We start from the raw sequence: 288,358 nt of genomic DNA on the forward strand, positions 1-288,358 counted from the left end.
CATGGTGACCCACAGATATGTTTTGCTTGATATTCACAGTGATGTAAAAATTTTTAATTAAATCTCCCAAATCTGGAGATTCACACATAAATTAGTTTGAAAAATCAAAAGACATCACAACATTGTGCCAGAAATTTGTTTGCCTGATGTGAGTCAGTTGGTTTAAATGAGATCTGACCTCCCTAGTGTGCCAAACTCCACACCATTCCCTATTACTTACCACATCTCACATCATCCATTTCCTTTAACTCTCTGGTCCCTGTAGACATTTGACTTTGTGATCCCCTAAGTCTCTCCTAAAACATAATGCCTTTCCCATTTAACATATGGGAATATAGACATAAAAAAAAAATCATGTGTGATTATATTCAGATTCCCATTAAGTAGCAAAACCTGAAGTCAAATCTACTGAAACTCTTATTATTCAAGACATTACATACTTCTTCTAGTTTTGAATATTTTTTCACTGTAAGACTTAGCTGTCTCTCATGTAAAAGGCTTCTCAAGACTCATTTTGAAAAGAAAAAATGTAAAATTCTATACAATTGTAAAGTAGTTTTTGTAGAAACTGTAGCAAATATTTTATAGTTCTGACTCCATAATTTTTAAAAGATTAATTTTTCCATGAAGCATTAGCTGTACTAACTCACACTATTAAATTAGATAATTTCCCTCTCCCTGGCCCTAGAGAATATTATTTCTTGCATTGTTTGAAATGACCACTGTTAAAGGTCTCAGGGGCTTTCTAGTCCATTGTCAAAGCCATTTTCCACTGTCTACAGAGGGGCTGTTTTTGGAGGATGGTGGATGTCCATGTTTTCATTGACAGAAGAGGAAAACAGGCTCCCAAGGTTTGGGCACGTGCTCATGGTTACAGAGCAGATCAGTGGCAGAACTAGAAAAATAACCTGTTTCCCTCAACCTGTCTTTGACCTCTTTTTCCGTTACACCACGCTGACCACGCTGCTCCCACCTACACTCTTTCCTTTTTTGTGCTGCAGGGAGAACTGTTACTTTCCAGAACAATGGTGGTAATAAATTTAATCAGGGCCCATTCTACCAAGCATAGAGATGTCAACAAAGTTGTGGAATTTCACAGTTTGCATGGCTTTTTGATTATTTCTCCAGAATCCTTCCTGCCTAAAAACTGAACTGTCACTCCTTGAAAAAACACTGGTTAAAAATGGAATTTCACTGGAAAATTCTACTTTTTTAATGTTGGTCATGGGTAAGCTTTACTCCACATTTGGAGCATTCTCAAATCATTCTCAATCTAAGAAACTAATCAGTCTATTAACCAATTAATTAAGATTAATCATCTAGTTACAGACCATTCATTGTGTGTAGGGAAGGGCACTGTAGGGTCTCTAAAACAAAAACAAATCCTAGGGAATAATTACTTTCCAACTTGTGTGGGGTCAGGTGAAAATACAGTAGGAATTCAGGGAAGGGGCTGATGGAGCAATCTGGATTAAACTGAGCAGGCTGCTTGGAAGAGATGGGACTGGATCTTAAAGTAGAATTAAATTACTGGTAAATGAAAAGGCAGAAAGGAGTGAAAACGTATGAGAATTTATAAAACAGAACCAAGAACAGAGTGTCTATAGATTGCAAACAAGTGTCTCCTTAATTACTGTAGAAGTGTGTGAAGCGTCGTGGAAAAAATGTAGTGGGTAGAGTGGGGCCAGACACAGTATTTAGGACTGAATGATTTTCAAGAAAGTGACTGAGTACCTAAATCTAAAAATAACCAAACTGAATATAAAAATAAAATAAATAAATAATTTAAAAATTAAAATTTTAATATATAAATAAAATAACCAAATAGCCCAAATCTAAAATAACCATTATTTGTTCATCTTGTTTAATGATGGTTTTCCCTATTAATAATATTGTATTCCTTTCTAGAATAACCACCTTCACCATCACCAGATACATATTATATTTGCCATTAAGGCCTCAGCAAGTTCTGCTTAAAAGAACATATGTTCTTGTAGAAACTCTGTTTCCTTTTCTTTGGAATACAAGACCCAGGGGTTTACCCTGAGAGCCTTTTTACTCTTAAATTCCTTCACACCATCTTGTGCCTTTCTGTAGGCAGGAATGATGAAGCAGACCTTTGCCCCATTTCAAGGAAATCAGCTGCAAAATTGCAGACCTGTTTCTAGAGCAAGTTTCCTTATTTGGCTTGTTTATAAAGGCTTACGATTTATGCTTATCAGTACTGACATTTTCTGAAAGGGAGAAAAACCGAATTCTATATTTAAGAAAAAAGGTAGTGGTGAGAGAAACACGTGGCAAGAAAGCTCTTTTTCCTTTCTTTCTTCTTTCCTTACTTCTCTTGTTCCTTCCTTCCCTCCCTCCTTTATTTCTTTATTCCTCCCTTTCTCTTTTCTATCATCTATGTATCATCTATCTGTACCTGTCTATACATTACCTGACATTTGCTATTTAAGCCGTAATTAATTTCAGTGGCTTCATTTTCCCTTAGGGGAAAAGATGGCTTTTTGCTTGGTCAGATGCCTTGATCAACCTGTTTGGCAATGAAATATGAGGCCTCTAGATCGTGATTTGGAAGGAGACAAATAAGAGGGAAATAAAATGTTCTACAAATGCCAAGTGAAGAGGAATTTGAAGATATAGAGCAGAAAATGAGGGTAAGGAGGGTACTGAAGGGAAGGAGGAGTTGATCATCATAATGGCAGGAGGGACCTCCAGAGCAATACCAGGTACTGAGGAATTTCCAGGGGTGAGGCTGGCCACATGACCGTTCAATATTGCTAAGTACCTTTCCTCTGTCATTCCAAGCTTAAGCTAAATCTCTAGATACAAAAACTACTAGTGGGGAAATTAAGGAAGGCAAGCTGTATCTCATGAATGGACCAATGAAGTGGAGAGAACAGCAAGTGGATCTGAGGCATGTGTGAGATGACGAATTCAGAAAGAACAGGTAATTGGAGCAAGGCCTGACAATGCGAATGTGAACTCCCTGGAATTTGAAGAAATCCTGGAGAGTACAGTAGAATTTCCTTTGGATGGGAATAGTGGTTTAAAGCAAATTTAATGTAATTCTCAAGATAATCTCATTGGACATATAGTAAATATCTGCACACTTATCTGTATGTCTACATCTGTATTTTTATCCAAAGAAAGGTATACCATTTTTGTGTTTATGTTCTTTGCTCTATAGGCTGAGAATATGGTTTTAAATATAGGTCAAGAAATTTAGGGGGGGTGAGAAGGGACAGACTGTGAGTTTGAAATTTGTAGATACTGACAGGCATGTATAGAATAGATAAACAAGATTATACTGTATAGCACAGGGAAATATATACAAGATCTTATATACAAGATCAAATATATACAAATATATACAGTGAAGAAGAATGTGACAATGAATATATGTATGTTCATGTATAACTGAAAAATTGTGCTCTACACTGGAAATTGACACATTGTAAAATGACTATAACTCAATAAAAAAAAAGAAATTTAGGTAATTAATATATTAATCTTCTCAGAGCCATTTACTTTGCAACTTTATTTAGTTTTATGGTTCTACCTGCCTACAGGTCACCTCTACCAGTAAATACAATTTCCTGTAACTTCTCCCCTCCTCTCTCTCTTCCTTCTACTCCCTACCATTATTCTGTCTCTGGTCATATCATTCTTCCAGTCTCCTAATTAATAGGCTGAAGCCTTTCTTCCTTTTTCTCTTTTTCATTACATTCTCAAGCAAACTTCTGGGTATTTTCTTTATAATATATTGTCTGGGTGTCCTTTCTTTCCTATTCTTATCACTAATAATTATAGGTTCTTATAACTTTTATTTTCAATTATTAAAGTATCTTACAAGTCTTACCACCTTGAATTTCCCTTCTTCAACAACCATCTCTGTTTCCAAACTATCTGTGTTGAGATTGTATTTAGCTCAGCTGAGACCATAGATCCCTAATTCCTTCCCTTGCATGGTGCTGTGCTGGCAACAGGAGAAATTTATATGAGATTGGGAAAGAGACAGTGAATCAGCTGACATAACATTCTGAAAGTTGGTGAACAGGATAAGCTGCTTTAGAGTTCGTGCATATGGTCACTGATCGTGGCTCACCTTTTGGTATAGGAAAGTAGCTGGACTGCCAGCTGCTGCTAGATTTCTTCCTCCAGTTTCTGAGTCCTGGACCAGTGCATGTGACTCCCCATGATGACAGGTGTAAGCTTCTTCTCCGTCAGTCATACTGTCAGATTGGAAATGATGAGAAATAGGTGCAGATTTCAATTTGTCCTCATGGGTTCCAGTGTGTCCTTCCTCTCCCCTGCTTCATGTCCGTAAGTTCTTTTTCATATCTGACTTGCAGTGACTTTACACTCATTTCCAGATGCAGAGGTCTTCCACTGGCTTTTTCATGAGCTCTTACATAGTGTTCATTCTAATTCCTATAATAAATCCCTTATTTCTTACCTCTCAATATGGCCATTCTCCCCTAAGTGGTACAAAAATTGGTACCAGAAGAAGTTCTAGAACATAACTCTAGGTAGGTTCTCTGACTTGCTTCTGGCTTATCTGGAATTGGTTCTCTGATTTGACTAAGTTTAAAGACATTAATGATCACATTGCCCAGTGGTAAGGAGGATACTGGTGGCACATGGCATGTTATAGCAAACAGTCATTCAAATGATCACTTATGGATTCCTGTAATTAAGTGCTTATAGAAAGTAAGGCTTTGGGTGACCAGATAGTTGCTTTCATAAAGTAGTGAAAGTAAGAAGTATAATGGGATTGGTGGGTTGCTTTTATGTACACCGGAGAACTTGAGGAAAGACACTGATGAGTTCAAGGTGTTAAATTCCTAGATCAAAGTTCAAGTAAGTGACCAGAAAGCTTTTATGACTGCCCTGAAAAAACTCTTATCTCCAATAGCCACAGGGCTATGATTTCTGAAAAATACACCCAGAGTCTAACCCTATGGATGGTTGAATATCAGCACAAACTGAATTCAAATCTCACATGGTCTCATATTTTAAAGTTAGAGCTTTGATTGGTAAGGAGTGAATCTAGAAAATTTGGGCTGGGACATATGAGTAGGTTCTGCTGAAGTGGAAAATTCCAGGTCTGGTGAAGAGAAATCTAACTTAAGTCACCACAGCAGAGAGTTGCATTCTTGCAACCAATTCCTAGACGCCAAACAGTTCACAAAACTAGGGCCCCTTGAAAGAAGGGGAGGTTGGGCCTCTGTGAGAAAGGACCTTGCAACACAGCCAAAATTTTATACTATAAATCTTCTTCTGGCCTTCCTCAAAGGGACATGCAGTTGTTTACCAGACTGATGACCATACTTGGAAAACTGCTGACTCCTTCCAGAGAAATGACTGTGATTCACATAGACCCAAATGCCACTGTGATTTGGCAGCTAGAATAGGAGCTCGCAGTTGATGAGTAATCAAGGGACTTTGGCTTGGATGGATCTCACCATCAGTCCCGTGGATCACCAAATTTGTTCTATGATTATTTTTCTAGTTCTAGAATGCATCATTGGGGTAGGCACAGTCAGCAGCTGTCAGAATCCCCACAATGGTTCTTTGGCTCATGAAATGAGGGCTATAATGATAACAGACAGACATAGACAGATAGATAGATAGATAGATAGATAGACAGACAGATAGATAGATAGGGAAAGATATTTAGATAGAGACAGATAGATAATAATATTATAATAGTAATAAAGTGGAAGCCACTAAAATTGCCTCTTCATACTGAAACTGTAATACTCAGAGCAATGCTGCACTGCCAGAGGGATCTGAGAGATTTGCAACACTATCAAACACTTGAATGACAGTGATAGTGATTTGTATCACATTCCCCTTCAACTTACCTATCTGGCCAGTGCAGATGACCGACAGATCTTGAAGACTGTGGATTATCTTAAACTTAATTGGATGTTGGCTTCAACTGCAGCTGTTGTTCCAGATGTGGTCTCACTGCTGGAGTAAATCAGGACAACCCTGGCACCTGGGGCACAGCTATTGATCTGGCTAATGCTTCGTTCTCTGTATCTTTCGGTCAAGAACAACAGAAGCAGTTTTCTTTCAGTTCAGAGCTCACGATAGACCTTCACTTTTTTGCCTCAGTGAGTGTATCATTTCTTTCACCCTGTCTCATAACATAGTCTGCAGGGAAATTGGTCACCTCTACATTTAGATGGGACATCACACTGGTCCTTTACATTGATGATTATGTGCTGATTAGATCTGGTGAGCAGGAAGGAGCAACTAGTTTAGACACCTTGGTAGGACACATGTGTACCAGCAGGTAGGTAATAAATCCCCCAAACATTCAGGGCCCTGCCACCTTGGTGACATTTATAGAGGTTCAGTGAGTGGGGGTATGACAAGACATTCCTTCCAAGGTGATAGATAGGCTGTGGCATCTGGACCATCTCACCACTAGGAAAGGGGTACAACACTTAGTGAGCTTCTTTGGATTTTTGAGGCAATATATAACCAATTTGAGTATGCTCTTCTGACCTATTTACCAAGTACCCTAAAAGTTTGCCAGGTTTTAAGTGGGGTCTGCAGTGAAAAGGCTCTGTGACTCGCCCAGGCTGCGGTGCAGGCTCTTCTGCCCCTCGAGTCCCGTGACAAAGATTCAGTGACACCTGATGTATTGGTGGCAGAGAGGAATGCATATGGAATTTTTGCAGGCTCTTTCTCTGTAAGTCAATCACAGGACCAACCTTTAGGATTTTGAAGCAAGCTATCCCACCCTCTGTACTTAACTCTTCTAATGAGCAACAGCTTCCGGCTTGCTACAGGCCCTAGAAGAGGCTGAACATTTGAGGGTGGGCACCAGGTTACTATGGGACCTGATTTGTGTTTCTCAGAATTGGCTCCGGGTTAGGGTTAGCCATAGAAGAAATTTCCATGAGATTTGGAAGCAGAAGTGAAGCAGAAATTATGTGCCTCGACACCAATCTGCTGGCTCACTTGTTATATGGATCACCGGCCAGGACTGGCGCTCCTGCAGCGTCTGCCAGATGTCCTTCAGCTTCTCCAAGTCCTGAACCAGGCATGCGTGTTCATCTCTGGTGAAGAGGGCCAGCCTCTCCTGCGGGCCACACGTACATTCAAGGGTTCTACTGAACATGCGTGATTCCACTCGGTATTCCCTTTTCCCAGCTTCACACACTGCTTTTCTCCCCAGGTGCCTGCCCTGCTGAGCCCAGAGACCTAAGTCACCACCACACACGGAAGTAACATCCTTTCATAGAATTCTGTCTCGACTCCCACAGTAATTGTGTAAGTTCTAATTCCTATGAAAATCCCTCAAACCTGTCTCTCATAGTGGTTCTGCTTCACTGAATAAACAGTAACAGAAACACAGTTGTTTTACTTTCAAGCTTTCCGTATCCTCATATTTAGGGTGGGTCTCTTGTATGTCTCATAAGTGGGCTTTTTTTTTTTTAAAATTCATAAGCTGTCAGACAATCTATCTTTTAATTGGAATATTCTGTATTTAATGTCACTTTTGATATATTTGTGCCTAAGTGTACCTCTTCTAATTTTTTACATTTGTTCCACATGTTCTACATTCCTTTTATTTTTATTTCCCCTTCCCACCATTTTGAATTAATCTTTTTGTTGTTCGTTTTACATTCTTTCACTATATTTTTAGTGGTTACACTCAAGAATCTTTAATATACTCAAGTGAAATGAAAAAAGGATATTCACATTTCCAGTGGTTACTGATATATTTGTGTTTAAATATGCCAATTTATTATTTGATTTCCATTTGCTCCAATGTCTTATGTAGCTTCTTTTTTGATTAATCAAAAATTTTGTTATTCCATTTTCCCCTCTTTTTGCATGTTATTCTTTGTTTTACTCTTAATGTGCCCTAGAGATTACAAAATGCATCCTTTACCTATTAGAGTATTATATAAATTTCTCAAAGGATGCAAGAAACGTCAACACATTAATTTCACTTATTATTGTCCCATCATTTGTGCTATTGTTGTATTATATTTTCATGTACATTTTAAATCCCACAAAACATTATTATTCATTTAAATTATGACACATATTTGCTCTTTCCATTGTTTCTCATTTCTATCTTTATTTTAATGTTTTCTTCTGCCTCAAAAACTCTCTTTAGTATTCTTCTAATTCAGGTCCACTGGTGACAGATTCTCTAATTTTTTTGTCTGCCTGAAGATGTATTTATTTTGCCTTTTTAAAAAAGCTATTTTTCACTAGGTGAAGAATTCTAGCTTGACAGTTACTTTCTTTTAGCACTTAAAAATATCATTCCATTCTCTCCCATTTTTTTTAAGAAGTCACTCTCCAATTTATTTTTCCTCCTTTAAAAATAATGGGTCCTCTGTTCTCTGTCTGCTTTTACAATTTCTCTTGGTCTTTGACTCTTAGCTATTGGCTGCTGATAAGTTTTTGTCTTTGTTTTTAATCCTGCTCAGGTTTGGTGGCGTGTCTTTTAATCTGTGGCTTAAGTTCTGACATTCTTGGAAAAATTCTTGGCCAGTATTTTGGCCATAATAGCTTTAGCCTCATTTGCTCTCTTCTCTTCTCTAACATTTCTACACAGATATTAGACCTTTTTATTGTGTTCCAGATGTCTCTTATACACTTTTCAGTATTTTTTAATCCTTTATTCTTTCTGTGCTCCAGTCTGAACATTTTATATTGTTTTATCTTCCAATTCACTATCCTCTCTTTCACTGTCTCATCTGCTCTTAACTCACCTCCTGAGTTCTTAATTTCTTATTATATGTTAGTATTTCTCTGGTTAAATTGTCTATCTCATCATCTATTTTCTTGAAAATATTGATCTCTTTTAAAGTCTGTGTCTGATGATCTCAACATCTGGGTCACCTGTTAAAAATTGTGACAATAATTTGAGACTCTTTCTGAGGTTCTCTTGAGAGTTTTCCTTTTCTTTTTGGTGGGCAGTCAGATTATGGACAGGTTGCCTTTACTGCACGCAAGGACTGAGATGTTTGGAGATTAGTTTTCATCTTTATGAAGGCTTGTTTATTTCTGGTCCACCCTTATTTCTGAGGTATAAACCTTTTGCAAAACTGATTGGAATTCTAATTGTTTACTAGGACCTTTTCTCTTGATTTCTAATTTTTGTCTCCTCAACTTCGTAAGGCAGTTTAAGCTCTTCTAATCTTTTCAGACTCTTAGCTGTCACTTTATATTTGCTTTCTCAGTGTTTTGGCTCCACAAATCTTATAAGTTAACAAATACCTCAAGGGGAAAACTACCGTGAAGTATATAAGACTAACCTCACTGGGCTTCTTTTTTTGCTGAAAGTTTCAGCTGCATCTTGTGCTCTTTGGTACTCTCAGACCTTTTGTGTGTGTGTGTGTGTGGTGGTGGTGGTGGTGGTGGTGGAGGTGAAGTGGAAATGATATTATATCCAGCTCTCCCCGTTGCTTTCTGTGGCCAGTTTTACCTACTGCAATCTACAGCACCATTACTGAAGTAGAAAAAACTTTCCTTGCTTTTTAAAAGAGTAATTTTTCTCACTTGACCTTCAAAAAATGCTCATTGTCTGCTTCATGGAAGTAGATGGACCTGGAAACACAAAATTATTGATAGCACAATACTGGATTTTCATAAATTCTCATTACAAGTCCAGAATAAGCTCTCACTGGGTACTTTTACATGTTTAAATCAGCAGTCATCCTTGGTGATAGTGAGAACTGATGAGAGACCACTGTGAGAAATTATATTCATCTTCAATGACCTAATCATTCAGCACTTTAAATCACCATTAATTTCAATGCTGGTAATTCTTGATTTCATATGTTACACTAGGCCAGGAAGAGGATAGATAATTGAAAATCACAGATAATCCAATATCTCCTTTTGACCATTAGTTTTAAGCTTTCTCTCAGAGCTTTTATTTTCTTAACCAGAGATTTTACTATATATAAATATTTTTCATTTAGGGGACACACAAACACATAAGAAAATTAAACATATAAGAACATTCCCATAGACAAAAGGGAGAGCAAGAGTGGAAGACAGGGGTCCTAAAAAAATCTACAAATTAAAAAAAAATTACCTCCAATGTGAACAGGGATTTTTCAAATGGCTACTATGTATCAGGCACCTAAGCTATATTTTTAACACTAACAACAGCCCTGTAAGAAGGATATTACATCCATTTACGCATTAGAAAACCAACCCATTTAACTAGTGGGTGGCATCCCTAGATAACAAGGTAAACAACTACTTCCTATTATTAATAGGGATATTTCAGCCTTTTTATAATTCCAAGTGAAAAAAGAAGTCAGAAAGAACATCCACCAAGGCTCTGGGTAGATTAGAAAGGTAGTCTTTGAACTTTTAGTTATTTTTACTCTTATTTTTTTCACTGAGATAATTTTAGATTCTCATTCAGTTGGAAAAAAATAATATGGAGATGTCAAATTCCCCATTACCTGTTTTCCTCCAATGGTAACATCTTGTAAAACTGTATTAAAATATCATAAGCAGGTTAGTAACATTGATGCAATCCACCAACCTTATTCATATTTCTACAGTTTTCCCTGTGCTTATTTGTGTATATGTGTGCGTATAAATATTTAGTTCTACATACAATTGTATCACATGTGTAGGTTCATATATCTGCCACCACAGTTAAGATGCAGAACAGTTCCATCACCACAAGGATCCGTCATGTGGTTCTGTTATAACCATGCCCACCTCCGTTCTACTATCCCTCCCAGTCTCTAATCCCAGGTAACCACTAGTCTGTTCTCCATTCCTAAAATTGTCATTTCAAAAATGTTACATAAGTGAAATCATATAGAATATGATATTTTAGAATTAGCTTTTTTTTTTCACTTTTAATTTCTTGGAGATTCATCCTAGGTGTTGTGCGTCTCAATAGTTCATTGTTTTCCATCGCTAAGTCATATTCCATGGTTTGGATTTACCACAGTTTAGCTGACCATTCGCCCACGGAAGGACATCTGGGCTGCTTCCAGTTTTGAGCTTTTATTAATAAAACTACTATCAATGTTAACTTATAGATTTTTGTATGAACACAAATTTTAATTTGAGGGGGATAGTGTGTTTGCTAGGCCATATGGTAATGCTTATTTAGTTTTAAAAGGAGTTGCCCAACTGTTTCCAGAGTGGCTGTACCACTTTACATCCCCAGCAACAGCAATGTAGCACTTATTTAATGTCTTCACATCCTTATCAGCATTTGGTGTTGTCACGTCTTTTACTGTAGTTAATCTGATAGGTTGATGCCTGATTGAGGTTTTAATCTGCATTTCCCTGACAGCTAATAATGTTGATTGTTTTTTCATGCTTTTTATACTTGTCTTAATTCTCCTATTTAGCACCAAGATTTGCATTATTAGTGATTGAAAGAATAAAAGAAAACTTGATTTTTAAAAATCTATCCTTATATTTTTTTCCTCCACTGAGACCCCAGGTCCTCTTGACTACATTTCTTTTTTAATGCCCTTTGCTTTGTTTATTTATTTGTTTGTTTGTTTATTTTTTACTTTTATTTGGGGGGAGGTAATTAGGTATTTATTTATTTATTTATTTATTTATTTTTTTAACATTTTTTTTAATTGAGTTATTGCCAGTTTACAGTGTGTCAATTTCCTGGGTAGAGCACAATTTTTCAGTTGTACATGAACATACATATATTCATTGTCACATTCTTTTTTGCTGTGAGCTACCACAAGATCTTGTATATATTTCCCTGGGCTATACAGTATAATCTTGTTTATCTATTCTACATATGCCTGTATTTATTATTTGTTTATCTTTAATGGAGGATCGATCCCAGGACCTTATGCATGCTAGGCATGTACTCTACCACTGAGCTATACCCTCCCCTTCCTTGACTAAATTTCCTCAAAATCAAATAGACCATCACTAAGTATCTTTATTCCAAATTGTTATTATAAAGATGCTGTAATGGATATTCATTTATACACTTCCTTTGGAAAACTTTTTAAGATGAAAAAATTTCAAAACATACAGTAAAGTGAATAATAACCATTGTTCCACTGCATCCATTCTTATGTAACAATTGCTTCAGATTTCATGAATTACCAAAAATTTTCCAATATTATTTCACCTATCTTTGTAATTTTTATTATTTCAAAGCAAATCCCTATGTCATATAACTTCACCCATGGATTAATACCTTTCCTGATGAGGTGGTCATGAGATTGTCTAAGCTAGAGGATGTAAGTTGATTGTGGAGCAAAGGTTCAAACGCTCTCTTTCTGTATTGCTAGAAAAAAAAAACATTGCTTTCAGCACATGATGTATTAGGCAAGTGTACTTCTTGGAATATTTATTGAATTACTTTTAACATAATTATTCTTTTTCTGAACTGGACTCCACTATTTTATACATAAAAGTAGATTGATCATTTTGTGCAATGGTCTTAATAAAATGAAAACAATGTTTGTTTTCTTATTAAATGGAAGATCTTATAAGATAAATATAAGCATCCATTCCATGTGTAGGACTGTTGTTTCTCTGCCTTTAGCCTTCATTTTTCCTTTTCTACCATAAGAAATGACTTTTAAGTTTGTGCCTGAGTTAACTTTGGTAAACATGTCCAGTTCCACCAGAAGCTCAGCTGTCCTTGGAATATTTCTGCTTCTCCATGATGCTATAGATGACAGTGAGGTCACTTCACAATTGCTTCTTTTCAGAAAAACACAGCTGGCTCAGTTTGGTCAGCAACATTCTCATTGCTACATTTCCCGAGTCACCACAGCATTTCAATTGACCTCTTCGGGACAGACTGTATCTGTGTAATATCCTTCCACAAGAAAACCTCTATAATCAAATGACTACAATAGCCATTGAGTGGTATGGCCCTTACTCTGGACCAAGATCATTCTATTCCATATACTTTCAATAACTCTAGGTCACAGAAACTTTATAGTTCAGATTTTCTCCAACCAAGCGTAAGTGACAGTTGATGTTTATCTTCCAACCACCCCTTCTCAGGAAGATTGCATTGTTTGTAACAGAATTCCATTTGATTTTGTATAGATCATAATAATTCATAAATTACTTGATTTCCTTATTGTTTTGTGTTTTGTTTTTGTTGGTTTTTGATTGTTAAGACTCACTTTAGCTCCTTTTTTTCTAAACATGGTTACACATTTTATTGAACAACTTGTGGTATTCTTAAGGATGCCCTGAGCAGAAGCAAGTCCATTCAAGACCCCTCTAAACAATCTCTCATGGTACACATATTTTTCCTTCAGAGAAAAGGAAAATTCAGCACAACTTTAAGTTTACTCTTAATTGTGATTATCTCTCTCCACTCTCACTGCTATATGCCTAGAACCTCGCACACTGCAGGCGCGATGTCAGCTATCCATTTGTTGCCTTTCAGCTCCAAGTCTACCCTTCAGTGTCTGTTCTGAGATTACAAGACGGACCCTGCAAATAGTTTTCCTTGGCCACTTGGCACAGTGTTAAGCTTTGTTGATAGAAGGTGCTGAACAGACACTGGAGGAGGAAGAGGCTTCTCCTCCTGGTATGCTGCACTTCTCTTGTCAGAGTCCTGCAGCCCACGGCTTTCCTACTGTCCAGCCCCCGCAGCACACACAGCTGCTCCACACCCAGAAACCGCAGCAAAACTGACCTCTCCAGTTCCTGGCTCCCGTGTCATGTGGCGGCTGGTGGGGCCCAGTGTGAGTACTTTCCCTCAGCACTTCCGCAGGAGTCCTGCGGTGGAATGAGACACCTCCCTGTGAGCAGCTTCCCTGGCCTCTCTTCAGGTGGCTTTCTGGCGACTTCTGAAGTTTGGGACACCCCATGGGACAGCTTCCTCTGGCAACTTAGAGGCAGATTTCCAGCCAGTCCTGCTGGCATGGTACCATAGTGACTTGTCTGCCACCCGGCAAGCCACAGCTGCACACTTTCCAACAAGGTCTGGATCTTAGTCCCGTCCCGGAGGCATCGCCCTGGATGCTCTGTCTCAACCCTTGGGGTGCTGCTGCCCCTCCTATCCATGATTCCTATGCTGTTTTGAGTTCTCTTTGCTTTGTGTTAGTCAATTCTCATCACTCCAATCCCCTGTTATAGTTAATAATTCTTTTTTTAAATTCTCTTTGTTCAACTTACCATGTAGTTTCTGCTCTGATTAGACCCTGACTGACAAACTGCTCAATAAACATCTGTGAAAAGAAAACAAGAAGGAAAAAAAAAAGGGAGGGAAGTAAGAAGGAGAAAGAGATCTCTAAATTATTACTATCATAGCCCCAAATCAGTCGTGTGATTATTTACTATTTACTATTGTTATTTGGAGTTAGAAATTTGAAAAGACAAACTAAATTTTGTATGAATATAATCTTGTGCCACTGAATTACTTGTAATAATTAATTTATCCACTCTTTATATCCTCCTTCGCTAAAACTTTATTGAGAAACCAGTTTGCCAAGCACCTGGTAATAGACTTCTTAGGATAATGAGAGAGTTGATAAATTCACAAAGAGAATCCAGACTATCAAGGCAGTAGAAATTTCCTTGAATATCAGATTTCAGGAATACCAGATTTCAAGGCAGCCTTTAAATGAACTACATGATACTTCTCTGGTCCCTCTTCCACTTTCAACTCCTACCAATAAAGGAATAAATGAATGAGTAAATAAATAAATAAATACATACATAAATAGGTAGAGAATTCTTAATTCTTGTTCTTTAAAATCTCACTATCAGGACATGCTGCTTAATATCTAAATTAAATTCCTCATTCACCTTGTCTTCTTATTTCCTTTTAGACCAAGGACATTCTTTATTAGTTATACATAGCAGTTCTTTAAATGCTTATTAAATCACTCCTTTAACTTCCTTCCCTTCTGTAAATTAATATTACATGTATTTTATTCTTTTACCATAGTTTTATTCTTCTTAATTCTTTGTTTTCCTGAGCTTTCTCCAAGTTGATCACACTTGTCTTAAGCAGTTAAGGCTGCAAATATCATAGACTGGGTAGTTTAAACATTAAATGTTTATTTATTAAAATAAATATATTTATTTATTTACTGTAGGCTGAGAAGCCCCAAATCAAGCTGCTGGCAGATTCAGTGTCTGATGAGAGCCCGTTCCCTGGTTTGCAGAGGGCTGCCTTCTCACTGTATCCTCACAGAGCAGAGACAGGATTGGGGGGGCTCTCATCTCTTCTCCTTTACATAAGGGCACTAATCCCACTGTGGAAGCAGCACCCTCCTGAGCTTATCTAAACCTGATCTAAACCTCCCAAAGACCCTTCCTCCAAATAGTATCACAATGAGTATTAGGGTTTCAAAATGAGCACTTGGGTGGAGGGCAGAAATATTTATTCCACAGCAACGTTCAACCTAAACAGTGTTGTACTTTCTTTGGCAATCTCTTGTCGAGTTTGATACTACTGACTTAATGGAAGTGTCCTCCTCAAATGTTTGGCCTTCTATGCATTTATTAATGTATCTGGGTATCAGTGATATGTTAAATACTTTTAATTAAATATTAATTTATTTTCACAGATAGAGTAAGCCTGTGTATCCCTAAGATAGAAATTGTGTATATAGAAAAGATAGGAGTTAGAGGAGAAGGCCAGGAGGACACAGAGACATACCTGGAAGGCACACTGTGATGAAGAGATGGCATAATAAGCACCTGGGCTGCTTGGAAGAACTGTTTTAAAGCACTATTTACATACACACCAATATAATTATCAACTCTTTTCTATCCATAAAGCAGGTCCCTAAGGGTCTTTTCCTATACAATCAGTTTCGTATGTACTTGAAAGCTATAAAATAGGTTTCTTTAAAATACTCTTCTTTTAAATTAAAGGATAGTCAGTTTATAATATTGTGTCTATTTCTGGTGTACAGCACAATAGTTCAGTTATACATATACAGATGTATATTTGTTTTCATATTCTATTTCATTATACGTTACTACAAGATATTTACTGTGCTTTACAGTATAAACTTTTAATCTATTTTATCTATAGTAAAATATTGGTTAAATCAGGTACTATGCTAATTTAGAAGGGTCTTAGAGGACTTTTTCAATGTATCGACGCCAGTATGAATGATTTCCCACATTTTAAATCTCTGGAATTGGGATGCGTTTCACAAATGATGGTATCCTGCTATTGCCTTGGCTTCTGCAGCTTCTGGCAGCCCTACTGCTCCAGGAGAAGCTGAGACAGGCACCTCAGCTTCCTCCCATCCTTATCCTGACCTGATCTCCACCCCCAACCTGTTCCTTGAACAACTTGAACTCTTCTGTTAGCAGGAAGCCCTGATAATAAATGTACAGACTTGAAGACGGGTGGATTTACTTGGGCCATTAACTGCTCCTGATGTCTATCAGCTGAATAAAGCATCCATCAATGACCCTTCTTTGTTTTAAATACAAAAAGGGAACACTAAGCAAACCCACCTGAGACCAAAGGAAAGTCTAAAAAATCTAAATATGCATACAATAAAATGTGTAAGTGATAAAAAAGCAAACAAAATCATAACGAATTTTTAAATTGATGGTGTCTTCAGATATCTAGATCAATGGAAAAGAACAGAGAGCCCAGAGATAAACTCACACATAAATGATCAATTGATCTTCAATAGGGATACTAAGAGCACACAATGGGGATAGGATAGTCTCTTCAACAAATGGTGCTGGGAAAACTGGATATCCACTCATAAAAGAATGAAATTAGTTGCTTATCTTACACCACACACAAAAATCAGCTCAAATAGATTAAAGACTTAAACATAAGTCCTGAATCTATAGAACTCCTAGAAGAAATCGCAGGGGAAAATCTTCTGGACATTGGCCTTGGCAATGACTTTTTAGATATGACACCAAGAGCACAGGCAACAAAAGCAAAAATAGAAAAGTGGGGCTCCATACATCTAAGAAACTCCTACAACTCAGTAGCAAACATTTAAATAACCAGTTGAGAAATGGGCAAAGGACAAGAATAGTCATTTCCCCAGAGAAAACATACAAATGGCCAATAGATATATGAAAAGATGCTCATTATCACTAATCATCAAGGAAATGCAAATCCAAATCACAATGAAGTATCACCTCATACCTATTAGAATAGTTATTATCAAAACTAAAATAGATAACAAGTATTAACAAGGATGTGAATAAATTTGAACTCTTCTATACTGTTGGTGGGAATGTAAAATGATTCTGCTGCTATGGAAAACAGTATGGAAGCCCCTCAAACATTTTAAGTGTTACTAGATAATCAGCAATCCCCTCTTGGGTATATAAATAATTGAAATAATAATTGAAACCAGGAATCTGAAGAGATATCAGCACTCCCATGTTCAATAAAGCATAGTTTACAATAGCTAAAGTATAGAAATAACCTAAATGTCCATGGGTGGATAAATGGATTGAAAAAAAAAAAACATGGTGTACGCATACAATAGACTACTATTTGGCCATAAAAAGAAGGAAATCCTGTCATTATGCGATGAAATGGATGAACCTAGAGGACATTTTACCAAGTGGAATAAGTCTGTCACAGAAGGACAAATATTGCATGATTCCAAAACTCATAGAAACAGAGAACAGCATGGTGGTTGCCAGGGGCTTGAAGGAGGAGGAGATGAAGAGCAGCTGTTCAACGGGCATAAACTTTCAATTACACAAGAAGAATAGTTCTGGAGATCTGCTCATTGCATTGCCCCTGTGGTTGACAATACTGTAGTTAAGAGGGTAGATCTCACATTAAATATTCTTACTATAATGAAAAAAATGGTGTCATATTCAGAGAAGTAAGATAGCAACAATTAAACGTTCTCATATGATATGTATCTTGATGGTCCTTAATGACTTACACCCCCACATCCACCCTCAGTAGCTCCATAGGCTCCAATTCTGTGACTAGGTTTCTTCTTTTCAGGACCCTGTCTTCCCCCCGTGAATGGAATGACACTAGATTTCACTGGGCGATGTTCTCTGTGTCACCAGTAACATTTATTTTCAGGCTCTCAATATCAACATTATCTTTTGAGTTCAACTGAAAGAATCTCAGCCACAACTCTGACTTTGAACATGGGTAAAGTTAATGCCAAGACAATCAAATTTCCAAAGCTGTTCAGCCATAAAGGTAAAGCAGTGTCCATCAGTCCCTTCTGTCAGTTGGGCATCCTTACTTGTGGCTGCTTATACAGGGCCTTTTACATGAGCAAACCCAGTAATTGCAAATCTTCCACAGGGACAATCTGCCCAGTGGGTGCCATTATCCTTTTTATTTGAACAATTACCCATTTCCTTATAAACTGGGTTGTGTACAAGAGCTGTGTGGACAGGGAGAACAAAACCTGAAGACATGTCCCATTAGGTTTAAAGGTTCTGAACTCTCTGCTGTGTAGCTTACCAGAGAGTAACAAATCTATTTCTATTCAGGGGATTTAATTCACATCTCATTAACTACCTTGGCAAAATCCAACATTAGCTCTGAAAGGCTAATTTGATTAAAGAATTGATGGACATTACTTCCCTCAGACTAATGAAGTTAATTCTAATGGAGGTAATAATGTCTCCTGGCAGATTATTGTGAGAATGAAATAAATGAGCTGGCATATTCTAGATGTTTTATAAATTATAAAATGCTAAACAAACGTTGGTGACTATTGCAAGTCTCTTTATTTCTTTATTATAGCCTCCAGAGTCTATGTCATTTCTTTCCCTTTCTTTTCCTACGTCTTCTTTAGAGGTCTTAATCTAATTACTTAGCTGAGGGAAACCCTCAGGCCTGGCCTGCTATCACTTCATGTTTTCAACTAGTAAACTGATTCAATAAACACATTTAGAAATAAACACATTTAGAAAGCTACCATGGGCAAGTCAAGGAGTTGTTATACTAATACACAAGACGTAAAAAACTGCACTCAGATCCAACGTATGCTCCATTCCAAAGTGAGGCCACGATGCACACATCTTGGAATATATGGCTAGGAAACAGACAACTCTTCAACCCTGACTTTCACTGAGTGTATAAAAGGGTTGGGAGCTGGAGATTACAGGAGTAGTTATGGAGATTTGAGAGAGCTATCGGGCATTCTGATCCCTGAAAGACAAAGTGGGAGATGCTACCTCCTATCCCCAAGAGATGTTTCAAATACAACACCAAGGTTTACGTGTGAGCTTTGGTCTCTGATTTCCTCTTGGAAGGTTTAAAGGGTAAGTGATGGAATGCCTAGAGATGTGCCAACAAAATATAATGACTGCACTGGGGACTTGGGCTCCCGTGGCTTCATCAGTGGAAATAGGGGTGCTCTGTATGGACCTTATGTGGGTCACACTACAAAAGAGCCAGTATAGTTGCCTGAGGTCGTTTCCACAAGGATCACCCAGAGCGGCGCCCCATCAAGGGCAACAATGACCGTGATAATCAAGCATATTTATCCTCCACAAGCAAATAGCATTTGTCTGACTGTGGCTTTGAGGGAAGGAATTGTCTTATGAATTACTCACCTGGATTGGTGTCGGCATTACTCTCATGAGACTTGCTTTGTGGTCTCAAAAGGGTGTCTTCAGGTGATTTCACATAGACACGTTAACATTATGGAAGCAGGAGACTCCAAGTATATGTCACGCAGACACACATTCAGACCACGTGACATTGGTATTTATGCTTAAACCCACTTTGATGTTCAGTACAGGCTTAAAGTGGGAAGGCTGTGGAGACACTGAAAAATACAAGGATAGGCACAGCTGACAGGTCTGCCCCAAGGTAGTATTGTGACACACATTTTTAAAAAATCTGTCAGTATTTTTTGCAACCAAGTGTATTAATTATGTCTTATAGAACCATTGTGGAACATAGTATATTCTCTCCATTTTAAAAATGAAGAATCTGAAAATAAGCTTGAGAAACTCAAGATCACGCTTTGTGGAAAAAAAGGGAAAAGGTTAGTGCAAAGAAACCCATCCAATGAAGAAGCCTCTGCTTACACTTCCACTGGAATAACTTTCAAAGCTGTGCTGACTATACTGAGATTGTAGAAGAAAGAAAACCTCTACCCACAACCTTCTGACCCACTGGGTGGCACCTGGAAATGCTCTCACATGTGTTCTCTGGGCCCAGGTACAAGCAGTTTTGCTTGTATTCTGCATAACTTCCGTAGAAGAGTGGATCACTCCTAGGACTCAAGAATTACAAAAGCTGTTCAAGTTCACACTCTGGTTGCAGGTGACAAAGCTCCAGCTCAAGCAAAAATGGAGATTTGGGCTCAAGTCCAAGTATGGCAGAAAAGAAGCTGGCCTTAGACACATGCACAACCAGGAACTCAAATACCACCAGGTTGCTCCCTCCCTACAGCTCACTGTGTTTCCACTTCTTTCCTTCCAACTGCAGCTCAGCTGGTAGAGGATGTGTGTGTGTGGGGTGTGGGGGGTATGGGCTGTGTGTAAGGGATGTGTGTGTGTTTGGGGTGTGTATGTGTGGGGTGTGTGTAAGTGATGCATGTGTGTGGTGTGTGGGGGAAGGGATATTGGTGCCAAACTCACATTCTTATGGCTTCTCTCTCATCTGCAGTTTTTGAACATAGGATAAATAGCCTGAATGGTACATTTTGGGTCATACGCCCACCCCTGGATAGCATCACTCTGGACAAAGAAGAGCTACCAAAAGGGGCATGTCTTGGGCACATGCAGGCCCAACTTCTCGGCCTGCGGGTGAGTCTATGATCAGAGGGGCAACATAGATGCTGGGTAGACACCACTAGAGTGACTTCAAAATGCAAACAAACTCAATGCATCTCTGGGAAATTACTCATGTGTGTGTATCCTAAAGGAACATTAAATAAAAGCAAAGAAATATTAACACATGAAACCTGGGATAATCAATTTTTATAGACAAATGATTGACTCTGACAAGAAGCAAAGTCAGAATTCATTTAGGTAAACGTTTCATCTCTTCTTTCATGAAGGCCCATCTCTTTTCTTTGGTAGGAGCAAAAGGAAAAGCAGTAAGTTGGTCGGAAGTGGTAGAGTATGCTAATGTTATTTACGGTTGGCCATTTCACCGGTGTCTGCTGAATTATTCCCATGTGTCGTCGTGTCATTCCCAGTGAGAAAAAGGACAATGCCACCAGTCTGTATCAACTTGGAATATTTATTGTATTTCTTAACACATTTCTGAACATACGTAGTACCTTTAATCAAGAATATAAAGTCATCTGCTTAGGATCTGCCACTCAAAGTGAGAAACAGTCTCAGACTCACAGAGTGATACACAAGTAAGTTAGCCAATACAGCGACCATCAACAATATACATTTTCCAAACCACAACGCTAACATGGATCTGTATTATTCTCCAGACCTCACAAATCCTTTAAAAAGTCCATTTTCCCAGTACTGGGAAAGCATGCTTTCAACAACCCAGCCAGTCAGAAAGACTATTTTATATATATGGAGTGTGCGTCTCACCAAAAGGCCCTCTCCTTCCTCTCGTATGACAGAACTGTAGCTGTTCCTGAAGAGAAAGTGAATTTCAGCGACAACCATCACCGAAAAATATGCATAAATTCCTATGTCTCGTGCCAGAGGAATGATCTATTGCACTGTACCATGCCTACCTGTCCAGAGGACAGCAATCTGGCCTGTCTTCAGGGTGACCGAAGTTTTCTTCCATTTGGTCACCAAGATGCTGGGTATACTCCCCACTGAGGGGACCTCTGAGGAGAAGTCCCTTACAAAACCTAATCTGCCATGTTTATTTTCTAAGAATGAGTCCACTGCTCTTCAAATCCTGGATTTGCTTATCACCGTCTTCCCTAGTCTGGTAAAGCTGAATTAAAAGTACTTTGTTCAAGGAAGAAATCTGAGCAGAAGACAGAATGCTGTCTGTAGAAAAAGGCATTCAATATTTAGAACCTTTTCTGAGCAGAAAAAAGAAAGCCTGAGAAGAAAGACTCTTTGAACTCTCCTGTCATTGTTCCTATGGTTCATGATGAATTACCCCACAGTCCCTCTTGGCGTGAAAGGAGGTACTACACAAGAAGCACACAGTAACACAGAGAAAGACTCTTAAGGATACTTCTGGACACACAGGGATACTGAACTGTTTGAAAATGAGAAAACTGATGAGATCAGTTAGGTTCGTAGCCCTCTTCCTACAATAAACTGTAATCTTTGGCAAAGCACAGACGGTTGGTTTGTTTCTAAAGGCAACTTCTTGGTGGGATGTCAGTACCAGCAGACCCTTCACCCTTTGGTCTCTCCCACAAACCAGATTACTTCTCCTACAGAGAAGTTCTGGCTGCCTTCTTGGGCGTCTATTTAGTTATAAAAAGTGTGGAAGGAGAAGGGATGGTCTAGTGAAATATAATGAAACCACAAAATCAGAGGCTCCAAAAGAAAAGACAGAGGAGGCTCAAGGAAAAACATAATCCTTACGACAGCATTTCTCCTCATTAAAATTCACATACATGTTACCTTTCAGGACTAGTACAATGCTGCCTTGGGCATACTCTGGGTGGAGTTCTTTTCCTCCCTCATTCTTTTTTTTCTACATGTGAAGATTTAGTTAAGAGGCAAAGCACATCAGTAACACTCTTCCTAAGGGCCCCTTCTGGTACAAGCTGCACCCGATTTAATGTACACACCACAGAAGATGAAACCCAGTGTGAGCACCAACTGTAAAGACAGCCTTCTCAGCACTTATAAAACAAATAAGATAATCACATATATTTTTTCTTTCTGTTTTTCATTAAAATGTCACAGTACACTTGAGAGGACAGAGTCTATATGGCTGTATAAAGTGTAAGATGCTAGGAAAAATCAGTCAACAGCTGCTTGTTGGATATACAGTTATGATTACTGATGTCCCTTCAATAAAATCCTATGTGATTAAAATGAAAAACGTGCAGCTTGGGACAAACGTCTACTCCACATTTCAAGTTGTGATCTGCCGCATTGGCATGAGTTTTGGTGAAACCTGGTAAAAGAAAGAGGAAAAAATCAACTTATGAAAAACATCATGGTATAAACATCTCTCCCTTGAATTTCCAAACCTGAATGATGCAGGCAACAAGCAGCCTTGTTGCGAACCTTACCCGGAGTTTCCTCATGATTGTCCATCCTGAACTACTGAGACAAAGACCCCCTTTTCCATTTTCATTTTGTGTCTTTAGTAGTTCTCAACCTTCTTGCATTATAGCTTCTAAATTAGGGATGACTAAGGCTGGAAACTAGCAGGAGATGGAGGGGGAGCAGTGGGAGACAAAGGGTCCAAATAGCCAAATTCTCTACTGAATGGTCCACTAAGCTCTGAGACAGGAAACTTCACTCAGAAGAGAGACACAGGGCAAGGCTCAAGTTTCAAAACCCTCAAAATAGGCCCAGTCAATTCACAGTTTTGTTGAGAGACAATTAATGTAATCTTTGGATGACAAAGTTTTATCAGAAATTTCATAATCAGAGTGGAAATGATATAAAGGCAGTGAAAAGATTCCAAGTTATTACAAAAAGGAGGTAATAGCATTAAATATTAACTACAATTATGTTCAAAGTACAGAAAAGCAAGTGCATTCCTAGGAGTCTTGAAGCAGAGAAACATGAAGACAGGTCTACATTTAGTGGTAGAGCTGGTGGAACAACAAACCTAAAGTGGTCTGGCTTAATTCTGACAGATCTTTCAGGGTGTAATGGCAGATACAGACTTCTTCATTTAACCTGCAAATATCCATGAAGTCCTAGTAACAGGTCTCATGGGAAGCACAGCAGGGAATATTAAAGTTTTGGTGATTTTTGAGCCCTTCAGGGAAGTGGCAATTGAAGTGGGTCTAACTTCCCTTCCAAAATAAAGTTAATATTTTGTTAAATTAATGGATAAATAAATGAGTGACTGAGTAAGTGGGTTAGATAAGGTTTAAAGAACTAGAAGAAAGGTTTCTAACAGAGGTTAAGTCAGTATTAAAAATAGAAGTAGGCAATCACCTGGCTTTGATAAGGTTAAGTATTTCTACTTCATTTGTAAATTGTTTATTAACTCCACACAATGTTAAAAGTTAATGCCCCCTTTTCCATTTTTTCTACTAAAGGAATGACATGACCAAAATAAAAAGGATTGGAATGGCTTGGTATGTTATGTATCTGAGGCTAAATGAGAGCTCATTCAGCTTGCCAGTTCCAAGAAGAGAAACACAGGAATAAACAAACTAATAGACATATAAGAGACAAAAGTCACAGCCCTCATTTGCATACATCTCCGACTCTACTGAAAAGAATAAAGACATATGGGCTCTGAGTATTTAGAAAGTGTGTCTCACGAATAATCCATTTTCTTTTTTTAAACAACAGAGCATCTGTGGGAATAATTTAATGAAACAAAGCTCTCCTTTTTTGAAAACAGATCACTTTCCAATAGGTGCTGTATAGCATTTCCTTTAAAAGGAAACCAGACACCTTAACTTAAAATAAACCAAACATCTGATTCTTCTCCTTGTCATGTTGGCCCTATTTTAAGCTCTTGGTATCATTTATATCCTCAATGTGGAAACTGACTTTCATCAGAAAAGAAGATGAACCTTTATGCAGACTGACCTGGCCTGTCTATTTCTGTAATGAAAAACACCTACTAAATCACCATTTCCTCTGTTCTCTCATAGGCTCATCGACATTGTAAGCCCACGTAAGCTGCAGCAGACTATCCTGCCAAAGGCACCTGCAGGTTAAGCACAGGACTACATGATTTAAGTGCAGAAGATACACTAACACGTCATCTTCCCAGTCCGTTGAAATCTAAAGAGTATACTGTTTAATTCTGGCATAATACCAGTTCTCAGTAGATACTGACAGCACAAATTTATTCAAAGTGGCAAAGAATGTCTGCATCTGGCTTCTTTCAGATTCCACTGCAAACATATAAATAAGCAGGATTCTTATTTGATTTTTTTGCCACTGGTGGTTTAGGTGTATTCCTCCCTAAAGAATAAGACCAAAGCCCTTGGGAGTAGAAACAGTACAAATTTGTTCTATTTTATTTACATTTCACTGCTCAATATGGGACATACGCTGGGTGTTTAAGGAATAATCACGGATGACTAATGACCTTGGGAAGTTTATCCTACCACACGATGTTCAAGTACGGATTCAATTTTTAAATGTTTAAATTAAAAAAAAAATCAAACAGAAAGAAATAATCTAGTTTACAAAAGGTCCACAGACATATATGATAAAGAAAAACCTATTTATGTAACTTAAGCATGCATCAGGAAAGAAATATTAATAACTAACTGAATTAACAACCCACTAGAAAAAAGATACTTTGAGGGATAATGGAATTTAAGTGATGGGGTGTCCTCTTTCATCTTTATTTCTATCTAGCCCATCAAATAACTGGTAGTAACACACTGAGTGATATAAGTACAGCCAAAAATAAAGCAGTATAGCCTGTCACAGTTTTAATATGAGGAACTGTGCAATCACTTGGACTCTTTGTAAATGAATTATTACTGGATATTTATTTGAGAGAAAGGCTTTTTTCAAAATGTGAGTGGGGAAAAAAATAAACCAAAGGACTCCTTAGTCAAACAAATGCTGGGAGCCAGTAGCATCAAAGGAGAGAGAGAGAAGTATTCTGCACAGCACCACCATCAGGCATTTGTAGAGGATGAACATGTGCGTATGGCTCTACCAAGCAACAGTGCTGGGGTGGAGCATTTACTCCCCACTTCTCATACTCCCTTCCATGTGGAAGGGCACCTATTAGTGTAATACTCTGGCAGCAGGTGTGTCCCCGACCTGACAACCGAATGGCTATCTGGGCAGAGGGACTAAGGCATGTAAAATTCAGCTTGACTCTTCCTCCTCATGAGGATCAGCCTAATGTAGGGAGCATGTGCACTGCTTTGCTCTTAGCCACAGGAAAAGAAGTTCAGCAGGAAAGGCTGGCCCTTGTGCAGGACACCTCTGATATTCCAAGGCTGCCTGCAACTGGGAGCTGAAGTCTCTCCCACTTCTGGGGCTCACATCTGGGAAAGCTGGTGTGGCTAAACCCCTAAGTCACATCCTTTATCCAGGCTTTATGACAACGATGATGCTTTTAGCCTCTACACCTGCCCAGCTCCTTTATCTCTCTCAACAGATTCAGAACTCAATCACCAAGAAATACAGAGGAAAGTCTCTTCCTTTATAACAGCTGCATTTTGAAGGAAAGTGATCATATGGAACAAGATCTCTGTCCATTATGGATTGGCTTCTCTTGCTGTGAACAACTCCTGAACAGAATTTTATTTTAGAAGTGCGGTGAAGGTTCCAGAAATAGAGTCAATATTTGCAATTTTTTAAAAATAAAATTTCCACAGCTTCCTTTGAAGTTTGAGCCATAATGTGACCCTGAAGAGACTTTCCTATTAATTGAGAAGAAAACTCTTCTCAACTGCCATTATAGTCCTTATACATTTTTAAAGAAGCTATTTCAGGTGATACTTAAAGAACATACTTTTCTTTTACATTTTTTTTTTTGTTGTTTTTGCTAATTGCACTGGGGCATACAGGAAAGTCTTAGTGATTCTTTTTTTAAATTGCCCAAATTTTTCATTGTAGCCATTATTTTTTTTAATACTCTGAAGCCACAATTTTGCCATGTCCTGTTCTCTGATGCTGACATATTTTGTCTTTTTCTTTGAAATTCTCAGGATTTACTCAATCAGTTTATACTCCCAAAATGTATACTTTTCCCATGCACTTGCCCATATTCTTAGGTATATGGGACTTTTACCAACACAGTTTCACAATTACTTTGACCTGGGCTTTTTACTTTTTTTCCTTTGTTATGCAACAACCTGGCTGTCTAAGTATTCCCTTTTAGAATGTTTACTTCTCAGTATACAGTGACAGCTCAGTGGGCCTTTTCTCAAACAGAAATCTTGAGTAAGTTGTATGTAGTCACATATAGAGTAAAATGCTATATATACAGTAACCGTCATACAGGGTACCTTCTGAATTAGCCAATGAAAATGTTGTCTCCATATACTTTTATTAACTGCATCGTATTGATAACCCTGCTATGAAGCAGAACATCTTGTTCATCAGAACACTGCAGTCCTCAGCCTTACAGAGAATTTGATACATGTGACTTCATCTTTCAGGGTCTAAAGAGATGCCATTGATCATCAGATCCTCAAAAACTGGGTCTTCTGTCAAGATGGCTCAGCTGATACCACACTTTCTCATTTTAAGGACAACACTGATATACAAATTAACACTTCATTTCAATAGCCTAATTTGAAGGAAACAAGATTACAAGTTAATACCAAAAAGAGAAGGAAGGTTGGTACTTTAATAAAAGAGGGGTCATGGAGATATTTTTCAATGGATCAAGACATGGAAACTAGCACTTAAAAAAAAAAAAAAGCAAAACCAGTAAAATTCCATCTTTATCATTCCTGATTTACCAACACGACTAAAAAAAGAAATTGATAATAATGAGGGTCTTCTTTTGCAATTCTCTTCTACAGCAGAGAACTGAACATTCCATAAATCTCAAAAATGCTATTTGCTGAAGAAGAGGTTAACTCATCCATACAGGGAAAAAAAATTACAAAGAATACTTAATTAAGTAAGAAGAATTGTTTGCTTTTATCACTGGAGTAAGGAATTCTAAATAGTTAAAGTAAAACAAATCCCATTTTTTACCCCCTAAGGTCACTGAAAAGCTAATTAAAGAAGTGCTTTTCATGTACGGTATTGCTGGCAGAGCTCTTTCTTCCAAAGGGAAATTCGAAAAAGGTTAATAGACAAAGACCTTCATGTAGTACCAGAAGCAGTTATATGTGGATGATGAATTATGCAGCAAAACTGTTTTTACAGAAATTTGTTACGCACTGATAGGCACCAGCCAAGCATATAGTACCTGAGGAAGAAATGTATGAAATATACGCATAATTTATCAAATAAGTTTTGTTAAATTACTTTCTCTAGGATGAGTAGCTGCAATATTTCTTCTCATTATAAATATATTTCACTTTAACCTGAAGAGCTGTTTTTTTAAAGGGTATGTGAGAAGCAAATTCTTTTTCTTCACTTCTTCAGACACATTTCACATTTACTTTTGACTAACTTCAAATGGACCAAGCTGTCCTCTCAACCCTCATTAGGTAGTTGATTGGTGATTCATATGTCATATAGCACTTATGTTAAAGGGTGATTATTTTATATTCCAGTATTATTCTCTGTTTCAAAAAGGGATCTGGAAATTTTTTAAGTGGATACTCCCATGATGTTCTTATCTGCTTTATAAGTCAGAGTTTTAATGCACTAAGTTTTCCTTCAAATATGGGAAACACTTACTTTGTGACTATACATCTGGTGGTGTCAAAAGCTCAACACTGTAATATCTTCAGCGGATGGCATTATCAGGTGTAGACATTCATCAAGGAGGAATTCATAAGCCACAGATGGGTTTAAAAATAAGGAAGCATCATTTCTCTATGTGTGGCTCACATTTTTGAGTTAATTAGGTTTGGCCACGGCTGATCCGTAACCCAAGAACACAGAGTTGCAAAGGACTTTACAGAAGGTAGCTTAGCATTCAAGCAATGCTATGTTCCAGCAGCTCCTGGTGGATCCCCCTCCTCCTGCTTCTGACTCCTGAGCCCAACCCTGGCCTGTGAGTCAGAGTCTGCTCCTGCTCCCACCTGCTCTCATTGGAGGCACCCTTCCTTCCATCCCGGTTCTCTGCAAAGGTCAACTCCAAAAATGATCACAAATTAATGGTTCATGTCCTGTAAACAGCCATTAATCAAGCCTGGGATACGGGACAAATGGCTGGATTTGTTCACAGAAATACTTACGGCAAAATCACATCCCGTGCTCTTTTTTATATCATCCACTGTCAGGCCTTCCCAGAGTTCGATCAGAGTCAGCCCCTTCTTGCTGTCCACATCAAACACAGCCTGTCAAAGTCAAGAAAATGACAATGACAATTTCTATCACAGGAATTATTTTATGGCGCATAACACAAATAACCTGTCAAGTTCTTTAAGGAGAGAACAGAACTAGGGTAAATGACTGAAAATCAGCAATGAAAACAAATGTTAACTGTAACTATTATACTTTGGTGAGAATACATGCCAGCTCCCTAACTGGCAATTAGTTGTAGAAATCTGTTGATGTCAGAAGATAAACGAGTGTTGACTACTGATGGCATCTACTACTACTATAACCAGTTTTTTTTTAAACTACTTTTAGTTAGATCTAACACTTCTGGTCAAAATTTTAATTAGATAATTAATAATGATTTGAAGACAGAAAAGAATGAAGAAAAGCAGGGAGGGAGGAGGTACTTGGAAGGTGAAAGCACAGGGCTGATGGGGGGAAAGGTGATCAATGCTTCTGGGTAAAGAATTAAAGGAAGCAAAGAAGGTGCTCTCAAGCAGCTCGGAGTCATTATAACGGGATAACTGGACCCTAAAAGACCCCCCACCTTTGCCCCATGTAAATATTAAAGCTTTCCCTTTAAGTCCTGTGAAAACACATGGGTCCAAGAGGATAGCATGAGAATCTCTGTCTGGTATGCAAATCAGGTGAAGACGCCTATGTTTTTAGGACAAGCATGAGAAAGCTAACCTCACCCTAAACATTCCATTTCAACATTCTGGTGGGTACCACCAGGTGATGGTGGTGCCAACTCATACAGCTTGACCTAAGCAGGTAGACTCAACCTGTCGTGTCTGATTTAGAACACATGCTGTCACATTTAATAGTCTGACAACTTGAGAGGAAGGGACCAACAAAGTCATGTAATATCACCTCCCACCCAAGAATTCTTCAAAACATTCTTCTGAGATGGTCACTGGGGCTCTGTTTAGAAATGGTAGGAGGCTCACCGTCAAGGCAGACTGCCTGCTGATGTGATGCTAAATGGCTTCCCTATGACTTTATGTCTTCTTTATAGCATTCTAACCAGGAGTGTGTTTAAAAACTGACAGCTTGGGGCGTGACTTGTAAGCTTGCTGAAAATAAAGACTCTAAACCTGCAAATGGCTTCCCTCTGACTTTAACTGGCTGGCTCCTCAAGCTGCCCTCCCACGCAGCAGGCACTGCTCCTTCCTTGGGTTTTCACGGTTACTCTCCCTCAGACTTAAATATTATGCTTCCCAGATCTCTCCTCTCTTCTGGATTTACCTTAAATTCAACAATTATTTGCAGGCTTAGAATGGGACATAGCAGGGGCACCACAGAGGCATATTCTTTCTCCTTAATAGCTTAACTTATTGTCACTTGTGTGTGAATCCACATCAAAGCCCTGGAATGCTTATGTGTCTCCAGTTAATGGATATTTCTCCCCAGGAGCAAAACATCAAGGGGAACTGGTGATAACTTGCTCTCTCTGTTTGATGAACTCATAGATAATCTGGTTGATTTTACTGGAAAAGATTATTTAAATTTAGGACGAAATATTTCAGCAAACTTCTTTGTTGTTTGCACATTTTTACACTCCTAGAAAAAACTTTCTTCAGGAGAAATGTGTTTTGAGGGGGAAAATAAATCATTTAGGTATGTCTGTATGCTGTAGCAGGTTATCTAATTCCAAAATGACAATTACGTTTTTTTTTTTTTAAACTGGACAATTTTCCTTTGCAGAAAATGTATCTGGAGCATCATTCATACTGATTTCCTTTCCCCCATGTTATGAACAACTGTAAATTTATCCAAATGGAACAAGTAAGAGAAAAAGAGCTTTTGGGTTGTGTTACTAAGAACAGGCAAACAGGCAGGAAAGGGATTGGGGGAGAAGATAACTGTGGAATTATGAATAAGACTTCAGTGATCAAGAAGATAAAAATCTGCGGCAAATGACCTATTGGTTTTAAAAACCTTTTACTAACACCTTTATGTATCCCCAATTAGCTCTCAAGGTCATTTTTGGAAAGCCAAGCACCTATGATTAGCACATGGGGAATTTACCTTTGAAATATTTAGGAAGATTTCCATTTAGTGGTATAAAATATAAACAAAAACCTTGATAAAAATGGAAACTAAAAACTAAAAGCTACAGTAAATGGTTCAACTACCAAGAATAATATTTCAATTACTTTATTTGTTTTATAGATAAATAATTTAATTACGGTATCACCATCATAAAAGGCTGCATTATGGATAAAGCAGTTAATCCCAACTCAGATGAGGAAGGCATCTTTCATAACCTCATTCTAGCAATACAAAATCAAGAAATTAGAGTCATGACATTTCCAAAGTCTTTTTCAAATGGCAAACTAATGGGATTTTTCTTAAGAGCTGAAAGTGGAATTCTAGTCCCACATCTGCTCTGGCAGGGTGTAACACATCCGTTGCCCTCATGGCACTGCAAAACTCATTAAGCACCTACTACGAATAGAGTACAGGGGTAAACATGCGCCACTCCTCTCCCTAAGGCACCCAAAGTTCCACACTTTGCTGCCTTTCACTTTACTCATTTTTGCTGCACAACGTCATCTGTGGCTCCAATTATCCCCATGTGCTGAGTTTCATGTATTTGTTCCAATGGTGACTTCTCTTCTGAGCTCCAGATCCACATCTCCAATTGTTTATCAGAACTCTCTGACTGGAGGCTCAGGACGTTAACTTCGGAAGATCAAATCAGTATGTTCAAACTGAACCTACTCTTTACCTGCCTCCTACCGCTCCTCCCTTTCTCTTCCCACAATCCTGGGCTTCATCAAAGATAAAACAGGTCAACCGATCTTTAGCTGGAAAACTTAGGAATCACCCCTACCTTAGCAACCATGTCCAACCCATCATCGAGTTAGGTTGAGTCCACCTCCTAAATCTCTTTCAAATCTCTCTTTCTGTCTTCTGGTTTAGGGCTTTGATATTTCTGGGCAAGAACACTGAAGGAGTCTCGTCTCTCCGCCTTTACTCTACATACAAGCTACGGTGCTCCTTCCAAAGTGCAAATCTAACCAGCTGTTTCCCCCCCCAACTATTAAAAATCACTGAAGGGCCCCCAAATGCCTTCCAGATAAAACCCAATTTCTTAACAAGACATTCACGTTCCCTCATCATCTGGCCCCTCACTGTCTTTTCAACTTCAGTCTTCAGAATCTCTGGTCATGCCCTCACACTCCACAGGCAGGTCTGTGAGTAAGCTGTTTTCTTAGTGCCTCCATGGCTTTGCCTATTTTCTTCCCTTTGCCTAAAAGGGCCTCTTTGGTCTTATTTTCACTTACAAGACTCCTTATCTTTCAAGACTCGTTACTCAATCTATCAATTTTCTCATCAAGAAAGGTATGGTATTTATTCAACAGACATTCACTGTGCATGGGTCTAGCACCATGTTTAGGCTGGACAAACAGTGATGAGTGAGACAGGAAGAGGCAGGAGGTTACTTCAATACAGTGAGCAGTGTGAATACTAGGACTCAGGGAAGCATCCAGGAGACCTGCGGAGGGACAGGGAAGACTTGCCAGAGAAGAAACATACAGCTGAGACATAGAAGATGAGCAGGAATTGGCCAGATGGTTGGGGTGGGAAGAGCATTCCAGGGAGGGAGACGAGATGTGCAAAGTCCCAGAAGAATATGGAGTGGGCCGGGGGAGGGTGATGTGACATAGCTCACAGGATTTTAGTATGGCTGAAGTGGGGAGAACGCTCAGGCAAAAAAAGAGAAGAACTGGGACTGGAGGGGAAGAGATACGGACTGTGAAATGCCTTGCAAAATACATTACAAGCTTACATTGTGTACCACCTAGAAGCTTTCTTAGATGCTCTCCCCAGGCTGTTAAGCAGCCTTCCTCTATTCTTCTAACTCAGCAGCTGACAAGACTCTTCCTTGTGGACTAAATTCACCACATGTATTACTCTGACTACTGGTACTGCTAGATGCCTGATGTCTGCTCCCCCTCATGTGCTCCCTGGGAGCAGAGAATGCCCTGCTTTCTGTACCCACTGTTGGCAACAGTTCACTTCAGAGAGGGAGCTCAACCATGCTTATTAAATGTCTGAATGTATAAAACAACAATGTGAATGGAGAGAAAGGGTATAAGGTATTTTTTTTTAATGGCAGTAGAGGTAAATAACACATGAGTTATGTCATGAGAAAATGTGGGTATTAGATGGTAAGTGTCAAAACGAACGTTGGACCACTCGGAGGATGGAGTAGTGAGTGCTAAGTTGTCAGAAACCCCTTCATGAAGAAGATGGAAACTGCATCAGACTTAAAGGGTGGAGAGGCCTCGGGGAGGCAGTCGAGTGGAGGTGTGCAGGTAGGAGCACTGAACTGGTAAGAACAAGGTCAGGGCACACGTGGAGTGGGGATGCAGGGAGAGGGCTTAGCTGGGAGAAGAGGAAGATCAGGGGTAAAATGGTGCTGGAATTATCCTTACAAGCTGTACCTACCACCTTACTTTATTAAAGAAAACAGGATCAAGGACTATTTCGTCTTTGATTTCAAAGTAATGGATTCTTTTCAACAAGTCCTGTCCATGGTTTTGGAGGGTTTTAAGAAGCAGTAAGACTCACGGAATAAACATTGACATGAAATATTCTGTCCTTTCATCCAATTTCTCTTTTCTACACATCAACTTGATTGGGTCTACAAAAACAGTCCTGGGGAAGGCACCATTTAGGACAGAACTCGCCTTAAAATGTGGCTTCTGAAAAGCATTATGAGCTTCCTAATTTAATTCAAGGGGCTGCTTTAGGGTACTTCATACCACACCTGAATAAGGGTTCTCAACCAGACTAACGCCAAAAGGACAGCATCATTAAGAGAAAACACATAAACAAACACCCTCATCTAGAGAATTCTGTTTTGTGGTTCATCAAGACACTGAATCAAGAAAATGGCACCTTCCCAGCTGTCTTATGTGACCTATGTCATTTCAACATCTTAGATTCAAATCTGGGTCAGAAAGGTGATTGTAGGCAAGTGCCAGCGATGCTTCTCTCCGATCTGAATAGTTTCAGTTGTACCATTAACCAGTATTTTCTACTTAAGAAGACAAAATCTAGAGAATCACTAAAATGGCTGGTGTGTTCTGAAGTCTGCTTTATAAAAGAGGACCGAAAGCTTGCAAGAACCAAAGACTTCTTGATTCACTGTGGGGCCTGTACAGCAATTTACACCTAAGTGATTAAAACTTAATTTTTACTGAGTTTCATAAAATGAAATCCAGCAATTTGAAACTGCAGTTTGGGAAAGCAAAGAAGAAAGGTAGGAATGATCAATATATTCTTAAATTTGCATATATCATCCATCTTAATAGTACGAGTATAAAGACCAATACAAGTTTTCTTTGATTTTATCACACTGTCAAAGATACCAAGGACAGTAATTCAATTCTGTGTGCATATGTGTATTTCCAGAGAATTGTACATTAAGAATTCTACATCTAGAAACATTAAGTTGATGAATCTTCCTATTCAGTCTATCCATGGATTAAATTAATCCCATGACTACCAATGTAAAACACTTTTAGAAGGTAACAAAAGACATTCTAAAATGCTTATAAATAGAAAAGGAGGTGGTAGACACTAGAGGAAATAAAAGAGAGAGGCACCTCACCTTTTCAGTAATGATGCGGTTGACACATTGCTTTCCTGTCAGTGGTAATGTACATTTCTCCATGATTTTATGTGCATTTCCCTGTTTCAAAAAAGAAACATCAAAAAGAGTAGTTAGGGACCAATTCTTATTTGGAATTGATATAACACAGGACAAACAGGAACTATCGGAGAAATTGTCTCCTAAGTACAGCCTATTTCAAAGTCTTTGCACAGTCACGCTCTTACTTTCTTTCTGGTGACAGCTTCTGTCCCTAAAATAATTTAGGGAGAATGTCAAATGAATAGCCAAAGGCATAACTGATTTAGTTAGGAAACACCCTGCCACAGAGCTGATCTCTCACGCCTCAGCCCTTAGATCACGTAATGAGAAATTCCACTCCTAGCATCTTGCTGATTTTTCTCTTCCAGGGAATGGTCTTCTTGACAAACACAAGCTATTATTTACCAAGAGCAGGAAGCATACACTAATGCAAATAAACAATACCCCTTTTTTTAAGTTTTAATTTTATTTGTTAAAAAAGTAATATATTCACCAAAAACAGTTCTTGCCTCCCTCTCGTACCAATTAGACCTGCTCCCAACAGTAATCAATTTCACTATTTTTTTGGCATTTTCTTTTATACTTCTATAGGCTTTCTTCTCACCTCTGTATTTTAAAATACTATGTTGAACAAGCTCTTTATTTCTTAATTAAACAATTTTAGACATTACCCACTAACTTCTTATTGATGCATATGAAGACTTAACCCTCTCACAAATCCCCGTGCTCCACCGTCTTCAGTTCTCCCAACACAGCTATGTCACAATTTGTAGGTAATTCAATGGTCAGAATTTACACCATGATGACAAAATAACTATGTAAAACTGTTCATTGCTGGGCCAGGTAGTGTAGAAAACTACAATTATATTCACTTTCTTACATAGTTATTTGTTTTTCTGGGAATTTGGCTGAGTCTCAGTTTGCTTTGGTAAAATGTCTGAGCTGATCTATAGCCACACTTTTCAAAGTTTCCTTTAGCTACAGTACCCTTTCTCCAAACATAAAATAAAAGAGGGATTGGGCATGGAAAGCAGATTTTCACCCATTAACCCCTCCTCCCCCACTGAGTACAGAGGCAGCCTCTCAGGCACATCTAGGGAGCACAGCTGAAACATTAGTTCTGATGATCTGATCTTCAGATCATTTTCTGCTAATTATGATTAAGCTCCTTTCTAAGTATCCACCACCAGGAGCCTAAATTAATATTTCCCTTAAGGCTAATTTATCACACTCTAGATCTTCTATAAAAAATGGCAAAAAAAAATGCTTCCATTGTTTCATTTTTGGGTCGAAGAGCACCACACATGATGCCATGATCATCTTCAGCCACCTCAATGTTTCACCTACTGAAATACGCACCTGCTACCTGGTTTATATCTCTTTCAAAACTGCTGTCATACCAACTATATGATCAGATGCAAGGAGCTTCAAGTAACTGGGCTTAATTAAGATTTTACTCCTTGTGATAACCTGTCAACTCACCAATGTGCCAGCAATTAAAAGGATTTAGTATACTTTTACCCAGTGCATGGCACAAAAGATATTGGGTGTTTTTTAAATAAATGAATAGGAAGAAAGAGAGAAGTCTATTGGGAATCTTGGATGGATTTCAAAAGAAGACAAACTCTATTACTTAAATGTAGTCAAAACTAGTGCTAAATACATATAGAATGGATAAACATTACACATTTAATAACAAGTTACATGCTTCTGGATCTTACTGTGTAAGAAAATTTATAGCTATAGAAATAAAACTTCATTGCTACTTCATTTTTAATGATCTATTTTCATCCCGAGATTTCAAAGGACATTTGCACGTGTCACAGAAGCTTAATTAAAGAGCTGAAATTAATGATGAACACTCGAAACTCCTATAGTTGTCAGGACTCCTTACACTTAATAGAACTCACATAAGGCATGTCACCATGGATTCTGGGTCTGCCAGCAAACAAAGTGAACAACCTGTGAGCCTCTGAAGAACATTTTCTGTAGGGAGCTCTCACATTGTTCTCATTATTTGAGCAAGATCTACATCTGGTGTGAAAGCAGTCAGGTGGATTTCAGTGAACAATCAATTCCGGGTTAGGAGCCATCATGAATTTTAACTGACAGAATTCACTGAGCCCTACCGACAGAGACCTCTTCTAGACCATCTTCCATGTAAACAGTACAGCTTACTGCTTTGGAGCAGAGCAAAGCACCTCAGTTCAAAGTCTGATTCTAGCTGGCACGGTTCCTGTGCCTGTGTTTCTCCATCTGCTTTACCTCATAGGCCTTATTGCAAGGTTTCAATGAGATGCAAGTGTCCAGCACCTAGCAAGTGCTCATTAAGCTAGTCCTTGTTTAGACAACTTATATGTAATATTCCTACAATCTACAAGGGAATTCTTTAGCTCTTGAGTTCCCATATGAAGTTGGACAGAGAATTACACAGAAAGTGGCCCAATTCCTGAGACTCACAAAACTCAGGAAACCACAACACATATTTGGGGACAAACCATATAGGGCTGGCCTAGGAAGCTGGCACCAAGTTTATTCTTCCAGTGAGAACAATGTAGCTGGAGGACTCTATTCACACTGAGCTCCAAGACATAAGACAGCTCAAGGAAAGAGAGAAAATGAGATGCAGAAAGACTAAAGACTCTCACAATTTCAATATTCAACAATAGGTTAGCTGTGAAGCCAAAATGTGACTAACTCCCACTTCAGCGTTCTGATCTAACCATGCTGGGCTGAGCCTCACAATGTTGGATGGCAGCTGCACAGACGAATGATTCACAAAGCAGGAACAATTGCTGAGGTTTTAGCATTTAAAAATAAATCCTAAAAAAGAGATGCAGTGCAGTGTGGTAGCAAAGAACGCTATATTAGGGTCCAAAGACCTGCTTTCCATCTTAATTCTGCCATTTAATAGTCATTTGGTCCCTTAAATTCTTTGTGCCGCAGTCTTCTGTTGGATTGCTTTGTCTTCCTTACTTGATCACGGTAGGAATCCAATGAAATGTTCTGAAAAGTAAATGTTCTGCAGTAAAGTAGGAGGGGTTGAATCTGCGTGTGAATATGTAGGGTTAGTGGATCTTGTTCATCCTTATCATTCAGCTTCTTTCTTTCTTTCTCCACGAAGAAATGTCAGAAAAGGCAAGTGCAGCGTTAAAAACGCCCTGACTGGCCCCCAGGGCTCCTGGTTTTGACATTCCCACATTTGCTAACTTCATCGTAACCTTGGTGAATAGCTAACTCTCCTTCCACCACCTGCTTCTCCAGCTTTTCTCTTCCCCGCCCCTGCGTCACTTACAAGGCCTCCTGCAAAATCTAGGAATTCACCATTTGCTTTTTAAATGACTGAAGACCTTCATACTTTCTATTCCTTGCTTCGTGGTGATCTCTCTTTAATTATTCGGATATCTGTGTGAAATTCATTACTAAATTCTCCAGTAATAAACAACTCTGGTTAAATGATAACAAATCCCCTTATTATTACAGTAAGTTTCACATTATCACAACAAACTTCATCTCAAATAACAAGCTCTCTTTTTTACAAAACAACGATGTTTGCATTTGATGTCAGCATTTCTTTCACCCAAAGCAATGGAGCATCCATGTAAGACTTTGTTTTACATAAAACCCCATTTTATGCCCATCTTTTCTGTTAAGTGCTTCTTAAATGTGGCTGCAATATATTTCTTTTTTTCGGCATCTTCTTTGGGAAAGCGCTAGTGATCAAGCACAGAGAAGGCAAAGTTTAGAAGGGTTGCTCCTTAAGGGACCAAGACTTAAGGCTTTGTTCATGCCACCTGAAACACATACCACCACGTACCCTATCGCCTCACATTCTAATGGCAACACCCTCCCTATTCTTCGCGACTTGGCTCAGGGGTCATCTATCCTGAAGAAACCATCTCCAACTTCGCCCATACGGTGCCCCCACTCCAGGGTCTGAGGGACATCCCCAGTCTGGCACAGCTCTTAAGTGCTCCGGTGCTTCCTCTGCTCACCACACAGGTTAGAACTGTTGCCCCTCTCTTTACCCACCACTAGACTCTGAGCTCACGGCATGCTGGCACAATTTATCTTCACATCTGCAGCAATGAGTAGAGCACTAGGCAAACCATAGTGATCCATAAATGCTGTCTGAATATTATAATTCTGATCCAAGGAACGCCAGCAGCGCTGGGGCTGTAAAATACCATGCGACTGAGTGTCTATGAACCACTAGAGGCTGCTTTTTAGTCCAAAGAAATGGACTTGTACATTCCCAGCATCTCTGAGCTCACTGGGGAAAGTGCAGCTAGCAGAAGTGTGCATAGGGGCTTACAAAGCTTTGGGAAGACCGATAAAGGCATGACAAAGGGAGAAGCAGAGACACCTCGGGACTGCAGTATGAAACACACGAACGTGTAGGTAGAGAGCGAAAGCGAGTGAATTATGCTTACTCTCCCTCTGCTGCTCCCTCCTAAAAGCTGCAAGGTTTGCATTAACCTGCAGAAAAGAGGGGCTACAAAGGCTGAACCCAGCAAGGGAATGCTAGATACTTTGGTGGTGCAGTGAGACCAAGGACAGGTCTCTCTAGGGGCTTGCCAAAGTATTATGGAAGAAGCCGGAAGCCTCCTTCCTTCCATGCGCACACACAAACACACACCAGATACAAAATTTTGGAGAGTGCAGTTTTACAAAACCTGCGACTGTGAAAATCACTATGATGACTGATGTGGCACCTAGGAAAGAAAAATGGGATTTGCTGAATAAAGAAAATCAAGGTACACAGAATAAAAGGACAAGATGACGATGGTATTACTCACACTGAGTTTATCCTCGTGGGATATTTTTGGCCTTTACACAGCACCCACTTGGTAGGGATCCCAGCAAGCCATATAGGAAAAACTCAGCCAGCTCTGAAGCGGAGAACGGTTGCTATCACAAATGGTTTTGATGTGTGGATGTAATAACTGTTTGTGGTTACAGGCAAATTCTCAGGGGAAGACTAGCCAAATGAGACAATAGACCCAGCAAGTCATTTCCCTGAACATAGTCTTCAGGGCTTTGAGATCTTACAATAGAAGGCCATTTTTCTTCAGTGTAACACAAAACTCTCTACCATGGCCTTTTGTTTTCTGTCTAAAGATTGTATCCTATGGCCTGTAGCCTAAGGATGCTGAGCCCAGGACTGAGCAGGAATTACTTCCTCTTTCTATGCATGAATGGCTGTGGTCCCTCAGAAAGTTGCTCTTGGTGTTAGCTCTCAAGAACTGGATACTCAAGGTCACAGAATTTAAAGTCATTCACTTAATTAAATTTTATAAGACATTTTAAAGGGTTTTACTGGTTGTTGGACTGCTATTTTTTTCCATTATAATATTTTTTTGCAGGCATTTCCATCATTTAAGGACAAATAAAAAAGGCAAAACCATATAAGGATTTCTATTTTTAATGATGAATATTGTTTTTTTAAATGGTTTATTTTTATTTTTATTTTTTAAGTGGCAGCTTCTTTTTGTGTCTTTATTTGGGAGGGGGGAGGTAATTCGGCTTATTTATTTATTTAGTGGAGATACTGGGAATTGAACCCAGGACCTTGTGTATGCTAAACACGTGCTCTAACACTGAGCTATACCCTCCCCTGAGAATACTTTTTTTTTCCAAACAGTTCTAGCTACAAAATTGTATCATTAACAAATGAAAAAATATTGACCAGCTTCTATGAATAGAACCAAATTAAACCAGCTGAAACGATGTTGATTATGAATTATCCTGAAAAGGAATACTTTATTTATCTTGGGATACTTTTCAATGTTGCTGAAAATTGTCTCAGGAATGTTTCTCAGAAAGAATTTCCCAAAAAAATCTTTCATATTTGCTAGCTTTTGGTAACATGTTTGGTCCAAAATAGGATTAATAAATCGTATTTACATTTTTTTTGAAAGGAAGAGACACATTAGGTTTTTTAAAAAAATTTTTTTATTTATTTTTGTTTATTTTGGGGGGGAGGTAATTAGGCTTATTTCTTTTTATTTACTTTTTAATGGAGGTACTGGAGATTAAACCCAGGACCTCGTGCATGCTAGGCATGCACTCTACCACTGAGCTCTACCCTCCCCCCTCTCACTTACTTTTTATAACTCCTCTGCACAAAATGTAAAGACAAGGTAAAACAGCATTCAAGATTGCTATATGACATCTTTGCTATCAGACATGGATTGGACTTAATCAAAATATTATTCACAAAGATTTATTCTCAACTTCATAACGATATAATTATGATTCTTTTTATCCTTCAGAATCCAGACCTCCTACTGTTATAAAAATAAAATCTAAACCTGTTTTAGAAATAGAGTTCTCATTTATATTCTCAAAAATAGGTACCCAAGCTTTGCTTGTTTCCAATAAATGACAACTATGACTGAACTTCCTTGCTTTTGTGCCAGAGCACAAAGTTTATACCCTTAGGAACACATTTCCAGTACACAGTGCTGAGACCAAAACACTTTCCTTTACATTGTTAGTGGTGATGGTATTTGCCAGACCCAAAAGTTTGGTAACAGAAATGAAGGCCCAGAGGCAGGATACATAGATTTCCAGCTTGCTTTTGCTCTTAATTTTCGACTTGACTTTTATCAGAATATTTAACCTCTACGGTTAAATGAATTTGGTTTGTTTGTCTTTGGAAGGAAAACAGTAAGACCTACTCTCACAAGAGTATTGCAATGACAATATAGAGGTAGTAAATGTGTAACTGCTTAGAAAAAGTTAAAAGTACTCTGTATGTTGAAAATATCATTATTATTTGAAGACTGAATGAATTCAACAATTATTTATTGATTTCTAATGTGCATCGCATATGATTTTCTCTAGTTTTTAAGATAGATAGAGCTCCCACCCTGTGGAACTTATATTCTAGTGAAGAAATTGGGTGAAGAAGCATCAGAAGGGGGCGGACTTCTGTTCTGTTTAACAGAGTAGTCAGGGAAAGCTTCTCTGATATTCTGAGCTGAGATCTGAGGGAACTGAGGAAGTGAGCCATGCAGATACCTGAGGAAGAGCATTTGAGTCATAGAGAATAACAAATGCAAAGGCTCTGAGGCAGGAGGATGCTTGGAACGTTCCAAAAACTTACAGGAGCTCAGTGGGCAAGTGTGAGAATCCTAGCAGATGGAATCAGAGAAGTAGTGGGGTTGAAGTTGACAAATCAGGGAGGGCTTTAGAGACGATGTATAAGGACTTTGAACATGAATCTAAGTGAGATGGGAAGCCATGGAGGGTCCTTGAGCCCAGGAAAAAGGGATATAACATGATTCATATTTTTAAAATATCACTCTTTCCACTGTGTGGAGAAGAGAACGAGTGTGTGTGCGCGTGCGTATGTGTGGCTATGTGTGTTTCCACCCAACTCTTCTCCCTTTGCTCTCTGACAACAGGGACCTAATTGTAAATCCTTTAACATGCTCTGCTCTCCTACACCCTATTGCCTATTCCCTGGACCTGCAACACTCTGGTCCCTTCAAACTCTGCTCCATCCTTCAGATCCATGCAAATGCCACATCCCATGGGAAGCTCCCCAAGAGAGGAACTGGGTGCCCAACTCTGTGCAGTCTGTTTTGTACACTCTTCTATTTTAAGTACTGGTTTCTATGACTCTATCCCCAAGAGACCCTGAGCTGCTTAAAGGAAGAACCACGCCTTTCTATTTTTTAATGTCCTCAGGTCTGATCATAGTACCTGGCACCTAGTAAGCCCTCAATAAATATTCAGGGGGAGGGTATAGCTCAAGTGGTAGAGCACATGCTTATTAGCATGCACAAGGTCCTGGGTTCAACCCCCAGTACCTCCTCTAAAAATAAGTAAATAAACCTAATTACCTCCCTCCCCCAGCCAAATAGAAAAAAAAAAGTAGGAAGAGAATAAATATTTGATGCCTGCATAAACAAGTAAACTGACATACTCACATAAGATAATTCTACCAAATTTCAGGACAAAGTATCAAAGAATATTCATTTGGTCATTCATAATGTCTAGAGGATGGAAGGTGCTAAGCCAGCAGATTCATAAAAGTTTGGCTTATTTGTATGTGATTGTGTGGAGGTAGGAGTGAGCCACATAAAAAGGGAAAGGGAACAGAATGTGGAAACACCTAAGAACAGGAAACAACATGATGCATTTGTGGAGATCTTAGCAGAACTGAAGCCCTAGAAACAAGGATGAGGTCGGCTGCTGGGGAGCTGATGACAAAAGGCTGGTGGGTGAAATGAACTAAGTAATGTGGACCTCAGTCAGTCCAGCTTCAGTTTTAGACAGCCACCCTGGCAGTGGTGTGCCTGATTACCAGGAAGGAGGCTCATCTGACAGCAAGGGGGCTTTGGGATGCTGCAACAGTGATGCATGTGGATGTGACAAAGACCTAAACTGGCAGAGATGCACAAGGTGGAGCAGGTTGCAGGGGTACTGTGGACTCAGTATGTACGATGCCAGGTGTAGGGGTAGGGGCAGACATTCCATGGGTGCCTTTCCAGGTGGGGGCTGGGATCATCACTTCTCCAGCTGGGCTAAGCAGGTGGAAGAGGCTCTTTAGGGGAAATGGTGATGATTTCACTTGTATTTGTGTTGCAGGTAGAGTTTAGGAGTGGTCTAACAGGGAAGAAATGCAGTTCTAGAGCTCATTAGAGACTTCCAGTGTGGAAATAAGGATTAGGGAGCCATTGAGTGAAAAATACTAGTGGATGCCAAAAATTTAGATAGTGCCCAAGAAAGGTCAGAGGGTGGGAAGAGCAGAGGGTCCAAGAGTGGAGTTAGGAGGAGTCCTGGCAAGAACCGATAAAGAAGAGGATGGGGCATCTAGGGACCCCGGTTGGTGGGGCAGCTCCACAAGCCTCAGCAGATGGTTTACAACTTTGGGCCCAAGGCTGCTGCTGCAATTAACGGCTTTCTCAGAAGGCCAGAAAGGGGACAAAGGAAGTCCAGTGAAATCGGCTTTATCTTTAAGGACATGACCCAGAAATCAGACACACGGCAAATGCTCAAATCCCATCGACTCAAACTTGGTCACACGGGTGCATCTATGTGCTGGGGAGTCTGGGAAATGTAGTCAGTCACTGGGCTACCTTGTGTCCAGCTAAAACCTGGGAAGATTCTAATACAAAAGGGAAGAAGGTGAGATGGTACTAAGGGGCACAACTGGATTCTTAGACTGTTTTCTTTTAAATATTTCGCTGATATCTATTTCACCAAAGCAAGGAGAGCTTTGACCAGGGAAAATGAAAAAAGAGAAAGAGGTAATTCTGAAATCTGAAGCTTCCAGAAAAGGGCAGGTGTGGGCTGGGGGTGCAGAGGTAGCTTTGGCGAGGATGCAGCGTGGTATGGTATGATAAACACAGGCTGGTCCTAACTGAGGGAAACTCCTGGCTCTGCGACTTACCCGGACACGTTTCTCACCTGCCTACATCCCAGATGGTCCCTGAGAGGCTAACAGATGCAGTACATACAATGCCATGCCCAGGGCCTTACACCTAGTAAGGCCTCAAACTCCTATACCTTCCCTTCATTTCTCCCCACCTTTAGAAGACAAAAGAAGGACATGCCAAGAGAAGAAGTTTAAGAAACAAGGTGGCTCAACACCAAAGGTTTTGCCTGCTTTGCAATTTTACCTGGAAGCCTGATGCCTAAGCTTAAACGAGAATCGTGCTACAGAGCCACTTTGACACCAGTGCCTGCCATTCGCCTCCAGAAGCAGGTTGAGGCAAGGGAAATGTTCCAGTGGCTACTCTAGAGCAGCACGTGTAGGCAGCCCGGTTCCAAATACCAGACTGCTGCTGGCTGGTTGCAAAGACTTGCAAGGAAAGAGTTTCCTTTTTCTGATTAAAACAACAGTTTTAAAGGTCAGGTAATGCTGCATTTATAAGTAACCTGCCTCCATAGCCCTACAGATGGAGAAAAGGAGCAAAAAGAAAGCTGCACCTGAAGACCAGTTGACAGCTCCACCCAGTTACTGAAAAAAAAAAAAAAAATTAGCAGCACAAAAATAGAGGATTAAATTTCTTTTCTCATGTTTTAACCCTTCATTGCAAACCTCCCACTCCTGTGTCTTAGAAAACTCTAGGGATTCACCCCCTATAGTGCACTTGACTATAAGGCAGCAGAAGTTACCTGGCCCCCGGGAGTGAAACACGGTCTCCTCTCTATCTCCTTTCCAACCACTACCAGCCTTTAGGCAGAAAAAAAGATGCAGGAAAGAAGTGGTGGGGTCCCGTGATCCCTTGAGCTGGGCCAGTAACAATGAGCCCAGGTGGACAATAGACAGTAGCAACCATACATTCTGGGACCACAGGTAAAAAGTGAAGATGGCAAGAAAACACACTTCTGTTGGTTAGTTTTCAAGGCCAACTAACTATTAAGTGTGAACAAATCACTATCATTATTTTCATCACGAATATATTTTTTGTTAGTTTGTTCAAATGAAAGTATCTAGGGAAAACATTCAGCTTCAATTCTGGTCTAAAACTCAATGCCAATTTCCCCACTGAGAGAAGAAAAAGAAGAAATGCTAGAAAACATTTTCTTGCTTCCATGAAAAGCTTTAATAAGGGATTTCTAATCAGAAGTTTGAAGCACCATTTTTTCCTCTATCAGAAACTCCAGCTGAGGAGAAAGAAAGCACTTTGGGGAGAAAAGGAGAGAGAGAGAGAGAATTTGCTAAATACAGGCCCAATGTTTTGAAAACAAATGCACTAAAATAATCTGAAATGAGTCGGACTTCGGTGCCTATGCGTCAACATTAAAGTAACAACAAAAGGGAATTCAGAAAGAGTTTTCTCCAAATAGGCATTATGTTCCGGAAAAGATTTGGATTCGATTTGCATGCTTGGCATCCTTTTGCCTTGGAAATGAAGTATTTTGGATGCTCTTGAAAGGCATCTCTCAGAAGTCACCTGTGTTGGTTTCATTTCTATTGTTCCATATTTATGCTTCATTACTCACTTCTCACTGTTTACAAAGCAATTTATGATAATTTCATATTTATTACAGTTTTCGCAATGAAACTGTTTCATGGTACACATCCCTCTGTGACAGAACTCCCCATGGGGAGCAAGTCATGCAAATCTTACAGCTTCATGCTCTCCCACAAGGCTGCATCACTAAACACAAAAGGGCAAATGAACTACCACTCCCACTCAAAACAGCAGGTCTCAAGGTGAGAACAGGTAGCTTCTATTTCAAAACTAAGAATTATAAAGGAGAATGGACAAAGGGTATAGAGAGTGAAGAGGGTACCTGCCACCCAATATCAAGTTTGCAAATCACCAGAAGCCCAAGGATATAGGTCAGGAAGGCAATTAAGCTCAGCTGGTTCAAAGACAAGGCGCTGGAATAAGGAAGGAAATCATATTGATGGCTCTGTATTTAGAAGACTGGGCTGTGGAGTCAGAGATATGCAGGTCTAATCTCTGTTCCACTAGTTATGTGACCTGAGACAAGTTACTTAACTTCTCTGAAGCTCTGTTTCTGGAACCATAAAAAATACCCAAGTACAATGGGCTTGTACACACAAGCACACAGAGTGCTCAGGGTACTGCTTGTGCACAGGAAGCACAGTGAATGGAAGCCACCGTATCGTCATATCATCATATCGTCATCAACACCACCACTATCATCATCATCAAATGTAAGCTCCATGAGGTCTATGATTTTTGTCTAGGTTTGGTCATTGCCAAATCCGAGGCAGTGCCCAGCACATAACAGGCATTCAATAATTTGTTAAAATAAAAGTACATTATTTTTCAGAATAAGGACACTTGCTATCACCAAGTCCATCGTTTTCTACACCTTCTCAAAATGGCATCTCCACAGCCTTGATAAGTGGCCATACTTCCATTTGAAAATAACTGCTATTCAAAATCCATATTCTGTTGTGTTTTTCACTTTGCACAGAGACAGCAACCACTGTACTCACCTTGAAACCTGAATCAACACATCTGCCCTGACATCTTTTCACTGCTTTTGAAGACATTATAGCTTTTACTTTTAATGCACATGCAAGGCAATGATCAAAGATCGCCCTGATGTTTGCTTTGAAGTTAAACAACCATTTAGCTGAATGATAATGAATAACGGCCTTTATTTGTAACCTTTCTCTCTAAAATATAACTTGAATGATCCAGAGACAAAACTAAAAACCATGGTTGCATGGCCTGGTGTACAGGATTTCAGCACAGTGAGTTTCCAAAAGCAGCCCTCCTTACCTTGGCAGAATGCTCCATGGTGACCACCACTTTGGTTTTGGCACTGGACACCAGATCCATAGCACCACCCATTCCCTTCACCATCTTCCTCTGCAAAAACAGAAACAGAAAATAAAGTCATTCTCTATCTCTCATCTTTTTAGTATGTGGTGGACCAAAATCAACTTGCAAGAAGTTGCTGGAATAATTAATGAGAAAAACTCACTGACCTTTAGTGCTTAGCACTTGAGCTTCCTGACCTTAATATCCTGTTGTTCTATTATTCTATGGTTGAAGGATAAGTTTGGGATAAGTATTATTACAATGTCACATTTATTAAGTGTGGCTAACGTTACTTTGTCAATGATTTATTAGAATTAAGACAATCAGTGGATAAGAAAAAATCTTAAGAATCTTTCTAGAATTCTGGGCACAATTATTACAATCATTACAATAATATGAGGTTGAAATTTACATACCCCTGACATCTATTTCTCCCTTTTTAAACATGTAATTGGCACCACTGAGTCTTCAATCACAGACACTTTCTAAACCACTCTCTTGGATTTCCTGCAGATTAAAATGCCATTAGGTAATAAACTAAGGCATTAATGGTGTTTCCCTAGTAATGACTAATATGAAAGGTGCACGTGTCTTTCTATAACTTGGCATTTATCTTGCTTTTAGAAAAATAAACCAAAATAAAAAATGTATTTCTGTTAAGCAAAGACAGAAAATAGAAGCAGAGTTCAGGATCCTCTCAGCAATACCATTCTATTTTTGTTCATCTGTCCATCTCCTCATTCATTAAACATGGACCAACCAACTTCTATGTGCCATGCACTCTGAATAATTCCTTCTGTCTAGTCTGTCTCCTGGTTACAGAGTTTTGGAAAAAGCAAGTGTGTCCAGAGATGATGAAATAAATCCTTAGTCAAGTAGACTGAAGAGAAAGGTTTTTGACATTGAAAACTCCTGAAAATTTAATTTATTTTTTAATCCAAGTCTTCTCGATGATTTGACTGTAAAGTCTTACAGGGCTCTTAGCTCCTCTCCCATAATTTCATAAGGAGATTAGCAATGCACTCATATCTGGCTTTAAAACCCTGATTTCAGAAACATTTTAGAGGTCAGTGCAACACCGCACAAACATGAATTAGATGGGCAGTATGAAAGAAAGGAGCAAGTGGTCAGGATATACATCTTCATGGTTTGGAGCCTACCACTAAACGACATGGAAAGCAGCTGGCAATTGCTGGGGGGAAAGAGTTGGGGGAGAAGGGCAGCAAAAAGGAGTGGAAGGTACAAAATGAGTCTGTCTTTAGATATGAAGTTGGCACTGCAACAGAATATCCATGTGGAATAATTTTATAGTTCTATAAGCCATATATTCATCCTTAGTTTTCTGCAATTTTAATAAGTTAGGCACCTTGTCATAATATTTCTGTAGAGAAATATTTCTTAATACTGATAGTTTATGGTACAAAATATGGACAAGTTAGCGATGGAAGCAATGAATGTCTATCATAAACTCCAATACTAAGGAAGTTAGAGATTTTTAAAGCATCAAAAGACACTGAAGCTAGGCTATTTTAGAATGTCTCAACCTGCTGTGGTAAGAACATCCAGCCAGTCTCAGCTTCCACAGTGTCCTTGGGCAGACTAAGAATTTAAGTGCCAGAAGAATGAGGAAGCCAAAAAGAAAGAAAAAAAAAAGAAAGAAAGAAAGAGAGAAAGAGAGAAAGAGAGAAAGAGAGAAAGAGAGAAAGAAAGAAAGAAAGAAAGAAAGAAAGAAAGAAAGAAAGAAAGAAAGAAAGAAAGAAAGAAAGAAGGAAGGAAGGAAGAAACCAAGCAAGCCTGTTAAAAATTCCTTGAATTAAAAAAAAAAAATCCTTGAATTAGCATATACCAAAGGCAAATTTTGTCCCATGTGTCACAATGATTACAGGCAAAAGCTGACAACAGCCTCTAACAGGAAGCTTGTCCATTTTAGGTGAATCTGATTGACACATTTTAAATCATCATCAGTTATTTAAGAAATATTTACAGGGCACCAGCTGGGTACAAAACACTGCACTGGCAGGAGTATAAAGAGCTATAAAACATTTTGGAAGAACCGACTCTTTGTTTCTGTTAAAATGAACTTTATCCCTGGACTCAGTGAAAATGAACAGCCTTCATCACTCAAAGAGATTCAAGTGGTTTAATGTCTTGTCCTCAAAGCACATGCTACACATTTCAAAGCACTATTTTGATAGTTAAATATTTGTTCCCAAGAGTGAAAAATACACAAGATTAGAGATCTAATTCTGTTAACCCCCTGTGTGACATTAGCAAAACACCAAATGTCTCTTAATTTAGGCTCTTTATCCATAAACCAGGAATAAGAATATTTGCCCTGTCATAAAGCTGTTGTGAAGAGAATGGATGAGATAGTTTATAAACAGTGTGGAGTGAATAAAGTTTATAAATTTATTGACTTATGTTTTCAGTCAATTCAGTTTACTGGCTGTCTAACATGAGCCTGGTATTGTACTGGGTACTGGAATTAGAGATTATCAAGACAGGCTTCTTTTCCACATAAACTTTTCCACATAAAGCATCCATGAGTAACTAGAGACTTGAACCAAACTTCCTCCCTCTAAAAGCAGCATTCCCCACCCCTCCCTCATCCCCGAGGTAGAGCTAAGTGTTGTTTCCCTGTGTCCTTGCACTATTCGGTAAGTAATTCTATCACAGTGTTTTTCAACTTTTTCCTTTTCTTTTTTGCATCGTTGTCTTTCTTTTTCTTTTTCTTTTCACTATAGCTGCTTGGATGAATGAGTGTACAAATGCTTTCAACTAACATAGGTGTGTTCCAGCTCCAGCAGAACACTGAGGATGCAACGGCTAGCTGTGTCTGGGGAGGCAGGAATGAGAGGAAGAGGCTCTGGGGATTTCACAGAGGAAGAGTTTCACAAAGGAAGTCTGCCAGATAGGAAAGAAAGCAGCAGTATCTCCTAATAAAAAGCATTCCTAGCAGGTTAACAGGAAAATCTTCCAATATTTGGTTTTTGTCTTTTAAAGTAAGTTCATTGTATTAGACAAAGAAAATAAAATATTTCCTTCCATTTCAATCCCCAAGTGATGTCTGAAACATAATTACTAAGGGAAGGCAATTTATTCTATCTATATCAGTAGAAATAAACAGGGCTATAGAAGACATACTCTCTGAAGCAAGTGGAAAATTCATCCTTTCCACTCAGCTTAGCAGGCATTCTGATGGGTCCCAACTACTGGCATTTCCCAGTTCTTTGCTGTAGTTACGGTAGCCATGTGCCTGAGTTCTAGACAATGGAAGAGAGGAAGGTGATACCTGTGGTTCTCAAGTTCTGGCCCATAAAAATGCCTCACGTGTAATTCTTCATTCTCCTTTGCCTTCTGCAATCTGGACACTAACATCCAAGGTGATCTCACAGATTCCCGCAGCCTGGTCCCTAAAAGGACCAGACTGTGGCAGAGCCTACTAACTCAGAAACGTACTGCACCGTTCAATACGAAGGAAAAACATACAGGGTGCTAAATCACTGAAATTGAGGGGGCTTATTTGTTACAGCAGCTAGTGTGACAAATACAATGATATGGTGCCCCATTGAGTTCAAAGGAAGGGACAGAATTCTGTACAGAATTAGAACTGTTACAGATATGCAATGGGAGGGGGGGCTGAGCAGGCCTTTTAAGGAAATATTATACTACCGTTCCTTGAAGGAGGTGACTATGTCAGATATTGTGCTAGGCACTGTAATTTACCTCTCTATCCAAATGTCCAATACATGCTTGACATTTTATAGAAATGAGATACAGATCTCATCTCCATCTTCATCTCCCTGCCCCAAATCCAAAGTCTTATTCAACATACAAAACAAAAAGCTGATAAAACAGAGCTATTAAGGAGCTAAAAATATACCTTTAAATAAATGGCAAGAGGGAAAGTGACACTTGGAGAAAAATAGGCCTGTAATGAAGAAGAGATTCTGGGCGTGATTGAAGCACTGGGCCAGGGTGACACAATGTGTGGCTTTCTTTAAAATCTCATCAGCAAACATACACTTCTTGAATGGGGCAACTTTCGTTCTGAAATGTATTCTACCTAGATAATGGAGAAATGATTGCTGGATACTCATTTCACAGCCAACTCATCTTTTTTGCAGTTAAGGACTGACTCTGATATCAAGTACAGAAAGAATACTGCAACAAAATAAACTAGAATGTTGCATGCTCTATCATGACAGTTGCAAAACTTTTTAAAAAAGATACCCACTCAAGTGTTATTCTCCATTCACAAATATATACAGGGTCTATTAGAAAGCAGAAACCAAGGTAGGTATTAGGAATAAAAGATGAGTATGATTATCTACCTTATTTCTAGAAAATATATTTAAACCAAAATCAACATTTTAAATATGTTTTATTTACCTTGATCCTATTTCTTAACATAGGAATTTTAAAGAAAGTGAAAGAAATTCTGTTAATAATGCAATAACATTAAAAAACCTCAATGCATCAAAGTACAAATATTAGACTCCCAAAGACATAGTAATTCAAGTTTTAAATGTAACCTTTGGTGATAAAATGAATACATTTGAACAGTTCTGTGAAATGCCATGTAAAATAAAATATAAAACATACTGAAAATAATCCTTGCCCTCACCTTTATCATTAGCATATAAATAGCAATGGCTTATTTGCAGATTTGTTACTTCTAAATATTTTGCTCTTAAGAGAGAAACAATGTACAATCTGTAGAAACAATTTTTAAAGCATTTTAAACTAATGCTATCTGCCCCACTGGAAAATGTGAATCAACTGGAAGAAAAAGGGAAAGATAGCTGTGGAGTGATTTATTAATAAAACTAGGGCTTGTTCAATATTAAACACCAGAACAGTAAGTACCCACCACAATCCAAATGTAAGCCTCTTTATTTCTGTCTCACTTCCCCATTATTAAAAAATGCTCTAGGAAAGAAAAGGGCCTCTGACCATGTTCCCAGCTGAAGAGCAGGAGAGAGGGAAAGTAAAAAACATAATATTGACATTGGTTTAAACACAAAGAGAGAGGTTATAAAAGATTTACAATTTGCCTTAGTTTAGCAAAAAACTAAGCTATAACAAAGGTACAGCAGACTTTTTCTCTTTTCTGTTATATTTTGTATTCAAAACCAAGAAAAATGTGCTTTTCCTTTCAAAGATAAATTGTATTTGCCAGGACAGGTACGTTGATTATGTAAGCCAATTAATACGTAACTAGAAATATACTGATAGTATCTATTGCTAAGTAAGTTAACAAAATTGCTTGTAACAAATATCAGTTATCATCATAATATAGACTAAAAAGAAAGTGCCTCAAAAAAGCAGTACTTGAATAAACTCAAAATTTCATTTTAGTAAGCTCTCTTGTTCCTGTTCTCTTGGAGATCTTGTTTCATCAATCACCCCCTTGCTCCAGTTCCTCCACCCTCCCCCTTTCTATAGCTCCTCTCTGCAGATTCTTCAAGACATTTTAGTCTGGTTTCTGCCTTGACCATCCCCCTGAACTGAGAACTACTCAATCCAATCTCTAATATTTAATCATTTGATTCAGTAGACACTTTGTGGGTTTCCTTTACTACATCCCTGGACCTTTCTACTACATTTTACACTGTGTTCTACCAACTTCTTGAAGCTCTCTACACTCACGGGCTTCCATGGTACAGTGCCTGCTACCTTGAGGCTCTCAGGCTTCTTCCTAAAGCATCCTTTAGCTCCTCTTGTTCCTGGGCACACAGACTACATTTTCCAGCCTTCTGTGAAGTTACGGTTAGTCACAAGAATAAGTGCTGACCAATGGAATGGGGTTAAAGTGATATATAATAATAATAATATCAGGGCTGGACCATAAAACCTTCCAAGAACAATGTTTCACATTCTTCCCCTTTCTTCAAACTACATGTTGAAAATAATGGAACCACAGGATGGGAGGAATCTCAATCCCTGAATTAACTGCACAGAAGACAGCTGTCTGCCTATCAAGGATACTCATTTTGGTTCCATGTGAGTGAGAAACAGAAACTTCTATTATATTACGTTAATCATTCATGCCTCAACTCAGCATGGTGCAAAGCAAATTAAGCATCTTTACCAAGGCAAATTTCATCTGCCTACCAATTTCCTGTTTCAGCTAGCGGCCAACCAACCACTCAAGGCCCAAATCATGAACTTCCTTATCTCCTGCCTCTCCTTCATTATCTATGTACAGTCAGTGAGTCATTCAATCATGAAGAACTCTGATTTCCCCAATGTCTTGAATTTGACCTTTCCTCACCCTGGTTAAGATCCTATGACTTCTTCCTAGAGTGCTGTAACAACATCCCTAGTAGTCAAAATGTGTCCAGCCCTGTCCCTCTCATATCTTTCCAACCCACACCCACAAAAGTAATTTCCCTAAAATGAACATGTTATGTCATTCCTCTGCTTAAAACTTTTCACCCACTCCCCAGTGCTTAGGGATAAAGTCCAAGCACCTCCCTCAGTCTGGCATACAAAGCCTGTGATGACCTAGCCTTGACTCTCCTCACTTCCTCAAACCCCGGTTCCCATTTCTATGTGAGTTGCTCGTCTGCAGCATGTGCTCTAAGGCTTCACACTAGGCTCTAAGGTTCCACCCTCACTCTATCAAGTGTACTCCAGCTCAACTTTTACATATCAAATCATGACAACCTCTCCCAGGAAGCACCTGCATACCTCTGCGCCACCCCATCAACCAGATCAGATTAGGGACCTCTCTCAGGTGCTCTCACAGCATCCCTGTTTGTCCCCACTGTAAAACCTGCCATGTGACCTGCATCAGGATCGCAGCTGATATTCCACTGGCAAGTAGTGACAAGGCCATACAGGTACTTTTAACTGAAATTCTTCCTCATGAGAGGCATCCTATCCTCCCTCTAACCAACCCTCCCACCCTACCCACCACCACCATCTAGCAACTTAAAACACAATAGCAAGCCTCCAAGACCTAGCTCTATCCAGCTATGACTGCCATGTGTTCTGATCGATTACATCTATTCTGATTAATCAGTACCTGTGCGCTAAAGAAATCAGTTAATGTCAAATAGGAAAAATGTCTTGTTCCTAGCTATTAACTACACTGATTCTCTTTTTGTAAAAGTATAAATACCATTCAATAGCGTCCCCATAATTCATTTTAGAAACCTCGCCACTCCAAGTAAACAAAAAAAATCCCAGAGCATAAAATTGATTGTACATTATTAACTTCACTTTTGTATGGGAAATTAATAAGCATTTATTAAGTGCATAGTTAAAAGCATAAAATTTTCATATTTTCTTTTCCTAAGGTCCAGTCAATGTGTGACTGTTTTTTTTGGTTATGAATAAGTCACTTTGGGTAGGTTAACTTCTTTGCACAAGGTCAGACAGACTGACACGCTTCTCTGTTTGCTGGACTAATTAAACAGACAGCAAGAGAAAAACTGTGTTATTCTTAGCTCTGTTTTGAGGCTGTAGTTTCCGTTTTCATAGAGTCTATTCATAATTCTGCAGAGATGAAAACAAACATCAAATAACCTGGCTAGGTGAGTTCACCTTGTTTTATCAGGCCTCCTACAGAAGACATCCATGGAGTCTGAGAAAGCGTGCCAGGACAGTTATAAGGGACTTTGCTTTTATTTAACATGGTTACGTATTATCACAGCACAAATAACTTATTTAATTGACTTCATCAAACACAACTAAGCACTGGTGCTCCTAGCCGTGTACAGCATCCAGAAACAGAGTAAGTACAATGTGAAAAATCCAAGGGCAAGTTATGTTCTGCACTAACAACCTCTACCTTCCATTGGGTCACTGAGAAAAATGTATTCGAATCATATGAAACTGCCCCCATGTGACCATGTGTGACCTAAAGACACAGGAATTTCATACAGTTGGTTCAAACTGATGTTCTAATGGTGGGAACACAGATCCCATTTACCATCACACAGAATTTTTTAAAAATTCATTTTTTTTTTTAGGAAATCTCTAGATAATCACAACAAAAATGACAGCTAAAATACAAACAGAAGGATAACAGTTAATCATTTTTATGTGTCTACATGTACTAAAATATATCAATATCCCTCAACAACTCACTCACAGGGAATATGAAATTATTAACGTTTCTTTTGGAAACAGGAAACAGTCTTTCTCAAAAATTTTCTTTTCTAATTCTTCGAAGGGGGTGTGGATTGGTTGGCATGAAGGAGGTAGGGGTCTGAGCACTAGAACCACGGGCAGAAGCACACTGGCCCACACCTCCTCCGTTGTCTGCAAAGCTCTAAAGAGCACAATTACAGAATTATTATAATTACACTGCCATCTCTGACAGCTGGATGGAATTTTCAGAGAGAGAGAGACACAGTGACTGAAAGAACATTATTAAGGAATACATCAAAATCATTACCAGTGTTTTTATCCACAGTAGAAAAGATCAAAAAATAATGTAGAAGATAATTCAAAAGTTTAAAAAATAACATACACACACACTTAAGAGCAATTGTGAAAGAGAATGCTATGTATACTAAGTATAGGTGCTCTATTAAGCAAGCTAGAGGGCTAGGTGAAAGAATAGGAAACCATTTTGACCCTCTGCCAAATTAATAAGTACTCTGTTTATTCCCAAAGCGTCCTCTAGATTGAGCTGATGACACAGTTTACTGACTGCTAAGCATCTACCGCAAGTTAACAGCTAAGAACATTCATGGTGAATTGATAACCCTTTGGTCAGTGCTAGAGTCTTTTCATTTTTTCTTGTGCAAGTCCTAATCTATAAAATGGGTACCCAGTGCCTCTCACATGTGAAGACAGTTGTCACCTCTGGTTTGCTCAGAAAGCATACCCCACTTTTAGGAATAGGAGAACCATGGTCAACTCCACAGAGTTTCAGATTCTGGGACCAGTATGAGCCCTGAGTGGGAGAAGCATATTATCGCTGTGAGAATGACCCACTCCTGGGAGCAACACAGAATGCTAAGGAGCCATGCCACTGCGGGAGGGTCCTAGCATCACAGGCATCAGATGGTTTCAGAAATCAAGGACACGATTTCTCCATGTAGACCCTAAAACTGAAAGTGCATGGGAGGTAAAATGGCTCCTCCTCAAACTGGGGAGAATAAAGTGGAAACCAAGAACTTTTTCAAACACTGAAACAGGTTAAAAAATTACTTTGGGGAATTTGCCATTACATTATTTATTTCTGAAAGATATGTAACTAGGAAAATTGAGGAACCATTAGTTTCTATCTTCTTGTCTTTTCAAGTCAAGTGTGCCAGAGCAAGCTCTTAGACTTGGCGGCAGCACGGGGCGGGGTGGGGAGTGGTCAGAGAAAGAGAAAGAAGGGGGGAGGAAGAATGAGAGGAGACACACAGAGAGAGAGAGAGGGAGGGAGAGACAGAGGGAGAAAGGCAGTGCTAGGACTGAAAATGAAAAGTGAAGTGCCTTTACAGAAAAGTAACAACAAAAAAAAAGCCTTTTGGTGAAGATCTATCTAGATAATGTAGAAATCAAAATACCATGAGCAGAATGAAAAAATAAAAGATATTCTTTTGGAGCAAAATACAAAAGTCAGAAGAGGCAGAAATATAAACATATAAACCTTAGCTTATTTGTTGATATGCCATGGTCACTGAAGTATTATTCACAATAGCCAAGATATAGAAACAACCAAAATGTCCATTGGCAAATAAATGGATAAAGAAAATACACACACAATAGAATATTATTCAGCCCTCAAGAAGGAAATCCTGCCATATGTGACAATGTGGGTGAACCTTGAGGATACTATACCAAGTGAAATAAAATAAGCCAGTCACAGAAAGACAAATAACTGCATGACTCCACTTACAGGGGAAGTGGGAAATCCAGAGTTGTTCATGGTTATAAAGTTTCAGTTATACCTGGTAGGTTCTACAAATCTGCTATGTGACATAGTGGCTACAGTTAATACTGTATTGTTAAGAGCGTAATCTCATGTTAGGTATTCTTACTATAGTTTTAAAAAAAAGATAATTAAACACCCCCCTCCCTAACAGTGATGTACTAATGTGGGCTTTTTGGTTTTGACAAATGTACCACAGTAATATAAGATGATGATAATGAGGGAAATCGGGTGAGGGGAATATGAAGTCTTTGTCTTGTCTCTGCAACTTTTCTGTAAATTTAAAAATTTTCCAAAATAGAAAGTTTTTTTTTTTTTTTAAATTCACTATGTGGCTTGTTCTTGTGGTTTTTTTTTTTTCATTAAAATTGAAATAAAACAGATTAGTTCTCAGATGTTCCTCTGTGAGGGCCTCTCCTAATAACTTTTAGCTTATTGCTATGAACAATGAGGTGTATGTATTCTTTCGAACTAGAGCTCCCTCTGGATATACGCCCAGGAGTGGGATTGCTGGATCCTATGGTAAGTCTATTTTTATTTTTTGAGGAATCTCCATATTGTTTTCCACTATGGCTGCACCAAAATATATTACTACCAACAGTGTAGGAGGGTTCCCTTTTCTCCACACCCTCTCCAGCATTTATCGTTTGTGGACTTTTGAATGATGGCCATTCTGACTGGTATGAGGTGATACCTCATTGTAGCTTTGATTTGCATTTCTCTGATAATTAGCAACATTGAGCATTTTTTCATGCGCCTATTGGCTATTTGTATGTCTTCATTGGAGAATTGCTTGTTTAGGTCTTCTGCCCATTTTTGGACTGGGTTGTTTGTTTTTTTGGTATTAAGCTCTATGAGCTGTTTATATATTCCGGAAATTAAACCTTTGTCAGTTGCCTCATTTACAAATATTTTCTTCCAGTCCGTAGGTTGTCATTTTGTTTTGCTTATGGTTTCCTTTGCTGTGCAAAAGCTTGTAAGTTTAATTAGGTCCAATTTGTTTATTTTTGCTCCTATTTCTATTGCCGTGGTAGACTGCTCCGGGAGAACATGGCTAAGATTTATGTCAGAAAATGTTTTGCCTATGTTCTTTTCTAGGAGATTTATGGTGTTTTGTCTTATATTTAAGTCTTTCAGCCATTTTGTGTTTATTTTTATGTATGGTGTGAGAGAGTGTTCTAACTTCATTTATTTACATGTGGCTGTTCAGTTTTCCCAACATCACTTGCTGAAGAAACTGTCTTTTCTCCATTGTATATTCTTGCCTCCTTTGTTGAAGACTAATTGACCACAGGTTTGTGGGTTTATTTCTGGGCTCTCTATTCTGTTCCATTGATCCATATGTCTGCTTTTTTCCAATACCATGCTGTTTTGATTACTATAGCTTTGTAATATTGACTGAAGTCTGGAAGGGTTATGCCTCCAGCTTTGTTCTTTTTCCTCAGTATTGCTTTTATAATTCTGGGTCTTTTGTGATTCTATATAACTTTAGGATTATTTGTTCTAGTTCTGTGAAAAATGTCATGAGTAATTTGATAGCAATCACATTAAATCTGTATTTTAACAATACTAATTCTTCTAATCCAGGAGCATATCTTTCCATTTCTGTAAAAGCTATGGTCTGTTTTCTTGTGGTAAGTGAACTTTATTCCAATACAGAATACACTAGCATGACAGAAAGTCACAAGTTAGTATCTGGATAAAGAATAAGAAAGATCTAAGAACTCCATATATGGGATTTTCTTCGATTTTGTTTTTTTGTTGTTGTTTTTCTTTTAATTTTCTTTTTCTTTTTACTTTTTGACAACCTTCACCCATTTCTCATACCTCCCTTGCACAACCTCTGGCAACCAACAAACTATTCTCTATATCTACAAGCTTGGTTTTTTTGGTTTTTGTTTTTAGAGTCTACATGTAAGAGAGATCAGATGGCATTTGTCTTTCTCGGTCTGACTTATTTCACTTAGCACAATGCCTTAGAGGTCTATCCATGTTGTCATAAATGGTAAGATTTCATTCTTTTCATGGCTGAGTAATATTCCATTGTACATATATGCCACATCTTCTTTACCCATTCATTCACAGATGGACACTTAGGTTGCTCCCATATCTTGGCTAGTGTAAATGATACCACAATGAACACAGGGGTGCATATATCTTTTCAAGTTAGTGTATTTGTTTTCCTCAGATAAATACCCAGAAGTAGAATTATCAATTCATATGGCAGCTCTATTTTTAATTTTGGAGAGGACTTCCATATCATTTTCCACAGTTGCAGCAGCACGAATTTACATTCACATTAATAGCGAGTAAGGGTTCCCTTTTCTCCATATCTTCACCAACACTTATTTCTTGTCTTTTTTATAACAGCCATTCTAACAGGTATGAGGTGATAATTCATTATGGTTAATTTGAATTTCCCTAATGATTAATGATGTTGAGCATCTTTTCACAAACTGTTGGCCATCTGTATGTGTTCTTTGGAAAAATGTCTATTAAAATCTTCCATTCATTTTTAAATTACTTTTTTTCTTTTTACTAAGTGTATGAGGTCCTTATGTATTTTAGGTATTAGCCCCTTAGTAAATACATGATTCACAAATAATTTCTCCTGTTTGGCAGGTTGCCTTTTCATTTTGTTGCTGATTTCCTTTTCTTTGTTTTACTTTTCCCAATAAATAAACTTTGCCATCCAGATCGTTACTATTTTGATAAGCCTGTCCTGATGTTAGACAGCTCAGACTTCCAATAGAGCACTTCTCAAAAAAAAAAAAAAAATTAAAACATAGTAATGAGGACCTTTCGACGTTCCACAATCATATTATTACAAGTTTGAAAAAATTAGGAATACAGACTGGATCTTTGTTCTATAACATGTAACATTTCTACTTTTTGCTACTATTTCATTTTTCTTGTTATGGCTTACTTTTTTCGTACTGAGCACCTTTTAATAAACACAATTTTACGAAGCTAATTCCTGATTATCTAAGTAATATTTGCAGAAAGTAAGTAGATAAAATTTAAGCTTTCCTTTATACAAAAGAGAAAAGACAGCAAAGAAAAGTTAAATTAGTTGAAGTTAAGGAACAAGTCAGAAAAAGAATCGGAGTCTTCCCCTAACTTCCAGAAAGAGGTAATTGCATCCCCCTAGAAGATGCTTCCTATTTTAAAATGTCCATTACGCTGCGCTTATTGCACAATTTTTCTTTCTTATTGTTCCTAATCTGTTGGATGGTGCTAATTAATCTAGTTAAAAGGCAGACAGCAAGCCTAGAGATGCCCTATGTAGTTTTAGTTTAGACAACTTCTAAAAATACAGTCAGATCCTTTAGGGCTAAAATTATATTACTTTCCAAATGTGCTTATAAACAAACCATACATCTTTCACCAACCTGAAAGCCATGACTTACGAAAATTAAATTGCCTAAAAATTACATGATTATGAGCAGAAGTCACATTCAGGATGGAAAATGTTAGCTGATGAAGCTTCTAACTGCCAGAGTAATAAGTTACTTTTCATAACATTCTGGCAGTAAGAAAAATGTTGCGTTTTTTTAAGGCAGCTAGTTCTATATTGTTTATGGATTAGCTTTTCAGGGTCTGATTATTTATATGGTATGCTAATTTTTATTCATTCTAATGTGCACTTCTTTGGCCCTTTATTACCTGATAATAAGTGCATGATCTCTACCAGAAGGTGGTGGTTCCAAAAACAAAAGATAAGACCCAAGTCATAGTAACAACTCACCAATCAGAAATTCTCTTATCCGATACTGTTAATGTTCAAGGCTGTAACTATAATCTATAACTATACAAAACAGATAAAGAGAGGCTAAAACATGTCAAAATCTCATGTACTCAAGTTAAAGTTTTTGAGCCTCCCTCAAAGGACTCTGTGTCAGGCTTCTGTGCAAAACATATTTACTCTTTTTATGCACAGTTGTAACAAGACTGGTAATCTGGTTTTCCATCCAAAATTATATTTAGAAATTGGTACTTATACAGCTAAATTTGGATAATCTGAAAAAAATTATATAAATGGAATATCTTATTCTCTAACAATTCTCTGTAAATAAAGTATTATTACAAATACGCCAATGATCTACTTGAGTTACTAAGTGATAAGACAGGCAATGCTGAATTTATTGGGCACAAGAAAGTTCAAAAATTCTATCTGCCTTTTACTTAGGAAGATTTCATTATACTCACTGAGGAGGGAAAAGAAAGGAGAGAGAAAGCTTAAGTGTAAAATGCTAATGGTTTTGCCTGGCATTCTATTTATACAGTGAAGGTCTAGAAAAAGGATAAGATGGGAGATGGAAAACATATTCACCCAGTCTCAATCCCGTATGCCTCTCATAATGTAAATTTACCAAGATAACTCTAGGGTTTAAAGATACATGTTGTCCTATCATATGACCGTCCCTCCACCCCTGCCCAAATGGAAGCCAACTACTCTGTCTGGTTCTTAACACCAATAACCAGGATCTGATTTAGCACTGATCCTAAAGATCTGACCAACACACATCCCAGTGCTAATATGATCAGATGATGAAGTCCTAAAACACTGACACATCATATGCATTATACTGGAGAAGAATGCAAGCAAGCCAGAAGGGTCAATGCACAATATCTGCAAATAATAAAAGCATTTATGGCTCTCAATTAATGGTATTCCAAAAAGCTTTGACATAAAGTTCTTATTTGCATTAATTTCTAGGTAATTTATAATTTCAGTTTTGATTTCTTTTTGATTCAATGCCATACAGGAAAAGAATATGTGATAGATTTTATGGGTTTCCCAGCCTTTAACAAAGAAGTAAAACACACCCAAGAGTAATCTGAATAATGTAATTTTTTACCTTAGGGCTGACTTTTAGAAGTTAACCCTCAGTATAACTTTCTGTTTTCATAACCTTTAAATCCCAAAGGCTCAATTATTAAATGCAGATGATTTTAGGTCTCATAACTGTTAGAAGCTTAAACTGGGTATGAAAAATTTGAAAGTTTGCCAGCTCTCAACTATTTACTTTTCTAAGTATTCAAGCTTCCCACTATATCACAGTATATTCAGAAATGTGTAAATCTACAGCTTGAAGGTTAAAACAAAATTTTAGAGTTGAGTTCCCTTAGGATTTATTGAGTCCAAAGACTTTAATAGCTTATATCTGCACTGTGCAGTAAAGTAGACTAGACACATGGGGCTATCTAAATTCAAATTAAGTAAAATTGAAAACTCAGTTATTCATTCATACTAGCTGCATTTCAAGTGCTCAAAAGCCACATGTTACTAGTGCCATCGTATTGTGAAAAGTGCATACATAATATTTCCATCATCACAGCAAGATTTTTGGACAGCATTAGATTAGACCAAAGGAGAGAAAGTAATTTGTATAAGGTCACAATTTGTTAGTAGCAAAGCCAAAACTAGAATTCAGGTCTTAAATTGTACTCTTACTTGCTTTCAACTGTCCCTAAGGACTAATAAATAAAGGAATTGACCATAACAAGCAATAAGCTAAATTTAATATAAAATTATCTTGTTTCCAAGTAAAATTTAGAAAAATGAATCATGTACTTGGCCATCCAAAAAACCTAATAAATTCCAAAAATATGACTAATAACTCCCCTAAATCTTTGAAGGAAAAAAAAATTTCTTCTAAAAAATTATTAAATCAAAAATAAGATCAAAACTGAAATTACAAACCACCTAGAAATTAATTAAAAATACAAACTTTAAGTAACATGGATGTTCCTGGAGAATGTCATTCTAAGAGAAGTAAGCCAGAAAGAGGAAGAAAAATACCATATGAGATCACTCATATGTGGAATCTAAAAAACAAAACAAAACAAAACATAAATACAAAACAGAAACAGACTCATAGACATAGAATACAAACTTGTGGTTGCCAAGGGGGCGGGGGATGGGAAGGGACAGACTGGGATTTCAAAATGTAGAACAGATAAACAAGATTATACTGTATAGACAGGGAAATATATACAAGATCTTGTGGTAGCTCACAGTGAAAAAACAATGTGACAATGAATATATGTACATTCATGTATAACTGAAAAATTGTGCTCTACACTGGATTTTGACACAACATTGTAAAATGACTATAACTCAATAAAAAAAGTTAAAAAAATACAAACTTTACATCAAAGTTTATAGTATACAATTAAAATTATACTAAAAAATGGAGAGCCCTAAATGTTTTTATTATTAAAAAGAAAGACTAAAAATTAAGTATTCAATTTATAAATCTAGTAACTAGCATGACAAAAAACAGAGGATAAATAATAAAAAGGATAAAATTAGTAAATTATATATTTCTTAAACTTAATTTTAAAATAATTAATAAGACAGGCTTATTCCAAGCCTGATTAAAAGAGAAGAGAGAAAATGAACATCTACAGAATTAGGAATAAAAAGTAGGTATAGTCAAGTTTTTAAAGATATTAAATAAATTATGCAAAAATATTACATGTTGTTTTGGAACAATAAATTTGAAAATACAAAAGAAATGAATGCTTTCTAGCAAAATATATATTAACAAAATTGCCACAAGAAAGGTCACAAAATTTGAGTGACCAATAAGCAAAAAAAATTTCTTGCATATTGTTAAAAACTGATTGTTTGTATTAGCAGAGTAGCAATGATTCAAAATCCATCAATTCTTTAAAAATGACATTAACAAATTAAAGGTGAAGCATGGTATGGTTAAATCAACAGATTAAAAAGATACTAGATAAAATTCAACAGCCATTAAGTTTAAACACTATAAGCAAAAGGAAACTTGTAGAACAGTATAACGGATATTTATTAGAAATACAAATAGCAAGCATAGAATTAAAAGTTAAAATTCTAAATGAATTTGCACTGAAATCAAGAAAGCCCTTAATCACTACCACTTACTAATATTGGTTTTGAATATTACGTTAAGTAAAGAAAACAAATCAAGTGGCATGCATTTTAGAAAAGAAAAATTTATTATTTGCAGATAAAAGAATTGTGTAGAATAATAGAATTCTAAAAGAATTATGACAGCTAATAAAAATTTTAATGAAAGTAATAGACATGATAAACATACAATAACCAATAGTTTGTTTTCCTTTATATTAGCAATGAACATTTAGGAACTGAAATGAAATATCTAGCTCAAAATATTGATAAAAACTAAAAAAGTGCTTAATACAACACCTAATACAAAGAAAAAAAAAATAAGGAAAATGCCCTAATAATTTTTTTTAACTAAAACCTATCCCATTCATCTCATTTAAAAAATAAAGAGCTGATGTCTAGAAGGTTAAGTGGCTTCACAGAGACACAGAGCTGCCCCTAAGTGTAGCCGGAAGAAAAATGGAGGGTTTTTTTTCTATATGGGATATTATATTTCAAAAGTAATCTCTTCTTCATATAGCAGAAGTAGCGTCCCTGTAAGACTGGGAGACAAGAGTGATAAGTTCCAGTATTGGCTTAGCTACTAATTAGTTTTGTCACCTGGGTCAAGTCACCTCATTTCTTTGAATATAGGTTCTCCATCAGTAAAATGAGGGTGCCGTGTGGGTGGATGATATTAAGGAATCGTATCCTTAATTCCTTACCATTAACAGAATAACAGAATTGTGGTTGATTAAAAAGGAATCCTTATCTTTCAGAGGTAATGCTAAAATATTTTATGGATAGACTGATACGATGTGTGGTATTTGCCTTAAAATAATCCAGGGAGGTGGGAAAGGTGAACAGGGTTATAAATGAAACAAGACTGGCCCTGAATGCGTAACTGCCTACGCTGAATAGATGCATTTTGCTATTCCAATTTTGTACACATTTGACATTTCCTCTAATAAAACTTCTTTAATAATAGAAGTGCTGATCAAAAATTGTCTCTAAACCAAAGAAGCAAGAAATAAAGCTTTCACCAACTGGAAATGTTAAATTCAGTCATTTAATAAAATTTACTCTTCAAGATTCTTTAGCCTTTAGCTGCAGGGTCACACTGTCTTCAGCCCTTTGGCTTCATTCCCTGCTAAGTTGTATCAGAAGCACGATTATTTATGAAATTACTAATAATGGGTTTCTAGGAGACCTCATGGATCATTTTTAGTGTTTCCGCCCCTTCTTTTAAGTGGGCTTTTTAATGAGAAGGGGCTGGGGCAGTAATACAAATACATCATTAGCCAGAGGGTAATAACTGAAAATATCAAACTCATTCATTGCTCATTCTCTCCATAGAGAGAACGGGAGAGGGAGGGAGGGCCAGAGAGAGAGAGACACACACACTGACTTTAATAAAAAAGACCAAATTCCCATTTCATGAATAGAAGCCTGCCTTTCAACACCAGAGAAGGTGGAGTGCATATGGTCAAATTCTCACAGAGCTGCCAGGAGGTCAAGTAGCACCACAGCTTGGAATCAATCAGGTGTCTAGCTCACCGTTCGGTCTTTCAGTCTCTGGTTTGAATACATCCGAGTTCTAGTGAATAGTTAAAGTTCTTAGAACTAAGCGGGTATTCACAAACACATCATATGCAACACAGCAAGAAGGAAAATATTTCCTTTCCAAAGCAAACACAGACTCAGGTAGCAATCAAAAGACAAAATCTCTTTAAGATCACTGAAAATTGAGATACCCCAGAAAGAATAGTCTATTCCACATTCTCATGTCCTTTTGCTTACCTAAAAGATTAACATTGGTGGGGATCTAGGCTGAGTGAGCTGACTTGCCAATGAATTTGCTATTGTTTCTTTCCGATCTTAATTTTAATCTTTTTTAAAGCCTCTTTAGGACTCCCCTTTACAGTGATTCCCATATTTCTACAGTTATGTTTCAGTGTTTCCCACTCAAGAAATATTAAAAGCTAAAATTATAAAAGTCCTAGAGGACATGAACTCTTCCAAAGAACTCTTCAGTTGGTAGATTATAAAAACAAAATGGGTAAACAAAAAAATTTCATACATGGGATTTATGTTAATTATATGTGATTAGGCAGTGGAGACTTTAGAATGAGTGAGAGCTTAAAAATGTGGTAAGATTTTAAGAAGAAAGAACATGCAAACGGTCAATCCAGCACCTTCCAGAGCCCGCATTTTGAATTAGCATTGTACATAAAAGCATGTATCCTTCTAGTTGCATTAAACATTAACCCAACCAATACTTTCTTTATCAAGTTTTCAGAAATGCTGTAAAGATATTTATTTTGCTGGTAGTTTTGCTTCCATCATGAAAGGCATTAGTTACATACACCCCAAAAGAACCTTGTGGCAGAATGCAAAAACAGCAAAACAAAGGATACTGTGATCAAATCCCCATTTCCTCACTTGCTACGTATGTAAACTTGAATAGTTAACTCTCTTGGCCTAAGTCTCTTCGTCTATAACAGGGCTTGTTATAGCTAACTCACGGAGTTATAAGGATTAAATGACAATAAATACACAAATAAACAGCATAGTATCTCCAATGGCATGTGCTTAAGAGCCGCTAGTTCCCTTCTTGTAAAAATATTAGATTTATACTTTAGCTGTGATTTTAAGCCTTAATCATAGCTTTTAATCATCAACAGGCTTCTCTAAGTAAGAGTAATTTCCCTTATAAAATATGTCAGTATGTTAGTCAATAAATACACTTTCAGTCTGAAAAGTACTGGATGTAAATAATAAAACTAAGGGTTAGTTTTCAACATAATGTCTTCCAGATAGTCGTAGATTAAAGTTTTTTTGGAAAATCAAATATAGCTTCCAAGTAAAGAGCAACAAACATCTTAATAACACCCTAAATTCATAAATTTCTCTAATACTAGGTTGTCTTTTTTTTTTTTAATGTATGTTCATTTGTTAAATTGCAGTACAAAAAGAAATCATTCTTTGCTCTCAGAAATTCTGCAAGCACTAAATGTGACTTTAATTGGCATGAGAAGTAAAGGTCTATCTATCAGGCCCATGCAGTTTTTATTCCTGGTAGAATGAATAGCGCTCGGCAAGGTTCTTCCATGGTCTTCTTTTCTGCCCAGGGCAGCTGGGAACAGAAAAGGCTGGGGGGATCACCTTGATGCACAGGACCCATAGATAGAAGACAGCCCTACATGTATGGAGGCTTAGCTGAAAATGAACTTACAAAGGAGAAATAATAGCAGCAAGGAACAGTCCCACAAGCCAAAGTGGCAGTAACTGGATGTTGGATTGGAAAATTTTTTTGTCCTGTTTTTGACTGGTGTTCAAATATGAGTTATGAGATACCAGCATGTAAGTTAGATGCTCAGAAAAAGAATTTTCAGAGAAAATGTTCAAAAACAAGTTCTAAGATTTTTGGGTCCCTTGGCAAGAACAAGGAGTACAGTGTGAGCCACAGAGGATCCTGTTATGAAGGACTTCGAAGAAAAGTGGGCTATGATCCTATCCCTTCCTCCCCAGCAACCAGGTAAGTGTACACTACCCCTCAACTGACATCTTACAGAGCCTGGATGACAACAGAAGAGCATCCGACCCTCAGAAGAAGAGCCAGGAAGCAACTAGGGAATGGCGTCTCTGACATCCACCTGAGAAAGCTGAAGTGGCCACTCTGGGAAAGTAACTACACTACTATTGAAGGTGGGACAAGAAAGGTATGGGTGCTTCCCAGATGTGGGCCATGTGGGAGAAAACCAGTCTGAAGATGCTTTAATATTCTCTCAACAGGATGCTGTAGAAGGAATAGGGGGCCTTACTAGTGAGAATCTATGTGTGAGGTGGACCACAGGAAAGCCATCTAGCCATCATCCAACAAGGTAGACACTGCAGAAGGAGTTCAGGAGGGGGTCTCCAAAGACGCTACACACACACACACACACACACACACACACACACATACACACAGAGGAATCAGCTTCAAACATCTGAAAGGACCAGAGAGCATGGAGGCAGCTCATAGCATTACCAACCACCAGCTATGTGAGAACTTTTCTGCCCTATTTCCTCATCTTCCCATTCTCCTGAATTTTGACCCTACTGAGTGTCAAATTGAGTTGGTGGAGGTGAGTGGTGAGAAAACACAAAACAACACTAAGCAACCTTCCCCAAGTGTGGCAGCCTGTCCTGCCTGTAGCTGGGAAATAGCAGTGAAAGGAGATGCCATGCTTGTGAATGCACACTGAAGCCCCGTTCACTTGTTTGGGGTGGATCCTTTAATTCTAGAATCAAGACTAAGTTTGTGAATTAAAAGCTTAGTATCTGAGAATGAGCTGACACGTCATGCAGAGGGAAAGAAAGCTTCCCTAGCTGAATAAAGTTAAAGGCAACATAGGAGATAAAAATTGCTGTGTTTTGATTTCATCCCATATATAGAGCTTGTTCAACCTACCAGATACAAACACACACACACATGCTTGCTTGTTATAGCTGGTCTCTTAAGACATATTCACTAACAGAGAATAGTCACCATCAATGCTGTTTTTTAAAATGACCAAAGAGAGCAGTACTGGAACAATATATGATAAGAGACAATAAGTGCTAAAAGGAAGGCCTCCAGAACAAAAGAAGAGGATTAAGTGCCCCTCCAGAAGAGTGAGGTACTGCCTGCTCCTTAAACGGTTCCAGATGGCAGATTTTAAAGAAATGCAAAATAGACTAGAATAACAGAACAGAAAAAAAGCTGATACCACTGCTGGCAATAGAGTGGAAATAGTGTGAGTGTATAAGTTGGGATAATTCTTTGGACAGCAATTCAGTATGTTTCAAAAATCCTAAAAAACTGAACAAAATATTCTAATCTTAGGGATTTATACTAAGATGGCAATCTGAATCGATGTAAAGGAAAAGTGAAGAAAAGAGCAAATATATTAGAAAAATAGACAAAATAAGCAATTTTATATATAAGTTATATTATAAAAATACACAATTTTTTTCTCATTTTCAATCTCTTTAAAAGATACCTGACTGTTTCGAGCAAAAATAATCACAAAGTATCATGGGGTTTATAACATATGCAGAATAAAATGTATGACTAACAATAGCAAATAAGATAAGGGCACAGGATGTAAGTTTACAGTTGTATGATCCTTTTATGTAAAGTGATACAACTTGAAGTAGACTGTGATAACTAAAAGATATATATTGTAAACCCTAGAAGAGCCACTAAAAAAAATAAGAAAATAAGTCAATAGTCAGAGTAAAATGGAATCATAAAAAATATTTAACTAACCCAAAAGAAAATAGAGAAGGGGGAAAAAAAAGAGAAAAGATGGGCGAATGGGGGTAAAAAGTCATGTGCTAATAGATTTAAACTCAACCATGCTGATGTTTACATTAAATGTAAATGGTCTAAACCTCCAATTAAAGGTCAGAGATTATAAAATTGGATAAAAGAGCAAAACCTACTATATATTTATTAACTACAAAAATTCACCTAAATAGAAAGACATGAATAGGCTGCAGGTAGAATGAAAAGAGATATACCATATAGAATGACCATATTAACATTAGACAGTAGACTTCAGAATAAGAAATATTACTAGAGACAAAGAGAGATATGATTTAAAAAATCAATTTCTTAAGAAAACATAAACTTAAACATTTACTGATATAACTAGTAATGAAGCTCTAAAATAGATCAAGCAAAAACTGATACAACAACTGAAAAGAGAAATAGACAAACGCACAATTACAGCTGAAGATTTTGGGGCTCCTCTCTCAGTAAGTGACAGAAAGGACACAGAAGACAACACTGTCTACCTACCTGACCTGACAGTTATAGAACACTCTAGTCAACAAGAGCAGAACACACATTCTTTTCAAGTGTAGATGGAATAGTCACTAAGATAGACTATATCTAGGGTATAAATACATCTCAGACTTAAAAAGATAGAAACCAAAATATGTCCTCTGACTTCAAGAGAATTAAACTAGAAATTAACATTGTGTTAATTAGTTTTGTGGAAAATCACCAAATGTTTGGAAATTTAATGACACACTTCTAAATAACTAACAGGATATGGAGAAAAAAATATAAGGGATATTTGAAAATATTTTGTGAGGTGTCACTAATACAGTGCTTAGAGAGAAATTTATAGCATTATATGCTTTTTTTAAGAAAAGAAGGTTTTAAATCAATGATTGAAATGTTTCAAAGTTTTCCGGAACTGGCAAACTTTTCTATAAAGGGTGAAATGGTAATTATTTTAGCCTTGGCAGGCCATACAGTCTCTGTTGCAACTACTTAACTCAGCTGTTACAACACAAAAGCAGCCACAGGTAATATATAAATGAGTGGATGCAGTTATGTTCCAATAAAACTTTATTTACAAAAACAGGCACTGGGCAACAGGAGTGGGGAGGGAAGGGATGGATATCTGTTATTTTTTTTCTTTGAATAAATGTCACTTTTTGAGGCAAAAAACAAAACAAAATAAGCACTGGGCCAGACTTGGCACATGGGCCATATTTGCCGGCCCCTGCTAGAACATCAGCTCTATAGATGCAGAGAATTTTGTCTGTTTTGTTAATTGCTGAACCTTCAAAAGGCTAGAACAGTCCATGACACTTCATACGTGCCTAGTAAGTATTTACTGAATGAACGAGCTAACTTACTTCCCAGAGCAAACATATGAATTAAATATTATAATTTTACAAATGAGTATACTAAGGTGAAATCATTTGCCACAGCACTGATAAGTAACAGAACAGTATTTAAGCATAGGTACATCTAATTCCAAAGTTCTGTGTACTTTCCACTACATTACACTGACAGAGAAAGATCTACTGAATAGTTGTAAAAGTATCATATCATCACATACATATTTTCCACCTGTCCTTTTTCTTTACCCATGGTTTATAATTACCCAAGCCTTGAGGACAAGACACCAATATGTTAAAACCACATCTATATCAGTATGTTTGTATCTTTATCTATATCAAAATTTTTTTATATTGTTACATCTGTATCTACAGATTTAATATTTGGACTATAATTGATGCAACAAATCACTAGATTAAATCTTGAACACAACCCCCACCCCCACCCAGCTGTATATGTAGGAAGACTAGAGACGTAGTTGATTTAAAAGAGACATCGTATCTGGAAGATGAAATCAATTTTATGCACACATACGTGTAACATATATGAGTATGATATTGATTTGTATTTCATCTTCTAAAATGCACAATAAATGAAAAAAAATGTGAGGGAAAAATGAACACCTAAGCATCCTATTCTCCTTTGACTGAAGAATCCCTCATTTCAATTCTCCCCGCGTAGAAGGAGCAGGTCCTCGGCTGTTGTGTCGCTGGGATAAAGCAATCCTATCCGCGGGCAGCTGTTGCATGGCTTTCATAACCAGCTCCCATAGCTGCTCATACACAACTACTTCCCTTCACAAGTCAATCATCTATGGCAGCTGTTTCCCAAAAATAGGCGTTAGGAAAGCCAGCGGAGTTCTGGATGGAGAGTCAACAGATGGCACATCTTTCCCCATTTCCCTAGCTTGCCTGGGGCTTTACCATCACCACAATGATCAGGGAACTCAAAGGAGCCACCCACTGTTTTGTCCCATTTTCTCTCTTTGGATGCTCAGGGCAGAATTTTTAAAAATCTGCAAAAATGGAACCAATACTGCATACTAAGAAGGTATTAAAGGGTAAGACAAAAAGCATCTGCACAATTTGCCTGCCTTAAAAGTTTAGTATACTTTGACATCGTAATGATTGATGGGGTTGCCATGATGCAGAGAAACTCAAGGCTTTACAACCATCGAAAGATTATTAAACTCAGCAAAAAGATAAAAGTAAATGAAAAATGATATAATGAAGCTGAACTTTTCAGCTCCTTCACTGCCAGATCTTGCAATAAAAATATATCTAAATTTTATAAATCAACATAAATCTTTGGGGCAGAAACAGACTGCTCACTAAAACCACATAAGGAGGGTAGGCTGCATCTTAACCAATAAAAACAAAAGAAAAATAAAATGAAGAAAAAAAGAACAAGAAATGTGTCCTCAAATTTGGTATGTGAATATGAACTTAGGACAAGCAGGTTGTACAAGTTACTGTAAAATATAGTCTTACTTATTCCAGTGCATTTTAAGGCAAATATTCCCTCTTTAATTAAGCAATAGCGCACTGAAAAAGATAAAAATAGCCACTAACTATGGAGTGCTTTTAGTGTTCACTTTCCATTTTCTTCTCACTTAACCTGAACAAAAAAAGTACTCCAGATTCTGTAATTTGTAAGGGGTAAAGCTGAAATTCAAATCAGATCTATTCCAAACTAAAGCTCATGGTATTGACTCTATGCTATCCTGCATCCAATGGAATCAAAGCATACATGGCGCATCACAGATGAAGAATCCAAGAAGTGATTATCAGTTACTAAAAGAACAAAAGAAACGCTCATTCAGAAGTGACACTACCAACTTCCATGACCAAAAAGAGTGGAACCAGACACAAGAACACTTTCTATGCTTAATTTTTCTCCATGTTCCTTCAGAACTCCAGAGTTCCCTATCGCTGCCCCGCAAGATCCAGTCCTTTGGAAACTCATGAGCTCCAAATTGTATTAAGAAAACTATAAAGTAATAAACACTGATGTTTTAATCATTCACAGGAATCTCCATAGGATATGTAAAACTGTGATGCATGGTGGAAAAATCCTTCCTACAAATAACAACTATTGAATGCACAGTTTCCAGCCTCACTGCGTGCTAAACTATAATAACAACAAATCATATACCAACTTGTTAAAGATGCCCAAGTTCCCTGAAGGCAAAGGCATGTTGACCATGTTTCTGCTCCATACCGAGAAAACCACTGTGAAAACTGATTTCAAAACTCACTAATAGTCCAGAGAAAGAAACTCCATTTGAAACTCACTTGTTTTTGTTCATAGGAAATGACCTTATTCCCTTCTCTATCAGGCATCCCCAACTTCTTAACTTACCAAATAATAACAACCCATTTATCTAGCATATACTGTATGTCAAGCTCTGTGATATGTACTTTTATGCACTGTATCATTTGTTCCTTTATACAGTCCTATGAAGTAGGTACTATTACATCATCCCCATTTTACAGATGAGGAAGAGAAACTAACTGCCTCAAGTTACACAGGCTAGTAAATAACAAAAATTGGATTTCAACCCAGATCTGTCTCACTGTAGGGCCTTTGCTCTTAACTGCTAAGATGTGAAAGTCAGACTGGACCCCTGAAATTATCTAGTCTCAAATCCTCATTTTATAGATGAGGATGCTTTAACCCAAAGAGCTTAAGTGACATGTTCAAGGTTACACCCTGATTACTGGTAGAGTCAGGGCTAAAGCCCAGGGCTTGCTTTTCTATGTTCCTTCTACTACCCCCTACAGCCTTTTTCTAAATTTGGGGGTGGGGTGATAATTAGGTTTTTATTTATTTATTTATAACCTTTTTACAAAATTTGAAAAGAGAAATACATTCTGACTTTCTACACAAGTAAGTATTCCCATAAAGCATCAATCAATTTGACTTATTGTACAAAGCTCAGTATACTCTGATATTTTGGAAGCCTCCAAAAGCTTCCAACTCTTATAACTATGGCTGATTTAGAATGATGAACATTTTCAAACTAAAAGAACCATATAGTCCATAATTTGCTAGGCGTTCTTACTAGTAATCAGTCAATGATATTTTTCCTCTTACATTTTAAATACGATTGATGATCACTCTTTAATACACTCAAACTTGGTTACATAATCACTGCGTAATCACTGCGATTGCATTTAAAATGCCCAGTTCCCAGGCTATACCCCAGATTAACTAAATTGGAAACTCTAAGGGTGGGACCAAGGCATCACCATTTTTTTAAAACTCGCAGGTGATTCCAATATGCAACCAAGTTTGAGAACCAGGGCTTTAGGAGTAATTGAAACTTTAAAATAATGTTTTGGGAGCTCATAGATCAAACAAGCTAAACTAACACAATCTCTAACATTGTTATCCACTATATTAATCCACCTTCCTCAAAAAATGTGTAGAGAAAAATCTAAGAAACTAAAAACAACAACAAGAACAACAACAACAACAAAAAACTCTCGTTATAAAACACCAGCAACAGTGACTTAAATTCCTTTTAGCTGACGCCACAGAGAAACATATAGGAATATTTAAACACACACATAAAAGAGTAACCTGAGCTACCAGTCAAAATGAGCTCATAATCACGGCCATGCATTCATTGTTGTTTCCACACACACATCAGAAAGCGCCGACTGGGAACATAAAGAAACACATTCACAAATCAACTGATTACGGTCCTTTTTCCGAAGCTAATTCTGAGAAGCTTCTTCCTTGATTTGGGTCATTAGCAAATGAAAACTGTCTGCATTGTACAAGCATGTGTAACGTCACAGGTTATGTATTCCATTAGAGAAGACAGTGTGATTAATTACTTATGGGGTCACATGACTGATCAAGAGAGCATTTTAATCACTGTAAGAAAATAATAGAATGAACATAAAATTAATGAACTTGCTAATTGTTCCTTCTAGTTATAAAAACAGTTATAGTAATTGTTTGTATTTCTTACTTTTATCAGGGTATGATTAACCCATTATTTTTTCTCCTCTCTTAGTTCCCTATTTCTCTATGGAAAATTATGCTTTGGCCCTTATCTTGCCTACTTTTAGTCCCAACTAAGTACACTGGCAAAGCTGAATATTTTTCAGCAGTTGCTTTATTAGAATTTGATTGAAATAAGAAACACATTATATATATATATATAAAATACATACATAATTTTAAGAAGGTGGTAATGGAGATTGAGCCCAGGACCTCATGCATGCTAAGCACGAAATCTATCACTGAGCTATTCTCACCTCCCAAATTATTTGTTTCTGTCACAATTATATTTGTACTCTTGGCAATTGGACAAGATTTTTCTTAATATTTCAAAAATAATTATTCTGATCCATGCAAAACTCAGAAGAAAACATGACTACTTACAGGTATCATCCAGTTAGCTAGGTCACCATATTTGGAAACCTGCATTGCACCTAGCATTGTTAGATTGATATGTCCCCTAAAAAAGACAAAGAAGAAATATAAAGCAAATGTCACAAGCTTTATGTCCTGTTTGCTTGAAATTGCCAGCAATTAAAATAATTCTATAGCCCCCAAAATACAGTTGCTCCCCTCCACCCAACACCTGATTTCCAAATATACTGGCTCAAGCTAATGTAGAGAAATAACCGTTAAGAGTTCTTTTTAAAAAAATTACAACCTGTATTGTCTCCAAAAACAAATTAAAAACAGGTGTACACAGTGAGTTTGTTTCCTTCAGTGAGGGAGAATGTGGCTCAATTTGAAGGCAAACACTAGCTGGAAAATGAAAACACAGTTTGTAGAAAATGTTAGGATGCTCAGAAAGAGCCTTAAAAATGTTTACTTCAGTTTAGTTGGCGCACAGATACATATTTCATTTTGAGGGTTCTTTTACTAATAGTGGGCTGGATATTCCAACTCCCAACATTCAATGTGAATAATTTCACATCTTGGTGCAGCCAAACAAGCTCGTGATCATTTTCTGGCTGGAGATGTGGTTATGTTTCAGAGCCCTGCTAACAGACTCAGGGGATGACTCAGCTCATTCCATACCGCGTGCAACATGAGGGGTCCGTTATTACATACCCTCTAATCATCGCAAATGATTCATCGCTGGAGAAATAAGAGGCTCCTGGAAGAACAGTAACTGCTTCCTTGCCTAAATACACACACACACACACATGAGAAAGGGGGGGAAAAGGAAAGAAAAGGCTATTAGATTTCTAAGATCTATACCTTCTCTTTCCCATAGAACTCAGTCTCCCTTAACCAAAATGCAGCAGCAACAGGGGAGACACACTGAGAACTGTCCACCTGCGAAGAGAACCATTTGTCATAACACTGTTCAGATCTGCCCTTGCATGGTGATCATAAAAAGCAGATCAACTTTTAATTTTATTATTGTTTTGAAATTCTCTACAGACAATGCACCTCACTATTGCCTGTTATTACATAGCCATTTCTGCCTCCCACCAGACCCATTCTCTTCACAAGTCTCTGCTAAATGCTAACAGGAGTGAGGAGGAAAGGAGTTCATTCCCAGGATGCACATGTCAGAATTCAATGCGGCTGTAAGTCACTGGAGCAAAGACACTGTGGGATAGACATGAAGAACTACAACTTTGAAGGGAATGACACAGGAGATGCTCCTCAGATGTTTCTTAAAAATCAACAAATAATCTAGAAAGAGAGGTCCCACCTAATTCCATAACACACTGGGCCTGAGTCTCTTCTTTCAATCTCTCTCTCTGCCTCATCTTTCCTCTTGCTCCTGTAAGTTTTTATTAAAACCACAGAAGGTCCTGTTGGAAAGACTTCTCCCCAAAACTTTAATCTCATGTTAAAAGTTCAGAGCTGGAGAAGTTTTTCAGGGTCATCCAGTCCCCACACAACCAATAATATCACCTGAATCATACTTGAGCTGCTTTCTTCTTGTGATCCACTTCCTGTCTGTTCAGGGGTTTCAGGTGCCTAGGAGAAGCTCCTGGTCTCAGCAGCAAAGTGCTCACATGCCCCTTTGCCAAAGGTCGATGGTGTGAGACTTACCCCAACCAATTTAACAGGGAGACAAAAAGAGGCGGAAGAAAAGTGATCCCAAGACTGGAACAGAGAAAAGCTGTTGGACACAACAGGACCAGAGCGATCTGGTCTTGCCTGGTTGTGGAACAACAGCTGGTCCCTCAACTTCTCAAGTCTTGACTGAGAGCTAACTTCTCCACCAATATCCCTCTCCATATGAGCTCTTTATGTCATGCTGAATTGTTTATTGCCCCAAAAAGTTTTATTCTAAACAAAGGAAGTATTTTCCCATCTCTTAAAGTACCATAAAGCTGAAAAGCTTTGGAAAATACTTTCTGGTGTGTTTAGTAGGGGCAGGCTTTTAGATAGCACTTAAGATTCGGAGGATTAAATGAAGCAATGCACTAATGTGCCCTTACTCTAGTATGTGCAAGAGAAAATGACTCCGTAAACATTAGCTCTTATTATTGTCATTGTTATTATTCCTCACCCCAAACCTACTTGTAAAAAAGACAATGCCATCGCCCCTTTAGGGATAAATGCTACAGGGGCAGGCAACTGGCTTATATGGCGGGATTATACACCAGCCTGTGAACTCCAGGTTTCAGGACAAGCATAATAAAACTAAACCTTATCCTAACACAACTTCCACATCCAGTAAATGCCATTCCTCATCAGTTCTGTGAGGTGGAGAGGCAATGCAGAAGAATTTGCAGGCTGAAAATGCAGAGAAACAAAAATCTCAGTTCTTTGCTCTTTATGTGATAAATCACAATGACTTCCAAAGGGCCGTCTCCACCAGCAGGCAGTATGTAGAAGGCGTTATTTACCACTTTATAGGAAACTTTGAGATCAATGCAGACAGCCTCAGCTCCCCCCATGTGATTTATGAAGGATGGTTTTATTAAAGAGTCCAGAAAACAACTCTTACAAAATAAAGTTACTGTCAGGCCCCTGCTTAATACATTCTGGCATTTTATAAACACATTCTTTGGAAGCAAAGTTAATTTTCAGCATTTTTAATATCCAAAAATCTCAACAAAAATAGTCATCCTAAAGTTGAATCCATGCTTTTCAAATACAATGTCCAAATTTAGTCAAGAAATAACTATAATCCATAATATAATGAATATCTTAAAGAAAAGGGGCTTTCTTATTTGGCTATTCCTAATTGATTCCTGTCTTTTCAATTTTGCTCTGTATATTTGTAGATCCTCTCATATTTGGGCAACAGAATTACTAGTTACTGAGTAGTTGGCTCATGACTGAACATATTTCATTCACTCAATGTCAAGTAAATGTCTACTATGTGCCTTGAACAGTGTTACCCATAAAATGTAGATGCTCTAAATGAATGGTTCTCAAACTTTAACACCCATCAGAATCACATGGAGGGCTGATAAAAAAGTAGATTACTGAGCTCAACTCTCAGAGTTCAGTAGGCGAGTGGCAGGGCCTGAGAATTTCCATCTCTAACAATCCCCAGTGATGGGGATGCTGATGTGTGGCTCTGGGACCACACTTTGAGAACCACTGCCTTAAGCAAAAGGAACATAATACCTAGCAAGAGAGACGAATATACACAAATAATTACAAGGCAAGATGTGGTGTGCTTATGAGACACAGATGTGTTATGGGTTTGAAGGAGGGGCACTTCTGAGTCACAGAAGGGTTTGGAGACTTTGGAGACTTCAACTGGGACTTGAAGGACAGGTATGCATTTCAGTAAGACATTACCGATAAAGAGATGGGAACGAAAAAGGAAGGGACAGAAATGAAGGCCCCGGAAGAGCAAAATCATGGAGGAATGAAAGCATGAAGCCATGATCAGAACAGATCCAGCAGTTCAGTAAGGACCCAGGAGGCTGGGTAGGGCATAGCCAGAGATAAATCTGGAAAGGCCTGTTGCAACCATCAGATAGATCTTAAATGCTGTACCATTTATAATTTAGTCTACAAGCCTGTGATTCTTCAAATGTGGCCCACAGACCTCTAGAGCAGACACTGTTCACATTTGGGGCTGGATAATTTTTTAAGGGGAGCCGTTCTGGTTACTGTAGGATATTTAATAGCATCCCTGGCCTCTTCCCACTAAATGCCAGTAACGCTGGCAATCAAAAATGTCTCCAGACATTGTCAAACGTCCCCAGGGGAGTGAAATCACCCTCTTTCCCACTGAGAATCAGTGCTCTAGAGGCACGTGTCAGGAACCTGGAATATTTAAAAGCTATGAGATAAATGTAGTGGTTCTTTCTAAAGTAGTTTTAATCAAAGGTAAGCCACTTAAAAGACTATTTTTATATTAAAGTAAGAAAACAATATTAAGAAATAGGAAAGAATGAAAAATGCACATTAATATAAAAGCTAACATGAGATTTACTAGAAATTCCACAATTGCATTGGGATACTGCAGATCTTCCCAGGACATCTGAAATGTTCTAACACTGCCTTCTGCACCTTTATAAAACTCAGGTTATCAGCGGATATAGCTCAAAGTACAGAGGAAAAGGCCAGGCGCCAGGAAGAGGAGACCGTGTGAGTCCAGTCCATAGCAACACGATCTTGAGCACACTTTCCTGTGCCTCAGTTTCCCAGTCAGTACAAGTTTTCACTTGATGGTCTAATGATATAATACATGTGAAAAAGTACACTATAAATCACAGAGTGTCAGACAAGAGGTGATTCATTTTTACATAACCACATGAGAGTATTATTTAGGAAAAAGGGATCCTTAGAAACAGTTGTATCATTATTTTAAAATTTTAACACACTGATTATGCCCAGAAACAACTCTTTGTATTTGTTCCAGGGGATTTCTATGAAAATCTTTTCAAATTAACACAAACAATGGGCTGATCTTCCAGGTAATTTCCAAACTGAGGGAGTTGAGGAAACCCCCAATTTATCTTCTGGTTCTCAAGTGCCAAGTATCTCCTCCCTAACTTAGCACCAAAGTCGAAAGTATCAAAAATCCCAAAGAGGACTTTCACGAAAGAGTTAGAATATATTAAACTGATTTGCAGCTTGGCTTCTCAAAAGCAATGAATTCTACTTTTACAAAGTAGTTTAAGATTATGCTTCGTATTTTAGAAGTCAAAATATAAAACTGGTGGCTTCATTAGGATTGAGCTACTTTCAAGCTCAGTGGAATCAGAAACGCCTACTGTCCGATGATGTCATTGAAAAGATTAAGTACTTTTCCAAGGAAAGTGGGTTTTATGAGCTCAAGCCTGAAATCTGGAAAATGAAGTTATTCATTTTGCAAATAACTCACTAACATCATAAATTAATTAAACCAAGCAGCAAATATTTTCACAGATCAATGAGCTATTGCTAAAGGGTACAGTACAATTAAATTACAGCCTTGGTTAAATGTCATTGCTTTAACACAGTGGGCCTTTCAGAGTTGAGCTGTGTTAACTAATTCAACTATTCAACCAGAAGCTGTTTTACTTCCAAAAATTCTAAGTATCAAACATCAATTCTACTTGGCAGCTGGCCTTTATGTTCAGCTCACATTGCTTCTCTTCTGAAATTTACACATACTATTTTTGAACATGAATAATACTTTTGTGGGGGTAGAGTGAATAGCAGTAGAAGAAGGGCAAAGAAAATCATGCTAGAATATAAAAATTACCTTCTTATGGGCAGCCCCATTCCAAGGATAATCTTTTGCCCCAACTCAGTGGCAGGGTTGTTGCCTCAAGCATGGGCAGTGACAATGGCCAAAGGTCTGACTGTTTTCCCTTTCCTAGGCTGCCACTACACGTGACTCTATGTCCCAGACAAAGAAAAGGCTAATAATAAAAGGCAAAGCATATGAACGTAGGAACAAAGGAGAAGACAGGCTAGAATCCCCAATTCAAAGAAACTCTGTACGTATTACTCACATCACTGGGTCGTGCATCCTTAAGCACCCTGAACCTTTGAGGGATGCTTTCCTAATTCTGATGATGACTAGAGGACAGTGGCTATCAGCCACAACAAGAACCCCAGTGCACTAGATCTTGGTTTTGGCCACCATGGATCCACTCCACTCCCCATCTTCTCATCATGAAAAGGCAGACCTATTTCAACCTGGGATGGGCCAATGGGAGGCACAAGCAGGAGAACCATCAGAGGAGACCTCCGCCCTCACCCTCACCCAGGTTTCTGCAAGATGGCTGTGTTTCTCTACAAAGGACCTGGTTCCTGTAAGCTGGCCCTCTCCCACAGCTGCCCCTTAAGGCCGTGAGGTGATAACTTCCTGTGGTGCTTCAGCATCCTCCCAGTTTCCCTCAGTCCCGTCCACACCCTTGTAAATCATCCTTTCCTTTAATTCTCCTCATTACCTTACCTGAGAGCATTCTCCCTGCACAGTCAGGACACTGACTGATGGACCCACCAAAGCTCTTGCCATCATATGTAGCCCCTCCTGCAATTTCTCCTTTATTTCAGCCTGCCCTAAATGAGGGGAGACCTCTGATGAGCAAGGCAGACAAAGCGGGTTCTAGGAAGGCTTCTCTCGCGTCCTCCACGAAGAGTGCAGTGGAGCACTTTCCAGGCAAAGACAAAGAATCAAGCCTGACTCCGTGCTATTGTTTGGCAGATATCTAAACTAACAGCAAAGGAAAACGCTGGAAAGACATGTAACGAATGAGTTTACCTGCATTGATTAGATCTGCATCAACTTCATTTTGTAATGGGTATGGACCCTGTCAAATAAAGCACATGTTCAATTAGGAAAAGAAGTTTCCCACTGAGTCACACGCTAAAGCTGTAATATAAATCACTGCGTTAAAAACCCTAGGACATGATCACCCAAAGACTTGAGGTGAACCTTTTAAATAGAATCCCGATGTTTTCATGGCTTTTTCTCAGATTGATTCATTTCTATGCTAATAACTGTGATTAGGTAAATAAAAAATATTTTCTAAAAACTACCAAAGTTTGAAAGAAATGTTAAACTATCATAAATACAGGTGAGTAAAAAGAGTAATTGATTAGTACCCTTCATGCAGCCGATGTTATTCACAAATCTTCCTGGTGGTATCGATGAATACAAACTAAATGGCTGCCTTATTTGGCTAGAAGGGTCTGGTGAGGCACAGTTTGGAGTTCTAACCTTATCTCTCACTACATCTAAGTTTTGATATCCTTATTTCCCTTTGCCTGGTAATTCTCAGTAAGTTTTAAGTTTTTGTTTTTTTATTTTTCTATGTATTTTTATAAACCATCTCTAATTACTTGGATGGGATGAGTAGCTTCATAACATGTATTAAGCAGAAAGGGAGGCCGTGGAAAAGTAAAAAGAAAAAGGCATAAGATAGAGCCAAGAATGAGAAAATACTGGCTGTGAAATCTTAATGTACTTTCAAAAAGAGAAACCAAAATTTACCCTTTCAATAAATAGAAGTGGCAACTAATATTTTAGACCTATGTAAATTTTCCTTTAAACAGTGACCATGGGGTAATTTACATCGACTTATTTCCCTTGTCTTCAAAATGAGGGAATTGGTCACTCTAGATAATCTCTAAGGTACCTTAAAAACGTGAGTCTTTGCAATATGAATCTGCTTTTATGCAGACTCATATCATTTTTTTGTTTTTCAAAAAGGAGGGGTGACTATGGCTCAGTAGTAGAGCACATGCTTAGAATAACGAGGTCCTGGGTTCAAACCCCAGTACCTCCATTAAAAAAAAAAAGAAAGAAAGAAAGAAAGAAAATCAAATATAAAATAAATATTTTTTTCAATGATCACAATGATTGCCTCAACCAATCGGTCTCAACTACATGCTCATGATCATTATTGGTATTTTAAATACTGGATATACACATTTTCCATATGTACAATTTGTACTGCAGTAACAGTTAAGCTCTACTGAGAAACAATGAAAGATTAAGAATACTATATGTTCCAAACTATAAGGAATCTCTGCCATTGTTAATAAGTAAGTTAAAAATACTATCCAGGAAGCAGAAGTACTTCTTAATTTTATAATATTGAATAAAAAGAATGGACAAATTCTATAAGAATGTTGAGCTCATCTGGAAGCTTAATCTGTTTGTTTTATTAATAGACTTTTTTTAGAGCAGTTTCAGGTTCACAGCAGAACTGAGCAGAATACAGAGAGTTCGCACATAGCCCTCCCCACCCACACATTTATACTTCCCTATCCTCAACATCCCTCATCAGTGTGGCATGTTTGGTACAACTGAGGAACCAACGTGGACATCAGCCAAAGTCCACAGTTTACATTAGGGTTCACTCTTGATGTTGTACATTCTATGGGTTTTGCACAGATGCATAAGGACATGTAGCCACCACTATAGTATCATACAGAATAATTTCATTGCCCTAAAAATCCCTTATGCTCCATCTATTCATTTCTCCCTCCCTCCCTCTCTCCAAACCCCTGGAAACCACAATTTTTATAGTTTCTGTAGCTGTGCCTTTTCCAGAATGTCATTTGATTAGAATCATACAGTTTGTAGCCTTTTCAGACTGGCTCTGGGAGCTTAATCTTGAGGAGGGGAAAATTCTACCCTTTTGAACATCATGGCCTCAAAATGAGAAACAGATGAGAACTTTGAATTAATCAACTGTCGATCAATGTCCCTGTCCTAAAGTAGAAATGTTACTCTTCAGTTTTTTGTGCCGAGCCCTACTGATTTTTATTTAATGTAGAATTGTTAATTATCTTTATTATCTAGTTCAATCACACAAAGGTTAAAAATAGCTACCTAAACAGGCCGGTGTGAGGTCTATGAATGTGCAATAGGGGCGACGAAGCGACACACTGACAAAGGAGGAGCAGTCGGAAAACTCACACAGTCAGGAAACTACCGTCTCCTCCATAAAATACAACACAACGTGCTCACAATTACCACCATTTTATGGGAAAAGTTAAATATTTTATTATGAGGATAAAAAGAAAGAAAAATAAGATAGGGAACTTTAAGCTAACAGCTCTCAGTTATAAGAAGATTTCACTCTATGAAATATCTCTTTTCCCATCAAGACTAGATAAATAATCTTTGCACTAATCAGTAAGAAATGACATCACTGATGATACAGCAGGAAACAAAATCAATGCTCTACCTTTAAGTAGCTTACATTCTATAAGGGTAATTCAGTAATTAATAAAATATAATGGTTAAAAGTACAATGAAGTTATACGTGTACAGTGATAGAGTGACAGACTGCCCTAATTTAAACAGTGTGTTCAGGAAATATCCGTATGATAAGGTGATATTTGAGCAGAATCATTAACTAATTAAAAGACTGTGTTATGTATCTACAGATGGCAAATAGCAATTGGGTGGATGAAATAAAAGGAGGAATTTCCAGGATAGAAACAAACTCGGTGTTGAGGAATGTCCACAATTGTGTGGCTTGGTGACGTGTGATGTTAAGTTTCTATTGGAGATATTTAAAATTTGGAATTTCCTGTAGTTAGATTTTTTTTTTTCTGGACTCAAGAAACAAACCTATATAAACAGGCTGTGCATGCTTTTGCATGTTTATTCTTCTTTTTAACAACAATAAAGCTCCCTAAAGGGTTTACGATATAAGTAACAGATTCAAAATCATGACCTATTTGCAGAATGTACAGACATGTTTCTTTACATAGCATCCTCACTATTACCAGGAGGACATGGGAGTGGGACAGGATAATGAATTAATGGGAGGACAGTTAAAACTGTCTCAGAGGTTTGACCCCAGGACTTGTTATCATACAGTTTTCCTGTATCGACCCCTGTAGCCTCGTAGGGGTACTTTGCTAATTACACTTACAAAAGCATGTGAAGTAAAATGAGTGAGTTTTTCTAAGCCTCAGTTATACCTTCAATGTCAATGTCATCAAAATATTTTAACAAATAATATTTTATTTCTGAATCAAACAGCAACACAGTCTCTTATCACTTATATTTCCCTTATGTGAGTGTAAACCTACTGACTCCCCATTAGCTCCAGTTTTACTCTTCCAATTAAGAGCAATACTGTGTCACCAATGCTTCATATTTGATTAGAAAATTAACTTTCCAGTATGCTTTATGCCCCGAATTTTATAGTAATTCAGATATGTATTGAAAATGTGATACTATATGAGATATCAGAAAACCTTTCTGTAAAGGTGCAGATATCAAACATTTTGTTGTCTGTAAACCATGCTGTTGTGTCACAACTATGGTGCTCTTATTGGATCCGCAGTACCTAAACATAGATGTGGCTGTATTCCAATTCTACAACATTTAAAAACCGGATGGTGGGCTGAATCACTGAATCACTATGCTGTATACCAGAAATGAATATAACACTGTAAATCAACTACAATTTTATATATATACACACACACACACACACACACACACACCCTAAAAAAAAGACTAGATAAATAAAACATAAATTTCTATCTTACCAAACCCAGGACTCCATTTTCACTTTGCAGATGGACAGTTATATTTGGGCTGATAAAGTTGCTGGCCAGAAGCGGGATCCCTATGCCCAAATTCGCTGGAAAAAAAGATGTTAAGGTCCAGCATATAAAAGGTGGAGAGATTATGCCATAAATCTTCTACATGTATAAATCTGAACAGAAGCCTTCTTTAAAGGCACTTACTCTGAATGCAATCACTGAATAGATTCTCCCATCACCCTCTAAGCACTATTTTGTAATTTTTTCAAAAAGAAAATCTCAATTAATCATAGGTTTTCCCATAAAGATACTAAAGTAATGGCTTCAGAAGACTAGCCAAGAGTCATTTTTATTGTAAGACATATTTAGCAAATTTGGACTGTATTATGACTTACTATGACTGATGACTGATACAATATGGCCCGACCTTTGTTTAAAAGCATTTTCCACTATTCAAAACTCCAACTGAAAATAAAGATCATTTAATATTCTAAAAACAGCTACCATTTCTGAATTTTAAAAAAGATTTCCGACAACACCAACAAGTCTGCCTAAGAAGTAAAGACTCCTTTGTATCACTGTGATAACATCCCCTGGTAACTACATCTTCTCTAAGACGTAAATGGGGATGCTTAAGTTTCAGTGAATACGACTGAGACCATATAAAACGAAGCTGTGCTACAGCATCAAAGAGCTGACTGAGGGTGTTAAATCTTCCATGATCAAAATAGGGTATGATTTGTATGCAGTGGTGTGGATGCAATCTTGCCTCTTAACACAAGCAGACTGACCAGATCAGAAATACTGACACTGCCCAGAACTGCTGTCCACGCAGTCCACTATCACTGCACACCACAGACCCTGCTGGAATTGATGCAAAGAAAGATGGCACTCTGATGAGATTCGAGGAACAGGGAGTTCTTTGTGAATCAAGGCCAGAAAAGATAAAGTTCTTATGTGCTGCCATATTATAGACCACAGCGGCTGATGGGGCAACTCAGTGAACCAGGTCACCTCCTGTGAATGTAGTAAGTCTATGAAGCTATGTTGATAGCTCCCTGGTTCACCTCTCACCGAATCAAAATCTAGTACAGAGTTATCTGTCCTTCATTCCTTTCAGTGATCCAAGGAAAACACTGAGATATTAACTCCTTTATGAGAAGGTAATTTCAGGTAAGGGCAACCCAAATTACAAGCTTTATATGTCAACGCTGGCAACATATTCTATAGTTTTCTCAGTTGTTTAGTATGTTTTAGTGAGTCAAATACCAGAGAGAAAAAGATCTATGTACTTTGGGTTGAAAAAGAGTAGGTGATATGGAAGGACCATTTCTATGAACTGACTTACACATATTTTTCATAGGTAATATAATGACAGTGAATAAAGCATACCTAAAAGCCACAATTATCTAAAATTGGTGTTATCATATAGCCCATATTAAAATATCAGTGGTAAACCAATTGACTGGAGGTAAGAAGAAAACACAGAGGTGAGCTTTCGCCTGCTAAGTCAACTTGGCTGAGTCTGTATCTTGCTGATACTGGGGTTGGAAGAGGAGGCACTATTATACTCTCTTCCCCTATGTGAACTCCCACCACAACACAATGTATAAACTGAAAGATGAAGAAAAACAAGGTGGTGGAGGTGAAAAGAAAATACAAAAAGAGAGTTCTCCCAATCAAGATCCGTCTGAGAGATGACATTCATGGACCAGAGGAAGCTCAGAGAATGCAGAAACACATCATGCTTCTAGCACCTCCTGTCCGAGGGCTTTAAGTATGGCTTTACTGTATTCACCATTCAACAAATATTTATTTTATCATGCACTATTTGAATTTATATGTATTATTTGTATTATATAGTTCAAGGGTTGATGTCTTGAGAGTTGGCAAAATGGTGAAAAGACTCCCTGTTACTTAAACACATTCAAAATCCACATATTAACTGCATTAAATTATCTCTATCCAATCTCTTTGTTGACAAAGCATCTAAAAGAATTTGAATCATTCATTGAATACCTTTACAAAACATCAGACATAAAAGGTACACTCACGGGATCTTTGTCCAAGGAAACAAGAGGTTGTTAAGAAGCTGGATCTCATGTTTCAACAAGTATGTAAATGTCAGAACACAGAAAATAAATAGCACTGGTTATAACTAGCGCTTCTGAGATCTGAAACCCTCATCTTGGGTAATCTCTTTTCCCAATTACTTTTAGCCAAATACCAAATCGTACTGGAATCCATTGCATGTTAGAGAATAGCTGAGAAATTCTGGGGCATCGTTTTGTTTCAAGAAGACAAAAGGTTTATAATTCCAGTTTCAAGTATCTTGGTATCTTGAGGTCATATGCCACATTTTGTAAAACTCAGCCAATTGCTTTAGAACTTACAATGAATTAGAAGAGAATCACTGTGCAGGAGGCCTACAAACTGATGAATATGTAAAAAGTGAGGGCTATGTCTTTGCCCAGCCCCGGAAAGATAAAGGATACCATACATGCCGTCCTCAAATTCAAGAGCTGCCCGCTTGATGATACGTTCCCTTACATTATCTCCAGGTTTAACAGATTTGGTTTTTACATCTTCCTCTTTCTGGATTGATAGATGCTTTAAAATAAACAGAAATAAATCATTCATGGTTGAGGTATACCTTGTATTTTATCACTGCTGAAATACAAAATTAGATCGGAGAAAAATTTAACTCTCTCCCATTACTAGTATGAGGCAAATCTGCAATATAACAGAGGTTGTTTTTTTTTTTTAAAGAATCACATGGATGACATTTGATGACAGAAATAATTCTTCAGAAAGTAAGTGAAAGAGGTCAGCTTTGTTTGAAGAGGAAGTTATACTTGTTCTGTCTCTTTGAAGCAAATAATCCCTCTGCTACTGTCACACTGAGTGCTACCACTAGTACTCGTAAACCTCCTGCAACTGAATTCTCCTCAGGTGCCCAGGGATTGAGCCAGAACAAAGGAAAAACGAATAGACCTTGGGACTCTGTTTTTGTGGGGCTGTCAGAATGTGTTTACCGGGTATTACTGCTGCCAATTGCCTATTTCCACCTGCAGAGTCGAGACTGGTTTTGCTATAAGTGCATCACAGGAATCATAAAAATATCCAGAAACCAGCCAGAAAACTATTTCCATTACTAAATCTCCTTAACAGAGTCTGGTTCCTGTTTGCAAGTGTCCCATTTTTTCCTCCTGGGACCCTGACATTAGTTTTAGATTGCAGAATGTCTTCCTGTTTGATGTCCACAGGTAGACGGTATCTCTGAATCCCTCATATCTCTTACTGCATGTCTATTCTGTTGCTGATCTCTAGACACTTCTCAGTCTTGATATTAATGCTGGCCCAGCTGGTCTTCCCACTTTCAGTAGCCTTAGAATACCGCCAATGCTCCTGGTACCCTCTCCCTGCCACGATCTCACATACCCACCAGCTGCCCACAACCCAGCACTCAGGGGAAACTATGTTCTTTCTGAACTCTACACAATGTGCAATGACTACAAGACAGATAGACAGTTCCGGACACTCAAACACTAAGAGTCCAGCAGGGATAAAGTCACCAAAGACCTGATTATCCTTCTCTGCCCTGTAGGACAGCCAGCCAAAACGGTGCATCAGAAATTAGGACGGTTACAGAAGCCTGGAAGACATAGCCTAAAAAATCACGTAACTTAGTGATAGACACTTTGTAAACACAAGGCACTGTTGAGCTGGACAATAACACAGATGATCATGTCCCCTCAAGACAGACACAGGAGAAGCTCCTATTAAGATTCAAAGCAAGACTTCTGTTCAGCTCTCACTCCTTATCTTCTGGAATGGCCCCAGGGACACATCTCTGATAGTCAGACCCATAAAAACTGACAAATAAGCTAAGTCAATTACCTCAATTCTTTTCTCATATTTTTCTCCTTTTATAAGGCGATGTACATAGATCTTAGGAATATGTACGTCTTCTGGGGCAAATGATCCAATATCCACAATTTCTTCAACCTAGGCAAAGAGAAAAAAAATTTTAATTAAATAGTGAGAGCTTAAATTGAGTATTTTTTAGTAAAAAAAAAAAGGTGAAGTATATGCATTTTTACCTCCAACTTAGGTTGGATATACACTGTGAAATACACACATATACACATACAAATATACATATACATCAAAAAGAAATGGAAAGAATAAATACACACACACAAACTTCTAGACCCATGAAAAAAGAAGAAATTCAAATACATGTGTCTGAATATAAAATACAGAACATAAACCTCTAAAACTTTGCTTAAAACAGCCTCTGTTACAAATTTGTCAAATGGTTTGTCAGTACAGCTGCTTGAACCTTCACAAATTGCAGCTCAGCTATGCAAAACTTGAAAGCACATGCCTTAAATCCAGATTTTCAAAATTAATGAGGAATTTATCATATCAGAGACAAAAATCTGCAACAACATCTGCTTGGTCAATTGCTTTTTAAATATAGATACAAATGTGATTTGTAACCATTTTTAATTATTACTGTCATTAGCTTCCTAGGATCGTGATAGAACTGCAATTGCTGAAATAATTTCATTTTAAGATAGATCAAAATTTCAGTATGGAAATCTGAAAAAGGAAATATCAACTAATAACTCACAATTCTAATAATTAGAATTAAAGTCATTCACAGAGCAAAAGGGGCATTTTATAGCAATATGGGGTGCCCCAAGTTAGTCTCTTATTTTAGAATTCATTCTTCAAAAGGACAAAAAAACCTGTTTTTTTTAACACCAACATTAAAAAAAAACCCTCATAATAACAAGGATCAAGAAAAATTAAGCTCAACATTGCTGGAATCAAGAAATTATCTTTCTGTGCCAAGAAAAATATTATTTTGAAGATTGAGAGTACTCAACTTAATAGATGCCACAGCCAAATCTGAGAACTATTTGCTTAAATGAACTGACTTGTACAAGGAAAGTTGTATAAAACTTGTCTCCTTAACTAATAAGTGAATTCTCCAGAAGTTTTTGAGGTTAAGTAGCCCTCTTTATGTTATTCTACCATGTATGCCCACACCACACTCCTCCTACATGGAAAGAATAACAGGACTGCAAGAGCCATTTTCATTATTGTGCAAAAAGAATATATATATATATAGCTGAAAAAGAATAGGACATGGTAGATAAAAGCTATCTTCTTTGACAAACGGAAGGATCTTAACAAAAATCAAACAAAAACTTCAAGAGTCCGTAAATATGTGGGCATCCAAGTTGAAACAGTGGATAGAGATGCAAATCTACACTCATCTAAGAATGAATTAAGAGGAGGCAGGAGACTCCCCATCACTATCCTCTGTATCTTCTCCTCCAAACTGCCCTATGCTCTGATATATCAGGAGCACAGCCCTCACTTTTTACATAGTCATCAGTTTACCGGGCATCCTGCACAGTGATTCTCTTCTCTTCTGGGGCATTGTAACCAAGGTGGTGACCAGGTAAACAGGGGGTGCACGTAGGAAGTGCAAAGCAGCTAAGCACTACTTCTGACTCTTCAACCAGCTGGAAATTTCAGCCATTTGAGTTAATTCACATCTTCACATTGATTTAATTCAAGCCTTCAAAGAAGTTCTCGACTTTAAAATTTTATCCTGAGGATATATTACTCTAAGGATATATATGAAGCCATCATCCTGAGCATATACGTGAAGATTTATCATTCATGAAAATATTGGCCACAGCATTTGTTAACCTAATAAAGAACTCGAAACAACCTCAAGGATCAACAATAGGATAATTGTAAAATATATAGGGTGCATCCCCGTGACAAACCAACATTTTGCTCTCATAATATTTAATGACAATTCATAATGTTTCATAAAAACACAAGATTTTGTATAGATGATTATTCACAAATACGCTCTTTGGCTCAAACAATTATTTCCATATCTACAAAAAACAGAAAAAACAACAGAAATTAACACTGAAATGTTAATAATTATTATCTCTGGGTGATAATACAAGTTATTTTTGTTTAATTTTACTTTTATAATCAAAGGGTGAAAAACCTACTTGTTTTTTAAAGATGCAACAGACAGCAAGTAGACAGTTTTAAAAACTTGGAGATACATAAGGGTATGTGATAAATTCCTTGATTAGTTAGACATGTATTGAAAGAACATGTTAAAAAGAAAACAGAGACTTAAGAAAAACTGTGGTTTCTAAACTCTAAGAGCACTTACAACACTATGAAATAAATTAAGGAAACCCTTTTGGTTTATGTTTTTGAAGGTGATGCAAATTATCTCCATGCCTAATGCTATTTCAAAAGCTCAGGCCCTCCTATCTCTTGCTTGAATTATTGCAGCAGCTTCCCAATTGGTCTCCCTGCCTCTACCCTTCAGCAGGGGTAAGGAGCATAATGGAGAAGAAAACAGAGGAATACCTCTCACTTAAGCCAAAAATGCCGACAGGACCCAATCGCTATTTTCTTCTGATTCCACCAAAGAAAGTTTTAACGAAAAAAAAAAAAAAAACCCACCAAAATAAGCAAACTTTCTTTACCAAGGGCAATTACATCATGACTTTCACAACAAACGGAGTGAAAGAATGTGTCCTGGTAAAACCGCTCTGATGAAAAGCGAGGATCTGGTTAAACGTAATCAGTTCCGGGCTTTGTCATCCTAATACAATGGTTTTCATATTGTAGAAAATGCATGGGCAGCATTTGTCAAAACAATATCAACACTCAACAGAATTGAAGATTTCTATATAAGAATCAAAGCTTTCTCAGAGTTGGTTAGCAGAGTTAATCATAAAGGAAGAAAATATTTTAAGTACAAACCAAAAGAAGAAAACATATGTTTTCAGACAATCTGTGAAAACAGTTTATTAAAAAAAAAAAAAACCTGAAGAGGCAGAACTATCTTAATGCTAGCTGCTGAAGGGACTGAAGACTTCTGTGCTGGTTTTGTGTGATCTTGAGAGAGAACAGTAAAAAAGAATCAATGGGGGTGGGAAGTCTGGTGAGATCAGGCAATAACATAAGAGTCAAAGGAAATTTGGGAAAAAAAAAAAAAGATGAATAAAATGAGTTTGTTCAGGAAGAGGTAAAACTACAAGCTCACGAGAGCACTCACTAAGCATGGCAGAAATGTACCTCCTGAAATCAGAAATGAGTAAGGTAGAGAAAAAAGAACAAAGAAAAAGCCTCAGTGCAAAGCACTGGGCATGCTTCAGTGTCCTCAGACAAGATGAAGATGGAGAAGAGGTGGTAGCTAAGAGCAACCCAGGCTTCTCCATGGCACTGTGCATAGTTCTAACGCAGCACCATCTGGTGCATGGAGAAACCGAGACACTTGAGGCTTCTCTAATTAGTACTTGTCTTCAGTCATTAGCAAGAAAATAGAGGCTAGGAAATGTTAATTATTATTGATTTGAACTTTGTTTTAAAAGGTTGCTTTCTCTGTCCCGCACCCTTCCAACTTGGTAATTCTGAAGTTTTATTTTAAAGCTCAGAGAAAGATAAGAATTCATCCTCGGGTGGCAAGGTTTTTGTTTTCACTCGGTAAACATTATTTATATCTCAGGTAAAGTAACAGAGGCGCAGCAGGACAACAACCTTCTTATTTTTTATTTTATTTCAGTGACAACCTCGATGGTTATAGCCACAAAAATGGGCCCGACGTGGAGGTGGTTAGTGGGAAAAGCTGCACACCTGCAAACCTTGCCAAGTGACACAGAGGGTTGTGGTGGGAGGAAGGGGAGGACTCACACTGCAGATTTTTTTATCCTGAGTCATTTTAACCTTCAAAAAGGTTTAGAATGAATATTCATCTTTTATCAACAAATTTTAAAAAGCAAACAACAAGCAATAATGGCTAGAATCATTATTTAAAAAAACCACTAAGTAACCCCAAATAAGGGGGAAAGAAAGAAACAAAGAAAAAGAAACAAAGAAAGAAGTCTTGGAAAACCAGAAAAATAGAAGAGGGAGAGAACAGCAACAGAAGTTACAAGGTAGATGCAGAGGTGCTCCAGGTACTAATTTAACTCTAAGAATGGGTAAGAGGAAGAGGGAATGTAGAGCAAAAGGGGGGTCAGCATTCAGGGCATCCTTCCCAAAATCCAAAGGAGCAGAAAAGGAAAAAGAAAAAGAAAAGGAAAAAGAAAAAGAAAATTCAAAGGAGCAAGAAGGTGCACCATCTTTGTAAGCTTCATACTAAGGGGTGATGTGACTAGTACAAAAATACAGGAGAAAATGGCATGAAAGCTAAAAGGGCCAAGAACAAATACATAGGGTCTTAGACATCTCTATAGAAATGGACAAAGACTGAAAGGATGAATGACTATTCATGATCTGCAACCTTAAACATAGGTTGTAAAGATGACTGAATAGTCATTATTGAAACCTGGCAGACCGGGTCTCATGCTAATGGACACTGTCTAGTGTCCAGTGAAAAGAAGCTGGCAAAAAAACAAGCTATGTCAAGAAAATATGCACTTGCCTGGGAAGCTGCTGATCTAGCGATGAGATGTGGTAGAATATATTTAAAGTGACTTTAAAGGGAAAGAGGGTATCACACTAATGGCCATATTATCACAGTGCTCATCAAACTAAAGATGTAGATGGTATATTTTTAACAGAAATGACAAACCTGACTTGGAAACAAAATAGTGATATAAGATGGTGATGTCATGACACTAATTATTTGAACATCTTCTGTTCATCATATTCTGCTGATAAATTCTGTATTGTCTTCTGACAAGTTCAATTTTTAAGAATGAAACAGTGAGAGAAACCATGATTTTGGACAGCTAACCAATAAGGATAAACTTCTTGGTAAAGCAGAAATGATGGAAACCCTGAGAGAAAGTGACAAGGTAAAATTGGAATTTATAATAGACCAGGAATTGAATCCCAGGCATACGTAGAAATGTATTCTGGTCTTTGAAGGAAAGCAGGTTTCAAAAAGTTGAGAGAAAAAATAAAGCAGGATCAAGTAGTCAAAAACTCTAAATGGCAGAAGGGTTTATGAGGGATGTGAGGCTCTCAACACCCCTACTCTGACAATATGAAATGGGTCATCTTGATGATGAGACAACGGCAAACAAAGAACACAATAACATAGTTATTATAGTTACATGTTTCCTCATATTTTAGAAGGGCCCATACAAAAGAGAAACACGCATTACCTAGGACAAATGGAAGTCACATGAAAGAGGTCACCTTAAGAGATAGGTCAAAAGGTACAAAATTGGAATGAGATGAGTTATGTCCAAATGCTGAAGATGATGAAAGAGTGGTTTCTGGGGCGATTTTGTTGTTGCTGCTGATGGGGAGAGTTCAGACATGATCATCATGATGGCTGGAGACTGAACACAGAAAAAAGCACAGGAGTTCAATTCCACTTTCCTCCTGATTCCCCCATCAGGGAAAGGGCAGAACTAATATGGCTAAAGAAGAATTGAATTTCAAGAAGAAATATCTAGGTTCTCTGAAAGAATTCTAGGCTGCAGACCCACAAAAATTATATCCCAGGATTCTTAAAGGGCTGAAAATATAGTCACAGAATTACAGTCAAGTGAAAAACGGTAGAGATGTCAGTAGATGGAAAGGCATAGATACACCTTTTCAAAATGGGGCTTAATTTGCAACAGTGTTCTAAAATAGATTATTAAACAGATGGTCTATAAGGTCATAAACAGAGAAAAGAATACCGTCAGACACCAGTACAAGTTTCACCCCAAACCAAGCCATTCCAAATGAACTTCATTAATTTGCAGATCCAGCTAGCACACTGGGGAGCCAGGAGAAAAGCACTGTGTGATATTACAAAGCACCTGACCAAGCCCCTCACACAAGAGTTTTATAGACATAATGGGGAAATGTGACTTGGTTTCATTCACTTTAAATCAACAAATAAGAATTAAGCACATACTAAATACAACAATGAAGAAAATAGGGAACCTGCACAGAGAGGGAGATAACAAGTACCCAATGGCCTGACAAGGTCTTAGAGGTCTCCGATGCTGTGGTTTTTAACTTTGGGGGAAACACATACTTCTTTAAAAAATGTGATGAAAACTATAATATCTGTTCACACACAAGAATATTTGTGACGTATAAAATCCTTAAGATTGCAAAAGTTTGGGTGAGAAAAACAATGATCAAGGAGGCCAGCCACTCTTTTAATGCTTCAAGAATAGTACATCCCTGGAACAAGCCTGCATCTTTATACCACAGTTATAAAGAGTCAGTTTCCCTTTCTTGTAATCAAGAGAGTTCTTTCTTACAACTAAAACAGAGTGCCTAAGATAAAATTCTGTCTAGTTTTATTAGCAAGAAGAGGTGTAATTCATCTTATCACTAGTTTCCTTTAAATTATTTGTACTATCAAACTACAGAAATGAGTAATTCTTATTTGACATCTTATGTTTGTCATTATAGTATATAAACTTTAGTCCAGTCCCAGCTCCATTTTAAAGCCCCACCATTGCTTTTCTTTCTCCTTATAGCCCTACTTTTAATTGATGTTATCTTGTATATTTTCTGTGTCTTGTGAGCTACTTTATAGCATAGCTGGAACAAAGTGGATAAAAACATTTATCAAACTGGAGAATGATACAAGATAGGAAAGAATAGTTGATACAATGAAAATAGAAAGCTTGATCTCTACCAGTAAGGAAAATAAAATGAGCCAATTAACTGAATGAAATTCAGCAGAGATCAAACTTAATATTGTAAAATAACACTCGGCCTACTAATTTTTTTTCTAGGAAATAAAAGGGTTTAGCTAACCACCAGCAAAAAAATTGTAATGTGACAGAGATATCCTCAAATCACCAAAAGAATCTTCCTTTCTCCACTTGCTGCCCAACCTCAGAGCTGATGATAATCACCTTCAACCTAGTGCCCCTCATTACAAAACAGAAACAGCCCTTCCTCCCTACAACATCTCATTTAAAAACAGGAGGTGAGAAGGCAAATGGATGAAGCAATTTGAACTCACTAGAAGAAAAGCTTTGCCTAAGATAAGACAGTTTATTAAAACTATGACTAGCAGCAAAATTAATAGGACATATTGACCTCAAAAATGTAGGAATATTACTTGCTTCATGAACTATCCCAGTAATTTTTATAATGTGAAAAAACTGTTTTTAAAAAACAAATTTAAAAGTTTATGGTAAGTATTATTTTTACTTCCACTGACTCTAATACCAGTCTAGTCCATGATGGTATCTTGCCTAATGCTTTTTATGTAACTAAAAATGCCAGTCTTCACTAAGCATGTGATTTAATAACATGCAGGCAGTATTATAAATATCCAATTTTATTTGTCATATCTTTTTCTAAGAGAAAATCTTATTAGCAAATCCAAAGAAGAAATTAAAATGAGTACATCTACCCATAAGAATTAAAATACTTCTAACACGTTCATTCAAAGCACCAGCCTTATCTATAATAGTAAGAAAAAAATTATACCATTATTACACACTCCAAGAAAAACAGAAAGACATGATATAATTAACAGAATTAAACTAGGGACATTTTTCAATGAAGAGAGTTATGGAAAACCAGGGGGAGAAAGTAAGTTTGTGTTGGGTTTTAAAGTCACAGAAAAACTGCCTATTTGTGATGTCAAGTAAAACTTTAAAAGGCTACTCTTTAAGACTGTTTCATCAATTTGGGGCTTTTTATAATGCAAGAACATAGTATTTAACACAAAAACTGCAAAGGAGAATTGGGTTAAATCCTAGCATTTCCAGAACACAGATAAATAGCTGCTTAATCCAACAGGGATTGTAACTCGAATTCAGTTTGTGAATGACTCAATTCCTAAATTTAAAATCGTTTAGCATGTGCAGTTTTGAATAAGAGCTTTATTTTTCATTTAATCTTCTAAATGTTCTCAATATGTTTTCATTACTAGGTAGCAGTAAGCAAAGTTGAATCCTATTTATTTCATTAAGAAAATTAAAATGCCATGTTTGATTTCCCTGATTTAGTGTAATAAAGTAGTCATTAGATGCAAAAATAAATATATTTTGAAACAAATAGCCTCTTTCCTCTCTCCGTAGTTCAATTTCCCAAACTAGACCTTTAAGTCCTAAAGACATTCAAACATATTCATCACATTCTCAGCTGTGATTTTAGCGCTAAGATCAAATGACTCTTCCCCTAGGACAACTGGCAGAGACATACAATCAGTTTTATGGCTGGCATCACTTGGATTCAGTTTTTTCCAACAAATTTAATCTCAACCTCTACCCATCACTAAATAACCAGGGTCAGTCCTAACTCTGAGGTTATCATTCACAGCAGTGACTGGAACCTACAGTGAATAAAGCTGGTCAAAGTCCCAAATCTGAAAGGTCTTCTCAGCACACATAGCTCATCCTCAAAATCCAACAACATATTCAAAAAGTTAAGAATGACAATTAAGGTAGGGAGGGTACAGTTGAAGTGGTAGAGCACATGCTTAGCACACGCAAGGTCCTGGGTTCAATCCCCAGTACTTCCCTAAAAATAAATAAATAAGTAAACTTAATTATCTCCCTCTCAAAAAATTTTAAAAAGAATGACAATTAAAAGAAGTACCCTGATCTTTTAGACAGAAGTTCCCCCCTTTAAAGAAGGCTCTGGTTGATAGGAAACAGTAATTGACTGCTGTCTATAGTTTGTGAGAGATCTTTGTCCACATGATTCTAAAGCCATATATTTCACTGACTTCTCCTATCCTTAAAGAACAAGAAGATAACAGAATATGACACAGAGAACTGAATTTTGGGGTCAAAAGACATAGATTCCGAGTTTTAGCTGTACCATCATCTAGTTCTGTGTTCTCATGTGAACCACGTTAAGGTCATTTCATCTCTAAAATGTAAAAACTGAACATTAAATGATGCCTACTATTCTTTCCAGGCCTTGCATGTTGTCAGTCTACATCAGTTACTGGATTGCTCCACAAGAAGACATTAAAGCACAGACGTTAATGTCTGCAGCACCTTTCTCGTTACTCTGGGTTGTTGCATACAAGATCAATCTCCTTTTACTGCGTGCACTTTGTTAACTGCAGCACATGGTTTTAATTCCATGCCACTTAGTAAACCTTCAGTACTCCTCTATGTTTGTGTATTTGCTATGCCAACTCTCTCCTGACTAACCAGGCTGTTGCGTTTAAAAGGCCAGTTTATTTGCCACTAATTTATAATCCTTTGCATATCTAGTTAACAACCATATGGCTTGTTCTCCTTTAGCTGAGCAATAAAAAGCCTACTGAATGAGACACACCATCTATTTTAGCTAGCGTTAAAAGACGCACCTTGAGATAAAATGACCCCAGAGAAGTCAGAGGAAGCCAGTCACGGTAATAAGGAAGGGAATCACAGATTACTAAGTCTCTCAAAGCAGGGCCAAACAAAGTCCTCAAATACAAAGCCATCAGGAAGAACCACTGAACATAAGGCGTCTTTTACTTTCTTAGATGACAGCAGGATAATGTCCATCAACTAGAATGGGCACAACAGTGCTAAGCCTGCAAACTAATGTTCATAATGTCACCTGCCGGCTAGGTGATTCAGACATCATTTAATGAGCACCTATTGCGTGCCAGGCATTGTGCCAGGTGCTGGGGATACAGAGATGAGTAGGACAAGGTCCCACGAGGTGCTCACAGTCTATATATCGCAATATAACATGGTAATAAATGCTATAATAGACGGAGAGCTTCAGTGAGAAGGTAGAAAATGAGCCACAAAGAGAAGAATGCCGAGGGCATTTCTGGCAGCAAGAATGGCCAGGGCAAAGGCCAGGAGTCAGGGAAGGATGTGATCTTTGGAGGAATGTGGAGAGATGGCACCTGTGAAAGGACTTCGAGTACGTGGGAACAGGAGTGGCAGAAAGAAGTGTGAAATTTTTATTTTATAGAACGAGGAACCAATTTTGGAAGAGTTATCAGAAATAGCAATAGCTAACCTGCACAAAAAAGCAATGTGATTTCTTTCCTCCATACTTGAAAGAACTCTGAAGAGAATTCGTCTTAACCAGTGTTGCTAGGGCAGTTTCTTTTGATTATAGTGGCTTCTCGCCGGAAAAAAATTTCTAACACCTTGGCAATTACATTCTCTCACTTCTACTAATTTTTGGTTGTGCACCTGGATTTTCTAAGGGCCTAGTACAAGGCCACTGGGAAATTTGAAAATACTCTAATTTTAGGAGGCCAACATATGTTACATGTTCAAACTACAATAATGATACATGCAGAAATGCATTTATAAGAAATGTAACTAGAAACACAAAAGGAGTCAATGAGTAATGTTTTTCATTTTTCCTCTCACACATTTCTCACTTAAATCATTTATGTAAGCTATGACTTTAAAATGCCTTCTTTTTTCAGCTATAATCTTGAACCAAAAAGATTCAGAAAGTAAATCCTTAAAAAAAAAAAAAAAGCAGCTAATTTTTAAAGTGAAACAATCTTGCATAAGCCCTAATTATCACTTCAGTGTTGCAGTCTAGATCTATATTTGAAGTGAAAAAAAAATACATTTCTTATAAGGTCTCTGGAAGGAGTGAGGAAAGCCACTATTATTTTAATCGGAGTGACTTTAAAATCACAAGCTAAATTGTTAACACCAACATGGAATAAATCGGTAAGTAGGTCTAAAGTCATTAGATAAAATAAAAGGAGAATGCAAAATCAGTAAATGGAATCTTTGCCCTTTCTTTGCAGTAAGACAGTTTGCAAGAGTGCACTCCTCAGCTTCTGTCAGTCACGCTGTGCCTTATTATTCAATAACCTCTCAGGAGAGAATAACACAGGTAAAGATTCCCAAACCATTAGATTATCTTAGAAATACCCTCTGGCCCTTTCTTCTCCTTTCTTTTTTCAACAGGATCTATGTCCTCGTTTGCAATGAGATGATTCTGTGGGAATCATGATTGTAAGTTTTAGAAAGCTGTCTCAAAACAGTGAATCAACAGAGCACTTGACTCACACCTTATTTTAGGAATGAGTTCTGGGGGTACAGCTGCCAGCCAGTTACTTTCTCTCTGAGCCTCATCCATCTTTACTTCCATAACCGGGTTACTGCCTCAAAGTCGAGATGCTCTTCCTTTTAAATCCTACTAGCTAAATAGCCAATCAAGCTCTTGCCTGGGGTCCAGCAGCTGGAGGATCCCTCAGGAAGCTGGGTTCAAATCCAGACAGCCTAACTCCAGAGTTCACATGTCAACCACAATTGTGCACTCCCTCCTCCCTCTTATACAACTCATCATCTAAGTGGGAGATTCAAGAACACCTGGGAATGAAATGCTGGAGACATTCGCATTCACGCAATGATAGCAATACTTATATAACACACAAAATCACAAAAGAAATACAAACAGCCAATAAATATTCAATTTCCCTTGTCATCAAAGATATGCAAATTAAAGCCATAGGACAGCTTTTTTCACCCAGCAAATTATCAAAAAAAAAAAATTAAGTATAATATCCATGTTGTCAAGAATGCTTCAGAATGAAACTTTTATACATCATTATGGGATTATAATTGAAATTACTTTCCTAGAGAACAACTTAGCAATGTTTATCAAAAGCTTGTAAAATGTTGATGCACAAAGTCAAAAAATCCACTTCTAGGAATTTCATCAAATAATCAGACATGCACAGAAATAAAGATACCCACTAAAGCACTATTAAAAATAGCGATGAGAAACAACATGAAAGTCCAACAATAGAGTTGTTAATATAAATTTCAGTATAACTATTAAAATATCCTCTTTTCGGGAATATTTAGTGACCTCCAAAAACATTCTTAATGTTTTATGTAATGCAAAAAAGAATATAAAATATGATCCTAATTTCACAAAAGCAAACATACAGGTACAAATAGGAATTAAAGAAATCAAACGAAAAGACATCCAATTCCGTTTTTTTCCTTGAGGCCCCTGGTTCCATGGAGGGTGTGTCTCCACACCCCATTTTGGTCCATCCCCACCCAAATGTCCTTGGACGTGTGAACCAAGAGGGAAAGTGTAAAATGCCTGCAGTCCTATCCTTCCTTCATAATCCACCACACATAAATACCGACATAAATACCCAAAGAAACAAAGCCAAGAAATAGAAAGGGGGGCTGTGGGGTTAGAGCCACAAACCACACAAAATAACCACCACTAGGATCCCACAGTAATTATTTTATCATTACATTTAGCACCCACAACTTCTAATTTCAGTTTAGTACTACCTCACCAACTAAACTGTGAGATGGTCTACAATAATCACTGTCTCATGTAGCAGATCCTTATCATCTGTGCACTGAACAGTCATGTTTTTTACTATATTCCCAAGGAACTCTGAAGGTGTTAATCTGTAGATTTTGTCAGCTATGAAACTGACTCAGTGTGCAGTTAGAATGGATTTCTAGCTCATCATCCATTTCCCACATGTAAGTGAAGTATTGTTTTTATCTATACATGGTCACACATGCAGTAACTTCTTGAAAGAATGAAACTTTTATTTTCTTATGAAAGTCAGCACACAGGACCAATAATGTAGCTCTTGGATACATGGACAAATATAAGAAATCAAATATCAAACTCAGCAATGGCTCAGATTCAGAGCACAAACGAGCCCACTATATATTCTATAGGGAAACAAAAACAGGCAATTTATTAATCTTTCAAGAAGTGTTCCAATCAGTAGATTGGGTTAATACCAAAGAATGCAATTGCTGGATTATGTGGTAAGAGTACGTTTAGTTTTGTTGGAAACTGCCAAACTGTCTTTGGAAGCAGTTGTACCATTTTACATTTCCACCAAAAATCAATGAGAGTTCCTGCTGCTCCACATTCTCACCATCATTTGGTGGTGTCAGTGTTTTGGATTTTTGCCGTTCTAATAGGTGTGTATTATTATCTCATTGTGTTAATTTGAAATTCTCTAAAGACATACAATGTTGATCATTTTTTCATATGCTTATCTGTCATATATATATATGACAGATGAGATGCCTGTACAGATCTTTTGACCATGGATTGTGCTTTTGGTGTAGCATCTAAAAAGGCATCGCCAAAACCAAAGTCACCTAGGCTTTCCCTTATCTTCTAGGAGTTTTATAGTTTTGCATTTCACATTTAAGTCTATGGTCCTTTTTGAGTTAATTCTTGTCAGTTATTTTAATAAAGAAAATTTAAATAAGGAATTAGAGAACTAAAAAGGCAACAAAGAAGCTCTGAGGTGACATAGATACAGTTACTGCAAGAGGAGCAAAAGGAAGTGGTTGAATTGATGCTTAGAAAAGGGGCTTCACAGAGCAGGACCCAAGCCACTGCGAAGATGGCATTGGGCAGCTGGCGCTGCTCTCTCTGAAGGTCACAATGAGGGCAGCACTGTGAGTGTGGAAAAAACAGAAACAAGAACCAACTGTCACTGCATATGCTTTAAGGTTTCTTGTGTCCTCATACAGAATTGGCCCCTTTATCTTCATGGACTGTCTCTCTTTTATCCCTGATAATTTTCCTTGCTCTGAAGTCTGCTTTGTCTAATATTAGTGTGGTTATTCCACCTTTCTTTTGGTTAGTGTTACCGTAGTTTACCTTTTTCCATCCTTTACTTTTAATCTGGTCTTTATGGTAAAAGTGGGTTTCTCATAGAAACAGAAAGTAGAATGGTGGATACTAGCGTCTGGGGGTGGGGGAGATGGTGAGATGTTAGTCAAAGGGTATAAATTTCCAGTTATAAGTTGAATAAGTTTGTGAGAGCTTATGTACAGCTTGGTGACTACAGTTAATAGTGTGATATTATTTACTTGAAAGTTGCTAACAGAGTAGATCTTAAATGTTCTCATCACAAGAATAAAATGGCAACTATGTGAGGAGCTGGAGGTGTGAGCTAACACTACAGTGGCAATCATTTCATAATACGTAAGTATATCAAGTAAACATGTTGTACACCTCAAACTTACACAACGCTGTAAGTCAATTATATATCACTACATGGAAAAAATACAAAAGCAGGTTTCTTGTAGACAACATATGGTTGGGTCTTGTCTGATCCACTCTGAGAGTCTCTGTCTTTTAATTGGTGTATTTTAGACCATTGATGTTTAAAGGGATCACTGATATAGTTGGACTAATATCCACAACATTTATAACATTTTCTATTTGTGGCCTTTGTTCTTTGCCTCTTTTTTGTCTTATATCTTTCTGCCTTCTCTGGTTTTAATTAACCTTTCTATATGATTCCATTTTTTTCTCCTCTCTTAGCATATTAATTATAGCCAGCCCTGTATATCCATGAGTTTCACATCAGCAAATTCAAGTTGCATCTGTAGATGCAAAACCCAAGGGTATGGTTGACTGTATACTACCTTTTTTACCCTTTTTAGTGGTTGTGCTTGAGTTTGCAATATACATTTACAACTAATCCAAGTCCTCTTTCAAATAACACTGTGCCACCTCATGGCTAGTGCAAGTACCCCATAACAAAGTATTATTATCTCTCCCTCCTGTTCCTTAAAACATTGCCATCATTCATTTCATTTATCCATAAGCTATAATTATGAAAAACATTAATACTACTGTTATTGTGAACAAACTGTTATCTGTTGATTTTCAGTTTGTTCACCTTTTTTCTTATTGTGAGGACAGGAGTAGTGACTTTTAAGCTCCTTAGATGCCAGAACAGAAGCCAGAAGTATCTACTTTTAAGTAGATACTCATCACCAGTATTTGTTATATAGAGTCTGAAAATTCTATCTTGGTTTCAAACTATTGTTTCTCAACACTGTCTATGCCTTTTTTAACTGAGGGGAAACCATTCCCAAGTGTGAAGGCTCTCATTTTATAGCTTTCAGGAGATTATCCTATTTTATAAGTTTTAAGAGGTTAACATTTCTGAATGATTCTTAATTTTGCGTTTATGGAAGTATTAACACTGTCCTGGTGATGTACTCAGTTGATTGAAAAATTCAATTAGCTAAAAGTCTATGACCCTGCCCTTAAAGAGGTAATAAATTATATTTTAAATGTTAACACTGCAAAGTGTAAAGCAAAATGTACCTTCAAATATACCCATCACCCTTCACTTATACTTAAGAACATGGCTTTGGAGGCATGTCTTCAGATCTTAACTCTTCCCCTCATTAGCTTTGTCGTCATAAAGCCTTTTCTTATCCTCATTTCCTCCTTCTATAAAATAAGGATAATAAAATGTACCTCACTGGGTTATTATAAAAGGTGACTTTAAGTGATTTGCCTGTAAGTTCATGGCATAAATACTTGCTGTTGCTATTGTGGTGCTTGTTGTTTCTATTATCGTTAGGCTGTAACTCATTTACCTGCTATTGCCACAGTTGAAAATATTTCAATTACAGAGACCACACCACTCTGCGTAAGGCACACCTCAGCTGTATCTATTCTGCTTGGACCATTACAGCCCCTCCGATTTCCTGGGAATGAATTATGTAATGAAAAGTTTTCCATTCTTTATAAAACCCATCTCTTTATAAAACCTAGTCCTGATTAATCCACATGTAATGCTACTTTGTACATTAAAAAATATGAACCAACAAAAAAGGAAAAGCAAGTGAAAACTTTTCGAGTACAAACATGATGTTAAAAGCATTGGGAAAAAACTCTATAAATAAAACAGCAGCTAAAATACTTTTTATAGCAGGAACTGATTTACAGAACTGCCTTTAAATTTCCATTTAGTACTACTTTTCTTTCTAAAGGTCTAATTCCACTTCTGAGACACCAATTCTCAAAATGAATGAGCTTTGTAAACTCCTCAAATTGAGTGAAATTTAAATTATACCAAAACTTTCAAACTCAACAGCCTTAATCCTGTAGCTTTTCATAGTCAACCTGTATTTGTCTGAGTTTGGTAATAATGAATTTTTCTTCCCCAAGTTTTGTCTGTGCCAGCAAACCTTTTCCAAAATTTAAAATGAAATTCTAAACTGAAAGGAACTTTTTCAGAATACGAGGCAAATTTGTATCCTTTCCCATAATTATTAAGGGAACTAAAATAGCTTTTTTAAATGAATAACCCAGTTGCTTTTCACAGCAAGCACAGAAAAGATACTAAGTTCTTCAGATAACTGTTTAACTTCCCTCCTGTGGGATTTGGATTTAAAATTCTCTTCAAAGTAGTTGAATGTGGGCTTAGTTATTCAGTGACAGAAATTAACGTTACATTTCAGGAGCCAAATCAGAGAGGTGACCTGTACTCCTGGACACGAGTGGTCTTGCTTTCTTCATGGAATGAACCACAGAGAAGAAAGCCGTAACAGTGGTGCCCCCTTACCCATGGGGTATTCGTTCCAAGACCCCCAGGGGATGCCTGAAGCCAGGGATAGCCCTGAATCCTATTTACGGTAGCTTTTCCTATACATACAAACCTATGATAAAGTTTAACTTATAAATTCGTTACATTAAGAGATTAACAACAGTAACTAACAATAAAGTAGGACAATTATAACAACATACTATAACAGAAATTATGTGAAAGCAGTCATGCTCTCTTTCAAATTACCTTATTGTACTGTGCTCCCCCTTCTTCTTGTGATCATGGGAGATGATAAAATGCCTGTGTGATGAGATGGAGTGAGTGAGTGATGTAGGCCCTGGGATGTATGCTTGGCTGCTACCGACCTTCTGACAGCACATCAGAAGGAGGAGCACCTGCTTCCAGTGATCCTGGCTCATCGAGCCATCATGTTAATGGTTGGATGTCAGGAGTAGAAGATGCTGATGGCCGGGGATCCCAGGCCAGACAGAGCTGGAGGGTGTGAGACCTCATCACTCTTCTCCGAACGACATGCAACTTAAAACTTAAGGATTGGTTTATTTCTGGGATTTCCCACTTAATGTTTTTTGACCTCAGTTGACGACTGGTAACTGAAGCCATGAAAAACAAAACCTCAGATAAGGGGGGACAACTGTACTTTCTAACGGTTAAGCCACTCTTAGTTTCTAAACTTTTATTATTTCTCCCAAATTAAGCAGCTGTTTCAAACCATTTCATCTAAAAACAAACTGAATAAAATATACTTTTCCGCAAGTATGTGAAAATTCAATAAGGAAAAGCATTCATAAGGAGGCAGTGAAAACACACCTGCAGACTAATTTATTTATGTGCAACAGTGAGCTGCAGCCTAAGGAAATACGGGAAATACCTCTGACGTGCGTAGGCAGTGGTATGCCCACAGTGGAACACAAATCATCAGTGGGTATCTGAGGCCTTCTTCCTTCATTTTGTTTCTCTTATGCCCCCTAAAATAATAAATGCTACTTTCAGTGAAAAGAAGTCAAGATGGGTATTTAGCACAAGAATGTTTCTTCAGGGAACAAACTTTAGTTTTCGTCCCAAACCAGAATACCTGAATCTTCTGAACCAAAGTGCAAAGAGAGATAAACAGGCCATTGGCTAATGCTCCATTTAAAATACGATGGCAGAGAGAGGTCATCAGGTTTTGACTGTATGCATCTTACGCTAATGAAATGACAGATTTATCAGAACTTCCTCACGGAGTCCATAATGCTCCCCTTAAAAGCCATCATTGTTTTTGATGATGCAATAAGGAATCCAATATTTAGGTTGATTTTGATGACCTTGAAATAATAGGTAATTTACTGATGAGTAAAGCTAACAATATATTTTAAAAACAACCTAGGTTAATCTTTTTGAAAAAGCACTAAGATTTTAGAAATTGGGAGTATTATGGCATGTTCATTCCCTTATCTCAAGAACTTTGGAAGACAGGGAAAGGACAGGAAGGGTGTACCTTGCCAGCTGCCATCCACGGGGTAGTTCTATAGTCACTGTCACTGGGCCAGTGAGAACAACAGTCATCTGAGGTTTATTAATCAAAGCACCAGGAGGGATTAAGGTGAGAACATAGCACTTCAGAGCTTTAAAAAAATACATTCAAATGCTTTAACCTGCTGGTGATCAAAATAGACCTGTGAAATAGGCAAACAGACAGGAGATACTCTAAAGAAGCCAGGATTCTAAAGTAATTTGTCCAAGGTCACAATGCCAATGAGAGGCAAAGAAGTAATTCTTAATCTCAGATATTGTTCATGCACAGAGAGAGAAAGGAAGGAAGGAAGGAAGGAAGGAAGGAAGGAAGGAAGGAAGGAAGGAAGGAAGGAAGGAAGGAAAGAAGGAAAGAAAGAAAGAAAGGAAGGAAGGAAGGAAGGAAGGAAGAAGGAGAGGAAGGCAGACTGAGAGTCCTAGGGCTTAGCCCCAGGACTTCACCCCAAAGTGGCCTTTTCCATTCTATGACTCCAACTTATCAAATGCATGTGGATTATTCCCAACTGTATAACTCCCTTCCAGATCTCTCCTCTGAGCATGACACATACATATCCATCTGCATCTGCAACATCACCACTTGAGTATCTAAAAAGCCAATCAATCCTAGCAGGGCTCTTGTTACTCCTCCTCCCCAAAGCTGCTCTTCCCAGGTTTCCTCAGCTCAGTGGTTGACACACCATTGCTCACGTTGGCTGGGAATCATTTTAGTCTCTGCCTTTCCTCTACCCCTGCATTCCATATCCAAGGCATCAGCAAGTCTGGTAAGATTCCTCTTCTAAAATACTGTATCCCTCAGTTCTACCACCTTTCCCCACCTCCACTCCCTACTCAAGTCCAAACCACCATCACCTCTCTCCTGGACCAGTGCAATCGTCGCCTCACTGACCATCCTGCCTCCCTTCCTGCCACAGTAAAATCTGCTCTACACACAACATCTAAGCTGAAATCGTGACCCTTTCATGTGCATTTAAAATAAGGTGCAAGCTCCCATAAAAGCCCACTTAGCTATACCTACATTTTCAGAGCTTCACAATGCTTCTTATTGTTTAGTGTCTCAGAAATAAAGCCTCAGTGTTGTTATGGCAGGACAGTGGGAGAGGGAACGTGGAGAGTTGGGACTTGAACCAAGTCTTTCAAATGTCGTTTTCATTAAGCCATTCAACTTTCTAATGATCTAGTCCCAGAAATTTATCTGTGTCTGTTTTCTTATATGTGATACTATAATAAAACTGCTTCCCCTCCCACCTCACCTGGTGATTAACTGGATCAAATGAGATAACATACGTGAACAGACTCTGAAAACATAAAGCGTTGCAAACATAAAGTAGTACAAACGCATAGTAATGCAGAAATGGTGCTCAAGCATGGGGTTTTCCGAACCTTTGTTTATAAGAAAGCGGAGTTAAGTTAAATCTAGCTAAAATAATTGACTTTTGTCTCTCTACACCAGAATACATTTTGGCTGGTTTGAGCCTTTTCTATTGCCTAAGAGGGTTGGTGCTAGACAAGAAAGCACGTGGTTGCCCTGGTGAACTTGCTGATTCCAGGCTGTACCTTACTGATAAATAAAAAATAACCAGGTAAATCCTACAAACACATTTCTGACTAAAAAGAAAATACGAAGCAAAAAGCCGCAGTTTGGAAGGAAGGCTGAGGAAAATCACCCTCACCTCGTCCAAAGTCTCTCTACTCTTCCTCTACCCTCTCTCCAGATGCGGAGGGCATGGCTCCAGAGAAGATGAAAACCCAGAGCTGCAGGGCCCTTCCAGACCTCAGGGACACAGGACGACTCCAACTCTGGACCATTTCCGCAGCTCCTGGAAGCTCTGCCAGCCGGCAGGAGCAGCAGCTGCGTGCTGGACCCATGTCAGGTTGGAGAAGCCCTCACGCCACCACCCCAGGATGCCGATGTTCACCTGGCCGTGCATTTGTATGTTAAGAAACTGGCCCTCAAGTATAAGTCTAAGTATAAGGCAAAACGCTTCTCATAAAATGAGTTTATCAATACACAATTTTATTACAGTCAGATTTATTGACAAAGGCATTGAGATATTAAAGAAATTTTAAAAACTGTGTCAAGATAAACAAGTTGCTGCATATAATCTTCCTTTCTTTGTGGTTGCCCCCAAAAAAGCCTACCAAATTGCATAATCGTCTCTACTTCTATACAAATTCATATTATTCAATTTAATTTTTCATTGATTCGCTTCAAGTCAGTTATCATTATTTTATTTCAGTTCTACTTAAGTTAACTGGTCCTTTAAGAAATAATACTTAGTGACATTTAATTTAGACTGTAGAAATGGAAAGTATGCCATAGATCAAGGGGCTGCAAACTATAAAAGGCCAGATGATATTTTAGGCTTTACAAGCTCCATACTGTCTCTGTCACATGTGTTTCTTTTAACAATCCTTTAAAAATATAAAACATTCTTAGTTCTTAGGCAGTACAAAAACAGGCCACAGGCTGTAATAATTGTGAACTAACAGCATATAGAACACAGCAGTATACACAACACGAATCAGCCTTTCACTTAAAACAAATCACACAGATTCAACAGGCTTCCCTTTTTCTGAAGCAGGTCCTAAAACTAAGAATGCTCTATACTAGAGAAGGATGAGGAATACACCCTGGCTATTTTCACCAGAGAAAATCTGCCCAGGTATTTTCCCTCCCTTCCTTAGGTGGTCAAGGACAAAAGATGTTCACTAAGAACTAGTGGAGATTCATTTAGAATGTACATATTTACAATGAGATTCAAAAGCCCAGGTTTATACAGTGCAGACTGATAAAAACACATATCCGCAAAGCTTCAAAAATTATCAATAGCTACAAAGCCAAGAAGTCAAAAATAGCTAGAATAAAATTCACTGATTCGTCAAAAAAGGGATATATTATTAAAATGGCTTTCTTTTAGGATCTCTGCACTAACAATTAAAAAAAAAAAAGCACCAAAATTTTGTAAGGATAATGGCATACAAATGATTTGCCGTCATTGGTGTTTCTACCCCACAATGCAATGAAGTCCATGGTAGCTGAGACAATGGGGCTCTTACATAGCTGCTGCATTGTCATCAAGCAACAAGAGATAAAACGACAGGATTCAGCACTTGATTTAATACATTTTTACTATCAATAAACTATACTTCTATTATGCTATTCTTCTGGATGTAAATGGTCATTAGGCTAAGAATTATATTCAGTAATCTACAAGAGTATGCCAAAAAAAATGCCATAAAGTTAATACTAGGCATTCACCAAGTCTACGTGTCTTTATATTTACTGCTTCCTTGGTAGAAACAGCAAATAATAACATAATATGATTCTATTACTGAGAAGGTTATTTTGCCAAAATACTTAACTATAATATTTCTTCACTAAATATATCTTCATTAGCATTCAGATATTTTCAAATCAGTGTTGCAATTCATGAAAATTCAAGGAAATGGATGGTCTTTAAATATTTTAATACTTTAAAAATAAGTAGATTCAATCAGTTCACTTAGTTCAGCTATGTAAGGATACTGTCATCTGTCAAAGCATTGTATATCTGGCTAAATTTGTAGCATAAGAATTGGTGGATATCTGTTTCAGAGTGGTTTAGCAATCAGTTTTTAAAAATGAAATCCAAAAGCATGAATAGAATCTTATAACTGAAAGACTACAAGAGAAACAAATGTAAATTAAAGATGTTATGTAATTTAACAGGTTTAATAATCAATCATTGTAAGTGACACCCACAGCTCACCACCTCCATCCCGAAAGTCAGCACTTGGGAAGGTGACTATATTCTGCCTTGGGATCCAGAGTTCCCAGGGTTCATGGCAGGGGGTGCGGGTGGGGGAGTGGGAAGAGGGTATTCTTTCTTTTTGTATTATATCAAACAGCCCTTTGAAAAAGTTGTGACCAGTATTCAACTCAACTGGCCTGTGTGAATGCGGTTAAGAGGACTGGGATTAAACAGGTCCTTGCTGTCCTCATTCTTCTAGCGAATCAACAGACATGGAGAGTCTCACCAGGTAAATACTAAAGTGCAATGAAGGGCATTTATCATATTATGATTCACACAGTGGATGTCAAGTTTGACATTTCAGCCAAGCCCTCATAAATATCATGTCCCCACATGTCAATCAGAGATTGGTGTGTATGAATGAAGTCCATACAGGCCTGAGCAGGAGTTGCCTGGGTATGGATGTGTCTGCTTAAAATTCAATCTGTCTAATGAGGTTTCGCAACACGGTTAGATGTGTTTCTCTTATGTGGATAGAACTTTGGTTTTTTTTTTTCCTGTTTATATCTACCTTTTTTTCTTTCTACTGTCTCTTGGAAAAATTATGAGTTTCTCTGTAATATCAAAAGGCATGAGCAATCTAAAGATTAAGAATAAAAGCAGCTTAAGAGGAAATGAATTGCGTTCATCCCTTGGGCAGGTTCATTTTTTTCTAAAGCAGGAAGGAAGACAGCCAGTCTCTAAAACATCGATACATTCATTAGCCTGCTTGGTGGAGATGAAATGTTCACAGGATCCACAAAATGATCAAGTTGAGTGGTTAAGATCCACTGTGTTCCCACCTTCTAGTGCAAAGTGAACAAACCACCAGTTTGATTATTTCTGCTGAGATAATTCACGAGGCGGCGTTAACACAAAGTTCTCCAAACAGGCCCAGAGAGTCACAAAATCCAGGAGGCTCCAATCTCAAAATCACATTCTCCACTCACCACAGAATTCTAAAATCAGATTCAGGCTTAATCATTGGGGAACTATTACAAAACTAACTAAAAACAGAAATCATACTCGGCACAGTTTCTTCTCCTGACACTTGATGCCCCTTTTTATGCTTTGCTTTGTCTCCTTAATGTTTATCAATATCTAATATACTATATATTTTACCTATTTATTGTACCTATTGTCTATCTTGAGCATCAAATGTAAGCTCATGAGGGATGTAATATGTGGTGCTTATTTGAAAATAATACAAGAGGAGAAAGAAGGAGATGAGGCAATCGATGGAGCAGGAATGATCACAGGTTGACAGCATCGGAGCTGGGTGATGAGTTCAGATGGGTTCATTATGCTCTTCTGTTTACCATTGTGTAGGTTCATTAACCTTCATAATAAATATCAAAAACAAAATCTGACGAGGTCGGGTATGTTCAGGGTGGTGTGGCCATCAACAGATGAATGAATAGAGAAGATGTGGCATATATATTCTATGCAATACTGTACTCAGCCATAAAAGAGTGAAACTTTGCCATTTTCAGCAACATGTATGGACCTGGAGGGTGTTATGCTTAGTGCAATAAGTCGTATAGAGAAAGACAAATACTGTTGATATCATTTGCATGTAGAATCTTAAAAATACAACGAACTAGTGAATATAACAAAAAAGAGACAGACTCAGATATAGAGAACAAACAAGTGGGGAGAGGGAAGGGGTAAGCTAGGGATATGGGAGCAAGGGGTACAAGCTACCACATATAAAATAAATAACCTACAAGGATATACGGTACAACACAAGGAATAAAGCCAATATATTCTAATAACTATAAATGGAGTATAGCCTTTAAAGATGGTGAATCACTATGTTGTACACTTGAACTTGTATAATATTGTACATTAACTATGTCCTCAATAAAAAAAAAACCACATATAAATCAAGTTCTCTCCTCACCAAATTTTGAGGAAAAAAGCCATATATAAAATAAAAGAGCTATAAGAATATATTGTACAGCACAGGGATATAGCCAATATTTATAACTATAAATGGAATGTAATCTATAAAAAATCTGAGTCACTACGTTGTATACCTGAAACTAATATAATATTGTAAATCAATTACATCTCAATAAAAATAAAAAATTTTTAAAAATCTGTAATACCATTAACACTGCAATCTTCACCTTCCCTCATCCACCAATCAGAACAACACACGTTTTCTTGGCGGGACAGAGACGTACCCCGTAATCCTTCCCTCTAGGTAACCTCCTAAGGAGACGTGGCACATGCCAGGCACGACTGCCGAACACCAAAGCTTGTCTCTTCTAAACAAAAAGTCTTAGGATAGCACTTCGGAAAAGAATCATCCATATGTCCATACCTTATGACTTCGAATTTTTGTCAAAGGGACTGATAACCACAATATCCCTAACAGTGGCTCCCTCTGCAGGGAAGGCAGGCGGATGAAAAGGAGTGCAAGCAACCCCCTTAGGGGGTCCCGGGTGTTCGATTAATCATCCTGCTTCAGAACCCACACAGGCTACGTGTATATAATACCTGTGTGCATCAAACAGCATGGAATGTAAGCAATTCTTTCACAGGCAAAGTATACAAAGATACCATGATATAAACACAACAAAAATAGTTAATGGAAGTCGTAATAATGAATATACTTGTTTTAACTCAAAGCCGAAATCCGCTAAGGGAGCTGAAGAGGCCTGTGTAAGCTTGCCTTCTCCTACACCAGCCAGGTTATTCTGGTCACAGGCAGCCTCGACAGCCTTCAGGGGCTGAGTCAGATGACCTTTCCTGATAGCACAGGCTTGCCAGATCTGAGTGCTAGAGACAAAGCATCCACAGTCTCCTGAGTGAAGTGCTCTCGCCCGGCTCCCTGGGTTTTCTATTATAAGTTGCTTTTAAAAAAATGGTAGAAACAGGTCACCTCCCAGAGAATCCCAGGCTGATGGGATATGTACCCAGGAGACTGGCTGAGGGTCTCACGGGAAGTTATGGGTCAAGAGACCCTGCCAAAAGCCAAAGGAGTTCCCCTCTGAAGACGCTGCAGTCCTGCGGCTCCTTATACACATGGAATGCAATGCCAAGAGTCGATCCCTGGCTGCTTTTGCACTTAAACTTGTGAAGTTTATCATGGAAGATTTCACCCACTCAAAGAGGACATCCAGAAATAACACTGTCTGGACTAAAAAGAGAAACATCTCTCTGGCATGTGTGCCAATATCTGCTCCCACTTGTACTATTTTTCCCAAGTAACTACCCCCAGTTCCTTAAGAGAGGCAGAAGGAGACAGCCAGCACTCACTGTGTCACAGCTTTGTGGCAAAACATGCAAATTGCTGCAGGTTTTAAGAAATGCAAATACAATATGCATATTGGTTTTCTTAAAGGAGAAAGCAGACATAATCAGTCATCTCTTTCGTTTTCCATAACTCACATGTTTGTTTAGGACACATCTGAAAGGCAAAACTTTTTTGAAAAGGAGGGATGTTCCATTTTTACAGAAACTGGAAACAATTCATGTCAAGGGCAAATTTGGTATTCTCTTTAAGGCAAGGTAAACATACTGGTTTACTTCTTGCCAATTAAAGGAGAAATTATGAACAAAACAAAACAGCAAAAGACGGCCTATATGTTCCTTTGCCACCCTGTTTCTGTGTCCAAAAAGATGTTATGATATCTAAGGGAATGGTCATTAGTATTTTGGGTATTTATAGTTCCACATTCCCTCTTATCTCCCTTAAAACTCAAGTTATAGGAGGTAAGTAGGGAGAACGGTCGTAAAGATGCAGCACCAGGCAGTGAGGGGACCATTGGGGGACAGGCTCCAACCCAGATCCTGCTATTGAAAAGTCCTCCCTGTCCCCAACTCTAAGAGAAAGGAGAAGAGCTAAGAGTTCTAAAAAAAAACAAAAACAAAAGGCTTTGTCTGAAATGTAGGGTGGAGTCACTGTGAGAGCTCCCACTGCTTGAGATACTGCAGTACTAGAATAGACATTCACTCGCCACGTGCAGGGAAATTTGTGAAAAGCTGCACAGTTCAAAGACACCACACAATAGAATGAACAGAGTCCAGGAGGAAGACTGAATGAATGCATGGGGCTGCTGATCACAGGATGATGCTTTTCTCAAAGCCCTCTTTGAGGTAGATGGTACTGGAAGCAAAAGGACCATAATTGAAATAACTGGCAAGGAAGGCTGGGGACAGAGGACTATACTGGCCCCAACCTCCCTATCTGCTTGATTCTAACAGTACTGAAATGGACTACTTCTGGAGATTCAATATGTTTCAGTATTGTGAAACATCACCCATTTGTGATGATTTCATAAAACAGTGGAAAAGTGCAGACACCCTGGAATCAGTCCTCCTATGATTCTATCCTAGCTTCACCTGGCTGTGTGACAGCAGGTATACAACTTAACCTCTCTGTGCTTCAAAGTCTTCATCTGTAAAATAAAGATAATAACAGTGCCTATCTCATAAGACTATTGTGAAGATTAAAAAAAAATGTACATAAAGAATACAGCAATGACTAACATATAATAAATACTTGATTAGTTAAAGCTATTATTATTGTTAATATTGAACAGGCAGGAAAATAGGCAAGTAGTTTATGATCTCTGAGAGTCCTGTTAAATACTGCACTTCAGAGACCAGCTCATGATCATCCATCTCACTAGGACCACCACAAAATAAAGCAGGACAGGGCTGGAGGACAAGAATCATAGCGTTCTGAAGGCCCACGCAGGCAACGGCGTGCACAGAAAATAGCACAGAAGAGGAGCTGGAGGCCCAGGGTACTCACTGGACTCAGAATAACACAAAACTCACAGTCCAGACAGATTTTTCATATCAGGAAACACCCAATCTACTCATCATCCCCAACTCCAGGTTACTTTCTACTTCCAAAGGCACAGCTCTTACAATTCAACCTGAAGGCATGTGGACCTCTTCTACTCTGAGCATGCGGGGGGGGGGGGGGGGGGGGGCAGGCTTACAATAATCTGAGGCCTCGATCGCTGTTTGCTTACATTCCTCAACTAGAATGACAAACTAGACTTTATCTTGATCCTTCTAATTAAACTCTGTTCAATCAAATTTTCTAGAGTGATGATAAGGTTCTCTATCTGTGCTGATTAACACAGTAGTTGCTAGCATATGTGGCCACTGAAGAGAAACTGAGTTTTTACTCCATTTAATTTTAATTTATTTAAATTTTAAAAGTCACATGTGGCTAGTGGCTACCATGTTGGATAGTGTGGATATAATCAGTTGGGAGTGGCCGTCAGCAGCACTGCATTGAAAGGGATCCTTATGTGAGTCTGGGTATCACAGGACAGAGTGCTGTGAGAGACCAGAGATGTCTGTTCTAGGACCGGGAAGGGCAGCCTTTGCCATATTTGCAGGCTCAGTTAAAGGATTTTAACTCCCCTTCCCTTTCTCTCTTTTCTAATAGCTACACTAATTCTCAGACAGTAGAAAGTCACTTTCTGCTTTTAGAAAAGATAAGATTGGCTGGAAAGAACCAGATTAAAAAGAAGGAAAAAAAAAAAAGAACTTCACCCAGGATACTGCATATTGCCCCATGGTACTGACAGAAAAAATACTGGTTTGTGGCAGTTTTACGGAAGCACATAAAATCAATAGAAGGTTACACTATGAATTATTTTAAGCAGTGTTGTAGGCTTTTTTCAGTAATGTTACAGATGTGTGCAATGGACAAGTCATTAAGATGATTCGATAAATAAAAAAATAGATTGCACAGAGAGAGTAAACCACATTTTCCATTTTAAATGCAGAAGACAGACTGAAGCCACTGCAAAGAAACCAGCACGCCAGGGTTGAAAGCACACGTCCTCCAGCACTTCACCTTCCAAGAGAGAAACAGAATTCTAACATCTGATTGTTTCACAAATACAGCAGCCCTGCCTCCATGAAATACCAGCCTGGAGGAACCAAAAGATGACAGGTACAATACTACCATCACGAGAAGAATCAAGAACAAGTATTCTCATTTCCAGACCCCAGGATGGATTCCTGCAAAGCCCTCCCACGGGAAAGCTATTTCAAATGCCCCTAAAAATTTGGTTCCGCAAAGCTTCAAGATAAGAATCATTCTGAAACTCTTCTTCCAGGTTCAAATACGTATAAACAAAACGGCACCTATTTCCATCCCAGAGCTTGAACCCAGGGAAGGTTCTAGAATTATTCGCCTCTCCCAAACCCTGAGACATCCAAAGGAGAGTCAGTTGGTCCCTTAATTCAACTATTCAGAACAGAACCACATCAAAGCAATGAGCTGTACCACCCACCTTCCTCCTTAAAGAGTCCCCAGTATCTGGCACAGTAAGATAAGGAACTGCTGACAAAAGTTACTACTTCCCTGGGATTCTGTACACAAAAATTCACCTTGGGATTTTACCCAAGAAGGTCCATTTAACTCAAGTAGCAAAGGACTTTTACAAGCTGGTCAGCCTCATGGCTTGACTCCTAAAGAGGGCATCCTAGTAAGACCCTCGCTACCCAGGAAGCTAAGGTTACAGTAAAATGTCAACCATTATTTGTTTAAATAGAATCCTTCGACGTCCAAAATGAAAAAGTGGTCATTGTTCGTCCTGAAAACAAATGAACTGTTGTACTTTTTCCTGAACGAATACATAACATCGAGTTTAAACATTAACCTCAGGAAATCAGAAATAACCTCTTCTCTTACCTCCACTATTGTGGTTTCTGCAGCTTTGCACATCGGCAGGTTGAAATTCCTTGCACTTTTCCTAAATTAGGGGTGGGGGAAAACAAGGAGGTGGGGAAAGAAGACCAAAAATAAGGAGTGTCTCTCTCAGCTTTAATTATTAGTTTAAAATAATTTCTGTAAACTAGGACTCTGAATCCTTTTAAAAGAGTGTATCGTATTTTCCATAAGTTTCATAGCTATTTCATAAATAAAAACAACACAATGGCCACTTCATTAAATTGCACAGTTTTTTACGGGGCTAAGAAAAAGAGGGACTATTTTTCACCTTCAATATATATTACACACAGAAAAATAAAATGGATATTAATAAATCTACTCTAAAGCTTATTTCTCTAAACCTTTTGAGACGCCACTTTGTTTCTATAGTTAAATGTTTCACTAAACTTGCTCTTGTTAAAATATTAAGAAAAGCAGCAAGTACTTTATACGAGAAGGTATGATAATTATATTCTCTATTAAAGAGAAGCCTATTGCTGAAATTAAATGAAACATTCATGGGTAATTTGTGAGTCACCTACAAAGATCGTTCTAGAGAACCAACTTCAAATGAAATTTTTTAAAGTACAACACCCACATTAGACCCAGCGGTGTAAAAATTTCATGAAGGGGCCAATCTTCCTGATGGTTCTGCATTCCCAAGTTCTTAAACTAATGCGCTTCCTCCAATCATAAAAATTTAAATGTATTTTATTTTCTGAGAGGGTAAACTGATGGAGGAATTTTTTCAGTAAAGGGAAATAAGTCACAGCTATGTCTTATCAGCTCTTTTATGCCACTAATGTTTCTTTCACCTGGATTCAAGAATACATAGGGTGTCCTTGAAAGAGGAATCTTTGTGTCCTTTCACAAGGTAGTGTTGGATGCAGACATCCAACATCAAAAGCCCCAAGGGCAGAGTGGCCTGAGGTGAAAGCACGCAGGGCTCTCCCCCCTCAACAACGGCCTCGCCAGACCTCTGTCCCTGATGTCCCATTAAACATGAAGGTCACCTAGAGGTCAGTATCTTAAGGACCCAGGCCACCTGACCACTGGCAATGAGCACTTTCATTTCACACCAAAGCTCAACAGCTACTGAGCAGAAACCACACGTATAACGTCTGTGCTAGGAATAGCCCTCATGCCGTCTTTAGAAAACAGAGCCAGGCAATAAAGCACAGGATAAACTCATGGAAATATTTTAAATAATTCATTTCCATTTGCTAATATACAATTTCATTAATCTTTAAAAAAAAAAAAAACTAAGTTTTGCAAACATTGCACCAAGGTGTCAAAGTCGGCATCGTTCAAAGGGTCCTCTGTAATTGCCAAAATTAGCTGTAATTTCAAAAACTGGCTGAATTCAAGATATCAAATATAGTATTAGTCTCATATAAGATCTTCAGAGATGAACAAAAACAACACTGAATGTGACCATTGAGAATTTAATTGTGATCATATCAAAGCTGCATTTGGTAAAGACAAAAAAAAATCACTAGCTAAAAGCAGCAGAGGACACTATTATGGAAAGAAAATTATTTCTGTAATTTAACAAGTACAGTCTTCAAGGCCAAACATTTTGGAAAACTTTTCTGTGTACATTCAAAGGTGGCATAATTTTCAAAAAAACAACTGTATAATCCCTAAACACAAGATACTAAATACTAGGTATTTACTATGCTTAGGGTAAGCAAAAGACATGGAAATCTATTAAATGGCTTAATATCTGTGGCTATCCAGACAATGAGAATAAAAGTTCCATATTATTAAGGTTACCCAACTTTTCAGACGTAATCTTTACAAGCATTTCCTAGTAGATACCAGTAGTCTTGGAAAAAGACTAACCTAAATGATTATTAATAATATTTTCCCAGAATATCAAAGCAAGTTAGGCATTTTAAGACAATACATATAATAACAATGTCAAATTAAATATAATCGTGTGCTTTTGTCACATTTTCTAAGCATGTTGCAGCACTGCAACTAGTCTTGGCAACTGAAATACAGAGGGGCAAAAATAACTTGTATGTGTCTACACACAAGTGCACATAGTCAAACAGTTAACAAGCAGTGCACCATGGACACCAACCAATCAGAACAGATGTCCTCAGGGACACCCAACCAGCACCACCACACAGCAGTAGTCCTGCACAGACACACACATATATATACATATGTGGGTGTGTTTGATTTTAAGCCATTTTTTAGATAAATTTTAAAACACCAAATAGATTAAGATATTCATTTTGTAATGATAATTTCAGAAATACGAAGTTGCTGAAATGCATTACATTAACAATTTTGAAAAACCATCGTACTACCTGAAAATCACATTTCCTGCTCGGTCTGCCTTCCAGGCTTTCACCAAAGCAAAATCCCCCGTGATTGCTTCCTCCAAAATAAAATGCTGACCATCAAACTCCCTCACCTGCAGGAGACAAAGAGGACGTGGTCAGGATCCGCACAGGCCCTGTTTGGCTGTGATACATGCTCTAATAGAGGAAGATGGTTAGGGATACAAGCCTTGTTGAGGAAGGTTTCTAGAGAGACAAGATCTAAACTGAGGCTTCAAGGATGAGTAGCATAGGCAACCAGGACTTAGTCAAAGTGGTGAGGAGGAAATGGAGGGAGCAGCATGTGCAAAGGCCCAGTGGCATGACAGAGCTTGGTAAATTTAAGGAACTGAAGGTCTTCATGCTTAAGGCACTGACCGTGTGTGAGAGCATTCATGTTATTATTTGTGTGAATAAGTTACACCTTGAACGTGAAAAATAGCCCCTTTCTCTTCACCCTAGAAAAAAACCATACAAGTTACATGAAATGGGCAATGTATTGTGTTTTTACCTAAAATAGTCACAAAAATACATTCATCTCTCCTAATTAACCTATAATCATCTGTTGAGATTTTAATTGGGATTCCTAAAATTTGTAGAAAATTTGGAGAGAGGTGACATGCCATGTCCCCCCAACCCTGACCATAATATAAGCATTACTTTAAGTCTTCTTTTACCTCCTTCAATAGTTCTGATTCCCTCACACCAAAAAAAAAAGTTTTGTATATATTTTTTAGGTTTACTCATGGGTGTTCCATAGTTTTTGATGCTACTGTGAATGTTGCATTTTATCTACTACGTCTTCTCTTTTGTCATTACTGGTCTAATGGAATGCTATTGATTTTTGTATGTTTATTGACTTTTAATTCCACTCCGAGTGGGAGGAGAGGCGAGAAGAGGCATAAAGCAAAACTATGCCATGGCATTTTGTTCCTTTTTTCTTTATGGGGACTTAGCTCTGGGAATTAAAACAAAGAAGAGAGGAAACAACGTCAATACCGAGTCTCCATCACCACACAGACAGGAGCCCTTCGAAGGCTGGACTCCATTCTCATGCCTACTGCGCCCCCTGGCGGACAAATGTAAGCATTTTACAGAAAGCTTCAGTAGAAAGTTCACGCACAGCTACTTTTCTTTAATTGTGGTTTAAAATAGAAATCCTTTCTTAAAGAACAGCTTCTTTTAAAGACATTATCTCTTTCCTCCTAGAAAAGATTAATGAATTTAGGGGATCATTTATGAATGAGGACCGAATTGATATGATCTTAGACAAATTATACAGAAGATATGTGTGAGTGATGCATCGATACAGTTTTTAAGAGTCGTATGTATTTCAAAGTCATCACCAATGGTGGCAGTTGTTGAGCCTTTTACATACAGATCTAGGAAACTGCATACACATCTAAATATATGCTAACTGAGGGCAAAGTTAAAAAGCTGGCATTTTGTTCTATTCCAATTATACAATTTCCCGAAGGGAATGAATGTTAGCTAATCTAAAACATAAAAACAGGGAAGGTACTGCTTTCGTCAAACTAGCTTTTTTTTTCACTTGGAAAAGTTGTGCATTTTACAGTTCCCCACTTCCTCCTCTGCAGTCCTTCCTTGAATCCACTCCAATCAAGTTTTCACCATTCCAGAAAAGTCCTCTACTGTAGAAAGAATCACTCTTTAGGGTCACCAATGACCTCCATGCTTCCAAATCCAATGGTCCTTTTCCAGTCCTCTCTACCCAGCCCCTTCACACTCTGACTCAGCTGATCACCCCATCCATTGTAAAAAGCTCCCATCTTTCAAATCACCAGACTCCCCTCGGTTTCCTCTTCACTCACTAGACACTCTTTCCCATCTTACTTGCTGCTCCATTTCCTCTTTTCAACCTTTACATATCAGGCCTCCCTCTTCTAAACCCTCAAATGCAAAAGAGGTGCTCTCTCTCTGCACTCTGGCCCAAGCCACTCATTTGGTCCCATAGAATTCAGTACATATGCGGATGCCTCCCAAGTTCCTGTTCCGGCTCTCAACGCTCCCCGAGCTGCAGTCCACTGAGCTCCTCCTCTTAGAGGCTCATGAACATCTCAAACGGACCAAGTCCTAGACAGGGCTCTCTGATTACCTCCAGGCTTGGCCCATCTCAGTAAGCAGCACACTTGATTCCTGCCTGCTCTTACTCAGTAAATCCTATTGCCTCTACTATCAGCTAATATTTCAATTCCAGCCACTTCTCACAAATTCCACTATTACTACCTTAGTCTAAACCACCTTCCACTCCCATCGGTATTAACACAACAGCCTCTTCAGCTCTCTTGCTGCTTCTGCTCTTGGGCCCCCACCAAAAAACTCATTACCCAACGGCCACGGTGATCCTTCCAAAATGTAACTCAGACCACATGGCTCTCCTGCCTCTACTCAGAACTACAGTCCTCCCACCCTCTGCCTCAATTACTCTGTTCCGGTCTCACTGCCCTGCTGTTCCATGCACAAGGCAAGCCTGCCCCAGGACCCTGTCCTTCCCCTTCCTAGAACACAATCCTATAACTTTCACCCAGCTCATTCCCCTATTTTATTCAGGACTCTACCAAATGTCAACCCCTCAGAGAGGTTTTCCTGACTCAGCCTGGAACACCACCTCCCTGGCCACTGGGCACTCTCTCTGCCTTTGCCCGACTTGATTTTTGTTCACAGCACTTCCAGTGCTGATGTGGAGAGTTTGTTTCTCCGTTCCCTGTCAGCTCCTCCACTACAAGGAGACTTGGTCTAGGCGCTCCCCTTTCCACCGCACTTAGACTGGTATGTGACAAAGAGAAGGACCGCAAGGAGTATCACTGATTTGAGGAGTTCACTCACTTCCTCTTCCCACTATAATCAAGGAAAACAAAGCGCTAACAAGAATCATTTCAAGAAATTATTTGTTGTATTCCTAGGGGATTCAGACAAAATTACAGAATTGCTGGATTCATGCACCTGACTCCAGGCTGAAATGAACCCAGGTATTCAGAACAGATTCTAGTCTATCCTACGCTTTCCCAGGGTAAGCTAATGCTGTAACTTCCAGAAAGCTCTCAAAGCATTCACCCGATTTTGCAGGGCATCTTTATCTACATTAACTCAGATCCATTTTAATAACTAGGTGCCTGTCTTTTACTTTATCAAAACTTTTTAAACCTAGTTAGGCAGTAAAGAAGCAAGATAGAATATGAAAATGTTAATAAAAGCCTTGAGTCAATATAGGTCACTCTAAGCCCCAGATGGAGACACTGCTGGAGACAAACACTGGACAGCAGGGGACAAGGGCCAGTGACCTTTATCTCCCAGCAAAACACAGAGGTGCAGAGTTAACACCCCATAGGCAGAAAGGTGATGAAAGCCTTGATTTACTACGTTTTCGCTCCCCTAGAGATAAAATCAGCATTTCTGCAACCTTCATTAACTGTTTTGAACCATGTGGGCAGGGAGAAGGGAAAGATTCAAAAAATATATAGCAATGAAATATTGGCCTGTGTCATTTTATTTTTTAATTTTATTTTGTTTTAGGGGGGATTAAGTTTATTTATTTATATATTTATATTTAATACAGGTACTGGGGATTGAACCCAGGATCTTGTGTACACTACGAACGCGCTCTACCACTGAGCTATTCCTTCCCCCGGGCCTGGTCATTGGCTCAAACTTGAGTATCTCAGATACTTACATCTAGAGTTCTGTTTTCTTGAATATGTCAGTAAAATTATTTAGTATAAGGATATCCCACCCTATCCAGCACTTTAAATAAAACTGTTATTCAGCCTGAAGCTCAGATGTGTCCAGTAAACAAAACAAAGGATGAAGGAGATAGTAACAAGGACTCTCTATTTCATTATATAATTAAAATTGTTCCCCACTTTTTAAGATTATAGACAAACTTACGATTTCTTTGGCTTATTTTTCCCCTTCCATCACATCCACAAGGGGCCTGAGCATAAAGACTTTAATCCCATATATATATCATACATCTACTCTGTTTTCCACAGAAACATAATCAGCAATTATAAACGCTCTTAAATTTGTTCAAACCTACCATAAAACTAAACTGACCCACACTTCTATGGATTATAGTTTCTTTTCTCCTCGTTTACTTATTCTGGTTCTTCTATGTGATTTTCACTACGAGCAGATGCTCAGCGTTAGCTAGAAATGGTCCCTGACATACTTACAGCGATGAATGAGTGGCAGTGTTTCCTGTCACACAGCTGTGGTTTTACGCTTATTTGCCCTGGACTGCAAGGCTGGCAGTGGCGTGCAGGTGCCTTACCTCTCGTGGCTTACTGGCAATGGCAATGCTGCCATCCTTGTTGTATTTGATGGGCACCCCTCCTTCCTGCACCAGGGTCCCATACCCGGTGCTGGTGTAAAACGCGGGAACTCCAGCCCCACCTGCACGAATCCTCTCTGCAAGCGTGCCCTGCACATGAGCAAACAACCCCCCATCAAAAGTTCATTAAGCACACTTCTGTCTGTGGGCACAGAAACACTTATCAATCTGAACAGCACCTAGTGCACGTTGGTATGTTTCATTAATCCTGCAGGTGAGAAGATCAATTTAAAACAATTACTGTCTCTCTGGACAGCACCCTCTCTGTGCTGAACCCTTAATTCTTAGTGTAACTGCTTTATCTGTATAATCAGGCTTTCAGCTTCCATGTCTTCCACTGGTTTCTTGACATTATAGTCCACATCAGCCTATTTGTAATTTTTTTAAATCAGTTTTCAAATCTGAAGTATGTAACGTCAAACGGTAGACATTAAAAACCATACAATTGAATTTTGCGTTTTACTGTATGTTATATGTTAAGTATGGCCTGAACCTTATCATTAATAATGTCATGACTACATGACAATAATGTAAAATATCCAAATGTACTTAGAATTTATTCTAAACCATTCTCGTAAGTATTTTATCTTCTACATTATCTAACGAAGGAAAAATCCAAAGCTAGACAAAGAGTACAACACAGAGGTAAATCTATCTTTAAAAGCCAAGAGAAATTCAAATTTTGTTTCACAGTAGGAACTGCTGTGTGCAAAGTTTCTTTATATCTTGTTTTGATCATCTTCGACCCCCATCTAGGGGCCAGTGACTTCAAATCTAATTTCCCTCCCTCTCTCCCACCACCAACTGCCTTTCCACCCAGTTCGCCCACAGGGGAGTAACTCTGGTTCTGAACCTCTCCTGACATGCTCCCTAACTTGAAACCTACTGTAACGGTCTAGTTACATCATATTCCGACTAGATAACTGACTGGCTGATCAGTAGTCAGAAGAGGTGTAGACATTAATGACGGTTTGTTAATATTGTCCTAACCTAAAAACAATTTTCTACTTTATTAACTAAAGCCTTTGAACACTAAACTCAAAGCAGGGAATAACAGCTGGAATTTCAGACAGTCATTTCAAGTAGGTGGAATGTTCTGGGGAAGGATGGACTTGTGCCTTAACTGAAAACCTTCCAGGTAACTCATTTTCTATCTAATGGGCAGAGGTGACCCTTTCTGTGCTGTGGATATTTTAAGTTAATAACGTTCACAAAAATTAAATCGTCAAAACCACCATAGTAACACCCCCTACTTTGAAATATTTTTTATGTCCTCCCTCCCTGAATACCTTACTCCTTCTCTCTGTCCAACTGGGCAAGGGAGAGAAAGTAGACTATTTTCCTCTGCAGGTGCCACCAGGCCCCTGCAGCTAACCCCCAGGCAAGTCCTAACCCTACCCCTTCTCCAGCCCTTCCTCCCCGGCCCTCAGGTTGCAGAATGAGTTGCCAGAGTCAATATTTACTTATGTGCCACTAAGCTGGGGAAGGAGACACTGACCTCTTCTGGCTTAAAGAAAGAATTTGCGAGAAATATTAAGGAAGTTCCTCTCCCAAGTATAGGCCCTCTGACAAAATAAAGGATAATACGAAAGATAAAAAAGGTAATTGAAAAGTTCATTTTCAACAGCTCCAAAACCCAAAGGATAAGGTATCTCAGGCTATAATGTGAAGATGAAAATATATGCTGTGGACTAATTTGTATGCCTCCCAAAATTCATATGTTAAACTCCTAACCCACAAAATGACTGCATGTGGAGGGGGGCTTTTATGGGAGTCGATATAAATGATGTAAGGGTAGGGCCCCAATCCAAGAGAATTAGTGTCATTCTAATAAAAGACCTGAGAGCACTCACTCACATGTGTGTGTCCTCCCCTCTACCGAGAACCAAATCAGCCTTGCTCCCTGATCTTACACTTCTCAGCCACCATAACAGTGAGAAATAAATTTCTCTAAGCCACCTAGTCTGTGGTATTTTGTTGAAGCAGTACAACAGTGAAGACAGTACACTTTTTGTTATTCTCAAAAAAACTTTCAGTGAAAGTTGGATAAATATCAAGCACAGAGCAATGCTGTGATAGTGCAGGTGGCAACACTGTAGGGTGATCAGGTGTGACTTGAGACACAACATGAAGCCTCAGGTAGATAGAACGGTTCTCCCGTGCATGCTATCTCCAGACCAGCACATCCTGGGATCCAATTATTTAATCTTTAAAATTCTGCTACATTACATTATTACCAATTTGATGAAGTCACTGGTAATAATATATTCTGTGGACAAAAATAAAGCAGAGTGGTGGTTTCAGAGACGAAGGCAGACCATGTCAAAATAGAAGACCAATGCATTCGACCTGGAAACCTTGTTTTACCTAGATGGCTTCAAAAAGTTTCCTCAATGGCAAACTCAGTCAGTTAGGATAGGAGATGGTGTATAAGAGGAGAAGAAACTTGCTAGATTAATTGCAGTAATTGCTTACTTTGAAATGGCTTCAGTTCCTTGGAGACTTGGGCTCTGACCCCAGCACTTACTCCGCGAGGTGGCTGGTTTTGCTACCCTCCCAGGGCTTCACTTTCCTGGTATGTCTCAGCAAGACCAGATTCCCCACAAATTTCTAATTCCATGATTCACAGGAATTAACTTTTAAGGCAATCCTCAAACATTTCAGCAAGTCCTTTTGCATGCTCCAGTGAAATATACATTATAGTGTCAAAATGAAAACACCATCCTGTAGCCTGGACAGTTTCACTATAAATACTTCCTTTTTCAGCACACAGCAACAAAACAGGAGTCCTCTAGCAATCAAGAGGTGTGACCTATGGACATATTTCCTCGGTTTGACAAAATGGTATTCTCTCTACCTTACCTCTCTCACACAAAGAAATTTCTACAAGGAAAAAGTTAAATTTTAAAACAAGTTACCATTATAAAAGAAAAGCAGAGAATTTTTTTACCTGGGGTGTCAGCTCTACTTCTAATTCACCAGAAAAGTACTGTCGTTCAAATTCTGCATTTTCTCCCACATATGAAGAGACCATGCGTTTTATCTGCCTGGATTTAAGTAAAAGGCCCAAACCAAAGTTGTCAACCCTGGAAAGAAAATGCAAGCAGCTTACAATCAAGGGATGTCTGACAGAACACTAGCATCACTTACATTCAAAAACTTGACATTTTATATGACAAACCACTGACATTTCTCCTAACATCCTCCTTTTCTCCCACCTTGATGCCACTCCCCATCCTCATCCTCCTTACGTCACAGTGACCATTCCCACTCAACTCTTTCCTAATTCTTATAAAAAGAAAAAAGAAGTGTCATTTCCAAGCCTCTAACCTCTTCCAGGCAGTCCTGACACACTGAGTACCTTAAAGTAGTCCAGGTAACAGGTCAACCCTCTAGTAGACTTGTTTCACAGGCCTAGCCTTCCAATATTGAATCTCATAACATTTCCCACCCACCATGGGTGTACAAAGAATAGCGGCATGGTTTATTCTTACTTGGTCCAAAAGAAAACTGAAGCCTAATAACAAGTATTCTTAAGAGTGCACTTTGAGACATGGGGACAATTCCCTGAAGATTAATAACACACTTGTCTACTAGAGGACTCCAAATCACTAAAGAATCTCTTGGAAAATTGGTTCCTCCCCACATACACGCAGTGCTTTCTGGGTTTTGTTTGTTTCTTCCCTACTCCTAATTAAAACTGAGTGAGGCCCTCAGTTCTTCAGGTTAACAATTCCATTCCCCTAAATTCGGCTCCACCTGCAGCCTTCCCCGTCTCACCTGATGGCAACCCCATCCTTTTAGATCTTCACTTCAAAACTAGAGGAGTGAGCTCTGCCTCCCACACATTCCATGTCAACTCTACAGAGAAATCCTGACTCTACCTTCAGAATCTGAGGGTTCTCACATCTTCTCTGGGACCCTTCACCATCTCTTGCCCGGGGACTTCAGTGACCTTCCCCGCATCTACTCCTGATCCCTGTGATCCACTCACAAAATGACAGCCAAAACTGCAAGTATAAAGTATGTCAGATCTCTCACTGCTCTGCTCAAAATCCCACCATGGTACTCATTTATTCAGCACAAAGCAAAGGGTCTCATGGGATAGAATGTGATGAGGCGCCCTTTCATATCTCTGCCCTCACTCCTCTAGTTCTTTTTCCTCACTTCTCTACCTCTGCTGGCCTCCTTACTGGCTCTTAAACACACCAGGCATCTTGCCTGGGGGCCTTTGCACTGGCCTTTCCATCTCTCAGAAACTCCTCCTCCAGACAGGATTCTACATAAACATTTGCTGAACATTTGCCAAATGAATTCGTGGCTTGATTTCACTTTCCCCTTCTCATTGGCTCTCCTGTAATAAAAATCAAAGTCTTCAAGTCCCTTTGCTGGATATTTGCTGCTTGTCCCTCCGGATACAGTCTCCAACCCCAGCCTGCTCTATGCCTGGGCTGGCTGACATGTACAGACTGAATTATGAGGCCCCCCTGCCCTCTGGCTTCTGACTGGGTCCACCCACTTCTGTGGGGTTCAGCCAGTAGGAGGCATCACCAAGATGAGGGGCGGGTGATGGGAGAATGATGTCATGACTTACACTCCCCTGGCTCTCTCCCTGGTAAGCCCAGGCACACTGGATAGCCTTCTCCTTAAGGCTTCCTTCCAGGTCCTAGTGGCTCCCTCCCCTCATCTCATCAGGCCCAGGGTTGGTAGTAACAGCTCTCCTCTGTTCCTAACTCCAGAGTTCATCAGTACCCATGTCGCCTTCCCTCAGCCCTGACCATTCCTTTAAAAAAAAGTCTCTTTGGTAAACTCTCTCAATTATCCAATACAAGAGTACCATTGATATCCTCTGGAACCCTGTCTAAAGTTATGACAATGAAATAATCCACAAAGGTCGATATAGTCCATTTCCTTTCTGCAGTTTTAAATATCTGAAACTCCCTCCAAGTACAGAGGTCCATACCAAAACCAGAATACACTTGGTCATTCATTGACTTGGGAGTTTTTCTAGCCACATTTTCATGGATCTCTGCTTGGCTTTTCAACCCATTACACATTTGAACTTGGCTCTGTTTGGAGATGACCTTTCCGTATTTGTTGATCTTGGCTCTGGAAAGCATGTATATTTTGGCCTTTGCTTTATTTCTGGACTAGCAACTTGGCAAGGCAACCAAGCAATGTTTAAGATGCTCAGCCCAGGTCACCACCTGACCATGTAACAAAGTAACTTTATCCCTCAAAAAAATGCTATTAGATAGCTTATAATAAGAGTCTCTTTTTTGCCACCTACTTTCCAACTCACAAATTCAGCAAACACGTATCTCAGATCTACTGTGTATTAGACACTGACAGTACAAAAATGAAAAAGGCAGGGCCTTCACTCACAATATAAAGAGAGAAGAAAAACATACATGATCCTTTCAAATGAGGAACATACCATTTCTAATAGAGAAACATGTATATTAAAGTACTTTGCATCTCTTTGATATTAAAGATAATTTGGTGGACTTTCAAAGAGATTATCTTGCTTGCTTTTAGTAGCCAACATTTTCCTTGCATAACTAGATTCGACCTTTTTCCTGCAGCACAAAAAGTTCAGGTTTCAAATATTTCAGTAGTGAAAAGATATCTAAATCCAAGAATTCGCTACAGTGATACTGTAATACAAAACAAAATGATATATCATGAAACTCATCAATATTCCACAACTATTTTTCATTTTCTCAATTTGAAACTTCATTTTCTGAAATCTCATTAACTGGCAGTTCTTGTCAAAACTAATGGAAATGAAGTTGCGACCATTTACCAAACTGTATTTTTCTTGTTTACTCTCATTTTAAACATACTTAAATCTCAATTACACATGTTATACTTACTCTGTAATAATACTGAGGATCAAAAGAAAAGACAGTGCATTACAGATGGTCCCTGACTTAAGATGGCTTGACTTTTAACAACTTTAGGCTTTATAGTGGTGTGAAAGTGACAGGCATTCAGTAAAAACCATACTTCCAGGTTTGAATTTTGGTCTTTTCCTGGGCCAGCGACGTGCAGTACAATACTCTCTCCTGACGCTGGGCGGTGGCAGCCGCAGCTCCCAGTCGGCCACGTGATCACCCGGGTAAACAACTGATACCCACCCAACCATTCTGTTTTTCACTTTCAGTACAGTATTCAATACATGACATGAGATATTCAACACCTTATTAGAAAACAGGCTTTGTAGTAGATGATTTTGCCCAACTATAGGCCAATGTAAATGATCTGAGCATGTTTAAGGCAAGCTAGGCTAAGCTATGATGTTCAGTAGGTGAAGTATATTCAGTGCATTTATGACTTAGGATATTTTCAACTTACCATGGGGTTATGGGGACGTAACCCCATTATAAGTGGAGGAAGATCTGTACTTAGTATAAGGTTAATTTATGACACAGGAGGTTAGTAAGAATTTATGGCAATAGGAGACAAGTGAAATCTTCCACAAGCTGAGCAGGAAATCCAAGTGCCCATCCCAGGAAGTGGGTAGCCCTTCCCAGCACAAATAACCAGATCCTGGAGGATGCTAATGATCAGCCACAGCGACCTAGACCTCCCCACTGAGCCCTGCAGAGCTCTCAGAGCTGCAGCTGTCTCTACAAGTAAGGAAGAAGGCACCACAGAGGGGCCATCTGCCCTTGTCTCCTGGTTCAACATCACTGGTGCAGAACCAGAAATTTTATTTAGGGTGAGAAACTGCTGACTGGGCCCTCACAGAAGTCCTGTCCCTGACTTGTAAGGTACTACAGGCATACCTCAGGGATGTCTAGACAACTGCAAAAAAACAAATATCACAATAAAGCAAATCCTGAAAATTTTCTGGTTTTTCAGTGTATATAAGAGTTATGTTTATACTACACTGTAGTCTGTTAAGTGTGCAATAGTATGATGCTAAAAAACAATGCACATACCTTAATTAAAAAATAATTCATTGCTTAAAAAATGCTAACCATCATCTGAACCTTCAGTGAGTCATAATCTTTTTGCAGTAGTAACATCAACATCAAAGACCACTGACCACAGATCAACGTACCAAATGTAAAAATAATAAAAGTTTGAAATATTATGAAAATTAATGAAACGTCACAAAGAGACATGAAGTGAGCAAATGCTGTTGGGAAAATGGCACCAATAGATGTGGTTCAATGCCAGGCAACGCTTCAATTTGTAAAAAATGCAGTATCTGTGAAGTACAGTAAAGCAAACTGCAATAAACAAAGTACACCTGTAGATACAGGTAACAGATTGTACTCACAAGCACATGTACATACAGTAGTCCCCCCATATCCTCAGATACATTCCAAGACCCCCAGAGGATGCTTGAAACTGCAGATAGTACCAAATCCTATACCTGCTACCTTTTTTTCCTATACATATACATCTATGATAAAGGTTAATTTATAAATTAGGCACAGTAAGATATTAACAATAATAACTAAATATAAAATAGAACAATTACAAAACATACTGTAATAAAAGTTATGTGAATGTGGTCTGTCTCTCAAAATATGTTATCGTACAAATTTAATGGCTTTTCCAGCTTAACTAGGCACTTACCACACACCTGTGGCCCTAACTTTTGCAGTCTGAGGTGCAACAGGAAAACTGGCACAAATTTCTTTCTCCTTCACAATTTCACAGATAGATGTTTCATTCTCACCATAGATCTTGGCAACCTCAGTGTACAGTTTTTTTCCTTTCCTTATTAAGTCGAGAGCACTTTACAGCTTCTCTTTGGCATATCCAAATTGCCAGCATCACTACTCCTGCACTCTGGGGCCATTATTAAGTAGAATAAGGGCTCCTTGAACACAAGGACTATGATTCAGCAGTCGATATGGTAACCGATGTGGCTGTCAAGTGACTAACAGGCAAGATACACTGGACAAAGGGATGATTCCTGTCCAGGGCAGGACAGAGAAGGAGAGTGTGAGATGTCATCACGCTACTCAGAATAGCCTGTAATTTAAAACTTACGAACTATTTCAGGAATTTTCCATGTAGTATTTTCAGACTGAGGTTGACCATGGCGAGAGCAAAACCATGGACGAGGGGGGAATGCCGTACATATTATCAGACAGCATCTATTAGTCTTCACATAGAAGTGGGGCTGCCCTTGGAGCTGGTTAAATCCCCACCTGCGAGAACTGTAATCTAAAACAATCTTGTCAAGAGGAAATGAAAATGACCAATATAGCACACCTATTCTTCCCCTGAGTCTGTCATTTAATTGGTTGATTTATAGTTTATTGTGAAACTTGGTTCATTCAAGCTTCTAATTCATATGTTAAAGTCTTTCAAAAGTCAAAGGAACAGTCGAAATTCTCCTACCTTCCTAATCAATTTATATCAAAGTATTGACTCATCTGAGTGATTTAAGGGAGGGTTCAAGACCAGAGGCAAGAGGGCAGGGTATGTTATAAGAACGACACAGTTGGTCAGAAAACAGTATACAACAAAAACTGGTTAGAACTAGGCTCAAGATGGTGCAAGATTCGACTTCCAGTAGACCTTGAGCCTCATTATTCGATCATTGCAAATATTAGCATGTAAATGGCACACCCACAGGTGCCATGGTAGTTCCCTGGCTGACCATAAAAGGCCAAAAAGTGGGCGGTGGCCCAATTCCTGGAAATCCCCAACCCTTCCCCAAAATATTTGGAATAATCCTCCTTCTTGCTAGCCTATGAAATTATCCAGCCCATAAAAACTAACAGCCCAACATCCCAGGGCCCTCTCCCCTTCTAAGAAGGCCCACATTCCATCTGTGGAATGTGTATCTCATTAAATAAACTTGTTTTCACTTTACTATGGCCTACTCTTGAATTCTTTCCTGTGAGAAGCCAAGGACTAACCCAGGAACTTAGCCAAAGACCTGGGATGTGACCACTCTCTCGCTCCCCGGATTCTCCTGCAACAGGTTTATCTCATCAAGACTAACAGTTAATACTCCATAGTGAAGTTAAGTAGTACCTCAGGCCAACGGGTCTTACTGATCGTTAAAAATAAACAAACAAAAAAAAGCAGACAATCAGGAGTCCTGCGCTTTGGAAAGACTTCCAGTTCAGGCAGATTTTTATAAGAAAGTCTTTTTTCTAAACCAGAAAATAGCCATCACTTCCAATTCCATGTTCTCTCCACTTACCCAATTCAAACCATGTCACTGGTTCTCCAATGAAGCAATGCTAAGTTGTCCTCATTTATCTGATTCTTGTGGCCAAAACAAAGCCCTCATTCCTACAGACCCCTAGGATTTATACTCCTCTAATTAAGAGATCGACTGCCAGTGAGGGTGTGCAAAGTGCCTTCTTCATGTTCAATGAAGTAGGTTATCAGTACCCACTCTGTATCAAGAATTCGTATAGATCTACACCATTCTGAGCCGTCAGAAAAATCCAACCAAGTACTGATAATCAAAAGCATTTTTTAACAAATATAAAGTCAGCTCAGAGAGCACAGGATGTGTTTAAGAACTATCAAGTGACCATGAACAAGTTACTTCTCTATTCACAGATGAGTTTCCCCTGTTAAATGAGGGAACAGGAACAGGTGAGCTCTACAAACCCGTCCAGCAACAATACACAGTGACTCTGAGACAGTTAGCTGAGCACACAGTAGGGAACAGAAAACTACTCTAAGGTAACAGCGTCGTCTATAACATATATCGGAAAGAACAAATACAATTCCGTGCAGAAAGAAAGGCTAACTATCTCCAAGGAATTCAAAAAGGGGCAAGGTTGGTGAAGGCTAAAGCAGTTACATAACTGGGCAAGGCTTCTTCTGTAAGATGGGAAAGATGTGGATACTCAGAAAAAGCGGAGTGTTTCCAAGTGAAAATGAGGGCGTAAATAAACTCAACAAAGAAAAAAAAAATGAGCATAAATGTAGGATCAGTTTTGTTTCCTAAATAATCTGTGCTATTTATTCCAAATTCCATTTAGGATAACAGACTAAACTGCCAATTTAGTTCATTTCTTTAATTTTTTTAAGATCTTTTAAGTCTTTCATTGTTAAAAGAGAGCTGACGACTTGCCGTTTTATATAAATGGCTATTGTATAAAACCAGCTTCTTCCTTGATAACTAAATATACCTTAACATGCAGGCCATTCTTCATTAAAATGTCATGGCTCATTGTTGACCATTTTGATATGCGATTCTAGTGTCTTAAGTGCTGGCTGCTTACCCTTCTCCTCCTACGAAGACCAGCAACATTTTTAATGATTAATGGTATTCTTTATATATCACCTAGGGTCAGGGCATAACCAAAAGAAAAGACTTGAAGCAGATTTCAAATTAATGTCCACCTTCCCTTATAAATAATGATCTATAATAACATACAACATAAAGGAACATCTCTAAATTTTAAAATGCAGGACTCAATTGGAAAACACATATTTTAACTTTATGAAGTGTAGAAAAATAAAATCACATCAGATTGAGATATAAAATAATGCAAGTCTGCTTTGCTTATGATTATGAAACCAAAAATATTTGAAGAAATGTAACCTCCACTGCTTGTTAAACACTATCTTTCGATGCTCCAGCATATTGCTTATAAAAATAGTGAAATTTTTCCATCATTGATAGACTTCATTTAAATGTTATGAATAATTGCAATTTCTTTCAAACCAATCATTTTAAAAATGCACTTACCCTGCATTGTTGCTGACTGCAGTCAGTCCTTTCACTCCAGTCTTTAGCAAAGCTCCTATAAGATTCTCTGGAATTCCACATAACCCGAAACCTAAAATTAGCCAAAAAGATAAATAATTTTGAAGGGGATAACGTTCTTTCAAGGAAATGTGTGTGTTATTCTTTTTAATAAAAAAGAAAAAATACAAAACGCATTATTAGATGTACTAAGCAAAACGCAGATATATCTTAGCAATTCAGTAAACGGTCATACAGCTGTATTCAAAAGTTTGACATCATTTTATAGCACCAGACATCACTGCCACGTCCTTGAGTCCTAAGTGTAAAGCCAAGTGCAACGTGTTAATATGATTACATGTTGTTCTTGCACTTAACGACACAGTTATTACTGTGTCACTTTAAAATTCAACCTTTATATGTCACTTTTTCAAGCATGTTTGTTTTATATGCCTGAATAGATTTTGCAGAATTGGAAGTCTAGGCCAATGACTTTCATCTCTTCACATCTGCCACAATTCCTCAAATGGTATTGGGTTTAAAATGGGTGTTCAAAGACTGATCAGCTGAGTGAATGAATGAATGAAAAGCCACCCTAAAAATAAGCCTTGACTCTTGTGACCAAGGCCTAAAAATCCAAAGAAATGTGTAAGAATCAGGCAGCAAGTTTAATGAGTGTGAGACAGTGGTTCTAACAGACATTCTGAACAAAAAGAAGCAACAGAACTTGGGAGGCTCAGGAACAGACAGATGTACATGTGCTCTCTATCTCATCTAATCAGGAGGAATGAAAGGAGTGGCTAGTGTGTGCTGATGAGAGCAATGTAAACATTTTAAGCTAAACAGAATTTCCAGGGATTTTTCAAAGCTACTATTAAGACATCACCATTTTAAGCTTCCATTTTTCAAAATAATAGAAAAAGAAACACAAAAGAAAAGAAAAAGTAAAACACAGAGTGCTAACCTTGCAGAACTTTCAGGAAGGGGACACTACAATAAAATAATAGATGTCATATGCCATAAATTTTAAAATAATGAATAAAATAGTAACTGAGTAATAAAATAATTGGCATTTCTAATCTACATACGTCACCATTGTGATTTCTCTGCTTTGCTAAAAACATAAGGATGTCACCATAAAAAGGAAGACAATACTATTGCTCACCACCAACCAGTATCTTTGCACCATCAGGAATGTCTTTTACAGCTTCCACTGGATCCGTATAAAATTTAGTATGGCAACGTGTGCTGATTGAAAAGTAGGAAACACATCCCTAAAACATTAAAAAACATTTTTAAGTGAAAAATTATTTGGAGATATGTCTTTACATGTACAGCAATTTATTCAATACATATATACACACATATATATACATATAAGAATAATTTTGTTACCTCATCTTGAAAAAGTGGGGCTATGAACAGTTCATCTTAAGAGCAGGATGGACATACTCTATCACAGATTATCACCAGAATTCCCTTGTGATCAATATCTTCTATTATGTAAGAGAACCAACCAACTAATCCAACCAACTCTATGTCATCTGTGATCCCTGGAGAAAGAGTGAAAGCAAGCAGGTAGCCCACGGACTGAAAGCCACATGAGATCTGCAAAGATAGAGGTCGCTCAAATGACCTCTGTCCCAGGGAGTGGGGCCAGATGGCGGAGTAGAGAGACTCACAGCTCGCCCTCTCCCACAAATACACCAAGAAGGACATCTACAAACCCACTGACTCACACAGAACACCTACTGAACTCTGGCAAGATGTCTCTCGCTTTGAAATACAGGAGGATTCTCAAAAAATCTGATAGACAAGAAGTTCATACTGTATAGCACAGGGAACTATATTCAATATCTTGTAGTAACTTATGGTGAAAAAGAATATGAAAATGAACATATGTATGTTCATGTATGACTAAAGCTTTATGTTGTACACCAGAAATTGACACAACATTGTAAACTGACTATACTTCAATAAAAAAAAAAAACATATATAAAGACCCAAAAAATGACCTTTGTCCCTTTAAATTTCAACCTTGGTCAAGGTCAGCGGAGGAGGTCAGTATATCCTAGCAACACAGCCCAGGAAAATAAGCAGAGGCAGAGATAGAAAGGAAAGGGTTTGGGCCACAAACAGCTTTCTCCTCTTTCCTCTCAAGTAGCAAGGAGTTATTTGACTCTGCTTTAAGACACTCATATACACATAAATATATTTTTAATCTTAGAAATTAAAAGTTTGAGAGCCTGAAAAAATAGGCCAACACATAGAATCATAAAATAAAGTTGAGGATCATCTCCGAGAAAACAGAGAAGAGAAAAACACAGATATCTAATCCAACCAACTCAGTTTACAAGGTCAAGTTTCTGAAGCTTGGATCTTGCAACTTTCCCAACACTGTTAAAGCAAGACCAGATCCCAGGTTTGGCCTTCTATCACAATATACTCTCTGCATTTTTTAAAAGTCCTTGATCTTATACTACTTCTATTTCATCATTTATATACAACAAACCTGGATGAGGTCCTATTTTCTCATGAAGAACTCTGCTGTCATATCTCCAGTTAAGGGTGAAGAGTCAGAGCCTTAGCAGGAGGAGGAAGAAAATTAAAGAATCTGTCTGTGTGGTGAAGTCACCTGAAACTATTTATCCATGGACTGAGAAACATGAATCCTACAGAGAGGAAGTCAGAAGAAAGCTCATTTCCCCTACAGACCTAGAGAGTTTTTTCAGGTTCATGAGGAGAAACAAACCTACATAGCGCAGACTTGTCAGGAATTCTATTCCTTTCTTTCAGCTGATAATCGGTGTCATCATTATAAACAGTCAGAAATTACTGAGAAGTGGGGGGAGGGCATAGCTCAGTGGTAGAGCACATGCTTATCATGCACAAGGTCCTAGGTTCAATCCCCAGTACCTCCATTAAAAAATAAAAATAAATAAACCTAATTACCTACCCCCTCCCCCCAAAAAAAAATTAAAAAAAAAATTACTGAGAAGCTTGCCCCACATCCCCCAAAAAAGAACCTCAGAAGTATTTTAGAAAGGACCCAAGTGTTTCCCACTTACTCAGATAACCAAAAATTTAAAAGCAATAAAAGTAACTCATGTTTTCAGGGAATATGCAAAGGGCTCGAGATATTGAGGAATTTACAGCCACTCAACATTGGGTTTTTTCATTTTTCATACATTCAGTTAACAACATTTGTTGATGTTTGCCATCTATTTGCCATACTAACATTTGACATCTATTGACTGACAAACAAATGATGTGGTATAATGTGCCACATTCCAGTAACCTTGGGGTCACAAATACCCTTGTTTCTAATGCCAGTAAAAAGTATGAACTTGAGAAAATTACTTAAGCTTGGAGTCTCTTGTTTTGGGGGGAGTGGGGTTGATTTAAAATTTACAAAAGGATGATAACTGTTTCTTAGTGATGTAGTAAAGATTAAGCAATAGTGTCTTATTATTTATAAGACTAAGAAGCACTTAGACCTGAGCCTGGATTACAGAAGATACCCAGGGGATATGAGCTTCCTTTGGGAAACGTGAACTTTTCTCCATTCCCTCCAGGGCAGTAAGATTAACTTGTCAATGGCTGGAGTTTAGTTTCCATTTTTAACCTCCCTGCTCTACCCTATATACACACACACTCGCATATACTACTGATTCTACAAAGAACTTTTTTAACACGATCCATACTATAGCCAGTTAATCCATGTGATCTTTGTTGAGGGCTTTGAAAAAAATAAGCCCTAGCTTTGTAATTACTTTAACATGTTTATTTTATTTGCAGTCAAGTGTGCCAGTCTAAGTAGTTGAAGATTATTGGGCAACTCAACAATACGAATGCAGGCAGTGAGGCAAAGAGGAAGCAAGAGGCCTGAAGCCAGTTGTACCAGAAAGTTTACAGCAGAATCTTCAAGCCCTGAAACCCAGGGAGCTGCTTAGAGCCCAGGGGGCAGCATCCCAGAGAAAGCCTTTGAGTTTGTTCTCTGATGTGGCTTCCTCCCTGCCCACTTTCTCTTCCTTCTCCCCCAACACCTCCTAAGATTAGGTGGGGAAGTGGGGAAAAGTATGTCTCTAATAACAGCTACCTTTTTTCCTTAGAAAACTGAATTCAAAGCAGAGCTCTAAACTGCTCACAAAGTGATCCTGGCTTCTGGTATATTTTAAATACTAAAACAATGATGTGAAAAGACTCAAGCACCATCTGCTACAAAAATAAATAAGTAAATAACCTTCAAGTTTGCAGAGATTACCTAAAAGAATGAAGAGTAATGAATTGTACAGCTTTGACATCTATTTATACTGGGGATGACTTTTTTCACCGAGGTCTTCCGTTACATTAACGTTAACATATTTTGTTTTGTTTTTCCACTCTTCTACCTTCTGCAACATGCCATCTTATTGATGACAATAGTTTCTGCTATTACTACTAGGGGAAAGAAATAATGATTCGGCACATATTGACGTGTAAGAAGTAAAACTCTTACACTGCAAAGATTTTTTTTCTATTTAATCTAGTTCTCTTTTTAAAATCCTTTCCATCTTTCCACCATGGAGCCTAAGTTTTATCTCATGACTTCCCAATCCAGAATCTCCTTCCTTTCTGACCACTTCAACCACTAATTTTTTCACCTAAATTTCTCTTTTTCCATTCAACACTCCAGAACTTAATGAAAGGAAAATGCACTTCACTTTGAAACTTTTTCAGGAAAAATCCACAAAGCATGCTGCTTTTTTATTTTTAAATAAATAAAAATATCTCAATGATATGAAACCATACACCCATGTGCTATCTACCTGGTCACCTTGTAGTTATATAAATCAGGACACAGACTGACATTGCCCACTTCAGTCTCAAAGCTGGATAAATAGAAACGGGGAGGAAAGGCCATATGGAAAGAGGTAAAGAGAACCCCATTAAAAGGAAACGGCAGTTAATATGCAGGTACATACATACATTTACAGACTTGAATCACTGCCACAAGAAGGTAGTGACCTGTATTAGCTGACATAGGTAGTTGTCCAGCATTGGACGAGTGTCTCCCAAAGTGGACACTGCCATTAATCCTGCCAATTTTGCACTTATGAATGAATCGTGAGGAGCTCAGAGGAGTTGCTGACACTGGGCAGTTCTCTACAGCAGCGGCATATACTCTGTTTTCAAGGGAACATACTTTGGAGGGATACCAAGCACTCTGAAGGATCACAGATGAAGGAACAATGCATTCTGCCCAGAGGATCAGGAAGCTTGAAAAGTGTTCCAAGAGTTCCTAGGGTGGGGAATCCAGAAAGGGGAGCTGCCTGAGTAAAGGTACCGAGATGTAAAAAGCCTGTGTGTTCAGGGAAGTGTGGGATCAGGCCCCCTGGAGGGAAGCTCATGAAGATCAGGCTCGAAAGGGAGACTGGGGCAGATTGCAAAAGGTCTTAAAGACCACACTGAGGAGTTTCAACTTCATTCTTCAATGAAGAAAGGACAGCAAAGCTTTTGAAACAGATGTCACAACTCTCATCCGACATTATTCTTTCATTCATTCATCTATTTGTTCAAAAATATCCATTTTGTATCAAATATACTAAATACTGGGGAAAGTGAGTTAAAACAAACAAAAAACCACACAGCCATAGTCTGATCTGATGAAACTTACACATTTGAAAGAGTAATAGCTGCTAATTACAAAATTATTACACATGACACTGGTGATCAACTGGAGGTTGGAGAAAGGAGTAGAGGAGAGAATGGTTCTAAGACTTCCAGCTTACACTGTGGTTGGATACCGGTGCTGTTAAGCATAATCGAAACAAAACGGAGGAGGAAAAAGCCACTTTATGGCTGGTTCATTTTTGGTCAGAAAGAGCTTGAAGTCCTGAAGGACACGGGCCAGTAAGCTGTACTAGGACTGCAGCTAAGGAGAGTCTGGGGTTGGAGATAGATCTGGAAAAAGATAGTTGCAAGGAAGAGAGGTAGGTAAAGAGTTAACGGTAGTTTTATGATTTTTTTCCAAATCTGTATTAACCAAACCTTAACAGAGAGATGAAATACAGAAAAACCCAAAGTTTATAGCTCGGCCATCTAAGAAGAGGTTTGCTGGGCTTCCGGAATATATTAATGACATACCTAAGGAAAGCAAATGAGTAACTTATACCTAGGCAAGTAAGTAACTGCCAAAAGAAGGAATGTGATTGACTTTGGCCCAAGGATATCGCTGTGTCCTGGTCTGCATTAGTTTCAGTACCCACAGCAAACTGACTGAAGGTCGAGTTCTCTTTTAACAAAGTTTTATATATCCAAAGCTATCTTCAACTACCAAAATGCTTCCTAAGAGGCATGTATGAGTAAAATGTTCTAGTTCTAAATCGTCCCCTAGCACTTATCTACGGGGCTTAAGGGCCCTTCAGCGTTCCCCGCTTTCAGAAAATGGATGCGGGAAAGATACAAAAGCAATGAGGCGGGGCGGTTCTCTGTGTGTACGCACGGTGAGCAAGGCAAGCTTTCAAGTTCAGAACTATTATTCAAAACGCTACTAGGTAAAAACATCACTTTTCGTTTTCCCTTCCAAGGAGGCTCCCGTGGTAGCGGAGGTAAGCTCCCTCCAGGACCCAGAACTCTGGTCCAGTTACCGCCTCCAAGGAATCGGGACAGAAAACACAAGTGGACGTGACGTGGGCTTACCGGCGGGGACAGAGCACGGGGCAAAACAAAACAAAACCAAACTCAACCAACAATTACGGTGCTAGTGTCCCGGGATACCACCCGTGGAGTTTGCAACGTAGCAGAACAAGGTTCTCAAACGGCTTTGAAAACGGAAATCCTCTAACCCAGATACACAGGAGCTCAGGAAGAGAGATGTCCGCGCTCCAGCCACCGGCTGACCTCTAGAGACTCCTCCGCGTGGCGGGGTAAACGCCCAGGCGAGCGCTCCAGTCCGGGTTCCCTTTCCCACCGCCGAGGTGCCGCGCAGCCTTACAGAGGAGAAGGCGGGCCGCGGAGTCCCACCCCTTGGAGGCGAACTCGACCCCCGGCTGACCCGGCTCAGGATTCTGGGCCTCTAGAGGCGCCCCTGCCCCGAGATCCCCAATTTGGAGCACACAACTCTCCCCGGCTGCGGTCACCCCTTCCCTCCTTAAACCTGCGAGCCCTCCTCTCCCCATTCTGGCCGCCAGAGCCCCTTCGCAAGAGGCTGCCGGCGAGGCGGGCATGCGGGCTCGGGAGGATGAGAGCGAGCCCCGAAGGGCGCTGTCAGGCGTCCTCCGGCCTCTCAGCCTCTAGGCGCGCTTTTCCTCTTCTCGTCCCATCGGGGAAGCTCGTGCAGAACGCTGCCACGCGGCCAGCGGGAGGAGCAGCGAGGCCAGGAAGGCGTCGGCGCGTCTCGGTGCCCCCAGTACTGCGCCCCGGATGCCGGATGCCAGGCTGGAGAGGGTGGGTGCGGGCAGAAGAGAAAATGCGGCACCCCTCGGAGTTTCCTCCGCGTTCTAACTGCACGGGGCCTTGCTCTTCACCTGCACTTTACCTTGGACCAGACGCCCTCGGAGCGGCGGGCGGAGGCGCAGAACCGCAGACTCGAGGAGAGGCGCGTGACAGCCGCCATGGCCGGGCTGTCGGGCTGCGGAGCAGGTCGGGGCCGGAGTGCGCGTGTGAGTGTGTCAGTGTTCGCCGCCCGGGCCGCCGCCGCCGCCGCCGCGTCACGGGCCTGGAGGAAGAGGAAGGCGCGCGCGGGGCGGGCTGGAGGCTCGACCGCGCTCTGGTGACGTCCTGGGGCCTCGGGCGCCGGGGCTCTAGCTGACGCACAAGCGAGGCTGGGAGGGGCCCCGGGACTGGGCGGGTCGCGGGATGGTCCCCAGTCCCGGGGCGGCCGTGTTCCAGGCAGCTGTGTTGCGCGCACTTGGCGCTGCAGCCCCTCGGCTGTGCGGGGGCGCGGGTGTCTGTCTTCTCCAAGGGCACGGAGAAGTCTCAGCCTAGCGTTACGGCGGCGCAGGGGGCTCTCGCGGAGCATGTTGCTTTTTCAAGTCCGTGTCTGGCACTTGGGTAGGTTGCAAAGCAGTAGCCGGTTGAAGCCCACTATCTCTCTTCCCCACAATCTGGACAGTGCTCCCATGTCTTCTACTTCCCAGTCCCCTCTCCCTACACCTTTCCCTGATTTGTGTAGAGTAAGTTTGCTCTGCGAAGCCGCCAGAAACCACCTGCCATGAGGTGTACACAGACAGACCTGGTCAAGATTGTCCCTAGACAAAAAGGAAAGATTAGGACTGGGGCCTCTGAGGCCTGGTCTTGGCACACCTCGTCGTCGTCTCCATCCCCGTCAGCCAAGTTTGCATTCTTAAGTACCTTTCTGACACCGGAGTCCCAGAAACCCCAGAGAGTATTCAGCAGGGGTGTATCCCTTTGACTGACCTTAGGGAAGTTTCGTAACTTTCTTAAGCCTAAGTGTCCTTATCTGTAAATTAAAATTGCTTATAGTACTCAGAACTGTCGTAAAGATTACGTGAGGTAATTCATGCAAAGCTTCTGGCCCCATTATAAACAATCGATCACGGGCATTATCCTAAGTTTATTCAAGCTGCAGTGGTGCATTGGTATGGTACATACATTCTCTCGAAGCCTTATCTTTTAACCAGCTCCTTGAGGACATGAGCCAAGTCTGATTTCTTCAGAACCATCTGTGCACTTAGCAGCTGAATAGAAGGACCAAGTGAAAAGTCAATAAATGTTTTATTTGATTAAGGGCTGAGCATATCCTGGAAATGTGACTTGTTGGTTTTGAACCAAAACAAAGAAAACACAAAAATTAAATGAGCCCTCAGCTTCCTTGGCAAGTACACTGAGACACTGAACAGTCGCAGTCCAATTTAAAGTGGGTCCATAAAAGCACTTGCCCTTCATGGTATTCTTTTACCTCCAAGCTCTTTATTTTTTCCTATATTATAATTTTAATTAAAATCAGTGAGAGAACCAAATGCCAAGTTAAGACTGTCCAATTACATAAAGAGAAATTAACTTCACAATATTCTCTATTTTTAAAACATTTTAAAAATTTGGATAGAGGGGGAAATTCAGAACTAAAGTCTCATTAGATAGAGCGTATATTCGCTGTTGTACTGTAGCTGACAGAATGGTGAAAAGCTAACCATCACAATTGGGTATGCTTTTCCACTTTTGCCCTTCCAGAGGGCACGTGAAATGGAAAATAGCATGGGCAACTTTGTCACACCTTGGTCATGGGACTCACTCTTCTTGGCTGGTCTCATTCTGTTGCTCCTGGCTGAGGTAAAGACACATTTTAAGTTTTGTACTCTAAATCTGTGTGACTGATTTGTGTGACTGTGTGACTCTAATCTCATGAAAAAAAAAATCAACCTCATTACTCTATGGTCAAAACACACTGCACTGTTATTTGGTGACTATGACTTTGGTACTTTTAAAAATAAACTGAGTATCTCCAACTTGAAAAAATTACAGAAAAGTTTTTCTGTACAGAGTTTCCTTCTGGTTACACAAAGCCATTTCAGTCTTAATCTGTGTAAAATCTCCTTTTGAAAAATATCTGAATTTTTCTGAACTAGTTAGAACAATTCCCCTTTGCTTTGAAGGGACAGTCTATGACGAATGTACACTGGAAGCTTTTCTTTGTGTAATCTTGTAGAGCTTAACTTCCACAGTCTTAAAACTTGGGAGAATTGAATTGAATTCAAAGCTTTTAAATGAAAGGTCTGATTCTAGACAGGCAATAAGGAAAGTTTATTTTGTATTGTCTTATTTTGTTAGTATATATATATGATGTATTATGTTGTCATATATGTATGAATATATACACATATATTCCCTTTCTATGAATGCAGACAACGTGTCACAATTAGACTGTAAGTTGTCATTCTCTGATTAAGGGATTTTTATTTAAATCTCCTGAAGTATGGTGCATTAGCATTGGCGCTCATTATTGAAAGATAGGGCAGTCCTGCCATCACATTTGGAATATTTCTCCAGGTTGATAATCAGGGGCATTTGCAGACTTGTTTTTCAAATGCCATTTGACTGGTTTAACTACTAATAGGAGTTTTTAACTAGGTCATTTGCGTCTAAAATAAAAAGTATCGATGCTTCATTTTACACAATGATCCTTTAATATATAGAAAACAAATTCCTCCAAACAAACAATTTTCCTCTAGTAGATTTGAAATTTTACATAAATTTGTAAATTTAAGTGTTGTCTTATAATGCAAATCATCAGTCCCGAATTTTCTTATTTTCTAAGCTTGTTATTTTCATAGATTCTTTGAAATAGTGCTTTCTATTAACTAATGTGTACTAATATTTGTTCAATGGATAAAAATGAATTGAGTTTTACTTACGTGTAGTTTTCCTCAGGGGGAAAAAAAGGGTTAAATAAATGCATGCAATGGTTGGAGAAGGCTCAACTCCTGGAATAAAAATGAAAATTATGTTAAAATGTTAAGGAGGCTTAAAGGAACACAACACACCAGAGTTATTTTGTATGCATTCAAGTCTGATCGTATTACTTCTGCTAAAAACCTCTCAGTGGCTTTCCCCACTGTCTTTAAGATCCAAAGTCTGCGCTTCTTTCTTAACGTGGCCTAGAAGGGAATCATCTCTTTTGGTTTTCCTCTCCCCTGCCCATCACTTTTATATTCCAAACTATATTTGCCCCTGGATTTTCAGAGAATGAATTCACACAACCTCAGAATCAGAATCAAAAGGACATGGACTCTGCAGCGAGGCTGCCAGGGTTCAGATCTCAGCTCTGCTGTTCCTTAGCTCTGTAGCCTCCTGTGGTGCAGTAGTTAGGAGAGCTGCAGGAAGGCTAGATGTAAGGCCATGTCTGGACCATTATTTGTACTATTCAGATGTTAAAAGATTATACCTTGTGAATGTATCTATTTCTCAGATGCTTTCTATATTTTTATAAACTAGAAAGCATTCAACTTTTTATAAACTAGAAAGATTCAAACCCTGGACTATATGGTATTAAAGACTGTTTTTAATCTCTTTATGCCTCCTTCTTTATGAGCTATCTTTAAATCTGACCCAACTCCCCAGTTTCACTCATTCTACCCTAGTTAGGGCAGGACTTCAATTTCCATTTCTTTCATCTAGATTATTACAGTTGCTACCTAAATGAAGTACTCCCCCCCCTCAAAGTTAGCCACTTTTTAAATTATCATTTCCAATACAGATCTGGTCTTCTCATATACTTTTCTAAAACTTTTCAAGAAATCCTCATAGGCTACAAGTCCAACATCCTTGTAGGCAAGATCTTTCTAAACTATCACATCTTGAGGGCTCTGCAGAAGTACTTCAAGAGTTCCACAAACACTGAAATTAAATTTTAAATTTTATTTTAACTTTTCTGTCAACTCTAACAAAGCAGTAACATGTTCACTCAATAGTGATATGACTTTGACTTTAACATATTAAAAATTATTAATTATGCAATTGGGAGACAGAACTCAGAATAATATATGACAGTGACAATCTTTTTTTTATTATTGAAGTATAGTCAGTTGCAGTGTGTCAGTTTCTGATGTACAGCATAATGTTTCAGTCATATATATATATATATTCAGTTTCATATTCTTTCTCATTATAGGCTACTACAAGATATTGAATATGATTCCCTGTGCTATATAGAAGAAATTTGTTTTTTTATCTATTTTATATAACTATATTGTAGTTAATATTTGCAAGTCGCAAACTCCCAATTTATCCCTTCCCACTCCTTTTCCCTACAGTGACCATAAGTTTGTTTACTATGTCTGTGAATCTGTTTCTGTTTTGTAGGTAAGTTCATTAGTGTCTTCTTTTTTTTTTTCCCTAAGATTCCACATTTGAGTGATATATGGTGTTTTTCTTTCTGTTTCTAGCTTACTTCACTTAGAATGACAATCTCCAGATCCATCCATGCTGTCGCTAAATGGCATTATTTTGTTCTTTTTTATAGCTGAGTAGTATTCCATTGTATAAATATACCACAGCTTCTTTATCCAGTCATCTGCTGATGGACATTTAGGTTCTTTCCATGTCTTGGCTATTGTACATAGTGCTGCTATGAACATTGAGGTGTATGTATCTTTTTGAATTAGAATTCCCTCCAGATACATGCCCAGGAGTGGGATTGCTGGATCATATGGTAAGTCTATTTTTAGTTTTTTGAGGAATCTCCAAACTGTTTTCCACAATGGCTACACCAAACTACTTTCCCACCAACAGTGTAGGAGGGTTCCCTTTTCTCCAGCAATTATTGTTTGTGGACTTTTGAATGATAGCCATTCTGACTTGTGTGAGGTGATACCTCGCTGTAGTTTTGATTTGCATTTCTCTGGTAATTAGTGATATTGAGCATTTTTTCATGTGCCTAATAGCCATTTGTATGTCTTCATTGGAGAATTGCTTGTTTAGTTCTTCTGCCCATTTTTGGATTGGGTTGCTTTTTTATTTCTTAAGTTGTATGAGATGTTTATATATTCTAGAAATTAAACCTTTGTCATTTGCATCATTTGCAAATATTTTCTCCCATTCCATATGGCTGGTCTTTTTAATTAGCAGGCAAATATGAACTAGTCCCTGAATTGAGGTTAGGACAGCTTGCTATAAATTTAGAAAAAATATAGAGTCCTATATCTCAGGATATATATAAAATACAACCCAAGTTGATTGAATTAGTAAATACGTTTAAAAGGCTATTACGCCACCACTGAAAAGTGAAAATTTTAACTATGTTTGAAATCTTTAAAATAATTGTAAAAGGCAGAATTCAAACTGTACAGAATTCAGACCTTAATGATCATAGCCACATGTTATATATCTTTGCATAAGGCCTCAAACTGAAAAGAACAACCCAAAAAATGAGAAAAGGAAAGATGATGAGGGCAGGACTTTGGGTGTTTTTCTCTCATTGTTTAAAATATTTTACAACTTTTAATTAACATTTAAAAGCAATATATATGTAGTTTTAGTGTGATAATTTAAAATAATACATTTCAAGATCTCAAAGAGATATTTGTACACCCACATTCATTGCAGCATTATTCACAATAGCCAAGATGTGGAAGCAACCTAAATGTCCATCCACACATGAATGAGTAAAGAGAAAGTGACATTAAAATGTCAGTAATTAGAAAAGCAAATAGCAAGCTAATGTGTAAATTTGGGGGGGAAAAAAAGAACATTTCTCATTACATGCAAAAAAATAGTAATCTATAATTTGATATATTTTGACATACTTTGTAGAAGATCCTGAAAACAAATTAAATTGACAGTATCATTTCAAAAACAATAAGCTTTATGCCAACTCACCTTCACAAAACATAGACGTGCTAAATAGAAAGAAAATATTATGTGATTCAAATCTAACTGTTCACTTGTGTCTGTAGGCTGATGGAATACACCAGCAAATTATTTCTTTTATGGTGATAACCAATAAGCATTAACTCAGAAATGTGTCAAGAATTATGTAAAATATAAAGCACATATCTATATATAGGCAATAAGAAGATACTATTTATTGTCCTAATTACTTTACAATATATAAAATACATAAGGAATTTATTAGTTACTTTTGCATAAATTGCCAATCAGTTTTTTAGAATGCATTTTGAATCCTTAAAAACTATAGGTTTTTAATTTTTGGCAATAGCCATGGTTATTTATATGTACAATATTTTTATTTAAAAGTCATCATGCTTAAATTGCACCATTTTTCTGACATGCCACATTCTTAAAATTCCACTTAGCTATAAGAAGAAAATACGGTAGTATTTTAAATATTAGAATGAGAAAGATCATTCTAAGTATATCACAAACCCCAAAGCAATAAAACAAAAAGTAATAAATCCAAATATATATTTTTTAAATTTAGACCTGTAAAAAAAAATCCATAAACAAGGTCATGAAACAAATGACATATAAAGAGCTTCTACAAAAATTAATACTGATCAGTAGAAAAGAAATATAACAGATTGAAAGTAAATGTACAAGGCTCTTGGCCTTACTGATAATTTAAAAATTGCAATTAAACCTATAATGGCATATTTTTCACCAAAATATTGGCAATGATTATCACATGCTGATTTGGTAAGGATGTGGTAAAGTCTCCCTAATGTATGTCACTAATGCATTCTTCCTCTGAAAGTAAATTTGGCAATATTTATGAAAATTTAAAATATACTGACATTTTGACTGATCATTTCTAGGAATTTATCCCATAGATAGGTTCACACATGAGAAATGATATATATAAGGATATTTATTGCGGTATTTTTCCTAATGGCAAAATAATTAGAATCAACTTAATACCAGTCTCCCAGTCTCAGTGGAAGGACAGAATTCTAATTTTTGTAATTGCCAGCTAGCAGACACAGCTGGCCTAATCATTTTTATACAACCCTGTGTAATTTTTCACTTCCCTGTCTCTATTTGAGCCCTGCTGACTCCTCCCTACTCCCTCATCTTCCTCATTAAAACACCGAGTCACCTCTGCACAAACTAGAATGGAGCTCAGCTCTTGCCCTTTCTGGCAGTACTTATGGAATAAAATGTCTTTTCAACACTTTAATGTCCAGCTTTGTTTGACACTGGTAATATAGGAACAGGATTTTCCATATAGTTCCAATGTTATTACATGCTTAGCAAACTAAATAGAATTTCTCTAAATATGCTTTAAAGGCAGATTGTGCATAGGAATGTAAAAAGAAATATAAGAATTAACACTTTCTAAATAAACAATATGGAATTAACATGGGATATATCTAGATTAATGGGTTAGAATAGAGAGTTTAGATTCAGCAATTTATATGCATATGAATTTAGCATATAAAAAGATAATCTTTTTAATTAGTAGAAAAAGGTGAACTAGTCCATAAATTGGCATTAGTTATGTATGAAATAAATGTAGTATTACTAAATGGTATGTGTAAAGTAAGTGAAGAATGTACAAATAAATTTAGAGGAATTATTTTATAATCTTGGGATGAGAAAGTCCTTTCCAAACAAGTCATAAAATCCAAAAGCTATAAAGTGAAAGGTTGATTCAACAAAGCATATAAACTTTAAAGTTGTGTAATCTCACATGTAAGCAAAATTAAAAGACAACAACAGACTGAAAGTATTCTTTAGACATAAATCTGACAGTTAATAGCCATAATTCTAATGCCTACAAAAAGATCTTTAAAAATCACCAAAAAAGAAAAATGAACAAATATAATGTAATTAGAAATGTAATCAATTTCTATATGAAAAGATGGTCTAACCAAGAAAATGCAATTTCAGATAAAGAGATGCCATTTTTTGTTTATTAGGCAAAAATTAGAAAGGTTAGCTATGCTCAGTGTTGTCAAGATGTAAAAGAAACAGATCCTCTCATATTTTGGAAAACACAGTAACAAATTTTAAATTTCCATCTCCTTCACCGTGTTACATCTTTACTATGGGATCCTACAGCAGTTAAAAAGAATGAGAAGGATCTACACATACTCACAGTAAAACTTCACCAGATATATTGTTAATTGAAGGAATCAAGTTGCAGAATAATACATATGATATGATTCCATTTATGTAAAAAAGAACAGATCAAAATTATACATTAGCAGTTGTTGTATAGAAATTCATAGAAGAATAAAGGGAATTTAAAATTTTCCATCTATACGCAGGCATTGTTTTAATTTTTATTGTATTTAATACATATTATTTGTGTAATTTTAAAAAGTTAAGAACCAAGAATGACTCAGTAATTTCTTAAACTCTTAATTTTGTAAAGTCAGCAATATTAAAAAGAATGACACATTTCAGTATCTTCAGGACATTGACATGTCAAAAAAATCAGGTTAAAACCCTATAATAGTTTGGTTCCATACTTTTATTTACGCACAGATGTCTGGAAGAATATAGATACTGTGATAGTATTCACTTCTCTTTCAGGTGACTTTGACTTTATTTCTTATGTTCTTATCATCAAGCCTTTTTAAAAATTTCATTGTGGATAAAAAGGCATACCACCTGAGAGGTGATAAACATAGTTATAAAATTTCAAGTCATCAGACATTTATTGTGGAGCAGACTCTTTTCTAAACAGCAGAAATATAGGAAGGAATGAGATGTATTCCCTTCTTTCAAGGAACTGGAAGTCTAGATTTTGTAAGATTTTTTTTGTTATGTTGCCTAAAAAAGAGCTAGAACCTAATGAATGATTTGGAAACAAGGCGGTTGCATTCTTGCTGTTTAAAATAATGGAATGGACAAGATAAAAATAATGTCCTTTGTGTTTTAGAATAAATAAACTGTGGTCCTCCTTTCTGACAAAAATTGAATAGCTGTGCCAATTATCTATTGAAAGGCAATCCTAGTAGTAAGAAAACTAGACTCTCTGCATATAGAAGAAGGCTTATTTTTACCTCCTTTTAATTGAGGGGGGCAAAGAGGGGAACAAGGGTTTTCCCCATAGCTAGGTCATTCATAAGTGTACCCATCAAATCATGATAAAAGTAAAATCCATCAAGAAGATATAACAATTACAAACATGTATGCACCCACTATGAGTGCACAAATTACATGGAGCAAAAACGGACAGGAATAAGGAAGAAATAAACAATTCAATAAGAACAAAGATTTCAATATTATACTTTCAGTAATGGATAGGCTAAGTAGGCAAAAAGATCAACAAACATATGAATTAATTTTCAACAAAGATGCCAAGAGTATTCAATGGGGAAAGAATGGTCTTTCCAACAAATAGTGCTTGAAACAACTGGGTATCCACATGCAAAAGAATAAAGTTGGATCTTTTCCTTACACCATGTGCAAAAATTAACTCAAAATGGATCAAAGACCTAAATATAAAAATATGCTAAACTATAAAACTCTTAAGAGAAGAAATGGAGATAAATTTCATGACCTCCTCAGACTTGGTGATGGATTCTTAGATACGACACCAAAAGCATGAGCAGTGAAAGAAAAAGCAGGACGCCATTAAGAAAGTGAAAAGTAACCCACAGAATAGGAGAAAATGTTTGCAAACTGTACATCTCATAAGGAATTTGTATGTAGAATATATAAAGAACTCTTACAACTCAATAATGAAAATATTAATTACCCAATTTTTAAAATGGCAAAAGATCTAAATAGACAATTCTCCAATGGAGATATACAAATGAACAGTAATCCCATGAAAAGATGCTCAACATCATTATTCATTAGGGAAATGCACACCAAAAATACAGTGAGATACCACTTTCCATCCACTAGGAGGGCCAGAATCAAGAAGTGGAATAGTAACAAGTTCCAATGAGAATGTGTAGAAATTGGAACCCTCATATACTGCTGTTAGAAAAGTGAAACAGCACAGCCACTTTGGGAAGCAGTCTGGCAGTTCCTCAATTAGACATAGAGTTGCCATGTGACACAGCATTACAACTCATACCCAGGAGAAATCAAAACATAGGGCCACACAAATATTTGTACAGAATGTTTATAGAAGTATTACTCATAATAACCAAAGATGAAGACAACCCAAATGCCCATCAGCTGATGAATAGGTAAACAAAATGCGGTATATCCAAACAGTGAAGTCTTATTTGGCCATAAGAAGGAATGAAGTACTGATATATGCCATAAAGATGGATGAACCCTGAAGACATTATGCTAAGTGAAAGAAGCCAATCACAAAAGACTGTACAGTATATGACTCCATTTATATGAAAAGCAACACAGATATAAACCATACCCACTATCACAGAAAGTTCTATTGGATATCTTGGTCTGTCCAATAGTAATGAAAAGGCTGTTTATCCTTTATGCATGAATATTTTCTAAGAAGTCTTACAAGAGGTGGAAGAACTGTTAGAAGTTAGGTTCTTAGGCAAGAATTTAGGATATAGAGATTTGACTTTAGAGAGGAGAAAATGATGTGATAAAAGCATAAAGTGATTTGAAGATGCTACACTTTTAGCTTTGAGGACAGAGGAAGGGTCCATCAGCCAACGAATGCAGGAAATGCAGCTCTAGAAGCTGGAAAAGACAGGAAATGGAGTCTTCCCTAGAGCTTCTGGAGAGAATGTGGGCCTGCTGACACTTGGATTTTAGTCCAGTGAAACTGATTTTGGAATTCTGACCTCCAGAGCCATAAAAGAATAAATGTCTGTTGTTTTAAGCCACTGAATTTGTGGCAATCTGTGACAGAAACTAGTAGAAAACTAAACATGGAGGTTGTAGGGGAGAATCAGTTTCTTGCTTCTAGACACTACCACATTCCTTGGCATATAGCCCCCTTTCTCCATCTTCTAAGTTAGCCATGGCAAGTCAAGTCCTTCTTATGAGGCATCACTCTGACCTCTTCTTCCTCCATCTTCCACTTCTAAGAACCCTTGTGATTACATTGAGCTCACCCAAATGATCCAGGATAATATCACTGTATTAAGGTCAGATGTTTAGCAACCTCAAATCCATCTGCAAACTTAATTGTCCTTTGCCAGGTAGGATAACATATTCACAGTTCCAGAAATTAAGAAATGGACATCTTTGTGAGGCCATTGCTCTGCTCGCAATGGGTTAATCACCCTCTTAATAAAATTGAAGATATTAATCACCTGGCTTGGATAGTTGTTCACCTCTACATAGAAACGGAAAGAAGGTACAATATTCAAGACTCTGGTTGGATTGAACTGGAGTGGGACTGAGTGAGTGATAGGATTCGAGGATGATTCTATGATAGGAACTGTGGATGGATAGGATTCAAGGATGATTCTATGATAGGAACTGTGGATGACTAGAAGGGCAGAGGGGTGGGGATGATGATTCTGGGTTTGGACATTTTAAATTTGAAATGCCTATGTCATTTGCAGCTGAAAATGCCCAGTAGACAGTTTTATATGAGTATATATATGAGTGTATAGAAGTGTGACACTCAGCTAAGAGGTGTGAGTTGGAAATAGATCTGGGTGTCATTAGTTTATGTGGCAGCTGAAGCCATAAAAGTGAGGTATATTAAGCAGGGCAGAAGGAGTATGAGAAGCAAGAAGACCTGTGAGCTGAAGACAGAACTTCTCACTGTAGCAGAAGCTATAGTGCACCCTCATAGTTCCCCCCTTCACAACCAAGGCACTCACTTCCCCAGATGCTGGGAGCACTGCCTGCTGATGGCTCACAGCTGTATCACCTCTCTGGAATTGCCCTTTGCGCAAGAGGGATGCTTTGCAATCGAGCCCATTCTCTAGGGAGATCCCTCATCCAATGTCAGAATCAATGTAGAAATACAAATGTTGGCCCCTTTGCGTCAGTTTGTGACATCAGTTAAGGGCCATCCTTGAATTCAAGAATTCAGTGTAAGATCGGCTGTGTCCACTGCATCACAGTTCAACTCCTCTCCTGTCCAATCCTGCCTCTCTCACAGATAATCTTCCTGAGAGCATTCCAAAAAACCACACACATCTCCATTTTAGTGTCCATTTCCAGAGGATTCTAACACTAATACACTCAACATTTAGCAGGAGGGTAGAAAAAGTTAATTTCATGAAAGGGACAGTACAGAAGTAAATTATCACAGAGGAACAAAGAGGATCAAGTGTTGAGTCACTGAACTAAGAAACCCTAGAGAGTACTCAGAAGAAATTGTGCTAAACAGTGTGATAAACAGTGTCATATGCTGCAGAGATGTTTGGTGAAATAATGCCATCAAGAAGCTTAATGTTGGGAAGTTCACCAGAGAAAGCAGACTAAGGACAAGTGACAAAGGACTGCCAGGCAGCATGAAGGATCCAGCTCAATTTGTAGTGGCATAATTCTGCATGGCAATAAGGTTGTGTTTCAGAGCTTAATACCTGAGTTGCAGGGCAGAGGATCATTCATTAAAGATTGGTTGGGTTTTGCAGAGTGAAAGGTAGGACACTGAAGTGCTGGTTCAGGTGATCAATTTTGTGACCCAGGCTATAAAGACAGGCTCTAAAAGGATGGAGAGAAAATTTCACCAAAAGATTTTTCTAGATCAAAGATCTGCTATAGTGTGAGATCATAAGAGAATTGTAAAGGATATATGAGAAGTAGTCAGAGATTGAGATTTGGAGTTTAAAGCTTCTGAGATCCATAGCCTGGTTCATTTGTCTACCAGGATATTGGGCTATTTTAGGATTATGGCAGTGTTTAGGGTGAAGATAAATCATGTAAATGAAGATTCAGTGTCTTTACCAAATGTAAGAGAGGGATCCATAGGTCAGTAGAGGGGAAGAGAGAAATGGTCAGGGAGCTTGACCTCAAGCAGATCAAGTTTTTTTTTTTCATAATTGAGATTTTATTGGTTGTTTTGATGACCAGTACACCAACATTTCAATTTGTACACAATTCTTTACTTACATACCAAAAATCTAAAAAGTTATGTAGTTGTGATTCTTTTCCAGTTATTCCAGTGACTTTCCAGCTTAAAATTTGGAGGCAAATTATCCTTAACAGGAAATCAAACACCAATATCATCAAATGTTGGTAATGCTGTTCTAAGCCCCACTAATTCACAATTTAAAATCATTACACTACATACTCAAATTTTCAATCATTCACAGAACATTACCAAAGTTACTACAAAATTGGACTGCTATGACCAAAGTCGTTACAGAGTGCATAAAATTCTGACAAGGAGAGCGAAGATCAAGGAATGGTTTGCTTTAGGAAACAATTCTACCAAAAACAGCATGGGAAGAGAAGTAATTTAAAGTGTTCAGGACATAATAAGTGCACAACTGACTCCAAATTGCAATTTAAGTATGCTCTGTATTATAGGATATAAAAAACTACTCCCAGCTATGGAATGTTAAGCTGACACCCAGGACAATCAACGCCTCTCATATATTCAATATCCAACTATTTTCTGGTTGTACTGAAAAATAAACAACCAGCGAATGATTTCACCTCTTAAAAAAAGCATTTACACTTAAAATATGGGATGAGGTGGGATTCCTTCCTTCTTAAAAATGTTTCTAGAGCTACAAAAAAAAACCTTGCATTTACAAAATAGTTGATAAAAATATTCCTCTGGACTGTACAAGAAGGGAGACAGGGACCACTGCTAAGACCGGGTGTATGTTGTTTATCAGCCTTGTCTGCTTTCTCTCCTGCCCCGTTAGAGGCTGGGCTTTCCTCGTTTTTAGTTTCTCCATTTTCTGCAGGCAAATTTTTAGTCTCTTGGTTAGCCACGTCAGCCTGTTTACTCTTTGCTCCCCTTTTCCCCTTTATTTGCACTTTTTTGTCTGAAGATACATCCTTTCCTGCTTTGTTTTTTGCTTTCGTTTCCACTTTTGCAGGAGCGGGTTTAGCTGACAATCTCGCCAGTCTCCTCTTGCGTTCCTCCTTCGCACCCCACCCTTGGCAGAGCTGAGCTTGCTCTCCGGCATCCTGGGCGCCTGCCTGGCGCCAGCGGGCCGCTGCGAGCCCAGAGCCTTCGCGAAGCGGGGCTGCCTGGCCGCTGCCTCTCCTCCCGCTGCCCGAGCTGCTGGGACTCGCGGGGGTGGGGGGTGGGGGTGTCAGGTGAACTATTAATAAAGTGTCCACTGAAGTAAATACAAGAAAATTTTGAGGAGATGGAGGCATTTATTAACATTGGAGCAAGAGTTCGGGGGTGTACGGTGAAAAAGGTGGGAGGAAGATGATTCTTAGGAAGAATCTTGGGAGAGGCTGTTCGAGATACTAAGGTGATGAGGACATAAAAGCAGATTGGAGATTGTAGGACTCCTCTTCCCTGAGGACGTAGGGCTTAGTAATATGGTTGGAAGTAACTGAGCTCAAATGACTTAAGTTGGGCGTAAGTTGTTTTGAGTCAGGAAAAGTAAACTGCATTTGCCGGAGGCCAATTATTATCGCCAATAAAGTCAAAAGTCAGCTTTCTGGATCATGTGCAAGAAATGAAACCATTAAATTCTGGCAGTGTTGAATTTTTAAATTGAAAAAGCGTTAAATTCTCTCTTGTATTGTATTTTATTGTCTCTTCATTTTTATTGATAAATTGAGAAAAACTAAAGCTGCTAAACCTTGTGCCTGGCCTAAGTACCTTAAAATCAGTTTTTTAAAAAATCTCCGAACTTGATATAAACAACATTATACAATGAGGTACGGAGAACTTTTACTTCAATAGATTAAATATTTAGAAATTAAATGATGGATTTTTCTTATTAACAGGCACAAAGCCATGTTCTTGGGCTTTAGCTTTGTGCTAAGTTAATGACCAATTCTTGATTGGTTTTGTACAGATTCTCATTTTCACCCTTCTTCAATACACTCTGTACAGGTTTGGAAATGGAACTTGTGATAGTTTGATGTGTCAGCTTCAGTAGGCAACAGTATTCAGTTACCTAACCAAGTACTAATCTAGGTATTGCTGTGAAGTATTTAGCTGATGTCGTTAACATCTATCATTTGACCTCAAGGAGACTGCTCTTGTGGTTTACATGTGTATGTCCATATCTGTATATCTCTTTATGTATAATCACTTCTTATGATCATCCTTGTGATCTCTCTCTCTCTCCTCTAGTGATTCTGTTTCTCTGGAGAACCCTGACTGATACAGACCTGACCAGTATAAGGGTAATTTAAATACTATCAGTAACTGGTTCAAGACCAGCATGTGACCTAGATTGAACCAATGAAACGTGAGGAAAAGCTTGATATGAAATTCTGGAGAAGTTCTTCTTTATAATTCTGAGAAATTCCAGTAGTACCTGCCTCTCTCTTCCTCTGACAGTAGTTTTCTTAGATATGAGGCCTGGGACGGGTGTAGCCCTTTCACTGTCAGATTGAGGATGAAGTCAACACTTATCTGCTGAACCAAGAGGTGTGCAGAGAAATGGAGCTGGGGCTACTGGTTTAAGTCAGCACTGAAGCCTGTCCTACCTCTGGGATTCATTTTCCAAACCATGTATTTCCTCACTGTTTACATTGTAGTTGTGTTTGCTGAGATCTGCAGCCAAAATTATCCTGTATAATAGAATGCTTTTCCTTAAGATAAGTTCTTTGGGATTTTAGGAAGCTAGTGTGTCTGATCTGTCTGTTGAAATTCATGTTCTATGTGGACATGGTTTTAAAATATTTGCTTAATAGGAATTTAAAAACTGGTAATATAAATCAAAGTGCTTTTAATAGAATTGTGGCAAGGTAAATAACAATTATTTGCAATGTTTCAATGTGTTTCTACTAATTCGTTTTAGAAATATTAACATTGTTAAGATTCCAGTGGACTTATAGTAATCTACCCTATCTTTAAATGTCATGTTCCTGATAAAGCACAGAACTTGGAAATTATTTGATATTGCAGTAAAGTGACACTTATTAGAGTTAGTTTATCTGGCAGATATATCTTTCAGGTAATATGGATATCATTAAAAACACTAAAGGAAAGTCCATGGTTATTTATTGAATGATTGGAACTGTAAATTTTATTTTAAATAATACACTTAGTGAAGCTTGGCATTTTGAGATGTCAAATACTTACTAGAGTTTCGATTCTTTAGCCCACATTGATCACATAATGCAAACTTCCAGGCCTTCAGCTTCCTGATTAGAGTAATATACTGACAAGATAACATGACATTTTTGTTTAATTAATAAACATTTCCTGAGAATTTATGTGTCAGGCACTGTAGGAATCACTGAGGATACAAAATAGATACATGATTTCTGTCTCCTCTGTTTAAGGTGAATTAAAGGAGAAAGAAAGTTGTTACAAAGTTCAGTTAGGAAGCCATTGTGGTCAATCACTTACAGATTATGACACACTATGCCCCCATGTCAACTGAAATAAAAATGTACAATGTGAGAGCTGTGCATCAAGTTTTATTTGGGGACTGATGAGGACTATAACCCTGGAAACAGCCTCTCAGAAAACTCTGAGGTATTGTTCCTAAGAGGTAGGTAGGGAGGTCAGTTTATATGTGATTTTAGTGAAGTTGGGATACGTGCAATCAAGCACATTTTGTCAGAAGGTTGCTGCTAGTTATGAGAAACATGTCTCCGTTAATGATTTTAGTGCTTTTCTAGGTATGAAAGGATGCAAGAAATTGGGCTCATAAAATCTCCTGAAAATATCTATCTGAAGGCCTGTTCTGCCAGTTTTTCCCAAAGCTCCGAGTACCTCATTCCTGATCTCTGCCCTGAATTCCTTTCAAAGTGTGTTGAAGGTCAACAACTGCACTGGCTAGTGACTTCCCTCTTGTAGAACCAGATGGCAAGCAATAATTTTTAGTTGGCAATTATTTTTATTATTTCCTTTTAAATAAAAACTACCTTTCATAAGAAATGATAGGGTGGAGAGTATCCAAAATGTACTGTGTCAAACTGAAAAGCAACAAAACAAAGCAACAAAACAAAACAAAACAAAAAAACACAAGTTAAAGGTAGGTTTGACTTCAGTCAAGAAAAGGGTGAAAGCAAAGTGGAAGTGAAACTCTTGACTAAGTGCTTTGAAACTCACAGTGGAGAGTGGAGAGGATGAACTCTGCACACAATGAGCGCTTTAAGGGATGGTCTCAAGATGTACAGCAATAGAAATTTCTGTGAAGAAAAGTTTTGGTGCTATTGGACGTGAAAGGAGTATGTTAAATGAGAACTGGCCAAAGCAGATCAGAAGCAAAACAAAACCTAGCTGCTAAAATTTAGATTTAGAAAAGCGACACTCAACCGCATAGACTGGGAGCGTCCCATCCAGACAACAATAACCTCTTAGAGATATGGGTGTGCTCCAAGAGAGCCAGTCAGGATTTTCATACTTTAAGCAACCAAAACCAGACAGTCCAGACTTTCCAAACTTTCCTGTTTGCTCTACTGACTACAGCTGCAGAGCAGGATGGAGAGGAGAGACCAACCAGACACTTCTACGCTCCCTAGTCAGCGCGGCGGAGAGAGCTGGCTTCTCATTGGATTAGCTTGGGGACATGGGTGGCTTCTGATTGGCTTAGAGGAGTGGGTGGGAGAGAGGCGTGTCCTTACGTCACACCCGCCCTAAAAGTCTCTGCTGCTCAGGATTGTGAAGGGAGAAGTCCCGGAGGAAGAAAATAACTCGGAGTAACTTTTGTAGGCCGAAGCCGACCCTCTTCGGGAGCTGGGCCCCTCCCACCAACCAGACGAGCTCCGCCCCCCTGCCCGCATCGGCGTATCAGGTGACCGCGGGCTGGCGCAGTCACGTGGCTGGGTGCGCCTGCCCGTTGTGGCCATGGCGGCCGCAGGCTGCAGTGTGGCGAGGCGAGTGGAGGAACTCGGGGACCTGGCTCAGGCCCACATACAGCAGCTTAGCGAAGCCGCCGGCGAAGATGGTGAGGGAGCGGAGGAGAGGGAGGCGGGCGGGCGGGCGGGCGGTGGTTCAGAGCTGGCGCTCCAGGGCCGCAGGGGTTGAGGCTGCGGCCTGTGGTCCGGGTGGATCCCAGGCCAGAACTACCGAAGGTGCTGCGCTTCTGGCCCCAGCTGCGCCCTCGGTTGTCCACCTGCAAGAACTCCCATTGCCTTAAGCCAGGGCGTTTGCTTGGACACTCCGTTTTTCATAACCCTGAAAAACGCTTAAATGTTAGTCAGACCAGTGCTCCTTGCCTTTGTCTCGGTAACGACTGGGAAAAAGGCGAGATACAGGTGAGTGTGCACACGAAAGTTTAAGTGAGTTGTTAAAGTTGGATGATGGCACACGAAAAAGTAATGGTGGTTTTTGCGTGTAGTAAAGATAACTAGACGTGTAAAATAGGTTCACTTTTTCATTGCTGCGTTGTAAATTTCCTTGTTAGGTTTTTGGATTCTAAACTTAACTGAAAACAGTACTCCACAGAAGAGATTTATATTGATATAATTTAGATGATTCTTTCTTATTCATTACCTCAGTTCTCACGAGGGACCTGTCGGTACTAGAACACTTTTTTGGGGGATGTCTAAGCAGTTTCCTTAGGAAAAACTGGCATAGGGAATTACCTTGACTTTTGATTTTAAGTCCAGTTCTGTTTGATTACTTCTCAGCTGCCTGTAGTTTCTACACTATTCCTTTTTGAGTTTTTCACCTTTACTGCAGATAGTTTTAAAATTTTTTTGTAGACTGTCTCATTGTCATTGGATTCCTAGGCAAGTAGTATGGAACATTTTCCCAAACAGTTGAATAGTTGATGAATTTATTGAATAGGATCCACGATAAAATGGCTCTAGTTCCAGTGAAGATTATTTGCTGGATATTCTTTTCTTAGGGGTCTGTTCTTAAGAAGCCCACAGACCACTCTAAAGCTGACTCATTTTTGGTTAAGTGAATCACACGAATAGTTCATGGACAATAGTAGCTTTACCCCTGGCAGTGTAAATAAGATTATTCCATGATCTTCACCCCACTTCAGCTCCATTTGAAACAGTCTACAGAGATCAGAGAATGTATTTTATTCATTTATAGCTGAACCCAAAAGCTATTGTCATTTTCCTATGGAAGAGTTCTTTAATCCAGTCTAAAATGAGAGCTGAACATAAAAGTAAAGTGGTATGTGTTCTTGTTTGGAAGCTTCAAAGTTCTGAAATTTACTGAAATTAAAATGATAGTGGTCCACATTATGAGCTGTTTATCAGTATTACTAGCAAGATTTTCTTATTCTATGAAGTTTTACTAAAATGTAATTGCATGTATGTGAATGGAACTTGGCATTCTTTTCCCATACAACAAAAATAATATACACTCCAAATGCATCCTTTAATATAACAATTAGATATTTATATTAGGTTATAGGGATTGATACTTTCTGTTTTCTTTAGATCAGTTACAGCCAGATGCTATTCCATCTAAGAATACTCTCCTTTTTATTTCTGCTCAGTTTTTTTCGTTTATTTCTCATTGTAAAAGCACAGTATGTTACTCTATGGAAGTGTACCATGAGAAGGACTTTTCCCAGGGATTATGTGAGAATCACTTGTCTTTGCCTTGTCAGTCACTACCTTAACTGAATGGTTAAAAAAATTACATTTTATGAAAAATGTCTAAAATGTGAACCGTTATCCCCCCACCTCCATAATTATGTCATGAGTTCCTGTGAGATACTCCTCAGCAATGGTTCAGTGAATTCAGTGCAAGTCTTTACATTTAAAATAATCCTGCAAATTAAGAAGAAAATATCAATTCAGTGTTTAAAGAAGCACATAAGGATTGCCATATTCCATACAACATCAGTTCACAATAGAATCTTTTTTTCTGGGTTGTATGGGTGATACTTCTGGGCTGAGGAGAGATGGAAGGGCAGTGCCAAAGAAATAGCTTTCAATTTAGGTGAATAGTGGAACTTAACAACAATCAGAATCTGGTCTAGATAGAGGTTAGGCCTTACCTGGGAAAACGTAAGTTCATCTTATGATTGCCAACAGACACAACTTAAGCTGGTAGTGCTTTTGCTCCAACACTGAACAGTTTATCTGTCTGTATATGCTGAGGCTGGATTAGCTGGGCCCTCACAAGTGCTACATTTTCTGTCCCTTTGCCAGTGAGGAGGAAAGCATATATATTTCAGGAGGAGGCAGAGGGGCAAACTCAGGGACTTTAGCATCTTGATGGTGGACATATTTAACCACATGAGATGATACAGAAGGGTGGGTGGCACCTTGGAATGGACACTGTAGGTTAGGAAAAATCATAAAAAGTGAAATAGAAACGGAATATGACATAAGAGGATGAGAAGAAATTAGACAGTGTAGGGAGAAGAAAGGGTGAGTTGTTTTTAGAATTTATATCAGGAATAATTAGTTTAATTTTGTCCAGATTTTGAAGCAATTAGGTCATCTGTTCCATTTCTCGGCTTTCAAAGGAATAAAATATGCAGGTGTGTTGTGTAATAGCTGTTTTAATTGTAGTGGCTATTTGTATATGTAAATACATAAACACAATTATGATAAAGTCATAATTGCTCAGAATGCTTACATTTTATGAGGCATTTGATTTTATTAATCATGCAATTTTGGAAGATACATTTGTGAAATTTTAAATTTTTAATGAAGCCCTTTCTGTATATTTATGTATATTATTTGTTCTATTTCAATAAAAGTTTTAAATTTATTGCTTAAACATTTTGAGTGTGTCAACATCATAAAAGCAGTATTATGAAAATAAGATTGCACTTAAGAAATGGCAACCGAACCTAAAAGATTTTCAGTCTAACTTTTCAGAGTAAATTTCCACGATAAGTTTAAGTAAGATTAGGCATTATGATATACTTCATAATTTGTGAAGGATGTTGTTACTACCATGCTGCTTTTCTAATGCCATAACATAATTTCATTTCATCATTTTAGGTACATGGCTTTTTTTTGTTTGAATAACACTCAAACTATATGAATTAATCTTCATGTTTTTATCTCTTACAGATCACTTTTTAATTCGGGCCTCTGCAGCTCTAGAAAAATTGAAACTTCTTTGTGGAGAAGACAAAGAATGTTCAAATCCATCAGATCTTCTAGAACTTTACACACAGGTACTGAAACAGGTGTGGTTTCTGACAAGTTGTGGGGGCAGATTACTCATTTAAGAGGGTTGACTCTAAAGTTTATGTGTATTGAAACAGCTTAATATCAAAAAGAAAAAATTAACAACCCAATCAAAAATAGACAGAAGACCTAAATAGACACTTCTCCAAAGAAGATACACAGATGTCCAACAGACATATGAAAATATGCTCAGTATCACTAATTATTAGAGAAATGCAAATCAAAACTAAAGTGAAGTATCACCTCACACCAGTCAGAATGCCCATCATTAAAAAGTCCATGAACGATTAATGCTGGAGAGAGTGTGGAGAAAAGGGAACCCTGCTAATCTGTTGGTGGTAATGTAAATTGGTGCAGCCACTATGGTGAACAGTATGGAGGTTCCTTAAACAAATGAAAATAGTATTATCATATGATCCTGCAATTCCACTCCTGGGCATATTTCCAGAGAAAACTAATTCAAAAAGGTATGTGCATCCCAATGTTCATAGCAGCACAGTTCACATTAGCCAAGACATGGAAGCAACCTAAATGTCCATCCACAGATGAATAAAGAAGTTATGCAATGGAATATCACTAAGCTATAAAAATGAATGAAATAATGCCATTTACAGCAACATAGATGGGCTTAGAGATTATCATACTAAGTGAAGTAAGTCAGAGGAAGACAAGTGTATGATATCATTCATATGTGGAATCTAAAAAAAAAAGATAGAAATGAACTTATTTACAAAACAGAAATAGACTGACATACATAGAAAAGCCTATGGCTACCAATGGGGAAAGCAGAGGGATGTGACAGGGATAAATTAGGAGCTTGGGATTAACATATAAAATAAGTAAACAACAAGGACCTACTGTATACCACAGGGAACTGTATTCAATATCTTGTAATAACCTATAATGGAAAAGAATCTGAAAAATAATATATATGTATATGTATGTATGTATAACTGAATCACTTTGCTATACACCTGAAACTAACACAAGAAGTATTAACTATACTTCAATTTTAAAAAATGGCTAAAATTAAAAAAAACAAAGTTTAGGTGTATTGAAATTAGTTTATTTTCTATTTAAAGTATTAAATTTTTTTTTAAAAACTATGTATAAAGTATATAGACTTTGAAACTTTGAGGCAGTATATGGAGAAGTGAAATTTATTGGTTATGTTGATAAGTGAGGAAGAAAGTCTTGCAGATAACAGGATTGCTTCCCTTTATAGATAATTAAATAAAACACTCATATGTGCAGTTGCCAAGCTCTTGAAGGTTATTCAAAGGAAACGGAGGTCTCTGTAAGGGCGCTCATAATTTTTTTCCCTAAAATTCACATTTCCTTAGGATTCTTGACTTTTGTTATACAGGTCCATAAGATTTTTGTTTTCCCCTCTTTTTCTTTTACTTTCCTTTCAAATTCCGGTCTCTGTATGGAGAAGATCTGTTTTTTTTGAACACTGCTGAAGCAAGATGATATTAAAAAATACAATTTTATTACAGTAACTACATTTGTGTAGCACTTTGTGGTTGATAGAGTGCTTCAAATGCCCTTACTTGATTGCCAAGGGATAATAAAGATGAAGTGGTTATAGAAAGTAAACTTAGTTAAGCTTCCAAAATGCACATTTATAGCACTAGGTACCCAACACTGCTTTCTTTTTGGAGGTACTTGGAGATGGTTTCTGCCTTCATATGTGGTTGAATGAGCCTATAATAGCCACTCACAAACCCCAGAGAGCTGTTGCAATTTAGCTGAACTTTGCCTGGCTTTCTTTCTTTCCAGAAGGCTTCCTGCTTGTCTCGTTTCTTTCACATGGGAGAGTTCTGAACATTTTAACTTATTTCTAAGAATAAGACAAAAGACCTGGGGATAATAGATTTATATTCCCCAAACCCCCTTTGGACCTTACTTACACTTCTGAATAAGGCCATTTTCCTTAGGGTGATGATCTCTGCCTTCCTGGCTTAGGCCTTCTACACAAGATCAGTTAGTTACTACTTAAGTAGTGTGTGTGCTAGGTAATGTTCTAAGTGCTTTACATTTGTTAATTCATTTTATACTCAAAGCAAGGGACTTTGAAAGGCATTTACTTCAGTCTCTTCATTTGCCAGGGAAGAAACTGAGGCTCCAAAAAAAAGATAAACTTGACTTGTCCTTGGTTGGTTAGGTAGAACTGATATTAGAACTCAGTTTCCTTAGCCTTAGTAGATTAAACAAAGGACTAGGATTGGGTAATTTTAAGGTTTTTGAACAAAAAGTCTTATATTTAGGGGTGCTGGTTTGAATTGCATAATGTTGGTGGTGCTGCCTTTGTTAGGTGACAGAATACGTAATCCCCAAATGCTGACTCTTTATTTGGGGAAACAGGTTATTCTTTGAAGATTCAATGTGAAAAACTAAAGATAGTGTCTTTATCTTGATATGGTAGGCATGTAGAAAATGTTCAGGAACTATTTATGTATAAATAGCAAAGAATATAGTAATTAAACTTTTTATAATTGTATTATATGATTAGCTTATCTGAACTACAACATAAATCTCTATTTTATTTTTTGAGGGAAGCTAGATTATTTTAATGCATTTAGCATTTTATTAAAATCCTAAGAAGTTTTCTATAAAGTCCACCTCAGATTATGTTAGATATTTTATGCTAGGTATTTTGATTATTTTTCAAATTTAAATACTGTGCTAGAAGATTTAAATGTCTAATAAAGCATCTATACATATAAGATTAAACTGTAAGAGCTATTCATTTAAGATCGAATCATTTGTAGATATTTTTTTCTCTTTTACTTCAGGCTATTTTGGACATGACGTATTTTGAGGAGAACAAGCTAGTAGATGAAGATTTTCCTGAAGATTCTTCACAAAAAGTAAAAGAGCTAATCAGTTTTCTTTCAGAACCAGAAATTTTAGTTAAAGAAAATAATTTGCACCCAAAAGTAAGTTTTCCACAACTACGAATTATGGTGGAATGCTGCCAATTCTTACTTTGCTATTCTTTAGAATCTGTACTTGTTTCTTCGAACATGTATCTTTGTTTTAAATGAAGATTGAAGCAGGGATATATGAGAGTTGAACACTTCATACTTTGTAAATATGTTTCAGAATGTCTGCATATTGGAATTGTATTGTAATTACAGTGCCCTGTCATTTTCTAAACACACATTGCTATTTCTGCTCCCTTCACTTTTGCAGATGCTGTGTTTTCTTGAAGATCCCTAGTCATCTAATTCCCACATCTCTTGTCCTTTCTATAGTCCTCATCTTACTGGACATTTGCTGCCTTTCTTACCACTGATCATCCCATCCCTTGGAGGTCCTGCATGCTCTTCTTATCTCTGAGAAGCCTTGTTCTTGCTTTTTTCCAAGCATCTTCCCTCTCTCCCATTCTGGAAACAGACATGCCTCAAGGATATCTCCTTAATCCTCTGATAGTCTCTGTTCTGTCTTTGACAACCTGTTCACTTGCTTTTTAGCCATCTCTATTTAATGATTACAAGATTTTTATGTCTAGCCCTGGCTACTCTTTCAAGCAGATAATTTCTCATCTTTCTGTCTGCTGGCTATCTCTCCTACATATCTTTGTTGCTCCTTGTGTTTATCAGGGAATGCTTACTTTGGAAACAAATAGTCCCAAGCTTTATATGACAACATAGTAAAAGTTTGACTTATTAAAATTGTTTTTGTGTATATCTTTTCATTATTTTATTTTAGCAGTAGTAGAGATAGATATGACGTTGTTTCAAGCAATGTATATTTCTGAAAACTTACTTTTTCAATCAGATTATAGAATACTTATATTTCGTATATATTAGAGAGTTGGCTGCTAAAATATTTGAACATCATTTTCTAGAAGAATTTGTGAATTGGAGTAGTAATTTTAATTTAATATAGCGATAGATTTCTGTATTTCTAATTGATTCAGAGTAAGGCATTCCTGTGTAAGCTGCTAAGAATAGAGTAAATTTTGTGAAATGGGAGTGTTTTTAATGGCTCAATATTTTGAAATTTAATTTTGATTTTTACAGACTTGAAGTTTGTCTATTTAGCTGTGTCTTTGTTGTGTTTCAGAACTGCGATTTGCTTGGGGACGAACTCCTGGAATGTCTCTCCTGGAGACGAGGAGCCCTACTCTATATGTATTGTCATTCTCTGACCAAAAGGAGAGAGTGGCTCACAAGAAAATCTAGTTTGCTTAAAAAGGTAAAAAGGCATTCCTCCTACATTTTTGATAATTGACATTTATAGGTTTCCAAAAGCTGTATATAGTATGGTATTAAGAATAGAGGAATCAAAGGGCCTGGGTTTGCATTCCAGGTCTTTTACTTACTAGCTATGTAATCTTAAACAAATTGGAATTACTGTGAAAATTAAATATGGTAACAGGTGAAGACCCTTTGTAAACTGGGAAGTTTTACCTGTTTTTTGTATTGTTTTGTTTTTTAGTTCTAGATTTTTATTTTTTAAAATTCAAGGTAGATAATCTATATTAATTTCTAAGCATATTGTTTGGCCTGAAGAAAACAAACTTGATTGTGAGCCTCTATCAGCAGATCACTCCTAAAACTCCCTCATGACCCTGCTTCTAGAAAATTGTGGCCCTCTGATTTGTCTTGACTCTTCTGACCAAATCAGTAAATCCAAAGGTCCTGTCGTTGTATCACTAAGGATCCTAACTTGGGCTGATTGTACACATGGTTTGTGTGGGCCTGCAAATGAGAGGTCACACCTTCAGACGTAAAAGCTTGATCAAAATATTTCTAAATTAAAGTAAATACATCCATGTTTTTAACAAGTTGTTGAGCACATCTTTATTATCTATATCTTTCTTTCCTCTTGATATTTTTGACAAGTATGTTACTGAATTATGTGTTCTTGGTTAATGATTTCTTTTGTTGTTTTTTTCCCCCATACTCTTACTAATTGGAGGATTATACTTATAAAAGTTTTGGGGTAGTAGGTCCTTATAGCATTGTAATGTAACAACCATAAGATATATCTATATGTTAGCCAATTTTCTCTTGAGTAAAGGATGGGGAAAAATAACATTTGAAATTTCTGCAGCTCTGCATATAATACTTCAATTCTTTGTCTTTGACTTTCATTTAGTACCTTGTTGATGGAATCAGTTACTTGCTACAGATGCTAAATTATCGGTGTCCTATTCAGTTAAATGAAGGTGTTTCTTTCCAAGACCTAGACACAGCTAAATTACTGAGTGAAGGTAATGTGATCTCTTTTTTCAGTTTTCTAAGTGCTTTAAAGCTTTTTAAAAATTTAAGACGTTTATTAGATTTAACTCTGATTTAAATAAATTTCAAGTTACATTATAGACAAAATAATAAAAGAGCTTTTAAAAAATTCAGTAATCTTCTCAGGTAATATGGAAAAATACTGCTAATCTCTTCTTAGTAATTTGGTGAGAGTGATATGGCATGTAGCTTTTACTTATTTTGCATCCCCACAAATCCCAGATCAGCCTCTAGTTTCTCTTGTAACAGAGACTGGAAGTAACTTTTTGTTTTTCACTTTTAAATTTTTGTTTATTTATTTTGAGGGAGTAGGTAATTAGGTTTGTTAGTTTGTTTGTTTATTTAATGGAAGTACTGGGGATTGAACCCAGGATCTTCTGAGCAATACCCTCTCCCCTGGAAGTAACTTTTAAAGGAGAAATTTACTGCTTTTTCACCTTAAAAAGTCCAGAGCTGGTTATGGTGGCTTCGTAGCATCATCGGGGATCTTGTCTTTCTCTTTCATCATCTTTCGAAGTGGAGCCCCACAGCTTCAGAGGGAGGCACTTTGTATAGAATACATGTAAACAGTACTTGCCAGAGTTGTGCAACATGCATCCCTGTTGAGGATCTTACTTCCATTCTCAATATCTCAGGATGCTCTTGGAGCTCCTTCCATCTCAGCTGCATTTCAGGCTATAAAAATAGCCAAAGGATGTTTCTTTCATCCAAGTCTGCTCCTTTGGAGCAACCTTCTTGGAAGTTTCTTACAACTCCTGCATTTCACTGGCCAGAATTTAATAGCGTGGCTTCATATAGCTACAAGAGAATCTGCAATAGATAGCCTTTTACATGATTTATCTCAAATAAATAGTCTCTTTTCCAGAAAAGATGGGAAGAATGAATATTGAGTGATAATTATTAGTTTCTGTTATAAACATCTATGCCCTTAAAAATGATAGGAACTAAATATAGAGCATCATTTGGGTTTTAGACTGAGGTTCAAGAGGGAAGAACAATTTATTTTCACCATCTCTTTTTGCAAATAGAGGAACTGAGATCCTGATAAGCTAAATGACCTGTTCAAGGTGACATAGCTGACAAGTGATGTTAGATTATATGTGTAAACTTTCTTTTATACTTTATCTGAAATTTTGATGGGGAAAAAAGCGAATGGGGAAGAAGAAAATTTCTTAGAGAAAATTCTATATTTTAGTTTTGTAAGTGTATTTTAATTATTCTTTCTTTGTTAGCTTCTGTAGGCTTTTCCTTTCTATTTGAAAGCATTGCATAGAAAAAGCACCTTAATTTAAGGATCATTAATATATGACTGGCTACTGGTGTCCAGAAGTTGTTACCTTCAAACAGCTTGTCCTAAAAGAAACTTACTGTGGAAACAATGCACTCCTTCAATGGGCATTTACCTGATTTTAGATAAAACTCAAAGCTGTGTATACATAGTATGATTTTTGTTTCTTTTTCCAAGGTGAGACAATCATTTTGTCCTTTGAACATTGCTTGTATGCCATTTTAAATTTTCAGCTTTTAAAAATTACCAAGTAATGTGTTTGGTAAACCTCTTTACCTCATTTCTGTGCTTCATTCCTCTCTGGGCCCTTATAAATAACTCGAATTAAATAGGTTAAAAGGCTGTTTAGCTGTGTGCATCCTTGGTTTATGCCCTTTTTATATACTACTGAGGAACCCCCCACTTCCCAGCAGCCTTTGGTTCATTTCTTAGCCCAGAACCTGGATTACAGATCTCCTGAAGGAGCAGCTCTGAGCTGACTTCACTAATTACCTAAATAGCTTGTGAAAAATATAGATTTCTGTGTATTACCTGCATGTTCTGACTTAGTATATGGAATCCAGGAATCTTTTTATAAGCTCCCATAATTATGATAATCAGATTGAGACATCACTGCTTCTAGGGGTTGCCAGTCTGTGAAAGTTTTTTCTTCTGTGAAAGTTAAAGATCTGCCCTTACTCTTACTTCATGGGTTAGTCACCTTCTCCCTCCCTGTACCCACTGCTATCACATGTGTGTTCATCAAGGATGTGAATAGTACAAAATGAAGTCTTTTATTGAAAACTGTGCTGAGCATTGGCAGAAAAAAAAGTCACAGAAAATTTGTAGCAGCAAAAAGACAACAGCTACATAGCAGTGGCTTCCTTGGGGCAGTAGAGAGGGAGAAAGTGCCTAATTTTTACATTATTCATCTCTTCATTTGATATTTTAACATAGTGTAGTTGAACATAGTCTATGGACCAGCTCACCCTAGGACTTTGTTAAAAATACAGTTAAAAATACAAATTCATAGACCCAACCCCATACCTGAGTCTGGAAGTCTTGGAGGTGGGGGCCCAGTGATGAGCATTTGAGCATGTCCTCCAGGTAGTTCTAGTGCAGATTAAAGTTTGAGAACCACTCTTCAGCATACAACTATTCATTCTCTCCCTAGAAACACCTTCCCACAGGGTATCTGTGTTTCTTGTTCAGCAGTCAATCCTTGTTAACAAAAAGAATGAGGTACTCTCAGAGTTGGGCATATACTGGATCCCAAATCTCCCTTAAGCAAACACTCTTCATCTTTTACAAGTGGCTTCACTGGGGGAACTCATTTCAGCTCCTCCCAAAGCTGTAGTCAAGTGTTTAAAAGTTCGGCCTTCCCTTCAGTTTTACTTCTATCTCCTTACTCCCCTCCACCAGTCTTTTTAGGAATAATTAAGAGTGTAGGATCACAAAAATGAAAAAGGATATGCATTCAATGAAATGCCATATCTAATATGAAATATAATTCTGCAGTGAATTTTGTTAATTTGGAAATAAGTAGGGCATGTGGAATCTTGAGTTTTGGAAACAGCCTTAAAGAGCTTTGGTGAATTGCACAAAGTCAATGATTTACACCCAGATCTTTTCAGTTCTAGGTCCGTTTCTCTTTATATTCTGAATAACATCTAATGCTATTCCAGCATTTTCTCTGAGGTTTATGATCTTTTAACTATGAAGGAATAAAGTGAAAAGAAATGATTATTTGTAATATACATTATGCTCATTGAGTGAGTCGTTCTGTACATAGAAAGCATAATTAGTAGAGTAGCCTATCATACTTTTACGAATGCAAGCCTCAGCTTCTGCTCTTAAATGATTAACTCCTAGTTGATACAATGAATCAGCTCTTGCTAAGCTTGTTCTTCTCGTGCTACTATTTTTAAGCTGAATTTGAGGTGAGGTGAAGGGGATAGCTGTAGGGACACACCCTGAGACTATAAAAAGCTTGTAATAGATTAAAGGCAATAGAAACTATAATAGTTTTGGAAGTTGAATTTTGCTTCTATAACTATGTCTCTGATACTATTTTAGTCATTTCTGATGAGCCGCGTTAGGTGAGCAACTGAGATTATGATGCTTGTTTATTTGAGGTAAACTTTTCAAATCACACAAGTACCTGTTTAATAGGATAGATCATTTATCTGTATTCTAGTGACTTTAAGAAGTTAGTTATATAATTTAATAGCACTTTATATTTTTATTTCATGTACTTCTTAAGAAAATTCCATGAAATAAGTAGGGCATGTGGAATCCTGATTTTTGCAAACTGAAGCTTAAAGAGCTTTGCTGAGTTGTACAAAGTCGATAATTTATCCCCAGATCTTTACAGTTGTAGGTCTATTTGTTTTTATATCAAATTAATGTACTTTATGTGTCATAAGTGTTTAATTATATAACATTGCCTTATTCCATAATAAGAATGCTTTCAGCTTTTGATGAACATCCTGCAGTGTATTTCTTTTTCCTGGTAACATAAGGCATCTTGGATATAATTTAACATCTTTGGTAATTTAGAATTAAATGGCTTCTCAGGGACATGATTATGCAGGATCATCTCTACACTCTTGTAGTAATTTATGAACTATATCATTGATCCTAGAGTATACCCCAGAATAAAAGCTGTGTTCATGGATGGGACTGAGGGAGTGTTTGAGTACTCTGAAATTGTATGTGGAATATGGGGTGTATGTTATGGGAGAGGTTCTGTCAATATAGATTAGATTCTCAAAGACATCTTAAAGAGAACCTCAGAAGGAGTAACACATTGACCTAAACAATTCTTTAAAAATAATTCTTTTTGAGGGTGGGTTTGGGCTTTATTTACAGATAAAAAAGAGATAGAAGTGCCAATGAAATGAGGATTGTATTAGTGATAATTGGCTTTTCTAAGGATAGCCATTAAATGAGGAGGGAAAATGTTTAATGTTGCAAAAGGAATTTATTACAATCTTAATCACCAGGTTTCTTTTTACATTTTTAATTCTAATCTCTCAAATGACTTTCCCAGGAATATTTAGTGACATTCATTTGCTGGCTATGATGTACAGTGGAGAAATGTGTTTTTGGGGATTGAAGCATTGTGCAGATCAACAGCCAGAAAATCATGAATTGGATACTGGTGTTTCTGGAGCAAGCAACCCTACATGCAAAGAACCCTTGGATTTCCGAGAAGTAGGAGAAAAAATTTTGAAAAAGTATGTATCTGTGTGCGAAGGACCCCTGAAAGAACAAGAATGGAATACGACAAATGCAAAACAAATTTTAAGCTTCTTTCAGCATCACACTAACTAGTAAGTTCATCTAGTCGTCTTTAGACAGAAAGACAAACAAACAAACAAAAAGACTCATGAAATGGAAGTTCCAGAAAAGAAGACATATTGATACTGAGTTTAAAAACATTAACAATACATGAAGATAGCCAGCACAGTTACCCTTTTTTAAATGCCATCACCGTCTTTCACTATATACTCTTAAGCCTGTGAGGGAACGATTCTTTAATTTCTAAATTGGCATTTATGTTATTCTAACTCAGCCTGAACTACAGATATCCTGTAACTAATACTAAGGAGGAATCCAATTTATCTTTATAAAGATTTTTTTCTTTTTACTTTAGGTTTTTTTTTTTTTATTGTGGTACAATATACATAACATAAAATTGACTGTTTTAACCATCTTTGGATTACTTTTTAATCTCCTTATCTTGAAGTTTGCTATACTTCAGAGATTAAAATCAAGTCACCTCATTGCTTTGGATATATGCTATGGATATGAAAATTGTCATAAGGAAAAATTATGGCTAATATCCAGTTACCATTTCTAGAATAAGGTAAATGATGAAACACTCCACAAAATAATTTTTGTTTAATTATTTTACCACATATTACTAATGGCATTTAAAGTTTTTTTAGTGTATTAGGCATTTTATAAACATTTTTAAATGATTTTCCTATTATGTTTAATAGAATATGCATGGTTTATTCAATGTGTAATGAAGATAAAATCAAGTTAGGTTAGTCTGCTATTAGCTCATGTATCTTTAGGGCACAACTTTTCATATACTTTGAAATTTTAATATTTTTTGTCTTTAATAGTAGGGGTGAGTGACAAAGGTCAAGAGTCTAACCTGGTATCTTGCTTACAGTCTTTCTGTCTACCTCAAGTCTTATTATCATCTTGGGATGATCCTTCTGATACCTTGCCAGTATCCTTGACCTCTGGGCTATTGACTTCATCACATTCCAGGAGCTTAACCCCCATGGCCACACTATCCTGAGTTTCTCTTTCTGAATCTTAAATTTCAATGATTGATGACAATTCTCATCTTTCCAGCTTTTTACTTCCTCATTTTTATTGCTGTTTTTCTCTCTTATTTCTTCTCTATTTCTTTAGCTTCTTCATAGCCTCCTTCTCTTGACTGCCTCCTTTTCTTCTAACCATCAGCCTCTTTCAGATTTTCTTCTTTCCCTATCCAGCCTCAGCCATATGGGGCACCATATGAAGTGCTCTGCAATCCCTTCAAACACATCTTCCCCTTGTCCTTCAGCCTAATCATTCTGCAAGCCCTCAACATTGAATTAATTCTATCATTCTGCCTTCTTTTCTGGGTTGCTGAGTTCCATGTGAAGTTCCTGCAGCCCTTCAAAGTGGAATGCTCTAAGTATCTCACCTTCAACTTTAGATGAGCCCTCAATGTAAGCCTTTTTGTAAGGTAAGGTAATGTGATGTAAGTCTGTTACCAGTGTGGCCCCCGTCCCTTTCCCACTGTGGCTAACCCAAACCTCTAACTTTGTCATCACTTTCCTCTGGCCCTCTGTCTCCTCCCCAGCACGTGGCTCTTGGTTCTGTCTTACAGAAGATAGAGACTGTAAGGAGGCAGCATCTGTTTACCAGCATTGCCCTACTCATTTTCCCCCTTTTTAGAGAAAAAGAGATAGCCTGCTTCGTGTTGAGGCTCAGTCTCCGTTTTTCCTCTCCTGGCTCCCTTGTTTCCCCTGGGGCTCCTCTTTTTTTTCTGCCAATATCCTGTAGGTATTGCTCTTTCCCAGAGTGCTATCCTTTTTCTCTTTTTTCTCCCTCTTCTCCCCCTTTTCCTTCTTTTCTTTCCTCTTTTTTGCTTTTTCACTTATTCGAAATACAGTCGACCCTTGAGCAACACAGGTTTGAACTACGTGGGTCTACTTATTCGTGGGGTTTTTTCCCAGTGGTGAATACTCCAGCACTACGCAATTAGCGGTTGATTGCATCTGCAGATACAGAGGAATTGCGGGTGTGAAGGGTCGACTATAAATTATACTCAGATTTTTTGACTGCCAAGAGGGTTGGACCCCTAAACCCTGAGTTGTTCAAAGGTCAGCTGGACTCTTAGGTGATATTATTCATAGCCATGGCTTCTCCCACCTGTGATGTTGGGCTGATTCCCAAACTACAGTTTGAATCCCAGCTTCTCTCCTGCTCTCTAAACCTTTCTAACTGCCTGGTAAAAATCTTCACTTGGACATCCTGTAGTAATTTTAAATTCTACATGTTCAAGCAGCTCATCCTCATTGTTCATCTAAAAATCTTTTGCAGTTCATATTTTCTCTTTTTTCGATCTTTCACAAAGCAGGGCAATGCCGAACACTGCACCTGGTTTCTTCTGCCTGCCTTGCCAGCCCCATCTCTGCGGTTCCTCCTGTGGGATCATATTCTAGTCCAGTGTTCCTCAGGCTCCTTTCTGATGAACAAATATTCTGATAGAGCCTCTTGGGACAAGGAGAATCTCTCCCTATCTCTGTCTCCTTATTTATCACTACACAGTTAAGATTTTTATTTAACTTAGCTTTTGACAAGTTTTACTATGAAAATACCTTTGTGCTTTCTAAATATAAAGATGTAAATCACAGACTGCCCACCCCCACGTCGCTCCTTTTGGAGCATTGTAGTCAGTCACAATTGTTTCAGTTGCTTCCCCAGTGTGCTGTGTCTTTTCCCCTTGATACCCTTCGCAGACCTCCTTACTTCTGCCTGGAATGCTTTGCCCTTCTTTATGGCCAAGTGACTACCCATTTATCCTTTAGGACTCAGCTTCAGTGATGTTGTATCCATAAGACATTTTCCAGCCTTTTTCATTCAAAGCTACACGTTCCTTTGCTTCTGCTCCCTTAGTCTTTCCCTGCCATGTTACTGCTTTATAGTCATTTTTCTTATGAATTGGCAAACTCCATGTTTTAAAAATTTATCTTTATACATAGTGCTTACTGAACGGTAGGCTCTTAGTAATGTTTTTGAATTAATAAGAGACATGATTCTAAAGTGCTGTACTCTGCACGAAACGGTTACTGCCACTGGATTCCGAACTGCCATGCCCCTTATACCACTGGTTGACAAAGCGAACAGGGAATTACTCCTCAGAGGAGTGAAGTATTACTTAGATTTTGAACCTGAGAAAACAAGAGAACTCTCTCTTCAGAAGCTGGGAACTCCCATTTTGCCGTCACGACCCTTGTGAACCACTTGGGTCTCTCCCTGTTTGGTACACTGATGAGGGTACTTTTGGGTGCTTTTTGTACAACTTTTTCATCCCCCACACAATTGGAGAATAATTTGTAGACTATAACAGCTATAATGCTTTTTACTCTGATGTATTACAAAACAATGAACAACACTTTGTGTGTGTTAAAGCCTGCTAAATAAATTCTGTTTTATTTAGAATGGATTAATGTCAAGATTCCAAATACTTCACATAAGGAAAGTACTGTAATTCACACATCATCAAAGTACTATAATTCACTTATCAAGTATTACGTACCTACTGCATGCCAGGTTTTATCCTAGGCATTGAGGATATAGCTTTGTAAAACACCAGAGTTTGTATTCTAGTGGAGGAATTTAATACATTTTAAGAAATAAGTGTGCAGCATGTTAAGTGATGAGTACTATGAAGAATAAAGCAAGGCAGTGGAGTGAGTGTGGCTCTGGAACAGGGCTCTGTTTTATTTAGGGTGGTTGGGAAGGCACCTATAGGCACCTGTCTACTTGAGCATTTGTGTCTTCAGATTCCACCCCTTTGATTAAATATCATTAAGTGTGCCATTGCACATTTAGTATGTTCATGAAATTTCTCTTTCTTATGGAAGTTCTAATGCTGAATTAAAGAATGAATCGCTACCTAGGAACTTCTTATTTTGATCGCATTTAAAGAGTGTCTCTACAGTATGGTCTTTGGTAGTGGGTAAGTGATAACCTAAAGGCATTGTAGCATTTATTACACTTGGAGTTTCTGTCTATTTTGAGTTCTCTGATGGTTACAAAAACTTAACTCTGTTAAAGGATTTTTCCTAATCCTTAAATTTGTATGCTTCTTTTCCAGTATGAATTTTCTCAGATTAACTAGGCTTTGAGACTTAGTTAAAGGCTTATCTGCTTTGCTGCATTTATAGGGTGTCTGGCTACCATCAGTTGTTTGATGCTGATGAAGGTTTAGATCCTGACTGAAGATTTTCTCTTATTTCTTCGCATACAGTAGAGTGAGGTGAGAGTCGTACCTGAAATCCCACAATAAAATTTACATTCCTACCTTTACAAGTTTATTAAAGTTGGAACTGTCTCTAAAGGCATTCTCAGATTCATTTTAATGCCATTAAAAAAAAACCAACAAAACCCACTGCTGGCTGATGTGCTGGTTTTAGATTGCTTGTCACTTTTCTCTCTTCACCTTCTAGAGCTGCTCTTCTGGTTCCCGTAAGGATACCCCTTTTGCCACAGAATCCAGGATTCTCTAGTTCTCTAGTATCACCTTCTTAACAGTATTTTTTTTTTTTTTTAACACAATATGAGTTACCATGTTATGGAAGTATTACATTAACATACATTTGATGTATCCACCGTTAAAGTATGCATAATGTTTTTGTGCTGCTGTTCCTTACTGTTCTTGGTTTTCTTACTTCTAAAGTGAAAATTTCCAAGTAAAATGTTTTGGAGCATATAAACTTTTTTTTTTTTTAATAAAACCATATTCCTATGTTTCTTTCTTGTTTCTTTTCTTTTCTATCTGGGTGTTGTGCCAGAATGAAAACTTTTATCATCCTCATATACTGTTTGTAACTGAGTGGGACCCTATGGAGCCTTCCTGGGACAGACCCCGCCATGTCCTCCACTTGCCTCTTGTTTGTAGAGAAACTTTAGCCTCCTAGGCCTTCCCCGAGTTCCAAAAATAAATTTAATCAGAGAAGTGAGAAAATGCAGACAAAGGAAAACAGTCGAACAAGACAAAATAATAGTGGTTAGCCATTAAAGTCAAGGACCTCCAGTTCCTCCTCAAGGGCTAAAGATAATATTCTGAACCATATCCTTTGGGTTGTTTTGCAAATACTGAAACCCCTACCAGATGGAAAAAGTTAACTGTATGCTGACCACAAGTATTTAGACCCCAGACTGGGTTGTTTAGTGGTTAGGAATATGGGTTCTAGAGCCAGAGGCCTGAAATTAAATCCCAGCTCTGCTGTTTCCTAGCTGTGTGATTTCAATAAGTTATTTAACCTTTCTGTGCCTTAAAATTCTGTTGTGTAACACAGGAATAATAATAGCACCTACCTCACAGAGTAAGAGTATTCTACTTCTTAATTGAAGAATAAATGAGTTAATGTTTCAAGTGTTTAATTCAATGCCTAGCACATGGTAAGAGCTCAAAAGAGTTAGTTATTACCATTTTCCTCAATGGCCAGTTCTGTGTATTGGCACACTTCATTCATCATGCTGAAAAATATCCTAATACTCATCGGCTGGGATAATGGAGTGACAAATTCTTGTTTTGGCCAGTGAGCACTCACTCACTGCCCTGCCCTCAGTGGTGCTGGCCATTCTAAATGGGAAGCAGCTTTCAGAGACGAAATCGCTGGCTGGATAGTCATCTCAAATATTTGTTAATTTTTAGAAGTTCTTCAGCCCCAGCCTCTGAGTGTATATATACCCAATACATACCAATTTCTATTTTTACCAATCAGCTTGATTGACTTGGCTTCTGTCTCACTCTTAACCTTTTGGTCTCACTCTTAAACACACAGGTCAGATGCATTTAATAAATATTAGTTATCTAAGTATATGCATACCCTATTTAAAAATAGACTACTCTAAACGATGGTAAATCCACATGATTGAGTAGCGTAACACTTTAAAAAGCAAAGAGGAATATTTCTATAAAATACTATGGAGTGGTTTTATTAAGTGAAAAACAAGGTGATGAAAGTATATAGTACAATTTATTTAAGAAAGGGAATATAAATGTGTTTATAACATTGTTTGCTTACATTAAAAAAAAGTTTAAAAAATGGTTACCTATGATGGGAGTGGGAGATGGGGGAGAGGAACCAGATGGACAGGATCAGGATGGAAACTAGACTTCTCTGAATATATCTTGAATTTTGTACATTTGGCTTTGGAACCATTTACTACATTTTAATAAAATAAGGTTGCATCAAACTTAAAGAAAATCCCTAAAAATCCAAAGCAAAATGAAGTAAATGAGTTATAATTGAGTAGTAAGTTGGTGGCTTCAATATACAAAAATGTTTCAATTATCTTTAAAGCACAGAAATTTCACACCGCTGGTGGACTATCCCCAAGGACAAAAAGAACTGGAAAGAGATCAAACTCCTTGGTACTTGTATTGTCAGTAACTATAAAAATTAGAAATGTATGTAATTAGACATGAGGATTTTCAGTGTAACAGAAAAGAGACACATGAAATTGAAAGTAAGTAAAAATTCTATCATTCTAAATTTGAATGTGAAATACAGTATAAACTCACTGTCTCTTCTTAAGAAGACCACTAAATAATGTCCAAATGCCATTTCTCATTAAAACAAACTAAGGCTTCTTGGTGATAAAGCTGATTCTAGATCTTGTCAAGGGTGGTCAAATGGTTGATGAGGGACAATTTTTCTTTAATTCATCTAATAAAAGGAATTATAAAATTAGAGTAGCAACTTGTAAACAAATAGCAATTGTTGATACTTGCTAAATCCTTGAAGTGAAAAGCTTATGGAGCACTTGATAGTGAATGGAGCAGGCTTTTGAAACTGTCGACCAGTTTGAACATGAGAAAATGAGAATGGCTTATGGCTCCCAATCTTAGTACCGTATACTTATGAAATATTTTGCAAAAGAAACCCAAATTTGATCAAGCCTGAGAGAGGAATGTGTTAAAGATACCACTGAAACAGTCATCAAGAAAGTTCAGAATGTGGTCCTTACAGTCCAGGAAGGCCAATGTAGTTTCTTCAACAAATTACAAGGGGAAATAAAGGAGGGGGAATGCATAGAATGAAAAAGTTTCAGGAACATGTCACCAAATGTAACATGTGGATCTTGTTTGGGTTATGAATCAAACCAAATATAGAAAAAATAAAAAATAAAAAATCCCCCGCAACTTTCTTGGCAGATGGGGAAGTTAAACACTGACCAGATATTTGGTGATTTTAGTTGTTTAGGTGTGAAATAAATGGTACAGTACAAATGCTTCTTAAAAGTTACCTTAATTTTTAGAGATACATACTGAGATATTTAGGGATGAAATGATATGTTGGGATTGGCTTAAAAATAATCCAGATTAAAATGATAATACAGATTTGGGGATGTGTGTATTAGGCAGAGATAGCCATGGAGCAAGATTGACCATGTGCTGGTAACTGTTGAATCTTAGCTAGTGGATACATGGGATTTCATTTTATTATTTATTTTCCTGTAGATATTCAAACTTTTCCATAATAAAAAAATGTTCTAACCCATTCATTTACAAATGCTCACACTTCTTTGTAAGAGAACTAAGACTCATTTCAGTTCTTCATACTTAAACTGATTTTTTTTTTCTTGTGTTAGTTCTTTCATGCTCCTAGAGAGGAAAGGAAAATGCCAATCTACTCATGGTTCTTGTCTGGAAAGCCTGGCAGAATTAAGCCTGCAATTGGATTGGTTTTTGGCCACTAGCAATGATAATACTGCTACTAGCAAGATAAATAATGAAACTTTAAATTAAGATCTCACACAACCTCAGTTACTGGGCTTTATTGGATTTCTGTTATTTGACATTTAGCTCCCCAGATACTTACTTTTGAAGTGTAAATACAAGCTGATAAGCAATGTGTCCGCTATTAAGCATTAAGCACTCTGCTATGTGGAATATAGATACAGACATAGATATAGATACAGAAATGGATACAGATAAAGGTAGAGAGAGAGAAGGAGGAACAGAGAGGTGCATATATGTTAAATATATGTATGCATTTAGATATTTGTATGCGTACACATATCCCCTGTAGCCTATCATGATCCTTAAGGACTTCAAAGATTTTATAAAGTTGCTGATCCTGCCTTCTATTTTGAAGACGATAAAAAAAAAATGGGGTTAATTTTTTAAACAGGTGATTTGGGTTATATGTGAGAGAATATTTTGACAATTGAGATAATAAAACAACGGTGGGCAGATGTTCATTGCAAAATTTAGAAACTTCCATATTTGATGATTTTCACGAAGACACTGGATAGTTGCATGTCCTGGATATTCAAAAAATTGCTGGTTGACAGTGAATTTAAACTAGCTTATATAGAGATATTAAGCCCCAGGTCACGGGAGAGGGCCGTCTGTTGAGTAAGTGGGAGTTGCCCAGGCCCACGCAAAGTGGAAATAGGTCCCAGACAGAGGGAACACCTTGGTTAAGTATTAAGGGGCGAAGGGCAAGAGATTTGACAAGGGGTGAGGTCAGCGTGGCTGGGTGGAAGACTGAAAGGAAGGGAGCAGTGATGGTGGGAGCCTCAAGCGCAGCTGGGAACCATGCTCAATTGAGCCACCTTTCTGTTCCCTTCCGGCTCCGTAGGCTTTCTCACCTTGGGGTGGGGGTGGGGGTGGACAGGCCCCAGAGAGGGAGGAGAGGGGGAGGGAAGGAGGAGAGGAGGGAGGGAGGGGGGAGGGACAGGGGGAGGGGAGAGGGACAGGGGGAGGGGCGGGGCGGGGCGTGAGGGGGAGGAGCGGGACGTGCCGGCCTCACGCTGCGGCGCGTCACGTCACGTGCGGCGCCGGCGGCCATGGCGGGAAGCCATCCGCGCAGCCGAGGCAGCTCCCCTCAGCCGCATCACAGCGACTGGGGTCGTCTCGAGGCGGCCATCCTCAGCGGCTGGAGGAACTTCTGGCAGTCGGTGGGCAAGGAGAGGGCGGCCCCGAGGGCCTCCCCAGAGGAGGCAGACGAAGAGGCCAGTATGCTGACGCGGCTGCCGGTGAGCGTGGGCCGCCGGCCCCGGAGGACCTGAGGCCGGACCGAGAGGGGCGCCTCAGTGAGGCGGACTCGGGGGCCTGGGAGCCTCCCCGCCCCCCCCCGCCCCCCCCGCCTGTGTCTGGCCCTGTCCTTGCAGCCTTTCTGGGCAGTGTCGTCACCTGGGAGCAACAGTAGAGCAGAAACGCCCTGCCGTTGATCCTTGGGGCCCCGCAGCCGGGCCGAAGGGTGCCTCAAAACTCACCTTTAGGGAGCGCTCTGGTCACCAGCCAGGTCGCCCTCACGTTTTCTGCCCCCAAATCAGGTCTTCGGACTGGACGCCCTGAACGTCGGGTTAAGGAAATGCAGAGACCGTTCTAGACTTTCTGGTTAGCTTGGAAAAGTATCCAGTGCCTGTGTTCTCAGCAGCATCCATCCGGGGCTGGTATAGGGGTCCCGCAAACAAACACTCTTCGAGGATTTTTCGTCTATTTATCATACTGTATATTTCAAGTAACAAAACTACCAGTCGATTGAAAATAAATGACCTAAGTTATAAGTGCCTCAAGTTACAGGAGAGAATTACACACATTTATTGTTAAAGTTTTTAGGTAGATAGGAACAAGGAGGAGAAAGTCTTAGAAATTATTAAATTTCTGTATCTCAGCTGGACTGTTGACACATCCTTCTGACGTCCATCAGAAATTGAAAACTGCAGGCTTAGATCGTCTCCCAGTGTCTTCCCCTTGCAGAGGTTCTTTGAAATAATAGATTGTACAGAGGAACTCAGGTGACATTTGATTTGATCTGGTGGTAAAATCGGAAATTCATCCCCTTGGGAAGGATTTTATTTTGAAGAATAAATTATTTAATTAATTTATTCAGATAAATGATGTGGCAGAATATGAGGATAAATTAAGTGAACTGGTTGTTTTGCTGGGAAAATCACCAGAAAATGGGTGATTTTTCAGGAATGTTTCAGTGTGTCAAAAATTAAGTGTTCGGTTATGATTCTGTCTTGATGGCAGGAAATTAACCTCAGGATGATAAATTTAATTAAAAATACTATTAACTTGATCTTTGGTTATCTAGTATAAAAACTCTTTGCTCATTATCATGATGGATTTAGTTATTAAGGCGACATACTGTTCAGTTGACCTTTGGTTTCCCAGTATAACGTAATAATTATTTGTTATTTTGTAGTTTATTATCAAAAAACTATTTCCCAAGATAAATTATTCATCCTTTTTACTTACTTGCTGCTTCCTTCTGTTTCAGATTGATGTACAACTATATATTTTGTCATTTCTTTCACCTCATGACCTATGTCAGTTGGGAGGTACAAGTCATTATTGGAATGAAACTGTACGAGATCCAATTCTGTGGAGATATTTTTTGTTGCGGGATCTTCCTTCTTGGTCTTCTGTTGACTGGAAGTCTCTTCCAGATGTAGAAATTTTAAAAAAGCCTATATCTGAGGTCACTGATGGTGCATTTTTTGACTACATGGCAGTGTAAGTATCTAGTTTTATGAATTAAAGAGATGATATTAAATCTGACTATATTACAAGTCAGTAGTATAAGTTAATTTGTTTCATGAATTTTGGGTCTCAGTGTCCTTTTGTAAAAATTGGGAGTTAAGTTAAATAACTTCCTTCATAGGACTCTTTGAGCTTTCGCATTTTGTTATTTCCCTGAAGTACCTTACTAGAGTATTTGAATAATTATAGGTAGTTCATATGGCAAGAAGTAAAACACATCTTAAAATTTTCATTACCTTAAGAACACTTGTTATTTTGTTAAATAGTAAATACTTTTCCTTATCCAGAAAAGGGATGGCCAGAGTTCAGACAGCAGTTCTTTTGCAGGGAAGAAAATAATTGTTAAGATTCTGAGAAATAAGATTTTGTTATCACTCAAAAACATTGACATTTTCAAATATCGTGGAGGTAGAAGAATCAGTGTTACTGAGCAGCTGTACTGTATTGGATTCTGTGATAGATACATTATGTATGTTTATTTATTTAATCCTCACCTGATAAGAAGGTCTTCTCCTTGTGTTATGGATGTGGAATTGAGGTTCAGCTTGGTTACGGATTTGCCTGAGGTCATGTAACTTAAAAGGGAATGTTCAGATTGGAATCCCATCATGCTACCTTGAAAATACAAAATGTCATTGGTTCTGGATATAACCTACTTTATCAAGAGCCCCAAATTTAAGTCATTGTAAGTAAAATTTAAAGAATATTTGTGCTTTAGGTAAGAATTGTTTAGCTGTGCTAGATTTAGTAACTACATATAGGATTTTTTTCTTATTTTATTTAAGTTATTCAGACTCTTCCCTTATTCCAGTACAGTTGCCATTACATCAAGTCTTATGAGACCACTTGATTAAATGATATGTTATACATAATTTTAACAAGTGCTACTGTACTCTAACTTGCTGGGTGTTACCTCTACATTGTCCCACAACGAACCATAACATTGAGTGTATCTGTGGTGCTATGGTACCATGTTTTCCCAGGGATGATAGTAGTCATAGTTACTACCATCTGTGATCAAATAAATTATTTCTGATCCTTATGACCCTGGGTTGATTGTTATTGCTCAGATAATGCAGATGAAAAAACAGAAGTTCCGACTGTAAGTGGCTTATATGACTAAAGTGGTGAGCCTTGGCAAGCTCTACCTGGCTTCAAAGTTGATTTTTTTTCCTTCTTGAATTACAAGGCTTCTAAGTAACTAAGACAATCACTAACCAGCTTGATTTAAAGGGCTTTAGGTTTTATTTTGATTTGAGTAACTTTGTTTTAATTTTTGATAACATTGAATTGCTAGTTTAGAAATTTATAGCTATTGGAGGAAATTGAGTTGTCTTTTTCACATGATTCTTGGTTTGCTAGGTTATCTGTAAGGAACGTTTGAGCCTCCTTGTGTATTAACGCTATTGAACTGTTACTGTTAATAGAAGTACCCTAGGAAACTTGGTTATATTGGGGCCCTTAGTCATTTTTTTTTCAGTTTTTACTGCTAGGGACATTTATGTTAACTATCTGTGTAGTTTATCTTTAGTGCAGGGTTTCTCAGTCTTGGTACTATTGACATTTTTGGACTAGATGTTATGGGAACTGTCTTGTGCATTGTAGGATGTTTAGCAGCATCCCTGGACTGTATCTACTAGATGTCAGTAGCACTGCCCCACTCCCCGCCCTAGTTGTGATGACAAAAATGTCTCCAGACATTACCAAATGTTCCCTGGGGGTGCAAAATCTCCCCAGATTGAGAATCAGTGCTCTATGTGGTAAATTTTAACTATTTTAACTTTTGAAACAAGTGTTAGACCAAGTGTTTCATGAGAGAATTTAAATGAAAAATTAGAAAGTAAGTGACCCCTTCCTGGGGAAGATTTCGTCAGCTACTGGAGCACTACTACACCCATAGCGCCTTGCACTTTTTTCTGTCCTGCCACTCGGCATACATATTATAATGATGTCTCTCTACTGCCCTCCATGAGGATTGGGACTGTATAATCATTGTATCCCTTGTGTCTAGCAAATTCTCAATAAATTATATACTGTTGAATGAATAACTAAGTAAGTTTTTGTCTGTGTTAATTTTCTAATTGTGACAATTTTATACAGCTATAAAATGTGCTGTCCACATACAAGAAGATCCTCAAAATCCAGCCGTCCTATGTATGGAGCTGTCACTTCATTTTTACACTCATTGATCATTCAGAATGAACCACGATTTGCTATGTTTGGACCCGGTTTGGAAGAACTAAATACATCTTTGGTGTTGAGCTTGATGTCTTCCGAGGAACTTTGCCCAACAGCTGGTTTGCCTCAGAGGCAGATTGATGGTAATTTTCATGTTAATCTGTAGTATATAATAGTTCAAACACTTTGAGCTTGAATGTTAAATAGAAATTTGTTTTTTAATTAATTAACTCTTTAATGCAATGAAATATACTAATTTGGTGCATGGGAGCCCCCAGATTGCTATGGATTGAAAGAATTAATTTACTTTTTGTAAGAGGTAAACTTCCTCTTACTTTCTCAATCCAGGATGTTAGATTATATGAAAGCAAATTATATGCTGTCAGACTGTTTTGTTTGTACAATATTTACCATACTTTAAAAGAATGTTAACAGCAGAAACCATTTAGCATCTACTTTGTGCAAAGTACTTTGACATATATTGGAATTTTAAAAAAGTTAAATTTTCATCTTGCCATTATTCCTATGAAAAACAGTGGCAACAACAGCCATGCAGTTAGTTTAGTAAGCAGGGTATATAATAAATACATATAACAGTGTAATCTGGTATTATTAAAATTCATTTATTGATAACACCTATTAGATACTACAGATGCAGAGATTTAAAACAAGCTCCATCAAAAATCTCATGTCTGCCCTGAATGTAATTGGTGTAGGTGAGGACGGAGACAAATACACAGGTGATTACAATATGGGATAATTAGCTTCTGTGTAGAAAGGTAAGGGTCAGAGAAGGCTCTGCTTTGAACATGATGCTTCAAAGAATTATTAGGATAAGTAGGAACTGGTCATCAGAAAAAGAGTAAAATATTCTAAGCTGTGAGAACTACATTTCTAAAAGCACAAAGTTCTGGGTGTGCATGACACATTTGAGTATCCGTGTGTCTAGAGTGGGGCTAGGTGAGAATACACTTATAAGCCAAGCTTAAGCATTTGGGAGCTGTTGAAGGATTTTTAAGCAGAAAAGTGGGGATCAAGATGGCATTTTATTTAGATCACTCTGCTCCTGAGTAGATAATTGATAAGAAGGGACTATAAATATAGGAAGACCTGTTAAGAAACCATGATAATACTGTGATAAAAATATGAAGGATATAGAATGAACTGAATATGTATTAGGAGTAATAAGGATAACTCCAGGTTTCTGGTGTGAGTTTTGTATTGGATGATGGTGCCATTCACTAGGACAAGGAAATACAGGAGAAGGAAGAGAAACATTTGATACAAGTAGAGATGCTTACTATAAGCAGTCTATTTCAGTGGAAGCTCTGTTAGGACAGAAATCTTGTCAGCTTTATTCTTAATTGTATTTGTGGTCCCAAGCACATAGTAGGCACTTGGTATAGATTTGATGAATGAATGAACAAATGACCTTATGGATTACTTTATGCATCCATATGTCAAAAAGGAAGATCTGGGGCTAGAAATGAAAATCGGAATCATATGGAATCCACATGGACTTGGAAGTTTCTGAGGATAGAGAGGAAGATTGTGAACTAGGTGCTAAAATTTTCAGTGAATGTTTAGAGGAAGGTATTATCAAAAGGAGATTCATAAATGACAGTCAAGGAAGGGAAGATGGTACTACAGCTAAACGGTGTGTCTCAAAAAGATGGAGTTTTTTGAAGAGGGCTGGTGAGTAATGATTAAGACATGACATTGAGGAATAAAGAGAACATTCACTTCATCTCTTTACCATGAAATATGAGAGAATAAGCAACTTTGTTTACTTGAGAGCCTGCTGTAAGAGAAGCAGCCCCTAGGGGATGACCAGTTTCAGGTAGGGCTGTGAGGTACAAGGAAAACTTCAAGAAGAGGTCAGAGATATGGGGAAATTTGCTGTTTGTGAAGTGGCAGTTTCATTCTCCATACAGCAGCTGGAGGTTTTTTGTTTTTGTTTTTGTTTTTGTTTTTATTTTTATTTTTGTTTTTGTTTTTTTAAATGCCAGTCTAATTGTGCCTCAGACCCTGCAAGGTCAGGGAAGAATAGAGGGATGGGTCATTGGCAAGGTGGTGCAGAACAGTATGGAAGTCATATTGGGCTGAGGTTAGATATATTGAGAGGGTAATTTCTGGAATTTAAACTGATGAAAACAAAGGTCAGAGACATGGTTGAATATGTTTCTATAATCTCTTTGATTTGGCCAATTGAGGCCAGGGAACTAGGGTCACTATGCCTGGGATGCTTGCAGTCCCAGCCACCAGGATCTATATATATGTGTTGCCTGGAATGGTGACATAAAATGGCATGGCATGGCTTTTTTAAACACCTAGATTGGTTATAGTACAGGGATTAAGGATATGAAAGGTGCAGTTGTACTAATGAGTTAAGTAGAGGCCAGAATTATTAAAGTGTTGTTCATCTAAAGAGCAGTGGCTTTGAAGGAAAGAGACATAATTAAAGGCATTTTTAAGCAATCTCTTCAGCTCTAGTCAGAAGAATGGAAAGTAGGGGGCAGAAGTGGATTTAGGAGACTAGTTAGAAATGATTGCAGAAGTCTAGGTGAGAGATGATAATTTAGACAAAAAGGTGGGGGCTGAAGACAAAGGTGGTCAGATCTAAGAAGACATTTATATAGCAAAAAGAAGTAAAGCAAGGAAGAAGGGAAGGATCTTTCCAGGAGGCAAGAGGAGAATCAACCCCCGAGTGTTACACAGCCAAAGAACAGAAGAAGTTAAAAAAGAAGGGCAAATAACCATGTTGAATGATTCAGAAATAAAATAGTAAGAAGCTAGTTTTAGCACTTGTTACTTACCAGTTACCCTACTAGGAGTTTTACATATGTGATCTCATGTAATGCTTACAATAATCCTAAAAATTGTGTATTTCTGTATTTTGATGTCAAAACTGAGGCTCCCAGAAACATGGCTATATGTGGCAAATTTAGGATTCTAGCTCAAGTCTAATTCCAAATCCCAGTGTCTGCCATATTTCCTCAATTTTCTAAGGTACCATAAATTTAAAAAACAGCTTTTCAGAGTGGGAGAAAAAGCCATCTCATTGAATGTATACACGGAGTATAAGACAAATGAGAAAAAAAAAAAAAAAAGAAACCAAGTCTTGGCCTTAAAGATAAGTAGTAGTAGTTGTTAAGATGCAGCTGCTACTGATAGTATAATAATAAAGTTGATGATAGCGATGATGGTATGACAAGGAATGTTAAAGCCTGGCAGTTTTTTGTTCTTTATTCATAGTTTTATTATTGTGTAAATGAAAATTGCATACAGCATCTTTTCTTCACAGACATTTCATTTTGTTCCAAAGCTATATATAACTCTTTGAGTGTTTTTTATTTGCTCTTTTTGGTTATACTGAGTAATTTTTTTTCATTCTGATATTTTGCTGTCTATATTAATGATTTGTTTTGGTAACTGTAATTTCCTCCTTTAGGTATTGGATCAGGAGTCAGTTTTCAGTTGAGCAACCAACATAAATTCAACATCCTGATATTATATTCAACCACAAGGTAAGGCTACCTACTTGGCAGCCTACCTGAGACCTCAGGAATGGAATATTTTAGGGGGATGGAGCCTGTTTAGTGTCTGTTAATGTTCCTACAGAAAAGAAAGAGATAGAGCAAGAGAAGAACATACAAGTGCAGTTAACAAGATGTTCAGTCTACAGAATGAAGGGGATGATCAACAGGGAAGCCGGTACAGTGTAATTCCACAAATTCAGAAGGTGTGTGAAGTTGTCGATGGGTTCATTTATGTTGCAAATGCTGAAGCTCATAAAAGTAAGCATTATCTTATTTTCTTTTTAAAAGCATTTTCTTTGCAAAGCAAGTAAAAGAATATGTTTTTAGGCTTTACTGTGGCTTCTTAAGAATATGAGGGCTAATTTTATCAGTGTGATTGTATTATTACTGTTAATATTGGAATCTCAAATCTTGATGTGTATTGGGATAACCAGGGGAGACTGTTAAAAACATAGCAGCATGATTTCTACCCTGGTGGATTGTGACTCATAGATTTAGGTTGTGTCTTGGGCATCTGAATTATTTAGTATCTGCTAAATACTAAAGTTTGATACTTTAGCTAGGTAGTATTTTTTATTGTATGCTTCTGCACTTTTTGTTATCGATGTTTTGTCTGCTTTTGGCTGTATGCAGATAACTGAAAAATAGATGTGTGGATTGGAGTGTTGAAGTAGATTAGTTATGAAAACTCCATATATTCTAAACAATTGTCATTCACAATGTGAAATAGCATGAAATTAGAATATTATTGGGCCAAGCCAGTATTTTAATTTCTTTCCCAAATCCTTTGTGAACAATGTAGGGCATAAATATACAATACATTGTTCTCACTTGGAACAAGGTAGCAGCAGCCTATTGCTGAAAGAATTTAAAGTTTATGATGCACTGAAACTAACTATAGCAACAAAAGCCAAATCCTGCTCAACTACTGACTAGTTGGACTCATCCCACTGCATTAATGGCCTAACAGAAGGTGTGTGCCAATTTCTAGGTAAATTCTCTTTACCTCAGTCTCTTCTGTGCTTCCACATAAAACATCTAGCATTAAATTTAAAATTATAAGATATTATAATTTATAATATATTATTAAAAAATCAAAAGGAAATGACCCATTGTCAAGAGATAAAGCAGCCAATGGAACCAGACCCAAAGATGGCATGAATGTTGGCACTCTCAGAAAGGATCATTAAAAGAACTGTGATCAAAAATAATTAACATTAAATCTTTGTTTTCTATTATTATATAACAAATTACCACTGACCTAGTGGCTTAAAACAGCATATATTTATTAGCTCTGAGTTCTCTATGTCAGAAGTCCAAGTACAGTGTGGTTGGGTACTCACAGGCTGAAATTAGAGTGTCAGATGGGTTGCATCCCTTTCTGGAGGCTCTGAGGGAAAATCTGCTTCCTAGCTTACTCAGGTTATTGGCTGAATTCAGCTCCTTAATGTTACAGGACTAAGGTCCCTGTTTCCTTGCTGACTGTCAGCTGGAGGCTGTTCTCAGCTTCTACAGGCCATCTTCATTCCTTGCTATGTGACTCCCTGTGTCTTCAAATCCAGCAACGGGGAATCCCTCTTACTTAGGAAGAATCTCATCTTTTTTAAAGGCTCACCTAGTTAGATCAGGCTCACTGAGGGTAATTCCCTTTCTTGAAGTCAACTGTCTTATAATACAGCCTAATCATAGCAACGGCAGCCTAATCATGGCAGTGATACCCCATCACGTTTACCAAATTCCTCCCACACTCAAAGGGGCAGGAGTTATACAAGGGTTCGAGTCAATTGGAGTCGTTTTAGGAATCTGACTACCACAAAATGTGAGTGATTTACACTCCAGTGAAAGGCAGAGATTGTCAGTTTGGATAAAAAAGCTACACTCAACTGTATGTTCTAAGGCCTTTGAAAGGATAGTGATAGCTTAGAATTTGTGAGAGGAAAATATCTATATCAAAGTATTTTTCCTTTTAAACCGAGACATCTGAATGGTACTGTTTTTATTCTCTGATTTCACCTAAATTCCTATCCTTGCAAGGCTGATTAATGTAGTTTTATGAAAGATCAGTAAATGAACACAGCAATAGAGACAGTTTCTTATGTTTGGATCCTGGTAATTTTTTGCTTTTCTTGTTTTGTTAATGTTTAATTTTATTTTATTATTTTAAAAATCATTACAAGTAATGCAAATTAAGGATTTTGACTACATCCTTTAGGACACGAATGGCAAGATGAATTTTCTCGTATTATGGCAATGACAGATCCAGCTTTTGGATCTTCAGGAAGACCAATGCTAGTTTTATCTTGTATTTCTCAAGCTAATGTAAAAAGAATGCCCTGTTTTTATTTGGCCCATGAGCTGCATCTGAATCATCTAAGTCACCCATGGATGGTAAGGTCCTATTTTCTCTCATGAGAAAAATCTTACTTTATTTTTCAGTCTTTTAATTGATTTAATTGTTTTATTCTTTCCTACAAATTTTTTAAAGTAAAATAGCATTTATGAAAGTCAATTTTGGTAGCTTAATTAGTGGGAGATATTTGGTGTCAAAGCTGAGCTCCAAGATAATTAATAAGCTTCATATTTGTAGTAATTATAAGACAGAGGTGACAATAATATTTTTTATCTAAGCTCTCTAGAAGACAAAACTTGAGTGACTCACCCAGAGTTTATTGGGATGTTTTTAGTCCTGTTATGTTATTAGTGTTTAGAAAAATGTCCCTCATAATTATAAGGTTTTGGGCTCAGTTTCTTATTGATAATGGTCTCTCTTTATCTGCTCATAGGTCCAGGATACAGAGGCTGAAACTCTAAATGGTTTTTTGAATGGCATTCAGTGGATTCTTGAAGAAGTAGAATCTAAGCATGCAAGATAATCCTCCTTAGTCTAGACCTTGGGAACTGAAAGCATCTGAAACTTGTTACTAAGGTCATGATATGGATATTTGCTCAGTCAGCTCATTCTGCCCTGCCTTTTTGCAGGTAGGCTTTATATTGGATAGCTGTAGCTGCTGTGTTTTTTATATAATTTTTACTTTTTACCTTAAATCAATTACAAGAAAAAAGTTTCAGTACTAGCATTTAGCCCCAAAATGAACCTTAAAAGATTTTTTGATAACTTTTATATTTTCTGGGTTTTTTAAAATATTAAATTCTGGAAAAAAAAAAAAAAACAAGTTTGTGCTTCTCTTATTATTTGTGGTTTCTATTCTTTTCAGTTTGAAGATTGCCCTGAAGGAGAATAGCAAATTTACTAAGCTTTCTATAGGTTCTTTTCAAGGGTCCTTAACTGATTATCAGGAAAGAAGTCTTTATCTATTTTTAATAAATATATTGCTTAAAGACTAGGATATTTGCTAGCATTTCATTTAATATTATTGCCATACAACTTCTGTTTTTTTTCTCAAACAGTAGGAATTAACTTTATTTCTTATTTACTTTATGAATAATCATATTCAATACTAATTCAGTGAAAGTAACTGAAAGTTCTTGCTATGTCAGATAACTTTGAAAGCTTATGAAGTACTAAAGCCAAATTTTATTCCATACTCATAGAGAAAACATTCCAGAGACTCACATGATCATATGGCCTCCTCCTCACTAATTGCTTGCACTTTGCAGAGGAAACTTTACAGCCTTCCGATCTCATTGGAATTGAGGAATTTTAGGATTATAATAAAAGGAGCATAGTATTCTTAGTGGCGCTGCACCTAAGATTCAGCTTCCATTCTGCAAGTGCGTATTGTTCCAAAGCAAGGAGCTCCCATATCTTGGGTCCACTTATTCAGAACTTCGTTTCAGCAACATGTAGGTGAGGGCAGAGTGAGAAATGCTGACATCCTGCTCTTTCTGGGAAGATAGCCTATGACTTGGAGAAGGAGTGCTATTTCCTTGGCTCTCCCAGTCTAGATTGGAGTTTCCATCTTTCTGAGCTGGAGGAAGGGAGGAGGGAGTGGGTCTTGGTTCATATCCCACAGACTCTTGCTGTTCTTACTGAGTTATAGTAAATTTTTTTTCAAATGCATGTTTCTTCATTCACTTCATTTCATCTGCTTCATTTGCTTTTTTTTTGAATACATGTTTTTCATTTCTTAGGACTATTTACAGATTTTAATGCTTTTTTAAAAAATTAATTTTCTCCAGTTTCTCTAGGGAGCTATTGCATGAAACTCTTCGTGCTGTTATACCAAAAGTAGATTCCCCCTCTCCTTTTAAAAATATATATAGTTATGTTACCTCATTCATTTCTGATAATTTATGTCTTTTCTCTTCATGGTCAGTCTGGCTAGAATTTTATTGTTTTCACTATTCTTCTTAAGGATCAGCTTTTGGTTTTATTGAATTACTCTGTATTCTATTTCATTGATTTATGCTCTAATCTCTTTTCTGCCTCTTAAAATAAAAATTCATTTTTTCTAGATTATTAAGGTAGAAACTTAAGTAATTGATTCTAGTTCTTTAAAAGAAAACATCTACACATTTTGTTATATTTTGTATACTTACTGTCATTCAATTAGAATATTTTCTAATCCCTTTTGATTACTTTTTTAATCCAATGATTATTTAGTAGTATTGTTTTAGTGTTGTTTAATCTCTCTTTCCTAGAGACTTTATTGTTACTGATACCTAATTTTTTAAATTAAAGAACATAGTCTGTAAAATTTCAGTCTATTATTGAGACTTGCATTATGGTCCATTTTATGGTCTATTCTGGTGAATATATTCCACATGCACTTGAAAAGAGTTTACATTTTGTATTTTGTTTGGTGTGATAATTGGTATTTATCTGTTAGGACAAGGTAATTGATAATGTTTAGATATTCTACATGGCTATATAGATTTTTGTATAGTTATATCAATTAGTAGGAGGCATTAAAATCTTCAACTGTGATTGTAGAATTGCCTATTTTTCCTTTTAATTCTGTCAATTTTTGTTTCATGTATTTTGATGTTGTTTTTAAGTGCACACACTTTTATGATTGGCCCTTTTAATCATTATAAAATGTCCTTTTTGCTGATAATACTCATGGTCTTCAAACCCATTCTCTACTGTTAATATTCATCGCTTCAGCTTTTTAAAAACTGTTGTTTTCATGATATATCTTTTCCATCCATTTTCATTCAACCTAAATCTGTCTTTATATTTTAAGTGTGTCTCCTATGGATAGAATATAGTAAATCTTACCTTTTCCTTTTCCATTCCGGCAATACCTTCATTTTAATTAGAATGTATAGATCATTTACATTTAATGTGATTATTAATATGATTGTGTTCAGGTCCACCATTTTATTATTTGCTTTTTTATTTATCCATTCTTCACCAATGTTGTTTTTCTATTCCTTCTGTCCTATCTATTTTGAATTATTTTACTTTTTTTAAGAATCAATTAAAATTTTTCTGTTCACTTTTTAGCATATCTCTGCATTTTTAGAGGTTGTTCTGGTGATTACAATATATGTACTCCTCAGAATTTTCCTATAGTTAATATTATACTAATATGTGTAATCAGAAATACTATTAACTGTTTAAGCTCTATTATTCTCACTACTCTTTTTTGCTAACAGCTATTAAATGTATTATACTTTAATATTTACAAATCCTAGAAGACAGTGTTACAATTTTTGATAAAATAGCCCTATGTATTATAAAGAAATTAAAGAAGAGAAAATTTAAAAATAGTAAAAGTAGTCTTTTATGTTTTCAACATACAGGCAGGCACACCTCTTTTTATTGTACTTCACTTATTGCACTTCACAGATACTGTATTTTTAACAGATTGAAGGTTTGTGGCAATCCTGCACTGAGCAAGTCTGTCAGCACCATTTTTCCAGCAACATTTGTTCACTTCATGACTTTATGTCACATTTTGATAATTCTCATAATATTTTAAGCTTTTTCATTATTACATTTCTTATGGTGATCGGTGATCTTTGTTACTACTCTGACTTGCTAAAAGGCTCAGATGATGGTTAGCATTTTTTAGCAATTAAATATTTTAAAATTAAGATATGCACATTATATCTTTAGATGTATTGCTATTGCACATTTAAAAGACTACAGTATACTGTAAATATAACTTTTGTCTGTATTTGGAAACCCAAAAGTTCATATGACTCACTTTATTGCAATATATACTTTATTTTGGTAGTCTGGAATCAAACCTGCAGTACCTCTGAGGCATGCTTGTATATAAAATCCTGAGTCAACAGTTTTATTCTTTCAGCTCTTTCAGGATGTTCTTTTGTTCCCTTCTAGCCTCTGTAATTTCTGATAAGAGGTTATTCACTAATTGCATTTTCATTCCCTTGAATGTCATTTTTTTTTTCTGCTTATAAGTTTTCTCTTTGTCTTGCTTTTCAACAGTTTTACCATACAGTGCCTCAGTATGGCCTTGTTTATCCAGCTTGAGGATTAATGATCTTATTGAATATAGAAATTCATGTCATTCACCACGTTTGGGAAATTTGGGGTCATTATTTCTTCAAATATATTTTCTTCCCCATTGTCTCCTCTTTTCTTCCCTCTTAGGTCTCTGTTATATAACACGTGTTACACCGTTTGTTATTATTTAACCTGTCACTGAGGCTTTGCTTATTTGTTTCAGTCTTTGTTCTCTACACTTAATAGGATCAGTCCCATGATTTCATTTTCTGACATTTTTAATAGAAAAAATTACCTGTCAATACATTTGTTGATGGTTATTTAGTTCCTGTTTATTCTAGGAACTGTATGTCAATTATAGCAGGACAAGATTTTTTATTTGTTTTGTTTTTGTTTTGATGTTAGAGAATGTAAAAGTACAAAGTCATAGCTTGTTTTTCAGATGATGCTATAACTAACAGAAGACTATTCTTAAATTCTGAAAAATATGAGAGTGCTATCCCTAGATTTCCAGAAGGTGGTACTATCGCCACATGAAGAAAGACAGAATTTGTGACCAAAAAAGTAGCTATCTCAACTTAACTTTTACAATTTTGATCAGATTGGATTTTCAGGAGTAGTTTCTAAAGTGTATTCTAGAGAATAGTAATTTCCTTGATAACTGAGTCAACATAGCGGTAGTTCTTAGTGAGTTAAATAAAGTCAAGCAGGTTCCACAGGACTTCTCACAACCTTTAATATGGTGTTACAACATGTGAATCAAAGAAGATCATTTACTTTGGGGCATTTCTCATACTAATTTTACTTACTTCATACTTAATCCCCTTTCCATAGAATATATTAAAGGACACACACATACACAGAGAAAGCATTTTGGAGGAATTCAAACCCAGTAAGATATGATTTTAAAATATTGTCATGATAACCCACAGAATAGGAGAAAAATTTTACAAATTTTATATATATGTATGATAAGGGAGTTGTATTTAGAAAGCATATAAAGAACTATTACAAATCAATAATAAAAAGACGGATGGGGAGTATAGCTCATTGATAGAGTGTGTGCTTGAGGTGCATGAGGTCCTAGGTTCAACCCCAGTGCCTCTGTTAAGGGAAAGAAAACAAAATATAATGAAAAGACAAATAAGAAGAATGAGCAAAGGATCTAAAAAACATTTTCTCCAAAGAATATACACAAATGACCAGTAAGCACATACAAAGACACTCAACATGATTAACCATCAAAGAAATGCAAGTCAAAATCACAGTGAGATACCATTTCATACCCACTCAGATGACTATAATCAAAAAGACAGATAACAAGTGTTATTGAAAATGTAGAGTAATAGAAAACCACATACATTCCTGGTCAGAATGTAAAATGGTACAATTGCTTTAGAAAATGTTTTGGCAGTTCTTCAAAATGTTAAACATAGTGTTATCATATGACCCAACAGTTTCAGTCCTTAGGAATATACCTAAGAGTAATGAAAACACGTGCATACAAAAACGTGTATATAAGTGTTCATAGCAACATTATTCATAAAAGTCAAAAAGTGAAACAACCCAAATGTCTGTCAGCTGAGGAATGGATAAATAAAATACTGTGTACCCATACAATGGAATAGTATTCAGCAATAAAAAGAAGTGCTGACACATACTAAAACATAGATGAATTTTGAAAAGATGCTAAGAAAAAGCCACTTACAAAAGACCAAATATTTGATTCCATGTATATGAAATATTCAGAATAGGCAAGTTTATAGAGACAGAAAGATTTTTGGTTGCCAAAGAGGGTAATGGGAGCATGGGGGTGGATGGAAATAAAATTTATTTCAAATGTCTGTCTAGGCACTTGAATCTCTTGAAGAGTTTCACTGTATATTGCTGAGTTTCAGTAGCTAATCCTGGGGCATGTGTCCTTTTTTCTTTCATGTGAAAACAATATATTACTAAGCGAGAAATCTAGACAAATAATTTACTAAATGAAATAGAAAGTAATAACTGGTAATAAATTGATACATTGTAACAGTATAGACCAGTATTACTTCAGCCTGATTTTTCTAGGTTATTATGAACATTACTGTGTTCAAAAACCATTTGAATTTTTTTCGTGTGAGCTTTCTGTTTATTCCTTTTGCCCATTTTTTTATTGGGTTATTCTTTTTTTTGCCCTCAAAATTTAAAGGACTGTATATATTAGGGAGACTAGTCTTTATCTATGATGTGTATTGGAAGTAATTTTTCCCAATATATCATTTGTCTTCTGACTTTATTATATTTTAGATGTGCAAAGCTTTTAAAAATGTAATCTAACTTATTGACATTTTATTTTATTGTATTTTGAGTGATAGTTAGAAATGCCTCACCAATACCCATGTTTCTACTTGTATGGACTTGTGTGGTTTCATATTTTACACATAAATCTTGGATCCACTTGGAGTTTATTCAGGTATATTGTGAAGCATGGATCCAATTTTGTCTTTTCCCAAATGGGTATTTAATTGTTTCATCTAACAGTTGACCCTTGAACAACATGGAGGATAAGGGTGCCGATCCATGCAGTCAAAAATCCCCATATGACTTAAGAGCGTATAAATTTCTGTGTACACTGTTCCTCTGGTATCCACGATTCCACTTCCATGTAGTATTGTAGTATATATTTTTGAGAAAATCTGCATATAAGTGGATCCATACAGTTCAAATTCATGTTGTTCAAGGGTCAACTGTAATTTATTAAAACATCCATATTTCCCCCAGTGTTTGAGATACCATCTTATTAAACATTAGATTTCTTTTGTAATTGTGTTTGGTCTTGGTTTTCTGTTTTGTTTCTTTGGTCGGTTTCTCTAGTAATGTTCTAATGCCACTCTGTTACACTTGTAGAGGGGTTATAACGTGTTTTAATATCTGATAGGGCTAGTCTTCCATCATTCTTCTTTTGAAAGATTTTCCAAGATATTCTTAAATATTTATTTGTCAATATGACTTATTATATAAACTTATTTTAAAAACTTATACTTTTATTGGAAATGCTATGTATATACCCATACATATATTACACATATATGTAATAACTTGGAGAGAAATTACATAGGTTGTTGAATTGTCTCGTCCAAGACAATGTCTTATCCAATCAATTTATTCAAAACAGAAATGTTTTCAAGTTTTCCTTATATACATATTGTACATTTCTTGTTAAATTTATTTTTAAGAATCTTATTTTATTGTTGCTATTATAAATGGACATTATATATTCTAGTAATTACTTGTAAATGTGAAAGTTACTGATTTTTGTGTATTAAGTTTATATTCTACTTTATTGATTTACATTTCTTTTTAAGATTCCTTTGGTTTTTCCAGATATAAAGTCATGATCTGCAAATACGGAGTTTTACTTCTTCTTTTACAAAGTTTAATCTTCTATGTGATTTTGCTTTGCTGTTATCTACAGTATATTAAATAGTAAGACAGTGAACTTCCTTCCTTGCCTTGTTCCTCATCCTGGTGGAAATAACTCTAGTCAGAGGTTTCCCATTATGTAACATATTAGCTTTAGGTGTGATGTTCAGTAATCATGTTATTTTATTAATTGCTTTTGTAAAATGAGGGATGGGTGCCAAATTTTGTCAAAGGTCTTTTTAGCATTTATGGTGATAATTATGGTATTTCTCCTTAAATTATTAATAGGGTAAAATATTACAGATTAATATTGAACTACTTTTGAGATAAATCTCTCTTGCCTTGTATTATTTGCATGTATTGTTAAAATCTTTTGCTAATATTTGTTTAAAACTTTTTGCATCAATATTTGTGAGTGAATTCATAAACATTTTTAAAAGTATGGTTCTTTATCAAGTTGATGTATCACTGTTATACTTATTTCATAAAAATAATTATAAAGTTTTTCCTTTTTTTTCTCCATTCTCTGAAACAGTTTAGGTAGTACTGGGAGCATGTCGTTTTTGAAATTTTGGTAGAATTTACTCTTTGAAAACATCTGGTTCTGTTTCCTTTATTACAGGATAGTTCAGAATAAATAATAACATTATTTGATGGAAATTGCTCTGTTTAATCTGTCGATCTCTATAGGGACTGTTTTTTTCCTATTTATTGCATATAGGTTTTCCCATTTATTTGCATAGATACTTGTAAACTACTTATGATTTTTAAATAAATGCTGTTTCAGTGATAAATTCCTGTTGATCAGTTCTTATTTTGTATTTGTATGCTTTCTCCTTTTTTCCCCTTAGTTAGGTTAGCTAGTGCTTGTCTATATTACTGCTTATTTTTTCAAGAACTAGTGTTTTGATCTATTTTGTACTTTGCTCTTCTAGTTTGTACCTTATTAATGTCTGCTGTTTTTGTTCTTCTGTCTTCCACTTTCTTTGGTGGGAATTTGATTATTTTTCATTCTTTCATTTTTATTGAGTAAGTATTTAAGGCTCTAAAATTTCCTTCTGATAACTGCCTATATTGTATTCTATAAATTATTTCATGTAGTGTTTTTATTATCATTATTCTTCAGAAATTCTGAAATTTTGATTTTTATTTCCCTCTTCTCAAAGAATTACTTAATAGAAAGTTTAAAATTTTTCATTGAAGAATCTTTCTGTTTTTTGTTATAATTAATTTCTAGTTTTATAACAAGAGAACATGGTATTAATTTTACTTTATGAAACTTGAGGTGGTTCTATGATGACCTCATAGATGGTCAGATTTACTGAATGTTTCATATATATTTGAGAAGGTAATATTATTTTTGATATGTGTCAATAAGATCTACTTGTTGATTACATTACATTGTATATATCTTTGCTTAACACTTTTGTTCTCTTGATCTGTTTTTGAGAGTAAAGTGTTAAAGTCACCTGTTATTACTATATTTCTATTTCTGCTTGCATTTTCTATAATTTATACTTTTTAAAAGAAGTTACTGTATTATTTGATAAATTCATATACATAGCTATTATTTCTTCATTGTGAATTGGGTTCTTTAGCATTATCTAGTAAACTTTGTTATTAATGTTTTTAAGCCTAAAGTCTCCATCATGGAATATCAAGATTTTTATTTACTTGTATTTACCTGGTGCAGCTTTTCTGAGTCAGTTTAAGTGGGTCTGTTTTTTGACAGTTGGGTTTGTTTAGCAGTTGAGTTTTGCTACATGAGCCAATATAAAAATGCTTTTTTATTTAATGGGTCAGTTAAGTTGATTTTTATTGATTAATATGATTATTACATATTATTTAAAGTAATTTTGCTATGTATTATATGTTTATTGTGTTTCTTTTCCTATGTTGTATTTCTTTTTCTTATACTTTGATATGTTCTTAAATATTTTTAATTTTATGTTAATATAAAATATTACATATTTTATATGTTCTGTGTTTATATATTTTTCTAACTGTTATCTTTGTACTAATACCTTTGTTAATGCCCCCCCATTTCCTTACTTGTATTTTCCTCCATCTTCTCTGTCACTTTTTTGCTAATCCTTTTTACCTCTCTCTATTTCATTTTCACTATTTATCAATTTTAATTTTTGCTTATATCCCTTATTGTATTCTCAGTCAATGCTGTTCTTCCTTGATTGTTGTTTTTTTCTTTATTTTTATTTTTTTCTCCTGAGTTAACTCTCATTTTACATCTTCCTATTTTTATTTCTATTTCTATTTTGAACTTTTAAATATATTCTTCAAGTTGTTTTTTTTTTTCACACCTGCAAATGCTTCTTTAAGGATATTTAATTTTGATTGGCATATTTTGTTACAGTGTTTCCCTGCTTTGTGGCAGTTTTGGAGGAATAATTTTCATCATCTGAAACGTTTTGCTTTTAGTTTACTTTTTCTATTATAATACTTTTAGTAAGGATGTTGTCTTCTATCTTCTGTTAATTTTTGGAATATCTTCTACTTTTCTAGGCCAGCAATAACAGGTGTTTATGTAGGAAAGGATGAGTTTTGGTGGCTTACTAGATTTATTAGCTCATGAGTGCCCTCTTCTGTTGGCATGATGAAGTGCAGGTTCTTTAATGTCTACATTATTGGGGCAATGTGGGGGAGAGGGTAATTTTCTTCTGATGTTTCGATTTTCTTTTTTTTCTTTCTTTTTTTTTCTATGCTATCTGCCATTTATTAGTACTTTGATAAGAGAAATCCAAAGTCCACCACACTACTAGAGGGGTTCTGGAATTCTAGGCTCTCTCTTAAGATGAAGGCTGCAAAGCTCCCGTTTGTTGTACTAAACCGGGTTTGCCCAGGAGGTAAACCTACAGCTGGACCAGCAAAGATGCTAAGGGAGGAACTCTATTTTAACTGGGCCTTGTTGGTGAGAGATACTGATAGAGAGAGTGGAAAGAATAGCTGGCTATCTCATCTTCATCAGGAAAACTGTACATTTCCATGATTTGGGCTATGTCATAGGCATCAGAGTACAAAGCAGGAACTGAGGCCACCAGCCTCTCCAACTGAGGATCTTGGATTTGGACATCACTTGTAGGACTCTCAGTGAGAACAGAGTCCCCCACCCAATTGAAAGGGCCTAAGGGCTGAGGTGAGAAGGAGCTACAGAAATCTGAAACTGTTGGGGGGAAAAATGAGGACTTGTTGATGCTGTTGACACGTTCTTGGCTGGAAGGATCTGGTTTGGTGGCTTCAGTGATTTCTGTTGCTGCTGCTGCTGCTGCTTCCTCATTTTGAACCGCCGATTCCTGAACCAAATCTTTACTGTTGAGTCTGGTAGGTTGAGTTTTAAAGCAAGTTTTCTCTGGAGATTTTTATCTGGAAACATGTTGCAGCTAAACAGAGCCTCCAACTCTTTGTGCTGTGTTTGGGTAAATGAGGTGCATTCTTGATGCTTCTTCCAGTTCTTGGGACCAGCCAGTAACTGTGAATCATCCTGGGAGTTCATGCTGGAATCATCCACATAGATAAAAGGATCTGGCTGGGTGTTCTCTTGGGCCATTTTGTTCATCAGGGGTGCTGACATCTGGCAAAGAAAGCCTGTCATAAATTCCCTTGGATTGCCTATTTTCAAGACTTCTTGATGTGTTTCTCTGGAAATGCAGTTCCTTTAGTGTCGATTTTCTTATGTTTGTGTAGGACCTTTAATTTTTAAGTTATACAATGTGATGATTTAATATACAAATACATTATGAGACAATTATCACAATCAAGTTAATTAAAGGGTGGTTTTTTTTTCAAGAAACTTATTTTTACCACTTCTTTCCTTCTCTATTATCCCCAAATCCACAAGAATCCTCCTTCAAGGCTATTCCCTTTCCAAGTCTTTCCTACTCTTCCAGAGATGGGGTACAATTCTCACCTATGATTGCAAGCACTTGCAAGGCTCTCCCTCTTAATTCCCCACAGCCAGAAAGAACTCTGAACATCTGGGTATCAGCTTTATTCTCAGTATTTCTGCCCTCAAGGTAGGATTATATCTTTTAGAAGATAATTATTTCTGTATTCCACACCTTAAGTGCCTACTTGCTGCTCTACAGTGGGCTCCAGAGGTGGCTGTGCTGGTTTCTGAATGTTTATTTTTCTTCTTACATGTAAATGGAAGTATTAGTCTATTTTAGCCATGCTGTAGACATAGGTTATTGGTGGTTTTATTTATTCTTTCTGATCTGTATGATATTCAGAAGCTGTATGGAGATTCTGATTTAGGTGACTCTCTAATCCTGTTGGATTCCAAAATCAGAATATTTTATTTTTGAACACATGCCATTGTTAAGCAGGTCTTCCTTTTTATGAGTTGCAGTTTCCTTCCTTATTATACATCAATTCTAGTTGTGTGTTCTGAGACAACATAGAATGAACCAAATTTCTCTCTTATATTCTAACAAAATCTGTTTTGCAACCCATAAAATCTTTTGTCTGGAATACGCATCCATCCTTCAACCATTTCTCAAGTGGTAAAACTTCAAGTCACCCTCTCTCCATCTGCTTACTCTCTATCAAAGATGCTAAGGTTCTTTCTTCTCAAGGATGATAAGACTTCTCAGGTTCATAGTTTTCTATACTGTGTTTATCAGCATAACTTGAGGACAATAGTACCATTGGAAGAAGCTGACAATAGTAATTCAAAAGTTCACTCTTAGAACAATTATGTTCCTTCATCCAAATGCAATGATTTATATAAAGAAATAAAGGAACATTGAAAATGAGAAAAAACATGTTTTTGTATTTTGGTTTCAACAAAGGACAATCATCAATTGGCCTATCCATAAACACAGCAAATATTTGTTTTGACTGGAAGAACAGTTAATGTGTCTAAATGTTTCTAGCCAAATGTAGTAAATGAAAAGTAGAATAGCTTGGATGAATATGAATACTTATGAATCTCTTAATTAGGAGTCTAGTGCTGCAAACTGAATGCTAATGAGGTAAAAGAATACTGTTTTGCTTGTTTTCAATTTATGTAGCACCAGCAGGGTTATGCTTTTTATGTAATGATTCAAGGAAATCCTAGGGTTGCTGAAAATTTTCAACACAGAGCACAGTATACTTAGAGGGTTCAAATAGGAAGATAATAAGAGAATATGGGGAAACTAGATGTGGCATGGGAGTTGAGAAGGTAGAGTGAGCATAGGATTTTCTTACCAGATTTGCAGGTGGCTGTTGGTGAAAACCAAAAATGGGACTGAATGAAGCTCAACGATACATTTTCCTTAGGTGACTTCCTCACCTCTACTTCCAGTGCGATCTCATATCTTTATTAAAGAGCAAAGAAATAAACCTGAAGGTTTGGATACAGAAGAAAATACCACTTTAGGTCTAGAGGATATAGGAGTCCTTGCACTGGAACACTAGATTTCTAGTTCAAAGGTTTTCAAATTTTTTTCAGCTTTGACATATGAAGGATAATGTTCTCATGCTTAACACAAGTCATTTGCTTTATCTAGACTTGGAATCTGTAATTCTACTTCTCTTTCTTCTATTTCTTATGGAAATATTGGGAAGCAAGTGAAATAAAGTGACTTTATTATGGGATTAAACGTGAATCTTACCAAATTTATTTTAAAGTAAATCATCATTCTGGTAAAAAATAACGATGTATGGTAGTCTCCAAGTATTCTACTAGGCAGTCTCTCCCAAAGGTAATGGAACAGAACAGTTAGTTGAATCAATTGAAAATATACAGCAAGGAGCAAGGGGTAAGAAATGAGGTAGGTTAATATACATAGGATAGAGTTCAAGAAGGATTAAGGTACTATGCTACCTGGATCCTGTGTTATACATTTTCGTATATTCTCTCTTTCTCTCCCTTTCCCCCTCCCCCTCCCTCTCTCTCCTCTCTCTGTGTCTTTCTCCACGTCCCTCTCTCATGAATTTTAAAGTAGGATGCTTAGTCATTGGAGTTGTATAACCTCTCTCCTTAAAGCAGCAACCCCTGAGCAAAGCACTGAATCATAAAATCATGTTATATTATTCACCATCCACATTTACCCAGTCCCTCTATTCTGAATTTTCAGTAAAAGGATTTAGTTATTTGAACACCAGCTGTTGGTCTGTTCTCAATACTGCAAATAATAGACACATTTATAAACTACTCGTGTTGCCTTTTTCCACTATACTTAGGAAGACAGGATGTTACTTTTTATTTTAATCACTTCATAACCACTGACTGTGACAAAAAATCACTGTGTGTGATTACATTTTTTAATTTTAATCACTTCATAGTCACTGATTGTCTGAAATCTGAGGGATGTACAAGACATCAGAGATTAATCTCAGTTAATTAAATTCTTAAATTACATTTCCAGCTGAAAGTTAAAACATAGACAATAACTTAGTATAAAATAAATGCATATGTGTATGTGTGGTGGGTGTTGCATATATTTGTTTCTTCACTTCTGGAGAAATTCTAGAGAAAATGAGCAAGATTACCTAGACAAAATAGAGTTCGCAAATTTGCAAAAATTTTGACATCTATAAAGGTTCATAGACATCCTATGTTAACTCCCTCTCCAGAGCAGAAAGTAATCACAGAGAATACAGGAGCATCTGGTCCTAAAGGCTAGTAATCAGAGAAGAATTTTAAAAAGGAGGAAATAGGTAAATAGGGAGAAATATCATAGGGTTAATGTTCTTTCATATGTCTTTTCTTTGTGTGTGTGTGTGTGTGTTCTGCTTATGGATAGCTTTTCTCACTTCAAAGTCCATACTTACTATACTATTCTATTTTAAATTTGATATCATATAGGACCTAGAAGGATTCCTACTTGAATGAGGCTGAAAGGAAAGATCAGCGTTTCAGTCATGATGTGCAGATTACATAGATTTAAAATATTTTTTTAAAGCATGATACAAAGATTTCTGTTTCTAACCAAGAATAAGGGTAAATTCAGAGGAACATAATTTATTTTCCTGACTAAATAACAAAAAACTGAATAAAATATATGAAACAACAGTTTTTAAGACATTGAACATTAAGCAATAAAGGGTAGTGATTCCTTTCACTATATGAACAGATGAGACAAAACCTATAATTGCCCCAGCTTATTACCTGCAGATATCCCAATCCACAAGAGAGAGAGAACCCAAAGATTGGTGGTCTCCCTCGGTTAAGAAGATGAAGCTGGGAATCTGAGAAGACCGAGGAAGTCAGAGTTCATAGGGAAGAGTATCACAGAGGAAAGAGCTGTTCAGAGAGAGGGAGAGAGAACTCTGGAGATCTGCAGAGTCCTTCATGGGTCTTCAGCTGAGTACTGATCAGTGCATGGGGGTAAGGAAACCGCTTGATGTAGAAAGGATTAGAGGGAATAATACCCAGCATTTACAGAGGGCACCAGCCAAAATGGAAAACCTCACAATTTATGGAACGTTGGTTAGTTTACTCAGAAGTGTTTTACCTCAGTAGTAGCAAAATCACCCCTAAAACTAAATGCTGCTCTGGTTTCTCTTAAACAATGCTCATAAGCAAGACCAGAAAGACTCAAATTGTTTGTAAATAACAGCATCACAGAATAAAGCTCAAGAATATTTATGGGAATTAAAAAATATACAACATCCAACAAGATAAAATTAATAATATCCAATAAAAAATTACCAGCATGCAAAAAAGCAAGATATTATGATCCATAAGAAGGATAAAAATCATCAATTAATCAAAACCAATGCAGATGGGACACAGAAGATAGAATTAGTAAGGCAGGACAGTAAATAATTACTGTAACTATATTTCCTAAGTTTAAAGAAGCTGAAGTATATATTGCATATGCTAAGTAAAGACAAAATGTTTTTAAAAAAAAGACTCAAATTGGACTTCCAGGGATGAAAACTGCAATGTGTGAAATGAAAAATATACTGAGTGAGATTAATGATGGATTAGACATTGGAGAAGAAATGATTATTGAACTTGAAGACATAGTAATTGAAACTATATCAATGAAACACAAAAAAATGACTGAAAATAACTGAAGAACATTAGTATTTAATATTTCTTATTATTGAAGTTCTGCCAGAGATGAGATAAATCCTTTCAGTTTTTGCCTACTTCCAAATGTCTTTGTTTTGACTTCATTTTTTTTTTTTTTTGAGGCCGTAGGATTTTATTTTATCTGTCGCATCCTGCTATCATTAAATACACTTGGGATTGAGTGGGTTTAGTTCACATAAAACTGCTTCTTTCCCAAGCTCAACAAACATGAAGTGGGGAAGAAAAGAAGCCTGCACTTGAATCATGCTCAGATGTGCCTCATGCTACACTTCAAGGAGATCTATCTGGCAAGCTGACACAGTAATAAATTTTTTTAATAGTCAGGTCAGGCAGATTACAGATCCAGGCTGTGTTTTGACTTCACTTTTAAAGGATATTTTTACTGGATATAAAATTCTGGATTAACAATTTTTCTTTAAGTAGTTTATGCCATTTCATTGCTTATCCCCATTTTTTTTTCTGATAAATCAACCTTCATAATCATTATTGTTCAATGTATGTAATATATCCTTTTTCCTTTGACTTCAAGACTTATATTTATGCTTTAGTTTTCAGCAGTTATGACCATGATATGCATAGGTGTGGTTTTCTTCGTATTTACTCTTCTTGGATTTCATTGAACTTCTTAGGTCTGTAGATTGATGTATTTCATCAGTTTTGGAAAATTGACAGTCATTATTTCTTCCAGTATTTCTTCTGCTCTATTCTCTTTTTTTCTTGTTCTAGGACTCCAACTACACAGATGATAGCCTATTTGATATTGTTTTCACAGTTATTGGATGTTCTGATCTCCCTCCTCTTTAAATTCTTTTCCCTTTGTGTTTTGATTTGGATAATTTCTTTTGTCTTCAAATTCATGGATTCTTTCACCTGATGTGTTCAGTATGCTAATGAGCTCAAAAAATAATTCCTCATCTTATATTTTATTTTTCATTTTTAGGATTACCATCTGGCTTCTTGTTATGGTTTTCATCTGTACATGTGGGGAACAAATTCCCCATCTGTTCACACATGCTATTCACCTTTTCCATGAGATTACTTAACATATTTATCATTGTTTTAAAGTCCTTCTTTGATAATTCTAACACTTGGACCTGATTTTAATTGACTGTTTTGTCTCTTGAGAATGAGTCCACATTTTTTCCCCTTTTTCATGTTTCATATTGATGGTTTGTCACTGATAATAGAATAATAGAAAGTGAGGTAAATAATATTTATACCAAGAAAAGGGCACATCCCTTTTGTCAAGCCACTAATGTGAGGAGATGAGTTAATTTAGTCCATAATTGAGTTGGATATGGGCTTAGCTGTTTCTTTAGTTAGATTTATTTCACCACATGCTACAAATATTTTGTACAAGGGATCAGAATTTTCTTTTTAGTCAGACATGGGACCTGAGTACATGGATATATTTTCACTCTTCTCTGCTGCCCTCAGCCTTCCTCAGGCCATGCTTGTCTACATCTCAGAGGGCTGTCTCTCAGCTCTCTTGCTTTGGCCCCAGCCAAAATCAGTCATTGCTTTGTACCCATGGAAGACCTCGCATACCTAAGGAGTTCATTTCAGTTTGCTTGTGCTGCCTTCAGACTTCAAGAAACCCTGTATGCTTACAACTCAGGGGAGAGTCCCTTCAGCTTCCTTGCCTTTCTCCCAGGCACAGATGATCATTGATCTTCCACAGTGTACAGCCTGGAGAACTTGTAGAGCTGTTCTCAGTCCTCCTTTCCTGCCCTCAGAGTTCGTGAGGTCCTATACACTGTACCTCAGAGGAGCAAGTCTCTCTCAGTGTTCCTGTCCCACTTCACCAAAGCTAGGTGCCTGCTGCCTTCTATCACTGTAAAGCCCAAGTGCTTGAAAGTTTCTTTCAGCATTCCTACTCTAGCCCCAGTATTTCTCATGACTACTCTATGAAGATCTATGAAAAGTTTGTAGGTGGGTGTACTCTGTGTTCTAATGATTTTAAACCATCATGCTAGTTCACACTTAGTCTATAACATTTTCTTAAAAGTTCAGCAGTTTTCTTCTTACCCTGAAGTTACCCCAGTTTTCTTCTTACCTTTCTTCTTGCTCTGACAGCTTCCTCCTTTTCTACTGCTTCACCAAAGATTTAAGAAGCTGTTGGGTTGCTGCATTCCAGAGAGAGGCTTGTAACTTTCTGTATTTTAATTCATTAAACATTTTCCTTCCATCCTGAGCTCTCTGATGGATTTTTTAAATTAACTATGATTTCATAGGCTTGTTATTATTGTTAGACTAGGAATGACATTCTCTTGCAACTTTCTACATTGTAAGCAGAAGCTGACACCTGACAGATTACATATAAATGATTGTTCTTCTTAGAATTCATTTTTCAAAATTTCTTAGAATCATTTGTCATATTCTTTCAGATACCCTCAGTGGTGGAAAATCTTTAGTTTCAAAAATCATATCTGCTTTAAAACAAGAATGATACTCACAAGTTTGTAAGCAATGCTGGTGATGAAATTTGGTAATGTTATTAGCAAAAAATGTAATTATAAAATAACTAGATTGATTTTTGTATGCTTCTTTTAAACAAATCTTTTGAAGGCAATTTTATATAAGCAGTTCAAAATTGGTTTTGAACGACCACAGCATCATTAAAATAAGAAAAGTTTTTCTATGATGGCTGCTTAATTATAGAATAGTAGTTTAAACCAAATATTTAGAAATATGTAACTTTAAAATCCATTTCTCATATATCTAGCCTTTAACACATGTTTTAAAAATTACTTTAAAATATTTCAGGTTTTAGTTTTATTTATATTGGATAATGCAATGCAATTGATAATATATATTTCCTTTTTATGATTTTTCTTTGTAATTGCAAAATAGATTTTTTTGTTTACTTGAAAACATATCATAGTCATCTTTACCTCGTTTACAACTGACTGTAATTTCAAATGAAGTGTTTTCAGGGAAGATAGATACATTTCATTCATGAAAACAGAAGTGGAAATTTCTGCAAAAATTGAGTACAATGGAAAAGTGGTATCAGATGTGATCATCTCTCCCGGCAGAGGGCAGCATTCTATGGGAAATCAGAAGTCAGGAGACTGCTTCTGAACATTTGCCTTGTGTGCCAGAGCCTGGTCAAAGCATTGAGAAACATTTATTTTATTGTTTTAAACATTTTTTTATTGAGTTATAGTCATTTTACAATGTTGTGTCAAATTCCAGTGTAGAGCACAACTTTTCAGAGGAAGCATTTATTTTTGACTGAATTTTAAACAGTTATAAAATGATGGAACACTTTCTTTAGAGGCTGAATATTCTAGCTAGGTGATTATTTATTTAGTTTTTTTTTTCTGTCAATACCAAAATTTAAGCACATGTAATTACGACTTACTGCAAATTTACTCCTTTCTGTGTAAGATACAATTTCTTTTAATTATTGAAAATGACTTCTTTTGAATTTCATTGGCATCTTCATGTCTTGAGAACTGCATGATTTAATGCACAAAGCCTAGTTCAGTGTTCTTACATTTTATAATTTTATGAATGCCTATTATGTCCCTATGAAGGTGTTCAGTTTTTATCTTCTAGACTGTTTTTTTTTAAGTTCTTTATTTAGATGAAAGCTTTTTTTCATTCATCAAGTTCCAATCCAACAAATGGTCATTTTTGAGCATTTTCTAAGTGTAAGCTCCTTTGAAAATGCTTTTGTCCCTGCCTTATTTTAGTTGTCTTTATTTTTATCTTCTGCAGTTCAGTTATATGTGTTGATACATAGTCAGATACAGCAAGCAGAGGTTGGTGCCCTTCAGCAGCATCCTGTAATTGTGTCTCCTGTATAATGCCTCATCTAACTTTTCCCATTCATCTCTTTTTCTTTTCTTGCTATGAAATATATATACTTACAGAAGAGTTCATAAAATATAACTGTGTTGTTTAATGAATACTTACAAAACAAACACTGGTATAACCTAGTCAGAAAATAGAACTTTAACAGCATCCAAGAACACCCACCTTGTTTGTGGCTTCCTCCCTAATTATAATTCTATCCCTCCTCTTTGGAAGTATCTACTATTCTGGCATTGTGATTATCATACCTTTCTTTTCCTTTATGCTTTTACAACTTATATATGCATCTCTAAACAGTGGTCTGGTTTTGCCTGCTTTGAACTTAATATGAGTGGACTCATATTGCTGGAATTATCTTTATCTTCTTTTGTTCATTATTGTGCTTGCAAGGTCATCCATACTATAGAATTTGGCTAAATCATTTTCTTAGTGATATACTATTCCATTGTATGAGTATTTCACAACTCATCCATACTACTGTAAGTGGACGTTCAGGTGTTTGCAGTTTTGGGTTACCATAAATAACACTGCTACTGCAAATATTCTTACACATGTATGCTAGTGCATATGTTTACATGTTTTTATGGTAGGTATTGCATACTTTAACTAACATTTCCCTAATGAAACACCTCTTGGACCTTAATATCCAAATTTTAGGATGTAGCTGTTTTTTCAATACACTTGTCAGCTAATTTACACAAAAAAAATTGTATTTATGTCTCCCAACCTCAATACTACATTTTAAACAAAACAATGTTTATGTGGGAGAGGAATATTCCAAATAGAATTGTTAAGTGTTAATGTTTTGAAAGGCGCAGCCAGAATCAACAAAGGGCATATGTGATGGTTAAATTTATGTGTCATCCTGACTGGAGGGGTTGCCCAGATATTTGACTAAACTTTATTCTAGGTGTATCTGTTAGGGTGTTTCTGGATGAGAGTAACATTTGAATGGATAGACTAAATTTAACAGATTGCCCTCTCTAATGTGGTTGAGCCTCATCCATTTCATGAAGGCCTAAATAGAAAAAAAAAAGGCTGATTAAAGGAGGAATTGCTCTCTCTGCCTGTTTTCTAGCTGGAAAATTGGTCTCCTCCTGCCTTCAGACTTGGACTTGGATGGGAACTACACCACTGGCTTTCCTGGGTCTTCACCAGATTTCTGGATCTCAGCTGCAGATCTTGGAACTTCTCAGTCTCCGTAATCACGTGAGCCAATTCCTTATGGTAAATCATATGTGATATATCAATTGGATATATATCTGCAATTGGTTCTGCTTTTTTGGAGAACCCTGACTAATATAGCATGTTACTGCATGCAGAGAAACTGAAAACAATGATATTAATCATTTAAAGAAACTTTAGTCATTAGTCATTTTATATCTTAACATGACAGCTTGCTACATATATATATGCATTTTACTGTGAATTAGTTATGCTTTAGGAAATTGGTTGAGGTTTTGAGTGATATATAGAACATTATAATTTTCCTTATTTAAAATATTGAGAGACAGATTCAATTAGCATTTATTTTTAAAATATCTAATTTACAAAGATAAATTTTTGATTTTAAGTGGATAATTCCTAAAGTGGAAAATGCTATACCTAAAATGGAAATGCTGGGTCATAGATTGTGTATATCTTCAATTTGACTAGATAATACCAAATTGTTTTCCAAAAGTGGGGTGTGAATAGTCCCACCAGATGTCTATGGTAATTCTGTTGCTTACATCCTCACCAACAGGGTAACCAAATATCGCAGTTTTTGTGGAAAAGTGCTATTTTACAAAAAAGCCAGTTATAAAACATAGAAGGGACTGTCGAAGTAGAAAAAAATAATTTTGCACACCCAAATTATATTAATAGATTAAGGGGAGGATTATTAACTGGTATCAAGATCAATAAGTAAATGGTTTATTGGAAACTGCCTGTTGGTTAATTGCTAGAAGAAAACCTCACACGTTATTTTTTAATCACAAGGAAAAAACTTTATCTGTACAGTGGAGAAGAAAACAAAATAACTTAGAATAAGAATCAGTCAATCATACTGTCGTCAGTGATTGTTAATCAGGTATTATGTGCGTTTTGATATAAAGTCACATGAAGTACACACCATTGCCTATGAATTATTCTTTGCAAAAACATTAAAATTGGATTTATTAAGTCTCTAATAAAATGTGTAATTTATAAGAAATGTAGGATATAGACTGAAAAGTTAAATGATAGCATAACAAAGAAACCAGAAAAATCCAAATATATTCTGTAGTAGATAATTAGCCTGAGTTCTTTAAAAAGTCATGATCGTGAAAAAGAGATTATGATCTATTATAAGAAACTTGAGGGCCATAAAAATCAGATGTAAGTTTGATCCTATATTTGATATTTGAATGGACAAACCAGCTGTATGTGATATTTTTGGATCAAGTGGAGAATTTTAAACATAGTCTAAGTACTAGAAGAGAGAAAAGGTATTGAAAGAAAAAGTAGAGATTATTTGAAAAAAGTAGGTTGAGGATGAAGGACTTCATATTGATGTTAAACTACAAAGGTGTGTGTGTGTGTGTGTGTGTGTGTGTGTGTGTATAAAGACCTGGGAATATAGGCATTTAGGCATTAATTAGTAGTGACGGTCTCTGGTGGTGAAGGATTGATTTAATCAGGCTTTTCTAATTTTCTACAATGCACATATGCTGCTTTGTAATAATAATTTTTAATTAAGTTATACTTAACATACAATATTATATTGGTTTCAGATGTACAACATAGTGATTGGATATTTTTATACATTGTGAAATAATCAACACAATAAGTTCATCTACCATTATCACCACACATGTAACAATAATTTTTGAACCACGCAAACTAGGTAATAAAAAGTTAGTCAATGTAATGGATTAGATTTTTAAATGATTTAAATTTTAATGGAGTATATTTCCTGGTAAAAATTAAGATACAAACAATAAGTAGTTTCTGCCTAATAATAATTCTATGCGTGACTAGCATCTTACATGCTAGATAATCTTCCTAGAAATAATGATTGCTTTGATTTTATTAAAAAGACCACTCCATAGGGTTATAAGTCACCTAGTGTCTTCTTCCCTCTTGATTATGTGCATTTTAATATGAATCTTAAGTGGGTGGAATGTGTCTTTCTCTATTTTTCTAGCATTAAAATGTTTTGTTTCCATCATTTTCCATCCTGTAATATTTAGTTTATTAAAGCAGAAATAAATTGATTAAAATAAATCATGAAGAGTTTGTATGCAGAAGGCTATCTATAATTACGGATAGATTTTTATGCTTATACTTCATTTACATATAAGGTAAAAAACATGTACTACTGCTTTCTCCCATTGACTCTTGAAAGCCTGGATTATAATCTGTCAGTTTTAGTGTATCTTTATTTATGTGTGAAATTCTTTTGTTGTTTGATCTAATCATAAAACAAGTATCAGACAATTTCCGTGCATGAGTCAGGGAAAATAAAAGTGAATAAATAAAGTTCTTTGTCCTCAAGGAGATCCTAATCCAGGAGGGAGAGGAAGAAGAAAAGGTGCTATATAGATCTACAAACAAAATAATTTCCAGAGCAATAGAATTTCATTTATTTTCTTCAGCAAATATTTATAAGTATTTACTTAGGCTTCAGGTTCTGTGCTAGAAACTGGTCTTCAGAAAGAAAAAACGTTTCCCCCTTTGAGTTGTCAATAATCTAAGATAGACTAATAAACAGATAAACAGACTATTCACAATAATATGATTAGTAGCACTAAATCAGTGGTTCTCAAATGGGCAGTATTTTGCCCTCAGAGGACATTTGGCAGTGTCTGGAGACATCTTTGATTGTCATGACTGGGGTGTGTGTGTTACTGGCATCTAGTAGGTAGAGGCCAAATATACTATTAAACATCATGTAATGCCAGGACAAACAACCCTGCGCAATAAAGCGTTATTAGGTCAAAAATGTCAATAGCAATGCTCTTGAGAAACCTTACACTAACCATTGAGTGTTTTGGGTTTATATGAGAGGAGTGTCTAACCCAAAAAAGGTGAGTAGGGGAGAGGAGACATGGAATGCTTTCTCGGAACCTGGAACTAAAGTTTGAAGGACAGTTGGAGTTAACCAGGCAGAGGACACTGGTTGTGTCACCAGAGGTATGTAAAGAGTGCTTTGGGAACATGGAGGAAGGAAAGTCTAATTTGGGGGAATTATGAGGAGTGACATGTATAGACAACTGTCATAGAAGGCTTCTCAGGGATGTTTGTGCAATGTCTAAAGGGATGACTGGGGGTTGTCATGTGGACATAGATACGTTGCGGGGATGGTGTTGGAAAAGTTCCAGAGTTTCATTTTCAAATTGAGGTTTGTAACTCTGCCAAGAGTCATTTTGAGATGCTGCATATTAATTCTATAAAAAAAAACAACAAAAAGACTGCATATGCCAATTAGTAATTCATTTGTACCATAAGAGATCATCACGTTTTAAAAAATTACATACTTAAAAAAATAATACAACTCAGATGCAATGATGAATATATGAAGATGTTCATTGCAGCCTTAACTTCCAAATATATGGTTATTCTCCATATATATTTCTTTTATTGACTTCTAGCTTAATTCTATTATGATCTAAAGACATACATTATATGATTTTTATTTTTTTTAATTGTCAAAATTTGTTTTATGGCTGAGAGTATCATCTATCTTGTTAAATGTTCCACATGCACTTGAAAGAAATACTTATTCAGATGTTGAGTGGAGTGTTCCATAAATATAAATAATATGACATCATGTTGACAGAGTGGTTGATAGTGTTGCTTATGTCTCCTTATCTTTACTGATATCCTGACTTTGTTCTAGCAATTACTGAGAGAGGAATGGTGAAGTCTCAAACTGTAATTGTGGATTTATCTATTTCTGTGTTCAGCACTACCAGTTTTTATTTTGGGTATTTTGAGGCTTTGTTATTAGGGATGTACACATTTAGAACTCCTAGGTCTTCTTGGAGAATTGGCCCATTTATTATTTATTATTATCTAATTTTCCTCTGAAACATTGATAATATTCCTTTTTCTGAAGTAACTTTATGTGATATTTTTTATAGCCACTCCAGCTTTCTTTTGTTGGTGTTTGCATGGTGTATCTTTTCATTTTACATTTAACCTATCTATGCTTTTATATTAAGGATTTTTATAAATACCATATGGTTAAAAATATCCATCTGACAAATCTGTTTTTAATTGGCATGTTCAGATCATTCACATTTTGCCATTATTGATATGGTTGGATTAAATTCCACAATCTTACTTTCTCTTTCTTCCATCTGTTCTTCATTTCTTTATCTCCCCTTTTTCTGCCTTCTATTTGTTAATTGAACATTTTCCTATGATTCCATTTTATCTTCACTATTAGCTTATTATTTATACTTCTTAAAAAATTTTTAGTAGTTGCCCTAGGATTTGTGATGTATATCTTCAATTAACTAGAATCTGCTTTCAAATAATATTCTGCTTCAGGTATAGAGGTTTTTTTCATTATAAAACACTGACTTTGAAAGAGTGTGCAATCATGCCCACCACTAATTACATTATTAAAAATTCTGAAAGCTGTACACCTTAGTGAATGCTCAACAACTGCCTCTCAGGAAAAATTTGTGGTGCTTGATAATCTTGGTAGTTTAACCACTCCAACCATGGCCAATTTCTGGCTACACTACTGCGACATCACTGAGTGTGAAGTTAGGAAGAAATGAGCACAATCATCGCACTGGTGCAGGAAGCTCCAGCACACGCTGTTGAGCCCTTAAGGTCTCCTGGTGTTGCTAACACATGCCCTTGGTTCTTGGTTACTATTTATATTTCTAGGACCTACAACTTTAAATTCTCAGGCCTACAGATTTAAATTCCAATATCCAAGGAGTCTGCAACTACAACATTTTATCTTTTTGCAAGTTTATCTTCTCATATTGCTAAAAACTTCAGGTTCATTAAAAATGATCATATCCTCTTCACAGAATTTCTACCTTCAAAAATACCCACCAGAGGCTCCCATATACCAGCCTGTATTAACTGTATCTGAATCAATCTAAAGACAAAATACAACAAGGAGATGCATCAAGCCATTCTTTAATTCAAAATTGTTTATGACATCTACCCAGGAAGTTGGCTGCCCTAGAGCTGGGGCTTACAACAGGCTTAATTTGGGGCATGGATTGGGACAGTTAGAGAGCAGGTTTGCATGTATCTTACCACAAAAATGTGAATCATTGGATTGATATAGGCTAGCCAGAAAATCTGTGTTTAAAGCTGCCTTGGTTCTCACTCATAACCAGCTACTAACTCTCCCATTGTGAGTCAAGTAGTGACTATGGCCTAACAAGAGAGGTCTTAAGTTTTTATTTGCAACAGAACTGGGGAAGTGGAACAAATGGTGAACATTTGGAACTTCCTGGGAGAGTATGCTGTGAGACAGTCTTAAGAGTATTTCAATTCCAGTGTCTTTACAGAAGGGAGAGCCTTAATGGTAATGTTAAAAATAAAGATTTTCTTTTGGGGCAGGGGGAGCATGTGTTGAATAGAAAAATTATAGAAGCTATTGCTCAACACTTTTAACTGAGGACTCAAATGCAAGAGACTGGGAAGGGTCATAAAGAGACTATGTATTCAGGTAAACATTTTGAATAATTGTGAATTTTACTGCACAAACACATAGTTGAATACTTTCTTGTGTTATCATTTCTCCACATTCTGGGATGAAAATAGTAAGAAAGGGCTGAAAGAATCTTGAAGCTAATTTCTCACTTCTTACTCCTTTTTCTTTAATCTTCGTATAACCCACCATCACCAATCTTTTACGTCTTCTAAAGGAGGAAATTGGAACATAAAACACATGTTTAAATTAAAAAATACAGGCACGAGTTGTAAATCATTTACACTTCCTTAGGAATGGTGATTCCAAAACATTACTTACTGAACTACTGTTGCTTTTAATCACCTTTATAGCTAAGGAACTTAGATTTTTTTTCAAAATGTATTCTTTTCTTTTTCTATGAGTTAAAGAATATTTACTTAGATTTACCCTAATAATAACACTTTAAATAACAGTTTAAAATGAGAACAATTTTAAGTTATACTATAGCTACTTCCATGTTTCTTTTAAATCATATATTTTTGATAAAAGGAATACATACTCCATTATTTTAAAAATTAGAAAATATAGATAATACTTATAAATAAAACAGAAAAATCAACTGTAACTCTAACGCTCAGAGAGAACCTGTTAATGTTCCTAGTACTTCATGTACGTATTTTTATGCATATAAATATTTTTAAAAATTGGAATTATATTGTACATATAGTTTCAAACACTAACATTTCCAGCAAGAATATATAGAAGAGCCTTTTCCTGTCCTATAAAATATTTTGAATATGTAATTTTTATTTTCTGAATCATATTGGATACTTCATAAGATTACGCTGCACAATGATAATTCAAATATCCCATCAGTTCAGTTAGTTCCCTTTTCTATGATTTCAAAATCCAAACAGCTGTGAAAACAAAAGTATTTTGTAACTCATTTAAGGACACCTGAGCTGGCCTGATCTAATTAGATGGTCAGACTCACCTAAACTGATGTGAGGCTATTTATTAGCTATATTTATCCCACTTAAAGTGAAATATTTACAGCAGAAATACTAATGAATTATGGTGTGCTGCTCCAAACCCTCAGGGGTTTAGTCTGCATTCTAAAGACCCCAAAATGATGAATTCCAAAAAATTCCTCTCCATGCGTTTAAGATAAGAGATTATAGATTTGATCTTTATAGCTATTTTTATAATACCTATAGATATTTTTTGTTTTCATAAATAATATTGCAAAGAGCATTCATGTATTTAACATCCTTTGTGAACTTTTTGTATCGATTCCATGGGGGCATCCTTTACTGAATAAAAAAAAACTTGAGCATTAAGTCTCAAGTTTTTTGATTATTTCCCAGAAAGTTTTACCACCGGTAATGTATGAGACTGTTTATATGCCTATGACATCCTTACTTGGCTTAGTAATTAAAAATTGTATTTATTTGGTAGGCATCCTCAGTTTCATTGCTGATTTTAACTTACATATCTTTGATGACTAGCAAACTTAAAATTTCTTTTTTTAAAAGATAAATTGTATTAAGTCTTTGAATGATTGGTCATTTGTTAATTTTTCTTTTGAATGCTAATGTTTTATATGTTTTTACAAAAGTTAATAAATTCCTTTCTGTATTATTTGAATTTTTCTATTAATTTTGTTTGTGATATGTATTGTCTATACTATGTATTGTCTATATAACATGAATTAACTTAAATGAATATATAATTAATATCTTCTATAGGTAGATTTTTACCTACTTAATTTGCCAAAATCCAAAGGAAGGGGTGTTATAGACTTCAAATACTACCATTTCTGTCAATTTCTTTAGTGTATTCTAATTTTCATATTTGATATATAAGAGAACATTATTCAGTATCAAAAGTCTCTTAATGATAGCCATCATTTTATTCTAAATTGAAATGTTTATCAATATAAAATAATCTTTTTTATATAATTTAATTATTTATCTTGATTTTTTCCTTTGTCCAAACTTATTAGTGCCATTTTTTTTTTTACTTTTTCTCTATATCTTGGCCCATCATTTTTCTTTTTAACTTATTTGTACCATTTTGTTTAATTTCTTTAGCTAAACTGAATTTATAGTGCAGTATTTAAGCCATTTAGATTTACTGTTACAATCTGTATATCTATTCTGTTGTATTTCTCTGATTTTTCATAAATTCTTTGATAATTTCTTTTTATGTCTTTTTAAATGTGTCATATACTCCTCCAGTATTTGCAATGGTAAATGCCCTATTTTGAAATTTTATCAGTATTATATTTAAATTAAAATTTTTTTAGTTTCTATCTGTCAGATAGTAATTAAATATTGCCATTTGAATCCCCATAATTTAAATCCCATAACTTAACTTACTTTCTTTTCTTTCTCTCTCTATCATTGTTAATATAATTTTATATATTATTTTTATAATATGGTCCTACAGGAGAGAGATAGTAAGCAACAACAACAACAACAAAATAGATAATATGGGATTGCCTCCTATTGTGATTCTCAAATCTTATTCATGGGATGTGTGAAGATTCTAACAATAAGTTGTCCATCAGTTTTAGTTTTCAGTGTTGTTATGATTTTATATTTTTGTACTTATATAAGTTATTTATTTTTGAAAATGGAAGAAACAATTTAAAATTAAAACTGATTTAGTCAATCTGATAATGTTATCCAGACAAAAAGTGGAGCCTTTTAAATTAACTTTTAGGCACACTAAATAAATCATCTCAACTACTTTAAATTAACTCACCATAACTCAAAGAATAAAGTTAAATGTGGCGAAAGTTTGAGGGGTAGCTCAGCTAGGTTTGTGGTTATTTGTGGTAGTTAGACAGGTGTCTGATCTTGCACTACAAGGACATTAGTGTTTATTATCCTAAAGCTAACTTTTTCTTGGCCTTTGGATCATCTTTTTCTGAGATAGAAACTTTCTTTAGGGAAAACACAATTAGCCCCATGTTTTTTTTCCACTGTTTTTCCTCCACTATAGAGCAGAGGTTCCCATTCCTCTTTTGGCCAGTGGAGTATAAAGATAAATGAAACCCACATTGCTAGGTTGAAGTGCAGGAAGGAGAATGACGAATGGCTCTTATTTTCACTTTTATATTCTAATCTGCTAAATCTTGGTTCATGGTAGGAAAAATTAGCTCTGGATCATTGTGCTCACTTTATCTTTCTTGTCCAGCTTTCTTCCAGGCATGAAAACCCCAAGACTGCCTGTATAGAAAGTCTTCTATTCTAAAGATGTATTTTGCATCTTTCCTCTTCACTATCAATACATGACTTCAGTCTTATTTTCTCCCGGTTGTGTTCTCTTCAATAGATTCTCTAACCCATCTTCTTACCATGATATATATCCAGTTCATAATTTCTTGCCTGGATTGAACAGCAAAATTCTATTAACTGATTTCCCTGCATCTAGTTTCACTCTTTTCCAAACACTTTCCCAAACATCGTCTTTCCTTTTTTTAAAAAATCATCAAATCAGAGTGTGTCATAATCCTGCTAAATGTTCCAAATGCTTCCCATTTCCTTCAAAGAAGTAGTTTGCAAACTTATGGTTAGCAAGGCTGGTTCGGGAGAAGGGAGTGGGAAGGGATAAACTGGGAATTCTAGATTTGCAGATACTAGCTAATATACATAAAATAGATGAACAACAAGTTCATACTGTATAGCACAGGGAACTATATCCAATATTTTGTAGTAACTTATGGTGAAAAAGAATATGAAAACGAATACATGTATGTTCACGTATGACTGAAGCATTGTGCTATACACCAGAAATTGACACAACATTGTAAACTGACTATATATATATATATATACACACACACACACACACACACACACACACACACACACACACAAAGAAGAGATAGTTTGGCAAGACATGTAATTTCCTTCACAGTCTAGTACTAACCTATCTCTTTATTTATTAATTTATTAAACAGAGTCTACAATATTATATTTGGTACGTGAAAGTTTTCAGACAGTAGGAATAAATCTTTGTGGGTGTTGCTCATGATAATGACTGGTGTAACACTGAAAGAAATGGTCCTGGGATGCAAAGGCAAGCGAAGCTAGCAGTAGAAAATACTAGTGGTGTCAAAAATTATCCCTCAGTTTATTTACTGGAGTTTCTACAATTACTAAGGGATGGTACATATTTTAAATAATGATTAAAGAATGACAAGAGAAAAACTCTAGGCTTGATAGGTGGTGTAGAGGAAGGAACTAGGCTTAACGTTATGAGCTATGCAGGAGAGAGTGTAAGAATGCTCTTGGAAAAAAAAAAAGAGTGCTCTTGGGGAAATCAGCCTAGATGATAATTCTGGCTTTTCTTTTTACTAACTTGGGAGAGTTACCTGATTCCTCTGAGATTTGGTTTCTTTGGCCAAATGGATAATACTAGTATATAACTTATAAGCTTGTTGAGAGAACTTAGTTGATTCAACTAAAGTACTCAACAAAGTAAATTTTCAATAAAACTTAGCCATTATTATTATTATTTTATTATTATTATTATTATTATTATTATTATTAACCTATTTGTCTGAAAAGAGAAAACAGAACCTTTTGCTAACTTGGTATAAGAGAGTTAGATGACATAAGCCATCAGCTGTTTCCCAGTTTACAGGAAAACTCCTACTATTAAAATACAAATAAGAAAAATGAATGTGTTATCATCTGATTTTTAGTTTAAAAGGTGGAACTCTTTTTGTTTCCATTATCCCATACTCAGTTATTTCAAATATTTAGTTAAAATTTCTGATTGTTTTCTTTTTTCTTTAAAATTTCTGACTGTTTTCTTTTTTCTTTAAAAGTCTACACATTTGATTCATAACATATATTTCAAACTCAGCATTGAGTAATGGTAGTAATAATTCTTGAAATTATAACTTTTTTGGGTAAATTTAAAAGGCATTGCACATGGATAGATGAGAGCAGTCGCCAGTCCTTGTGGTAATTTAGAAGGGATTTTAGAACATGTTCAGGTTCAGCTGTGATATAAAAGCCATCATTTAAATTGAAATGATTTTCTTGTCCTCATCACAATTTCTTTTACCTCTTGGCTCCATTGTTCGGCATAACCACTCAAAGCAAGGTTTACTGTTTTTGACTAAGAGCATAAAAAAACTATTGACTGTAAGATTGCTTTCATTTGGAGGTACGTGTATGTTCAGTGGGAGAGAGGGAAAGGAAGATATAAAAATAAGGAAGGACTGAGTCATTTTCAGGGAGTTTACTTGAGTTATTTAAGGACAAATGTTGCCTACTATTCATTTTCTTTGATTCTGAAACAAAATTGAACTTTGATGAACTTTGGTCCAGGAACAAAATGTGACGCTACCACTTACATTCATGTATTAAATTCACAGGGTGCTATAATGGAATGATCCTTTTCTTAGAACTGTGTTTGTTTGGGGAAGTTTGTGTGAACTTTTTCAACTTTACTCTTTAACTCAAGTGTTAACCCTGGGCAAGATAGCCCACACACCCCAAATTATGATGTTATTATTAGCTGTCAGAAAGCATTACACCACGAAAAGGCAAACATGTTCTAAATACAAGGTGGAGGTTTTTGTTTTCTTAAATACTTCTGTTACTGATTTTCTCAAGCAAGAAAATAATATAGCTTTTGGATGGACAAAATAATAAGATTCTAATATTTATGTAAATTATTGTGATTCATTTCTTATTTTCATTGCTCTTTGCTTAATATGGAAATGCTAGTCTTCCAGCTGTTTATAAAGAACAAAAAGTCTCCCAGTTTAAATCCACTTAGCTTTAATGCCTGAGTTCAGTTTCATGCAAGTAAATGCTATATTCTCTCTAACTAGAAATAAATGAAACAAATAATACACAGGAGTTTGTTTATGAATACACTGTGATCTAAGAATGAGCAGTATTTTTATAGAAAAATCAGACCTTTATGATTACAATCTAAAAGGAAAGCAATTAGGCTCATTTCTATTAGAATTTAGTACATCATATTAGTTTGGGAATTTTTTTTAATAAAATGGAAATCATAACTATCAGCTCCATCTCAAAACAAAGCAACCATACTTCTCCCAGTCTTACTTCATTTGTGGCACATCACAAATTCCTTAAATTGCCAATGATATCCTAACTTCTCCTGACCTGAGGAGTTGAATAACTTTTTCAAAGGAGTTTATCAAATACCTGTCTATGCGTGCTTACATATGTTCATATTTTTGTTGGACGGTCTTCAAATTTCTGAGTCCAGTTTAGCACTGAAATACTATAGAAATGAAAAAGTATACACAGGTGTGAATAAGCTCCTCGTGAGGGCTACTGTTGTGGAGAAATGACCCTGAACCTTTCTGACATTTATACAAGCCTGAGTGACATTTAATTATAATGTCTTCTGCAGCATTCCTGGATTGAAAGGTATGGTATATGCAATGTTTAGCATATGCAATGTTCAAATAAACTAATGAAATATTTGCTTATGTGCAATTTTACTGTCTCCATAAAAAAAGAATCATGTTTCTGTCAGAGGATTTTCATGAGTCATCATGCAACTCCCTCTCACTTCTCGTGAGTCTGGTAGAGGACTAGCTTCTTTGTCTGATAGGTCACATGGGAAAACACCGTGAGAAGGACAGAAGGGAAATTAGGGAACTGGGATTTCTTGTGTGTTAGTTTTTCATATAACACAGCTAAAAACTGTCTCTGAAGGCATCAAGTCCTTCAGGGTGTGGGGAAGGGGAGGTGTACTGAAGAAGAGGCAGTGACAACAGATGTGCAGGAGGATGAAAGTCATGTGAGGTAACTCCTCCTTTCTTTCTCCTCCTCATTTAATTACCACTTATCCTTATTGCCCAGGCTGAAAATCTTGGAGACAACTTTGAATACTCTCTTAGAAATCAGTCAGTTCTAGTTTTAAAACATGTTTACCCAACACACAAAAAAGGAAGGATATAAGAAGATCTGAACAACAAAATGAACAATCTGACTTAATGGAGATATGTAAAACGCAGAACCACCAATGACAGAATTAATCTTACTTCTAATGCACATGGATGTTTAGCAAAATGGACTATATGAGATGCGTCATAAAGTAAGTTGAACAAATTTCAAAGATTTAAATCTTTCAGTGCATTCTCTGACCATAGTGGGATTAAGTTAAATGATTTAAAGAAGAAAACAATGAAGCCATTACAATACCAACATTGAGCACAATACCAGTGAACCTGATGAATCTTATTTATGCTTAAGAATTTTTAACTTGCATTATCATTTATGCTTAAGAATTTTTAATTTGCATTAGATATTATCATTGGCTATTCTTAATAAGAAATGCTTATGAAAAAGTAGATTCCAATATCAGCAGTCAAGAAATAGCTTAAGAGGCTGACTGATTTCTGTGTAAATAAACACATTAGATATGATTAATGTAATTGAATTTGGAGTGATATTTTAAAGCCAAAATAACTATTAATTCAGAATTTAGCTCAGAACTCAGCATTCTGAATTCCCTTGAGACCTTAGCAAGCTGCTGTAGAGACAAATGGGAAGAAGTTAGGTTGCTAAGTGATTACTGTAATTTAGGTAGTTTTCTTTAAAGCTCCCTTTGCATACATTAAAATATATTTATCCTGGGGGCTTATTGCAACCTGACTCAATTAAATAATTTGAAGATCAGAGTGCCAACTGAATTAAAACAACAGGAGTCAGGTTCTTTGTGTGCCTTGTGTCACTTCTTTATTATATTTGTTGAATTGCTCAACTCAGAGATACTACTCAGTGGTGTGTTTACTAATCTGAGAAGCATCTCTGCAAGATATCTCCCCATTGCCCCTTTGTCATCAGCTGCACTTCATTTATCCTAGCTTAAATATTCCACCTTTGATTCTGACTAAAGATTATTATTAAAATGTACACACCCAGGAGGCTTATCTATTAATTAAGTGACTCCTCAGTCTTGGCAATCTACACTTTAACATCAATTCCTCCAAGACCAGGAGGAAGGAAATATGACAGGGACAGAATGTATCTGGAGTGCACACTGGCTCCAGAGGGACCTGGTAGGTTACTGCAGTTATGTCTCAAGTGGGAACTAGATACGGGCTAGCATCTTGATTCCTTCCTTTATTTGGTGCAGTAATATCATCACCATAAAAGTACATTTATAATTTTAAGATATTACTAAATAGTTTCAAATATTACACAGTTAAGTGGCTAATTTCATTGATCCTCCCATGATTTCCCACTCCTTGTGTGTTTGCATTTTTCAGATTCTGTATGTCCCATGTACCAAAAGTGAATGTTAAAACCTTGGAATGTTGCCTGGTTTAGAACGTTAAAACCTGGCTTGGAATGTTAAAACCTAGAATCCTGTTCTAAGGGAATTTAGACACATTTCACTCATTAATTCAGTAAAGAATATTTCAGTTTTGTGGGCAATCTGATAGGTGTTGGAAATATATGTAGAATAAAGGTTTCAAGTTAACTGCTTTATGGAACTTACAGAGCAGTTCAGAGGCGAGGACACACTGAAGTTCACATAAATGTGAAAGAGCAACATGATGAGTACTATGAAGAGGTCGTGGAGGTGGGAGGTTCAGAAAAGAGTTCTCCTAGAAAATGATGTTTGAGCTGGGATCTGAAAAGTAGGAGCTAATCAGGGAACCTCCTCAATATCTGATTAATTCTCTAGAAATATTACCAATATCTTAAAACTCTGATGACTGCAATTTTAGTTATCATTATTTTGAACATGCTTTTTAGAATGCTTCACTTTCCTATGATTATTCTTTAAAAGAAAAATTTTTAAATTGAAATATAGTTGGTTTACAATGTTGTCTTAATTTCTGGTGTACAGTATAGTGATTCAGTTATACTTATATATTCATACTCCTATTCATATTCTTTTTCATTATAGACTATTACAAAATATTGAATATAGTTTCTTGTGCTATGCAGTAGGACCTTATTGTTTATCTGTTCTATAGTAGTTAGCAGTTACAAATTGTGAGATCCCAGTTTATCCCTCCGCGCTCCCCTTTCTCCTCTGGTAATCATGAGTTTGTTTTCTATGTCTGTGAGTCTGTTTTTGTTTTGTAAATAAGTTCATTTGTGTCATTTTTTTAGATTCCACATGTAAGTGATATAGTATAGTATTTTTCTTTCTTTCTGGCTTACTTCACATATTATGACCATCTCCAAGTTCATGCATGTTGCTGCAAATGGCATTATTTTATTTCTTATGGCTGAGTAGTATTCCATTGTGTGTGTGTGTGTGTGTGTGTATATGTGTGTGTGTTTGTGTGTGTGTATACACAATCACACACATATACTGGAATATGTGGTATTTATTTATATACATAAATACCACAACTTCCTTATTGAATCATATCAATGAACATTTAGGTTGCTTCCATGTCTTGGCTATTGTAAATAGTGCTACTATGAACATTGGGGTGCGTGTATCTTTTTGAATTAAGAGTTCCCTCAGGTTATATGCCCAGAAGTGGGGTTGCTGAATCAAGGGTAAGTCTATTTTCAATTTTTTGAGGAACCTATGATTATTCTTAGTTGAGAAATAACATCATTTTAATAGTATTTTTATTGGACCATAGAAAGAGAAGCACTAGGGAAAAATAAAATAAAGAAAATGTGTGGATGGCTACTTTTCCTTTTCTTGGATTTTGGACCCATTAGTTTTAATATCAAGCCAGGCAAATTTCTTTAACCTTTTATGGAAGAAGTAGGGATCAGCTACCAAGGAACATAATTTTGTGCCCCCACTGAATATTCTTCCCTTTTGACTTCTACATTTATAATGCCTTTTCTCCTTTTGATTATCATGAACTCTTTTCCATCTTATCTCCAGCACAAAACTCAAATTTTAGATAAATTAAATAGGTTTCTCAGAGTGTAGCTCTCTGCCTCATCACCATCCTGGACGAGTTAACATTCATGCTAATGTCCCTTCTGATATCTGACTCCTAGAGTCCTTTAGCCCCTAATAAACTACTGACCTTCAGTTCTGCATATGCCTCCCAAGATGACACAATGGAGCTTGGCATCACTGAAACTCTACTCCAACATCTTAAACTATAAACTTTGTAACTCTGACCACAACCTACTTACTGTACACCAACCCCCCATACTCTTACAGAAGTGGCAGTCCCTTTATGTTCTCCTAATTACCTGGCTGCCTTCTGTTAAAATTTGAATCTACTCCTAGCCTAGGATTAGGTTGATGATGTCCCCCTAGAATTTCCTAGTCTCTTCTCTGCTTGACAGTCTTCTGAGGTCTTGCAAAAGTTTAGACCAGATTAATTTACCCAAAATATATTCTTCATTTTCCCTTCTGGTCTCCTGAACATTGGTTGAAAAATTACTAAACTACACTGATTTTGTCTCCTGAGATTTCTGCTATTCAAATTCAAATGGATCTTCATTGCTACTTTACAATTCTTGTATTCATTCCCTTTGGACTTTGGTATATTTCTAGTTACTCTAAACCTTTTTGCTCTCTACTGAAATACTTAACCTCAATTTCAGCCCTGCCTTCTCACTCTCAGTAATTAACAATTTCCTAATTCATAAAAATGTTTAAGAACATACATTGTTTTATCTTTCTCAGTTTAAAAAATATTGTTATGTACCTTCATTTTCCATTTCCTTTTAGAAAGAAATATGCCTCCTCTTACATAATAAATACACACACTGTTTTATTTAGATTTTTGTTAAACTCTTTAGATATTGTTGGAACTAGTACACAATTGGTTTATTTAAACTTATATTAGGTTTACCAATAAATTCAATCCTTACCTGTGAAATAAAAGTATAGATAGTCTTTGTTTATTTGGGGTACATGAGTAATGATGGTTTACAAATTTTAGTGGGTCTGAGAACTTAGGAGCTAAAGTCAAGGTTCTGCTGTGGCTCTGTTAGGACTCTTGATGAATCCATACTATCTTTTACCCTTACCTCCCACTATTGAAAAGGGAACTTGAGGCGAGCAGAAGAGACAGAGTGGGGTCTCCTACTCTATACAGTGATCCTGGAGCAAACATTTCTCAGTTCTGTTACCATGAAAGGGAAGCGTTGGTGGAACTGTTTGCAGCCAGCCTTGGTATCTGGGAAAACTCTTGGTAAGATAGCCAATCAAAAGTTTACATGAAGAAATTAATTACAATTGCAGGTGATTCATTAGGGGAATGAATCGGATTTCAGTTTTCCAGATTTGAGCTGAAAGTGTTTTGGAGTTGTTTCTTCTTCCTTTTTTATTTGTTTTTTAATTGACTGGGACTTTTGAAGAGCCTTCATAAAATAAGTGGTTCCTAGAATAGAAAACCTGCTCAAGGTGAAGTCTTTTCAACAATTAGGGTGCTCCCCTCTTTCTACTGCCAGATTTGAAGACTTCCAGTTATATCATTCTATCAGCTGCTAAATTTTTACTATCTTGATTTTTTAAAAACAAATGCATTCTTCAACTGTGAATCATATTCTTTCAAGTGAAGAAAACAATAAAATTGAGAGAATAAAATTGTGTCATACTATAAATACTATTTTGTAACCTGTTTTTTTTAAGTGTAAAAACACATTGTGAAAACTGTTTAGCAAACTTAAGTATTATTTAATAGCACTATTTTTATTGGCCATGTTAATACCTTCCCTTCTTCGTGAATTTATTCAAAAATATTTATTGAGCATCTACTATGTGTCAGATGACAAGGATAAGGCAGTGAACAAAATAGATAAAACTTCTCATCTTTGTGAAGCTTACATGGTGTTTCTTTATACAGTTGTATTATAACTGTCTTAACCAATCATCTCTTTTTTGGTCTACTAGATTCTTTTTTGTTATTGTAAATTATAAATCATGTTTAATTGAACAGCCTTTTATTACAGCTTTATGAATGTCATAATTGTTTCATGAAGCTAAGTTCTTAGAAATGAAATTACTAGTTGATGTTTTTAAGATATTTTATACCTATTGCCAATTTCTGTCTAGAAGAGCTAGGTCTTCCTAAACCTTACTACTGGTTTTTAATCACTTAAAATTATTTTTCTATTTATTTGTTAAAAAAAGAAATCACCCTTTCTTTCTTGGCTTCCTATCAGATGAAGGACTGTTTGTATCCTATATATTCCATATATATCCTGTATTTTTAGTTACACATCACAACAAGATAGTAGCGAACCTAACCATAACCTTAGTTGAAAGGGAAAACTGCTAAGAAAATAATTCGTGTCAATGGCTTTAAACCGAGAGTAGTTGTTTCTGTATCACTAGAAATTGGCACAAGGCCTGGTATATAGTAGACATGCAGTAAATGTTGAATTTAAGTTTTCACACATTCTTACTATCATTAGGTATAGGTTCTGTTTTAAATGAAAGAACCTCTCAGTATTTAGTCTCATTCTTTTGTTTCTTTACTTAGGAATGATTTATGAATAGAGTTTGATATTGCAGTTACCATGGTAACAATCATCATCTCACAAACACCAGTCCTGTTAAATGACACTTAATAACTGGTAAAAGGGCTGAATTTTTTTCTTTTGTGTAGTGACATCTTGATGATTAGCAGTGATAGGAAAAGAAATAATATAGATATTCAGATAAAAATATATAATTTTAATATTTTTTAGCTATGGGAGAGTTTTTGAAGTCATTGGATTTCAGACATATTTCACTTATCTATAATTGATAAAACATTGTACAATAAAAGTGGTACAGGATTTATAAGATTTAGAATCAAGAGATCTGAATTTTAGGTTCCTCTCTGCGGTGAATTAATGCCATCATTTAACATTCCTGAGTTTTGATTTTCTTGTTTATAAAATATGAACAACATTCTCCTGATTATAGCGCAGGGTTGCATTGGGAGTACCATGTGAATAGATATCTCAAAGTATGATGCAGATTATAAGATGTTACTGTCCTTATGGAAGCTGATTTACTGTGATTTTCTATGACCTAACATGAAGGAGATTGGGTACTTGGTTTGCAATTATGTCACTCTACCTCAGAATGGAGTTTGTTATAAATGTTTTAAAATTGATTGTGGTGATCATTGTGCAACTCTGTGAATAAAATAAAAACCACTGAATTGCACACTTTAAGTGGGTGGATTGAATGGCATATTAATTAAGTCTCAATAAAGCTGTTTTTAAAAAAGCCCATCAGTCATACCTACCACTAAAATATTTTAGCTGGACATCTCTTTTCATGTGGAACTCAATTGTCTGACCATAATAATGGGTCTCCATTCTTCACCTTCCCCTTTGCTGCCTTTCAAAAAATCTGACCCTCTGACTTTATAAAACAGAAGGGTTCTGCTTCCTTTAGCTCCTAAGAAGGCAATCCAATATGCTGGTTAAGAGCAAGAGTGTTGGAGCCTAGGTTCAAATTCCAGCTTTGCCACTACTTTAAAGCTGTGTAATGATGATGCTTAGTTACTCTCTTAGTAGTGAGGATGATAAGAGTAACTCTTCCATAGGGATGAGGTGTGCATTAAATGAGTTAATGTAGTGCAGGCCTTAGAGCAGTGCCGGCCAAATACTGGGTACCATTTAGGAGCAGCTCTTACTATGAGGATCTTAATCTAAACCATGGCCCTACCTGTCATATCTCCAAACTCATTAAAGTGTTTTGATAAACATAGAGCTCTATCATTTAGCAGTAGAAACTTTGAAATGATTGCCTAGCTCAGCTTTTTATTCAAGGATATCTTTCCCTGATATGATCAATTTCCTTCAGAATGACAAGATAGCTATAGTTCTTTAGACATCATAGACATCATTTGCTTTTGTGATGTGTGATGGGAGAATGCATGTATGTGTGAAATAACCTTTTTTTTTTTGCTTGTATATATATAATGTATATGTATAAAATCCCCAGTGTAGACTTCGTGTGTACCTCAGTAAGTGCCTGGTACACCATGATTTCAAGAAACCCTTGAAAAACTAAATGGATGAATGGGCTCAGATAATGTGAGTTTATCTCCAGCTTCACTGAGCTCATGCCCTGGTGTTCAGCAGCAAGTGTCTATGATGTTATCACCATGACCTTGTGTTTATATATTGCATTTCACTTCCCAAAGCATGTTTTACATCTTACTTTGATAATAGCATAATACATGTAAGATATGTATTTTGTGATTCCAATTATACATACCATAATTGCATATGCTTTTGTAACACATCTTGCTTAGAAAGATTTCCATAGTTGAGTATTAATTCATTTAATCCTCAGAACAATTTTATGAGATAGATTGGACAGGTAATACAGCCTTTCTTTTCAAAGGAAAAAGCTGCACAACTTTAAGGAACTTAGACAATAATAGAATTAGAAAGTTGAGACAAGAATAGAGACATAATGCTTCACTTTGACTTAAGTTACATGTCCATTCTGGTACCAACTTCCATGGTCTGAAGGAGTCAGTGTTCTAATTGTCCAGACCTGGCACTTAGGCTCTTCTTGGAGCTTTTGAACTACATGGACTAAGAGAGAAGGAGGGAGAGTTTTTCAAATGAAAATGTCGTTCTCTTTTCAGAAGAAGGATTGGATACCGAGTTGGCAAAAACAATAGCTGAACATTGTGACATGTATCCAACTTTTTACCACAGTTGCTTGTGATTTGGCTTTCTATATTCCTATAAATACCTGTTCATGAAATGGTCAGTTCCATGTTGTTTTATCACCCATTCCTTTCCTCTAATGTCTCTGACAGACCATATCCAGACAAACTTTCTTATAGATTTGGAGCAGTCATGCTTGCTGAAGCCTTTTTTTTTTTAACTTAAAAATATTTTTAATATCATCAGCAAATTTAAATTTTGCAGCCAGCAAATCTGTTGTTCTTCAATTATAACAAAAACAAAGAATATAATGTATGAGAGCAAGTGGGTAATTTTTTTTAATGGTGAATGGAGTAGAAATACAATGGCTGAGATCTTTGAGAGGTAAACAGAATTCCAAGTCTGTTAAAAAGAGTTAAAAATTCTAAAACAGTATGTGTTATACTGGATTGAATGCAACAAAAATGGCAGAACTGTTTAAATACATAGAATCATAAAAATCACACATGTGAGAACTAGGAAAAATTATTTAGTTTTGGAAATTGATCACTTGTATAGATTCAAAGCTCCATCTGAATCTCTGAAATGTAAGCTGGCTTTTTACTCCTTCAAATGAGAATAAATTAGAATAGAGTAGAAATAACCATAAGCAGGCAGAAGCTTTGATTTTGGTTCAATTTCTGCCTCTTGGAAAAATGACTGAAGATTTCTGAGCTTTAAATGGGTGGGGTGGGGTAGAGACGGCTCTCCTTGAACTCTGCAATTCCAAGTAGTGCTAGTTGGAAAGGATGTCAAAGACTATGTATTTTATCCTCTTCATCTTACAGATGTGGAAACTGAGGCACAGAGGCATTAATTGATTGATCTGAGTATATAACTGATTATTTTCAAAATGGGCTAGCAAAGAGGCAAAAACAATGGATGAAAACTTGATACAAAGGGGAAGAGTGAAATGCTTCTCTCTGACTTCATCTTCCCCAAACATTCAACCATTTATGTCCCTTATCACTTGTAGAAAAAAGAGATCAAGTATAAAGGAAGAGGAGGGCAACATAAGGAGGAAAGACACAGCAGGAGAACGTGAGGGATGCTGGAGAGGATGCATCCTCTGATGTGATAGAACAGTGAAACTCTTTCCAAGGAATTAGAACAGTCTCACCTTGCACCTGCTTGTTTGAGATTCAAATTATAAGCCGTATTTGCCTCATAAGTATACTGTCACATGGTGTTGGATAAACAGTTCTTAGGAGATATTTTGAGCTGCACCCTCATATAATGCTTCCAATTTGGCTTATCTTGGAAGCTTATTGGAGTGAAAGGCTATAAATACATTTCCAAACCATTTTCAGATTTTTGAAGCTTTTTGAAACACAGATTAATACTTTTCCTTCTCCACAAGATACTGAATCACTGAGCTCATGTTCTCTAATCGCTGGAGAAGAAATCTCTCCTCTTGTTCTCAGCCCTCCATCTGAACTTTTATTGAATATTGGCTACTTTTCAGAGAATAGTGCTCTCAACTGTTGGAGAACTTTGATTTAAAATATTTTTGTTACTCCATCTTAAGGAAGAGTCTTTCCTCCGTCGTTCCAGCTGCAGAGAAACTGATCAAATATTCCTTGTGTGCTATCGTCTCTTCCTCACCAGTAGGGGGCACCTGAGGATTTTACCCAAACCTTTTTCCTTTCCTTTTCATTTTCTTTCTTTTTAAAATTGAAGTATATTTGATTTACAATATTGTGTTAGTTTCAGGTGTACAGCAAAATGATTTGATTATATATATGTGTGTGTGTGTGTGTGTATATGTATATGTATATATACACGTATATACTTTTTTCCAACTCTTTTCCATTATAGCTTGTTACAAGATATTGAATATAGTTACCTGTGCCATACAGTAAATCCTTGTTGTTTATTTTATATATGGTAGTGTGCATCTGTTAATTGCATACTCCCAATTTATCCCTCCTCCCTTCTCCTTTGGTAACCATAAGTTTGTCTTCTATGTCTGTGAATCTGTTACTGTTTTGTAAATAAGTTCATTTGTACTATGTTTTAGATTCTACATGTAAATGATATCATATAATACTTGTCTTTCGCGGTCTGACTTCACTTAATTGATAATCTCTAGGTCCACCCATGTTGCTGCAAATGGCATTATTTAATTCTTTTTTATGGTTGAAATAGTATTCCATTATATATATATATATGTATGTGTATATATATATATATATATATATATATATATATATATATATACACACACATACACACACACACACACACACACACACACACATACACACACACACACCAAATATACCACATCTTCTTTATCCATTCATTTGTTGATGGACACTTTGGTTGCTTCCATGTCTTGGTTATGATAAATAGTGCTGCTATGAAAATTGAGGTGCATATATCTTTTCAAATTAAAGTTTTCATCTTTTCCATATATTTGTCCCAAAGTGGGATTGCTGGATCATATGATAACTCTATTTTTAGTTTTTTAAGGACCCTCCAGACTGTTTTCCATAGTAACTGTACCAATTTACTTCTCACCAATAGGGTAGAAAGGATCCCTTTCTCCACACCTTTTCCAGCATTTATTATTTGTAGACTTTTTGATGATGAGCATTCTGACCGATGTGAGATGATACTTCATGATAGTTGTAATTTGCATTTACCTAATAATTAATGATGTTGAGTACCTTTTCATGGGCCTGTTGGCCATCTGTATGTCTTCTTTGGAGAAATGTCTATTAAGGTCTTCTGCCCATTTTTTTTTTTTATTTTAACCAAAACTTTTAATCCATTTCTGTTCCAAACAAGTCACATTGGCCAAATTATACCTAGTTTTAACCCTCCTCTTTGCCTACTCAAGCAAGCTTTTGGATTCCTCATTTAAAAAAATCAACATATTAAAAATATATAAATATGACCTTCTTTTGCCTGTCAGTATATTCTTAACCCCTTAGCTTGGAACTCAAGATGCTATGTGATCGAACATTTCCTGAGGAAGCCCTGATTATATACTCTTCCATGTGTATCAAGTGCTGTCATGTAACTAGTCTTTCAAATGTTTGGCACTTTTTATATTTCTACACTTCATTGTCTTTTACCTTAGCCTGAAGCACTGCTCTTAGTTTTCATGAAATCAAGTACATGAAATCACAGTTCAGTTGCTACCTTTCTGTCATCTCTCCACTGAGAAATACTGGCATCTGTACTTAATGTCAGTAAACAACTTCTAAGTCAGAAGCTCTGCATGAAAATGCTAATCAAGAGTTTATTTCCCATTATGTTAAAGGAAAAAAATTGTAATGTGTTTCATATCATGCCAAAACCCCCCAGTCAATTTTCTAAAAAGTTGCTATAATATGGATGCCTATGTATAAGTAAGAAACTATATTAAGGTTTAAAACACTTAAACCAAATTATAGTTACCTTATATGAAATAACATGTGTAACATACTATGATCCAAACACCTTTACAATAATGAAGTGGCAAGTAACACACAGCAATAAATAAATTTCTTATAAAAGCACAGACAAAAATTACATAGAAAATCAGTCAGCTTCCTGTGTGAGTTGATATTTACCAAGTGATGTATAAATATAAATTTTAAAGGAAGTCGAGAAGGAAGAAAAGAGGGATTGTAAAAGCTGTTTACCGAATGGTTATAGAAAGTGATAGTACTGACAAATTGGGTAACAATGGAGAAACTTCAGACAAACCATCAGTATCAGAGAACTTAACTGAATCCCTCTTACCCAGGTTTTGTTGAAGAAACACAAAGAAATTCTTTGGTAAATCTTCGTAAGAGATTGGTCAAGGATTTAAGTTAAAACATTTGCAACATTTATGCTGATAATTTTTTTGTATGTTCTTGTTATGGATTGAATTGTTTCCCTTCCAATTCATATGTTGAAATCTAAATCCCCAGTATCTCAGAATGTGACTTTATTTGGAAATAGGGTCTTTACAGAGGTAATCAAGTTAAAGTGAGTTCATTAGGGTGGGTCCTAATCCAGTAAGACTGAGGTTCTTATAAAAAGGAGGAACTTGGATAGGCATAAAGAGTTATGCATAGAGGCAAGATGATGTGAAGAGACACAGGGGGAAGATGGCCATCTATAAGCCAAAGAGAGAGGCCATGCCCACAGACCTTAGAAGGGAAAACTCTACCAGTAATCTTGATTTTGGGCTTCTACCCTCCATAACTATAAGACATTATGTTTCTGTGCTTAAGCCACCCAATTTGTGTTACACTGTTACAGCAGCCGTAGCAAAGCAATATAGTAGTCTAAGAGACTTAAGGCCAGTTTATAACAAAAGCTTCTTATCATTTTGTCATATAAAATATGACATAGTGGTGTCTCTCAGGCACCATACGTAAATGTGATTCTATGCCCTAGTTACTGTATTTGAGTGTAACTTGAAATTTTTCTGCACATCCTTTTATTAAAAATGTTTGGCCGTTATGGATAACGGTATGGAGGTCCCTTAAAAAACTAAAAATAGACTTACCATATGACCCAGTAGTCCCACTCCTGAGCATATATCTGGAGGAAAGTATAATTCAAAAAGACACACACACCTCAATGTTCACAGCAGAACTACTTACAATAGCCAAGACATGGAAGCAACCTAAATGTCCATTGAAGGATGAATGGATAAAAAAGATGTGGTACATATACACAGTGGAATACTGCTCAGCCATAAAAAGAATAAAATAATGCCATTTGCAGCAACATGGATGGACCTAGAGATTATCATATCATATCAAATCAGATAGAAAAAGACAAATATTATATGATACCATTTATTTTTGTGGGATCTAAAAAAGAGACACAAATGAACTTATTTACAAAACAGAAACAGATTCAGAAACAGAGAGAGCAAACTTATGGTTACCAGGAAGTAAAAGGGGTTGGAAGGGATAAATTGGAAGTTTGAGATATGCAGATACTAACTACTATATATAAACTAGGTAAACAACAAGTTTATACTGTATAGCACAGGGAACCACGTTCAATATCTTGTAGTAACCTATAATGAAAAAAATATGAAAACAAATACATATATTTGTTTGTGTTTGACTGAAAGATTATGCTGTATACCTGAAATTGACATATTGTAAACTGGCTATACTTCAATTAAAAAAATGCAAATTTAAAAATGTTGTTTGGAGTCTTGAGGATATAAATATGAATGAATAGAAAATAGGAATATTTTCTAGAATAGAGATCGGCAAACTTTTTCCAAAAAGGGTCAGATAATAATATTTTAGGCCACAGAGCATAAAATATTATTATGCAGCCATAGGCAATGCATAAGTCAGTTGAGCCTGGCTATGTTCCAATAAAACTTATTTATGAACTAGGAAATTTGAATTTCATATAATTTTCATGTGTTCTTCTTATGATCTCCCCCACCCCCATTCATTTAAAAATGTAAAAGTCAATTTTAACTTGTGGGTTATACAAAAACACAGGCAGACTGAATTTGGCCTGTGGCTATAGTTTGATTACCTGTCCTATAAAAACCTTCTGTGAGGTTTGGTGGTTAATTTTATGTGTCCTCTTGACAAGGCCACAATACTCTGATATTTGGTCAAACATTGTTCTAGCTGTTTCTGTGAAGATATTTTTTAGATGAGACTAGCATTTAAGTCAGCAGACTTTGAGTAAAGCAGATTGTTCTCTATAAAGTGATTGGGCCTCATCCAGCAGCCTGAAGGCCTGAAAAGAAAACAAGATTGACCTGACATTGTCCCCTCCCTGAGAAAGAGGGATTCTTTCAGAAGACTTCCTTTAGACTTTAACTCTTCCTTGGATCTCCAGCTTGCTAGATTTTGGACTTGCCAGACTACACAGTTGTGTGAGCCAATTCTTTAACATAAATCTTTCTCTCTCCTGATATATGTACACATAACCAAATGGTCCTGTTTCTCTGCAGAACCCTGACTAATACATTTGGTTATTAAAAACAAGCAGGTATTCTACCAGGAAAATGTTTACTATAAAGATGATTTGAGGGTTAAATCCTTCTTCCTCAGAAATTTCATAGCTTGTACCTATTTTATGACACTAATTTCCTAGAGTAGTGTTGCATCATTAATGTACACAAATGAAACAATGAGCATAGTTTAGTAACATTTCATAGTAAAAAATTTAACAGAAAACCACTGTAAAAGGATATTTTGCATATTTGCTTTTTATTACATTTCATATACTAATGTGTACATTGTGCACTTAAAAACGTTATAAATTAAAGTATGTATATGTATTCTTTGGATAATTTAAGAGATTTTCAAGGTATATTTTGACTACACATTTTTTCACAACTTAGAAATTGACTAGATTCTAAACATCATGTGGGCTGTAAAGAGCTACAACTGACTTATATTAAAATTATTTTAAAAGTATCATCCAAATACCAAATCAACTGCAAAACTCAGTTCAAAATGGCAATAAACACACATCTATCTTTAATTACTGTAAATGTCAATGGACTAAATGCTCCAATCAAAAGACATAGAGTGGCAGACAGAATAATAAAGCAAGAACCTTCAATATGCTACATACAAGAGACCCACTTTAGGAAGAAGGACACATATAGATTGAGAGTGAGAGGGTAGAAAATGATATTCCATGCAAATGGAAATGACAAGAAATTAGGAGTAGCAATACTGATTTCAGACAAAATAGACTTTAAAACAAAGGCCATAAAGAAAGATAAAGAAGGACATTTTATAATGATTAAAGGAGTAATACAAGATGAGGATATTATACTCGTTAATATATACGTACCCTATATACGAGCACCTAAGTACATAAAGCAACTACTAACAGAGATAAAGGGGGAAATTGATGGGAATACAATCATTGTTGGAGACTTTAACATCTCATTAACATCACCGAACAGATCTTCCAGACAGAAAATAAATAAGGCAACAGAGAGATTAAATGATACAATAGAAAAATTAGATTTGATGGATATTTTCAGAACATCACACCCCCTCAAAATAGAATATACATTCTTTTCAAGTGCACATGGAACATTTTCTAGGATTGATCATGTACTTGGGCACAAAAGAAGCCTCAACAATTTTAAGAAAACAGAAATTATGTCAAGCATCTTTTCTGACCACAATGCCATGAAATTAGAAATCAACCACAGACAAACAAAGGAGAAAAAAAATGACAGCATGAAGATTAAACAACATGCTACTAAAAAACAATAGGTCAATGATGAAATCAAAGTTGAAATTAAAAAATACCTTGAGACAAATCGCAATGAAAATACAACCACACCAAATTTACCGGACACAGCAAAGGCAGTGCTAAGAGGGAAGTTTATAGTGGTACAGGTTTTCCTCAAAAAAGAAGAACAACCTCAAAAAAAAAAACCAATCTAACCCACCAACTAAAAGAATTAGAAAAAGAAGAGCAAAAAAACCCCCAAAGTCAGCAGAAGGATGGAAATAATAAAGATCATGGAGGGAATAAATAAAATAGAGATTAAAAAACAATAGAAAAAAATCAATCAAACCAGGAGCTGGTTTCTTGAAAGAGTAAATAAAATCGACAAACCTCTGGCAAAGCTCACAAAAAAGAGAAAAGAGAGAGCACAAATAAGCAAAATAAGAAAGGAAAATAGAGAAATTACAACCAATAACATAGGAATACAGAATGTCATATGAGAATATCATGAACAACCATATGGAAACAAAATGGATAACTTAGAGGAGATGGACACGTTTCTGGAAACATACAGTCCACCAAGACTGAATCAAGAAGAAACTGACCACTTGAAGAAACCGATCACTAGAAATGAAATTGAATTAGCATTTAAAAAACACCCTACAAATAAAAGTCCAGGATTGGATGGCTTCACTGGGGAATTCCACCAAACATACAAAGAAGAACTCATACCAGTCCTTCTCAAACTATTCCAGAAGATTGAAAAGGAGGGAATACTCCCAAACTCATTCTATGAGGCCACCATCACCCTGATACCAAAACCAGGCAAAGACACCACCAATAAAGAGAATTACAGACCAATATCACTGATGAACATAGATGCAAAAATCCTTACCAAAATATTAGCAAATAGAATCCAACAGCACATAAAAAAGATTATACACCATGATCAAGTGCGGTTCACCCCAGGAACACAAGGATGGTTCAGCGTACTCAAATCAATCAATGTAATACATCACATCAACAAAAGAAAGGACAAAAACCACATGATCATCTCAATAGATGCAGAAAAAGCATTTGATAAAATTCAACACCCATGTATGATAAAAACTCTCACCAAAGTGGGTCTAGAGGGAACATATCTCAATATAATAAAAGCTATATATGACAAACCTACAGCCAGCATAGTACTCATTGGTGAAAAACTCAAAAGCTTCCACTAAAATCTGGGACAAGACAAGGCTGTCCATTCTCACCACTCCTATTCAACATAGTCTTAGAAGTCCTAGCCACAGCAGTCAGGCAAGAGAGAGAAATAAAAGGGATCCAAATTGGAAAAGAAGAGGTAAAATTTTCACTATATGCAGATGACATGATATTATATATAGAAAACCCTAAAAGGTCCATATAGAAACTACTAGAACTAATGGAAGAATTCAGCAAGGTAGCAGGTTACAAATTAAGGTACAAAAATCAGTTGCATTTCTTTACACTAATGATGAATCAGTAGGAAAAGAAAGTAAAGAAACAATCCCCTTTAAAATAGCACCCAAAGTAATAAAATACCTAGGAATAAATCTAACCAAGGAGGTGAAAGACTTATATATGGGAAACTATAAAACATTGATTAAAGAAATTAAAGATGACTTAAAAATAATGCAATCCCTATCAAATTACCCAGGACATAGTTCACAGAAATAGAAAAAAATCATAACAAAATTTATATGGAATCACAAAAGACCTAGAATTGCCAAAGCATTACTGAAGAAAAAGAAAGAGGCTGGAGGAAAAACCCTCCCAGACTTCAGACAATACTATAGAGCTACATTAATCAAAACAGCATGGTATTGGTACAAAAACAGATATATGGACCAATGGAACAGAATGGAGAGCCCAGAAATGAACCCACAAACTTTTGTTCAACTAGTCTTCAGCAGAGGAGGCAAGAATGTACAATGGAATAAAGGCAGTCTCTTCAGCAAATGGTGTTGGGAAAACTGGACAGCAGCATGTAAATAAATGAAGCTAGAACACTTTCTTACACCGTACACAAAAATCAACTCAAAATGGATCAAAGACTTAAACATAAGACAAGGTAAAATAAACCTCCTTGAAGAAAACATAGGCAAAACATTATCTCACATACATCTCAAAAATGTTCTAGAGCAGTGTACCCAAGCAACAGAAATAAAAGCAAGAATAAACAAATGGAACCTAATGAAACTTATAAGCTTCTGCACAGCAGAGGAAACCATAAGCAAAACAAAACGACAACCTACGGAATGGGAGAAAATTTTTCAAAAGATGAAACCGACAAAGGCTTGATCTCCAGAATAAGCAACTCATAAGACTTAATAAGAACAAACAATCCAATCCAAAAATGGGCAGAAGACCTAAACAAGCAATTCTCCAAGGAAGACATACAAATGATCAATAGGCACATGAAAAAATGCTCCATATCACTAATTATGAGAGAAATGCAAATCAAAACTACAATGAGGTATCACCTCACACCAGTTAGAATGGCCATCATTCAAAAATCCACAAATGACAAATGCTGGAGGTTGTGGAGAAAGGGGAACCCTCCTACACTGCTGGTGGGAATGCAGTTTGGTGCAGCCACTGTGGAAAACAGTATGGAGATTCCTCAAAAGACTAGGAATAGACTTACCATATGACCCAGGAATCCCGCTCCTGGGCATATATCCAGAAGGAACCCTACTTCAAAATGACACCTGCACCCCAATGTTCATAGCAGCACTATTTACAACAGCCAAGACATGGAAACAGCCTAAATGTCCATCAACAGATGACTGGAAAAAGAAGTTGTGGAATATTTATACAATGGAATACTATTCAGCCATAAAAATTGACAACATAACGCCATTTGCAGCAACATGGATGTTCCTGGAGAATGTTATTCTAAGTGAAGTAAGCCAGAAAGAGAAAGAAAAATACCATATGAGATCACTTATATGTGGAATCTAAAAAAAAAGAAGAACAGAAAATGACAAATAAACATAAATACAGAACAGAAACAGACTTATAGACATAGAATACAAACTTGTGGTTGCCAGGGGGAAGGGGGTTGGAAAGGGACAGACTGGGAGTTTGAAATTTGTAGGTACTGACAGGTATACATAGAATAGATAAATAAGATTATACTGTACAGCACAGGGAAATGTATACAAGATCTTGTGTTACTCATGGTGAAAAAGTATGCGACTTCATGTATAATGGAAAAATTGTGTTCTACACTGGAAATTGACACAACACTGTAAACTGACTATAACTCAATAAAATTTTTAAAAAAGTATCATCCAATCCCCAAGATTATAAATTTGCAAACTACTCATAGGTGGAGATCTATATTATTCTTTCTATTCCTCAAATGTAATAGTCAATAACTATTTACTGAGTATAATCTATGGATAAGTGTTACATTTGAGAGAAAATTTTTGTATTGCAAATACTCCTAGATTAAGTGAGTCCCCTATCACTTTCTTTATCTATTTAGCTTTCATAGGTAGGCAATACAAATGGTTTTAATGCAGCATCCACTTTTACCTAGAGCTAATGAATGTGATTCTTAGGCAGTTTAACTCATTAGGCATTAATAGTCTTACTCATAATATACTTAAATGTTATTGTAAAATTATAAAATTTTATAATTTTCATACTTAAATAGCAAATGCATTCCACAATTTGAGTGGAGTCAATATACAATATACTAATCTCAAATATTTCTAGAATTGGGTGGTGATAGGGGCTGCTCTCTAGTTAGTATTCACACATGAAACAAGATCCACTCAAGACAGTTTCCTGTTTCTAGCCATTTGCCTGTATTTGGTACCTTGAGAGACAACAATTTGGAGTAGCCATGGAAAAGGGAAAGAACAGGCAGAAGGAAAGGAAAAGAAGTAATAATGGACTTGGGAAGAATCACCTGGAGATGACTCTTACTGGAGAACAATGAGACATTGTGGTGTTACTGTTAAAACTATTGCTAAGAGACTTAGAATTCCAAGAAGCTGGAGTCTACTGGGTAATGTGTGAATAATAAAGAAATTGGTCACGTATTGGCTCAGGGATAATTTCAATTAATGATGCAACAAAGTCAATAGGTCATGGGAATTCTGTTTTTTCATTCGGCTGGCCTCTTTTTTAAAATTTATTTTTTAATTAAAGTATAGTTGATTTACAATGTTATATTAGTTTCTAGCCTACAGCATAGAGATTCAGTTATACTTTTAATGAAGAGCAAAGTATTGACATAGGCCTAGTCAAGGATACATGACTGACTTGTGTTCGGAGTTTTTAGGGACTAAGTACATCAGCCTGATTTCTTTCTGATTTTCTCTTCTCACCCCAGAAGAGGCAAGTCTGCATCTAGAGCTACTAAGAGTAAATTTGGGCAAACCAATTGAAAACCTTCTCAGGGGATTTGTTTTGATAATGCAGTGTGGTCAGGGCTGGATCCCTTTCCAGACTTCTGGGCCCCAGTAATTTATCCTGATTTCTTCCAACCTCTTCATGTTCCTGACTGTGATCCCTACTCCTCTGTGCCCTGGGACTTTGTGCTTTGTGTCTGTAGACATACCTAACTAAGAGTCTCATAGGAACCAAGAGCATGGTCCTGGTGACATTACTTTGTAATGTGTGGGGGTCTCTTTTTGTCCTACTATCCAAAAGAGCCTTAGCATGGATTTCATTATTAAACATTGATATTGTTATATTTTTTCTTAAAAAGTCTCCACAGAATTTCTGCTTGAATTTCTAATGTGTGACACTCAGACTTTTTGCTTTTAGTACTTTAGATTCCTACCTGTTATAGTGACCACAGAACTAAGCTGATCTCTGTTTCAACATTGTCCCAGATTGATGGGAGATCTCCTTCTGGCTCCACTTACCATGTCCTAGGTCAGGCAGAGGCCTTCTTTCTTTCCCATATCACTATGAGTTGTGCAGAGCTTGCACTTTCTTCTAGGGAGATAACAAGGATCCTGAGGCACTGAAAGGGAGATTGTTCTATATAGGGTGGCTAGGATGGGGACTGAGGAAGTTTTGAAAGCATATAGGCATCACTTTTACTGAACTTCCAATGGGTTACCTGCTGTATACCATCAATGGGAGTACAGGAGTTGAAGTGTACACTGAACAGTTGGCCTGGGCAATCCTCCAGGGCATAGATTGTCAAATGGACTTGAAGAACTCTGCTCCTGGGTGCAGCTAGGAGCAGAGTTAGTGGCTGGATCATGTGTTAAGTGCTTGAAGACATTACAGTCTGCCTGTTCTTAGAACTACAAGACACCTGCCCTGAAGCACTGCCTTAGTTGCCCTTCTCCATTGATAGTAAACAACAGGATGCATTTGGGTTAACTCTAAGGAAGGCTTTCCTAATAAGCTATGTTGGTATATTCTTACCTTCTACGTAGGTTCCATTCCGAGGTAAGGTGTGCACAGTATGGGGAAATTTTAAGATTTGTTAACTAAAGATATGACCATGTCAAGTTTGCCACTTTGCCACCTATGGGTGGACATTGTTTGTTTTGCGAAGAATCACTTGAATGCTTTCTTTTAGTTATGTGGATGCAAAACAATTAGATACTTTTTGTTCAGTCAAGTAGGCCTCAGGAGGAAAGACGTAATGCTTGTTCCCAGCAGCGTCACCAGGTGCCAGAGCTGTCCATAAGGATGGAGGCAGTGGGTGAAAGAGACAAAGAAGTGCAAGATCTCTAAATCTGGGTGGGTTGTATGTAATTCCTGACCCTGGACTTCGGTGTCTTCATAAGCAAAATGGGTATGATTATAGCTCCTTCTCATAGGTTTGTTGTGAAGATTAAATACACTAATACACATGAAAGGCTCACAATGGTGCCTATAATAAAACAGTGCTCAATAATGGAAGTAAGGAGAAGCAAAGGACAGAAACTCTATAGGGAACTGACTAAATTTTCCACTTTTTCTCTGTAAGTATCTAGAGTCACACCTGAGACTGAATGGTTTATTATGGATTCAAGATTGTGAGGGGAGAGAGGATTCTGTAGTTATTTGATTCAAATAGTGAAAGGAGGATGAATGTCCCTTTTAACCCTCATTTGGTGAAGTTGAACGTATCTTTTCATATTCCCATGTAGGTGTCCTTATCAGTTTTTCTAAAGTAATTCTCCAGTTATCTTGTTGGTTGGTATTTCTATCAAGTGATAACCATTCCCAAACCACTCAGGCTAAAAAAACTGGATCCTGCTCTAAGTTCCTTTTCTTCTTAGCGTCCACATCCAGTCAGTCCCCAAACACTCTCAGTTTTTCCTTAATAATGGTCCTTGAATCTGTCCTTTCCTCTCCATTCTCACCTTTATTTGTCCAACTAGTCCAGACAAATTCCCAATAAGCTGCATGTGCTCCTGTGCCACAGGACAGAAATAGGTTTTATGAGCTTGTGTTGAGTTGGGAGCAAACAGGGCTGTACCCTGGCAAAACTTGAAGTAGGTAAAGTTTGGCTTTGGCACCTTGCTCTTGGCCAGCCTTTCCCCAGAGGTGAAGAAAGCTGACGTGGCTTCTGGCCAGTACTGCACATCAGCTAAAGGAAATTCTCCGTGAATTCAGTGCTAGCTAATGACTTCCTACTCAGCATCAGAAAGAAGGCAAGAATCTGAGATTTGTCTGTAAGCTTCCTTACAAAACCATGTGCTCCATGAAGATACAGTACATAGCTACCTTTTTACTGGTGTAACCTAATCATACTATAGGATAACCAGATGGAATTACAAGAAAGACAAAAATATTAAGGCTGCCAATGTCTTCAGAAAGATGGAGACCTGACTTGCTTGCCTGAAGCAACTGTGGTTTCTTCGTTAAGGAACGATACTTAATGAAGTGGCTTACCCACATTACCCTCACCCTGCTTCTGTACCCTCACCTCTCCTTGCTTGGTCCTGGAACTTTTGATATGTTCATTGTTATTTTTAGCATTCTGGAGAGAATTAAACTGATTATTCCCTTCAGCTTATAACCCTACATATATTGACATTCCCCTTATCTGTGGATATAGCATTTGAGAATCATTTTCAGTAATTGCCCTATAAAAACAAGTATATTTGTGAAATGTGAATATAAAACAATTTTATATTGTTGAATATGCTTTTAAAAATTCCACCCTTTCATTCTGCTTATTCTGACATGCATCTCTGAGAACAATTTCTTTGAAGCATGTAGGCATTTTAGGTTCAGACAGATCTGAATTAAAATCTCAGCTCCACCAATTGCCAACTGTAGAGTTCCTTCAGCATGTTATTCAACTTCTCTGCATCTCAATTTCCTCCTCTTCTTCACTAGGTTTTGTTTTTGGTTTTTTGTTTTTAAACAAATAACGTGTAAATGTTTAGCACAATGCCTGGCACATAAAGAGCACCCAAAAAGGAAAGTTCCGCTTATTAACTAAAATGAATCTTAGTTATCAGTTCACCCAAGCCTGCTCTTTTTCAGATCAGACACATGAGGTTTGGGATGAGATTCCAAGTCTTGTAACTCCCTATAAACTAGTTGGTATTCACCAGAGAGCATGGGTTTTGGAACCTGATGGATCTGAGTTTAATTATGGATTTTTCTCATCACCTCACTAACTTTACATTTTCTGTCTTAGTTTTTTCATTAATAAATCATGAATAACAATATCTTCTCTGATATGTTATATATAAAGCACTGAAACACAATGTGAACATACAAAAAGTTTTAGTTTTCCCCAGTGGCATACCAAGGATGGGGCAGTAGGCATGATCTGCTCCAGGTACAGACAATAAGATGTGGGGGAGGATTATCTGTAGAGAATTTAGAAATAGGAATAAAACCAAGTAAAAGTGGTCTTATTGTTATTATAATTGCTACACACACCACCACTAAACAATGTTATATAGTCAGCAGTATTCCTCCTTGAAAAAGTTTTTGGTTGGCCTGAGTTCTAAACAATTGTTGAAAATAGTATTGAGATTAATTTCATATGTGTAGACTTCAAACTGGTATATTTTATTACTTTTCTTTAAAAAAATTGTATTCTACATTGAAGTTAATTCAGAGAAGAGCTGGCCCTTGAGACATACAGATGATGTTGCAATTGTTCATTTTGAGAGTGATTTTGCAATGCAGTAGCCTTTGCCCTCTTCTCCATACTGTGATTAACCCACACCTTCAGGATGGTGATGCTCCCAATTTAATAGACACATCCATATTTGTCTGAATCTATTCTCTAAGCATAAATGTGCTAATATGACACTCTCCAAATGTCAATTCTCTTACAGTCAGAGCCTGGAAGGAAGATTCAGTCCTTAACTCTTTCTACTTTGGCAGGCTAATGGTCAGAAGGAATATGATTAAACTGATATTGCCAGGGGGAAAAGTATGCCATGGAAATATAAGGACTAAAGTGTGTTTTTGGAAATAATAGAATGGAGAGTCTGACCTCATGAGATTCTGTTTTGAAGCAAGTGACTGAAAACATCTCAAGTATGATAAACCATTTGGAATGTGATGACCACTTAATATTTTTATTAGAAACAGAGACTGAGACTTGCCCTCAAAAGTGATGGCACAAAACAAAGCCAACAAAGTTAAAAGGGAATGGCTAGGATGCACTCAGTGAATCAGGAAAAACATTAAAAGTGTATTTGGATGGAAATATTAAGTCCTATTAAGGAAGAACTGATATCACGTTGGGGAGCACAAAGGAAAGATGGAAAAAAAGCAAGTACATTAATTAATTAAAATAAAAATAGAGCAGTGAGCTAGGGAAGTGTTAGTCCAATATATCAGCCATTCCCAGTCTCCTTTTCCATTACCCACCTCCAGCTATAGAGGCTGAAAAAAAGACACTTTCTTGCAGCCAGAGGTGGTATATAACTCAGTTCTGAGTAATGAGATACAAATAGAAATCTGTTGGGGATTCTGCAAAAGATAATCCTCTCTGCTAAAAGGAGAGAGATCTAGGAAGAAGGCTCTATTTCCCCCTATCTTTATCTTTTTTCCCCTGGGATGCTGTTATAGGTTTGCATGATGCTTAGAACATCAACTGCCATCCTACATCCATGAAAAGAGACAAGGTTGAAACATGGAAGTTAGCAGAGTAGAAAATTAAGTCCTGGATCCTGCTCGGCATAATCAAACCACAAACTAACATTACAGTCATCTATATAGGGACTTCTTTTTTTTTTTTTTTTATAATTTTAGGTAAACAATATTTTTATTTTGTTTTGTCTATTAGTGATACAGAAACATATTCTCACTAATATGTTAAAATGTTATTAATACAAAATATTTTAAGAAATAAAAACTGAACATGCAACTTTTTTTAATTTCTTTTAGAATATTTTATGATACAGAAATGTAATGGTCAGGTTGTAAAGTCAGATTATTTTAATATTTTGTTGTAATGGCTGTTACATTTGAAAAGTATAACAATGAAAGAAATATATGATTGTCTCTGGTTACTAAATTGTGACACGCATTTTTTAATTCTATCTACCAGTGATGCAAGCTTTTTCTTTTTTTAATCTAACGTTCTTTTTTGCAATAATGGTCTTTATATTTCAGTAGTGTTAGTCAGGTAGTCTGTTACTTGCAGCCAAGGGCATTCTAACTGCTAACAAAAGTGATATAAAATCAAAGCAGGAAACTGATTAAGCAGCATTATTTAGATAATGTTTCAAATGATGCTATTCTTTTCCTCTACACTTCTGGCAATAGAAAGACCAAAATAAGATGTCTTTATTTCTAGTTCATACTGGAAGACATGAAGAAAAAAAAAGAACCAGTTTATTCTAACTTATTTATGTCCACTAGAGACTGAAAATAGCTGTTCCATATATGCCTGAGGGAAATGGAAGCAATTGCCCAAGAAAAATAGTTTGTCACCACACTTCCATCTGGCATGGGGCCTCAGGCCATGCAATTCTTAAAAGTCTGCAAATGGTGTCAAGACAGGCATCAGATGCTAAAAGCCAGGCATGGATGGCACAGAAAAATAAAAATACAAATAAAGTACAAAAATACTGATAAAATATTAGCAAACTAAACCCAGCAGTCCACTAAGGGAATAACATAAATGAATAAAAGTAAAATATTAGTAAAACCCTTAATGTAATTAACTACATTAACAGTTAAACAGAGGAAAATTGTATGATTATCTCAATAGATGCCCCCAAACCATTGTCTATTATTTCCAGTTTCTGTTCATTTAAAGTATAGCAGAATTTAAAGACATTTACCAGGCAAAAGGAGTAAAGAATTTTTCTATATTTTTACTGTTTTCCCAAACATTTACTGTCATCCTGCCCACCTCTAAATCAATACGTTTTTAAGTGATTTTCCTTTATTAAGTTTTTCCAAAGCAATGATTATTTTCATATTCATTTTCATCAATATTTAATAATAGTGATTGAATTGTACAATTACAATAATAAAAACGAAGAGATCACAGATTTGTAACAGTGCAACTTCATCTTTGTAAATGTACGACTCAACTGACTAATGGGGAAAATACTGCTACTGCTACCAGAGGGTAGCTTTTTAGCTGCAAGTATTCAGCTTGTCAATCAGTATGGTAAACAAAGAGAATAGAAAGCTTTGGTTAATCTCTTTAAGTTACTTGTGTATCTTTACAAATATAATATATGGAGAGCTCGTTTTACTAATGTTACAGCAAATGATAGGAAACAATCTCAATGATCTTTCTATAGAGTTAAAGAAATGTTGTTTCAAACATATGGATTGCTAATTATCAATTAAAGACAATAAGATACATATATACACAGAAGGATGGAAAGCTGGCTATAAGACCTCAAGAAAAGAAAGTCATGGAACAATATATATAATGAAATTCCATTTCTACTAAATAATTAATACACTATAAAGAGTATGTACTTTTCACTATTTTCTATACACTTCTATATTCTTTGCACTTTTCAAAAAGCATGTATTAAGGTTAAAAAATAAGTGTCAGGGCTGGTGACATGGGACAAAATTTCTTTATTACATGTTAATCTATGCAACTCTGTTTTAGAATTAATGATAGCTATAAAATCATAATTTTTAAAACAATTGTTGATCTGTAGAATCAATCAATAGGTAAAGTATGAATGACCCAATAAAGTGTAGAAGAGTTTATAAATATTACAAACCTTGCCAATGTGAAAGTAATGAAATTTGGAGATAGTGGGAGAAGAATGCAGAATTGCTGATTCCCTCAGCTTAAATAGTGAAGAGTTAATAGGTAGTGTCTAAAAAATTACCATTTAAATACTATGTAAGTTCAAAAGTTTACCATAAGGAACTAAATGTAATATAACAACAAAATTATTTGGGGGTTAGTAAGCTAAATTTTCATCCTTCATAGCAAGGAGCAAAAATAAATTATATCAATCAAGTAACAATTGAAATTCCTTTATTTAGCATTTACTCAACAGCCATTTGTTGACTGGGATAAACATATAATAAAGTAGTATAAATAGTAAACAAAATAATTCTGATCCATGTAAATGTTATAAAGTAATCTTAAGACGGTGGTATGATAGAAAAAAAACAGTGTGGATGTTGTATAATTTGGGGTTATGTTTATCTGTGATTACCAGAAAACTTTAAAAATAGTGGCTTACACAATAGTTGTTTTTCTCATGAAATAGGAAGTCTGGGTTTTCAGTTCACACTAATAATGGAGTCTCAACCATGCTATAAGGAACAAGGCTCTTCCTTTCTCTTTGCTCTGCCATCCTTAGTAGGGATGCTACACAACCAGCTTTCTGTCTGCATTGCAGGAAGGGAGGATGAAATGGAAGAGCTGGTTTAAGTTTACATCTCATTAACATCACTGAGTAGCACGGCCTCCACCAGCTACAAGGAGGCTAGGGAAAGTCTTTACCTTTTCAACATCTACATGAGAAGGCAAGGGGAAAGGAAATGGAATGGGTTAGCCCAGGATTGCTCCTCTAGAAAGTGACATTTAAACTGACCTCAAAGATGAGAAGGAAGTCGGCAGATCCCTCCAAACAGAGGTCAGGGCAACGGATGCCAATAGGAGTGTGGTAAGAGATGAGATTATAAAGACAGGCAAGAATCAGATCCCACAGGACTTTGTAGGTCACAATTAGACATTTTGATTTTATTCTAAAAGTAGTAGAAGAGTTTTAAGCAGAAGAGGAATAGGATCTGACTAACATTTTAAAGCCAGCTGCTGTATAGAAATTGGATTGAAATGGGGCAAGAGCTGAAGCAAGGAGACCAGTTGATACCTGTTCTAGTGGTTCAGTTAGGAAACAGTGGTGCCTTGAAGTAGGCAGAGCAGAGATGTATAGAAGAGGAAAGTTTCAAGATATACTTTGATCAGAGAGCATTCTTTCAACTTGCTGATTGATTGAATAGAAAGAAAGAAGAAAAAGAAATAATCAGGGATGATTTCTAATATGAGCACCCAAGTAGATCATGGTGCCGTTTACAAAAGACAGAAAGACTAAATGACCTTTAATTAAGACTAAATGCGATTTAATTTGGGGTAGGAAATAGAGTCGAATCTAGAAATCTATTTTAGAGGTGTTAAGTTTGAAATGCTTATTATACATGCAAGCTGGAAGCTGGCTTAATGAGACCAGAGCTCAATCAAGAAGTCATGAATAGAGTTAAAAAATTTGGAGTCATCATATAAAGAGAATTTTCCAACCCTCGGATTAAGCATATCATTTAGAATTGTGGCATTAACCACCAGAAAATTAAAAGCAGAATTAGTAAAACAAAATTATTTTTCTCCAGGGAAAGAGATTGGGGTTTGTGGGATTTGGTGGGAGACTTTAACATTTTATTTGGTATGGTGTAATTTTTAAGTGTGTGTTTTAATTTCATACATATATTTTAAAAGAAACAGAATGTGTAAGAACAGCAATAGAGAAAGAGTAAAACATGACACAAAAACCAGATAAAAATGTATACTTAGGTATAATATTTCACCTTTTTCCTCTATTGATCTAATTATTCATGATGATGGTGGTAGTTAATTCACAAGGACAAACTAGAATATTTGGTTTTAACAAAAGCTAAAGAAAACTCATGGATATTTTAGTATTCAGTACCCTACAATTAGCAATTTGGTCTCTTTCACGGTCTGGGTTAATTTTGGAAACACTTTGGCTACAACTTTCTGAACAAGGAATTTTGGTTTAGCTTTTAGATGATCTCAGTGACACAAAGGGTTTAAATAAATTCTTTGTGGCCCTGAATTCACTGTGTGCTTCAGATTGTCTCAGTTTATTCTCCTTACATGCCCTTCCTTTACCTTAAAGTGACTCCCGAAACTCACTGGAACTTCTAAGTAAATAGTTGCAGTCTTTGGGAGAAAAGAAAATAAAAATCTGAAGGAACACTCCAATTATATATATGGAATTAGCTGATTTTATTATTGAACAAAGCAAATCCCCAGAATGCTTGCAGATAGCCAGCAAGTGGTTACAAAACTATAGTGGATTTTCAGCTCTATTTATAAGGAATTAAAGTTATAGTTATACATCATCCTACTTTTAGCAGTAGTCGGCAAGTATTCAATTTGCATCATTAGTTACATTGAGCTTACTCTAATGTCCTGTAGTTCATAATTCTTTATCATGTTTACTCTGACATTGTCTTTTCATAATTCTTTATCAGATTTAGTCTGACATCCTGTTTTTCATAATTCTTCATTAGTACCTCCTATGGTTGTCCCTGACAGCAAATTTTACAGATATGATTAGTCACATCCTTTAACATTCTTCAGTGAGGTTAGACTGTTTTGCTTACCCACATAGAATAGTATGGTGGGAAAGTTGGAGAATAAAACCACACAGTCTTCTTTCACCCCCCAGAATGTTTTGGGTCATAGGTTTAGGATAGCTAAAATGTGAAAGGTATGGTAATGTGTGGATGAGGCAGGAGACAGAAGCACAGGTTACTTGGATGTTCTAGTTTTAGTTCTCCATAAGAAGTCCATAAGAAAGTAAGAAAGACTCAGAATATTTTGCAAGTAGATAATTAAAAACAAATACAGGATTTTTAAAAATGAAATATAAATGTCAGTTTCCACAATGATATCCAATGATATCCTTATCTGTACTTTCAGACCCATTGTCTAAATTTGTCTGTCTTCTCAGCTTTATTCCCCTATAACAGTGATTTGGGGCTGTGGTGAGAGGAGGAGAGAGTATGCTCACCTTCTAGAACCACATAGCTGGATGTCTTAAGAAACTTTTCAGACTTCAGAAATCATTCTGTCATATGAGGATTGAGTTTCATAGTTTAAAGATGGTATGTATAGTATAGAAATATAGTATACCTCTCAAACATTTTGCTCTGACAAACCCAAGGAAAAGATTGAGATGTTACTATAAGGGAATCTGCTAGTTTTTGCCTGTATAGCATTTCTGTTACTTTTGAGGAATACCCTCTTCCAATTCCAGTGCACCTCTTCCTCACAGCCATCACAAGATGTTGGCACACACTGAGGGCTGAGGAAATTGTAATAGCCTCATTCCTCTGGCTGCAGTAGTTAGTTCATTTAAGTACATGATCTGGGTTAAGCCAATCATTCTTCTCTGATTTGACATTCAGGTGCTGTGAGAAAGAAGTACTTTTTTCCTCCATACACTTTCTAAGTTAAGTATATATGAATGCGGTAATGTTAGTGGCTGTTTTTGCCATCAGGCACAGAGAGCCAGTTTGCAGATTGAAGACAGACCACCAAAAGGAGAAAAGTAGAAGGATGGAGAATGATAGAAAGTCCTGAAATAATAATAACAGCTTGTGGTCCTAAAATCATGTTTGAAGAAGCAAATTTTACCGCTGAGTTTGTAGTTTAAAGAATTCATCAGTCCGCCATCTGAGTTGAGTATTCCTTGCGGTAAAAAGAATTGTAACAAATGCTGCTGTGCTACACACACAAACCCTTTTTTTCAATCAGGTTCATCTGAATATGTACATGCATTCTTTGGCCTATGTTGTGACCTTACTTGTTCCTCAAATTTATTGAAAAACTCCACAATACCTATCTAAATTCTATTAATTGCTTATGTCCCAAGTAAAGTCCTTTCTCCCTCATTCTTCACTGACAGCCTATACCACCTTCCTTTGAACTCTTGGCATTTATTTTTTGTGCCATTAAATGGACATTTAATCCAATATTGCCTTATCATACTTCTTGAATTACAACTTGTTATTTAATTGGTGTGTGTCTCACCAATTAATTTATAAACTCACTGAGGAGAGAGGACCTATGTTATACTTTTCTATCTCAAAGTTCTCCTTAATAATAGGCATATCATAAGAACTTGACAAATATTTGTCACCTGTGTGGTAGAATGAACTGAAACAATGCCATATAACGAATAAATCTAAATGGAGGCTTTGGGGCAAGAGCCAGATCTATGAAATAATCAAGTCCTCCTTGGTATAATGATACCATTTCATGTTTTCTTTGCTTGTCTTTTGGATGATGGACATTGTTTCAAGCTCCTATGATTGTGATAATTTGTTATGCAGCATTAGAAAACTAATACACCTCCCTAAGGTAAAATGTTCTCCAATTACACTTTCTGTTCCTGTCTCTGTTTTGTTTTTCTGCATTACCCACACACATTTTACATTCTAAATGACTCACCGTGTGTGTGTGTGTGTGTGTGTGTGTTTTCATTGTCAGTTTCTCCCACTATAGTGTAAGGGCAGGTTTTTTGGTCTCCTTTGTTTACTGCTTTGTCTCCAATATTTAGATGAGAACCTGGAACATAGTAAAAAGTATGTATTTGTTCAATGAATGAAGACTAGTGTTCTTCTGATTTCTTTGTTCTCTCTGTCACTCAACTGACTTCCATATTTCCAAGTTTCCCAAAGCAAAACTTTTTATCTCTTCAAGTTCTGTTTTAAGAGGAACTTACCTCTCAGCAAAGGAGAAAAATATGACAGTCAGTTTCTCAAAGATGAAAGTTCACAAACAATCTCGACTCCCAAAGGACAAGATGTAAGAATGAGATTGTCAGGTTAATTATTACATATGCCACAGAATAATGAATTATTAAAGAAAAAAGAAGCAAAGTGATAAACTCTCAGTTTTACTTTTTATGCTTTTCTCAGAATGAACAGTTGAATAATTCCATATACAAATGTGAAATTGATTGCTTATTGCTTTTAGCAATTTTAATGTATGAAGAAGTTAAAGGTGAGTTTTTCTTTAGATGTTCTAAGAGGTACTTTTGGAAAATACCATGAGAATTGGTATGTGAGGATATCTGTAACTAATCAGAGGTATTTACCTAAGATATGTGGATCTAAGATGGTGGGAGGTGAAGGAAGATGAGGAAAGGGTAGAAATAGGTACCACATTAAGTACCGTTATGATCTCTGCTGATGAACTCTTGCCCTGGCTTAAGGTTTTTCTAGTCAGTGGGCCTGACTATCAGATGAATGCATATTGGCAGCAGGTGGAAAACATAGTAAAGCAATTAGTGAGTGAATATTTTTGGACCTGTTGTTGACTTTCACGGCTCTGTGATTGTACTTGTTCATAGTGACAAAGCAATCCAGGGTTGTACTAACTTTATATTATGTAGGTCATGCAGGCAGTGTTGTTTTCAGCCTAGGGCATCCTGAGGCCTCATACTTTAAAAGACCTACCTTGGCCCTCTTATTTCTGGGTCCCTCAATACAAGTAAGAATTCCATGGGGCCAAGAGGACATGTCTAACCAGGACCTTTACTAACCTCTGTTCTACTCCCACCTCATTGGTATCACACCATCAAAAACTGATACACCAGGGAAAACAAACAAAAGCCTCATGTTGTCTAGTAGCTCTCTATTTCTGGAGTGATTGATTTTCCTTTAGATTTTACAAAATAATGGGAAAACTTTGACCACTCAGAAATAATTTCAGCCAATAAACACCTGAATTCAGTGTAGAACTAGAATGGCATTTGAACTTGTGACCTCCTAGTCCTGGCTGAGGAGAGGATAAGACAGCAACACAGAAACTCTTATTTATGTGGTAGCATGAAATGGGACACAAGTTGAGGTTTTATTTAAGAGATGCCTTAGATCCAGCATGTTGTGTGGTAATGTTCTTAACTGACAAAATTGCTCCGTTCTGCAATATCTTAATTCACAGTATATATACCTGTCAAACTCTGATTGACTTGGGAAATCCAACATTGTAAAATCATAGCATCCTAGATTATAAAATCCAAATGACTACATTTCTGTAACTCCAAGAACTTGTTAGGATATACTCACAGTGAATAATCTGTTATTTCTGTATGATAACATTGTGTGTTGTCATACACACACATACACACACACACACAGACACACACACACTAACCTTTATTTTCAAGTTTCTTTATACAATTAAGTCTGGACAAGTTGGAGACATAGTTTTGCTGATCTCATTTAACATCCAGATGGTGTTTTCTGAATTTTCTGCACAATAGTAATGAGAACAAAGGTAATTAGAGAAACAGAGATTCAAACAGGGCTCTTCACCTTTGTTATTTTGCTTTTCATAATAGAGTTTCCTTATTGGAAGCCAAGGGGCAGCAAGAGAGCACTGGGCACTTCACAAAGGAAGGGAAGAGAGGAGAGAGGAAAAGAAGTCACTAAATGACAGAATGAGGTGTGCAGACAGGAAAAGATGGTGCAGTGTGGAGTGGCAATGTGACAGGTTATAAATTTGTACGTGAGTAAATCTATGCACTAGGGATTGAGGGAGATGCTTGTTTATTGCCATTCATTCATTCAATAAATGATTACTGAGCAACACACACAGGCACTGTTACGTGTGTGTTTCTACCATGACCTTCAAGGGTCTTATATCTCATTGGAAGTATGTAAAATAAATAAGGAAACCAAATAGTAGATTAAAATGCTGTGGGCAAAAAAAGTAGAGCAGAGTAGGGAGGATCAGAGTATCTAAGATCAGAGAAAGGATCAGGCTGAAGTATTAAATAAGACAGTCAGGGTGGGACACATTAAGAAGGCAAATATTAAGCAAAGGCTGTAGGAGGTGAAGAGGTTAGCCAAGAAGCTCTCTAGGGTAAGGGAGGGGTGTTCCAGCAGAGGGATCAGCTAGAGCAAAGGCTTCCATGGAGGAAGAGAAGGAATTAAGTTTTGGACATGCTGACTTTGGCATGCTATTGGACATTCATGTAGAGATGTCAAGGCAGCAGCTGGATAAATGAGTCTGGAGTTTGGGAGCAAGTTCTGGACTTCAGATAAGAATTTGGGAGCATTAGCATAGAGAGAGTGGATCAAACCTCAAGTCTGAATGAAATCACCAAGAGAGTGACTGGAGCTAAAGAAGACCGAGGCTGTCCTGAGATACTTTAAGAGGCTGGGGAGACCTTAGGAAACAAGCAGAGGAGGTGGAGGAGAGGTTCACTGAGGGAGGGAGGAGGAGAAGAATTAATTTCTTCTCCCCATTGTTAAAATTGGCTAATGTTGGCGAGTCTCAAACAGTATTTGCTCTATCTAATAAAAGTCATCTCCTCCCCTGTAGGAGGCAATAGAAATTATGAGACTCTGGCCCCTCCCAAAAAATCTTGCTCTCAAAAAATGTTCCAAAGACAAAATATGTTTAAACACGCCTAGAAATTTAAAAGCATTTTTAAAACTATAATGCTAGGGATACTATCATCAGAGCTTTTTATCTGAAAAACCAATTTTTCATATTTTTAAAGCAGTAATCTAATTTCTAACATTTTAATAGCAGGACTCTGGCAGCTAATGAATTTTTTAAAAAAACAGTCTCAGATTCTAATAAAAAAGGGCATTTGTCATCCAATGACTATGTTAAATTAGCTAGCAATGAAGGCTGACCACTTCTTTTATACTTGACAGAAGTGTGCACATAAAATTAGTAGTAACTCAATTCCATCTTTTGGTAAAAGTGTCTAATAATTTTTGTTTACATGCCTTTTAAATGGAAAAGGCTAAGGTGTGTATAAATGCAAATCCAGTCATTTTACTGCACTTAGTATCAAAAGCTTAGATTAATTATAGACAGAAACATTCAGTTCACTGCTAATGAGAGCTATTTCAAATGATTAGCATGAACTAGCTAATGGAAATTATCTTGATTCACTACTGCCCAAAAGAGAAGATATTATCTTATATTTTCTTGATTTATTTGCCCAAATTTTAAAGAACCCACAGATTGCTTCAATTAAACAGCTTGTGTGTGTATGTGCAGGACAATTTCTATACATATTTTCAGAAATCTACAGCAAATATCTCAAAGTACTGCAGTACTTTTAATCCTAGTTAATTAGACCAAATAAACATATCTATTGTTTGCTGTGAAGCAACTCATAATCTAATGTGCCTAGCAGGTTGAGTGTAATTTGAAGTTAATTTGGGAGAAAGCCTAACACAGATCAGAGAAGCTGACCTCATTAGACACAGTAATGTTTTGAGAAATTTAATTTAGGTTTAACAGTTATTCTATGTATGAATGATATAGGAACTCATAAGACTGTTTATAATAAGCAATATCCAGAGGAGAATTAAGAATAAACTATAAAAAGATGTTCTTCATTAGATTTTTGAGCTAGAAAAATATTTGACCTGGCATTCAACATAGTCAAACAGTTGTGAGTGACCAAGGAGTTGCTGAGAGATCCCTGATGACTTCTAGTGAATGATATTCTTGGTCGGCTTGGATAGTTCTGCATGTTTATTAACATTTGAGAAGTAATACTCTTAGCCAAAAGCACTGGTGAGTTTTTTCCAAGGTGTTTGTTGGCTCGCTATATAAATGGCTTTGCTTAGGATGCTTGTTCCCTTGATATTTGTCAAAATACAAAGACAGCTATTTCATAGATAATTGTCCTGTGTTTATTTACATTACATGTTTCCATGTTTGGTGGCTACTGATGTGTTTACTTGCTCTGAGTTGATTTTTCATTCAGACTTTTAGCCCTAAATAAAATACCAAACCAAAACCAAAAAAGTAAAATAAGGGATGGTTTTAAATTTGGACTCTGACTAAACTAGTTTAAGAACAAAAAGTCTTGCTCTGTTTTTATCTATACAGAGGAGCAGGGCCAGGATTAGGGTGAGGTGAATGTGGCACTTGCTCAGGGACAAGATTCAGGTGGGCTGGGCCAGAGAAGGAAGGATCTTTTTCCTGTGCAATTTGAATGTTACTTTATAAGTGAGGAGTTAGCTACGATATTTGAAGCAAAGTAGAGATGTGATCAAATCTTCATTTTCCCAAAAGCTGTTCTTTCCCCAAAACTTACTGAAATAATAAATGAATGACAAGAGTAAGGAGTAGTAACAATGATATGCCATGAATGTAAGGTCAGTGGATTTCTAGTAGATAGAGCACAGAGAAGGCCAGATTAAAGAAGCCACCAAAGACTCCCAAACCTCCTAAGAAAGTAGTGAGGTGTTATAGCCTTTGCAGGAAATGAGGAAATGCTTTAAGACCTCTTAATTTTGAGGAGTTAGAGTTAGTTAGTGGTAATGATGAGCAGAGACAAGGCAGGGAACATTCTCCTAGGAGCCCCTAACCATAAGTATCATTTGAAGAAAAACTCAGTCAAACAAGAGAGACATCAAAATAAAAACTCATTATCTATATCATGAAAGGAAAGGACTTTCCTTTCATGTTGAGCACTAAGACCCATTTAAATAAACAAAGTGTAAACAACTGTTGTGTGTTTATAAAATGAAACAAACATACTTTTTGAAATTGATGAAACATTTAAAAATAATCCTGGATTATAATAAAAACATTCCAGATTATAAACAAAAAGCAAAACAACACCTAAGATAGGATATGAGTGTTCAGGAAGGTACAGATATGCTAATTATTTTGTCTATCATTAAAAGAGCAAATAATGGCTGTTTCATTTTTGACACTGATAGAGACTAATGGTTTGATTGTAAGATTTACAAATAAAACAGCATATTTACCTTCCAAGTTACCTGAGCCAAAAGATATCAAAGAATAAATGAACCATATGGCACAAGGCTGAAAACAAACAAATAGAAAAGGCAAGGAGGCAAAGCATGAAATGACACCCAATGAAATAGGGTGGGGAAGAGGCAGTAATTAATTAGTAAGTTCCATTCAGACTTGCCCATCTGTGGACACTCACTCTTTTGTGAAGGCAGTTTGAAGGATGATATGAAAAATAACTTCCTTCTCATGATTCAGTTTCTAAGGCCCAAAAGTCCATTGACAGAATATACTCCTTTCCTTTAGGTTAGAAATTTTTTCTAGAAAGCCACTAGATAGTTTCCAATTTCATCATCAATCAGTCACTGAACACTGTTTTTTTTTTTTCTTTCAAATATATTTTAGCATTTTTATCCAGTTATCAACTACCAGTGCCTCAGCTGAGGCCATTTATCATATCTTTTCTCAAGATTAAGTGAGAATAAGATAGCATTCTGGCATGACCCAGATAAGTGTTGACAGCTAATATGTTTGGAGTAATGATTTCCTTGCTTAAATTTCCACTTGTATAAGATAAGAAAATATAGTGAATTTCTAGAACAGTTAAATACACTCATTTGTTTCTGATGTAATGAATTTTTAATGGGTTTTGGTGTTAAAGATTCCTTTGTTTTAGGAAATGAGTCACTATTGGGTAGCAAATTTTCAAGTGTCCATACTTTGCAAGAGAGACTATTTCTGTTAGTAATCCTACGCTAGTTCACCCTTTTTTCTTTTAATATTTTACTGTTAATTGAGATCCGTGAGACTCCATTCTTTACTTAGCATGGAATATCTATTGACATCCTACTATGTGTCAAGCACTGGCCTAGGTGCTGGGAACACAGTAAGGATAACGAAAGTGTTTACTCTAATGGATCTTAAATGCTGGTGAAGGTAGAGTCAAGCTATAAGCCAGTAAAGATATGTCAAGTAGACATAAGTTCAAAGAAAAAAATAAAACAGAATAAGGAGACAGTGAGTGGTGTGGTACTATATTAGATAAAACATATTTGAGCAAATCTCTTAATGGTGATGGAATATTCCAGGAAGAGGGGGGTTATCTGCTTGGCATATTCAAGAAACAGTGATGTGGTCTTTCAGGCTGGAACACAACAAACTAGGAGGAGGTGAATGAGATGAAATTTAAGGAATAGTTCGTATCTCTTAGTACAATACCTTGCATACAATGTACTTCAATAAATTTTGTAATGTAAATGCAATAAATTTTGTCCCCTCCCCCCATATTCTATACCTATATGTACATGTTTACCAAAGAGAATACATACTGATAGAAAACCCAAATTATAAGAACTTTTTTGAACAGTCAAGCAAACAGGCAGTAGGATGACTGTGCTAATTTAAGTTATAAGCCATTTTCCACAACTTAAAAAATTTAAATCTATAGTGCCAATGTTTTGACAAAAATATATGTAAAATTCATGATAAAATAAAAATAAACAACTAAAAATTATATTGTCTAAGATGTACTGAAGTTAGCAATGCTTTGAATTTTTTTTTCCAATTCATTTTGAGTGTATCAATTTGAAACAAGTTGCTTCCAGGTGAAAGAGCAAAAGATACAATTAATAGTCATTTTGTAGTCTTGATAAGTCCATCTGGGCATTCTTTCCAGAAGCTGAAAAAGTATATTGTTCTGTGTAACAAATTCCTTTGCAATTCAGGCCAATTCTTCTCTTTCAATGAAGCTGAGGTGCACATTCTCTATCAGTAGATCGTTGAAAATAACTTTTGATGATGCATGAGTATGACAGTTTACTAATACAATCAGTATGTGATTTTTACCATATAACTTGGAAGGAGTTCAAAGAATTGAGTGACATTGGTACATAAAACTCCTTCCATTTCCACTTACATCAGTTCTCAGCAATTGCATCTATCAGAAATGAAGAATAGGCATAGAATGTCTGTAAAACCCTGTCTTAACCCTAGAAATAAATAATATTTATCCATAGTGAACCAATTGCAAAAAACAACCATACCCACTAATTTATATTTCCAATAAAATTTTACTTTTCTATATCTAATCATTATCAATATTTATATCATTGTTTAATTGTTTATTAGTAATTGAAATAATTAAATCTAGAAGAAGTATTTTAACACAGCTTTATGGTCTTAATAAATTTAAAAACAGTATTTTAATTTAATACAGATTTTTTGTGCCAGAAAAGCAAGACAGGTTGATTAACAAAATAATTTCTTTTTTTTTTTTCCAAAAGAATTTCAAATATAACAATAGATTGGATTAGGGTAGAATTCTATCAGGAAAGTGGAATAGAAATACAAGTTTCAAGCAGAAAAGGAAGCAATATAAAATTTCTGGTTTTTAAAGAAGAGCTAATTCAAACGTATAATTAAAATGGACAATGATGTCTATTCCTTTTGTATATATTTAGAAGAAAGAATATAACAGTTTTAATTACATGTCAATATTTAAATATACCAGAAATTATATGGTTTGCAATTATTTAAACTTATGATAAAAATTATAGTTTTTAAGTTAAAAATGTTCAAAGAGTTACACAATTTGCCAAAATTCTTTCTAGTAGTACAGGAGTGAAAAAAAGTTGGAGATCATTATCCTATGACATTTTTTGATATAGCCCTTATCTGTAAACACTTTCTGATTCTCCCCTGCCTCCCCTGCAGTAAAGGAGCAGAAATCAAAACATAAGGAAGCTCCAGCAGTTATAATAAAAGTAAAAAGGATTTCTATTTCTTATCAGTGACTATAAAGTCAAGCAAGCTATGTGCTCTTGAAACTCTGGCATTCCTTAAGCTGAAACAAAATGTTCTGAAGCTAAAGTTGAATAGTATCCGTTTTCTCACTTTTTAAAAAAAAATTATAATCAATAGACTCTTTCTATTTTATTTTATTTTTTTTTGACTTTTCCTATGTTAAACTTTTCCTTCCTAAAACTTTATTAAAAGCTTTAGTGACAGCTGGTTCTTGCCTATTAGTGACCTTTAGCTATTGAATTACCTAACTTAACTTAATATTATTTATTATACTATATACTAATTTATAAACATATTATTTATTTATTATAGTATACAATATGAATTCATAATTAATGTATATTATATTTATATATACATATATAAATTATATATTTAATTTATGTGTTATTTATTATTGTTTAAAGCAGAAAATAAATATTTATAGGAACACTTGAAAACAGTTCATTATATTTATTTGATAATTTATTTTTCTTTTCGAAGGTTGTATGCTAATGATTGTTACTTTATATTGTGTTTGTGTATATAAACCTTTTTGGGGGGCTAAGAAAGTAGCTTTTTATTTGTGTAAGGGAATTAAATGTCAGCATTTCAAAGTGTGGTGCAAAAGATAATGACAGTCTGAAAAGATCTCCATGAGATCACTACCATCTGAAAAAATTTGAGAAACATCAAGATGGATCATTGTTTGTAAATTATTAAATGATCAGAAGAAACCAGCTAGTTTTATTCAGGGTGTCAAAATGACTAAAGTTTTGTCCATATGCACAATATATTTAATTTAGAACAATATACATTTCTTTATAAAATTATTGTACAATAAACAGAATTTCTCCAGGAGGAATTGGTCTCCAAACATGGTTCTTAGTTTCTTAAATAATTACAAAGACAATTCAAGATGAAATTCTGGATTTTCAAGGGCCTCATTCAATAGTGTTGTATAGAATAAAGGTTCCTGTAATAATGAAGAATTATTAAACATAATTTCCATTCACTAGTTAAAAAATAGAACCATACTACCTTATGTCCCACCAGCATGTGCTTTTTAGTTCTGCCTATGGATCAATAGTTTTGTTTAAAACTTCATGTCTATTGACAGGAGTTCCTGACAAGCTAGCTTTTTGCATTAGCCTGTTCTAGGAAGCATCTCCTTTTCAATTACATTAGATATCTTCAGAGTTGACTCAATGTATCAATTATATATAGCTTTATGTTGAAGATGAGATGATTTGAAATCATTTAAAAAGCTTGCTCATGGAATTTATGGAAAATCCCAAGTGTTCCAGTTTCCACTTTTTCATGAAGTCTGAGTGAATAGTTTTCTTCTTTGAGTTACAGATTTTTTTTTTTTAACAATGTGTTAGGGTAAGAGATGGATTTAAATGAATCTTTCATTTATTCATGCCTTTCATTCATGCCCACGTTGTACCTATGAGAATTTTGTTTAGGTCTAACACACATTTGACAGCCCAATCTTAAGAGTATAGTTTGATCAACTTCTATGTATGCTTGTATATGCAGAGACAGAACTTTTTTAGCCCCTTGAAGATGTTCTTCCCAGTCAGTATTGCAGCTCCAGTAACCACCTCTCTGCATTCTATCACCATTGATTAGGTTTACTTATTCTTAAACTTCATAAATATTATCATGCAGTATGTCATCTTTGTGTCTGTCTTCTTTCACCCTTCATAGTGGCTATACACAGCATAATTCATGTCTTTAAAGGCAAATATGAGGCTAATAAATTAACATGAAGGAAGATTAACATGAGGAAAGGTTTTGTTTTTCAATCTCCAACTGAAAAGAAGATAATCCCCTTGACAAGATTCTGGTGATCTGTCAAGACCTACCTCCTGAGAAGTTAGTCTGTTGGAGTGGTAGCTTGTGCGGTAGTTTGTGCTGGCTCCCTAGCTTCTGGGCACAGGGTAGGATGGTGCTGCCTGCCACCTTGTGGTTTGGTAGAGCCACTGACTAGCTTTGGAAAATGTGTGTCACATACAGAAATGACAGGTGTCATTTTTGAGCTGGAGCATTTACTTGCTGCTGCCTGATCCTCTGGAGGGTTCTCACTCTGTCTGCCACGGTGACCAACATGTCCCAAACAGGAGATGCATCATTAGCTTAAGTCTTGGGTGAGGATGGTGCAGAGCAAATCCACCAACTGGTGGACATTCATGTGAGAAAGAAAGAAACCTTTGCGTTTTAGACTGCCGGGGTTTGGAGGTTCTTTGTTACCAAAGCATAACATGCTGACAGATTCAAAGGTGAAACAGAAAAACTAAGATTTCGGCTTACATTCCTGGCAGATAAAAGTTTCAGACATGGTATTGGGACTTACAAACAATCCCTGAAGGTGTCCGTGTCTCTTCCCTTGCTTTTTGTACAGTTCCTTAGTAGACAGCTCATTAGCAGCCACTGCTCTCAAAGCTCAGTGACAGTCTTGAACTGGTTCTTTCTTCAGCTCAGCTCTCTGTTACTCTCCTCTCAGTTGCCGTAGAAATTCATCCCCCAATAGGAGAGGCTGAGATGACAGTTTGGGGAACACTTGCTGGTGAACGGATTCATATTCTCTAAGTTCCCTCAATGAGCTGTCCTCACTTTTCTTCAGCATGCCAGGCTGGTCTCCGCACCTTATTCTCTAGCTGTGTAGCATTGATGTTTTTCAAGTGATTGCATGTTACAAATTTTTGAGTCTTATTACAGATGAGGATAATTGCTTCTGCCTTTCCATGAATTAATTAAATAATTAATTTGTTCACTAGACGTTTATTGAATGCCATGTGCCAGGCTGAGCCAGGAATTATGGTTTCACCAATGAATAAATTATAGACTGTGTCCTGAAGGACCTCACTTTCTGGGAAGGAAGATCAGAAGGTGGCAAAAGGACAGTGGAATGTGATAAGGGCCATTTGCAGAGGAAGTGACTAACTGTCGTTGTTAACCGTGCTGGTGTGGAGGTCAGGAAAAGCTTCACAGAATTGGTGGTTTCTTAACTAAATCTTGAAGTTATGAACAGTTTGTTAGGAAAACAAGCATAAACAGGCATTAAGTTTGACACTTCCTTTAACATTGGCGATATGACACAATTCAATTTCTCAAAAATTTCAAATCCTCAAAATTGAGTAAGATACGTACTAAATATTTCTCAAGGCAGGCATTCTTGAGAAACTATTAACTATTGTAACTAAGAAAAACTTAGTTACAATAATTACTTTTATTGTAATAATGCTAACATATATCAAAAATTTAGAATAAACCACTTATGGTTATAGTCCATTTACTGCTTTAAAATGAAAGCAAATTTATAGTATGTTATACTTCAATAAAAAGTTTTTTAAAATTCTAAATGAATTTGAGGGTTCTATGTGTGTTCATTAAGATATAAGAAATAATCATATTTCATATTCTGGTTAAATTTAAAATTGTTTTCACTAAAAATGTTTACCAAAATACCCAGATTTATCAAAGGAAACTCCCAAACTAATAACATTCAAATTAATTTGATGTGGCAAACACTGTTTTAATTAATTGCTAAAGTTGAGTTTAATGGCAGAAAATGCCTGGATATTTTCTATTTTACATATGGTTAACTTGATTCGTTAAGTTTTGATTATACGAATCATTTGCTAAGTCATTGTCTTTATAACTGCTTATATTTTTTCTTTTAAACAGTAAACTGTTTTTAAATTACTTTTACATTATTTTAGCAACCGAATAATTTTAATGGCTGTGCTTCAAATTATAATACTGAAAAAGATTTAACAATCTATTAACAAAATGTTCTTTATATTCTTATTACTACACTTAATGCTAATGAATGGTTTGCAAGTTGGTGTCTGTACGTATAGAATCAGCATAGTAAATCTGTTCCCAATATATATATATGGATTGATTACCATGAGGTCAGTCTTTCTGAGTAGAGCTTGCTTATGCTCCTGTATGTTTTCTTGACACTCAGTTCTCCTTTGCTGAATTCTACTCATCTCTGTTTAAAATATTCTTAAAACATTGTTTTCACATTTGTCATTTCATCTGTAAAATAACCCCTAACACCTGAAAGTCTCCTCTGTTTTTTACCCACTAACTTGAGGTAATTAAGGTAACATATTATTCTGTTGCATTGGTTGATTCATCATGGCAAATAACAGTCAAAAATTATTAAATAATAAGCAAAATCTCACTCAGTAAAAATGACTTCCAATTATAAATAAAAATGACTCCCACTACAAAAGAGAAATGTAGCTTTTATAGCTGGGGACATATTTCAATATGACTGCAAGGTCAGATATGGAGTGTTTATTGTCATTTTCACATTAGGACAATGTCTGCTATTGAAAGACTTCTTGGGGCTAAAATTCCAATCATGTAAATTAGGTATTTGGTCACACTGGTAGCTTTGTCCCTTTGTCCTTCATTTTTTTTTTTTTGAACAACAATATAACATTTTTTTATTGATTTATAATCATTTTACAATGCTGTGTCAAATTCCAGTGTAGAGCACACTTTTTCAGTTATACATGAACTTATATAAATTCATTGTCACATTTTTTTCTCTGTGAGCTACCATAAGATCTTGTGTATATTTCCCTGTGCTATACAATATAATCTTGTTTATCTATTCTACAATTTTGAAATCCTGTCTATCCCTTCCCACCCTCTGCCCCCGTGGCAACCACAAGTCTGTATTCTATGTCTATGAGTCTGTTTCTGTTTTGTATTTATGCTTTGTTGTTGTTGTTGTTGTTGTTTTAGATTCCTCATATGAGTGATCTCATATGGTATTTTTCTTTCTCTTTCTGGCTTACTTCACTTAGAATGACATTCTCCAGGAGCATGCATATTGCTGCAAATGGCGTTATGTTGTCGGTTTTTATGGCTGAGTAGTATTCCGTTGTATAAATATACCATGTCTTCTCTATCCAGTCATCCGTTGATGGACATTTAGGCTGTCTCCATGTCTTGGCTGTTGTAAATAGCTGCTATGAACATTGGGGTGCAGGTGTCATTTTGAAGTAGGGTTCCTTCTGGATATATGCCCAGGAGCGGGATTCCTGGGTCATATGGTAAGTCTATTCCTAGTCTTTTGAGGAATCTCCATACTGTTTTCCACAGTGGCTGCACCAAACTGCATTCCCACCAGCAGTGTAGGAGGGTTCCCCTTTCTCCACAACCTCCAGCATTTGTCATTTGTGGATTTTTGAATGATGGCCATTCTAACTGGTGTGAGGTGATACCTCATTGTAGTTTTGATTTGCATTTCTCTCATAATTAGTGATATGGAGCATTTTTTCATGTGCCTATTGATCATTTGTATGTCTTCCTTGGAGAATTGCTTGTTTAGGTCTTTTGTCCATTTTTGGATTGGGTTGTTTGTTTTTTTCTTATTAAGGCGTATGAGCTGCTTATAATTTCTGGAGATCAAGCCTTTGTTGGTTTCATTTGCAAAAATTTTCTCCCATTCCGTAGATTGTCTTTTTGTTTTACTTATGGTTTGTAGAAGCTTGTAAGTTTCATTAGGTCCCATTTGTTTATTCTTGCTTTTATTTCTATTGCTTGAGTAGACTGTTCAAAAATCAGTTGCATTTCTTTACACTAACAATGAATCAACAGAAAAAGAAAGTAAAGAAACAATTCCCTTTAAAATAGCACCCAAAGTAATAAAATACCTAGGAATAAATCTAACCAAGGAGGTGAAAGAATTATACACAGAAAACTATAAACCACTGATGAAGGAAATTAAAGAAGACTTTAAAAAATGGAAAGATATCCTATGCTCTTGGATTGGAAGAATCAATATTGTTAAAATGGTCACACTGCCCAAGGCAATCTACAGATTTAATGCAATCCCTATCAAATTACCCAGGACATAGTTCACAGAACTAGAACAAATCATAATAAAATTTATATGGAATCACAAAAGACCTAGAATTGCCAAAGCATTACTGAAGAGAAAGAAAGAGGCTGGAGGAATAACTCTCCCAGACTTCAGACAATACTATAGAGCTACAGTCATCAAGACAGAATGGTATTGGTACAAAAACAGACATATGGACCAATGGAACAGAATGGAGAGCCCAGAAATGAACCCATAAACTTTTGGTCAACTAATCTTCAGCAGAGGAGGCAAGAATATACAATGAAATAAAGGCAGTCTCTTTGGCAATGGTGTTGGGAAAACTGGACAGCAGCATGTAAATCAATGAAGCTAGAACACTTTCTTACACCGTACACAAAAATAAACTCAAAGTGGATCAAATATTTAAACATAAGACAAGATACAATAAACCTCCTTGAAGAAAATATAGGCAAAACATTATCTGACATACATCTCAAAAATGTTCTCCTAGAACTGTCCTTCATCGTTAAGCAGCCAAAGAAAGGGGTCAGGTAACCTTAAGAGTATGGTATAAACCTGCTTGGCTTTGTTTTATTTTAATTTTGCCTAGGAAATCACATATGTGAACAAAATAATTATGCTTACAACTTAATTAGTATATCACATATGCCAGAGAATTTACATACGTTATTTTACTTAACCCTCACTTTACTTAAGAGGGTCAAATCCAAGATCAACATGTTACTAGATATTTTATGTTCAAAAGTATTTAACAATGCTGAGAAGTCCTGGTTGACCAATGTAGAGAATGCTATAGGGTGCCACCAAGTTCCCTTTCAGGACTCAGGCACTTATCCAATATTCATTGAAGCAGATTTCAGGCAATTCTGAAGCGCCATGCCAGCTCCAGAGCTCCCCAGCAGATTCAATGAGACCTCTATTTTAACTGCAGCACAGTTCTACTTCTTTCGTAAACCAGTGCTTTTCAACTGAGGATGATTAAGCCCCACCCCTGACCCATGGGCATTTGGCAAACTTGGAGACATTTTTGTTATAGATGGGGGAAATGTTTGAATAGCGCTGAAGCTGATAAACCCTGGCTGAAATATAAAGGTCTTATTCCTTTCTTGATAAACCTCTTGTTCTCAATTCTCAGACTCTTAGAATCAGACATAAGCCAACTAACGTCTGAGAACTGTGAAGAAATTCTAATGACCTAGTTAGTACTTGTGTATATGGTGTCACTGGCATCCCCTCTTCCAAGCATATCTGGTTGGTAAGGAAGAGGTTTATTATTAAAGTCCATATTAATATTTCCTAGGTGCTAATCCAAATAAATCAGAAAAAGAATCAATCAGAAAGTAGTGATACACATCAAGGCTCTGAGTGCCTTTCTTATATGACTTTGAAACCTTAAAGGAACAAATTCTGCTAAAGATTTGTGGGGAGGAAAGGGTTTTAAACACCTTTTTCTCTTAAATATAGAAAAATAACATAAAGAAGGACAAATGGGGAAAAAGGCTCTTTATTGTTAATGAAACTAGCAACTAAAATAATTCCTTAGTCCAAATGGTTGAAGAATGTGTGCCAAAACCAAAGGAAAGAGGACACCAATTGTAGATCAGTTATTTTTCAGATCTTTGAGCACATACACAGAGAAAATAGGTTGTTATTACCTCCTAAGAGCCTAACCATGGACCCCCTGCTTGGAATGGTGAAGCCTGAGGCTATGCATGGACGTATGAAAAACCTTCGGACAATTTCTATATTGCAGAGTAATAAATTGGAAGCTTGGGCTTTGTAGATACTAACTACTATATAATAAAATAGGTAAACAACAAAGTCCTACTGTACAGCACAAGGAACTATATTCAATACCTTGTAGTAACCTATGATGAAAAACAATATGTGTGTGCAGAGAAACTATGCAAACAACTCCACTTTAGAAGAAGCTGGATGTCAACAGGTTAACAAAGAAGAAAGATAGTGGTAGCAGTCAACCTGACAACAGTCAGTTCAAGAGAAATATATAAGTTAAATCACTACAACTCTCCTCCTCTTCTGAAGAAATTAAAACAAAATTCTCTGACATGTAGTTCTCCACAGTAAGCCAAGAAAACTTCCTGTTCACCTTGAGGTGGAGAGTATGTATATGATAGGTGTGGACACAGAGTGTCCACAGGGCAGAGTATACAGCAGAGTTGAGGCAAGTGTTCTGGGGCAACATACCTTAATTTAAGCTGCTTACTATCCTGTGTCACTCTTGCTTTCCTCATGACACTATTTTTTCAGTTATTGACTAACCAAGAAAGAATCGCTCCCATTCAAAAATGTCATTAGAAATTAACTAGGATATGAAAGCAACATTGTAAATACGGCAAAGAGCCAAATGTTTTTCTTTTTTCTTTTAAAAAATTATTTGTTTTTATTGAAGTATAGTTGATTTACAATGTTGAGTTAGTCTCTGGTGTATAACATGGTGATTCAGTTATACACATATACAGCCAAATGTTTTTCTTTTTTCTTTTAAAAATTATTTGTTTTTATTGAAGTATAGTCGATTTACAATGTTGAGTTAGTCTCTGGTGTATAACATGGTGATTCAGTTATACACATATACACATGCACACACATATATTCTTTTTCATTATAGGTTACTACAAGATATTGAATATAGTTCCCTGTGCTATACAGGGGGACTTTGTTGTTTACCTATTTTATTATATAGTAGTTAGTATCTACAAAGCCCAAGCTTCCAATTTATTCCTCCTCCCTTTTTCCCCTGGTAACTCTAAGTTTGTTTTCCATGTCTGTGAGTCTGTTTCTGATTTGTAAATAAGTTCGTTTGTGTCATTTTTTTAGATTCCACATATAAGTAATATCATATGGTCTGTCTTTCTCTTTCTGGCTTACTTCACTTAGTATGATTATCCCTAGGTCAATACATGTTGCTGCAAATGGCATTATTTCATTCTTTTTTATAGCTGAGTAGTATTCCATATACACCACAACTTCTTTATCCAGTCATTTGTAGATGGATATTTAGGTTACTTCTAAATGTCTCTCTTTATGAAGTTTTCCCCCTTTTAGGGGACGGGAAACCTTTCCAAGAATTTGTGTCTACTCTTATTGGGCAGAGAAGTGTCATATGGCCACCTCTATGTGTACGGGAAGCTGAGAAGTCAAACATTTTACTTAAAACCTCTATTCTAATGGAAGGTGAGGGAGAAGTGAGTTAGAACAAGTCTGCCACATAAATCCAAACAAGATATGGCTGGGATTGAGTTTAAGGTCTGCCATTTACTAAATTTGTGATATTGGACAAGTTACTTAACCTCTCTGTGTCTCAGTTTCTTCATCTTTAAAATAAAGATGGTGATATTAATAGTACAAACTTCAGAGGGTGGTTGTCAAGACTAAAATAATTATTGCATAGACAGCACTTAAAACAGTACCTGGCGTATACTGTTAGGTGTTAGATATTGTTATCTGCACTCTGAGGGACTCTTTGGAACTAAAATATTACAATTCCATACGTGGTTGCTTGATGATAAAAGATAGGATTTATAAGAATTACAAATGATTTAGCTTTGCAGTTAGATCATCTGCTTTAAAAACATTAAAATGCTCACTTCTCATAGAGGTGAACCAATGCCAGTAAATACTTTCATTGGCTTAAAAGTGTTTTTATTAGAAAAGAAATATGACTTGTGTAGTTGGATGAACTCTTGAGCAAGGAGACTAGTGAACATTGAATGATTATAAGGCTTTAACTTTACTTTAAAAACATCTGGAAAGAATCTCTTAAGGGAGTTGTTCTACCTTATTTTCCTTCAAGTTTGTAAACTATATTTAAGTTTTCCTAAGCAAGCAGCAATGTGTCCTGAGGGGAATTGTCACAGCTCCCTTCCACATCAGCCAAAATTAACTCACCATAAACTGCAAATTTATGAAGACTCTCTTTGTCCCACTTCTTAAAACTAAGATTTATCCTAAAGAAAGAAGTCAGCCAATAAATAGAAAGGCAAGTTCATTCTGGATGAGATCTTACTAATGACTGAAATAAAGGCTCATGTCTGGGTTAAAAACGTATCTTTCAAAGAGCTTATAGTTCACTGAGAGGAGAAGGTAATTCACAAATAGCAAAAATACAGCAGTTAAAATCAAGAGAAAATAGAGGAATATTGGTAGCCATGCTTTGGGAAGGAGAGATTACATGCTATGGGATGATCAAAGAAGGTTCCAAGGACATGGCATTTGAGCTTATCATTAATGGGTAAGCTGGTTTTGGACAGTAGCATTGGGAGGAAGTGTATTTATGTCAGAGGGAAAAAAGCAGGCACAGAGGAAGGAAATTGTTGGATAGATATTGCACTAGACATTGAGAACAGATAGGGTCATGAGCAAGCCATGAACAGTCCTTCTCTCAGGGTGCTCACCTTTCAATAGAAAAAAGAGAAACTAAGTAAGAGGACAACTAAATACTAAAACAGAATGAGGATTGTGAAGCAAATAAAGTAGAGTGATAGAAAAGATGGTGCCTGGGAATGGGTCTAAGCTGGTGCAGAGGTGTAAATTGCTGTTTTATATAGGGTGGAGATCTCATCAGCCTTTCTGAGAAGGTGACATATGAGAAAAGACCTGAAAGAATTGAAGACTGCAGATCTGGACTTCTGAGTTAAAGGGGAGAGCAACTGTAAAATTTTGGAAACAAGAAATGAAGGAATATCTGTGGTGCTGGAACACAGTGAAGCTGGTAGAAGATGACTTTAGAGAGGGAGACAGGAACTAGATTCCCCAGGGCCAAGTGAGCCTGGGTAAAATTTTGGATTTTACTCTAAGTGTAATGGGAAATTGCTGAAGAATTTAAAGAGGAAAGCAATATGATCTGATTGACATTAGTAATAATAAGAAAAATCACCTTGTCTTCCTGTATAACAGGCAGCAGTGGGTAAGAATGGTGGCAAGGAGACTGCTGTAAGAGCTAGTGGTGTGTTGATCTAGGGCAGACCTAGGTTCCATATGTCACAGGTACCGACAGTCTCAAGGATCAAGAGCTGATAGGATCCCTGCTGTGCCAGCTGTTAATCATTTAGTTTCTATATCAAGGACAGTTGTAGGAGGTCTCAGGGGAGGGCTCAGAGTGACTGGCAGGGGCACCTGGTAGCCTCAATGTAATGGCTAATATACCAGCTGATCAGAAGTGGTTCAATATTTTAACAACCAGTACAGTGGTACTGTGCATCCTGGCTATCTCAGCCCTGGGCTTGGGTGAAGGTTATGGAGATGGTGAGAAGTGGTCAGACTCAGGATTTATTCTGAAGATAGAAACTATAAATAAGCTTGCTGATGAATGTTGTAAGTAGGATCTATGCCTTATAAAGGTAAGTAAGCATGGTAAGACTTGGTGCTTAACATTTATTTTAAATTCTTCCAAAATATACTGCTTCACTTTACAGTCTCAGTAAAATCTATATAACACTTGTTATAAATTCTTCTAAAATATGTTGTTTCACTTTATAGTCTCAGAAAAAAAATAGTTCCCTTTGCTGATCTGAAAGTTTTACAGGACTTCAGGATTGTTCTCATTGGATAATCACGTAGTGGCAGAGATATCCGATAACTGGGATAAATAGCATTGGCTTCAGGACAAAAATGAAAACATTATTTTAATTAAGCCTTGGTTATTGACTCCATTTATTCCAGATTAATCTTTTTCTCTTTAAGTCAAATATAGGAAGGAACTTTGTTTACTGAAGACTCTAGCTAATTATTTTCTGATTAATAGAATGTGAATTCTTAAATCTAAAGATCTTTGAAAATGGTACTACTAGTCTTCTTATATTTCTTAACTTTTAAATAAGCCACCATTTCTTTAGGATTCCATTTCTCTTCTTTGATTTAGTGTGCATTTTCACACTGCAAACCACACAGCACCAGAGTGTATACCAGACCTTGGCAATGAAGTACAGGATATAAATCAATCTGTAAGTAGAACTGAAAAGCTTCAGAGGCTCATAAAGAAGCTATTTTTCAAGCTGGGCACTTTTAATGGCACTTTTTGAAAAGGCATTTTTAAGCAAACTCTCCTCCTTCAAACTTTTCCCCCATTTTAATTTTAATACTTTATTCATTGATTTCGTTGGCAATATTAGATCATGAAAGCAGGATACGTAGCCATAGTAAGTAATTCCATCTCAAATTAGTCACAAAATTCCCTTTGCTTCAGATGTTGAGAGAACCAGTCAGAATCAGATCTTGTTTACCTAGTAGATATTTAAGAGAAGGTACATTACCAGGTTTATTGCTATAATGTAGAGGTCAATGTCCACATGAATTTGAAAATGTACAGACTGTTTGATGGTTGCCCAGAAAAATTTTGAAAGCCTTTTAATGGTTGTGTCTCGTATTATGTATTGAACGTATACTTGAAAAGTTTCATGTAAATCAAATTTAATTTAGGGGTATTCAGAATAATAAAGGAAGAATACTGTTCAAATCTAAATGCTGATTAATTCTTTCTAAAGCAAATAGGCAATCTCTAATTTAGTTATTCTGAGTTTGTATAAACTTGGTTTGGCTTAAAGTGGAGTGTATCTCTGATAAATGGTAAACATACCCAGGAGATCGTTCTTGAAAGACTGTAACATTGTAGTGTTTGAATAGACAATTAAATAGTGAAAAGCAATGCAATAAATCGTTTAATATCTTAAAGATAAAAATAATTGGGATTTGTGACTTAATTCAGATTTTAAAAACTGATTTTGATTGAGGCAGGTTCAGATTAGGAGTCTACTTTTATTTTATTTTATTTTATTTTGTATTGCTAAAAAATAAATTATTTAACAATGTCTTGGGATGACAACAAAGGTCACTGTGTTAACATCCTGGTTTCAGGAAAAAGAACATCATTGAGTTTTCCATTATAAATTTTAGTTCCCTCATCTCAACAATGGGAAGAAGGTAAAGTACATACACTGCTAGGGTTTATTAAATTCTCTATTTCCAATCTTACCTTACCCATGGTCTAAGCAGTACATCCAGAAATATGCACACAGGTTATACTTTATTGGAAGTGTAGTATCTATTTATTGAGGATGGTAGAATCATTCATCCTCAAATATGAGTTAAACAAAACTTTGTTTAAGTTATTGTTCTACAAGGCAATACAGTATGTGAGCAGATCACATTCTCTAAAGAATGTGTGGATTAATGGGGAAGGCAGACAAGTAAACTGGAAATTACAAAACAGCTTAATATAGAGTTTGATAGAGAAAATCTAAGGCAATGAGGATCTCTAAACTAGTTGTAGGTAAGGGTGGGGCTGAGGAATATATCAGGGTAAACTTCCTAAATTAAGTGATAGCTAAATTACACCCTAAAATCTAAATAGGAACTAGCCCGTGTAAGTTAGGGAGCCTGGGGAGCCATAGGAGTTTTTAAAAGGAGAATGATATAATTAGGCTTGCACTTTAGAAGGATTTCTCTGGCTGCAGTGGAGAAAATAAATTGGGGGTAGAAGAAGACTTCAAGACTAGAGACTAAAAAAATCTGTTGAGAGCTTATAGCAGTCATTCCTACTAGAGATGTTGGTAGCCTGAACTCAGGTAGTAGAAGTGAAGATAGAAGTGGGTGGGATGAAGGGTCATTAAAGAGACTGGATCAATAACAACTGTTGATCTGGATGAAGCGTGAGAAGGAATAGTTAGGAATAACACAAGAGAATTAGGCTTAGGGGCAGGATGTTAGACAAGTTGTGAACATGCTGAGTTTGAGTTAACTCTGGGACATTTATATGGTAATGTTGAGGATAAAATTATGAATCTGCATCTGGAATCTAGGAAAGGAATCTGGATTGGAGGTATAAACTGGGGAGTCATCAGCATTTAGTTGGTAACTGAAGCCTGGATATGGATAAGCTTGCCCAGGGACAATGTGCAGACTGAAAGAAAAGTACCTAGCACAAAACTCTGAGGAACACCGAGAGTTAATCCTGGCGAGAAACACGAATTTTCAAACAACATTAATGATAGCTGCAAGGAGGAGGAAAACCAGAAGAATGCGATTTCAGGGAATACAAGGAAAGAAGAGAGGAAAGGTTTAACAGAGTCAAATCCTGCACACCAGTATGAAGAGATAAATAAGGGAAATTAAAACAAGGAAGTAATTGGTAGGTTTGGAACCAGTTATTGTAGAGAAATGGTTGTGGGGGTGTCAGTGGATAGAATCAAGATTCCGGTGGAATGAGAAATGCTCAGGAAGTAAGAAAATGATGTGGCTCTCATTTGTCTGAGGGCAGTTCTTCTCTGAAGGAGGCAGCTGTGAATTGGCATAAGACAAAACTCACAAAAGCTGAGGGAAGACTGTGCTGGCCAAGTAAAGGGGATCTAACAACATCCACCTTTGCAAGGGAAAGGAAATGGATCAGTAGCTCAATGGAGACTAAAAAGTTTTTTTGGTTTATCATTTTTGTTAGTTATTGTAATTGTCATTTTTCTTGATAGTAGAAGTGTGTTAAGGTGGTGATTTCTTGTACAATTGTTTTCAACTTTGTATGCACATTAAAATCACTTAGGGAACCTTTTAGAAAATCCCAGAGAGTACTATCATTAAATTGTTTGTGGGTATGGCCTGAATATTTTAGTAATTTTGGTGTACACAGAAGTTAAGAATCAGTATCTGAGACTGTGTAAATACTGATGATAAAGAGCCAGAATAGAGAGAGAGTTTGCAGATAATCAAGAGGTTAATTGAGGGCTATCCCTGGGAATGAGCTGAAATACACAATCAGGTGGGGAGACAGGGCACAAATAGGAAGAGGGAAGGCACAGAAGGATGGAAGGCAGAGAGAATGGATGACTATTCTGGTGACTCTGAAGGTTTGGTGTTAAGAGGTTGACTGTGTTCCAATCTTGTGTGTTCCATTTTCTCTGCAAAGTAGAAAAGGTAAACTATGGATAAGGGTTTTGAAAAGAATTCTTCAAAGAAAAAAACAGATGAGTTAATTTTTGAGTGGGAAATGGCAACTTATTTTTGCTTTGAGACCAAGCCACCTCTGCTGTTATCAAACTCATTCAAAGATGACTGACAGGATGATGGCTATGAAAGAAATGACTATGTGTAACAAGACTACCAACTACAAAGTGTTGACCAATCTAATTAGGGCCTTTCTAAACTAGGCTTCTGAACTAATAAGCCACAGCTAGTTTTCTTTGAATTTTATTTGAATTGATGATTGCCTATAACTCCTATAGACACTCTAATAAAAAGCAACTTTTGCATTACACTATCATTTTTATCTGGACTACCTTGATATCAGTCTTTCTAGAAAAGCATAGCAGCCGGAAGCTTAATAGAACCAGAGAAAGAGACAGCCTCCTGGGATCTCTGCTGTATTCGTTTCTTAGAACTGTTGTAGCAGAATGCCACAGACTAGGGGCCTTAAACAACAGAAACTTGTTTTCTTACAGTTCTGGAAACTAGAAGTCCCATATCGAAGTGTTGGTAGGTTTGGTTTCTTCGGAGGACTCTCTCCTTGGCTTGCAGAGGCCTCTTTTGCTGTGTCCTCACATGATTGTCCCTTTGTGTGTGTACATTTCTTCTTCCTATAAGGACATGTTAGATTAGGGCCCATGCTAACAATATTATATAATCTTAGTTATCTTTTTAATGGCCCTCTGTCCAAATATAGTCACATTCTGAGGTGTTGTGGAACACGTCAACATATGAATTTGGGGTGAATTGCCCTCCAGGTGCTCAGCTCATCACAACCACTAACCTTGGGGTTTGGGAGACTGTGTGCATCCCCTAGACTTCACCCACTCAGGAGAAGCCGAGCATCATGTGGTGCAGAGGAGTTGGCATTCCCAGAGCCACACACAGACCTATTGACAAAACAGGACACCTCTCTGGCAAAAGGTAAACTTAAACACAACCTCTGACCAAACACTGACTGAACAATTAGCTGCTTGGGATGCAGGGACAGTGCCTAAGAAGCCAGGCTCAAAATTAAAATCACACTCCCAGGTGGTTTGAAAGGCTGTGTACAGTTCTTTCTCGGGGGCAAGAGAGAGGGAGCACCTGAACTCCTGGTCCCTGCAAATACTGGCAAACAAGGTATATCCCTGAGCTGTTACAGCAGCCTCCAAGCATCAACACACCAGTAATAAAAGGGTGAAAATCTTACTGGCTCAGGGAACGTGAACACAATCTCTGACCTAGGAATTACCCCTGGGTGCCCAAGATAAAAGATAAATGGAAAACATCTGAGTAGGGACAATGCACACAGTGGAGAAAGAGCCTTCACAGAAAGAGATTGTCCAAGCCACTGAACAAACTTTCAGGATAAGGTGAATAAGTCCTGAGGATCTAATGTACAGCATGGTGACTATAGTTGATACTGTCTTGTATACTTGAAATTTACTTAGAGGAGATCTTAAATTTTCTCACCATATTCATACACACTATGTGAGGTGATGGAGGTGTTAATTAGCTTGATTGTGGTCATTATTTCAAAATGTATTCATATATCAAATCATCACATTGTACATCTTAATATACATATACTTTTTATTTGATGTAAAGAAAACCTCAATAAAGCTAGAAAACAAAAACGTGTACACAGTTTTTCATAGCTATTTATGGCAGCTTTATTCTTACTGGCCAAAAAGTGGTAATAATCCAAATTACTATCAGCTGGTGATTGGATAAGCAGAATGTATTAGATCTTTACAATGGAATATTGTTTAGCAATAAAAAGCAATAAAGTATTGATTTATGCTGCAACGTGAATGGAACTTAAAAGTATCATGCTAAGTGAAAGAAGCCAATCACAAAGACTACATGTCATGTGACTTAATTTATATGAATTATCCAGAAAGATAATCTATAGAGATAAAAAGGAGATTAGTGGTTGCTAGAGGCTGAGGGGTAGAGGGAGGGATGAAATGTATAAATTAAATTTATAAATGTATATTATGGTGATGTTTGTTCAACCCTGTGTATATACTAAAATACACTGAATTAATACACTTTAAATGGGTCCATTGTAAGGCATATGAATTATATCTCAATAACGCTATTACTAATTATGTGAATTACAAAATAGCATACAAAATTTTTCAATATTTGGGTGTATCTCAAGACTTCAAATCCCTTTAAAACTTCCTTGTGCATTTGGCCTTCACTTTAAAGATAAGAATACCTTAGTTTTATTTCAAATATTATATATTAAAATGCCCTCTCCAACACAAGTTGTTTCTCATGTTTGAATGCTGCCATTTCTCCATCTCTCCCAGTGGGTAGAAATAATTCTGAAGGAGGTGGGTATTTTAACATCATAATCAGAATGCTGATTATTACTGAATTGATTGCTAAACAAGCTAGTCCAATAGAGTAAGGTTATTGAAACCTATCCATATTGCAATCTATTGTTTATGTGGTTTTAGTCAAATAGTAGTGAAGACTGCCATGCTTGTTGCTCAATCTATAAGGCAGGTGATCTTTAGACTGGGTTCAACATTATGATTCCCTTGTGTACTAAGTCAAATGGGCACCTCATTTTTTTTTTGGCATGTTCATATTAGAAGCTTAACATTCTGTATGAATTTACTTCCTGCATTTCAATAGCTGAAGGCTTAAAATGAATTTAACCTTGAAAACAGCTATTAGAGTTAAGTGAACCAGTTCAGTTCAACAAACAAGATGTACCAACCATTAAATGTCCAAAATCAGGGTGATGTTGACCAGCTATTTGTTCTGTTTCCTGGTAAGTTAACCAGCAATGTTCTCTGTTTAAAACCCAGGACAAATAATAATGATTTTTAACTGTTAGATCTGCCCTTGCCCTGAGGTCATTTTTCACATATAAAATTTAGCTTTATTAGCTATTAGCAAGAAGCTTCCCCTACCATACTCTATTTGTCTTAAAGAATAAAGTCCGTCAGAATCTAAACAACACAGAAAATTACATAAAAAGCAAAGATTTAGTTTGCTATCGAAACTAATGAATGATTTAGATGTCATAGTCTTTCTGTGAGAAATGGGTAAAATACAAAAAGCAAACAAAAATGACCAGGAACTGGTAATGACCCTGCTAGTATGTAAAGTCATGCCAGTATCATCTAAATTGATATACAAGCACATAAAAGGAGTAAAAATTATTCAGAAAATAAAGTGCTGATGCTGAGGGAATAGATGTGAATAGATGTTAAATTAAAAGGGATATTTGTTCCTATTTTTTCTCAAATATAATTTGCGAATCCCAGAAAAAGGACAGTGTGTTTATTTGATGTTCTTGCCTCACAGATCCTAAAATATCTGCAACAGAAACAGAGTGGTCTTCTGTGAGGGTCCAGACAAACTAAGTCGGTACCTAGACATGACCAATCCTTGGCTAAATTACGAAGAACTTACAATTTGTGTTTGCCTTCCTTCCTCCTTCTTTTATTGCAACTTTCTCCTTTCAAGGAGAAGGCCCATCCTGCAGACCTGTGCTCTCACTGACCCCAGAAGTATTGCTTTACCTTCATCAAGATACACATTTGTTCCTTCAGAATTTGACAATAAAAGGCAATAAAGTATTGATTTATGAGGTGATGGAGGTGTTGGAGGTGTTAATTAGTTTGATTGTGGTCATTATTTCAAAATGTATTCATATAGCAAATCATCACATTGTACATCTTAATATATACTTTTGATTTTTGGATTCAAAGTTAAAGACTAAACCTAAGAGACCTCACATTTGAAAAGAATAAATTTGTCCATGGGGAATAGAGAATATTTAATGATTTATGCCTCAATTATTGAAATGAAGGTGAGGGATGAAGACTATCTTGGAGGAAGAAGATTTGATTTTACCCCAAGACAGCTCTCTAGAAGAGAGTGTGGACACCATTTCTATGAAGCTGGGCTTTGAGCATCTTTCTCAGCTTAGCCCCTTTTATGTCAAATTAGAGATCATCTAGTCCTGTGGGTTTTCATCCTTTTCTCTATGGACAGAGAACTCTAATTTCAAGGTTGTTCCTTAGGGATCATTTTGGTTGCTGAGAAATTGACCAAATAGATGAAGCTCCAGGAGGTCCACCTGCTTCAGGATCTTTGATCCATCAAAAAAAAAATTTAATTTATTGACATCCTAGTAGAATTTAGTTTGAACAATAAGTTGATAGGTATTCCTGCCAAAAGACTTGAATCTGAGTTTAATCAAACTTCTAAATTGTGAAAGAAACCCTAAGGATACTATAAGTCAAATTTAGAATGTGGAAATTCTATGACAAAAGAAGACTCATAGTATTCAACAAATAATATGGCATAAAAAGGGGAAGGTGAGATGTTAGAGATGAAAAGAAACTTAAAGAGGCATCACAACCAAATACAATGTATGAACTTTGTGTGGATTCTATTTGAATAAGCCAAACTACCTCTATTTTAGACAATAGAGGAAAATTGCACAGACTGAACACTATAAAATATAAAGGAATTATTGTTGATTTTTTTTAAGTTTTGATAATGATATTGTGGTTTTGTTTAAAAAGAAGTCATTGTCAGTTAAATATCCATACCAAAGCATTTTTGGTTAAATACTATGATGTTTGGGTTTTGCTTTAAAATACTTGAATAAGAAACTCGAGAGGAATAGATGAAGTAATTATAGAATAGTGACAATCCCTGAGGTTGGGTCATAGTACTTAAGTGTTCATTATGTTATTGTGTTGATTCTATGTATATTTGAAATAGAAAGTTTTCATATAAAAACAGTGAAAGTACCATTGTGCAATAAACAGATCTGAGGATTATGAAGTCTTAATTCACAGAAAAAAAATGTTAGTTTTGTTACTCTATTACTTTGGTTTTAGACAACTGCAAAAAACAAATATTGCAGAATTCAAATATATGTTTTGAAAGACCTTTCTTCTTTTTCTTATTTGAGTTGTTTTTAACTACAAATTTAAAAGCATTTCCATCAGAGTGTTCTAAATTTACTATTTGTACTACTTACTATTTCAATTTACTTCAATTTGCAAATAAGAATAGCTTGGCAATATAGAAAATAAAATAGTTCTGTTATTTAAACCAACTAACAACTGAATTTTTTAAAAAGAACAAAAAGGTGTGACGATATTGAATTTTATCTGAGCCCTATGCTCCCACTCTTTTGTGTTCTGAGAAATGGCTAACTTCAAAGAACCACTCTGCCCTCACATAAGATAAGACTCGCCTCCCGCCCTTCCTCAGTGACTCAGATAGGACCCAGAGTTATCCTTCAAGAGTCTCAGAACTTGCTGATGATTAAACTTGTCTTTTACCTGCCTCTATAAAACTGCAGTTTTGTGCCTTTCCCCGCTTTGGTTTTTTTCTTTTTTAAATATTTCTCATTGATGAGTAGTCTCCCTATTGCAATAACCTGAATAAGCTCCTTTCCTATGCTTTTTGCCTTTTGCAGGATCTCTACTTGATTGATAGATCTCCATTAATCCTGGGCTCTCTAACAATTTGCGTATCAGTTCTGTTATTGTCAGATGTGAGAAAGGACAGAAAGCAAACCCTCTTTGTGATGCCATCAGCAGCAAGACCATAAAGTGTCCGGGTCCTTTCCGTTTTCCCTAGCCCCACACACTGCTGATAAATTATAATGGATTTGACTTGTTCAAATGAACTGAGCCGACAGTGTGAAATGCTTCTACTCAGAGATTAAGGATTGTTTTCTCTGATTCAAAGCAAATTGATTGGAACACGGGGGAAATTTAAGGAAAAAAAAATTGATTTTACTATATCTGAGCTTTAGCTTTAAAGAAGGTCTTTTGATGGGCAAACATTGACCCACAGGCAGAATTCTAAAGCTATGCTAATTTAATCCCTTTGGGGATTTTTTGGTTGACTAATGGAGCTTGCACAAAATTCCTAAAGAAGTAAGATTTAGAAATACCTACAGGGTTTGTATTTACCTGACCGTCTTCCAATGTCAGTATGTAATTCTGTTTTCCCTCTCTCCAGTAGCCTCCCAAAACCCCAAATTGCATTTGTTGAGTGATTCTTTGAGAATAGTTTCTCTTACTATGGTAGAATTGGGATTATTTCCCATTCTAATTGCTTTTCTACATTATTGGAATGATATGGACTTGTATGCATGTTTCTATTTTAAGTAGTAATCAGCTATATACATAAGCTTTTGCCTATATGTACTGTGCACATACTACCGTTTAAATCGTTCATTTCCATGCTATGCTATGCATTTGTTCTAGGCTTTCATTACTAAATTCTTTTCATTTGTACTGCTACCCAGATTAAGTTCAAACTTCAGAGGGTAACTTTTTTTTGACCAATCTTTTGCATCTGTAACAATGTATAAAGAAGAGGCATTTTGATTTTTTTTTTTCTTATCAACCTAAATCTAGAACTGGTTATTACCTTGGGTCTTCACTGTTTTCACGTGAGGCTAAACTGATCTATTATAGCTAATTTTTTCCCTCTAAGTACCAGTGTCTTCTAGATTGTGCTCAGGAAAGCTCTTCAGTAGCACTCTTGGACAGAACATTTTTCTTGGAGAGATCCTCTCTGAAGTCTCAGACATTCAGAAAGAGCCTCTGCCTTTGGTAACCACAGCCATTTACCTCAGTCTGACCAGAACTATGGCCAGTTCCCATTTTGTTCTCATTTGGACTTAATTCATTTCTTTTTTTCTCTCATTGGAATTGTCAGTCCTGAATGGTGAACCACTTATCCGACAGAGCATGGAAACCACCAGTTTTGCTAACCACAGTCGATACTAGACTTTGTATGCCTAGTCCAGGTTTCTCATCACTCTGCCATTTATTTTTCAGTCTAATTTGAACCTAGTGGTGCACCCTCGGTGGCAGCCTGTCCCTCATGTCTGAACCCTTGTCAAGTGACAGAGAAGCTCTCCTGTTGTATCTTCCACTTGACTACTCTCTGCTTCTTACTGATTCCCTTCAATATCTCTGTACCCTGAAGCTTCACATTTCTGGGTTTTGTGCCTTACTTGGGAATTTTTGGAAGACATCTAGCATTTTGGAGAATTACTCTAGGCAGGTTCAGTGTCATCTCTGTTTGTCTGCATCAGGCAAATCCACTGTCCTGTTGGATCTGTGCAATTTTACAATCCTAGCTCTATATCTTGGGCTTTGCCTACGTGAGGTCAACCCTGTGACTCACCATCGCCAACCATAGCCTCAGACCCAACACTCCTCCCTTAGACTCTGTCTCACACCACTTGATTAACCTTTAATTTCAGCTCTGACCTGGACTGTCTTCTTTTTTGGACCATCTGAGGTTCTTGCTGCCACCCCCACACCACTGTACCTCATGCCCCAGTAACCTAGCAACCCTGTCCTTGGGTTTTTGTTCTCTGTGTCTGCTCTTTTTTTGCACTCCTAAGGCTTATATCCACTTAGGAGCCTTTAGTTCTTTTGGGGATGAGGCACAGCAAAAATATCCAAGTAAATGAAGTATGTCTCTTCTGTGGATGGATTATGTATGGCATGCATATCAGTCCAGTTACAACCTAAGTGTTTACCACAGAACCTGACTCACACTAATCATTCAAAAAAATATGAAGAGTAAATGGCTGAATGCAGAATTTCTATCCAGTAATAAGCCTATCCATCTTATGTGCAGAGGGATGGAGCACAGTTCCATGTAATCAGAGGTGGCTCACTTTTGTGTTATTTCTGTGTATTACATAGATAAAAATTTTTTCTGAGTACTTAAAATATGTACATTCTCTTTTGCTTGCTGATATCTAAAATGTCCTTGAACTAAAAATCAGAATTGGCTATAAATCCATGATATCATATTATTTCCTAGGAGCAGATATTTCTTTCCTTTGAAAGAAAGAGCATAAGAGGCATAGATACCTGTAGGAAAGGGTAACATTCAGAAATGAGTAGCTTGGGGAAATCAAAATAGATTTTGCTTGCTATTAGATTCTGCCAGTGATTGGGGTAGACAGAATTCTCCCCTTCTGTCCTTGGCAGCATTTAGGGAGAAATTTTTGACAGAATGACAAATGCCGGGCACTTTTAATGTAGGCCCTGGAGATGCGGATGGAAGGCAGGGAATAACTGAAGAATGAAACCATAGAGTCTAGTGAACTTTTTCCATTTAAGTCCTGTGGTTCTAAGGAGGTGACTTTCTAATAAAGCTTATATCTAATTAAGTTATAAACATTCTTACTGCAGAATATTGTCATATTAATTAGTTTTTCTTTCCATCCTAATTATACTAGGCCTTTTTTTCCCCCTTTATCATTTACTTTCCTTTTAAAACATGATTATTTATAATTCAAGCAAAGATTTTTTTATGGCTAATAAAAGCTTTTGCATAAAATTTAGCAAATTCACTATTCCTTATTAATTGCTATGGAGGTTGATTTATTAATTTTAGACTCACGATGTAGCTTTAGAATATTTTGTAACATGTTTGTGCTTGGGAAATTTTATTTGATGTGCTCTTTATGAAATCAGTAGGTAATAAGACCTAGTCTCTTTTGAATTTTTATATTTGTTAGTGAGTTTACTTAGTGTTTTACATAAAATGAACGGAAGAATATTTCAAGTATAATGTACTCTTGGGAAATTTTTGAATTTATTATGAGTAGCTGAAGTTTCAAATAACAGAAAAAAAATTCTTTGAAATGTGGACTTTACTTGGCAGATTGATGAAGCTCCCTTAATCCCAGATAAGATAATGAAAAGGGACATACACCTAGACGTATTTGTAGTAAAATTACTGTATTTCTAAATTTAGAAAGAAAATTTTACAAGCTTTTATTCAGAAAAATATGTTTATAAAAGTGAACAGTCAAAATAGCCGAAAGCTTGTAAACAGTAAAATGGTATCTACACATAACAGAGAAGAAGTGATTAGGATGAGCAATCCCGAAGTCACCCAAAATTTCAGTCCCCTTTCAGAATCAAGGGAATATTACTCATTCACCCTTCCTGACAAAGAAAATAATCATAACAAATCTCTGACTGAACATCAGATTAAGCACAACAGAGATCACTAATGGAGAGCAATGCATATGCATAAGATGACCTTAAAAACCCAGTGTTAGAGTGACTGAGAGTTTGCAGTATAAATGCTAAAAGAGTATTCCTGGAGTGGAGACAACACTGTATTATGACTAACTGGATTACAACATGCTAAACGGATAGTATATCCTGTGGTTCAGGATGAGTGTTGGTGAGGGTGGGAGGTGAGTAGTGGTGAGGGAAATAAACCACTCTCAAGGGCTCATTTTGTGGGTAGGGAAGGGAGGATGTGGAGTTACTTCTTACATGTGGGTACTGTAAGGTTTCCTAGTATGTTTTCAATAAAGGTAGTTTGAGACTTTTTATTTCTTTCAACAAAAATATCCTGTATTCTATAAAAATTGAGACAATTACATGGTTTGTGAAATTTGGCAATTATTGAAGAAATTACTTCAGATGTCTTTTTGTTCTCAGAGCTTATTGACATGGCTTGGAAACACATGCTAAAACATCACTTACTTGTAGAAAACTACTCAACAGAGATGGGTCTGCCCTAGCAAAAAGAGAGAGATATTTGTTTTTCTGTACTTGTGTCCCTAATTAAGATCATGAGCCCAGTTCACATGCTGCCAGAAATGTAAGAAACAGAAATGAGATAAATGGGCTAAAATTTCCAACTTATTTCAATGATTTTTTGGGGGTGAAGAGGTAATTAGGTTTGTTTTTTTAAATGGAGGTACTGAAGATTGAACCCAGGACTTCGTGCATGCTAAGCACACACTCTGCCACTGAGCTATACCCTCCCTCTTCAGTGATACTTTAATAGCACTTTTGCTGTTCAGATGAGGCCAAATCATGCAACGCTTTGCAGGGCATGGTGAAGCCTGGATTTTAAGAACTTGGAATAAGACACTGTTGAAGAGTTTTAGGTTGGGGGTGACATAATCTGACTTATTTTGTAACAAAATTGCTACGTGTGGAGAGTGGGTTGGAGGAAGACAGGAGTAGATGCAGTGAAATCAGCTGGGAGCCTTTGCAGTAGTCAATGCCAGTGCTATAGTTTAGACTATGATAGTAGCAGTGAGATGGAGCTTTATTTTGGAGGTAGAACCAAGAGGACTTGTTCTAGAACTGGATGTGAGGATTGAGGGTAAGCAAGGAGTCAAAGATAATTATCAGGTTTTTAGCTGTAGGAACTTGAACTGTGGTGGCATTTATTAAGAGGGAGAGGAATGGAAGACTAGCTTGGGGAGAAATAGAGTTTCAAAGAATCAAGTAGGTTGCAATATAGTGTGATGGTTAATTTTATGTGAACTTGAATGGGCTAAGAGATGTCCAGATATCTGGTAAAACTTTATTTCTAGGTGTGTGTCTGTAAGGGTGTTTCTAGAAGTGACTAGCATTTGAATCAGTAGACTGAATAAAGGAGAGCACCCTCACCAATGCTGATGGATGTGTCTAGTCCACTGGGGGACTGAACAGAACAAAAGTGTGAAGGAATGGCAAATTTACAGTCTGCTTGAGGTGAGACTTCCATCCTCTCCTGTCCTTGGACATTAACTCTCCTAGTTCTTGGGCCTTTGGACTTGGAGTAGGATTTATACCATTGTCTCCTCTGGTTCTCAGGCATTTAGGTTTAGACTGGGACTACACCACAGGCTTTCCTGGGCCTCCAACTTACAGATGGCATATGGTGGGACTTCTTAGCCTTCATAATTGTGTAAGCCAATCCCTCATAATAAATCTCTTTCTATATATCTACCTATAGCCTATGGTTCTATTTCTCTTGAGAACTCTGACTAATATAGCAGACAAATAGCTATTCAAGTGTAGAACTGAGA

At 36.7% G+C, this 288,358-nt stretch overlaps 3 protein-coding genes and 2 pseudogenes across 4 annotated transcripts; 2 read left to right on the forward strand and 3 right to left on the reverse strand.

Annotated features, from left to right (window-relative positions):
• Positions 1-21,137: 21,137 nt before the first annotated feature.
• Positions 21,138-142,188, reverse strand: OXCT1 (3-oxoacid CoA-transferase 1). 2 transcript variants are annotated; one of them, XM_032471527.1, is made up of 17 exons: positions 141,874-142,180; positions 135,520-135,628; positions 134,358-134,448; positions 126,618-126,753; positions 123,608-123,757; positions 119,305-119,411; positions 116,966-117,026; positions 88,612-88,719; positions 87,207-87,321; positions 84,715-84,809; positions 80,957-81,005; positions 75,379-75,451; positions 74,695-74,770; positions 46,825-46,914; positions 34,556-34,636; positions 28,842-28,943; positions 21,138-22,981 (listed from the first exon to the last, which is right to left on the reverse strand). In XM_032471527.1, exons 1-17 carry the CDS (start codon positions 141,949-141,951, stop codon positions 22,940-22,942), a joined length of 1,563 nt encoding a protein of 520 aa, XP_032327418.1. In that variant the 5' UTR covers positions 141,952-142,180; the 3' UTR covers positions 21,138-22,939. The 2 variants fall into 2 exon arrangements, with proteins under 2 accessions (XP_032327418.1, XP_032327425.1); XM_032471534.1 differs by lacking the exon at positions 123,608-123,757 and having other exon boundaries at positions 141,874-142,188.
• A 12,891-nt stretch (positions 142,189-155,079) lies between these two features.
• LOC116659744 lies at positions 155,080-156,129 on the reverse strand (annotated as a pseudogene).
• Positions 156,130-159,343: 3,214 nt separating this feature from the next.
• C3H5orf51 (chromosome 3 C5orf51 homolog) lies at positions 159,344-177,392 on the forward strand. Its single transcript, XM_014566321.2, has 6 exons — positions 159,344-159,649; positions 162,702-162,808; positions 165,620-165,763; positions 166,896-167,027; positions 167,934-168,048; positions 172,396-177,392. The coding sequence occupies exons 1-6, from the start codon at positions 159,550-159,552 to the stop codon at positions 172,677-172,679; spliced, it is 882 nt and encodes a 293-aa protein (XP_014421807.1). The 5' UTR covers positions 159,344-159,549; the 3' UTR covers positions 172,680-177,392.
• A 4,023-nt stretch (positions 177,393-181,415) lies between these two features.
• FBXO4 (F-box protein 4) lies at positions 181,416-192,037 on the forward strand. Its single transcript, XM_032471589.1, has 7 exons — positions 181,416-181,634; positions 182,888-183,123; positions 185,251-185,471; positions 188,780-188,855; positions 188,950-189,125; positions 191,080-191,255; positions 191,651-192,037. Exons 1-7 carry the CDS (start codon positions 181,446-181,448, stop codon positions 191,738-191,740), a joined length of 1,164 nt encoding a protein of 387 aa, XP_032327480.1. The 5' UTR covers positions 181,416-181,445; the 3' UTR covers positions 191,741-192,037.
• A 9,115-nt stretch (positions 192,038-201,152) lies between these two features.
• On the reverse strand, positions 201,153-202,378 carry LOC102512174 (annotated as a pseudogene).
• Positions 202,379-288,358: the final 85,980 nt, after the last annotated feature.

Source organism: Camelus ferus, chromosome 3, assembly GCF_009834535.1.
Source record: "Camelus ferus isolate YT-003-E chromosome 3, BCGSAC_Cfer_1.0, whole genome shotgun sequence".
Taxonomy (NCBI): domain Eukaryota; kingdom Metazoa; phylum Chordata; class Mammalia; order Artiodactyla; family Camelidae; genus Camelus; species Camelus ferus.

Coding starts and splice junctions, on each gene's coding strand:
- OXCT1 (XM_032471527.1), bottom strand. CDS start 141,951: ATGGCGGCTGTCACGCGCCTCTCCTCGAGTCTGCGGTTCTGCGCCTCC. Junction 88,720..116,965: donor CAGAAACCACAATAGTGGAG/GTAAGAGAAGAG, acceptor CTCTTTGCCTAG/GTTGAAGAAATTGTGGATAT. Junction 28,944..34,555: donor ACCGCATCATTACTGAAAAG/GTGAGGTGCCTC, acceptor TGACTTTGACAG/GCTGTGTTTGATGTGGACAG.
- C3H5orf51 (XM_014566321.2), top strand. CDS start 159,550: ATGGCGGCCGCAGGCTGCAGTGTGGCGAGGCGAGTGGAGGAACTCGGG. Junction 159,650..162,701: donor CGAAGCCGCCGGCGAAGATG/GTGAGGGAGCGG, acceptor TATCTCTTACAG/ATCACTTTTTAATTCGGGCC. Junction 165,764..166,895: donor AAAATAATTTGCACCCAAAA/GTAAGTTTTCCA, acceptor GTTGTGTTTCAG/AACTGCGATTTGCTTGGGGA.
- FBXO4 (XM_032471589.1), top strand. CDS start 181,446: ATGGCGGGAAGCCATCCGCGCAGCCGAGGCAGCTCCCCTCAGCCGCAT. Junction 181,635..182,887: donor GTATGCTGACGCGGCTGCCG/GTGAGCGTGGGC, acceptor CTTCTGTTTCAG/ATTGATGTACAACTATATAT. Junction 183,124..185,250: donor TTTTTTGACTACATGGCAGT/GTAAGTATCTAG, acceptor AATTTTATACAG/CTATAAAATGTGCTGTCCAC.